At 37.7% G+C, this 258,391-nt stretch overlaps 1 protein-coding gene across 6 annotated transcripts; it reads left to right on the top strand.

Moving 5' to 3' along the window:
- Nucleotides 1-19,018: 19,018 nt before the first annotated feature.
- On the top strand, nt 19,019-247,687 carry RhoGAP15B (RhoGAP_ARAP and RA_ARAPs domain-containing protein RhoGAP15B). Of its 6 annotated transcripts, none has more exons than XM_090388206.1 (19): nt 19,019-19,378; nt 27,546-27,695; nt 51,982-53,316; nt 62,542-62,603; nt 69,505-69,578; nt 82,394-82,719; nt 96,378-96,626; nt 103,392-103,469; nt 109,456-109,590; nt 113,512-113,617; nt 122,948-123,119; nt 132,941-133,018; nt 147,467-147,538; nt 164,250-164,364; nt 192,399-192,535; nt 205,787-205,906; nt 219,557-219,639; nt 230,040-230,081; nt 247,389-247,687. In XM_090388206.1, the coding sequence occupies exons 3-19, from the start codon at nt 51,984-51,986 to the stop codon at nt 247,528-247,530; spliced, it is 3,324 nt and encodes a 1,107-aa protein (XP_090244332.1). In that variant the 5' UTR covers nt 19,019-19,378; nt 27,546-27,695; nt 51,982-51,983; the 3' UTR covers nt 247,531-247,687. The 6 variants fall into 6 exon arrangements, with proteins under 6 accessions (XP_090244332.1, XP_090244329.1, XP_090244333.1 ...); XM_090388203.1 differs by having other exon boundaries at nt 27,542-27,695; XM_090388207.1 differs by having other exon boundaries at nt 27,539-27,690.
- Nucleotides 247,688-258,391: the final 10,704 nt, after the last annotated feature.

Below are 258,391 nucleotides of genomic sequence, written 5' to 3'. Positions count from 1 at the left end.
GTGTATAACTAACGGTGATTGAATGCTCTCCGATCCATTCTAAATTTAGGCTGACAATCTAAGGAAATGTTTTCAAACTTTTTCATATACGGACTACTTTTATATATGAGATAGGACTATGTATATAAAGTGCTTAGCATCATAATACACAGCCATTTCTGAATAAACAGAAAATTTTTAAGGTGACATCGTTTTAGGTTATATCTCATATTGTGAATACCTTCACAACGAGTTGCCATGATATTGCACTACTTCGAATAAGTAACGCTTCACCTAAGGAGAAGACTAGTGTTACTTATTCTCAGATAGGTACCACCACCCAGACAGCACTGTTTCAGGGCTGTTTGATGTATGTATGTGAATATCTACTCGAATATCCACTTGTCCCTATTAGACTTAGAAAAGCAAAAAAGGTAGAGGGAAAGTTATAGTAGGAGTGGAAGAGGAAAAGAAACAGTGTAGAAGAATGAAAGGGACAGTAACTCCTTCAACTCACACCACTCAAAAACTCATAAACTCCTCGAATAGGCAACGCTTCCCCAGTGGAGAAGGCTGGTGTTACCTATTCTCGGAAACTCCGGACATCATCAAGCTCCCCCTAGCAGCACTGTTTCAGGGCTATTTGGCCCTTCGTCAGTGAGTGGGTAGGTACCCAAGTGATGCAATGATGGCAAAAACAGTTATGAAGTATAACTCCACAATATGAGAGATGCCTGATGGTGTATGATGTATTTAGACTAAGGCGCATTTAGGGCTAGAGCCTCAAGCTGCGAACAAATTTAGACTATGTATATAAAGTGCTTAGCATCATAATACACAGCCATTTCTGAATAAACAGAAAATTTTTAAGGTGGCATCGTTTTAGGTTATATCTCATATTGTGAATACCTTCACAACGAGTTGCCATGATATTGCACTACTTCGAATAAGTAACGCTTCACCTAAGGAGAAGACTAGTGTTACTTATTCTCAGATAGGTACCACCACCCAGACAGCACTGTTTCAGGGCTGTTTGGCCCTTCGTCAGTGAGTGGGTAGGTACCCAAGTGATGCAATGATGGCAAAAACAGTTATGAAGTATAACTCCACAATATGAGAGATGCCTGATGGTGTATGATGTATTTAGACTAAGGCGCATTTAGGGCTAGAGCCTCAAGCTGCGAACAAATTTAGACTATGTATTCACAATATGAGATATAACCTAAAACGATGCCACCTTAAAAATTTTCTGTTTATTCAGAAATGGCTGTGTATTATGATGCTAAGCACTTTATATACATAGTCTAAATTTGTTCGCAGCTTGAGGCTCTAGCCCTAAATGCGCCTTAGTCTAAATACATCATACACCATCAGGCATCTCTCATATTGTGGAGTTATACTTCATAACTGTTTTTGCCATCATTGCATCACTTGGGTACCTACCCACTCACTGACGAAGGGCCAAACAGCCCTGAAACAGTGCTGTCTGGGTGGTGGTACCTATCTGAGAATAAGTAACACTAGTCTTCTCCTTAGGTGAAGCGTTACTTATTCGAAGTAGTGCAATATCATGGCAACTCGTTGTGAAGGTATTCACAATATGAGATATAACCTAAAACGATGCCACCTTAAAAATTTTCTGTTTATTCAGAAATGGCTGTGTATTATGATGCTAAGCACTTTATATACATAGTCTAAATTTGTTCGCAGCTTGAGGCTCTAGCCCTAAATGCGCCTTAATATGAGATAGGAGTAAGTGCTAAAAAAAAAAATTAATTTAAATGCATTAATTTCTATATTTTAAAACCAATTATATGCAACCGCACTTAACACATGTCTCATAACTGTTAATATAATTTTATCAACATTTATTTGGATTTTATTAGCCTTCCACAGATAAAAACTGTTCTATTGTCAAGCCCTTGCATAACTTTTATAAGTTTGACTACACGTTGGGAAAGACTGATACTGTATAGCATAACAAGATTTAAAAAAAAAAAAAACAAGACGACAAACACATACGTTAGACTACGTATGGCGCATACTAACTGCGAACACGTGATTGCTACATTGAATCAGTAAAATTTATTTTATTATCATTGCTTTTGATCTGAAAAGTTGGCTAAGACCCGACCTAGCGGAGGGGGTCATCTCAATAAAATAAATAACCTGGGAGTCTAAAACGCTGATGGAACTGATAATCGGGTGACACTCAAGTCAAAGTGGACCCAATTTCGGCGAAGTCCGGACGGTCTATGACATCCAAATCCTCTGCTTGCACCTTCACGATGGTGGGACTGTTAGTAATCCTGGGTATAACCTTCATGCACAAGTACATGGTGGGTGACCACCCAGGTGTGAACCAACGTAAGCAGGGGTCGAGGTGTGGCGCCCACACCACATGGAGGAATGCCGCCCCTCTATGTTACCAGGCAGTACTAGGTGGTAGATGACTCTCATCAACCGGTGAAATACCACCACTTTGCTTATTGGAGGCTTGAAGTGGTGGAACCCATGTTTAGTCTCTAGAGCTAAGTTCCGGCCAACCCTTCCCTATCTCTTCCATCATGCAGTATGATTGATGATTTTTGAGGTTATGATGAATGTCGTGGCGAGATCCAATATTCCTTACATTTCGAGGGTACAGCTCTAAAACGGTGTTCGCAGGCCGGCCGCAAGTTAGTACACCGGACTGAACCTATTGGTAACTCTCTAGGAAGCTTCCGGATCAGCTAGTGTATAATCTTGCTACCTCTACTCTGCCAGATAGTGACTGGAGGGAGTCCGAGTAGTGTGTATGCGGAGAGCATTGTCGAGGCCACTTTATGTCAAGGATCTGGGTATATTCTTACCACATGTACGCCATATCCAAAAATTTCATTACTTCATACAGCATGTCCCACCCACTTTTTCTTACTATTGAATACACCATGAATTGTCAAAATAATAGAGCAAGCTTATCTGCGAAAAGATCTAAACCTCCCAAGGACTTCCTAATTCATTTCACAAATATACGTGGTCTCAATTCTAATCTCAACGATGTCCATTTCCACTTGCAGTCTTCCAAACCCCATGTACTTTTTCTGACTGAATCTCAGTTATCAGTTGATTCAACTACTGCTCATCTCAGATGTCCAAATTATTTGCTGTATGATTCCTTTCGCCTCAAAGGAGGTACCTGTGCATATGTCCGTTCTGATATTCCCTGTCAGAGACTTGGCAATTTGGAATCTCCTCTCTTTGATCTTCTCTGGCTTAAAATCTCTCTACCTCATTCTGTCAAATTCATCTGTTGTCTCTACCGTTCTCCCAACTCCACTAATCACTTGGAGCTCTTTGACTTCCTCTCTTTGCAACTTGACTTTCTCCAGTCCAACTTTCCAAACAGTGAGGTAATTTTCCTTGGTGATTTTAACGTTCACAACTCCAGCTGGCTTCCGTTTTCTAGTCACACCGACCCAGCAGGTCGAGATGCTGAGGCTTTTGCAATTACTAATGACCTAGCACAGATTGTTCATTTACCTACAAGAATACCGGACAATCCTAATCATACAGCCAATACGCTTGATCTTTTTCTCACAAACAACCCTTCTAAGTACAAGGTTGAAGTGAGAGGTCCTTTAGGCACTTCAGATCACAACTTGGTGATTGTCTCTTCTCCAATGGAACCTTTATCTCATGGCTATTCCCAACCTCGTATTGTTTGGCATTACAAGAATGCAAAATGGGATGACCTGCGAGACTTCTTTTCTTCTTTTCCTTGGTCTGATTACTGTTTCAAAACTTCTGATGTCAACGTTTGCTCAGATCGTGTCAGTGAAATTATTCTTGCAGGAATGGAATCCTTTATCCCACACTCCACTTTAAAATCTCGTCCTTTATCTAAACCTTGGTTTTCCAATAAATGTGCTAAGGCTGTCCAAGAGAAGAACGTTGCATATCGTAATTGGCTTGTTTCTAATTCTTCAGTTTCATTTTCTGCCTACACCAAAGCTCGCAACAATTGTAAAGCAGTTATTAATCAGTCCAAACTAGAGTTTGAACAGGCTAAGAGTAGAAAACTTGCTTCTTGCCCTAATGGTAGCCGAGCATTCTGGTCTCTTGCCAAAGCTATTGGCCGCAACTTTTGCCCATCTCTGCTCCCACCTCTGTCCAAACCAGGTGGGAAATGCCTCCTGTGGTCTTCCGTCAAAAGGATATCAGAAGGATTTTGATGAATCTTGATGCTAAGAAAGCTCCAGGTCCTGATGTTATTTCTCCACTTGTTCTCAAAACCTGTGCTCCTGAACTTACTCCTATTCTTTGCCGCCTTTTTTCACTTTCTTATTCCAAAGGTGTTTTTCCTTCTGCTTGGAAATTTGCTCATATCCAGCCAGTTCCTAAAAAGGGTGACAAATCCCTCCCATCCAATTATCGTCCCATTGCAATTACTTCTACTCTTTCTAAAGTAATGGAGAAATCAATTAACCGCCAACTCTTAAACTACCTAGAAACCTTCCGTCTGATCAACGATCGCCAGTATGGATTCCGTCAGTGTCGATCCACTGGTGATATTCTGGCTTATGTTACCCATTTATGGACTAATTCAATGGAAAGGTTCGGTGAAACACAAGTAGTTGCTCTTGACATCTCAAAGACTTTTGATCGTGTTTGGCATAAAGGTCTTCTAAACAAGCTTCCATCTTATGGTTTGCCAACTGTTTTTAGTAATTGGTTATCCAGTTTTCTCTCTGATCGCTCACTGAGAGTGATGGTAGATGGCTCTCTGTCTTCTAACTTCTCCACTAATGCCGGGGTTCCCCAAAGTTCAGTTCTTTCCCCCACTCTTTTCCTCTTGTATATCAATGACCTTCTTCCTTTGACTGGAAATCCTATCCATAGTTTTGCCGATGATAGCACATTGCATTCAACTTTCCATTTTGAGAAACCTTGTCCAGCTCAATCAGCTTCAAGTTCTCGAAAATCTGCTGCCAATTCCCTAAATGCCGATCTTCAGGTAATTCTCCAGTGGGGCAAAGACAACTTAGTTGATTTCAACCCTTCTAAAACTCAATCTTGTCTTATATCTCGCAAAAAGGATTCTTCTGCTCCTATGCTTATCTTTAGTGACATTCCGATTTCTAGGCAAAATGATATATCTCTTTTGGGGATTACCCTGACTTCTAATCTCTCTTGGCACAAGCACATTACAAATATTGCTTCCTCTGCATCTAAAAAACTTGGTTTTCTCTTTCGCTCTCGGCGTTACTTTTCTCCCAAACAGCTGCTCACTCTGTATAAATCGCAAATCCGCCCTGCCATGGAATATTGTTCCCACATCTGGGGTGGTGCCCCCAAAACCTCTCTCAGGCTTCTTGATTCCATTCAGAAGAGGGCAGTTAGGTTAATTAATGATTCATTTCTAACAGAGTCTCTCCACTCGCTTTCTCATAGACGCACTGTTTCTGCTGCATGCCTCTTCTACAGATACTTCCATGGGCACTGTTCTTCTGAATTGGCTTCTATAATTCCCGCTCTCTCTTTCAAAACAGTCCGAACACGTGCCGCCACCAGCCAACATCCATTTACTGTCCAACTTCAAACCCACAGAACCAACTTTTCATCTTCCTCATTTATTCATTCAACTGCCGTTTTCTGGAACAACCTTCCTTCATACATATTTCCTGAAAATTACAATCTACAGAAGTTCAAGTCCAATATCAACAAATATCTTCTTTCGTCTTCTCAACCTCCAACCCAAGCACGGTACTAAGTACTATAGGTTATAATACCTCTCGTGTTTGGGGTTCTCATAAAAAAAAAAAAATAAAAAAAAAAATAAATAATTCTGTTTATACTCCGGGACGACCAAACTGTCAGAGAAGTCCCATGATAAATTGAATACAAGAAACAGCACCGTATTCAGTAGTCACGGGGTTTGAACCCCGGTCACTCAAGGCACGTGTACTTAGACACCCGCGCGCCTGACCACTAGGCAATAGTGCTGTAACATACGCGTTTGAGGGGACTGTGTTTCAAATCTCCATGACTGTCAAATACAGTTAACAATTGTATTCACATTTGGTCACATTTGCACTTCTCCAGTCCAGGGGAAGTACCCATGGACTGGAGATGTGCAAATGTGACCCCAATTCACAAAGGAGGAGCAAAGGGCGACACAAGTAATTATAGACCTGTTAGTTTAACTCCTGTTCCAGGAAAATTAATGAAGGCACTGGTTAAAGAAGCACTGCAGGATCATCTAGACAAGACTTCAGTTATAGCTCAGACACAGCATGGTTTTGTTAAGGGGAAGTCTTGCCTGACCAATTTGATTGGATACTATGATGCAGTCACAAAAGAACTGGATGCAGGGAATAACTTTGATATTATATACTTGGATCTTAGAAAGGCTTTTGATACTGTTGCACATGGAAGACTGCTACACAAATTGGAGCAGTGTGGCATTGGAGGCAAATTGCTGCTATGGATAAAGGGATGGTTGAGGGGGAGAAGACAGAGTGGTAATCAATGGACACTGCTCTTCATGGACTAATGATATTAGTGGAGTCCCTCAGGGTTCAGTGTTGGGTCCATTGTTATTTTCTTTATTTATAAATGATATTGATGATGGTATATCAAGCTTAATGTCCAAGTTTCCAGACGATACGAAGGTTGGCAGGGTTGTTAAGGGCACTAATGACAGTACGCTGCTGCAACAGGATCTATAAAAGTTGAGCAGATGGGCTGACAGGTGACAAATAAGTTTAATATTGACAAGTGTAAAATATTACATATGGGAAACAGTAACCCCAGAGTGACGTATCAAGTCTGTGTTACCACATTGACAGTGGTAGAGAACGAAAAGGACCTGGGGTAATTGTGCAGGCAGATATGAAGTTTTCTGAGCAGTGCAGACGGTCTGCAAGAGTAGCTCATAGTATCTTGTCAATGATATACAGGATTTTTTCTATCAGGGATAAGGAGGTGATTAACCCCTTGTATAAGGCAATGGTCAGGCCACACCTAGAGTACTGTATACAGGTCTGGAGGCCTCATTTTAAGAAGGATGTAGAGCTGTTGCAACGAGTACAGAGAAGGGCAACAAGATTAGTGAAAGAAACAAAGGGTTGCACTTACGAAGAAAGGCTTAAATTTTGCAAATTACAGTGTCTGGAGACTAGGCACCTGCGAGGTGATCTGATTGAGGTATATAAAGCCTTGAATGGTTTGAACATGCTCAGTGCTGATGGGATTCTTCCTCTTTCTTACCCAGCCACCTGTGAGGGCATAAATTCAAATTGAGAAAAGACAGATTAGGAGAGATGTGCGGAAGTTTGCCTTTAGCCAGCGGGTAGTTGGTTGGCGAGTTGTGGAAGTTGATAGCCTAAATAAATTTTAGGCCTTGCTGGACAGGTATTTGGAACGAACGGAGGGGTGAAATGGGAGCGGTTTTTTTTTTTTTTTTTCTTTTGGCTGATGCTGCATTAAAAAAAAAAAAAAAAAAAAAAAAGGCCGCCGTAGCCTAGTTGTCAGGCGCGCGGGTGCATAAGGACACGTGCCTTGAGTGACCGGGGTTCGTGACTGCTGAATACGGTACTGTTTCTTGTATTCTGTCTATCTTTTGAACTCCTCTGACCGTTTGGTCGTCCCGGAGTATAAACAGAAAATTTATTTTTATTTATATGCCTCTACTAATGCTAATGCTATTTATTGCCAACAATGACTAATGATAAACTTCTCTGTCTGTCGTCTTGTCGGAGTATAAACTGATCACTTATATCATAGTCTCATTTATAAAACTGAATGCTATAGATATTGAGAGATCATGTCTTTTTCCCAACCGGTGTCAACTGTTATTTCCTGTTGTATAGCCAACTTGCCCAAAATCTAAGAAAACTGAAAGAAACAAATAACAATATCGCTTACGAAGCGCGTGTGTAACATAAAATTTTGTGAAAATTCAAAATAAAATGGACTGTTGGAAGAAATGGGCTATTTGACATCGCATTTCATCTTTGTTTGGACAACGGGAACCTCACTCAGAAATGAAACAACTGATCATCTAAGTGTACGCCTCTTGTTACTTGTCATTTTCAGGCTATTGTTGTTGTAGATTTTTAGGAGCATCAGCGACTTAGGCTATATTGCTCTAGATGTACTACTGTCGGTAAATTGCGTGTGTTCTGTGTTCGATTTTCTGTTTTCTGGATGAAAAACCCGAGTTTCCGGTGAAAAAATCATGCTACCCTCTCCTGAGACCGACTAACCCAGCCACTTTGTAAAAAAAGGCCCATTAGAATTCCTCACGTCATTGAGGAGACTCGAACTCAGTTCTTTTCCAACCGGTGTGGGGAAGACGGCGATTCTACCAACTGTGCTACCAATGATGGCACAGTTGGTAGAATCGCCAACTTTCAGGCTGTTAAGTTGAGTTATCTTTTCTTTTCACATTTGTATTTGTGCTGCTAATGAATTTTCGCTTCAGATTCTAACTGCCTTCTGTTTATTCTGGTGGCGAATTGTCAAATGAATTGTACACTTTGTAATCAGCGCTGTTACGTAAGTTGCATTAGTTGGGGGGGGGGGATTACTTTCCTGGGCGCATCAAAACCGGATGCGCAATAAGTAGGATTTAAAAATAATATAATATTTATTATATATATAAGAAGAAGAAGAAGATAATATTTATTTATTTATTGTTACTGTCAAGTTGTCTATACTGATAGTACAGGGGATATTCAGGTGTTGTTGTAGTGGACCACAGTGTTTCCCCCATTAGCCACTATTGCACTTCTTGTGTTGAAGTTTACGCAAAAACCGGCCATTTGTATGTAGTGTGTTGGGCGTGTAAGTGTTATGATGTGTTCTGGTGTAATGTTTTCGGCCGGTGCCTGGCTCTTAGCAAGTGAGAAGCAGTAACACCTGATCACTACGTTCCACTCCCCCATTCCCACCACGTGGAGGCAGTCAGGATCTACTATCTCCTGCTGGGCAAGCCCATGGCGTAAGACCTGAGAAATGCCCGAAAAATATTGAAGTGGAAACGAAGGAATATAGAGGTAAAAGTTTGGGAGCTGGGGAGGTAAAAGGACAGAATAGAGAAGGATCAACAGAGGAACCCTCTCCAATAATTAGAAGTGAGAAGACGTAAAGCAAGAATAAAGTAGGAAGAAGTGGACTAACCTCTTTAACCATGGGAACCTGTCCCATGGAAAATCCCATCCTAGGAACTAGGATCAGCAGAACGTCTTAATTTACAGTCTGCCTAACCCCCTGTAGGTAGAACTAAAACGCAGTGAATGCTAATTCCACGGATTCTGAAAAGCTCCACAAAAAGACACTATGTGCAATATATACAATATCCTCTTCTTCAGGAGCACAGCAGAATATACATATATACAGATACGTCCAATGTAATGCCATAACTTGGCCCAATAAATAAAAGGTTTCAGGGTTAACGCAAAAGTAATGTACATGTCCAAGAGAGGTTCAAATCCTAGATGAGATCACATTAAGCAGCGTTCGAAAACATGAAGTTTTAAAATAGTTCTTGCCTAAATACGAGTTCTAAGAGAGCTCAAAAAGTCTAAGATTATCAACCAAGACAGTTAACAACAGAGTTACTACGAAATGTCTCTAATATGAAATGTCACAGTGATATTCACTCACAAAGATAAATTAATTCCAAAAACTCTGAAACACTAAAGGCCAAATAGTATCGCGATGAGTGGAGCAAAATTCCTCATGCAGTAGATACCTATTCTGCCGAAAACAATTCTCCATCAAATACAAAAAAAGCCGCCGTAGCCTAGTGGTCAGGCGCGCGGGTGCATAAGTACACGTGCCTTGAGTGACCGGGGTTCAGGCCCGTGACTGCTGAATACGGTGCTGTTTCTTGTAATCTGTCTATTTTGTGAACTCCTCTGACCGTTTAGTCGTCCCATAATCGAGTATAAACAGAAAATTTATTGATTTATTTACAAGCTTATTATAAAATCCTTTCCTGGATTTTCCTGGGCTTAATGATACTAATCATTTGCAACTATAGAATCCAGTCAAAGATGAGACAAATTTCTTTCCTAATCCAATAAAGGATCCAAGAAATCACAGGTACAACAAAACTAGGATCTAATTTCGTTTCTTCTTTTAAACGCACGAGAAGCAAACACATTCAAAGCTGTCTGAGATTCAACCAGAATTTTATTGTTGTTGGAGTCTAAGTTAGGAACCACACTAAGCAGTTCACTTAGAAGATCGTTATAATAATGACATTGATGAAGAATATGGTTAACAGTTTCTTCCTAACCACACAAATAAGATGTTGTTGGTGAAAATCCCAGTTTCTGAAGTTTAGTATTTATACTTCCATGTCCAGTTAATATAAACATGCCATATAAGCCTGGCAAAATAACACATTAACTGGTAATCACATGCACGGGTAGCACAAATTCAAATTCAAATTATTATATTAGGGCCACCCGTAATAATCTCTTCCGTATACCCATATAGGGTAGCACAAATTACAAAAATTCAGATTACTATAATAGGGTTACCCGTAAATGATTATATTAACCCGTATTCGTGTCTGTAAATTGCGTGTGTTCTCTGGTCGATTTGCCTGTTTTGCTGGACGAAAAAACCTCAGTTTCTGAGGGGTTGCTATCTACGCCTGAGACTGACTAACTCAGCTACGGAGTGAAAAAAGCCCACTAAAGTTCCTCGCGTCATCGACGGGATTCGAACCCGGGCCTTTTCTACCCGGTGTGGGGAGGACCGTGACGATACCACTGTGCTACCCAGGCAGACATAGGGTAGCACAAAGTGTAAAGTGTAAAGTGTTCATTGTCTAACAGCCCAAGGGGTTCCCCCCCATCTTCGTGTTGTGTACTCTGTTTGTGAAACACAGAACACTGTGAAGGCCAGAGATTTTAAAAAGTGTAAGGTACATGTTTATGTTGTGTAGTGTCATGTTGTGTTGTTCCTCTGACCTTTTAGCCGTTGGGCCCCTAGTGGGACCCCCCCCCCCCGTTGCCCACACTTAACCCCGAGGAGGCAGGTCAGGCATAAAGGGATCGCATTAGAAATAATTACTCTGGAAGGCCCTGCCACCTAATTTCCTAAGATTTTAGTGGCAAGGGCCTAAAAAAAAAAAAAAAAAAAATCAATAAATAAATAAATAAATAAATAAAATAAAAAAATTATAAATAAAAAAATAAATAAAAAAATAAAATAAATAAATAAATAAAATAAAAAAATTATAAATAAAAAAAATAAATAAAAAAATAAAATAAATAAATAAATAAAATAATAAAATAATTATAATAAAATAAAAAATAAAATAGAATAAAATGCATATTTAGTTAGAGTAGGGGTGAAGACTGAGGAAGGGGGAGACAGATAGAAATATGGGGATGTAGGGAAGGCAACCCCAGAAAGGTCAGTGGGGACTGGCCCCACCAGGAGAAAAAAAGGGGGTAGCAGGGAGGGGGAGGAGACAGAAACCCGTCCCCTCCCTCTCCCTACCAGGGGAGGGGGTATTAAAGTGAACCAAGTTAGGGTACATGGTTTGGAATGCTAGTTGGCCAAGAAAAGAAGTTGACATCTAATGGCATGCCAGTGGCGTTGTCAGTCTTTATCTAGGAGATTGTCTTATTGGTCACATCCATGAGAGACAAGTCCAGAAGTATAAGAACCTTTTGTCTTTCTTAGATTGTCTTAATTTGTGGGTTGTCTCTATTCAAAGGTAGTTATTTGGTAGTTATCTTTGGTGGGTGACATTTTGGAGAAAGTATAGTAGTTCACACCAATGATGGTAATGCTGGTCAAGTTTAGCTGCCTGGTTCCAGTACTATCAGGGTCCCTGGGTTCATTTAGTAGAGGGTTATCATGTTGCTGCAATTAGTTGTCTTCTCCTCAAGAAAAGCTGCTGTGCATAGTTGGTGAGAGCTTGATACTCTTCCTTAGTATCCAGTAAGTGGTTTTCTTTGCCTTTTGGTATATAAGTCAGCTTTGTGATAAGCTGGCAGCGGAGGTCATCGTAGAGGGGGCACTCGTGCATGAGGTGATCCCAGTCCTCAATTCCTCCACAGGCGCATGTTGGGTTCTCTTCTAGGCCAAAGGTTGTTAGTTTTGCCTTTATTGAACCATGGCCAGTAAGCAAATACGTGGCATACAGGCCTGGAGAAAACCATAATGGGGATTTTGGATAGATTCTGCTAATATCTGGGATGAATCTCCTGGTGATTTCCCCCTTGGTTGAATTTGTCCAGCGGTCCTGCCACACCCACTGCATGTGTGCTTGAAGTCTCCTCTTCTCAAATTTTTGGTTGTTGGTAAGATTCAGCTCGAATCCCAAGCAGGTCTGAGACATGCTCTTAGACAGATGATACAACATTCCATTTCTCACCACCTCCGGGTCGAGGGGGAGGGCCACCACCAGGACCTGGAGGGCGTGAGTACTCACAGTGCAGCAGGCACGAGAGATGGAGAGCAGGACCGTGCGTTGAGTGGAATCCAGGATTCGTCTGTTTACTGCAGTCGTAGCCTTGCCGAACCAAATTCCGGCTGCATACGTAATCACAGGGATGAAGATAGCCTTGTAATACAATGAGGGGGTTCGCTTGCTGAGACCCCAATCCCGACGGGATATCCTAGCAACCATGGCAGTATAGTTTCTCACTTTGGTTCTGATGTATTTGAGATGAGCTTGGAAGGAGAGTTTTCTATCTAGTACTATGCCAAGATATTTCAGTTGCTCTGACACTTTATGGTCTTGTTTCCAATTTTAATCTGTGGTGGTCTTGTAATACAGAGAGTTCCTTTAAGAAGCAGAGAGTTTGTTTTTGATGGTGATATGGTCAAGCAGTGTGTTTTTGCCCAGTCTTGGAGGATTTGGAGTGCATGGTTTGCCAAGGTCTCAAGCTGGGCCCTGGAATTTGCAGTCACCATCAGGATGAGGTCATCAGCAAAGGCTTGTGAACGAACCTCCCCGAGGTCAAAGCATAGAAATTCGTCCATCACCATGTTCCATAAGGTCGGCCCCAGGACCGAGCCCTGGGGGCAGCCACGGTGTATCCGTCTTGTGAGTTTCTGATAAGGTGCATTTACTGTGATTACCCTATTTGAGAGGTAGCTTTTCATGATATTGAACAAATTGTCCAGTACATTTGCTTGCCTGAGTCTGCGGAGGACGCTCGGCCACCAAAGGGTGTCGAACGCTCCCGCGAAATCAATTGTAATCATCAGGAAGTATTTTCTGTCTGCTTGGCGGGCCTCAGTGAGCAGTGCCTGTAGAGCATCAACCGTGGAACGCCCTGGTCTGAAACCATATTGGTTTGGAGATATTAGGTTTGCTTTCTCATAGTGGCTTTGGATCCGTACATGGAGGAGACGCTCTAGGAGCTTGCTGCATACGGACAATAGGGCTATGGGCCTGTACGAACTTGGTAGATGTGGTGGTTTTGTCGGATTTTTAAGGATAAGTTTCATATTTGCAACTTTCCAGTCATCAGGGAAGGTGCTAGTGTGTAGGCAGAGATTGAATAGGTGCAGCAATAGCTCCGGGGAAAGCTCCACAACTAGCTTAACTGAGAATACACCCAGTTTATTGACACAGAATAATACTGCCTCATGGTTTAGCATTCTTTCCAGTACCTTGCCCAACTATTCTGGGTAGCACAGTGGTTACAATCACTCTCCTATCCACACTGGGTTGTTGTCGTGGTTGTAGGGTTTTAGATGCATCAGCAACTTAGGCAATATTGCGCCGTGTATATAATGTTGTAAATTGCTTGCGTTCTGTGGTCGATTTCTTTTGCTCTACGAAAAACCATGCACCATCACCTGAGACCACCTCAGCAACAAGGTGGAAAAAAACCCATAAAAATTCCTTCATTGACGGAATTCTAAAACAAGTCTTTTCCACTTTCTGTGGTGAGAAAGGTGATCATAGCAACTTTGCTTCCCATGAAGGTTTCACATGCTGGAAATGGCCGAGGTTCTAATTCCGTGAATGACGTGATTACTCTCTAGCTTTCAGCCAGAGAGTAATTGATTGTTTAAACTTCCATCTGGTGTTGGTAATTTGAAGAAATTTAGGGAAGCATTAGACACAATTATTAAAGTGAATAGACAGAAAAATACTGTCATATATTGGGTTAATCGAAAACACAGTTATCTGCCCATAAATTGCACCTGTTCTCTGATTGATTTGTCTGTTTTTATGGACGAATAACCCGAGTTTCCACTGGAGAAATCATGCTGAGACCGACTAACTAACTAAATCCATGTCTGAGACTGACTAACTCAGCCACAGAGGGAAAAAGCCCATGGAAGTTTCTTGAGTCATTGACGGAATTTGAACCTCGCCTTTTCCACCTATTGTAACCACTGTGAGGATGGACAGTTGTTTTTTGGCTAATGCTGTATGAACTTGCTTCCTTCCATTTGTCACTATTAATATTAATACTTTTCTGGTTGATGCTTGTGTATGGAGTTTCTTCGATCAAGGCGAGTCTGTATGGCGCTACACTTTACTTTCCCATTTGCCTTATGGAATGTTATAGTGCTGTAGAATTTATCTCCAGTCGCTGTATGTTCTAAGAAGGCGTCTCCTTATGGAATGAACATTAAATCTTCATTCCTTCAATTTTAAAAACGCCTAGGTGCCCATTGACACTTTTCGAAATTGCAACTGCTCGATAACGATAGTTTTTTTTTTTTTTTTTTATGAAAACCCCAACACGAAAGGTATCAAAACCTATAGTACTTAGTACCGTGCATGGGTTGAAGGAGAAGTATGGGGGGAGGGGAGTACCTTGCGCCTGAATCAACACAAACCTTGCACGTCGTGGCAATTTCTAATAATAGGTTTTTTTCCCTTCTGAATTCAAAAATCGGATTAGATTGGAAAAGGTGCCATTTTGAAAATTGACTGTTTCCATTGAAAACCAGGAGATGATTTCACGTGACGCTCAATTTTACCAGCAACTTCGATGAATAATCTGGGAGAGATTATACTACGTTTGCAACAGGCAGTTCCCAACTTTACGAATTAATTCGTTACCAGCGCGCACATAAAGCGAAAACTGGTAAAGTGGGATTCATTTCATATAGACGCAATGTTCAAAACCAGGAGCTCACATCTGGTGAGTATGGGCTTGGCACACCCAGGGTCCTGAGCTGGATATCATCATTCTTCTATTTCTTGGTGATTCCCTTCTACTTCTCTCTCTCTCTCTCTCTCTCTCTCTCTCTCTCTCTCTCTCTCTCTCTGGGTAATTCAGAATTTTTTTTTTTTCCTGGTGCAGCTTAAGCCTCAGGCTTCCTTGCAACGCATGGCTAATAATAATAATAATAATAATAATAAACCGGGGTTACGTTCTTAACAATGATATTTGACCATACTAATATTAAATGAAGATCAACAAAACAATAGTTTATCCTAAAACAATAATTCATTTATCCAAAGAAATGAAACATAGCCTTTAAAATCAAGCAAATTATAATAATAAAGAAATTGTTTATGTCATACAAATGTTAAAAAATGTTCATTCTTCATCATCATTGACTGAATGCACAGTCGTCGTTGGCTTTGTACTTGTTGTTGGTACACAACGAGTAGGCTTCTCCTTCAGAAATGTTTCAAGGATCGTTTGTTTCCAAGACAGTCTTCTTTTTTTTTTACATATAAATTTCATGATAGTGCGCATGAGCATTTTTAAAATCTGTAGTAACTTTTCTGTTGCGCTCGAAATTTGAATCTTGTGACACGAAAACCCAGTTGCTTTTTGTATGTGTTGAAACGCTTCGTCAAGCCCCTTGAGGGCGAGGAACGAACAAGAGTTTCAGCTGTTATATCTTCTTCTTCCTCAGATTCTTCACATTTTGCCATTTCAAAGAGGTCTTCAATTGTGTGCTTGAAACAGATTAGTGATATCGGTTGTACAAACCTCGAACTGCAATTGTCTCCTGAACGTTAGCTCGATTCTGCCATTGTACACTTCGAGGATATAGATATCTGTAAAATGGTCAGAAATGTGTATAGTGCTATGTTTGCAATGTATGTCGTGTTGTGTTAAAAAAACTGTCATATTATGGCCACCAATTACCTCATCGATCCATGTGTATTATGTCTATAAATTGTGATTTCTCTGGTCGGCTTTGCGGTTTAGACGGAAACCCCCCCCCCCCGAGTTTGGCAGTTTTTCTCCCCGAAAACTCTGGGAGAAAAACTGCCATTTTGAAAATACAGCCATATTTGTCATCCTCGCTTGAGACCGATTATAGCAACCATGAGTCTGTGCGGTAGCACGGTGGTGTCGTCACTGTCTCCCCACACCAGGTGGAAAAGGCTCGTGTTCTAATCCCGTCGATGATGCGAGGAACTTTAATGGGCTGTTTTCACTCCGTGGCTGAGTTAGTCGGTCTCAGGCGTAGATATCGAGCTTTCTCCCCCCCCCCCCCCCAGAAACTGGGGTTTTTCGTCCAGCACAACAGACAAATCAACCAGACGCAATTAAGACATAAGACACACAGCACGACAGATGAATTTAATTATTCGGGTGGCCTAAATTTTTTTTTTTTATAGCAACTATGAAGTTGGAAAAGTCCATAAAAGTTGCTCATATCAGTTACGGGATTTGAACCAATGGGACATTTCAGAATGCATAACTCATATCAGAATGCATAATGAATTTCAGAATGCATAATTTATTTTGGTCCTAGCCACTGAAATCCCAGGAAAGTAGGTGGCAGGACCTGCCAGAGTACTGTTTCAATCACTGGTAACACCCGGCTGGCCTCCTCGTGGCTGGTATTGGTAACGTCGGGCCCCACTAGGGGCCCGGCGGCTAACAGGCCGGATGAACAATGGGCACAACATACTACACAGTACATATCCCACACACTTTTAAATCTCTGGCTTGACCGATACAGAGAACATACGCGGAGATGGGAGAAATCCCAGGAACCGTTAGACACTCGACATACCTAATACCTAATACCTAATGTATAACTCATCGTACCTTGTCACAAATGGGGTATTACAGCAGACGACTGAATCGAGTTCCACCCTGTTAGCAAAAAAATAATAATAATAAAATAAAATAATAATAATAAATAAAATAAAATAAAAAATAAGAAAGTACAATTGCAATGGGCTCAAAAAAATCAACACTTGGACAGTGAGGGGATGGAAAATATTTCCTAGTCTGAATTCCAATTCTTGCTACTTTTCACAGAGGACCGGAAATGGGGGAAAAAACATTAATTTGCAGAATAATCCTGCAAAATGTCAAAAATGATGCAGGCTAGTGGTGACAGTATAATGATGTGGGGAGCGTTTACGTTGTATAGCTAGAGCCTCTTGATGCTTGTGGAGTTACAAGTGGACGCCACAGGTGTAACCAGGTATATCCCTTCTTAGCTGCATTATCCACCTGCGAATGGGTTCTTCCAATAGCATAATGTATCGCAAGGTACAGAAGTAGTTGTCGGTCTACGAGAGTGAATTCAGCCTGCTGTAATTGCTTCCTAAATCGCATTCTAACTGGGCACCATGGGAGAATTCAGGGTAGGGGCACCGTGTAACGTGCTCTTCCCCCTGTTGTTTTTTGGAGACTATACACCAATCGTTTAAATTCTCTTTAGCTACAAATTTTTTTTTTCATTGTTAACGTAGGATTTTAGCTATTTTTGCATTGTGGTTTAGCTATTTTCAACTGACTGCAGTTGGCAACACTGATGCTGATGTGATCTCCATTCTAGTTCGAGGCAACACACAGTTTGGTCGTGCATAATGTTTACTTCAAAGAATTCAGAGTTTTGCTGTGTGCCTGTGTCTGCCAGTCACATTACGTTTTAGTGCGGCATTTGTTTTGTTCTGTGCATTATTTTGTGCCATCAGTGCCCAGCAGTGGATCCGCCAGTGCTGGGCACTGATGGAATGAGGTGGAAAGGGGCTTCTCGGAGTGTAGACTCGCAACCATCCAATTTTCAGCAACTGTGGGAAACACAGTTGCTGCAAATTGCTGCTTGTTGAATCAACAAGCACAAATTAATGTGGCACGCTTTCGATATCTCATTACATAATCAAGGCTGATTCAGAGGTCTAAAGAAGGACCTACTCAATATGAGGTAGGTAGGTGTGCTTAATAAGGTAGTCTCTCATTGCAAATCACGGTAAGTACAACAGTGGGGTGGTACTGATCGTTATTGTAAAAATTTGTTGATCCTGCTAACTCAAGCAAGGAATTCAGATCTGAATCTAACTGGACAGCTTCTGGGATTTTTTTTAATAACAATTGAGGGCGACATGATATGTTATTCAAGGAAAGAGAACTAGACATAGTCATTTGCAATCTGGAACCTTGCTCCTGTCCTACCTCTTATGAGAAGGTGGGGCAGATTCAAAACTCTAGATATTGCAGAAAATATTTTTGAGAAGATCTTCGATGCCATCTAAGCCCAGCGTTTTCATGTTAGTATGAAAATCTTACAAAATTTCCTATTTGTAAAGTTATCGAAACGCAGTAACTCGTTTCGAGATGAAAATCTTTTATTTAATTTCTCTTATCGATTGTAAATGTCAGGTTGAACGTAGTTGGCTTGGGTCAGGTGTGTGTTAAGGTTCAAAGAAACTACAGCTTGAAGGGCAGTATATTGTGTGCAAGGTAATAGAATCTTCGGCGTGGAGTTAACTATCTGGGAAATTGTGAAGGAAATATCCGAGTTTCCTGCAGAGAAAAAACTTTCATCTGAGATCGATTCAGTGAGCCATATTGTGAAAAAAGCCGATAATCGTACCTTGCATCGTTAACAGGATCCGAACTCGGTCCTTTTCCTCTCCGTATGAAAATACAGTGATTAAAGCCATCTGCTGCCCGCGAGTATCCATGAATGTAACGTATTCTTTAACAAATGGACTTCAGGCCTATTATTTATATTAGGTTAACATTTGTGGTGAATTACTTAAAAAGAGGCTCTTGCTATTTTTAATATTAGCACACTACAGAAATGTGCTGCTTATAACATTGCGCTATTTCCACACATGTTTTTTGTAGGTTGCGCACTCTAGTGTGAATAACAAATATTGAAGAAATGGTGTTTGTTAAACTAACTGTGAAATTGTTGGGAAATTTCTAATGTATGTGGCATCGTGTTGATACACGCCTTGAATTGGTATTTTAACGCATTGTCGTTAAAAAGTTTGAGTCGAGCATCAAGTTAGTGAGTGAGCATGTACACAGCTTGGAAGCACCTGTTGTTACCCACAATGCCTTGAGTGTAAGATGGAGAGGGTTTTATTTATTTATTATTTATTTTTTTTTTTTTTCACTCCCTCAGTTTCCGATGTTTACTTTTGTTGACCGTTTTGTTGTTTGACAGCATAGCTACAATATGTGGATTTCATATTATGGTAAATAATTTTTTTGTTTATAAAACTAGCCAGTCATGTTTTTCATTTCATTTTTTTTTGATTTCGTATCTATGCACCTCTTGAATCAATAGAATATTTGCAAACATCTGGATGATGCATATGCTTATAATCATCTGTAGAAGCATTGGAATTTGCATAAGAGTATGCACAGAAATTTAAAATACATTTGCCCAGTTTCAGGCTTTTTTGTTACACAAACAAAATTTAACTTTATAAATGGAAAAATATGAATCTATTATGAAAGAAGTAACTGCCCCATGTAGTGGACTGCTCCGCAAACATATTATTCCAAAGGGGTTTCTTATTTTTTTCCAGCCCCACAGAAGACCCATCGATTAGTTTTGTGGAAGGGGGATGAATTCGCCATTGGTTGTATTTTAGTTCTGACTTTTCATATCTACATTCATATAAAGAAGTGATAATACACTTTTGTTATTGGAGCTGTGTGTTTGGCGAGGAGGTGAGTCACACAGTCGTGTTTCTTCATTAATATGAAGCTAACTGTCCTTTCCTACATTTCATGACCATAAGTTTTGTACACTACGTTTGTGTTAATTATAGAAAAAAAATAAGTAATAATAATCAGATCATTTATCCTAGGCTCCCTCCACTTACAGAGATAGGACAAGATATATCAGATAGAAATCTAAAAATAAATCAGAGTGGATGTGTTCTTTTATGGATGTGAATTTTATGTAAAATTTCTCTAATTTTTGTCCCACTGCAGAGAATTTCATCAGTCAATTCAGCCCAAGGCATTTCATCAGTAAATTCAGCTATTCAAAGGGGCATACCCACTACCCTTTCATTCCTAACCCAGGGACTTATGCTTAGGACCTATGAAAATATTTTTGATTATTCTTTTTCTTTGTATGTTAATATTGTAATAGCTATCTCTTCTTGAATAACTTTAATAAATAAATAAGCTTTCCGTTTATACTCTGTGATGACCAAGAGTTCACAAGGTAGAGAGAATACAAGAAAGCACCATATTTATCAGTCACAGGCTTGAACCCCGGTTACCCGAGGCATGTGTACTTCTGCACCCTCATGTCTGACCACTCAGTTAGGTACAGCGGTTACACAATGGGGCAGAGTCATATTACTGGCAATTTTTTTTTTTCCCCACAAATTATAAGAAATTAACATGAGAGGTGAACTTTTTGAGATTTTTTTTATTGTGAAATCAGCAATAACATCTTCAAATAGCATAATGATGAAATCATCTGTTATGGCTACATGCTGGCTGGAAAAAATTATTCAAGTTAATTTTGACTGTTTACCTATAGAAATTGATATATCCATAAAAATGTATTCACTAAAGGTCTACAGAAGAGAAACACCTGTTTTCAGTTAATCCCATAATTGGAGATGGATGTCTTGCTTGTAATGCCTTTCTCCCTACTCTTTGTACTTGCGAATCATATTTTTTTCCTCACCAGAGCACTTTACAGTATGGTTTGAGATTACAGATGTATACCTCTTTAATCTCAAATTCTAAAAGATAAAATAGACTTAGTTAGAATACATGTGACAGATGGTCAGTTAACTTGTCAGCATGTGCAAAAAAGATTGTTCTTCCTCTAATCACAAATGGCTACTTAGACCCCCATGTGAAAAATCAGCAAAAAAAAATTTAGCTTCGTTCACTTTTTTGATAACACCTTTATTTTCAATCTTTTCTGAACATAACTGAAAATTCCATTTTTTATGTTAAAAGCATATATTTTTAATTTTTTTTAAATTAAAAAAAATTTAGAGCTGTCAATGAGTGAATTGCAAATTTAAAAACTACATGCATTCAATGAATGCCTGCGATCAGACACCAGCCTGTCAGTAACAGAAGTGCCTGCTACATGAAACGTGAAGCATGTCTGTGCATCAACGTTTTGATTCCAGACAGTGCTTTAATGTTATGAAGCCAGAGAGAATTACCAATTGAAGGAAAACATGCAGCAGTAAAGTCAGCTTTCTGTCAATAACTGTAAGTGACAGATGGCGCCAACACTTGCATATAATTAGGTTTAACTTAATCTATGAAATTTTCCTAATTGTGTGATAATTGAAAGATTTCTGGAATTTTCAGTAGAGAAATCAAAGTAAACATGTTCAAAAACAGTTATTAGGAGTTTGAACTTTGTGGACGAAGTAGATGGGGTGGGCCGTTCCGATTTCTGGGAATTATCTGAAATCATTTTTTTTGGTAAGATTATTATGGAATGACATGAGAAAAATGAAATACAGTGGATGCCACTTGTGTTCTCTTTGGGACTCGGCTGAAGTGATTCGGGCAAATAAACAAGAATTCAGCATTGTTTACTGATGTAAAGTGGAAATATGGAAGAGAACAAGAAGAAAAATATTAAAATCAAGCAATGTAAAACACTTTTGATATTGCTTGGTAGCCAGATTGATAGGAGTAGAGATATAGTACTTTCTTGAACAGAGTAACGACTCTGACAATAATGCAATCTGTATGAAGAAAAATAATTAACTTACTACACAATATGTTGGAGTTAAAGAACAAATTGGGTTGTTACATAATTCCTTCTACTGCACATGCATAAACTATAATAAGGCATTGAAGTGATGACATAAATCAAAGCCTGATTGCAATAATTGCCGTTTTTTTTCTATGTATTTATATACATCTGATCGGGAATAACTATCTAAAAGTGATAACATTGTCTGTGATTACAATAAGTGGTGTGCATTGTATTGGGTATTTCATTTTGATAATTGGACATTCTGTGTTGATCAAAAGTAATATACTTAAAACTCACATTTGAATGATTTTTTATATATATTATTTAGATGCATTACCAAATGCTAAAGTAAACTAATGTTGTGTACATTAAAACTTTTATCACACAAACAGTAAACTGTTAATTTTGTACAAACATGAATCCTCATTCAAGAATCCCAATACTCATTTGCAACACCAAAAATTTTTTTTGACTGTGTAATCCTAAGTAAATACTTTGATAACACAACCCCGTTTATTTATTATAGTGTAAATTGCACATACTGACTGAAGGGGCTCATTATTAGCACAAAAGGTTTAAATCCTGTGTTTCATTCTGGAAACATCAATTTTTCATCTTGCTAACAAGCAAATTGACTAAAGAAACTATATATTTTACAGACTTAATACTCCCCACCCATGCTTTATGGACTTACTGCCTCAGCACTCATCTAAAGCAAACCAAAAAACTGAATAGTGAGAATTATTAAGAAGTGCTTTTTTTTTTTTTTTTTTAATTCTCTGATACTGCTGTTTTTTGCAAGACTGGAAGAATTGTTTATTAATATTATAATGAATAAATATGAATGTATTTAATAGCTAAAGAAACAAAATCATAATATATTATTATGTTAATGAATATTAATTAAATTAAAAAATAATTATTAAATTGTGTGTGTGTGTGTGTATATAAATTTCTATACATCTGTCTTGCAACCATCTTTCCACAGTTTGAATTTATTATCCTCATATGTGTAGTCTAAGTAAGAGGAAGGATTCCATTAGCATTAAGCTTACTTATTCCATTCAAAGCTTTAAACTCCTCATTAGATGTTATCACAGGTGCCTAGTTTCCAGACAGAAGTTTGCAGAACTGGAGCCCTTCCTAAGAGTGCACTTTTGTTCCCCTCATTAATCTCATTGCTCTTCTCTGCACCTGGTCCAACAGATCCACATCCTTTCTAAAATAAAGCATAAGCCTCAGGCTTCCTTGTGCCATATGGCTGATGATAATAATAATAATAAAATGAGACTTCCAGACTGTATGCAGTACTCAAGATGTGATTTAACTATTGCCTTATAGAACAGTTTAATCCCCCCCCTTATCCCTATTGAAAAATTTCCTGTATATATATATATATATATATATATATATATATATATATTAGCAATGCTCAGAGAATTTCATATCTGACTGCACAATTATTCCCAGGTCTTTTTCATTCTCCACTACCCTCAATGTGGTACCACACAATCGGTATGTTATTCTGGGTGAGGTTACTGCTGCCCATATGCAGTACTTTTCATTTATTAATGTTAAACTTGTTGCCACTTCTCAGCCATCTGCCTAATTTTTCTAGACAGCAGTTTTCTTATAGTGGTATACCCTGATTACAGTCATTAACCACTCATTTGTACTCCTGCAAGATACCACTGCCGCTGACCGGGCTAGCCAGGTAGGTAAAGTGCATGCCTGGCAACCCAAAGGTCGCAGGTTCGATTCCCGCCTCGGGCTTGGATCACAGTAAAATGCAAAAACTTTGGGAGGTGCATTATGGCCATAGAGGCTGATGTGCCAACAACTAACAAGAAAAAAAAAAAATAAATAAAAATACCACTGCCATTAGAATCAGTAGCAAATGATGCAGGAAAGAGAGCTTATATAACTTCAGCAAAAAAAAAAAAAAAAAAATTAAATTTAATGAACAGCAGTGTTCAAACTATTCACCTCCAGAACACTAGATAGAAGTTTGTTCCTATAATCAGTTACTCTGTGACAGGAAAGCAGATTTCCACCAATCTATCCTGTAGTTATCCATTTTCAATTTGTGTGCCCTTATGTGTTGTTTGAGAAGGAGTAAGGATGCCATTAGTATTTATTTTACTCAATCCATTTAAAGCCTTAAATATTTCAGTAAGATCCTGCCTTCAAAAATGATATAAGTATTAAACAGTTTTGTAAATTACATACATCCTAAAAAGTGTATAATAACAATATGCAGTAATGCCACATTAACCTAAAAATGGAATAGAAACGTTATTTCTTTATCACTCTTTGACCTCTGGAAAACATAACCAAACCAAGTTTTAGTTGTCTCTAATAAACTGTTGCTTACCTTTCAGCAGTGGTACCATGAATTGCAGTGATTGAGTGAGGAGAGCATTAGTAGAGGCATATGATGCAAGAAAGCAAGCTTATGCAGCATCAGCTAAAAAAAAACAACAAAAAAAAACGACCCTCCATTTCCAAATCCTGTCCAGCTTAGCCTTAAATTTATTTAGGCTATCAACTTCCACAACAAAAGATGGAAGTCTGTTCCGCCAGTCAACCACCCGCTGGCTAAAGGCAAATTTTGCACATCTATTCTAAAACTCTCTCTCCTTAATTTGAATCTGTGCCCCCTCAGGTTCTTAATCTGAGCAAGAGGGAGAATCCCATAAGCATTCAGCTTGCCCAACCCACTCAAGGCCTTATATACTTCAATCAGATATCACCATGCAGGTGCCTGCTCTCCAGGCACTGCAATTTGTAGAACTTAAGCCTTTCTTGGTATAAGAGTACCCCTTTGTTCCCCTCACCAATCTTGTTGCCCTTCTTTGAACTCTTTCTAGCAACTCTACATCCTTCTTAAAATGAGGCCTCCAGACCTGTACACAGTACTATAGGTGTGGCCTGACCATTGCCTTTTACAATGGGATAATCACCTCCCTGTCCCTGCTAGCAAAATTCCTATATATCCTTGACAAGACTCCATGACCTGCCCTGGCAGCCCATCTGCACTGCTCAGCAAACTTCATATTTGACTGCACAGTTACCCCATGGTCTTTTTCACTTTCCACTTTCCTGAGTGTAGTACCACACTGTTGGTACGTTTCTCTTGGGTTATTGCTACCCATATGCAGTACTTTGCATTTGTCAATGTTAAACTTCAGTTGCCACTACTTCTCAGCCCATTTGCCCAACTTATCTGGATCCAGTTGGAGTAGCATACTGTCTCTACTGCTTAACAACCCTGCCAACCTTTGTATCATCTGCAAACTTGGAAATTAATCCTGATATACCTTCATCAATATCATAGATGAATACACAAAACAACAATGGGCCCAGCACCAAACCCTGGGGAACTTCCACTAATAATATTTGTCCATGAAGAGCAGTGTCCATTGATTACCACTCTCTGTCGTCTCCCACTCAACCATTCTTTTATCCAATGTAGCAACTTACCCTTAATGCCATACCTCTCCAATTTGTACAGATCTTCCATGTGCAACAATATCAAAAGTTTTCCTGAAATCCAAGTATATATCAAAATTATTTTTGACATTCAGTTCCTTTGTGACCACATTGTAGTATCCAATCAAATTGGTCAGACAAGACCTCCCTTTAACAAACCCATGTTGTCTTAACTATTACTGCAGTCTTGTCTAGATGATCCTGCAATGCTTCTTTAACCTGTGACTCCATTATTTTCCCCAGAAAATAATGGAGAGGGAAGCTTAGTGAATGATAAAGAATAGCTTAGTGAATGATAAAGAATAGCTACAGATTTTTTTTCAAGTTTTTTAAACACTCATTCTTCATTTTGTGGAAGTAGCTTCATTTGTACCAAGTATGTGAAAGCATTTTGATTTACACCAAAATTGCCTAAATGGCTAAATTTTTAGCCATTTCGGCAACTGCACTCAATCCAAGTAAAGGGATGCATTTTTGTTTTTGAATTTTGAGCATTTAAGATAAACATGAGATTAGAAGTTTTTTTTTTTTTTTTTTTAAATATATCTAATAAGACACTATTTGGGTTCTGGAAGTATTGAAGATGAGATTTCTGCATCTCACTGGAAAATGACCAGCTTTTAAGGAACTCATTGCTTGTGATATTTAACTAGTTGGTTGTTTGGGCAAAGTAAAATTTATCAAATTGGACATGAACTAAGTATTATAGAATGCAGTGTTTATTGAAGAAACCAAATGATGAAATTCCATGAGAAAAAGTAGAAATGGTATATAAGGTTGTAAATGGAAAACTTTATTGAGATCAGAAATTAGATTATGCATATATTTTTGAGGATGTGGTTAACCATTGCCTTATTCCTGTTTATATTGATAAAAGCCCCTGAGCTGTTCTGGCTGCTTGTCTTCACTGTTAAGAGAACTTCATGTCAGACTGCACAGTTACTCCCAGGTCTTTTTCATTCTCTGCTACCCTCAGTGTGGTACCACACAGTTGGTTTGTTAATCTCGGATTACTGCTACCCATGTGCAGTACCTTGCATTTATCAATGTTAAATATTGGCATTGGGAAGTGTAATTATTTTATTTGGCAGATAAGCTTTTTTTCGTTATGAAAGATTGATCAAAATAAAAATCGAGAAAAATTTTAAGCAGATAACATCTTTGTTGGATATCTGAAATTTAAATTAGATTTATAATTTCAATACCCTGACTTTAGGTAACTTCTGATTTGACAAAAGGAATTGTCAAAATTTAGGATTTTTTTTTTTTTTTTTTGCATTTCTCATTTTTTGTGATTGCAAAAAGCTCAAGTTTATCAATGTAATTATAATTACAGTGAAATTTATTATTGTATATTTCACTCTGAATCAACCAATAGCATTTAATTCAATTATTAATTTTTATAGCCTCCCTGAAGTAATTCAGATGAAGTACTTCAGGTTTAAATTTAATTTTAATTATAAATAATAAATATATATATATATATATATATATATATATATATATATATATATATATATATATATATATATATATATAGATGAAAGCATAGCATACATAAAAGCTGTGTGAATAAATGTGGAAACCATAATGAAATAGCATGCACTTAAGTAGACACTAAATATGCTGAATTTACACTAAATTTACACTAAATAGACACTAAATTTATTTATCTTAAAAAATAAATAAAACTCTAAAGGTATATAGTAGGATGACAGAGGTGTAGCAACCATGAAATTTAATTAAAATTAAGAATAGGCAATGGGTAAAAAATTAAAAATACTGTAGAGAACATCCTAACATAAAATAAAAGAGTGAAATATCACAAATTCAGTGGAAAACTACATATCAAAAGCATTTTAGTTAGTTATTTTTTTGCTGCTAATAAGTGATGGATATGCATATGTATATCAGTTATTGATTTAGATTATTTTATTTGTTGATCAAGCTACATCAATGAAATATTGTGACCTAAATTAACGATTTAGATCACATTATTTCATAGTGTCCATTTATTAGTAAAAAAACTATTTTTTTTTTCCAGTTTCTTAGGGAACAAAACAATAAAATTTGTAGCCTAGCATTCTATAGTCATTTATTTTCTTCATTTAGCTTACAGTATTCTTTAACTTCAAATGTTAATTGTAATATTTGTTCCAAGGAGACAGGAAATGCAAAGTTCTGCCAGGAAATAGGCGAGTAACTAAGTCCTATGCTGTTGCCAGCATGGTGTCGGAGAAATAGTGTGAACAGTATCAAGATGATCTAACTGCATTTAGGAATAACTTCCAAGGAACAAAACAAATGCATGAAGTAAGGTAAAGAATTTATTCAAAACATTTTATATTTGTGATATTGTTAAAACAATTCTGCATGTTCTGTATAGTAATACTGTATATTAATACTGTTTTAAAATACCAAGTTGCATCTAGATATTTTTACTGTGATTATAGATTTACTGAATAGTAATTGAATTAATTGATTGATTGATTAAATTGAAATTTGTTTTAGTCAGCTCTAAGTTTTTAAGTTTTTAAAATAAGTTTTTTTTTTTTTAAATTAACAGGACATTATTTCTTTGTGTTCATATGAATATTCATTTTGAATTGTTTCAGTGGTGTTAATTTTTCACTTTGCTGACTTGACATCTAAAGTTGTGTCCAGTCAGCATAGTGAAATTTTAAAATTCATATATATGGTTGTGAAGCAATTCATCAGTGCTGAATTACTTATACAGCCATATGTGTAAACTGGTATATGAAATAACTGGCATCTGATGAATTATTTTGTATACATCTGTTCTGAAAGTTCATATTTTAATTTTCACAATTTGAATTGAAATATTACTATCACTCAGTCTTTTTTTTTTTTTTAAATGTTATTTCTCTTCATGTTTTTTAAATAATTTTCTTTAGTTACGTTAATTTGGGTTTAGTACAAATTCTAATAAAGGAATTATTAATAATAACACTGTATGCCATCTAAGGTTTTGTAGGTTGGTATGTTGTTTAAATTTTGATGACATAATACAGTGAAACTTCAGTTCTGTGATATCACCAAGTTCATCACTGATTCTCCATTACAATTTTATGTATTTTTTATCACTATTGAAAATGATGGCAAAACATTTTTATTCTTAATTCCCTCTAATCAGCTGCATGATTTGTTAATTATTTTATTGAGAACCACCGTAGCACAGTACTTTATGGTGCTGTACCCCAAAGGTTACCATTCTGGTAGATGTCTGTGATGCTGATGGTCTGTGACACTTAAAGAACTTTTTTTTCATTCATCTTAGCCATAAGTCATGTGCATGATGATCAAGTCTGTTTCATGGTTCTTGCTGTCTTCACTTGGTTATGCCGGCAACCTGAAGTTTTAATGGAGTTTAAGTGTATTGCTCTCTTTTCATTATCACACATCACAATACGTACTTTCACATAATGTTTATTTTGAATTACATGAATTTTTTAAACCTACTACATAAGTTGTATTCAAATAAGATAAAATAACTGAAGGAATTTCTTAAAGGCAGAACCATGGGGATGAAGTTAGCCATTTCAGATAGAGGTTGTAGGATTCCCTTCTCTGAGGTATTCAGAGGAGGGAATCCTATAACCTCAACTGTGAATCCTTAACTATGAGTCACGAAGACTGGCATTTAAACATGTACTTCTTTAGAAAAACCAACCTTGTCTGACCAGAGCTTATGTTGTTCTGTATTGAATAAATAAATACAATGGTTACTTCATTTTTTCTTTTTGAAACAGAATTATCATGTTCTGAATTTTCAGTTTTCTTGGTTCCTCAAAAATTATGACGTCAGTGTTTCCACTGTATTTAGTAGTATTGGATATTGCAAAATTACAAGGGTATAAAACTTTATAATATAATCTAATTGTGTTGCACACTTCAATTCTTTAATATGGTATAAAACAGTAATTACATCTGTTTACCATATTACCATGGTAAACAGATGTAACTACTGTTTCTCTTGTAAATATTAGTTTTATTTAAGGGTGTACACTTTTCTTTAAGAAAATAAATTTCATGTTAAAAATGCTTGTGCTCATCTCATTTGTGGATTTGTACTTTGTAGTATTGGCATACATAAAAAAAATTACAATGCTTTTGACAGTAGACCATCAACAACACCATCCTGCACTTTTCTCTTGCATAACTGGGGCTGCTGCAAGAACTGGATCACTTTCATGTTGAAATGCGAAATACGGAATGAGCATCTGTATATTCTATCACAGATTGGAAATGTGAATCAAATGTGGATAAATCTGAAAATAAATCAGAGTGGATGTGTTCTTTTAATGTGAATTTTATGTAAAATTTCTCTCATTTTTGTCCCACTGCAGAGAATTTAAATCAGAACTGTGAGTAAAAAGTACAACATAAATGAAAGTTGTATTGCAGATTGAAGGAAGAACTTATATTGCAAAATAGTAGTGATTCAATGACGTTACCAAAATATTAACCTGATATTATGAGGAGAAATTAATTCAGTACTATCATATTTTTATAGAACCTTTTTATTTCAGAAATACATGTTTATAGAATCGTGTACATATCCTGCTACAATAGGAAATATTAAATGTGTCTGTTTTTGTACTTTGTCTTTCAAAATAATTCAAATAGGTTTTCAAGATTAAAGGGATAGGGAAATAGAACCAGGGTATGGCTGCCTTGGCAAAAAGTTGATGAGCTTGTAAAGAAGCTCATGAGTTCATCTGATGTCCATTTAGGTCTGAGCCTGAATGGTATTTTTTTAGTTGGTATGAGAAGCCTAGTAGCTTCTATGATTTCATCCCAGAATGCTTCCCATTTAGGATTTGCTCTTGGTAACATCATCAGTTGGTCACACTACACAGAATTTAATAACTGTCAGAGACCACTGTTAGTCACCTTCACAAAATCAAAAGTTTTTCCCCTTTACCCTTTACAGTAGTTATATCTTTAAGTAAATCCCACATCAGTACACTGTGATCACTCACACCAAGTGGATCTTTACCTGTAGATTCTTAATACATGAAGAATTGCCGCTGTAGAAAACAATCCAGTAAATACACAAAAGTCTTGATAGTGTGTGTGAGTGACCAACCCACAAATTCCAGTCAACATCTGGAAAGTTAAAATCCCCCATAATAAGACATTATGATTTACTGGGCTACTCTAGTTCTTGGTATAGTTCTTTGGTATATTCATCACAGTCATTAGGCCTATAATGCACTCCTACTCTTAAATTTTGTTCCCAATGCTTATATCACACCAAACTGACTCAACATTGCACTGGTCACCCATGTCGACTGGATGCACTGGCTTAAATTTAACATGCTTCTTAACTAAGAGCATAACCTCTCCACCACTCCAGTCCTGTCTAGCTTTTCTGTATACATTGTACTCCCCATATTCTAATTATAACCATTTATGTCTAAATGACACCAAGTTTCTGCTATCCCTACAATGTCTGCATTTGATGCCTTATTCAGTACTTCAGATTCATTATTTATATGCAAGTGTACATGCACATTTGAAATCCCTGACACCTTGCTTTCCAGGCTGCTGTATTTTCCAATAGAAGCAGTTGAAGAATCAATTGTTTGGATTTGTTGGAATTCATGTGTCGCATAAACAATGGATTTAAGATGATCCCACAAGTAAAAATCAAGTGGATTTAGGTCCTTAGAGAGAGTAGACCAAGCAAAAAAGGAGCCTCTATGTTCTATCCATTTATTGAGGGTAAGGCTTGTCCATGTAGACTCTGGCTCCCCAACTAAAATGAGGTGAGAGCCATCATTGTTAGATCACCTAATGTTGAACAGCAAGTAGAAGATCATATATTGAATTGTGTAAATCATTCCTTGAAAATATTGGAATAAGATTCTGTGGTTATTTTTCCAGACAAAACAAAAGGACCATTTAAGCAGTTGGCAATAATTCCCACCCATACATAAATACTAAATTGTTACTAGTGTCTTGAATAGAAGATGGCATGGGGATTCTCTTCTGGTCCATTCATGAGCATTCTGAAAATTGATCACACTATTTCTTGTGAAGCCAGTTTCATCAAAGAAAACTGCATGGAGGGACAGAAAAAGAGTGTTGCACCCATGCTTGTAGAAGTCAAGTATGAAAAAAGCTTCTTTTGGTGGGAAATCAACTTCAGTGAAACCTTGGAACCTTTGAATGTGATATGGATAAAGAGGTTGTTTCTGTAAAATTTTCTGTAGAGTTGCATGCCCCATGCTTTCTTTGAGTGCTGTCACTAGGATTTTCCCCTCAGTGTGATTGAAAACCTGCTCTTCCAATCTAATGGTTCTGCTCTTGATTGTTTTGGATTATCTAAAACTCATTTGTTCACCGATCCTATATTTCAAAGATTAGCACGTTGGAACTGTAGGATCACTAAATAAGTGAGTCTGAAAGGTCTTATCTGGCAGACAGCACTTCAGAAGCATTTCCATATGCCATTGTTTTTCTGTGGCCACATTACACCCAACAAGACCAAACATGACATGCATGTATGCCATTTCTTGGTTGGAATGCCTCAATTCAAATTCAAACTATCACTTAGTAGCACAAAAACTTTTATTTATTTTATTTTTTTCACCTAACTGCATTTAGAATAGATTTTATGGTAAGAAGTTATGATTACAAACAATAAAATACTGTTTAAAAAAATTCAGACTATGGACAATGGAATAGTAATCAACTTTTATTCCTATCTACGTGCACTGTTCTAATATGTTTTGCCTGCTCAGAGACTAGCAGACATTTTTTACTGATTAATTTTTGGAAAGCAAATAAAGGGTGGTAATTTGTAAACAAAGTGGTTTTGGACGTACAGTCAGTTTTACTATAACAAGCATTTTTGCACCGCGAATTTGCTCCAGCGTGACTGATATATTAGGGAATAATGTGAGTATAACGTGATTTTCGTGTTGGCTCATGTGGGATTTTGTCTGTGAGTAACACCAGGTGAATGCAAAACCCAGCACCAGCTGAACATAGCGACCTGCGCAGCAATACATACAAATTTACGAAGCTAAAAAATGTAAAATGTCAAATGTGTGAGAGCTATATTTCCCATTTAGTGTAGTTGTATTGATCGGAGACACATTGTTGTCATTTGCTGTATTCGCAAGATAACACGTGATATTGTAGGCCGACTCATGTTGTTTTCAGGAGCTCACATTTTTCTCTTTGAACAGAAATTTTGTGAGGCGTGATAGCATGAGCAGAGTAGCTAATTTTTCTGGAGGTCACTACCATAAAACAATAAAAACAAGTTGCAATTTTCCCGGTTTATTGGGTTTTTCAGTTAGTGCAATCTAATTATAAACAGGTAGTAAACTCTATCTTACTGCATTTGCGATAATACCGATAGCTGGAATTGTGTAGGTTTTTATGTTATTATGGTGAAATATGTTTCCCGTTCCATGAAATCTTCAGTCATATAAAAAACATACATTTTCAGAATCTTTTCTTCATTCCTATTTTTTAAGCTTTGTAAACTTGTCTCACTTGTGCTCGTCATTATTGATTGCTTATCTCTTTTACTGTTTTAAATTTTACAATCCAAAAAAAAAAAAAAAGAAGAAAATGTCAGTGAACAGAAATATCAATAAAACAAACTTCATATCTTGTCAATGTAAAGTGCTATATTTACTGTAATATTTATTTATTTATTCAAAATTTAAGATGTTTAAACCTGCGTTAGCAATTTTATTGGGTTTCTAACTTTTTTTTAATGTTTTTCTTACCAGACTGAGCTTTTTTTTTTTTTTTTTTTTTTTGAGTTCTCTACCCCTATCCCAGTTTTTCCCATAAGCCCTGTTGTTTTTAATGCACTAAATACCATAACGCAGAGATTTTTAGAAACACATGGTACTGCATTATAGCAGAACTGACTGTGTGTTTAAAACAATGATAAATGTTTTTCATTGTTTTCAGATCATGAAAGTATAGTTCACATGTTATATATAAAACACCCAGTATGCACTACCTATACATAAAATGGATACTGTAATAACTTTAAACAAATGAAATTAATAACTAGAATTATGCATGCCATATGTAAATAAAAGTGTAATTGCTATTTTTAACTTCAGTTATGCAGCTGTTGAGAAGAAGTGTATGTTTCAAACTCACCAAGTATCCTTCCATGACTAATTGTTTTACAAATTGACTTTGCCTACATTGATCGCCTTGCTTGATGTTCTCATAATGGCTCTTTTGTGTATCTATAATGTTGCTTGGCCATTAATAAGTGTAATTTTAATTTTTATGAACATGAATGAAATTTTTATCTGCTTCTGCTGGATTCCTAAGCCATATTGGGATTAGGGGATATGATTTGGTTGCTACTGCTGCCAAATCAGCAATCCTCCTGAATAATTTGGACCTGTGAGTCCCTTATACAGACTGCAGGCAAATAATATTCAATATGGTACACTTCCGATGGCATGATTCATGGAATGGACAGACTACAAATAAATTTTATCAGATAAAGCTTGTGATCAAAATATGGCATGTCCAGTCTGCACAAGAATTACAAAGAGGAAGCTGTTTTAGCTTGGCTCTACACATTCTTTTCTGTTGAGGGCTATGACCCTTCCTATGTGTGAGCACTGTGACACCATTTTAACCATCAAGTACTTGCTTATTGAATGTCAGGATTTTTTTTTAACTGCATGGCATTGTTTCAGCTCTTTTAACTGCCTGACTTTTTATTTGCTCAAGTCTTATGTCTGAAGTTTTTCACTTTTTAAACATTTTTGTATACTCATGTATAAATGCTTTTTAATAGTCATCGTATAAACTTTTATTTCTCTATCTGTTTTCTTGATATACTTGTTTTTAGCATTTTATACATTTGGACATGGTAACTTAGTTGTGGATTAATCTGTTTTAACATTAGCAAGGGCACATGATGCAAGAAAGCAAGCTTATATAGCATCAGCCAAAAAAAAGAAAAAACTCCTTATTTCACCCATCCCCTCACTCCAAATATTTGTCAAGTTCTGCATTGAATCTATTTAAGCTATCAACTTCTACAACGACAGATGGAAGTTTGTTCCAGCAATCAGCCACCCACTGGCTAAACGCAAACTTCTGCACATCAATCCTCCAACCGTCTTTCCTCAATTTGAATTTATGTCCTCTCAGGTGATTATTCTGAGCACGAGGAAGAATCCCATCTGCATTGAGCATGCTCAAAACATTCAAGGCTTTATACACCTCAATCAGATCACCTCGCAGGTGCCTAGGCTCTAGACACTGTAATTTGCAAAACTTAAGCCTTTCTTTGTAAGAGCAACCCTTTGTTCCATTCACTAATCTTGTTGCCCTTCTCTGTATTTATTCCAATAGCCCTACATCCTTCTTAAAATGAGGCCTCCAGACTTGTATACAGTACTCAAGGTGTGGCCTGACCATTGCCTTATACAAGGGGATAATCACCTCCTTATCCCTGCTATAAAAATTCCTGTATATCATTGACAAGACACTATGAGCTACTCTTGCAGACTGTCTACTCTGCTCAGAAAACTTCATATCTGCCTGCATAATTACCCCCCACGTCCTTTTCATTCTCTACCACTTGTCAGTGTGGTACCACCTGAATGTGAGACCTGAATGTCATTTATATCATCGTTTTAGACTATAAGTGCTAGACTTAGATGCTCTCACTGGTATGTCCACAAGAGATAATATTAATTGTTAGTTGAATTTACTGATTTTTATTCCTTCATAGGTTTCATTTTTACAATTATATCAAGAAATAAGAGTGATATGTTCCTTGTGCTGATTTTATTAAAACATAATGGTTTGTTTTTGATGTGAAGTGCAAGTGTTGTAATTGTAATCTAGATTTCTTACAACCAGTGAATTTTTTTTAAGAATGTTAGCACATATGCATAAAATGCCTATTTGTCTATCTGTCTGCCTGATCATCTGCACATAATAACTTGACTCCCATTGGTGGATAGATTTTCATGAGATCTTATGTTTGGCTCTTTTATAAAGATTTGTTGAGATAACCCATATTTCATTAAAACCATACCAGTAGAAATCCAGTAGTTATTATTTTTTTTTATTCATACTACACAGTGGTGTATCCAGGTCTCATCTTAAGGGAAGGCCATGCCAACCAGGTCCAGGTATCATTATAAGGGGGGCAGGCTTTTGGGTTTTTTTTTAGAAAGCCTCCTGCATTCTTTTTCTTTAATTTCAAAATTTTGGTTAAAGGGGGGGCATATGCCCCCTCTGCCCACCCCTGATACCACATATTGTAGCCAAAGCACAGAATATCATTTGTTTCCATGTGCTGATTGGAGGAATGAATGGGCAATGTGGTGGATGCACAGAAATGAAATGTTCATAGTTCATGCATAAAAGTTGTTGCTTTTTTGCTCCTAATTTTTTCCTTTTGTTAAATACGTAAATCACAAATTATTACTATTTGATTATTATATTAATTACAGCAGAAATACTTGCTAAAATACAAGAAGAAATAAGTGAACTGCATTACAAAAGCACTGACAGGTGTATTATGATTGTTTAATTTAATTGCAGAGCCTGAATATTTGTTACATTTCATGTACTGCAAAAGGTAATATCTGAATTGTTTCATGCCATTTCTGAATGCAATTTGATTAAAAATGGAGCTTAATTGCAGTCCTGCATTATTTTCACCATATTCCCTGTGCTATCCAGCTCTGTTACTCAAAGAGATGACTAGTTGAAATGTGATGTGCAAAAATGATTTATTTTTGGGTTTATGGGAGCTAATATATAAAGCAGCATGACAAAAGAGTTTTTAAAAGCTCTCTTGCAATATTCACAAACCTTCCATTTGGATAAATGACAAAGTTTGTTTACTTTATAGTCCCCACTTTGAATTCCTTGTTTGTCCTTTTGTAATAGTAGTAATAGCTATATGGTGCAAGGAAGCCACAGGCTTTTGCTGCATAGGGTGGATGCAACAAGTAGATAAGAAAATACAGATTATTTGCTTCCCTCCTCACATAGGTCCAGTTGACCTTTTGAATTTATTCTGTCAGGCTCAACTACCTGTGAAGGCAGTCTGTTCCAGCAATCAATGACTTGCTGGCTAAAAGAATACTTCCTACAATCTAGTCTAAACCTCTTCCCCTGTAATTTGAATATATTGCCCTTATTTCTTCAATTCTTTATAACAGTGAAAATTCCACCTTCTTTCATTTTACTAACCCTTCCAGAGCTTTATAAATTTCATTTGGTTCCTCTCTGAGGTACCTGGTTGCCAAGCTCTGTATTCCACATAATAAGAGTCTATCCTTGTATTGTTACCCTTTTGCCAATCTCACCATGTGATTTGTCCATTTTTGGACCTTTCAGAAGCTCTTTTTTTTTTTTTTTTTTTTTTTTCAGATGAGGTCTCCGTACTTTTAGCATTAGTTGGGGCATATGAAGCAAGAAAGCAAACTTATACAGCATGAGTCCCCTCCCCAAAAAAACCCTTACCATTTCATCCATCAAGTCACTCCAAATGTTTATCTAGTTCAGCCTTAAATTTATTTAAGCTATCAACAACAACAGATGGAAGTCTGTTCCAGCAATCAACTACCCACTGGCTAAAGGCAAACTTCCGCACATCTATTCTACAACTTTCTTTCCTCAATTTGAATCTATGCCCCCTCAGGTAAGTAATCTGAGCAAGCGGAAGAATCCTGTCAGCATTGAGCCTGCTTAAACCATTCAAGGCCTAATATACACCTCAGTCAGATCACCTTGCAGGTGTCTAGTCTTCAGCCATTGCAGTTTGCAGAACTTAAGCCTTTCTTGGTAAGAGAACCCTTTTGTTCCTCTCACTAATTCCATTGCCGTTCTTTGCACTTGTTCTAGCAACTCTAATCCTTCCTAAAATGAGACTCCAGACCTGTATGCAGTACTCAAGGTGTGTCCTGACCATTGCTTTATACAAAGGGATAATCACCTTCTTGTCTCTGCTAGCAAAATTCCTAGATATATTATTGACAAGACTCCATGACCTGCTCTGGCAGACCATCTGCACTGATCAGAGCACTTCATATCTGGCTGCACAATTTCCCCCAGGTCTTCTTTATTCTCCACTTCCCTGAGTGTAGTACCCACAGTTGGCACGTTTCTCTTTGGTTACTGCTACCCATATGCAGTACTTTGCATTTGTTACTGTTAAACTTCAGTTTCCACTTCTCAGCTCATCTGCCTAACTTTTCTGGATCCTGTTGCAGTAGCATACTGTCTTTACTGTCATTAACAACCCTGCCAACCTTTGTATCATCTGCAAACTTGGACATTAAGCCTGATATACTGTCATTGATAAATACACAAAACAACAATGGCCCAGTACCAAAACCTGAGGGACTCCACTAATAACATTAGTTCACGAAGAGCAGCGTCCATTTCTTACCACTCTCTGCCATCTCCCACTCAACCATTCCTTTATTCATTGTAGCAACTTGCCCTTAATGCCATACCTCTCCAATTCGTACAGCAGTCTTCCCTGTGCAACAATATCAAAAGATTTCCTGAAATCCAAGTATATGATATCAAAATTTTTTATATCCATTTCGTTTGTGACCACATCATAGTATCCAATCATGGTCAGACAAGACCTTCCCTTAACAAACCCATGCTGTGTCTGAATTATTACTGCAGTCTTGTCTAGATGATCCTGCAATACTTCTTTAACCATTGACTCCATTATTTTCCCCGAAACAGAAGTTAAACTAACAGGTCTATAATTATTTGTCACCCTTTGAACCCCTTTTTGTGAACTGGGGAAGCATTTCCATAACTCCAGTCCATGGGTACCTCCCCTGAGTCCAAGGAAGCTGTCATAATTATGGCTAAGGGTTTGCTTACTTCCTTTGCTGCCTCCTTTAATATAACTGGATAGATTCCATTCCCACCAGTTGCCTTTTTTATGTTTAACTTCAACAATTTCTCCTCCACTTTGCTCTCCATTATTACAAAATCATTTAGCTCCCTGTTAGAGTTTAGTAAATTTCTGTCCTCCCCTTACAGAATTCCTCATGTGTGAATTTATATGCAAAATACTCATTCAGTTTGTCAGCTCTCTGAGCAGGATCATCAACAGTCGAACCGTCAATACCATGTGAACCAATCTGATTCATCCTCATCCTTCTAGAGTTTATATAAGTAAAGAAGTCTTTGTTGTTTTTCTTTGCATTCTTTGCCAAGGATTTCTTGTAATCAGCCATTGCTTGCCTTAACCTCTGTGATTTTATTACAGATTAGCTTATATCTACCATAGGCTTCTGTGTCACCTGATAATTTATATGCATCCCATGCATTTTTCTTCTCTGCCACGAGCCTCATTAGTTCATCTGACCTCCATTTCAGTCTGAATCTTGAACAGTTGGCATGAAAAGTCTAGTAGCTTCCAAGATTAATTCATTGAAGGCTTCCCATTTAGAATTCGCTGTTTTTAACATTGTCAGTTGATCCCACTGTATAGAATTTAAAAACTGTCTGAGACTACTGTAGTCACCTTTATGAAAGCAAAAACCCTCTCTCGTACCCTTGAGGCACCTCCGTAGCCAGGTGGGCAGGAGCAGCAGTGCATAGCACACACTTCTTGATTAGACTGGGGTTCGAGCCCATGACCACCAAATACGGAGGATGCGGAAAGGTCAGGGAATGACCACCGCATATCTCCGGAGCAATATGGCCTTAGTTGCTAATGCTTCTAAAAACCAATTAACAACAACAGCAACAGCCGTACCCTTGATGGTAGTTACATCTTTAAGTAAGTAAGTCCCACATCAGTACACTGTGATCACTGTCACCTAGTGGTTCCTTTACCTCCAAATTCTTAATGCATAAATAATCACTGATGATAATCAGATCAAGATTATTACTCCCTCTGGTTTCCCCTCGAACATGTTGCTGTAGAAAACAATCATCCAAATAATACACAAGTCTTGATAGTGTGCGAGTGACCAAATCACAAGTTCCAGTCAATATCCAGAAATTTAAAATCTCCATTACAAGACATTCTGATTTACTGGCCCACTATTTGTCTGCACAGTTGTTTGTTGTACACATTACAGTTATCGGGCCTCAACATGGTCCCTGCCAGATCAAAATACAGATGAAGAGAATACGACTAATGCAGCCAAATGGCCAAGAAAGGAAGAAAAATCAGGACCAATCCCATGCTTTTTGGTTATCCATTCAACATCTGAAAGCTCCATTGGAAAGATGTCGCCCTTCTTTATTCAGAAGGGCCTGGAAGGGATGGCAGGTTTGCTGAAATCAGTCAAGTGGCTACGTTCCGGCGACATCTTAATAGAAACCAAAAACGAAAAGCACTCAGAACAGCCTCTTCGAGCCCCCTTAATCAGGGGAATTCCGATTATAGTCACCCCCTCATAAGACATTAAATTCTTCTCATGGCGTGATCTCAGAGTGGGATCTTATGGAAGTGTTAGAGAAAGAAATCTGTTCTGAACTTAAGCAACAAGGAGTGACAGCTGCCAAGAGAATATTCATACGTAGGGTTGGGAATTTAGTACCTATAGAAACCTGATCCTTACATTTAATATGCCAATATTACCTAATGAGATTAAAGCTGGGTACCTGAATTGTAAAGTAAGGCCATATGTACCAAACCCTTTAAGATGCTTCAAGTGTCAAAAATACGGACACTTGCAAATGGCCTGCCGTGGTTCCCTTGCATGTGCTTGATGTGGTGCAAAGGACCACAAAATAACTGGATGTTCAGCTACGAAAGCTGCATGTATTAACTGCAATGGAGAACACCCTGCATATTCAAGAGCTTGCCAGCAGTGGAAGAAAGAAAAGGAAATACAATGACTAAAGGCAGAACTTAACATCTCATACCAAGAGGCCAGGAAAGCAGTTAAACCAGTAAGTAGTGGTAAAGCAACATATGCCGAAAAGGTATCCAATAAATGCTTGATTGGCACCCAAAGAAGCAGGTGGTAGATGAGTCATCAACCGGTGCAATACCACCACTTTGCTTATTGGAGGCTTGAAGTGGTGAAACCCATGTTTAGTCTCTAGAGCGAAGTTTCTGGCAAACCCCCCCACCCCCATACTTCTCTTTCAACCCATGCACGGTACTAAGTACTATAGGTTTTGATACCTTTCGTGTTTGGGGTTTTCATAAAAAAAATAAATAAATAAAATGGATATGACTGTACCACCAAAAGAGTCATTCACACCCATCGCCCGCTATCTATTAAGTTCAGATAAACCAGCACAGAAATCTCAGTCAGCTGCCACTCCAATATGGGCACTATCAAAAGTGAGCACTAAAATAACATTACAAAAAAATCAACAGCCCATGTCAGGACAAGAAAAAAATGGATGTCGAAACCAAGGAGGTATATGACGATTCAGCCTTGGAACTCTTTACGGAGGAAGAAATGGACACAGGACAGCGCCCATTCTTCCCCAAAAAAAGAAAAACCCAAGACTGATAAAAGTAAGCCCTCAGCACCTCGAAAGCCACCTGATGGACCCACCAAGCCAAAATAATGGCTAAAATCCTACAGTGGAACTGTCGTGGATTCCGGCGAAATATTGATGACATCAAGGCACTTCTGCAAAAGCACAAGCCAGCATGCCTTTGTGTACAGGAAACCTATTTAAAGGCAAATGATGACCCCACCATGTGTAACATTACCGTCATTCGTAAGGACAGAATTGTGGACGGTCCTGCTCATGGAGGAGTTGCAATCCTCGTGAGCAACCAGATTCCCTTTCAGCATTTGCAACTTACAACCAACGTAGAGGCTGTAGCAATTTGCCTTAAAGTGGGGTTTTTATTAACCGTTTGCTCTCTTTATTTGCCACCTGGTATCGACATCCTCCAGGAAAACCTTGATGATCTCATCATGCAATTGCCTCCCCCTATATTACTTCTTGGGAATTTTAATGGACATAACACTCTGTGGGGTAGTGCTAACATTAATGGAAGGGGACAAGTCATAGAGCGTATGCTCACTGACAATGACCTCTCCCTTCTAAATGTGGGAACAAACATCTTCTTCCACATGCCTACCCGTACGTTTTCTGCCATTGACCTTTCTATTTGCTCCCCTTCTCTCCTTTCTTCACTTATTTGGGAGGTGGAAGAAAACCCATATGGAAGCAATCACTTCCCCGTGATAACCACCCGGTTGAAGATTGATCAGGCTGACTGGAATGCCTTTCAACATCTGGAAAATCTTGACATCGCTACAGTCAGTCGGGAACATATCAATGATGCAGTCTCGTACGTTACAGAAAGTATTGTCCAAGCAGCTGCAATTGCAATCCCAAAAACATTCAGCCGGTTTCCACTATTTCCTAAACCTTGGTGGAATTCAGAGTGCACAACAGCAAAAAAAGGTACAAAACAAAGCCTGGGGTGATGTGCCGCCGATATCCCACGACCGATAATCTAATATCATTTAAACGTGCATGTGCAAAAGCATGTTATATCCAACGTCAGAGCCAAAGGAAATCTTGGATCTGTTTTATATTATCCAGTATTAGTAGTAGATCTGGAAAATGAAGGGAAAATACCCACCGTGCCCTTCGGTGATTCTCAAGCATAATGGATGTCCAATTGCAGACTGAACTGCAGTTGTAAATACTCTAGGGGAAACATTTGTCAAAATATCTGCAATAACATCATTCCCTCCAGAGTTTTTGGCCCTGAAAGAGAAACTTGAGAAACATCCATTAAACTTCTCTTCAAAAGAGCTTGAACCATATAACAAGCCCTTTACACAGGAAGAGTTAAATGCAGCACTCTTTCTTATGCATGCAAGTGCTGTGGGGCCCGATGACATCCACTACGAAATGATAAAACATCTGTCACCACATTCTAAAAATCGCCTATTAATTTTGTTTAACAGAATTTTTCTTAATAAACAATTTCCAGATTCCTGGTGGAAAGCAATCATTCTTGCCTTCCCAAAACCAGGAAAGGATCCTAGAAATCCAAGTAACTATTGTCCTATTGCTCTGACAAGCTGTTTGTGCAAGGTCCTGGAAAGAATGGTTAATGCCTGCCTTGTGTGGTATTTGGAAACAAATGGTCTGCTTTCCAGGACACAGTGCGGCTTCCGAAGAGACAGATCCACTTTGGATCATTTAATCTGACTTGAAACATACGTTTGTGACTTTTATTAAATCCGAGCATCTGGTAGCAGTTTTCTTCGATATTGAAAAAGCGTATGACACAGCCTGGTGATTCGGAATATTACAAGACCTCTACAACTTTGGTCTTAGGGGTAACCTCCCTCTCTTTATTAAAAACTTCCTTTCGAATTGCCATTTTCAAGTCCGTTTAGGATCCACTCTCTCTCAAGAGTTTTGTCAGGAGGAGGGAGTCCCACAAGGTCCGTTCTAAGTGTCATGCTAAGTGTCACAATTAAAATAAACTGTCACAGAACAACTTCTGCTCACGGTAAACAATGCCCTCTATGTTGACGACTTTACTATATTTTGTCATTCATGCAATATGAGGGTCATTGAAAGGCAACTGCAGAAAACCATTGATCACCTTACATCTTGGTCATTGGCTAATGGGTTCAGATTTTCATCACAGAAGATCGTTTGTGTAGGCCCCAAGTGCCAAGCGATAGGGACCAAGCGATTTTTCTTAAGCGAATTCTAAAGTGATCCTTTCAAGTTTTGTTCTGTTTCGTTTCTAGCCGCTCTCTTATTCTCAGTTCATTGTAAGTGGTTCTTCACTTAGCAGATTTTAAGTAGAACCCAGGAAGGAAAATCACCTTTCTTTTTTAGGATATTTATCCATTTTCTCACTAACAAACTAATCCGCCAGCCGCTTAGTCACTAGGTGGCACTGCTCCTGCCTCCCCGTGGTGGGGCCGGAAATCTGAAAGGAAAAATAATCCTTTCAGGGCTAAAAGGAGCAACAATGGACTTGACAAACCAGACTTCTCCTGGAATTATGGATCAAATTGATCATAATCGGCAGCAAGATGATCCTAATCCATTTACTGCCAAAAGACAAAAGAAAGATGTGACCCAAACCATCTCGCCACTCTTTCTAATTGTTCATTCCCTATCAGACCAACCAGTTAGTAAACTTTCTCCCTTTGTTATACAAAGGTGTCTAACATATAGCTGGTCCACCGAAAATGGTTCGCCGCTTGAAATCAGGCGACCTTCTGATAGAAACGACAAATCATCAACATTCTGAGCTTCTTCTTGAAACCAAAACTTTTGGAGGGATTCCCACCAAAGTCATTCCACGTGCCACTTTAAATTCATCTAAAGGGGTTATCGTGGAATGGGACCTCCTAAACAGCTCTGAAGAAGAAATCGTACAAGAGCTACAAAACCAGAATGTCATACATGCCAAAAGAATCCTTATTAAAAAGGAAGGAAACCTCATTCCAACCCGCACCATCATACTTACTTTCAGTACTCCAACTCTGCCATCATCAGTCAAAGCCGGGTACCTGAATTTCCAGGTAAAGCCATACATCCCCAATCCAATAAGAGGCTTCAAGTGTCAAAAATATGGCCATTCCCAAACAGTATGCAGAGGACAAGCTATTTGTGCCACTTGTGGCTCAAAAGAACATACCTGTAAAGAATGCAATACACAGTCTCCTCGCTGCCCAAACTGCAAAGGAGACCACCCTGCCTATTCCAGAGACTGTAATATATGGAAAAGAGAAAAGCAAGTTCAAAAATATAAAACTGAACATAAGATAACACATTAAGAAGCCAAAAAGCAGATACCACTATTTCCAGCAGTGAGATCATATGCAGCAGCAGCAGCAACTACAGTGCAGAAAACAAAGGTAATTGCAATACAGACTGACATCACAGTCCCGCCTAACATCTCAATAGCAGATTGGGCACGTAATCTTCTTTTACAAACAAAACAAAAAGTTGACCAGGCAATTAATACACCCATTGTAATCTCACCAGATGCTGAAGATCCAACACCAACAAGCAGTACAAATTCCACCAAACCTGTTGAAAAAACACAAAAAAATACTGACACTATGGAAATTGATGAAAAGGAGAAAGAAGATGAATCAGTCCTGGAACTTTACGCAAATGATGACATGGACAGTGGTGGCCGACCAAGCTTCCCCAGAAAAGAAAAAATCAAAACAGATCGATTGAAACAAGCAGCTCATCGTAAGTCATCTGAATCAAGTACTAAACCCAAATAATGCGTACACTTCTACAATGGAATTGTCGTGGCATTCGAAGTAATCTAAGCGATATCAAAGATCTAATTTCCATATATGCTCCTGCAAGTATCTGTTTGCAAGAAACAAACCTAACTCCGCACATAAGTATTTCAATCAAGAACTACAATCTATATAGGCAAGATCGAAAAACCAATACAGGTCATGGAGGAGTCGCCATTCTTGTTGACTCTAATGTTCCATCCAAGCATATTCAGCTACAAACACCCCTTGAAGCAGTCGCGGTACGCATCGTGACTGGAATTACCTTGACTATGATTTCTCTCTACCTTCCACCTAATCATGCATATACACTGCAAGAATTTGAGGATTTAATTGAACAATTACCATCTCCTTTTTGTTTGATGGGGGATCTTAATGGGCATCATATCATCTGGGGATCACTTCATACAGACAAAAGAGGACAGATGATTGAAAAACTTATAAATAATAGGAACCTAACACTCTTAAACACAGGTACTCACACCCATGTCCACTTACCTACAGGGACTACCTCTGCAATTGACCTCACTATCTGTTCCCCAGCTCTCTTTCCTCTCCTTGACTGGTCTGTTTCCGATGATCCCTATAGCAGTGATCATTACCCAGTTGTTTGTCACCTACTAGCAAATGATGTACAGCAACCTATAAGAGGTATAAAATGGAAATTTTGCAAAGCAAACTGGGAAAAATACCAATATGCTGCTCCTTTAGATGAGAAAATCATAAGACATGCTGATATCAATAATGCTGTTACTCATATCACAAATCAAATAATTTCTGCAGCAAACATTGCAATACCAAAGACAGCTAACCAGTCTCATAAACATTACAAGCAGTGGTGGAATGAAGAATGCTTGGAAGCAAAGAAAGAAAAAATAAGGCTTGGAATCAATTCAGAAAGTATCCCACCACCACTAATCTCATAAAATATAAAAAAGCCAGAGCAAAAGCATGCTATATATACGCCGGAAATCTCAGAAAGAATCCTGGATATCTTTTGCAAGCAAAATTAACAGAAATACGGACAGCAGAATAATATGGAATAAAATTTGACAGATTTCAGGCAAATATACAACCATCCCTAAACCGATCATAAGCTGGAAAGGTCATGACATAACTGAACCAGAAAAAATTGCAAATCTACTAGGAGAAACATTTGAGGAATTGTCAGCAACAACGTCATACAGACCAATCTTTCAAACATATAAAGCTCAAATCGAAAAATACAAAATTAATTTCCATGCAGCTCATGAGATTTCATACAATCAATCCTTCACTATAAATGAATTGCATAAAGCCCTAGCCAAATCTAAAGAAAATGCAGCAGGTCCGGATAGAATCCACTATCAAATGATTAAACACCTCCCAAAAAATTCTTTATGCATGCTGTTACTGCTATATAATAGAATATACCTTGAGGATACATATCCAGACTCTTGGCGACATTTGTTTGTACTGGCCTTTCCAAAACCTGGGAAGGACCATTCAAATCCATATAATTATCGTCCCATCGCGCTCACTAGCTGTCTAGGTAAAATTTTAGAAAAAATGGTGAATGATCGGTTAACATGGTTTCTTGACTTCCATAACCTCCTTAGTCCTAGTCAATATGGTTTTCGGAAAAATAGATCAACAATAGACATAATGACAAAAGCTGAATCAAATATTTGCAATGCCTTTCTCCGAAACGAACACCTTGTAATGATATGCCTTGATATTGAAAAGGCGTTCGATACTACGTGGAGATATGGTATCCTTCATGAATTGCACAAATTAGGTCTTCGAGCCATCTACCGAAGTTCCTTCAGAATTTCATGACTAAAAGAACTTTTCAAGTCCGCTACCATCATATTCTGTCTCTAATATACAATCAAGAACAGGGGATCCCCCAAGGCTCTGTCCTCAGTGCAACCCTTTTCGCTATCAAAATAAACCCTGTAACAGAAGTTATTCCAGCAACAGTTGAAACCTACCTATATGCCGACGACCTCACAATATCATGTCACTCGCAGAATATGCAGACAATCGAGAGGCAGCTCCAATGTGCTATTAACAAAATAGAGGCCTGGTCCATCTATAATGGATATCGAATCTCAGTACAAAAGACAGTGGCAATACACTTCTGCAGAAAACGAAAGATGCATCCTGATCTGGAACTAAGGATAAGCATTCAACAAATTCCACTCAAACAGAGTATCCGGCTACTAGGACTAATCACGGATAAAAAATTAAATTTCCTAGAACACATAAAATATCTACGTACAATGTGCTTAAAGAAATTAAACATTCTACGAGCTGTATCAGCCATGACATGGGGAGCTGATCGTTATTCACTTTTGCATGTTTATCGTGCAATGATAAGATCTAAATTAGATTATGGTTCTCCCATTTACTCCTCAGCTAGGAAAAGTGTGTTAAACTGGTTAGATCCAATTCATCACAATGCATTACGTGTTGTTTCAGGAGCCTTCCGTACCTCACCTGTGTATAGTCTATACACAGAGATCCATGAACTCCCACTCAGTCTTCGTAGACAAGTTCTTCTTATGAACTATGCTGCGAAAGTTCAAAGCTTTCCTGGACATCCAACTTGGCAATATCTGTATAAACCGAAATGGGAAAATTTATATACGAACAAACCTAATATATGCAAACCTGCAGGCATCCGGCTAAAAGAAATACTCTCACAATTGAACTTAAGCATGGATAAAATCTACCAAGATACTCCCACAGCCCTTCCACCGTGGAAAATCAGTTCAGTTGACTGTGACATGGTCCTCATAAAATGGAAACAGAGCAATATCCCAAGTCAACATATAAAACAGCTTCATTCCTCTTATGTAACGCAATTCTCTGACTACTCTCATCTGTATACTGATGGATCCAAGATGGCCACACACGTTGGTACTGCTGTTGTATTGCCAAACAACATAATCTCACAGTCTCTTCCAATAGAGTGCAGTATCTTTAGTGCTGAATTGTTTGCAATAAGTCTCGCCCTAGATCACATTGCCAAAACTTCCCTCATAAAAAGTATCATTTTCACAGACTCATTAAGTGCAATATATGCTTTACAGACAGAAGATCATCCATCTCATCCGTATGTAAGAAAAATTCTTTCCTCCTTATCACACCTTATGAAAAACAAACAAAGAGTCAGATTCACTTGGATTCCTGGACATTCTGGAATACTCGGCAATGAACGTGCGGATGATGCTGCAAAACATCCGTCAAACAAAAATTCTCACTTGCATAAAATACCGCTCAATGACTTTAAAAACATCAATCGAAAAGCCCCTGAAAATATATGGACGCAGACCTGGAAATCTCAAACAAACAATAAATTATACCAAATCAAACAACAGCAGAAATCCTGGAAATCAAGTTTTCGATCAAACAGACATGAAGAGGTTATCCTCGCACTGCTTCGCATCGGACACACATATTTAACACACTCTTACCTCCTAAGGAAAGACGATCCTCCACAATGCCCTCAGTGTCTGACCACACTAACAGTGAAGCACATCATCTTAGAATGTCCACGATACCAAATCGCCCGCCAATCAGCTTTCAAATCGCATTCAAATGAACCATTAAGCCTTGAACTCATTATGGGAGAAAAATCAAACGTCAGTGAACTCTTTTAATACCTCAGCATAATAAACTTAACTAATCATATCTAATATGGTAAATCAGTAACAATATGACAGGAAATAACAAAACTTGAACAGGCGCAATATAGCCGAAGTTGCTCTTGCGCCATTAAACCCCAAACAACAACAACATCGTTTGTGTACACTTCTGTTGCTAAATATCACCTTGTTTAAATTTTTATCAGAATCAGCATCAACATCAAAGATATACTAGTCAGAAATCAGTGCATTATAGCCACAGTTGCTGATGCACCAACAAACCTAACAACAACAACAACACTTCTGTTGCAAACGTAATCGTCATCCTGAACCAGATTTAAGGCTTGGACAAAACAACATCCCAGTTGTAGCAGAAGGCAAATTCCTTGGACTTATTTTCGACAAAAAGCTGACATTTCTTCAACATATTCGTCAGCTTAGGACAAGGTGTGTTAAAGGGCTTAACGTCCTTCGTGCCCTTTCGTCAACTTCATGGAGCACAGATCGGTCTACCCTTCTTCATCTCTACCGAGCCCTTCCATTCTAAACTCGATTATGGGTCCCAGGTATATGGATCTGCTAGAGATAGTGTACTTTGGTGGTTAGATCCAGTCCACCCTCAGGCCATTCGGACAGCCACAGGAGCATTTCGCACATCTCCAGTCCAAAGCCTTTACGTTGAAGCAAATGAACCATCCCTATCTCTTCGACGTAAGCAGTTGTCTTTATATTACACCTTTAAATTGAAAGCCCTGCCTGATCATCCCACGTGGGCATCAGTTTTTGAGCCACGTTGGGAAAATCTCTATAACACCTGGCAGACTGCCAACAGACCTTTTGGTATTCGGATCCAAGGGCTGTTAAATGAACTAAACATGACGGTAGACAATGTTGCCCAGTCACCAAGGCAACTCCTTCCAACTCCTTCCACCCTGGTATGCACATCTGCTAACTTGTGACTTCCCCCTTAAGATCATGGAGAAGGCTAGTACGCCGCCAGCCGTCTACCAACAACTCTTCGCATCACATAGGGAGCAGTACTCTGACTTTCTACCAGTCTATACAGACGGCTCAGTCAATCTTATGTGGGATCTGCTATACTATTTCCTCACAAGACATTATCATTTAAGATCTCACAAGAAACTAGCATTTATACTGCAGAGTTGCATGCAATTGAAATAGCCCTTGAGTTCATTATAAATAGCGATTACCAAAGTTACATGATTTACTGTGATTCATTGAGCGTGTTACAGGCTCTGGTATTGATGAGGCACAACTCTCATCCGGTCCTGTCCCAGATCCGGCAGATGCTTTGTTATGCCTTTGAATCAGAATTTGACATTAGCTTCTGCTGGATCCCAAGCCACATTGGGATCCGGGGAAATGAATTGGCTGCTGCTGCTAAATCAGCCATTTCCCTGCATAATCATTGCCTGTCAGTCCCCTATACACTACAGGCAAATAATACGCTCTAAATTATATTCCCAATGGCAAGACTCTTGGCACGGACAGACCGCAAATAAACTACACCATATTAAGCCTGTAATCATGCAATGGCAGTCCAGTCTATGCAGGGTCTGAAAAGAGGAAGTTGTTCTTGCTCGGTTCCGCATAGGTCATAGCCATCTAACACATTCCTTTTTGCTGAGGGTGGATGGCCCACCTATGTGTTTTTTTTTTTTTTTTTATGTGAACCCCAAACACGAGAGGCATTAGAACCTATAGTACTTAGTACCGTGCTTGGGTTGGAGACTGAGAAGACGTGAATGTGTGAAACGTGTAACGTTATTTTAACTGTTTCTCATGTTTTTATCGAATGCCCTGTCTTTAGACAATCTTTTTTTAGAACTTTTGATAATCTGGCCGAACCATTTACACTCAGTCAGATTTTAGGTGACAGAGACAATATGTCTGACGTTTTTAACTTTTTATGCTCGATCAATTTATACACAAAGATTTAAGTTTGTATTTTATATCTTTTATATAACCTTTAACCATAGTATCATATTTACCTTTTTGACATGGTAACCTGTTTTTAGGCTGACCGATATTTTTGTATTAGTTTTATTTTTGATTTGGTGCATTATGGCCACAGCTGTCAATGCGCCATTAAAAACCAAACCAACCAACCAACCAATCTGTCCTGCAGCCACCCAGCAGTACATCTTAGAATTTTTCCATTAATCTCAATATTCCAGCTTATACAGTATCTGCTCTTCAGGAATTGAATCAAATGCCGTACTAAAATCCAAATGAACTATGTCAAAATTGTTCCATACATCCTGCTCATAAGTAACTGTCAAAATAGCCCAAGTTAGTTAAACATGATTTTCCCTTAACGAAACCATGTTGTGTTATTCAGAATGCCATATCTATCTAAATGTCTCTGAATTACACTCTTAATCATTGCTTCCAAGGTTTCCCTACCACTGAAGTCAGACTAACTAGTCTGTAGTTACTGACTTTGCTCTTAGAACCACTTTATGTGTTGGTGATACCTTGGCACTTTTACAATCCAAAGGAATATTTCCCGAGTCCAAAAATTCCTTCATAATTAACTTCAGTGGTTCGATACAATCCCTTGCGGCCTCCCTGAAAATTACTGTGTATATGCCATCAACTCTGGGAGCTTTACTTGCCTTTATGCTCGAAAGTCTGTGGGTAGGAAGAGATGCAACATCCAAAATATCTACAGAAATCCATTCTTGCTAAATACATACTTGAAAAATTTAATTCTGTGTGTCCATTCTTCAGACCAATATTTCTTTATATCAATTTTTTTTTATTTAGTCCCATTTTGATAGTAACTAAATTTCCTTTAGTTAATTTAGTGGAACCTGATCCCAGTCACACCATATGGAACAGTTGGAAACTATCTACCTTTTTTCACACTCAGTTTCTTCAGAAAGGTCTACAATTTCTCAATTTCACCATCAGAAAGACACTTTACTAGATCTTGATGGCATCTCTAAATACTTCACTCTAACATAGAATATGTCATTTTGTGACTTCTACACTGAAAAAAGCAACAGCACCTGCCATTAACAAATGAATATAAACATCCATTTTATTTTTCAGACTTTTTATATGAAGTATAAATAAATGATAGTGTATTGGGGAAAAAATTTCATAATTGGGTGTGCTAGTTTGAGACACTGACTTCAAGACAAAAAAAATAAATAAATAAAAATACTGCCCATTGTTCACAATTGAATATAAACATAGTTAGTTTTTTGGATTCTTTATATATATGAGTTGATAATTGATTCAGTACAGCTGGAAAACAAATTTCATAAACCCTGATGTTCTTGGCACTACAATATCCAACTGAAAGAGGACTGAATAAACGATGCAGTATGTACTTAATAATTGAATATACACATCAATAAACATGCATTAAGGTTTTTACCATACATCCTGAAATATAAATAGATGATAGTACAATAATTGCTCCAGTACCAATTCCTCAATTGAAAATGCTGGTGGATGCACTGGATGCAACATTGGACTGGAAGCGGAATTTTAAGATGTTGTGCCCAGTGCAACATTGGACTTCAAAAAAGTTAAAATCGAATATTTCCAAAACTTTTGAAGTCAAACTGATGTATAAATTTTTCATAATTTTATAATTTTTTTGGGAATACTTGAATGCCAGTAATTATCAGATATATAATGTAATAAACATCTGTTTATTTATATTTATTTTTATTTTTTTTTAGGGATGGAGACTGATCTTCCACCTGCCCTCCCACCAAAAACAAAATGGATAAATTCATCTCTTTCTCAGGAACAGGGTCACATTTATGATGATGTTGAGGGTTGGCCAACTGCTAGCAATCCATTTGCTGATAAACTTGAATTAAGAAATGAGAGGCCAAGAAGTGTGTCACTTGATTTATCAGTTAATAAGCCTATCCCAGCTCCAAGACTTTCACAGAAACAAAATGGTAATATAGGCAAAACCAATTCCTTACCATCTGAATGTTTTTTTATTCAAAGAAAGCCTAGTAGTTTTTTTAATCCACTCTATTTTACTGTAGATATTGAGAATAATGCAACAGTTACAGATTTGCAAGCAGAACAAGAAGTATGTTTCCTTAATCAAGGTCGAAATGGCTCTGATACAGATTCAATTCATTTTTTGGAGAAATACGGACCTGAGTTAATTAAAACTAATGATAAAGAGGATTGGATTCCAAGGTACAGTAGCACAGACTGTATTTCTAAAGGTCAGCAAAATGACAGTAAAGTATTTGTATTAGAAAAGGACAAGATTTTAGATGGTGAAAATGTATATGAAGACTATGACAAGAAAATAGTAGCATTGCATAGTTATGAGGAAGTAGATTCACTCCCATACAAACTTAAGAAAGAAAAGGAACAAAGAGATATCTTTGATACTGTTTCCTTTAAATCCCCTCTGTATGAAACATGGAAGAAAGGTTGCCATATACCTGTTGAGGAAAATGAAACAAATACTCCTTGTAAAATGTCTCAGACACCTGTTAAACATAATATTCAACTACCTTCTGATGACCTTTATGATATACCTATTCCTGAAAGACCACCCCCATCCTACCCACCACCACCTTTACCACCAGTTGAAGTGCTAACAGAATTTGAATTTAGTGATTTATCAAGTTTAACTAATAAACAAACTGTGCCTCCTAATGTACCTCCTAGACCATCACTCAATTTGCATATTGTCCCCCTTCCTAAAAAAGATGTGTGTCAGGTTCCAACAAAACCACCCCATATAAATGCTGTTGCTGCTAGTCAAACTCTAAAGAGTATAGTTCCGTCAAGACCAGCCCCACCTGTACCAAGAAGTGCATCTCAGTCAGTCCCACCTCCAGTACCAGAGAGGACTCATCCTGTTAGAAGATCTCCATCTCTAAAGAGCAAAATATCAACACTAACAGAAACTGCTGCTGTTCCAGAATTTGACAGGAATTCCCCAAAACAAGATAAAAGCAGTAATGTTTCAAAGTGCACTATAGTTAGGGTGAATCCACTTTGTGGATTATTATATAAGACAGGAAGCAATAGAAAAGGTGAGAATTTTATTTTTAAATTTTGGTATATAGGGTGGGCCTCATAAAATTTATTTTAAAATTTATTTTTTCAGTATTTCATATCCTTGTTACTTTATTAATGTTAATATTACATTTACATGATGTTTTGTTTGATATTTAAATGATTTGTTCAGAATTTTACTGTTTTTGTGATTTACTGTTTTGGAAAATTGCATCTCTTCTGAGTAAAATGGTTCACCCTGTAATATCCAGAATTAGCATAATTTAAGTTTGCTGATGGGTCTATAGCTGGAATAATTTTTTGGCAAACAGTGAAATTTAGAATGTGTGCAATACAAATGATGATGAAAAGAAGTTCAACAGTAAAAAAATATATATATAATAATAAAATTCTTTAATAAATTAATTGGTATACATTTTTGATTCCCTGCATAGATAACCAGAGGAATATTACAAAACATTCACTATACAAGTGACCAATCACAAAGATACAAAGTTTGGCTATAAAGTAACCATTAAAGACAAAATATCCGAACAGGGAATTAATCTTAATAAAAACAAGACTACAAATTAAGCATAATATAAAATGACATCGGCATACTAGGGCCGGCACTTGCAAACCTGTCCTTTACATATAGTAAGATAGTCCAAGATGTCATCTCGATATGACTTGTCCATCAACCATAGGTCCAAGTCAGTGTTGAGCGAGTTGAGAGTGTGCACAAAGAGGGGATACTGCGAAGGTGTCTTCCTTACAAATGCCAACCAACCGTGTTCCGGATGTTCATATGATCATGCTTAGATGAACACAGATGAAGGAAAACCTTTATTTTCCTCATGTGAGCTCTGTGGACTGCTGGTGTGTATTGCAGGTTGTAGCATAGTGCAGATTTGGATGTCGTGTAGATCTGATGAGACCACCCGTTGGCCCACTTCAGCACCCAGAATTCTAGACCCCATAGTTTCTTGAGGCTGGTGGGAGGTGTGGCCGACCAAACTTCCAAGGCATAGGAGATCATGCTACTGAAGTACGGTTCGAGGTATTTCCTGATTATTTGTTTGTTGTGAGTTCTGCATAAATCTATTTTCATTCCCTAGAAGACTCACAAGGCTTTGGAATGCTGGGCTTGGATTTGTTGTTTAAAAGTGAGATTTGCGTCTAGGATTACCACTAGGAACTTGACACTGTCAGAACCTTTCCTGCTAATTCCAGAAGTAAAGTATCAGCGGATGTCATGCGATTTGAAGAAAAGATGAGATAGCTTGACTTTTGGGGATTGACTGAAAGACCAAAAAATTTGGCATATTGCCAGAAAGTATTAAGGTAGTTGTTTAAAATTTCTGAGAAGGTTTGTCTTTCTTGTGGATCAACAACCTAGCATTTGCATGGCAAGTAACATACAATATCATCAGCCTACAACAAGAATGCTAGAACTTGATCCATAAGTGGAATGAATATTGCAGCGAATAGGAGAGCTGAGAGAGAACCACCTTGTGGGATTCCTACTTCTGTGCTTTTACAGACTGTGCTGTTATTACATGTGATGAAGCATTCTTCTACGTAAAAGACTTTTGAGCAGCTTGAGTGTATTGCCGGATATCCCGTAGAAACTATTCAGTAATGCAAGGAGGGGTGTGATTTGGACCGAGTCAAATGCAGATTTCATGTCCAGAAAAACGGTGTAGGTCCTCATTGTCATTCCAGGCGTGAAGTATTTTCTGCAATAAGGACTGTAGACAGGTTATAGTAGATCTATTCGGCATGACATAATGGGTATGATCTGGCCTATGTGCAAAGACTGAGTGCAACATCATTATAGATGCACTTCTCAAGGCATTTCAGTAAGGGATAGGCGATTGATATTGGCCTGAAGTCTTCAGGTATTTTCACATGAGGCTTTTTTGGAACTGCCACAACTCTGTAAATCAACTAGCTTGCAGGTGCCCGTCCCTGTTTGAGTATTTTTTGTAGAGGTGGGTGAGCTCTCTGCTGATGAAATAGGAAGCAATTTTGAGACTAAAAATAGGTATTTTGTCAGGTAGCAAGTTTTATTTTCATTAGCTGTTCTTTGGAAATTTCAATGTTGCTGGTAGTTGAAGAAATGTTGAGCACTTCATTCCAAGGATATACTTCAGACACTCTGTGATCTCTCTTAAAACACAGCACATGGTCACACCATTTCTGGACATCCAAAGCTATGGGGGTGCAGGTATGACTTGTTGACCACACGTTTGCCTTTGGACAGCCAGCTGTTCATGAATGTGTCAATAGCTGATTGTTTGATATTCTGAAAATTCATCCTTGCTTTGGAGAATATGGCATATGACTCTTGTTTGTTGTTTGGTTTTTAGGAGCATTAGCAACTAAGGCCATATTGCTCCGGGAATATGCGGTGGTCATTCCCTGACCTTTCCGCATCCTCTGTATTTGGTGGTGATGGGCTCGAACCCCGGTCTAATCAAGAAGCATGTGCTACGCACTGTTGCTCCTTCCCACCTGGCTATGGAGGCGCCATATGACTCTTCTGAAGGCGACTTCTTGTAGGAGGCATGGGCTGCCTGTTTTTCCTTGAAGGCCTTAGTCAGGAGGTCATTCCACCATTGCTTCGAGTCGGGGCTAAGAATGCAAGTTTTGGACATTACAGACCTTGCAATGAATTCCATCCATCTTGAAAGACAGTAGGCAGCCTCATTGATGTTAAGCTCTGCCAGTATGTTCCATGGGTAAAGTTGAAAAAGGGTGGTAACTTTTTTCAGTGTTGATGTATTTAGGATTGTACACTCTCCTGATGATGTTTATAGCTTGTACTGGTGAACGTTCCTCCTTAGGTGCTTGCAGTGATATTCTGGCAGCGATCGGATCGTGATCAGATGGGAGGAAGTTATTGGTTATAGTCAGGGTTTCTTTTACGGAACAGCTTGAGAAGATGCGCTGAAAGGTGGCATTGCCATGTGAGGGAGGAACATCAATAAGACGAATGCCAATTTCCGACATGTTCAATGACAGCGTATCTAGGAGCTTCTTTGTGGCTGGCAGTGGTAGGTTAAAGTCTCCGAGGATGATGAGCGTTTGACAATGATTGATTGTGGATGACAGCCATGCCTTCAGTTTGAGGACACAATCCTCAGAAACTAGTGGAGGGAAATAAATGGCGCACACCGAGATTGAAATTCCAGACACTGTAAATTCCCAGAACTGCTTCTGTGTCTCCTCCTGGGTAATATATTTCCGATATCCCTACAATGTCTGCATTTGATGACTTAATCTAGTGGTTCACAACCTTTTTGGCCAAGGTAACTTCTGGAAGTTCAGCAAGGTCCTCAGATACCCCCAAGATTATTTTAGGCAAAAAAAACAAAGAAAGGGATGTTTTTCATTTTTTTGCATTTGTGTACTGAATTATAGTGGAACCAAAAAATAATCTCTACTCTTAAAAAAAATGTAATATTAATACTCCAAATTAAAAAAATAAAAAATAGACTTACTCAGTGAATTTAATGAGAGACCTGCTGCAGCAGATTTTCAGTGATTTTGCTAAAATTAGCTGATAATTCACGGTGAATGCCTGCTGAAGTATCAATTCTGTTTCTCTTTTTTGATTTTGTGTCACAATATATGTCAAACCCATGTTCACATAAAGATGTCATCATAAATGGTAAAAGTTTGTCTGCTATATCAGGGAAAGAGTCCAATAAACTAGCCCAGAATAAAGACAGTGGAACATTAAAGTACTTTTCTTTAAGATAAGAAATATCAATCAATCAGTCCTTCTGTTGTGGATAGAACAGAGGAGTTTCAGGTTTTCATGAAAGGGTTAGATATCCACCTGTAATTTTTAATGCCTGTATTGACAGGAAAATATTCTTCAAAAGAGATCAACAACTATGTGGGGTGTTCAGGTAGCTTTCTGTAAGTGTGACTCTGTGGAGATATTTTTTCAACAAGTCATGTAGTAAAAGTATCAAAAGTATCATGTTCATTTGCCCATTACTTCTAGTTATTTATCTAAACCAGCGTTTCTCAAACTGTGTTCCCTGGATGTGAACAAGTGTTCTGCAAAAAATTGTAATTAATAATTAAAAAAAATTAAATAAATAAATTTTTCATATTTGTAGTGTACACCACTTTTGTATCATTATAATATTTAACATAATTTTTTTTGGTTATTAATATACTGGCATAGACTGCTAATCAAAGAGATCGCTGAACACTTTATTTTGGCGGGCTTTGCATAGAGACGTATGCATAGAGGTAATGACACCTACGAAAAAGTAGCAATGTGGTGATCTAGTATGCCACTTGTATGCAATTTAGCCTGGAATACATGGGTTGAAGAAGAGGAGGAAGTGAGCCGATATCATAATTAAACTCACTTCCTTTTATAAATTTTTTTTTGATAATTATTAGTATTTCAAAATATTATTAAAATATGTGACCATAGATTTGTGGTTGAAAAAAGGAACTTTAAAATGAGAAGCAAAGTACTTCTAAGTAGTGCAACTGTGGTCGACAAAATATTGTCACACTTCAAAGTGAGGATGAACAATCACAGTCTTTTGTTCCCCAGAAATCCGAAGTGAAAAAAACAAGAACCAACTAATAGAAGACCAAAACGAAAGTATAATGACAGTTATTTGAATTTCAGCTTTACATGTGTTGGAAATAAAGATGCTCCTAATGCACAGTGCTTCATATGTAATAAAATATTAGCAAACAGTTCTTTGGCTCCTGCTAAACTTGTTTCGTAAGTGTTCCGTGAATATGTTGTGAGATGAAAAGTGTTCCGTGACTAAAAGAGTTTGGGAAATGCTGATCTAAACCTTCCTTAAATTTATTCAGACCACCCAACTTCATTAATAAGGTAGAAGTTTATTCTAGCAATCGGTTATTTTCTGCAAATTTTTATACATTATGCAACTGTCTTTTTTTTTTTTAAATTTAAATTTATGACCCTTTTCCACATCATTTGAAAAAGAATAAAGGTGCAGCATTTACTCAACTCTTTTAAAGCCTATATATTTCAATTAGTTCACTACACAGATACCTATAGTCCAGAGACTGCAACTTACAGAACTTCAGTCTTTCTTGGTAAGAATATCCTTTTGTTTCCCCAGTTAATTTTGTTGCTCTTTTCTGTGTTCTCTCCAACAGATCCGTGTCTTTTCTAAAATAAGGTCTCAAACCTGTATGAAGTGTTCCATGTGTGACTTTACCATTGTTTTATACCACGGGATGACCACCTCTTTGTCCCTGCTGGCAGTGTTTCTTTATACCATTGTTGAAATAGAATTCCATGAGTTGTTTTAGCAGCTTGTTTGCACCACTCAGAGAATGTCCTGCGAGACTACTATTACCCCAACATCTTTTTCATACTCCACTGCTTTGAGTTTTGTACTTCTAAAATGGTATGCTATTTTGGAAATACTACTACCCAAAACAATCCACAAAGAAATTGTCACTGTTTATGGAGAAGACTACTAAAAAAATGTCAAAACAATGGATGCATGCAGAATTACCCCCCCCCTCCCCCCACAAAAGGCTAAGATGCAACCAAGTGCTGGCAAGGTAATGCTATCAATTTTTTGGGATCAACATAGTACTAACAGATTACCTTCAAACGGGCTGTATTGTGATGGTGAAGTATTAATCCAACCTCCTCATAAAGCTATGTGCTGCTATAAAAGAAAAAAGATTGGGAAAGCTGGCAAAAGATGTGTATCTACTCCACAATAATGCCCCTGCACATTCTTCTCATGCTACAGTGAGGTGTGCAATATTTCAAACCCGCGAACATGGGTTTGAAATGTTGTCGCATCACGCTTATTTTCCTGCTCTTGCACTATCAGATTTCTTCCTCTTTACTGCCCCGAAGTCCTTTCTTTGTGGAAAACACTTTGCTGCTAATGATGAGGTGATTTCTGCTGTCAAGTTGTGGTTTGAAGGACAGCCAGAGGACTTCTACAGAACTGGACTGTGGAAATGTATTGAGAGGTGGAAAAAATGCGTAAATTATCTGATGATATGTTGAAAAAGTGTAATACATGGCATTTTTTTCAACCTACTATGACAATTACATTACAAAGATGCTGGATGATTCTTTTTTGAACCTCCCCCCCCCCATAGTGTATTATTAATGTATATGAGAGAACATTTTGAACGGCATCAGTGATACGATTACAACGAATATGGGATGTTAGGGTAACAAGGAATAGGCATAGGAGCATGTATGCTTGCATGTATACCAATGCTAGAAGTATAGTAAATAAATTTGATGAATTTGAAGTGTTGGTCAAGACATCAAAGGCGGATATTGTTGGGATAGCAGAGACGTGGTGTCACAAAGATATAAGGAATGCAGAACTGGAATTTGGGGAGTACAATGTGTACAGAAAGGATAGACAGGACAGAAAGGGAGGAGGTGTTATGCTGTTAATTAAGAAAAACATAAAATCAAAAGAAGTGCATCCAGTTGATATAGATGGACAGTGCACTGTTGAGTCAGTTTGGTGTGACATAAGCACTGCAAAAGCAAAGATAAGAGTAGGAGTGTGTTATAGGCCTAATGACTCGAATGAGTACAATGAACAATTGTACAGAGAAATAGAGTGGGCCAGTAAATCAGAATGTCTTATAATGGGGGATTTTAACTTCCCAGATATTGACTGGAACTTGTGGGTTGGTCACTCACACACTAGTCAGACTTTTGTGGATTTATTGGATGATTGTTTTCTGCAGCAGCATGTTCGAGAGGCAACCAGAGAAAGTAATACTCTTGATCTGGTTATCAGCAGTGATCATTCGTGTATTAAGAATTTGCAGATAAAGGAACCACTAGGTGGCAGTGATCACAGTGTGCTGAAGTGGGATTTACTCAAAGAGGTAACTACCGTCAGGGGTAAAGGAAAGGGTTTTTGCTTCCGTAAAGGGGAGTACAGTGGTCTCAGACAGTTTTTAAATTCTGTACAGTGGGATCGACTGACGATGTTACAAACAGTAAATTCTAAGTGGGAAGCATTCAAGGAATTAATCGTGGAAGCTACTAGACTTTTCATACCGATGAAGAAATATTGTTCAAGGTTTAGGCCTAAATGGTTATCAAATGAACTAATGAGACTCGTGACAGAGAAGAAAAATGCATGGGATGCATATAAATTATCAGGCGACGCAGAAGCCTGTAGCAGATATAAGCTAGTCTGTAATCAGGTCACAAAGGAGGTTCGGCAGGCAAAGGCGGATTACGAGAAATCTTTGGCAAAAGATGCTAAGAAAAACAGCAAGGATTTCTTTACTTATATAAACTCTAAAAGGAAGGGGCTGAATATGATTGGTCCACTTGACATCGATGGTTCGACTGTTGATGATCCTGCTCAGATAGCAAACAAACTGAATGAGTATTTTGCATCTACATTCACACGTGAGGAATCATTACAGTTTGAAAATGGAAGAAGGTTATCAAATTGTAGCAGTGTGCTTAATGATTTTGTAATAACTGAGAGCAAAGTGGAGGAGAAATTCTTGAAGTTAAACATAAGAAAGGCACCTGGGGCGGATGGGATCTATCCAGTTATATTAAAGGAGGCGGCAAAGCAACTAAGCAAACCCTTAGCCATAATTATGAGAGCATCCTTGGATTCAGGGGAGGTTCCCACGGACTGGAGATGTGCAAATGTATCCCCAATTCACAAAGGAGGTTCGAAGGGTGACACGAATAATTACAGACCAGTTAGTTTAACTTCTGTTCCGGGTAAAATAATGGAGTCACTGGTTAAAGATGCATTGCAGGATCATCTAGACAAGACTGCAGCAATAATTCAGACACAGCATGGGTTTGTTAAGGGAAAGTCTTGTCTGACAAATTTGATTGGTTATTATGATGTGGTCACAAAGGAACTGGATGCAAAAAATAATTTTGATATCATGTACTTGGATTTCAGGAAAGCTTTTGACACTGTTGCGCATGGAAGACTACTGTACAAATTGGAGCAGAATGGTATTAAGGGTAAGTTGCTACAATGGATAAAAGGATGGTTAAGTGGGAGAAGACAGAGGGTGGTAATCAATGGGTGCTGCTCTTCGTGGACTAATGTTATTAGTGGAGTCCCACAGGGTGCGGTGTTGGGTCCACTGTTGTTTTGTATATTTATCAATGATATTGATGAAGGTATATCAGGCTTAATGTCGAAGTTTGCAGATGACACGAAGGTTGGCAGGGTTGTTAATGACAGTAATGGCAGTGTGCTACTGCAACAGGATCTAGATAATTTGGGCAGATGGGCTAAGAAGTGGCAACTGAAGTTTAACCTTGACAAATGCAAAGTACTGCATATGGGTAGAAGTAACCCCAGAGAAACGTACCAACTGTGTGGTACTACACTTAAGGTGGTAGAAAATGAAAAAGACCTGGGAGTAATTGTGCAGTCAGATATGAAGTTTTCTGAGCAATGTAGACAGGCTGCTAGGGCAGGTCATGGGGTTTTGTCAATGATATATAGGAATTTTTCTAGCAGGGAAAAGGAGGTGATTGTCCCTCTGTATAAGGCAATGGTCAGGCCACGCCTTGAGTACTGCGTACAGGTCTGGAGGCCTCATTTTAGGAAGGATGTAGATTTGCTTGAGCGTGTACAGAGAAGAGCAACACGATTGGTGAGGGGAATGAAGGGATCCTCTTACCAAGAGAGGCTTAAGTTCTGCAAATTGCAGTGGCTGGAGACTAGGCACCTGCGCGGTGATCTGATTGAGGTCTATAAGGCCTTGAATGGGTTGAGCACACTGAATTCTGATGGGATCCTCCCACTTGTTCAGAATACGAACCTACGGGGACATAAGTTCAAATTAAGAAAGGATAGATGTAGAATAGATGTGCGGAAATTTGCCTTTAGCCAGTGGGTGGTTAATTGCTGGAACAAACTTCCATCTGTCGTTGTGGAAGTTGATAGGTTAAATAAATTTTAGGAGGAACTGGACAGGCAATTGGAGGGTATGGTGTGATTTTTTTTTTTTTTTTTTTTGGCTGATGCTGCATAAGCTCCTACACTTGCTTTCTTGCATCAAGTGCCACTACTACTACTACTACTACTACTTAACTGTTTCACAATTGTACAGAAAGTTGCACTCATCAGGTAGAAGGGGTGAGATCCTTGATACCCTATTTTTGTATTTTTAAATTTGTTAAGCTTTAGTTTTGTTTGTATTTGATATGTGTTTTGTATATTATACTCATGGTTAATATTTATTATTCACAGAATTCCTTCAGAGGTGGTGTGTTTTAGAAGATGGTATATTTAGCTATTATATTGATAAAAAGGTAACTACTTTTAAGTTGAATCTTATTATTTTTCTTTTGTAATAAATCTGAAGAAAATTTGTATATTCATTTGTATGTTAGACCAGTGGTAGTTGATGTAGTTGTTACTACTTGCTTGGGGGTGGCTTCTACTTCAAATGATTTGCATTGTTAACCACTCTTCTGACCTTTACATGACTGCAAATATCCATTTGTCCCTTATTTAAATTAGAGAAAATTCTGTGTATTTTATAATTCAGTGGTAGCTGTTTATTTTTTATGTATACTGTATAAGTGTCAGGTTTAAAATTCAAGCTTGATTTTCACTGTTAACACATTAACCACAGTGCTACATGACAACCGCTTCTCGACTGTTGCAGTTCAACATACCTCGAGACTGAAGAAGATTGCTAATATATAATAGGAAAAGAATGGGGGAAAGAACTCAATGTTGAGAAACAGCAACATTAGTTGAAGTTAGTAGAGAGTATTTGAGTGATTATTCACCTGTCTACACAGTACTGTCATGTATGTCATCAACTGGCTGCCCAATTATTTAGAAGACTTTTATGCCAAAAAAATCAATGGCTTTGGAAATGTCAAGAGTAACTGCTTGAATTTCACCACAATTTTCCATCCAGTTTGCGTGAAGATGATTAACATAACCCAATATATCAGCAGTGAATCATCATTGATCAAGTGGAAGCTTTCCAGATAGTTTAAAAGTTTGTGGTTGATGGGTTTCTCCGTTACTTTAGAAAGATTAGAGATAAGTTAAATAGGAAGAGAGGGATTTGGCACCCTTTTTAAGAACTAGCAGAATATGAGCAGATTGCTGAAAGAACTGGTGTTTTTCCTTTTGCGGTTTGAAATTTGAATTTCAAATTGCAGAAGAAAAAACACCAATATGTTAAGAAATTTAAAAAACACAAAGCAGGAGCAAGATCAAAAGTGCAAGTTTTGAGAATAAGAGGGGGAAATGCCATCAGGAGCTGGTGCTTTTTTTTTGCCACCAAGATTCTTAAGAATTCTGCTGATGTCTTTGTGTCAGAAAACCACAAAAGGCATGGAGTGGTGTTTATTTGATATGGAGGAGGAGGTGATTTCCTAAGATCTTCAATACAATATTAGGAGTAGTTATATTAATAAGTCAGCTCCATCTTTAGCTGAGACTGCAATAGAACCATCAGATTGTGATAGAGGTGCAAGTATAGATGGAGAGAATTTGCACCAATAGCTTTGGCAAGAGACCAGAAGGCTCAACTACCACTTGCACAAGAAGAAAAATTTCTTCTCTTAATCTGTTGAAATAGTAGTAGTAGTAGTGGTGGTGGCATGTGATGCAAGAAAGCAAGTGAAGCTTATGCAGCATCAGCCAAAAAAAAAAAAAAAATCACACCATTCCCTCCAAATGCCTGTCCAGTTCCTCCTTAAATTTATTCAAGCTATCAACTTCCACGACGACAGATGGAAGTTTGTTCCAGCAATTAACCACCTGCTGGCTAAAGGCAAATTTCCGCACATCTATTCTACATCTGTCTTTTCTTAATTTGAATTTATGCCCCCTTAGGTTCGTAATCTGAAAAAGCTGAATTCCCATCAGAATTCAGCGTGCTGAACCCATTCAAGGCCTTATACACCTCAATCAGATCACCACGCAGGTGCCTAGTCTCCAGCCACTGCAATTTGCAGAACTTAAGCCTCTCTTGGTAAGAGGATCCCTTCATTCCCCTCACCAATCTTGTTGCCCTTCTCTGTACACGCTGAAGTAAATCTACATCCTTCCAAAAATGAGGCCTCCAGACCTGTAAGCAGTACTCAAGGTGTGGCCTGACCATTGCCTTATACAGAGGGATAATCACCTCCTTTTCCCTGCTAGCAAAATTCCTATATATCATTGACAAAACCCCATGATCTGCCCTGGCAGCCTGTCTGCATTGCTCAGAAAACTTCATATCTGACTGCACAATTACTCCCAGGTGTTTTTCATTTTCTACCACCTTAAGTGTAGTACCACACAGTTGGTACGTTTCTCTGGGGTTACTTCTACACATATAGTAGAAGTAACCTCCATTTGTAGAAATGGAGGTATTCCAGACCTCCATTTCTACAAATAAAGATTAAAACTTTTGAAAGTGTACCTTGCAGAAAGAAATGAGAGAAGCCTGCAAAGCCACTTAAAAAAACTGTTTCATGGGAACCATTAGCCCTTTTGGCCAGATACAGCTCATAACCACAAAGCAATGACATCACAAATATGGTTTTCTATGTACTGTGCTATTTTTATATATTTTTATGTACTTTCAATGTCTTCTCTTGAAGTTTTATGTACTACATTTTGTTATGGATCCCAGCTAGTCAAAATACTGAGGGTGTGATTACTAATGACCTTAGTCCACTTGTTCATTTACCTACCAAAATACCAGTCAACAACTCTAACCACACACCCAATGCTATTGAATTACGCAAGTCAGTGATGGTCTCATCAGCAATAGAGGCTCTATCTGGTGACCATTATCAGCGTACTGTTGTTGGGTATTACACAAATGCAAAATTACTGGGATCACATTAGTGAAATTATTCATGTAGGGATGAAATCCTTTATTCTATCTTGAAATCTCATCCCAAATGAATCAGGATGATAAATTCTCTCTGCCTTAACCATTACTCCAGTAGCAAGCACTTCTGGAGTGCTGAACATAAAGATTGTTTTGATGATTAAACTTTTCTTGAGTGAAGTTTTTTTCATTTGCAAAGAGAGTACTGTATTTTTGGTTGTGTGTTGACTACCAAATCTAGAAGTCATTCATTCTCTGTGGGTGTTAATGTATATTTTTGATGTCTTGATAGTCAAATTGCCTAATTCCTAATGGATTTTTTTTAATGGATGATGCTATTTTAAAATGGTGAATGGAGACCATTCTGCATTGTGTAGTGCTATAATATCTGCTTGATTTCCTTTGTCACTCCATTCCATGTTAATTTGTACAAAGAAAACAACGTAATCGTTATTGATTATTTTGATATGTATCACAGATGAGGACTAATGAAGATTTATCACAGGGAAAGGAAAATGTAAATGTCAGGCACACTATAGTAGTCACTTCATCACACAACACAGTGGCAACTCCCAAGGCAGATTGCGCTGGTCCCACAGGAACTAGTAGTTGTTAGTGACTCTATTGTCAGGGAAATGGGGAACATGGTATGTAAAAAGGATAGCTGGAACAGGACCAGGGGCACAGGTTGATAACGTTGTAGAGCGGATATAATCTTTTAAGGGAACAAAAGATGATATAGTTGTACACGTTGGCACTAATGATATTAAGAGTAGAAGATCGGCAGAATTACTTAACAGGTACAGGTCACTGTTGAAAAAAAAGCCATGAATTATTGTTGAATTCGAAAGTGTCTGCAATTCTGCCCAGATACGATAGGAGGGAGTATATGATGAGAGCCTTGTCGATCAATTTGGCCCTGGAAAGATTGTGCAAGGCTTAAGTGGTAGAATTTTTTTCAGCCTGGTCTGTACTTGTTAACAGGAGAGATTGCTTCTACAGGGATGGGATACACTTAAATAGAAAGGGTGCAAGAATATTTGCTGATGCTATCGAGGCAGTGTTAGGTGGGTCGGAAAACTGCTAGCCTGGGGGGATACAAGGACTAAAAAGATTAACAGTAGCCACTGGCAGAGGTGAAAGTGTTTCTTGCACTGCTTCTATTGAAATGAGCAGCAGCCTAGAAAACAAGAGGCAGGGTATTTCAGAGACTGCTGGGAGTCATTGCGGTACAAGTAAACAAAAGGGGGGTGTGTTAGGGTAGCTAAGAATAGGTACAGGTGCATGTATACTTGTGTGTACACCAATGCTAGGAGTTTGGTAAATAAATTTGATGAATTTGAGGTATTGCTAAAAACATCAAAGGCAGATATTGTGGGGATTTCAGAGACGTGGTGTCACACAGATATAAAGAATGCAGAACTGGAATTTTGGGGAGTACAATGTGTACAGAAAGGATACACAGGATAGGAAGGGAGGAAGGGTTATGCTATTAGTTAAGAAACATAAAATCCAAGGAAGTGAAGGCAGTCAACATTGCTTGACAGTGCAGTGTCGAGTCAGTTTGGTGTGACATAAGCATTGGGAGATTAAAATTGAGAGTAAGAGTGTGCTATAGGCCTAATGACTTTGATGAGTATAATAAGACACGGTACAGGGAAATAGAGTGGGACAGTAAATCAGAGAGTCTTATAATGGAGGATTTCAATTTCCCAGATATTGACTGGAATTTTTGGGTTGGTCACTTGCGCACTAGCAAGGCTTTTGTGTATTAATTGGATGATTGTTTTCTATATCAGCATGTTCGGGAGTCAACTAGAGGAAGAAATACTTTTGATCTGATTATCAGCAGTGATTCTTCATGCATTAAGAATTTGCAGATAAAGAAACCATAAGGGGCTAATGATCACAGTGTGCTGAAGTGGGATTTACTCAAAGAGGTAACTACCATCAGTGGTAAAGGGAAGGGTTATTGCTTTCGTAGAGGCGACTACGATGGTCTGAGACAGTATTTAAATTCTATACAGTGGGACCAACTGATGATGTTACCAACAGCAAATTCAAAATGGGAAGCATTCAAAGAACTTATCTTGGAAGCTACTAGGCTTTACATACCAACTAAGAAATATTGTTCAAGGTTTAGGCCTAAATGGATGTCAGATGAACTAATGAGACATATGGCAGAGAAGAAAATTGCATGGGATACATATAAATTAATGGGTGACATGGAAATCTATGATAGATATAAGCTGGTCTGTAACCAAATCACAAAGGAGATTAGGCAGGCAAAGGCAGATTATGAAAAATCCTTGGCAAAGGATGCAAAGAAAAACAGCAAAGAGTTCTTTACCTATGTAAACTCTAGAAGGAAAGGGATGAATCAGATTGGTCCACTGCATATTGATGGTTTTCAACAGTTGAGGATCCTGCTCAGGTGGCTAACAAATTAAACGAGTATTTTGCATCTACATTCACACACGAGGAGTTATTCAGGAAGGGGAATGCCAGAGGTGAAGTAAACTCTGGCAGCCAGCTAGATGATTTTGTAATAACTGAGAATAAAGTGGAGGAGAAATTGTTGAGGATAAACATAAAAAAGGCACCTGGGGTGGATGGGATCTATCCAGTTATATTAAAGGAGGCAGCAAAGGAAGTAAGCAAACCCTTAGCCATAATTATGAGAGCTTCTTTGGACTCAGGGGTGGTACCCATAACTGGAGATGTGCAAATGTTACCCCAATTCACAAAGGATCAAAGGCTGACAAAAGTAATTATAGACCTTCGAGTTTAACTTCTGTTCCAGGAAAATTAATGGAGGCACTGATTAAAGAAGCACTGCAGGATCATCTAGACAAGACTTCAGTTATAGCTCGGACACAGCATGGTTTTGTTGAGGGAAAGGTTTTGTTGTTGTCTTGCCTGACCAATTTGATTAGATACTATGATGCAGTCACAAAAGTCCTGGATGCAGGGAATAACTTTGATATTATATACTTGGATCTTAGAAAGGCTTTTGATACTGTTGCACGTGGAAGACTGCTGCACAAATTGGAGCAGTGTGGCATTGGAGTCAAATTGCTGCTATGGATAAAGGGATGGTTGAGTGGGAGAACACAGAGAGTTTTAATCAATGGACACTGCTCATCGTGGACTAATGTTATTAGTGGAGTCCCTCAGGGTCCATTGTTGTTTTCTTTATTTATGAATTATATTGATGATGGTATATCAAGCTTAATGTCTAAGTTTGCAGACGATACAAAGGTTGCCAGGGGTGTTAAGGACACTACTGACGCTATGCTGCTGCAACAGGATCTGGAAAGGTTGAACAGATGGGCTGAGAGGTGGCAAATGAAGTTTAACATTGACAAATGTAAAGTACTATATATGGGAAACAGTAAACCCAGAGCAACATATCAACTCTGTGGTACTACACTGACAGTGGTAGAGAATGAAAAGGACCTGGGGATAATTGTGCAGGCAGATATGAAGTTCTCTGAGCAGTGCAAATGTGCTGCAAGAGTAGCTCATGGTGTCTTGTCAATCATATACAGGAATTTTTCTAGCAGGGATAAGGAGGTGATTATTCCCTTTTATAAGGCAATGGTCAGGCCACACCTAGAGTACTGTATACAGGTCTGGAGGCCTCATTTCGAGAAGGATGTAGAGCTGCTGGAACAAGTATAGAGAAGGGCAACAAGATTAGTGAATGGAACAAAGGGTTGTTCTTACAAAGAAAGGCTTAAGTTTTGTAAATTACAGTGTCTGGAGACTAGGCACTGGCGAGGTGATCTGATAGAGTTGTATAAAGCCTTGAATGGTTTGAGCATGCTCAATGCCGATGGGATTCTTCCTCTTGCTCAGAATAATCTCCTGAGTGGGCATAAATTCAAATTGAGGAAAGACAGATGTAGGATAGATGTGCAGAAATTTGCTTTTAGCTAGCATGTAGTTAGTGGAACAGACGTCCATCCCTTGTTGCGGAAGTTGATAGCCTAAATAAACTTAAAGCTCAGCTGAACAGGTATTTCGAACGAACAAAGGCATGTGAAATGGGAGTGTTTTTGTTTTTGTTTTTTTTTCTTGGCTGATGCTGCATAAGCTTGCTTTCTTGCATCATATGCCTATGCTAATGCTATTGGTCAGACACTATAGTAGTGTGGAATTAGTGTTTATTTTTTATTTATTTGTCAGGCAGATCAGTTTTTTTTTTAATTGTATGATTATTTGAAGTAGTTCAGTTTGTAATTATATTTTGATTTGACTAAGTTTTTTTTTTTTTTTTTTTTTTTCATATCTCACTTTATTATTTTCATTTTATAACCATATATTACAGTTGAATTTCAAGTGAAATATTTTCTTTGTAGTCCATGTTCACAAAAGGTGTTTTGAAGTCAGTTGATATATTGGGTGTATCGGTGTACAGTTGTGAAAAACCAAGGTAATGGATTTTCTCTTTAAATTTAGATTTTTAGTTTAGGCATAATATCTGTTGGAACCATGATATTTGATAATTTAATAAATATGTTGCTAATTTTGAGCAGTACATTTAGCAAAAATTTTTGTCGCTATCTATAATGTGAATTATTGCGTTTATGTTTACTGAACATGGAAATAGCACACATAGATTTCAAGTTGTCAAGTAATCATGTAGTAATAGTAGTTGTAGAAGAGGCATGTGATGCAAGAAAGCAAGCTTATGTAGCATCAGCGAAAAAAAAAAAAAAAAACCCATTCACACATCCATTTACCCTAAATGTTTGTCCAGTTCCTCCTTGAATTTATTTAAGCTATCAACATCAACAACGACAGATGGAAATTTGTTCTAGCAATCAACTAGCCACTGGCTAAAGGCAAATTTCCACACAGCTATTCTATAACTGTGTTTCCTCATTTTGAATTTATGCCCCTCAGGTTCGTAATCTGAACAAGAGAAAGAATCCCATCAGAATTGAACTTGCTCAACCCATTCAAGGCCTTATACACTTCAGTCAGATCACCTCGCAGGTGCCTGGTCTCTAGCCGCTGCAATTTGCAGAATTTAAGCCTTTCTTGGTAAGAGAACCCCTTCGTTTTCCTCACCAATCTTGTTGCCCTTCTCTGTACATGCTCAAGCAACTCCATATCCTTCCTAAAATGAGGCCTGCAGACCTGTACACAGTACTCAGGTGTGGCTGACCATTGCCTTATACAAAGGAATAATCACTTCCCTAATGTCTCTGCTAGCAAAATTCCTATATATCATTGACAAGACTCTATAACCTGCTGTGGCAGCCCATCTGCACTGCTCAGAGAACTTCATATCTGACTGTGCAATTACACCCAGTTCTTTTTCATTTTCTACAATCCTAAGTGTAGTACCACACAGTTAGTACATTTCTCTTGGGTTACTGCTACCCATATGCAGTACTTTGCATTTGCCAATGTTAAACTTCAGTTGCCACTTCTCAGCCCAACTGCTTAACATTTCTAGATCCTGTTGCAGTAGCATACTGTTATTACAACCCTGCCAACTTATGTATCAACTGCAAATTTCGACATTAAGCTTGATTATATCTTCATCGATATTCATAAATACACAACAACAACAATAGGCCCAGCACTAAAGCCTGTTGTACTCCACTAATAATATTAGTCTATAATGAGTAGTTTCCATTGATTACCACTCTGTCTTCTTCCACTCAACCAATCTTTTATCCATTGTAGCAACTTACCCTTAATCCCATACTGCTGCAATTTGTACAGTAGTCTTCCATGCATAACAGTGTCAAAAGCTCCCCTGAAATCCAAATATATGATAGCAAAATTAATTTTTGCATCCAGTTCCTTTGTGACACGTCATAGTATCCAATCAAATTGGTCAGACACGACTTCCCCTTAACAAACCCATGCTGTGCTTTTTTTTTTTTTTTGTTTTTTTTATGAAAACCACAAACACGAGGTATTAGAACCTATAGTACTTAGTACCATGATTTGGATGGAGGTTGAGAAGACAAAAGAAGATATTTGTTGACATTAGACTTGAACTTCTGTAGACTGTAATTTTCAGGAAATACGTGTGAAGGAAGGCTGTTCCAGAAAACGGCAGTTGAATGAATAAACGAGGAAGATGAAAAGTTGGTTCTGGGAGTTTGAAGTTGGACAGTAAATGGATGTTGACTGGTGGCAGCACGTGTTTGGATTGTTTTGAAGGAGAGAGCAGGAATTACAGAAGCCAATTCAGAAGAACAGTTCCCATGGAAGTATCTGTAGAAAAGGCATGCAGCAGAAACAGTATGTTTATGAGACAGAGAGTGGAGAGACTCTGTTAGAGAGGAGTCATTAATTGACCTAACTGCCCTCTTCTGAATGGAATCTAGAAGCCTGAGAGAGGTTTTGAGGGCACCGCCTCAGATGTGGGAACAATATTCCATGGTCGCCTGGATTTGCGATTTGTACAGAGTGAACAGCTGTTTGGAAGAAAAGTAACGCCGAGAGCAAAAGAGAAAACCAAGTTTTTTAGATGCAGAGGAAGCAATATTTGTAATGTGCTTGTGCCAAGAGAGATTAGAAGTCAGAGTAATCCCAAAAGAGATTAGAAGTCAGAGTAATCCCAAAAGAGATATATCATTTTGCCTAGAAATGTGTCACCAAAGATAAGCATAGGAGCAGAAGAATCCTATTTGCAAGATATAAAACAAGGCTGAGTTTTAGAAGCATTGAAATCAACTAAGTTGTCTTTGCCCCACTGGAAAATTACCTGGAGATCAGCATTTAAAGAATTGGTAGCGGATATTCGAGAAGTGGAATGCAATGTGCTATCTTCGGCAAAACTATGGATAGGATTTCCACTCAATAGAAGAAGGTCATTAATATACAAGAGGAAAAGAGTTGGGGGAAAGAACTGAACCTTGGGGAACACCAGCATTAGTGGAGAAGTTAAAAGACAGAGAACCACCTACAATCACCCAGTGAGATCAGAGAGGAAACTGGATAACCAATTACAAAAAACAGTTGGCAAACCATAAGATGGAAGCTTGTTTAGAAGACCTTTGTGCCAAACATGATCGAAAGCCTTTGAGATGTCAAGAGCAACTGCTTGTGTTTAACCGAATTTTCCATTGAGTTTGTCCATAAATGGGTAACATAGGCCAGAATATCACCAGTGGATCAACACTGATGGAATCCATTCTGGCGATCATTGATCAGACCGAAGGTTTCTAGGTAGTTTAAGAGTTGGCGGTTAATTGATTTCTCTATTACTTTTGAAAGAGTAGAAGTAATTGCAATGGGCGATAATTGGATGGGAGGGATTTGTCACCCTTTTTAGTAACTGGCTGGATATGAGCAAATTTCCAAGCAGAAGGAAAAACACATTTGGAATAAGAAAGTGAAAAAAGGGGGCAAAGAACAGGAGTAAGTTTAGGAGCACAGGTTTTGAGAACAAGTGGAGAAATACCATCGGGATCCAGAGCTTTCTTGGCATCAAGATTTGTCAAAGTCCTTCTGACATCCTTTTGACGGAAGACCACAGGAGGCATTGAATGAAGCTTGTTGGAAATGGAGGGAGGTGTTTTACCAAGATCATTAATACATGAGTTGAAAGAAAAATGGGATGCTAGCAGGTCAGCTTTGTCCTTGGCTGAAGTGACAACAGAACCATCTGGTTTTGACAGAGGTGGGAGCAGAGATGGGCAAAAGTTGTGGCCAATAGCTTTGGCAAGAGACCAGAATGCTCAGCTACCTTTAGGGCAAGAAGCAAGTTTTCTACTCTTAGCCTGTTCAAAATCTAGTTTGGACTGATTAATGACAGCTTTACAATTGTTGCAAGCTTTGGTGTAGGCAGAAAATGAAACTGAAGAATTGGAAACAAGCCAATTACGATATGCAACATTCTTCTCTTGAACAGCCGTAGCACATTTATTGGAAAACCAAGGTTTAGATAAAGGGTGAGATTTTAGAGTGCAGTGTGGAATAAAGGATTCCATTCCTACAAGAATAATTTCACTGAAACGATCTGAGCAAACGTTGACATTAGAAGTTTTGAAACAGTAATCCGACCAAGGAAAAGAAGAAAAGAAGTCTCGCAGGTCATCCCATTTTGCATTCTTGTAATGCCAAACAACACGAGGTTGGGAATAGCCATGAGATAAAGGTTCCATTGGAGAAGAGACAATCACCAAGTTGTGATCTGAAGTGCCTAAAGGACCTCTCACTTCGACCATGATCTTAGAAGGGTTGTTTGTGAGAAAAGGATCAAGCGTATTGGCTGTATGATTAGGATTGTCCGGTATTCTTGTAGGTAAATGAACAATCTGTGCGAGGTCATTAGTAATTGCAAAAGCCTCAGCATCTCGACCATCAGTGTGACTAGAAAACAGAAGCCAGCTGGAGTCGTGAACATTAAAATCACCAAGGAAAATTACCTCACTGTTAGGAAAGTTAGACTGGAGAAAGTCAAGTTGCAAAGAGAGAAAGTTAAAGAGCGCCAAGTGATTAGTGGAGTTGGGAGAACGGTAGAGACAACATATGAATTTGACACAATGAGGTAGAGAGATTTTAAGCCAGAGAAGATCGAAGAGAAGAGATTCCAAATTATCAATTTTCTGACAGGGAATATCGGAATGGACATATGCACAAGTACCACCTTTGAGGCGAAAGGAATCATACAGTGAATAATTTGGGAAACTGAAATGGCCAGGAGTTGAATTAACCAATAACTGAGATTCTGTCAGAAAAAGTACATGGGGTTTGGCAGACTGCAAGTTGAAATGGACATCGTTGAGACCACATATATTTGTGAAATGAACTAGGAAGTGTTTGGGAGGTTCAGATCTTTTTGCAGATAAGCTTATTCTATTAGTTTGACAATTCATGGTCTATTTAATAGTAAGAAAAATTGGTGGGGACATGCGCCCCCCTGCATGCACACAACTCGGACTCACTCCAGTCACTATCTGGCAGAGTAGAGGTAGCAAGATTATACACTAGCTGATCCGGAAGTCTCCTAAAGAGTTACCAATAGGTTCAGTCTGTTGTACTAACTAGTGGCCGGCCTGCGAACACCGATTTAGAACTGTACCCTCGAAATGTAAGGAAGATTGCATCTTGCCATGATGTTCATCATAACCTCAAAAGTCATCGGTCATACTGCATGATGGAAGAGATGGGGAAGGGTTGACCGGAATTTAGCTCTGGAGACTAAACATGGGTTCCACCACTTCAAGCTTCCAATAAGCAACGTGGTGGTATTTCACCGGTTGATGAGAGTCATCTACCACCCAGTATTGCCTGGTAACACAGAGGGGCGGCATTCCTCCATGTGGTGTGGGTGCCACACTTCGACCCCTGCTTATGTTGGTTCATACCTGGATGGTCACCCACAGTGGGCGTATGCATGGAGGTTATACCCAGGATTACTAACAGTCCCACCATCGTGAAGGTGCAAGCAGAGCATTTGGCTGTCACAGACCATCTGGACTTCGCTGAAATTGGGTCTACTTGACTTGAATGTCACCCGAATATCAGTCCCATCAGTGTTTTAGACTCCCAGGTAGCTAGTACAGCTTGTCTGGCATATCTGAGAGAATGTCTGTGACATCCTCGAGGACCAGGTCTGCATTATTACTACAGTCTTGTCTAGATGATCTTACAACACATCTTTAACCAGTGACTCCATTATTTTCCCCGGAACAGAAACTAACTGGTCTGTAATTACTCGTGTCACCCTTAGATCCACCATTGTGAATTGGGGATACATTTGCCCATCTCCAGTCTGTGGGACTTGCACTGAGTCCAAGGATTCTCTCATAATTATGGTTAAGGGTTTGCTTACTTCCTTTGCTGCCTCCTTTAATATAACTGGATAAATCCCATCCACCCCAGGTGCCTTTCATATGTTTAACTTAAAATAATTTCTTCTCCACTTTGCTCTCAGTTATTACAAAATCATTAAGCACACTGTTACAATTTGATAAACTTCATTTCCCTCCCTTCCCTTGTGAATGTAGATGCAAAATACTCATTCAGATTATCAAATATCTGAGCAGGATCATCAACAATTGAACCATCGATATCAAGTGGACCAATATGATTTGTCCCATTGCTTCTAGAGTTTATATAATTAAAGAAGTCCTTTCTTTTTTTCTTAGCATCATTTGCCAAAGATTTCTCCTAATCTGCCTTTCCTTGCCTAACTATCTTTGTGACTTGATTACTGAATAGCTTATATCTATCATAGGCTTCTGTGTTGCCTGATAATTTATATGCATTTCATGCATTTTTCTTCTCTGCCACGAGTCTCGTTAGTTCATCTGACTTTGATTTAGTCCTAAACCTTGAACAGTATTTCTTAAATGGTATGAAAAGCCTAGTAACTTCCATGATTACTTGCTTGAATGTTTCCTATTTAGAATTTGCTGCTGGTAACATCATCACCTGGTCCCACTGTATACAATTTAAAAACTCTCTGAGACCACTGTAGTCACCTTTATGGTAGTAATATCTTTTAGTAAATCCCAAATCAGTACACTGTGATCACTGCTACCCAGTGGTTACTTTATCTGCAAATTCTTAATGCATGAATAATCAATGCTGATAACAAGATCGGGTATTATTCTCTCTGGTTGTCCCTCTGGTTGTATTAGATATGTTCACTGTCCATATCTAATCTCTGATTCGTGGTCTTTTGCACGCATGCGTGAAGACAAATAATCTCTATTTTAGATTCATGCTCACACATACTCCATAATTTTCATTCATGTGATTACAACATATGGTTGAAAAACTTTGTCAGCTTCAGGATGGAAAATTGTTTTCAAAATTTATGTTAAACTTTTTTAAAATTAAATTAATTTTTAATTGTTTTTTTAATTGTGTTCAATTTATTTTTTACTGTAATCATTTTGCGTTAATGTTATATTCCTTTTAATATCTGGAGAGTATCATATGGAAGTGTTCTATGTATTATATTGAGGTAAATTTCTCTGATTCTTCTACAGGTATTGAAATCAACATAGAACGTATTGAGCATCATGGCTCTGGTTTATACTAACAAAAATTTAAGATAATATAGTCAGCCAACAAAGAAGCATAAGAATGAAAAAAAAAAAAAAAAAATATATATATATATATATTATATGTATTGAATGTCTGTTCACATTTTTCAGCGAAGAATTTTATTTGCTAATAAACTTTTCTGTGCAAAAAAAATTCCAGAAAATGAATGGATGTATAAGACAAAAACAGCAACCATAAATAGTAAAATTGGACCAAAAAAAGAAAGAAGTGGTTATGGTATTAAAAAAATTAGCCAATTATCAATATTTTTCCAATTATTTTTCTACCTCAAACCTAATGAATTTGGCTCTAAACAAATCACAGAAAATATAATAAAGTTCAAGAATGCCCATGCAGAATGTATGCATATTAGGCAGCAAATTAAGAGAATCGTTTACTTTGCTACCTTTTACACAATAACCAAATCCATAAATAGCAGAATGATATGGAATAAAATTAACAAAATAGACTGTAAATACCAAAATTTTGCTTCTCCTCTACTTCATTGGAATGGGCAAGGTACTGTTGAACCAGAGGATGTTGCGAATGCTTAAGGCCAAACCAACCTTTGCTAGTACTTCTAAAATCTCCTTATGCACAACAATCTTCCAGAAACAAAATGCAAATTGAAAAATACAACCTGAATTTTTCTACTGCATATATTGTAATGAGCTGTATTAAACCTTTTACTCTTTCAGAACTCTAGTTTACAGCTAAATTTCTAATTGAAAATTACAAGAAATTACAATGTACTATACTGTGCTAAGGCGGCACATTCATATAAACACATTCTGTAATAAGGCGAAATATCCTACTTTTCAATTTTGTATTGAACAATGACTCCAGTTGAAAAAACCCACACTATTAATTATTCTAATATAACACTCAACTATTCTAATTTAGCAGTTCAAAGTACATTAAACTATAATTTGTACCAGTCTTTAAAATAAGAACAATATTATTTATAGTTAGTTAAATATACTATTTATAATTCAACAAAGAAATGCCTAACCATGATGCTGGGTTTCGGCATCAGGAATTACTGCTAGCAGCAACTAGTTTATTCATACCAGCATTACTTCTGAAATACTTGCTTGATTTAAATACAAAACCCAACTTCTGATTTATGTGACTTCACTAATTTGGACACTGTAATTTGGGCCTCCTGTTTTATGTATGTATTATATTTACAGAATAGATATTTTTCTTGAATGAGAATTTAATGTTAAAATCACACACTTTTTCAGATTGGTTTTAACAAATAATTTTTAAAAGAAGTAAAACTATTGAAAAGAGAAAATTGAATTTTGAAAAATTGTTAGATAAAGCACCATCGCATCATTCTGCTGAAATTTTATCAAACATCATTGGAAATATCAACAGGCTTTTCTTAACTCCCAATATCGTAGCCCTCATAAAATCTAAGTATCAGAGGTCAACTCAACTGAAAATGTTTGTATTTTAACTTGTTAAAATACAAACATTTCCATTTGTATTTTAACTCCAGGTTATTTGACAATTCTGAGATTGAATAGGACATGTAGAAAATAAAGTATCGCATATTAAAAATAGGTTGAACATGTTAATGCACCCCATCATTACTGCCATTTATGAGCACAAGATGTGTGTTATAGGTAAACACAGAAACCTGTACATATAGAAATTTTGACGTGATGTGAAATTTTAAGAATTACTTAAAAAATCTATTATTAACCGTTTGCAATCAATAATAAAAGTTGATTGCAAAGCTGATATATTAGTGTAGTTAAAAATATGTTGTCTAGTGTTATTAGTATACAGTATCTAATAGAGAAACTTCAAAAGAATTGAAACCATGCCAATCCCATTATCATGCGTGCGGAGAGTCAAACCTGCAGACCAATATTTGCAATAACAGCACAAGCATGAATAAGACTTCCAGTGGCACACATACAGTTAAAATACAGAAATACAGTTAAAATTTAAAGGCACTGCATGAAATGGGACAAATGCTAATGTTAATGCACCTTTTGCATAGATGTTTTAAATAAATCAATTCAGTCAAAAGCGAATCAAAATTCTGCTGCTTAAAATAATGGAATTAGTTAATATCCTGATGGATGGAAATTACATCTCTTTTTCATGTAAGGTTTTTAGATATATGTGTACAGCTCACCCATAGGATTAAGTATAAATGACTTAATTGCCGAGATTTGGCTATCTGAAATTGAAAATATCCATTTATACCCTGTCCACTTTTTGAGTGATGTATCGTTTTCTGGATGTTATATTGATGACATAATTATTGTCACTACTGTAAATACTGTTAATTTGATTTTGGATGGCTTTAACATCTTAAATTATTCGCACACATCTTAAATCATTAGAAATGAAATTCTGGGAATAAAACCTTTTGATTCTCACTGCAATGGGGTAACAGAAATTCTTGCATACAAAAATATTTCATAAAAAATTAGAGTTATACTTGCATTTTAATAGTTTCCATCTCCCATTACATAGAAAAAGTCTGCTATATACACTCGATTTATTAACACAGAAAAATACAGGAAGGCAGAAATGAAGAAATTAACAACTTTGTACAGAGATTTCTACAATGTGGCTACTGTTATTCACTAATAAAATCCACTAAGAATAACATATTAGATAAATATCTATCCTCTTTCATGGAAATAAATTCACCAATCCAGAAAAAATATACATTACATTTACCTTTTATACCTACATTGTCTAATAAGTTAAATTCCTTGTTTCGTAATGCTGACATTGTCATTACATACCAATCCATATTGAAATTAGGCAAATTATTTTTAGTACCCTCTGATTTATAGTATAGAAATGTTATGTTACCCAAGCATATTGCATGCTCTGTGACTCCACATGCCAAGGCTCAACTCATTACATCGCACATAGTGATCGCACATATAACCACATAAAGTCAGTTTAGGCTAGCTACCCAGGGGGCACATGAGCTTAGTCAGCACTAAATACCTTGTAATTATTATTATTGATAAGATATTATTATCAAATAATAATTATCAAATTATTATTTGATAATAATATCTTAGATTATCCATCAAATTCAGTGAACTTCTTATTCTAAGACCTTGTGTGTGAAATTATTCCGAAATTCTGATAAATACCAACTGACCTTTTTTACCTCAGATGTGCAGGACTGTATTAAATTGCAGGAGAAAATACTCCATAGTTCTCAACAGCCCTACCCATCTTTATAGTACTTAAGTACTATAAGGATGGGTAGGGCTGTTGAGAACTATGGAGTATTACAGTGGCGTATCCAGGTATCATTGTAAAGGGGAACGTGTTTGATTTTTTTTTTTTTTTTAGATAGACCTAGAAATACTTATACATGCACATGTTTTATCAATTATTGTTTTATTGATTATTATCTTTATTTGAAGATTAGGAAAGCATGCAAATAATAATATTAATCACAAAAAATGACAATAATATATTATTTCATTTGGCAATAGAACACACGGAACAAACAAGCTTATGAAATACACGTGTAAATAAGAAAATTATAAAAGGAAAGAATAATAGAAGTATGTGCAGAGGCAGATTTACAGTGAAGCTTCAGTTTAAGGGTGCCCCTCACTTGCATGGGTCCCTTCAAGGCCCTGGTAGGGGCCCTATCAATATGTTCTCATGGTCATATGTTTTTGTAAAATTTGAAAAAGTAAGGTATTTTAACCGCCACTGTCCCTTTCCATTCTGACTTCCCCTCCGTCACACTGTCGTGTTGGGTGGCATTGAAGTCATGGACGCCGGCAGGATATTTTGCAAGGTAGTGCCTGTGGGAATAAATTTCTGTTCTCCAAATTTTGGAAAAAAAATGCATTATTTTAATTAAGTTAAGTTTGACTGATTTACGTGTACAGCTGAGCCAATGTTTCGTGATTGGTGGGAGAAAGGACTTGAATTGTTTTAATGTTTCAATAAATTACTTCAATATACAAAGGTGATATAATTGCACCACCTTTGGACTTCGAATGTCCATGATGCAAGATGATGCACTTTGCACCATGCTGCTGGCACCCATGGTCTGAGTGACCATCAGCTTTAAAAAATATACAAAAAAATTTTGCAATCTTTTTCTTAAAGAGGGCCCACAAAGCCTCCATCCCCCTGCACAGCTATGAAAAATGCTGTGCTGCTTTTTGCCATTGCACGTATCGCCAATTTTCTTGAATGGCAATACTCTGATGCTGAAAACTAAAGGTCTCTTCGGCTTTCTTGTGATTTGTTTATATTACGATGCCTTTCAATATCACTTAATTCGGCTGTCAGTGCGCATTTACAATATTTACAAAAACATTTTAAATAATCATCATCTGATTTGCAGAGCCAGTTCTTAGATTTAAGCCATCTTTCAGCCATTGATTAATATATAGCCAACACTTTTGTGTTGACTATATATTTTGCTCATTTTCAAAAAGGGGCAGAATTTCACGCTATAGTTTATTATGAAAATTCATAAACGAAAAAAAAAATTAGTTACCTACTCAAAGTAATTGAATCATCACAAAGAAAAAGGGCAAGTTTTCGTCAACACTCTTGTTAAACCTTTTCAGAACAGTGGTTTGCATGCAGAAACAGCTTAAGTTACTGCATCTTTGTTCTGGGCAGTTCACTCCAGTAATTCGAAGAGTGAACCAGCATAAAGCGACCCTCCATATTAGGAAAATTAGACTGTCAAATTTCAAAGAAAAGAAGTTGAAGAGTTCTGAGTGATGGTGGAAATTCCTATTATAATATTTTTCTCTGATCTGTAAATGATCCAGCAACGAATTTTCAATAAAAAAAAAAAAAATTACTGACATCAGAGTAATAAAATTACAAACCGTTCTCTCAAATTGTTTGAGACTTCATGGACCATTCATAATTTGTGAATGTAAACTTATAAAAACTGGAATTATAAATATGCTTACCTGAAGGCCATCGAAGTCGAGTGATCAAGCGCGATGGTGCATAAGTACAGGTACCTTGAGTGACCGGGGTTCATGCCTATGACAATGGGTGCCGGCAGAATGGTACAAGTGCACCACCTTTGGACTTCGAAGTAATACACAATTTTTAATATTTTCATAATTTATTGAAACATTAAAACAATACAAATTCTTTCTTTCAAAATAAAATCCTTTCTCCCACCGATCATGAAACGTTGGCTGAACTGTACATGTAAATCAGTCAAATTTGACAATTTAAATATTGCATATATTTGAAAATTTGGTGAGCAAAAAATTTATTTCTGAATGCACCACCTTTCAAAATATTCTGCTGGTGCCCATGCCTGTTAAACACAGTGCCATTTCTTCTATTCTCCATATCTTGTAAACTCCTCTGACCGTGTGGTCGTCTGGATCATAAAGAGGAAATTCATTCATAAAATCACTTATTACAAAAAGTTGGCATTGCATTGTGCACGTAAAGCAAATCAATGCCCACTTCTCTGTTCGGAGGTGCACATTCATCGTTGACTGCGTGCAAAAGGGGAAAAAGGCGAGGATGCGAAAAATGACTTTTTGAAATTCATATTACATCTTTCTATAATCAGTAAATGATCCAGCAACAGGTTTTCAATAAAAAAAAAACCTTGAGAAAATAGAAAAGAAGCAAAACGTGTAATGTGTTCTTTTTCTTTAATTTTTGGTTGAGAGAGGGCATATTCCCCCTCTGCCCCCCCTGAATATGCCCCTGGAGTATTACGTATGGTTACCAAAAGTATCTACACTTACTTTTGGTAATCATATTCTTACTGCTCCCTTGATAATGATGCAAAAAATGTTTGCTCCACTTCAAGGAGTTATTTTAAAAATTGTATGTCAGTGTTATTGTTTGAGTTGTGGCATTGGACATCCTTTCCATGTTGTGTTGTTTTTCAGCGATATTGGTCCTGGGGGTCCCACTGTCCATATCTGTGATAACAGGGTCAGCAAGGCTTTAGTTCTTTTTAAGTTTTCACTGTGGCATATCTCATACTAATAATTAATGATATTAGTTTTAGGTTATTCATAACTGAGATGTTTGGAAAGCTGAAATTCACAGAAGACTTTAGAAAGAAATCACAGTTATTAAATTATTATAATGAAGTTCTTTAACAAAATAAATAATGATTAGTTAAAATTAATTTAATAATCTTAAATATTTTTATAAGTTTATGATGTTTCTCTAATGAGTAAATTTTTTAATAATTTTTAGTATTCATACCAGTGGTCTTCCACAGCTTTGTTGTTTTGAAGTGGCAACAACAAAAGAAAAAGGTCGCACATATCTCTTTGGAACTAACCTTCCATCAGAAAGAATACAGTGGATTCAGCAACTTTCTCTAACCATTGCTCCGCCTTCTTGCCAGGCAATGTTACCCTCTTTGGCTATAACACATGCAGGGTTTCTCCACATGAAAGAAGGAACAGCAGGTCAGTGGCAAATGACTTGGGTAACATTAAGTGAGCGTCTTTTGACCATTTTTCGACTGGAGTTGAAAAGTGCAGATGTAATTGATCTTAGGAAATCAATGGGAATTGGTAAATATATAATATGCATCTTTTATAATTTGGATTTACAAAATTACAAAAGTGTATTGAGTTAACTATTAATTATTACACTATCAAACCATCATTATTAGCTTTCTTAACAGCATAGCATTTTGGGACATCTACTAGTTCCTTGGTCACATGAATTTCTAATCTCAGTAATCAGGGTATCAAGGAAAATTAAAGAAGCAAGGCGAGGTCATAAGAGAGCAACTTTCAAATGCCCCTACAAATGCCTCTGCATTTTCAGTTTAAATAATTTCTAAATAATTGGGTTAAAGGGATTTCACAAAAAGAAAAGTTCAAGAGTTCAACCCATGTATATAAGAAAACTTAAAGACAGGAGAGCTACAGATGCACTGTGAATGGAAATTTTATATTCCTTAATTGCTCTATTGCAAAATTGTGAGAGAGAATGTTACTACCATATGCTGGAGGTAGTTTAAACTACAACATACCACTTCCGTTTATTTTCACATCTGATATGTGATCATGCCAGTGTATAAACAGAACATATGCAGATTTATTTAGTTATATTATATTGTATTTTTTTATTGCACCATATTTGTTGTTTTATGTAGTTATTAGCATTAGTAGAGGCATACGATCCAAGTAAGCAAGCTTATGCAGCATCAACCAAAAAAAAACCCTCCCATTTCACCCCTCCATTAATTTTAAATGCCTGTCCAGCTCAGCCTTAAATTTATTTAGGCTATCAGCCTCCACAACAAAAGATGGAAGTCTGTTCCACCAATCAGCCACCCGCTGGCTAAAGGCAAACTTCCGCACATCCATTCTACAGGGTGTTCGGAAAGTCACTGTGCACTTATATATTTATTAACAGACGTGTTTCAATATAGAATACTGGAGGTAACTATGAATGACAATTATAAACAATGTTGAAAGTGGACCTCCCTTAGCATCAATGCAGGCTTGGATCCTTCATATTTTGTTTCTAAACACCGCTATCAGTTGCTCGATTGAAATAGACTGAATGAATGCTGTTATCGCTGCTTTCAAGTCATCCAGCATGCGGGACGATACACTGCAGATTTTGCTGCTCCCCATAGATAAAAGTCTGGTGGATTTAGATCTGATGAGCGTGGGGGCCACACGTCTGTCAAAATAATGCGGTCTCCAAAACATTCCTTTAATAACTGCATAGATCGGTGAGATGTGTGGGCAGTAGCACCATCCTGTTGAAACCATGAGTAATTGATTTCATCACTTGTCATCTGACCGATGAAGATATGAAGAATCTCAAAACAATAGCGCTAGCTGTTTATTGTGTTAATAAAGAAAATAGGACCAACAATTCAACGTCTGGAAATCGCAACCCACACAACCAACCTTGAAATCATGTTGGAGTGTTTCGTGCGAAGTGTGAGGATTATTGGATGACCACAATCGTGAATTTTGTGAATTAACATAACCCAAGAGATGGAACCATGCTTCGTCTATGAAAAAGGTCACATCCAACACATTAGCTGTATTCTCTTTGATAAATTGGTTAAACCATCTGCAGTAGCATATTCGTTTTTCATGATCAGTTGCTTTCAGTTCATGTATCGCCATTATTTTGTATGGGAAGAGCTTTAATTTCTTTCTGACAGCTTTATGAGCACTTCCAAGACCAATATCATGCTGCTGAGCTAACTTTCGTAATTATTTTGATGAACTCTGCAGCATACTGTCAGAAATATCCAACAGTTTCTCCTCCGATAGCTTTTCTGCCCTTCCACAGTGTTTGACATCATCCACTGCTCCTGTTTCGGGAAACAGGAGCAGTGGTTACGAACAAGGTTACGAACTGTATCGACAAGGTTACGAACTGTATTGCGATGTGGAACAGGTGTATCTGGGAATTTGTCAGCAAATCACTGTCGCACCACATCTGTGTATCTACCACCTTCTCGGAATATGTGTTCGATGAGCCATACACGTTCTTCAGTTGTTAAAACCATATTGGGATCAAAATCTGATATATAAACAAAATATGATTATAAAAGTGCACAGTGACTTTCTGAACACCCAGTACAACTGTCTTTCCTCAATTTGAATCTATGCCCCCCCCCCCCATTCTTAATCTGAGCAAGAGGAAGAATTCCATCAGCATTCCGCTTGCTCAACCCATTCAAGGCCTTATACACCTCAATCAGATCACCTCGCAGGCACCTACACAGGCACTGAAATTTGCAGAACTTAAGCCTTTCTTGGTAAGAGCACCCCTTTGTTCCCCTCACCAATCTTGTTGCCCTTCTTTGTACTAGCAACTCTACATCCTTCCTAAAATGAGACCTCCAGCCCCATACACAGTACTCTAGGTGTGGCCTGACCATTGCCTTGTATAATGGGATAATCACCTCCCTGTCCCTGCTAGCAAAATTCCTATATGTCATTGACAAAACTCCATGACCTGCCCTGGCAGCCCCTCTGTACTGATCAGCAAACCTCATATTTGACTGCACAATTACCCCCAGGTCTTTTTCACTTTTCACTTCCCCGAGTGTAGTACCACACAGTTGGTACGTTTCTCTTGGGTTACTGCTACCCATATGCGGTACTTTGCATTTGTCAATGTTAAACTTCAGTTGCCATTTCTCAGCCCATTTGCCCAACATATCTCGAATCCAGTTGGAGTAGCATACTGTCTTTAACCCTGCCAACCTTTGTGTCGTCTGCACACTTTGACATTAAGCCTAATATACCTTCATAAATATGATTGCTGAATACACAAAACAACAATGGGCCCAGCACCTAACCCTGGGGAACTCCACTAATAAGCTTTGTCCACAAAGCACAGTGTCCATTGATTACCACTCTTTGTTGTTTCCCACTCAAACATCCATTTATCCATTGTAGCAACTTACCCTTAATGCCATACCGCTCCAATTTGTACAGCAGTCTTCCATGTGCAACAGCATCAAATGCTTTTCTGAAATCCAAGTATTTGATATCAAAATTATTTTTGACATTCAGTTCCTTTCTGACTACATCATAGTATCCAATCAAATTGGTCAGACAAGACCTCCCTTTAACAAACACCCTTGTCTAGATGATCCTGCAATGCTTTTTTTAACCAGTGACTCCATTATTTTTCCCAGAACATAAGTTAACCTAACAGGTCTGTAATTACCTGTGTCACCTTTTGAACCCCCTTTATGAATTGGTGATATATTTGCACACCTCCAGTCCATGGGGACTTCCCCCGAGTCCAAGGAAGCTCTCATAATTATGGCTAAGGGTTTGATTACTTCCTTTGCTGCCTCCTTTAATATAACTGGATAGATCCCATCCACCCCAGATGCCTTCCTTATGTTTAACTTCAATAATTTCTCCTTCACTTTGCTTCCAGTTATTACAAAATCACTTAGCTCCCTGTTAGTTTGATAAAATTCTGGCATTCCCCTCATTGAATAACTCCTCGTGCGAATGTAGATGCAAAATACTCATTCAGTTTATCAGCTACCTGAGCATGATCATCAATAGTCAACCCATCTCTGGTAAGTGATCCAATCTGATTCATCCCTTTCCTTCTAGAGTTTACATAAGTAGAGAAATCTTTGCTGTTTTTCTTTGTATCCTTTGTCAAAAATTTCTCGTAATCTGCCTTCGTCTGCCTAACCTCCTTTGTGACTTGATTACAGACAAGCTTATATCTGTTTAGGCCTGAACCTTGAACAGTTTTATTAGTTTGAATGAAAAGCCTAGTAGCCGCCAAGATTAAATCCCTGATGGCTTCCCATTTAGAATTCAAAGTTGGTAACATCATCAGTTGATCCCACTGTACAGAATTGAAAACTGTCTGAGACCCCTTTAGTCACGTTTACAAAAGCAAAAGCCCTTCCCTTTAGCCTTGATGGTAGTTACAACTTTAAGTAATTCCCCTATCAGTACATTGTGATCACTGTCACTGAGTGGTTCCTTTATCTGAAAATTCTTAATGCATGAATAATCACTGCTGATAATCAGATCAAGAGTATTACTCCATCTGGTTGCCTCTCGAATATGCTGCTATAGAAAACAGTCATCCGATAAATCCAAAAAAGTCTTGCTAGTGTACGAGTGACCCATCCCCACAAGTTCCAGTCAAAAAGCGACAACTCAGCATTGTTATGGGCCCATATGAGAGCTTGAAGGACAGGGTGGATGCCCTCAAAGGATTAAAAGTGAGGGGCCCATCAAGCTCCCAGCTGCCCACACCAAAGCCAGAGCTTGCACTTGGTCATCATGCAACACGGCGGCAGCCCCCAAGGCAGAATGCACTGGTCCCAAAGGAACTAGTAGTTGTTGGTGACTCTATTGTCAGGGAAACATGCTTTGTAAAAAGGATAGGTGGAACAGGACCAGGGTGTGTCTGCCAGGGGCAAAGGTTGATGACGTTGTAGAGCAGATATCATCTTTTAAGGGCACAAAAGGTGATATAGTTGTACATGTTGGCACTAATGATATTAAGAGTAGGAGACTGCAGAATTACTTAACAAGTACAGGTCACTGTTCAAAAAAAGCCGTGAATTAGGGTTGAATTTGAAAGTGTCTGCAATTCTGCCCAGACACGATAGGAGGGAGTATATGATGAGAGCCCTGTCGATCAATTCGGTCTTGGAAAGATTGTGCAAGGCTCAAGGGGTAGAATTTTTTTCAGCCTGGTCTGTACTTGTTAACAGGAGAGACTGCTTCTACAGGGATGGGATACACTTAAATAGAAAGGGTGCAAGAATGTTTGCTGATGCTATTGAGGCAGTGTTAGGTGGGTCGGAAAACTGCTAGATTGGGGGGATACAAGGACTAATAGATTAACAGTAGCCACTGGCAGAGGTGAAAGTGATTCTTGCACTGCTTATATTGGAATGAGCCGCAGCCTGGAAAATAAGATGCAGAATATTTCAGAGACTGCTGGGAATCATTGGGATACAAATAAACACATAGGTTGTGTTAGGGTAGGTAAGAAAAAGAACAGGTGCATGTATACTTGCGTGTACACCAATGCTAGGAGTTTAGTAAATAAATTTGATGAATTTCAGTTATTGCTGAAAACATCAAAGGCAGATATTGTGGAGATTTCAGAGACGTGGTGTCACACAGATATAAGGAATGCAGAACTGGAATTTGGGGAGTACACCGTCTACAGAAAGGATAGGAAGGGAGGAGGGGTTATGCTATTAGTTAAGAAATACATAAAATCCAAGAAAGTGAAGCCAGTAGACATTGCTGGACAGTGCAGTGTCGAGTCAGTTTGGTGTGACATAAGCATTGGGAGATCAAAATTGAGAGTAGGAGTGTGCTATAGGCCTAATGACTCTGATGAGTATAATAAGAAACTGTACAGGGAAATAGAGTGGGCCATTAAATCAGAGAGTCTTATAATGGGGGATTTTAATTTCCCAGATATTGACTGAAATTTGGGGGCTGGTCACTCACACACTAGGAAGGCTTTTGTGGATTTATTGGATGATTGTTTTCTACATCAGCATGTTCAGGAGGCAACTAGAGGGAGTAATACTCTTGATTTGATTATCAGTAGTGATTCTTCATGTATTAAGAATCTGCAGGTAAATGAACCACTAGGTGGCAGTGATCACAGTGTGCTGAAGTGAGATTTACTCAAAGAGGTAACTACCATTAGGGGGAAAGGGAAGGGTTATTGCTTTCGTCAAGGCGACTACGATGGACTGAGACAGTTTTTCAATTCTATACAGTGGGACCAACTGATGATGTTACTAACAGCAAATTCAAAATGGGAAGCATTCAAAGAACTTATCTTGGAAGCTACTAGGCTTTTCATACCAACTAAGAAATATTGTTCAAGGTTTAGGCCTAAGTGGATGTCAGATGAACTAATGAGACATGGCAAAGAAGAAAAATGCATGGAATACATACAAATTAACACGTGACACAGGAGCCTATGATAGATACAAGTTGATCTGTAACCAAGTTACAAAGGATGTTAGGCAGGCGAAGGCAGATTATGACAAATCTTTGGCAAGGGATGCAAAGAAAAACAGCAAAGAGTTCTTTACTTATGTAAACTCTAGAAGGAAGGGGATGAATCAGATTGGTCCACTTGATATTGATGGGTCAACTGTTGATGATCCTGCTCAGGTAGCTAACAAACTGAATGAATATTTTGCATCGACATTCGCACATGAGGAGTTATTCAGTGAGGGGAATGCCAGAGGTGTATTCAACTCGGGCAGTAAGCTACAGAATCTTGTAATAACTGAGAATAAAGTGGAGGAGAAATTGTTGAAGATAAATACAAGAAAGGCACCTGGGGTGAATGGGATCTATCCAGTTGTATTAACGGAGGCAGCAAAGGAAGTAAGCAAACCCTTAGCCATAATTATGAGAGCGTCCTTGGACTCGGGGGAAGTACCCATGGACTGGAGATATGCAAATGTGACCCCAATTCACAAAGGAGGATCAAAGGGCGACACAAGTAATTATAGACCTGTTAGTTTAACTTCTGTTCCTGAAAAATTAATGGAGGCACTGGTTAAAGAAGCACTGCAGGATCATCTAGACAAAACTTCAGTTATAGCTCAGACACAGCATGGTTTTGTTAAGGGGAAGTCTTGCCTGACCAATTTGATTGGATACTATGATGCAGTCAAAAAAGAACTGGATGCAGGGAATAACTTTGATATTATATACTTGGATCTTAGAAAGGCTTTTGATACTGTTAACAGCACATGGAAGACTGCTGCACAATTGGAGCGGTGTGGCATTGGAGGCAAATTGGATAAAGGGGTGGTTGAGGGGTAGAAGACAGAGAGTGGTAATCAATGGACACTGCTCATCGTGGACTAATGTTATTAATGGAGTCCCTCAGGGTTCAGTATTGGTTCCATTATTGTTTTCTGTATTTATAAATGATATTGATGATGTTATATCAAGCTTAATGTCCAAGTTTGCAGATGATACGAAGGTTGGCAGGGTTGTCAAGGACACTGCTGACACTATGCTACTGCAACAGGATCTGGAAAGGTTGAGCAAATGGGCTGAGAGGTGGCAAATGAAGTTTAACATTGACAAATGTAAAGTACTACATATGGGAAACAGCAACCGCAGAGCAACGTATCAACTCTGTAGTACTACACTGACAGTGGTAGAGAATGAAAGGGACCTGGGGGTGGTTGTGGAAGCCGATATGAAGTTTTCTGAGCAGTGCAGAAGGGCTGCAAGAGTAGCTCATGGTGTATTGTCAATGATATATAGGAATTTTTCTAGCAGGGATAAGGAGGTGATTATTCCCTTGTATAAGGCAATGGTCAGGCCACACCTAGAGTACTGTATACAGGTCTGGAGGCCTCATTTCAAGAAGGATGTAGAGATGCTGGAACGAGTACAGAGAAGGGCAACAAGATTAGTGAATGGAACAAAGGGGTGCTCTTACGAAGAAAGGCTTAAGTTTTGCAAATTACAGTGTCTGGGGACTAGGCACCAGCGAGGTGATCTGATAGAGGTATATAAAGCCTTGAATGGTTTGAGCATGCTCAATGCTGATGGGATTCTTCCTCTTGCTCAAAATAATCACCTGAGAGGGAATAAATTCAAATTGAGAAAAGACAGATGTAGGATAGACGTGAGTAAATTTGCCTTTAGCCAGCGGGTGGTTGGTTGGTGGAATAGACTTCCATCCCTTGTCGTGGAAGTTGATAGCCTAAATAAGTTTAAGGCTCAGCTGGACAGGTATTTCGAACGAACAGAGGGGTGAAGTGGAAGTGGTTATTTTTTTTTTATTTATTTATTATTATTATTATTTTATTATTTATTTTTTTTTGGCTGATGCTGCATAAGCTTGCTTTCTTGCATCAAATGCCTCTACTAATGCTAATGCTAATATCTGGAAAGTGAAAGTTACAATCCCTTATTATAAGACATTCTGATTTACTGGCCCACTCTATTTTTCTGCATAATTGCTCATTATATTCATCAGATTAATTAGGCCTATAACACACACACCTACTCTCATATTTCCTTTCCCAGTGCTTATGTCACATGAAACAGACTCAACATTGCATTGGATGCACTTCCTTAGATTTTGTTTCTTAACTAACAGCATAACCCCTCCTCCCTTCCTGTCCTATCTATCCTTTCTGTACACATTGTACTCCCCAAATTCCAATTCTGCACTGCTTATATCTGTGTGACATGACGTCACTGATATGCCAACAATATCTGCCTTTGATGTCTTGACTAGCACTTCAAACTCATCAAATTTATTAACTGTACTCCTAGCATCAGTGTACATGCAAGTATACATGCACCTGTTTCTACTCTTAGTTACTCTAACACAGCCCATGTATTTATTTGTTTCACTGACTCCCAACAGTCCTGGAAATCTCCATTGCCTTGCTTTCCATGTTGCTGCTCATTCTAATAGAACAGTGCATGAATCACTTTTGCCTCTGCATGTGGCCACTGTTAACCTTTAGTCTGTGTATCATCCCAAGCTAACAGTTTTCCGACCCACCTAACGCTGCCTCGATAGCATCAGCAAATATTCTTGCACCCTTTCTATTTAGGTGTACCCCATCTCCGTAGAAGCAGTCTCTCCTGTCAGGAAGCACAGACCAGGCTGAAAAAAATTCTGCCTCTTGAGCCTTGCACAATCTCTCCAGGGATGAATTGATCGACAAGGCTCTCATCATATACTCCCTCCTATCGTGTCTGAGCAGAATTGCAGACCCTTTCACATTCAACCCTAACTCGCAACTTTTTTTCAACATTGACCTGTACTTGCTAAGTAAATCTACAGATTTCTTATTCTTAATGTCACTAGTTCCGACGTGTACAAAAATATCAGCTTTTGTGCCCTTAAAGATCGATATCTTCTCTACAACCTCATTAAATTTTGTCCCTGCAGACATACCCTTGTCCTGTTCCACCTATCCTTCTTGCATAGTATATTCCCTGGCTCCCTGACAATAGAATCATCAACAATAACTAGCAGTTATTAACCAACAGTAATTATTGTAGTGTAATTTAGGGACCTCAATTTGTCTATGGTGTTGGTTCTAAATAAATGAGGTTACAGAGAGAAGCACCCCTGCTGTGGAAACTCATTTCACAAGTCGATCTAGTGTCAGACAATGTTAACTACAAAATCATTTTGTAGTAAACGTTTTTGTAATTAACCAAGAAAAAGTCATTTGACATTTTCTTGGTTTACCGGAAATGTCTTATAGCCCAACCTAACTTGTAAACTACTAGATAAATACATTTCTATGACATAATATGCATTACTATTTGTATAAATTTAAACTAAAGTTATCTCAACACAAAAATGCAATTTTTTAGTTAAAGTTGTCTAACACTATGCCCTCGAAGTGTTAGGCATTCTGCAAGCCATAAATGCATCCTGTGTGTGAATTTATTAGGGGCATAAAAATCTTTTAGATAGCTCTTTGTCTGAAAAAATCATAAACTGTTAACATTAGTAGATGAAAAATTACTAATTGTTAGAGCATGATACAAAGTGATGAGTATAAATGAGTATGAGTGCAAATAATGAGTATCCAAATCTTATTTAATTATATGTCATCTAATACTCAAATCTTATTTAATAATAATGATTATCCATATCTTATTTAATAATAATAATAATGACCATCCATATCTTATTTAATAATAATAATAACTATCCATATCTTATTTAATAATAATGACTATTTAATAAAATGACTTATTTAATAATAATGACTATCCAAATAAGATTTGGATACTTATTATTATATTGCTGCAGATTTTTGAAGTTTAAACAAAAATTATGCATTTCAGATCAGAAAAACAAACCTCATTTATGTCTGCTGAATATCAGCTCAGTTCATAGTACTGCTGCTGTAATTCATTAGGATGGCTTACCTGGAGCACTAATACAGATGGAAAACTTTGTTTACTGCACTACTCTCACATATTCCATAGCATTTTGGAACATGTTTCATGTTTGCTCTTTGAAATACATAGAAGTATACAAGGCAGATGTGATCAATGATATATAATGTTTCCCCTCTTGTCCTCAAAAAAACAGCTCAAAACACTCACAAGAACTTCCTCAACACAGCATCTGTTCACAAAACAATACTTCTGGAATTATTTGGACAATTAACTATAGAGTATTAGTTGGTATCTTTTTTTCTCTTTCTCTGTTCATGTCAGAAGAATTTTGAATCCTGCAGTTAATGCAACAAGGATTAACAGAACAATGAAAACTGTACATAGGTATTTAAAATTTTTTTTTTTCAAGGAAACCTTTAAGTACCCACGCTCACTTTTTGTAGTGGAAGTATCAGCACACAACTTGTTAAGGGGAAATTTCACTGTTTTTCTGATTCGAACTATGTAATCATGTAAATCAAAATTATTTAAGTATAATAATTTTGATTTTGATTACACAGAAATGTTATACAGTAAGTGCCTGACTTATGTAAGCCTGAGTTACATAACTTCAGATTTACGTAAATTTTTTTTTCGCTCAAATTTTTTTTAAGGATTATAAAATTTAAAAAACAGCAAAAAATAAATAAATAAAAAATAAATAAGCAATTAATAATGATGAACATGGCACCCACACATTGCACAAGTGAGATACGGAGTAAGAAGCTTAAAAAATAGGAATGAAGAGAAGATTCTGAAAATTTATTTGTTTTTTTTATATGACTAAAGGGTAAAACTCCAGATTAGGGTACCCTGTCCAACTTGGCAGCTAGCAAAACAGTGCTAAAGCAGTGATTGACAAGTTGTGACTCCACCCACTGACTTCCTAGGTTGATATGCCTAAGCTGTTTTTCCCCCCACTTGCCGCTGTTTTTAGATCGTGAAAAATTTTCCGATTCAGTAGCAGTGGGTTGGGGGATAAGCACCCTACCTAAGCTAAGTACACCCCCCCTCCTTGACGACACAAAACAATCAGAAAGAAAATGCCTCCATAATAATCGGCCAATCACAGCACTGTGCTGGAGGTGCCTTCACCTGTTAATCACTGCCATCTTTCCTAGCTTTCATCGGTGTACCCTATACTGGAGTTCAGCCAACTGAAGATATTTAAGTGACAGGGACGCACATTTCATCATAATAAAGTAAAAACCCACAGCATTCCAGCTATCAGTATTATCTAAAATGCAATAAGATCGCATTTACTACCCGTTTATAATGAATTGCACTAACAGAAAAGTCCAATAAAATGGAAACTGCAAATTGTCTTTATCGTTTTATGATATTGACCTCCAGATATATGCTTTAGTAAAATGTGAGCATGGGAGCTTGCGTGAGGTGATAATAGTGTGTTTCTGTGTTAACCCTGTGAAGTTCTTTACAGAAAATTTCATTTTGACATTATCATGGTGCCGACTAAGACAATAAGTGACAGTGGTACTAGTAAATCTACTATGTAAAGGAAAGCAATTGATTTGGATCAGAAAATAACATAAGTAGATGAAAAACTACAAATTGTTAGAGCATGATACAAAGTGATAAGTATAAATTAGTATGAGTGCAAATAATGAGTATCCAATAAAATAATAAAATAAAATAATAAGGTTATATGAAAATGGTCAAATATTAACAAGTATTGTGCGGAATTTCGGTTTGTCAGTGTCAACAGTGTCAACAGTGAACACAATAATAAAGGACAAAGACAGAATACAAGATGCAGTGAAGGGATTGGCACCAATGAAGTCAACTATAATAACCAAGGCTACGAAATACATATCAGTTTTTACAGTGCAATAACATGCGTTTTTTCTTCCTTTTATGTTTTATTTTCCTATGTACCACTCCAGCTACTTCACTGCTGGCTTCAGATAAAGTTTTTAATTGAACTAATTAAAAATATTTAACTATTTTTCTATGTACTATTTTTATAACTAATATATAAAAAAGTATATAACTACAGTAGGCCCTCGATTTAATGGACAACATTTCTGTCCTAAAGGAAAAATTTAGAATCTATTTTTATATCTGATAGCATTACACACGTCTGATGAGCGACACTATCAGACAGATGTGATGAAAATTCCTTCTAATGAAATAAAAGCTGTTTTACTGCTAGATAATGCACCTGCTCATCCTAATGCTGAGAGGTTAATTAGCAGGAATGGGAGAATTAAATGTGTTTTTCTGTCTCCTAACACTACTTCACTGATACAGCCGATGGATCAGGGTGTAATTGTTGCATAAGAGGTTGTATAAGAAGAGGTTTTTGGAAAAGGTGATGGTTGTTTTGGAAGAAACAGAAGATGCAGAAGAAGATACAAGAGGCACCAGGACACTGCAAAATTTACATGCATACATCATCAGATCTGCTATCTTCAACTTAGCAGCTGCGTGGAAAGATATGAAAATTACTACCTTGGCCAATGCTTGGAAGAAGTTGTTGTATGGCATAGAATCTGAAATGGACTTTGAGGGAGTTGAGGCATCTAATTTTCAGGCCACTCTTCTGAGGGTAGGCAACAAAAATGCAACTGAGAATGATGTGGAACAGTGGCTCGAAAATGATGAAGGTGATCCGGGCTATCGAATTTTTTCTGAGGAAGAGATTGCAGAAAATGTTCTTCATGGAGAACAAGAGGATGACGATGATGACGAAGAATCAGTGGCACCGCATCCTAAATTGTCTGCTATAAGACAACATATGGATGACATCATACATTATATTGTCATCATCAGACCCTGATGTGCTTCCTTATTATGAACATTTTAGAGAATTTTGATCTACAGTAATAAGGAGGCAGCACCAAGGTGTAGGGCAACTGAAGCTTGATGATTTCATCAAGACTACTTCATCAACTGGACCTGTTTCACAAGAACCCTCTATCAGCAAGGAATTAACACCTCTTTCTCCATATGACAGTTGTTTCTGACTCTGAAAATTGTGATTCTTTCAATTAAGTTAATATTAATATTGAATATTATGTATCTTTTTTTTTTAATGTTTTTTGTATGTTTTTTATTCAATGGAGTTTAAGAATTTAAGTATTTTTCCCCTCTAAAACAGATTTAAATGAAAAAACTAATGTTCACATTGAAAACAACTTTGTGTGAGAGCTTTAAGCAAAAAAAAAATTAATTTATTTTTTAATTAATTTAATTTTTTAAATTTTTAACTAATGGCGGAAACACTCCATTAGTTACATTGTATAGGTTTTGATGTGTTTAATTAAAATAAAGTTTGGTTTCTGTTGTAAATTTATTTTTATATTTTTAACAGATGTTTTAGTGGCATGTATAAATTACTCAATATACATTATAATAATGTTTTATTCATACTTATACATTATAACAACATTTTTAATACATCCTGTACGTTGTAAGCTTGTTATTAATAGATGTTTTTAAAATACATTTGATTTAATGGACTTTCGGCAATAGCGGACACCCATTCCCCCAATTAGTTTGCTAAATCGAGGGCCTATTGTAATTAGTTGAAAAATATATAACTATTTTCTTCATTCTTCTGAGGATATTATGCGGTTTTTGTAATTTTGGCATATCAGGGATATAGTAAGCAATATTTTATTAGTCATACCCAAGTTACGTAAAACTCGACTTGCGTAAGAAGTCCTGGAATGTATCTCTTATGTATGTCGGGGACTTGCTGTACTCTGATATATCAGTAGTAAACTATATAATGTATTTATTTTCAGTTAAACTTCCACAAAGCAGTAACCAGAGTTGTGCAGCAGCTTATGAACCTGGATCAGTATTTCATATAGATATGCCTCAGCAAGCACTTTACTTACAAGGTGAATGGCCATATCATACAGATGCATGGTTCCAGAATGTATATCATGCGTGGATTTTACATCGAGAAGCCAGACTTGAAGATCAGTATCTTACTCAAGAAAATATTCCTGTAGTGATAGACAAATGTGTAAATTTTGTTAGCACTCATGGTATGTATAGTGATTACTTTAGATAATTTTGCATGATCAAATTTTTAGTAAAGTTACTGTTAGAAATTAAAAGTTAAGGCAAATAAAAAGGTGATTGACTTCTTGTAATTTACAAAAATTGATGTGTATATTAATGTCTAGTGCATTGGTACTGGTAGTATGAATACCCTTGAGAGTAGGTTATGTCCTTATTTTATTTTAGAGAAGGTATGGTGAAATGCTACATTTTTTTACTCCTTATGATTATATGCTTTTATATTTTGATGTATTTAACCTTTTATATAATAAAAAAACTTTTATAAAGCAATGTATTTTCTTGAATACCTGCATTGTTGAATAAGCTGCCCCCAATTTTCAAGACAAAAAGAAAGGTAAAAAAATTATGTGAATTTATTGCAGTCTTAAAGTATAGATAATAGGTAAGTATGCATACTAGTAATACATAGTGCCCTGATCTCATATCAGATAAACATATTCAATATCAAAACAAAAACATACTGCTGTAATTAACTGGTGCCAGGGGGTCTCAACAGCAGTACACTGTTTGCCATCCCTAACATTTGCTCTGTTTCGATTGGAATACAGTATACTGTACTGGCCTGGTTAGTCATGTGTAACTTTATTATCAGTCTGATTACTGGAGATTGAACCAGTCTTTTGGAAATTTTTTTTTTTTTTTCTGCTTCCGATCAACATATCTTTATGCTGACCTGAATGGACTCGCTGTTGTTCAGAGTTACAGAAAAAAAATATATGTTCAAAAAGACATTTTTCCAGTTCAGTTCCCAGTAATTAATAAAAAAAGTTAGTTAAATGAGTTAAGAAGACAGACAGTGGTCTACATCACCCACACTGAGCAGTCAGAATCCTGGATGTCCATTTACAAAACACAGTTGGCAAACTGTAAGATGGAAGTCTATTTAGAAGACCTTTATGCCAATCATGATCTATCAAAAGCCTTGGAAATGTCAAGAGCAACTGCTTGAGTTTCATCAAACTTTTCCATTGAATTTGTCCATATATATGGGTAACATAAGCCAGTATATCACCAGTGGATCGACGCTGATGGAATCCATACTGGTGAGCATTGATCAGGTGGAAGGTTTCTAGATATTTTAATATGAGTCGGCAGTTAATAGACATCTTGGCTCGAGATAACTATCTATCCGAGGTTAGCCTGTGCAGACATTGCTCCTTAAAGCTCTTTAAACAGAGAAGTTTTTCCTGATTTATTTTCTGCTTTATTAGTTTAAATTGTCATATTAACTTATTTTCTAGAGTAGCTTTATATTCCTAGTTACGATACTTAGTTTAAAGTTTAACTTAGACAGAGATTTCGTAGATATTACTTAGTATCGGTAACGGTATCAAATCCACGTGTCACAAATTGAACGAGAGGTCTTTTAACCAAATTTAGTCGATTTATTAACCAATTTTTATATCAAATTATCTTCTATAAGTAGATTATAGACCTAGTCAGGATCCTTAGTTTATTCTAAATTGAGATAGCGAGATTTCGAAGCTAATCAATACTTACGAGTCCGTAGAAATACCGTTCGTGAATTCCCGCCATTTTTACACAATAGCATAAGCTTAGTGTAGTATACTGCATAATATAATATTGTCAATTAATCAGTAAATCTATTAATCTTGATAAACTTTATTGTCAATAAAATTGTATTTTTAACTCTATAAATATATATAACGACTTAATCGTAACAAATAATTAATACATAACTATAGTGGTACACGTGATACGGAAGTTGTATAAAGGGAACACTAGATACCGAAAAAAAAAAATATATATATATATATATATAACATAACTGTTTTGGGATATAACTTAAGGATTTAATTTTTGTTTTAAATTTTATTGAATTAAATTGGAATCATGACTCTGACCAGAGCAGCAAAGCAAAAGGCTCAAGCTAATGGGAGTGCTGTGGTTCAGGGGAGAACTGAGGGGGGCAGTTGCCCTCTGAATTACAGTCTATTAAAATGCACTGTTTGCTTGATGTTTGCGGAGCAGTCGGGTACGGGACATGATACTGCCAAGGGGGATGTCTTTGTGTGTGCACGATGTAAGGAGTGCAAGGAAATCAGGCGACAACTCAGCGTTGTTATGGGCCTTTATGAGACCTTGAAGGACAGGGTGGATGCCCTCGAAGGAAATAAATTGAGGGGCCCATCAAGCTCTCAGCTGCCCACATCAACGCCAGAGCTTGCACTTGGTCATCAGGCAACACAGGGGCAGCCCCCTAGGCAGAATGCGCTGGTCCCACAGGAACTAGTAGTTGTTGGTGACTCTATTGTCAGGGAAACGGGGAACATGCTCTGTAAAAAGGATAGGTGGAATAGGACCAGGGTATGTCTGCCAGGGGCAAAGGTTGATGACGTTGTAGAGCGGATATCATCTTTTAAGGGCACAAAAGGTGATATAGTTGTACACGTTGGCACTAATGATATTAAGAGTAGGAGACCGGCGGAATTACTTAGCAAGTACAGGTCACTGTTGAAAAAAAGCCGTGAATTAGGGTTGAACTTGAAAGTGTCTGCAATTCTGCCCAGACACGATAGGAGGGAGTATATGATGAGAGCCTTGTCGATCAATTCGGCCCTGGAGGGATTGTGCAAGGCTCAAGGGGTAGAATTTTTTTCAGCCTGGACTGTACTTGTTAACAGGAGAGATTGCTTCTACAGGGATGGGATACACTTAAATAGAAAGGGTGCAAGAATTTTTGCTGATGCTGTCGAGGCAGTGTTAGGTGGGTCGGAAAACTGCTAGTTGGGGGGGATACAAGGACTAATAGATTAACAGTAGCCAGTGGCAGAGGTGGAAGTGATTCTTGCACTGCTTCTATTCAAATGAGCAGAAGTCTGAAAAACAAGATGCAGGATATTTCAGAGACTGCTGGTAGTCATTGTGTTACAAGTAAACACATGGGTTGTGTTAGGGTAGCTAAGAATAGAAACAGGTGCATATATACCTGTGTGTACACCAATGCTAGGAGTTTGGTAAATAAATTTGATGAATTTGAGGTATTGCTCAAAACATCAAAGGCAGATATTGTTGGGATATCAGAGATGTGGTGTCACGCAGATGTAGGTAATGCGGAACTGGAATTTGGGGAATACAATGTATATAGAAAGGATAGACAGGACAGGAGGGGAGGAGGGGTTATGCTATTAATTAAGAAACACATAAAGTCAAAGGAAGTGAAGCTAGTTGACATCGATAGACAGGGCAGTGTCGAGTCAGTTTGGTGTGACATAAGCATAGGGAAATCAAAATTGAGAGTAGGAGTGTGCTATAGGCCTAATGACTCTCATGAGTATAATAATATATTGTACAGGGAAATAGAGTGGGCCAGTAAATCAGAGAGTCTTATAATGGGGGATTTTAATTTCCCAGATATTGACTGGAATTTGTGGGTTGGTCACTCGCACACTAGCAAGGCTTTTGTGGATTTATTGGATGATTGTTTTCTACATCAGCATGTTCGTGAGGCAACAAGAGGGAGCAATACTCTTGATCTGATTATCAGTAGTGATTCTTCATGCATTAAGAACCTGCAGATAAATGAACCACTAGGAGGCAGTGATCACAGTTTGTTGAAGTGGGATTTACTCAAGGAGGTAACTACCATCAGAGGTAAAGGGAAGGGTTTTTGTTTTCGTAAAGGCGACTATGATGGTCTGAGACAGTATTTAAATTCTATACAGTGGGACCAACTGATGATGTTACCAACAGCAAACTCAAAATGGGAAGCATTCAAGGAACTAATCTTGGAGGCTACCAGGCTTTACATACCAACTGAGAAATATTGTTCAAGGTTTAGGCCTAAATGGTTGTCAGATGGACTAATGAGGCATGTGGCAGAGAAGAAAAATGCATGGGATACATACAAATTAATGGGTGACATGGAAGCCTATGATAGATATAAGTTGGTCTGTAACCAAGTCACAAAGGAGATTAGGCAGGCAAAGGCAGACTACGAAAAATCCTTGGCAAAGGATGCAAAGAAAAACAGAAAGGAGTTCTTTACATACTTGAACTCGAGAGGGAAAGGGATGAATCAGATTGGTCCACTGGATATTGATGGTTCAACAGTTGAGGATCCTGCTCAGGTGGCTAACAATCTAAACGAGTATTTTGCATCTACATTCACGCATGAGGAGTTATTCAGGAAGGAGAATGATGTAGGTAAAGTAAACATTGGCAGTGAGCTGGATGATTTTGTAATAACTGAGAGGAAAGTGGAGGAGAGATTGTTGAGGATAAACATAAAAAAGGCACCTGGGGTGGATGGGATCTATCCAGTTATATTAAAGGAGGCAAAGGAAGTATGCAAACCCCTAGCCATAATTATGAGAGCTTCTTTGGACTCAGGGGAGGTACCCATAGACTGGAGATGTGCAAATGTAACCCCAATTCACAAAGGAGGATCAAAGGCTGACACAAGTAATTATAGACCTGTTAGTTTAACTTCTGTTCCAGGTAAATTAATGGAGGCACTGGTTAAAGAAGCACTGCAGGATCATCTAGACAAGAATTCAGTTATAGCTCAGACGCAGCATGGTTTTGTTAAGGGCAGGTCTTTCCTGACCAATTTGATTGGATACTATGATGTAGTCACAAAAGAACTGGATGCAGGGAATAACTTTGATATTATATATTTGGATCTTAGAAAGGCTTTTGATACTGTTGCACATGGAAGACTGCTGCACAAATTGGAGCAGTGTGGCATTGGAGGCAAATTGCTGTTATGGATAAGGGGATGGTTGAGTGGCAGAAGACAGAGAGTGGTAATCAATGGACACTGCTCAACGTGGACTAATGTTATTAGTGGAGTTCCTCAAGGTTCAGTGTTGGGTCCATTGTTGTTTTCGGTGTTTATGAATGATATTGATGATGGGATATCAAGTTTAATGTCTAAGTTTGCAGATGATACAAAGGTTGGCAGGGTCGTTAAGGACACTACTGACGCTATGCTGCTGCAACAGGATCTGGAAAGGTTGAACAGATGGGCTGAGAGGTGGCAAATGAAGTTTAACATTGACAAATGTAAAGTACTACATATGGGTAACAGTAACCCCAGAGCAATGTATCAACTCTGCGGTACTACACTGACAGTGGTGGACAATGAAAAGGACCTGGGGGTAATTGTGCAGGCAGATATGAAGTTCTCTGAGCAGTGCAGACGAGCTGCAAGAGTAGCTCATGGTGTCTTGTCAATGATATACAGGAATTTTTCTAACAGGGATAAGGAGGTGATTATTCCCTTTTATAAGGCAATGGTTAGGCCACATCTTGAGTACTGTATACAGGTCTGGAGGCCTCATTTCAAGAAGGATGTAGAGCTGCTGGAACGGGTACAGAGAAGGGCAACAAGATTAGTAAATGGAACAAAGGGTTGCTCTTACGAAGAAAGGCTTAAGTTTTGCAAATTACAGAGTCTGGAGACTAGGCACCGGCGAGGTGATCTGATAGAGGTGTATAAGGCTTTCAATGGTTTGAGCATGCTCAATGCCAATGGGATTCTTCATCTTTCTCAGAATAATCACCTCAGAGGGCATAAATTCAAATTGAGGAAGGACGGATGTCGGATAGATGTGCGGAAATTTGCCTTTGGCCAGCGGGTGGTTGGTTGGTGGAACCGACTTCCATCACTTGTTGTTGAAGTTGATAGCCTAAACAAATTTAAAGCTCAACTGGACAGGTATTTCGAACGAACGGAGGGGTGAAATGGGAGTGGTCTGTGTTTTTTTATTTTTATTTATTTATTTTTTTTTTTTTTGGCTGATGCTGAATAAGCTTGCTTTCTTGCATCATATGCCTCTACTAATGCTAATGCTAATGCTAATCTTCATTACTTTTGAAGGAGTAGAAGCAAGTACAATGGGATAATAATTGGATTACTTCCCTGAGTGTAGTACACACAGTTGGTACTCTTGGGTTATTACTATCCATATGCAGTAATTTGCATTTTTTGATGTTAAACTTCAGTTGCCATTTTTCAGCCCATTTGCCCAATGTATCTAGATTCAATTGGAGTAGCATACTGTCTTTACTGTTGTTAACAACCCTGCCAATCTTTGTATAATCTGCAGACTCAGACATTAAGCCTGATATACCTTCATCAGTATGATTGCTGAATACACAAAACAACAATGGGCCTAACGCCTTTCACCTTTCTGAAACGGATAAACCTATACTATCGTTTCTGACTGTTAGCATAATAGTTATCATGAGTATCTTCCCCATCACTGATAGGTGCAATATGGCCTGAGCAGCTCTTTTGGAAACTTTTTTTTTTTTTTGTTCAGCAATATAGGTACCAACTATAGAATACCTACGGTTTACAGATATAATCCACTGATGCTTTAGTTGCTTCAGTGCCAAAAAAAAAAAAAAAAAAAAAAAACTGTTGATTATTAGTACATGCTAAATTGAGAAGTTGCAAAATTTGTGAATATCTAGGTCAATATGTTACAGAAAATTTCAGCCCATGAAAAATTAGGAGAAATTTTTTCTTTTTAGTTGTTTACTACTTATTTGAAACTTGTTAAATTTGTTATAAGTACTGTTCTAGTTGTATGGCAAATTAAGAAAACAACGTTATCTCTTTGCAGATTTATGTAGGTTTAAAAAATTGTTTTTCCACTAAGTCTATCCTTGTAAGCAATGTTTTGATTTAGTACTTTATCTTATCAAGGTTTTACTGTTTATTATATAATAATATATAAAAAAAACTTTCATTGTAGGTACCACTGTTGAAGGAATATACAGAATAGCTGGGTCATCATCCAAAATTCGAAAGCTGTTGGATGCTTTTAATCAAAGTATGTATGTCTTGCTTTGCATAAATATACATAAATAGTTTAATTTTTCTGTTGCTCTTCATATATAATATTTTAATTCTTTCAAAAATAGGTAACTTTTTAGAACCTACACAAATACTTATAAGAAAATAAGGTATACTTGGCTTCTATGTTAATTCATTTTAAGTGGTCTGGATTTCAAAGCCTATCAAAAACAGGAGGAAGTTTTTAAAACTTCTTTGGTTAAAGCAATACATGTTCAATCTCAGGTGGAGAAATCAGTTTTTTTTCCCTAAGTGGGTTATTATAAGATTTCAGGAATTAGACATGAAAATTGGCTTGTGAACACATTTATGTCTAAGGTGTGGTCAAAAAAAGTTTGCAGACTGAAATGATTTCTGTCTATTTGGATGGATCTGCAGAGTAGTCTCCTTGACATTGTATACACCAATTCCAATATAGCTACTTCCAGAAGCATTCATGATAGTCCTGTATATGGTACTATCAGGGATGCTTTCAGAAGTTGAAGTGTTCTGAATAATTTTCTCAGTTATTGCAAATAGTGCATTTCAAAGGGGCTGTAATAATCAGAAACAAAAAAAAAAAAAAAAAAAATCACAGAGAGCTAAATCTGGTGGGAGGTGGCAAGTGGGGGACCACTGTGATTGAAAGCACCAAGTGTGCATTCCCATGATGCAAGTGCCAATTCCTTGTGTTCAATGAAACCCCAAAAAGTGAACAGAAAGTGCCACAAAACATTTAAAAATTATTTGTAATCCCATTAATAAATTGAAGACAGATTTCATTCAATACAGTTTGAAGTCACTAAATTAACATGTTCATTTATTCTTTCTACCTCTGTTATTTGGAACAGCCTTACTTCCTTCATATTTCCTGAAAATAATACTCCATAGAAATTAAAGCCCATTGTTGAAAGTGTATCTTCTGTCTTCTCAACCTATATACAGTGCTAAAGAGCTGTAGATCCCAATAACTTTTTGTGTTTGGGTTCTTCATTTCACGAGTTTTTCTGATTCACTGCAGTATCACTGCCCTCTTTTTTTGTGGTAGATTCACAAGTGGTAGATATTTGTTATAAGTCTCTGTTGACTATAGTTTTGTACCATATGTGCACAGTTCCTATAAAAGTGTGCATGCTGATGGATCTGTTTGATGTATAGGCTGAAAAAAGGCCCAGAATACATTATGGCTCCCTCCATCTTATATTGCTTACTGCAGCCTCCTGCACTGCTCCAGAAGGAACACACAAACTACCTTCCTCGGTATCTCTGCTTCTGCCAATGCTAACTTTGTAACCAAAAAGAAGAGACTCTGGTCTGAAGTTTCCACCTCTGGCAGGCCTGCTGGTCCACCGAGTCCAAGGGCAGTACTGCATATGGGTAGAAGTAACCCCAGAGAAACGTACCAACTGTGTGTTACTATACTTAAGGTGGTAGAAAATGAAAAAGACCTGGGAGTAATTGTGCAGTCAGATATGAAGTTTTCTGAGCAATGCAGACAGGCTGCCAGGCCAGGTCATGAGGTTTTGTCAATGATATATAGGAATTTTGCTAGCAGGGAGAAGGAGGTGATTGTCTCTCTGTATAAGGCAACGGTCAGGCCACGCCTTGAGTACTGCGTACAGGTCTGGAGGCCTCATTTTAGGAAGGATGTAGATTTACTTGAGCGTGTACAGAGAAGGGCAACAAGATTGGTGAGGGGAATGAAGAGATCCTCTTACCAAGAGAGGCTTAAGTTCTGCAAATTGCAGTGGCTGGAGACTAGGCACCTGCGTGGTGATCTGATTGAGGTGTATAAGGCCTTGAATGGGTTGAGCATGCTGAATTCTGATGGGATCCTTCCACTTGTTCAGATTACGAACCTAAGGGGGCATAAATTCAAATTAAGAAAGGACAGATGTAGAATAGATGTGCGGAAATTTGCCTTTAGCCAGCGGGTGGTTAATTGCTGGAGCAAACCCATCCATCGTTGTGGAAGTTGATAGGTTGAATAAATTTAAGGAGGAACTGGACAGGCATTTGGAGGGAATGGTGTGATTTTTTTTTTTTTTTTTTTTTTTTTGGCTGATGCTGCATAAGCTCATACACTTGCTTTCTTGCATCACATGCTACTACTACCACCAGCACCACCACCAGAATGTTCATTCTAGATATTGCTTTCCAGGCGCCTCAGTAGCCAGGTGGGAAGGAGCAGCAGTGTGTAACACACGCCTCTTGATTAGACTGGGGTTCGAGCCCGTCCCCACCAAATACGGAGGATGCAGAAAGGTCAGGGAATGACTACCGCATATTCTCGGAGTAATATGGCCTTAGTTGCTAATGCTCCTAAAAACCAAATATAACAAACAAATATTGCTTTTCTCAGAAGTACTCTGACTTGGCTCACTCCAAACTTAAGAGACCACCTTTATACTCACCATGGATCCATCAAAGCTCATCTTCGTCAACTTGGTGCAGTCAATGAAGACACATGCATCTGTGCTGAAACAGAGAACTGCAGTCACCTTATGCTCAACTGCATCATTTATCTAGATCTGAGACAGCAACTCCTTCAAAGCAACTTGCCTGCACTTCCAACATTTTCACTCTCTGGGTGGAGCTGAAGAAACCTTCAGTGCCTTCTTACACTTCTGTGCTGTCCTTTTCACATGTGGTATATGCTTTTTGATTACTGTTGCTGCTCCTGCTGTCTCACTGAAACCTGATTAGGTTCCTCTCTTGAGCAATCTGGACTCTCCATGCTTTCTTCATTGAACCTATGAGAGCTTCCTTGGACTCAGGGGGAGCTACCCATGGACTTGATGTGCAGATGTGACCCCAATTCACAAAGGAGGATTAAAGGCTGACACAAGTAACTATAGACCTGTGAGTTTAACTTCTGTTCCTGGAAAATTAATGGAGGCACTAGTTAAAGAAGCACTGCAGGATCATCTAGACAAGACTTCAGTTATAGCTCAGACACAGCATGGTTTTGTCAAGGGGAAGTCTTGCCTGACCAATTTGATTGGATACTATGATGCAGTCACAAAAGAACTGGATGCAGGGAATAACTTTGATATTATATACTTGGATCTTAGAAAGGCTTTTGATACTGCTGCGCATGGAAGACTGCTGCACAAATTGGAGCAGTGTGGCATTGGAGGCAAATTGCTGCTATGGATAAAGGGGTGGTTGAGGGGGAGAAGACAGAGAGTGGTAATCAATGGACACTGCTCATCGTGGACTAATGTTATTAGTGGAGTCCCTCAGGGTTCAGTATTGGGTCCATTATTATTTTCTGTATTTATAAATGATATTGATGATGGTATATCAAGCTTAATGTCCAAGTTTGCAGACGATACGAAGGTTGACAGGGTTTTCAAGGACACTACTGACACTGCTGCTGCAACAGGATCTGGAAAGGTTGAGCAGATGGGCTGAGAGGTGGCAAATGAAGTTTAACATTGACAAATGTAAAGTACTACATATGGGAAACAGCAACCCCAGAGCAACGTATGAACTCTGTTGTACTACACTGTGGTAGAGAATGAAAAGGACCTGGGGGTGGTTGTGCAGGCAGATATGAAGTTCTCTGAGCAGTGCAGATGGGCTGCAAGAGTAGCTCATGGTGTATTGTCAATGATATATAGGAATTTTTCTAGCAGGGATAAGGTGATTATTCCCTTGTATAAGGCAATGGTCAGGCCATACCTAGAGTACTGTATACAGGCCTGGAGGCCTCATTTCAAGAAGGATGTAGAGCTGCTGGAACGAGTACAGAGAAGGGCAACAAGATTAGTGAATGGAACAAAGGGGTGCTCTTACGAAGAAAGGCTTAAGTTTTGCAAATTACAGTGTCTGGAGACTAGGCACCAGCGAGGTGATCTGATAGAGGTGTATAAAGCCTTGAATGGTTTGAGCATGCTCAATGCTGATGGGATTCTTCCTCTTGCTCAGAATAATCACCTGAGAGGGCATAAATTCAAATTGAGGAAAGACAGATGTAGGATAGATGTGCGGAAATTTGCCTTTAGCCAGCGGGTGTTTTGTTGGTGGAACAGACTTCCATCCCTTGTCGTGGAAGTTGATAGCCTAAATAAGTTTAAGGCTCAGCTGGACAGGTATTTCGAACGAACAGAGGGGTGAAGTGGAAGTGGTTATTTTTTATATATTTATTTATTTTATTTTATTTTATTTTTTTTTTTTGGCTGATGCTGCATAAGCTTGCTTTCTTGCATCAAATGCCTCTACTAATGCTAATGCTAACCTTGGACTGTCTTCATGCTAATCCTGATCTGGGGTAAGATTTCTTACATTCCTGCTGGTGCTTGCATTGCAGTACAGGATTCTTCAACTGAGGTTCATCCTTTGGTGGGTTGCTAACCCTTCAGGGTAGGATATTTTCTGCTGACGCTTTTCCATAGGTGTGAGCTCTGGTGCAGGTCCCTCCTGCTGCCAGTTCTTGCTCCCTGGGCAGGAGTGTTTTTACCTTTTCTGATTTTCGACTTGACTTTATTCTGTTCCCCCCATCTCTCAAGGGTATTCTCCTCACTAGTGGCATCCTGCCTTGGGATCTCTCTCTTACTTGAGATCCCAGCTTTTGCCTTCTTCCCTATACCTGAGTCCTTTCCATCCTTGCTCTGGTTGGTGAATTGAACTCCAACAGGCATTCATATACTGACCTGGCCCAGCTTCTGCTAAATTTTTTCCTATACTCATATTGTTTCACTTGTATTATTCTTATGCTAAGACCATAGAAAACTGCAAATCAGTTTTCTGTAACACTGACATCAGGGCTTACAGCAGAACCAGGAATTTAGTACAGGGATGGCTAGACTTCTAGGCATCTCTTAAGTTCTGCACTAGCAGAAATTTAAAAACAATAATGATGATGAAAAAAGATATAATAAATCTATTGGCAGAGTACTTTAGAGATTGGAATCATCATTAGAGAAAATACCAATAACATATTTTATCAAATTGCATGAAACTGAAATTATTTTATTTCTGTCTTCTTCTTCCAGTCACATAGTTCCCCTGAGGAGCTGTTGTGGCCACCAACAAATTCCTCTAATTGCATCGATCATGTACTATACGAGTGGCATCGCAAAATGTCACGCCCAAAAGTTCACTAATCCCATCCTTCCACCTAGTTGCAGGTCTCCCTTTAACAGCAGTTTTTGGAGTTGGTTTTGTTATGGTCTCTGTGGCATCAGATAATGTGGTGGTATGCCATTGCTGGCCAGATTTTGAAAGGGGGCCGACTTTAATCATAGGAAGAGTCATCATGCATCCCACGAGATGCTCTTGAAGAGGAAAGGTAACTACAGCAGAGTCCCACTTAGTGCAGAAGGCTGATTACAACTGGTTTTTACCTGGTTTCCAGAGGTCGTCTATATATATAAATGGATATATATTATTCATTAGATTTGCACAAGTAGTTATTATATCTTCAGTCAATGAATTTATTCATAAGGTAACACTGTTATCCCTCTTCTTCCTTCTTCGATGTCTAATTAATGTCCAATATTTCCAATTAATTGTATCAAATATATTTTAAAATAATTTTCTCCCAAACCATTAATCATGCAAAGTTTCCATACCATAAACATATTTTCATGCTGATTCGCAGTCTTAAGCCCAATGAATACATTTCTTACGTTTTAAAATATTCGTCCCTGTATTTCAAATTTACACTCCTTTCATATAGCATTAACCGCTGCATAATCGTCTGTATTCTTCGAACACACTTAACTGTTAACTGTTGTTTTAATCATAGAGCCTAAATATTTACCACACAGATATAATGTGTCTAATGAATCCTCTATACCTCTGTGGTAAGATGTATTTTCAGGTTTTTATGCTTCAACAACCAAATTTTAATATAACTGAGAGAACATCTTAACATAGCCACTACACGCAATGCCACTATAGTACTGTATTATTCTGTAATCTGTCATATATTTGCAAAACCTGTAATTTAGTTTTAATTTTTTTTTGACAACCAGATGCTTGGATGGTCCATTTAAAATATGATGAATACTCTCCGCACGATGTTGCCACTACCTTGAAGAGATACTTAAGAAATTTACCTGATTGTTTACTCACTGAAAAGCTTTATGTTCTCTGGATAGGAGCAAATGGTAAGAATCATTTCAATCATCTTAAATTAAAAATTTATGAAAAATCAACATGAAAGTCAAGAAACACTTCAGTGTGATTTTCTCCTCTAGAAACAGTGCACGCCTGTCATGTACATTTCGGCTCCTCCGTATCCAGGTGGGCAGGAGCAGCAGCGCATAGCACACGCTACTTGATTAGACGGGGTTCGAGCCCATGGCCACCAAATACAGAGGATTTTATGAAAAATCAACATGAAAGTCAAGAAACACTTCAGTGTGATTTTCTCCTCTAGAAACAGTGCACGCCTGTCATGTACATTTCGGCTCCTCCGTAGCCAGGTGGACAGGCGCAGCAGCGCATAGCACACGCTACTTGATTAGACGGGGTTCGAGCCCACGACCACCAAATACGGAGAATGCGGAAAGGTCAGGGAATGACCACCACATATCCCCGGAGCAATATGGCCATAGTTGCTAATGCTCCTAAAAACCAAATAATAACAACAACATCATGCACATTTATTCCATATTCATCAATATCTTATCACATGTATTCTGTAACAGTATAGTGTAGTGTTTTCCATCAAGGGTTCTGCAGAATTGTAGCATTCCACAAAACACTTGTCAGGATTTTTTTGAAAAATCATGGAATAGATAAATAATTTTGAAATACTGCAAAAGCCAGGTATTCTTTGAAATATTGCAGGAATTTTTGTTCTGTACCTGGGAATACTGAAGTAATTTCTGTGCACTGCCTCTACATTTTGTTTTGCTCAGTTCATATTTAAGGTTATATTTAGTTGTATTATGTCTGTGTTCATTTTGTATTGTTACAGAACTGCCTCATCAATGGCAACAGAAGGGTAGGCCCTGTGCTGCCAAGAGAAAATATAACAGAGTGACGAATGCTCCTTATGTATTATCTATTATCTGCGGGTCAAGTTCTGAGAATCATTTTGACCTTCTGTCTGCTATCCAGAATTCTCCATGTTTCAAGTCTTTTCTCAATCTCTGCTACCAGATTGATCAAGAAGGTTCTTTTTCTTTATTTAAACTTTTTAAAGAATGACAATCACGCAACCGAGTTGGGCTAGGGTAGGCAGTGCAGTTCTACGCATCTCAGTGATAGTGATATGTGGAGTGATTTCACAAGTAGTTTAGTGTGCATTGTGGTTATTCACTGTTTTATTTATTTTTAGTCTTTGCATAGTTTAGCATTTTTATTAAAACACTGCGGTTGTTTTTGTGGATCTGAAATCCCACCCATGTAACAGTATTTTCATATAGCTATTGAAGCTTGAAAAATGTTGTAGATGAAAAGATGTGTCAGCTATCTAGAGGGCAGTGAAAATGAATCAAAATTATCAGAACCAAATATGAGTAAAGTAAGAAGAGAAGTGGGTGAGATTAAAAAAAAAAGAAAAATTCCCTTTACATTGACAGTTACTTTGCCTTGGATTTTACAAGGACATAAGATGAAAAATTACCCCATACCATTGTGCAATGGAATGGGGCAATTTTCATCAATTTGGAAATGGAAAAATCTATATATCTATAGTTAAATCTATACTTCACTACTAATCACAGCCACTTGTTAGATAAAACATTTAATACTTTCAGTAACTTGGATTTACAAGACAAACAATGTAAAGGTTTTGAGAAGAAAGTAACTATCAGTGAAAAGGCTCAAGAAGCAAGCTGTTTAGTTTCTGAGATTATTGCGCAAAAAATGAAAAGTTATACTATTGTATAACTTTTCATTTAAGTTATACATTTAAGTTAACTTTTTCATTAAAGTTATACTATAATAATGAAAACAGCAGTAATATGGTTTCCTGCTGTAGTGACTCAGTTATTGTACCACAATTTATTTATACTTCATATAAAGAATCTGCAAAACTAAATCTATATTTATATTCATATTGTTCATATTTATATTGTTAACAGTAGACAGTGTTTTTTTTTTTTTTGTCTTGAAGTCCGAATATCTCAACTGGCACAACCGATTATGAAATTTGTTTGTTTCCTCATGTACTGTCATTTATTTATACCTCGCATAAATGTCTGAAAAATTTAAATTGATGTTTATATTCAAATGTTAATGACAGGTGCCGTTTTTTTTTTTAAACTGTAGAAGTCACAGAAATTGAGGGGAAGAAAAGGAAACTTGCAAATAAGATAGTTTCTGACTGTTCCATATAGTGTGACTGGGTTCAGGTTTCACTAAATGAACTAAAGGAGATTTTGGAGTTATTATCAACATGGGACTAAATTAAAAAATTATTATAAATTAATATTGGTCTGAAGAATGGATAAACAGAATTAAATTTTCCAAGAATGTATTTAGCTGGATGAGATTTCTGTAGACATTTTGGACATTGCATCTCTGCTCACCCACAAAAGAACAAATAAGGAATTAGGGGTTCTAAAGTAAAAAAAAACAGTCAGTTATCCTTTGGAAAGCTTTGTGTCAATTATCCTTTTGAAGGTTTTGTTTTGGAAGTTAATGCAATATTTCTTCCTTGAAAAAATATTGCATTAGCACTGTTAAAATGTTTTATTATACTGTTCTGTATAGTAACTCATGTAAACCTGTAAATAAATAATTTTGAACGTCATATTTCAACTAGTCATTTGATTGATAGAGCTGGACTTGCATAGTGAAGACAGTGAAATTAATGCTGGATGAGTATTATAAATGAAACAGATTTTTATCTGTTTCATTTATAATACTTTATCTTCAATCTATATATGCATGGCCTACATATTCTTAGTTGCAGACATTTCTTCAAAAAAAAATTTTACTGAATCATCTGTATAATGTTGACATGTCATGTAGTCCTCCTGTCGTGCCCAGGTGGGAAGGAGCAGCAGTGCGTAGCACACGCTTCTTGATTAGACCGGGGTTTGAGCCCGTCACCACCAAATACGGAGGATGCGGAAAGGTCAGGGAATGACCACCGCATATCCCGGAGCAATATGGCCTTAGTTGCTAATGCTCCTAAAAACCAAATAACAAACAAACCTCCTGTCGTGCATGTGAAGAATAACCAAAATATTCACTGTAAGATCTTTCCTGCTCTAGTGTTCATAGCTATTATCAGATCAAATAATAATAAAACTTTTGAAACAAAACAAATATCTTAAGTTTTTATAATATCTGTAATAAATTGCCTGGTGAATCAAGGATTTTTCTCGTTTCTCAATCAGTCTTTTAAGCATTAAACTACTCATCTTATTGCATTTGCAGGTAAATCGTAAATCTTTCCAAAGAATCCTGGTAGCAAGACATGATTTTTCAGTTTCAGTAAAACAGCACTTGTTATTTTGCATACCTTTTGAAATTCGTATTCATTTAGAAAATAAACATGCAGGCATTGGTCAGAATAATAAAAACTAACCTTACCACTAATTTAAAACAGCAAGAAAATGAAAACCACTATGATTTTGCACAAAACTGTCCTGTTTCTGGACTTGAAGAAACTTGACTACCACTTCACTTAACACTTTCATTTTATTTACTACCTGTTTGTAAAAATTCTGATTTGAATCCCATTAATGACATGAGGACTTTACTGAGATTTTTTTTTATTATTTGGGACTAATTTAACTGTTCTCAGATGGAGCAACAAATATTTTGATTTCTCAAATAGAAACTGTTCTTAGAACAGCAATTTATAGACACAATACATTGACTCATGGGCTGACTTACCTTGTGCAAAAGAAGGCTTCAGAAGACATGCATTGCATTAATGAAATTACCAAGTTAATTATTTAAACTATTTTATAGATATTTCAGTTATATTAAAATATATTTAATCCAGAGAAAGTTTCTTTTTTATTTCATTATTTCTGAATTATGAGATGAATATGTATATTGCAGTAATATATTTGAAATAAAGTAATGGGATATTCAAGAGAGTAATTTTATCTTATTCCCAGACATTGAGAATCAAGAAGAAAGGTTGAAAATGTTAAAGGAGTTAATGCATAAGCTTCCAGAAGTAAATTACCAAACATTAAAAAAGTTAATTGGTCATCTTTCAAGGTATGTTCCTATTTCATTCAGTAACATCCAAAATATTATGCTGTAGTTTATTCTGAAATTGTTTGGAATAGTTCTCATGAAGAAAACTTTTTTAAAATTAAATCAATTTTATAGTTATGTTTTGTAGTGTTTTGGAAGTGTTCAGATAATAAATTTTAATTTATCTTTTTTTGTGAAAACAAAAAGTTGATTCCATGAGCAGCAACATTTTTCCAGAAATAGATCTTCAAATAAATAATTGTCAAGTTTAGTGGCATGTATAGAATTATATTTGTTATTAGATATATGTACAAATCCGTACATTTGTGTATAGATATGCTCCAGTCTTATAAACTGTGCTGTTTGTAAGACTGGAGCATATCTTTATAACATTAGATTTCATTTTTAACTTGATAAAACTGCTAATTTAGAAATGTTTTTACCTTAAATTGTGATTTCAAAAATGGGTATCATACTAATACTGGTTGGCAAGGTTTTGTTAACATAAAAAGAAACTAACTTTTTAAATAAATCTCTTATACTAATTCCACATCTGGAAATGCAAATTTTAGTATTAGTATTAGCCAAATAGTGCAAGGAAGCCACAGGCTTTTGATGCGCTAACCAAAAAAAAAAAAAACCATACATAAATAAGAAACAGCAAATTATGCATTTCACTCTTTGTGAAGGTAATTTCTTCAAATTGTCAGCCTCAACTACCTGCAAAGCCAACCTGTTCCAGCAATTATAATGACTCACTGGCTAAAAGAAAACTTCCTACAATCTGGCCTAAACCTCTTCCCCTGTAATTTGAATTTATGGCCCCTAGTTTTGTAATTCTTTATAACAGTGAAAATTCTGCCTTCATTCTTTTGCTAACCCCAGAATCCTAAAACCTCAATCAGGTCCTTTTTGAGGTGCCTGGTTGCCATGCTCTAAAGCCCACATAATCACAATCCCTGTAGTGGCACCCCTTTGCCAATTTCAACATGCAAGTTGCCTGTCTTTGGACACTTCAAGAAGCTCGATGTCTTTTTTCAGATGAGGTCTCCATACTTGAACATAGTATTTCAAATGCGATATTACAATTGCCTTATACGATGGGTTAAGACCTCCCAATCTTTTACAGGATATTGTTCGATAAATCATTGATAGAACACCATGAGCTTTCCTGGCCACCTGTTTTACATTGCTCAGAAAACTTCATACCTGTTCATATTGTAACTCCCAGATGACTTTCTTCATCTACTATCTTTAATTCAACCCCACCAAGTGTATAATTTATTTTGGGCTTGCTATTTTCCAAGTGAAGTTTTTAAGACCTTGCATTTTACTGCATTAAAACTTAATTGCCACTTTTCTGACCATTCTTGAAGCTATTCAAATCATCCTGAAGGAGTGCTGCTTGGCACTGTTCATTAACAACTGTACCAGTTTTTTAGTCTGCAAATTTTTACATCATGCCTTTGTTGATGTCATAGGTAAAAATCAAAAACAACAATGGTCCGAGAACTGATCCTTGGGGGACCCCTCTTCAGATGTCACACTAATCTGAAGAATATCCATTAATCACAACCCTCTGCAGCCAACCAGCAAATCCATCTTAAGAGTTTTTACAGTAATCCCAACATGTTCCAGCTTATACAATAACTTACAAGATTATACAATCTTGTAAGGAACTGAGTCAAATGCTTTGCTAAAATCTAAATAAACTATATCAAAATTGTTCTCTACATCCAACTAATGAGAAACTGTGTCAAAATAGCTTACTAGGTTAGTTAAACATGATTTTCCCTTAACAAAACCATGTTGTGTGTTCTTCAGAATCCCATTTCTAATTAAATGTTCCCCTCTAAGATTTTTCTCTACCAGTGAAGTCATACCAACCAGTCCGCAGTTACCAACTTCACTCTTAGAACTGCCTTTGTGTATTGGTGATATGCAGGCAATTTTCCAGCCCAAAGGAATCTCTGCTAAGCCCAGAGGTGCCCTTATAATTTACATCAGTGGTTCAATATGTCCTCTAGTAGCCTCCTTCAAAATTTCTGGGTATATGCTGCCAACTCTCAGAGCCTTACTTGCCTTTATGCTCGAAGAATTTTTAATAAACAGCCATCTGCAATTTCAAAATCAGTGATTTCATATAGCTCAGTCTCACTCACACAGCCTCTTCTCGGTATGATGGTCTTTTGTGAGTAAAGGCTGAAGCAAAGTATGAGGGGTTTCCAGAAAGTAAGGTAACACATTTTTTTTTCTTAATAATGGTGAAAGAGAATGAGATGAAATGCAGTGGACAGATAGACCCGTTAATAATGTTCAAAAAGACTGCCAGTGCAGTGTTGCAGTACTGTCGCCTCACAGCAGATTCCAGTTGCAAAATGGTGGGTACCCTGCGAGTGTGGTCCAAAACAGGTGTTCGTGAAGTTATTCGCTTTTTGCAAGCAAAAGGGTCTTCACCAAGTGACTTCACCGTGAACTGGTTGCTGTGTATGGTGAAAAGGTGATAACAAAGAAGCTGGTGTATTTTTGGTGCAATGAATTTAAAGCGGGCAGGACTTCATCGAGCAAGACAGAAGACAACATTTCGTGCATTAAGGGCATCGTTCTTGAAAACAGGCAAGTGAAACTGTGTGAAATTGCACAAATAGTGAACGTGAGTAAGTCGACTGTTCACAATGTCCTTGGCTTTCAAAAGGTGTGCTGCCGTTGGGTGCCCCGACAATTGTCAGAGGAGGACAAAGCAAAATGCATAGGGATGTGTCTGGAGAACCTGTTGCGATATAGCGGCGAAGGAGAGGATTTTCTCGCTTGCATAGTCACAGCAGACGGAACGTGGGTTTATCACTTTACCCCGGAGAGCAAACAAGACCCCATGACCTGGAAACATCCATAATCTCCTGTGCGCAAAAAATTCAAAACTGTTCCAAGTGTCCAAAAAGTCATGTCCACAGTGTTCTGGGATCGCCAAGATGTTCTGTTGGTGGATTTCTTGCTGAAGGGAGGAACAATCAGTGCACAGCTTTACTGTGCAACATTGGAAAAACTGAAGGCAAAATTTGACCCAAATGACCAGGACTCCTGTCAAGCAGCATGATTTTGTTGCACGACAACACAACTCCACACAATGCCCACACTATTCATGAGTAGTTACGCCATAATCGTTGGGGAAACTCTGTCACATCCTCCCTACAGCCCAGACTTAGCACCTTCAGACTTCCATTTGTTCGGCCCTCTGCAAAAACACCTTTCAGGAAAGTATTTCACCACGGATGAGGAAGTTCATCAGGTGGTGTGATGTTAGTTACTGCGTGTGGGCACAGAATTCTTTACTGGTATTGATAAATTGATTCATCATTGGGACAAGTGCATCAATAAAACTGGAGACTTAGTGGAAAAGTAGTGCATATTCACTTATTCCTTGGTGTGTGATTTCAACTTCATATTATTAAACATCATCGAGAGAAAAAATGTGTTACCTTACTTTTTGGAAACCCCTTGTACCTATTTATTTCATCAGCAACATCAGCTGGGTAAACAAGACTTTTCCACACCCAGTACACAATGGTTGGATCTGATTCACTTTCTTCTTTGTTATATTCACATACATGAAATATTCCTTATCCCCATTATTTGCTCTTTTAGCCAGTGCTTCCTCATATGCAACCTTGGCCTCCCTTACCTTATATGTCGTACTATTACAGATCAACTTGTAGATGTTGTCAGCTTCAGTACTTTTCGTCCCTCCGTAACTATCCCATGCTCTGCATTCATCCATTTTGGCATCCTCCTCATATAATATTTTCTTAATGGTATATATATGCATTCATGGCTTCTGTAATTTTTGACTTAAAAGAATTCCATAATTCAAATGTATTCACCCTTGTTCTGCAATCTGACCAATTTATAGATGCCATACAGTGCCATAAACTGTCATAGTCCGCTCTTCTGAAAATAAAACCTATGCCTTTACCTTTCATACTGCAGCATCTTTTTTCATCTTTGAATTAACGACTGTGTGATCACTACCTGCTGATGGTTCCCATACTTTAAGCCCTGTTATGGTATCTGGTTCATGAGTTATTATGACAAGGTGAATGATATTCTCATTCCTAGGCTGGTACAAATAATAATCATCCACTTTATTTAAAAAACTTTTCTTCGTGGTGAATTTCCCTTCCACTTATTCCAGTTGTTCTGGGGCAGATTGAAGTCACCCATAATGAGACATTCGTGCTTGTTTGCCCATTCCATCTGCATGTGGAGACTCTTGTCGTACTCTTCACAATTTAAATTACTCTCATTATACCTTTGCTTCCAATTAACTCACATCACACAAATTCTGTGCTGGCAGATGTGACTTCTGACTCGGCAATTGCTGTTTTTTGCACTCAAGTTGCTTTTGATAAGAAGCATGACCCCACTGCCCCTTCTACCTTTCCTATCTTTCCTATATACATTATATAGTCCTAAATACATTATACATGGTCTTGTATTCATCCAACAAATGGTCAGGTCCAATTAATGTAATATCCCCACTTGAATAATAGTGCTCTCTTTACCCTCTGTAAAATCTGACAATCTGTTGGTAACATCATCGGTTGTTGCTCCTGGCAAACACTCTCTGGTTCTGATCCACCTATCTTTATTACAAAAATTATCTGTTTTTCTGAGAATAGTCTCCCAATAAAACTAATTCACCTTCAAGCAGAGCAGTATGTATTTGACTATTCTTTTCTGGGACCCAAATCGGGGTGCATCACTTGGCAAGTCATTAACTACTTGAGTCCTTGACAAGCTCCCAGTTACATTTATTTCTGGGTAAGCACTCATTTCTTCAGTGACTCAAATTCTTCTCGTAATGCACTAAGTTCTAATTTGAGATTGATACATTTCCTAACATCACTTACAAAGTAAGAATTGTCAGTTAAGCTAGGTTTGTTTAGTGGACTTATTGTAGAATACATGCAACAGGCTAAACAATTGATGAACTCGTGACCCATACCAGAAATGTCCATAGGCGTTTCCATCCGAGTCACAATGCCCTTGAACCTTGTATTGCAAGGTAATCTTCTAACAACCATTATTTAGGTAAAATTTAGCAAGATTACAGAATTTAAATTTATAATGTATTACAGAATTTAAATTTACAGTATATTACAGAATTTAAATTTACAATGTATTATCAAATTTAAATTAACAGAGTATTACAGAAATTAAACTGTTATCAAAACTTTAACCATTAATGAAGTTAAATTTAACTACCAAATGAAATTTGTGAAGTTAAAAAGCCAAGATATAACAAAGGCCATCTGAATATTAAGCTGTAGCTTTCCAAATACTTATCTGAATACAAAAGTAAAATAACCTACATGACTATAGGAATTTAAACTGTATATTAACTACAGTTTAGTATGTTAAATAAAAGAAAAAAACAAAAAAAAAAAAAAAAAAAACGTCAAAGTTATTTCAAAAACTAACCTGCACAGCCACACAATATAGCCTCCAATTTTACAGCACATCAGTTTTGGAAAAAAAAAATACAATATCTTATCTTCATAAAAATGATGATTATAGGTGAAACAGATGTGCAGAGTACAGAGTATGCAGTAGGGAAGGCTCATATTTATGGTCATCTGTTATTTTTTAGAAATAAACAAGGAGTTACCTTTTATTCAGTAAGTAGGATTTCTTCTTTACCAATTCTTCTTTTGCGAATAAATTACGAAATGATACGTTAAAACAATATTACATAATTTAAAATAATTTAAAACTGATAATGTGTTCCTCACTACTGACACACTGGCAGTTCAACATCCTAGGATCACAGTGGTGAACCCCAACCCAACCCCAGAAATATCAACACCCCCCCCATGCAACCTTTAGTGAAGGAAGACATTTTGTCATAAATACGAATTTTAAATACGAATGAAATACTATTAAAATGAGATAAAAGTACTATAAAACAATGAATTTAAAATTCACTAAAATTTCCTCCCTTAAGCGGACCAAAACTTTTCGACAAGTGTCATGTTCTTAGGGTGGAATGAAACTAATGAAATGTGTGTGTTCAGAATCTTATAAATAGGAGATTAGTATTTGGTATGCATGCATTCAAATGACCATGAATCAGATATGAGAAATGGATGATAAATGTTAGTTTTTTTTTGTAATTTAATTTCTAAAGTTTTGGCAATCAATAACTTGGTATAATTATGTTGAATATTTAAAATTTTCATTAAACAGGAATGCCCTCTTCCTCTTAGCTAAAAATTATAAAATATACTGTAGATATTCAAGTATATAAGTTGAAAACTGTTAGACATTCTCAAAATAAAAAAAAAAATACAAGTTCACGTTATGCACTGATCATGTCAGGTTTTTACATACAGAGAAAAAAGTTTGTTAATAATTAAAATAATTTTAAGGGGGGAATCCATCTTCTTATCAGTTTTCTTTATAGAGTGAGCATGATGTGCAGATTATTGCATAACTAGTCACTAATTTTTGTTGCAGTGTTTTGTTCCACAAAACACTGCCCACAAAACACTGCAACAAAAATCTGGGTTACAGTTCTGCATTTCTCAACTTTTATATGTTTTTTGTAGCAAAGCAGTTAGAAATTGATATTAAAGTGCCTTTGTTTTAATTGAAACATGATAATAATAGTAATCATGTAAAGCCAATTTTTTATTAATTTTTTCATAAAAAGTGTAAGTGTAGCTAAAATGAATCAAACAAATGTCTTGTGAAGCAGGCAGGATTAACTACTTTTAATTTAAAAGTAGTTAATCGTACATAGGCTATAAATAATTGCAAAGCTGTACATAAGTTTTAATTTCTGAACAAATTCACGACAGACTAACGAGAACAAAAATATGTTGAATAAAATGCCAAAAACAAAAAAAAGTACAGTCAGTCCTCGTATAGCATGATATTTGTGTTCCTAGAAATCCTTGTGCAATGCAAAATCGTGCAATATAAATAACAGGCCCTATGGGAAAAATAGGGTTAGGTGCCAACCACCCAAGATTGAACACACATTTGTAACCAAAACATTACCAAACAATAAATAATCGTAATAAAATATTGCTAATGCTTTTGCTTCTATCATAAGCAAACTTGTTTTTTTGTTTGATTTTCTATCCAAACAGATGACAGCTGTTCCATCTCTTCCAATTCTTTGTGTCTTGATCTAATGGATTTTACTTACACTTTGAGTTATTCCTGCAATGAAAGTTGTTTTTATTTTCTCTGCATTCTTTCTAATTCTCAGCGTTGCCTCATTTAGGCCAGTAGCACGTGCAATATCACATGGTCTTAATTTCGCTCAAAGTGTTTCAAAATTTCATATTTTTTCTCTCTCAACAGAGACGGACTGGCCATAAGCCTTACCGAGGAAACCCTGGTGGGCCGGAGGCCGGTGTGATTTTGGCCATAAACGCTAGTATGAGGCCACTGCACATTTTCCCGGATAAAAATTTTTGACCCAGTGTGCCTGTTTATCGATATTGCTTTTCTTTTTCTCTCTGAATCTATAGTGTCTTCACCAGGATGTTTCCTTTTTACACATTTTAAGTATTTTACTCATTTTTACTCATTCAAAAATTAGTTCAAATTTCTGCCACCAGGGGAAAACAGTTCGGTCATATGTAAAAGTTGTCATTTACTTCAAGACATGCTGCTTATGCAAATGACATCCTGTTAGATAAAAGCAGAAAGGCCAATGCCACCGTCAATAACCATTATGGCTCTGACAAAAAAGGAATGTACTCTTTTAGTAAAACTGTTCTACCAGAATAATAGTAATGCTAATGCAGCACTACGTGAATATTGGAAACTTAAAAGGTTTATTTAAAGGACCTTTGATGTCAGTGGGGCTTCAAAAACTAATAAAGAAATTTGAAATGACTGGGGAGTTAGGTGTAATTCAGGCAGGGGATGACCATGTATCAGAACAGAGGTAGTGGATGAAGTGGCGGTTGCAATGGCTTCCCGATCAGAATGTGAAACACTACCAGTCAGTAGTGCCAGAGGTGTGTCAAGAGACTTGAACCGTCCTTGGTCTACTGTACATAAAGTGCTTCGAATAATTTTACACTGGTTCCCATACAAGATTCGCATAGTGCAAGAACTAAAGTCTTGTGATCAGCAACAATGAATAGACTTTGCTCTATGATATCTGGCTCATATGGAACTTGGAGATACATGGGCTCGAATGATCTTGTGATCTGATGAGGTACATTTCACTCTTCGTGGGGGTGTAAATGCACAAAACTGCCAAATATGGGGAACTTCTCATCCATCTGCTCTGCATGAAAGACCACTAAAAAGTATGTTACAGTATGGCGTTGGATTCGCAGCAGAGTTTATAATCGGACCATTTTTCTTTGAAGAATCTACACCTCATGGTCCCATAAGGTGTATGGTAACTAGTGCATGGTTCTAAGAGATCACATTATTCCTGCTATGCAAGAAAGGCAATGCCTGGAGACTGTAATGTTCATGCAAGATGGTGCCCTTCCCCATGCTGGTCGACAAGTGAAGGAACTGTTCCATTCAACATTCGGATATGATTGCATCATTTCTAGAGACTATCCGCAGTTCTGGCCAGCCCGATCAGCAGATCTCAATCCCTGTGATTTCTGGTTATGGGGATACCTAAAAGATAGAGTTTACTGTGGTGGCATACAAATGCTTGTCGATTTGAAAGCAAGCATTAAACAGCATGTAGCCTACATCCCCGATGAGATATGAGATGCTATACGAAACTAAACTGTGTTGCACGCAGTCCTTCATATTCAGAATGTCATCTCAAGTGAAGGAAATCACACAGAACAATATCTGTAGATTTCTAAGTTCTGATATTAAAATCTAATCCTGAGTTAAGTATTCCATCTCATGTTTACAGTGTCAATTTCTCCTCTGGCGACAGAATTTTGAACTAATTTTTTTTTCTTCTATAAATCGCTTCCCCATATTCTAAATGACATACCCACCAATTTTCACAGCACTATCTCTAACTGTTTTGACACTAGGGTCTTCTGAATAGGAAAACTTATTTTATAACCATCCGCTACATAGATAAACTGAAGAGTGATACAAAAACCCTTCCCAGTCATGCTGCCATAGTTCTGACTCACCTGTATATGGTATTTTATTATTGTGGATAGGTTGAGTGCTTGGTAAGAGAAGAAACTTGTCCAGATTGGGTTTCAGTTTCTGTAGGTTTTAATTTTTGGGAAATATATATGATACTTCTTTTTAAAAACATTTGTTAAACATAATTTGAAATTTAGTATAGTTTGCAATGTTTTTGTTTTATTCTCTCTAATTTGATTTTACTACTTTTAGTATCAGTGAACACAGTGATAAAAACCTGATGCCTGTAATAAATTTGGCACCAATCTTTGGCCCAACCTTACTGTTCAAACCAGATAATGTTGACTCGGGAAGTTTCACTCAGACAAATGCAGCTATGGATCTAGTTTGTGACTTTATTACATTTTATTCTTGGCTTTTTGAGGTTTGTTTGTGTATTTATTTTTTTTTCCCCTTAAGTTTTATTTATCTTCTAACTATATCATATCATATATTAATGGTCTATTGTATTTACTGTGTAATTTTTGCTCAAAAATACAATTAAATATGGGAAAAGAGGCTAGTGTTTGTATCTGAATTTAAGGTGTATTGAAAATTTATATAAGGGTAACAAAGTATACCTTGGAATTTCAATTAAAATTAATATTATAGCATGGTACAGAAAATTAAAATATTTATTACAGTATGTGTTATTATCTCCAGTGTGTATTCTTTTTTTGGTGTGAAACTTGTATGCTATGAGGAGCAGCATAAGATGTTTGAATTAATTTGAATTAGTAAATTTCCCCTGCAAATTTACTAATTCAAAATAATTCATGGCAGAAAGTCTTACATCTAGGATGTAAGACTTTTTTTTTTTTTAAATCATTGTTGTTACCACTCAACTTGTTTAAATTTTCAGACCAGATATATATATATATGTGTGTGTGTGTGTGTATATATATATATATATTTTTATATATATATATATATTTTTTTTTTATTTGTCAGAGTAAATATCAGTTTAATTTGTGTTATTAACCCACTGCAAGTTGTATGTATTCTGTGGTGAGTTTGCTCCTTTTGTAGATCAAAACAGTTTCTCTAGTATAAAAGCTGTGCATTACTTGTCTAATTTTGAGTAATGTGACCATGGCATGCAAAAAGTTTATGAATGCTTTCATCTTGTCTAGATGGAAATCTGGACACAGGCTTTTTCTGTATACTGGGGAAAAATAGCAGCTGTTACTGGTCACTGAAAGCAAAAAAAAAAAAAGTAACGAATAACACTTGCAGTTATCTTAACAAATGCAACTGTTAATTACCTTGTTCCTTGCAGCTATAAAATGTTTCCCCCCCCCTTTCCCCTAAGACCAAAGGGCTAAAATTGCCTTGCAAATATTTTTTGGAGTGGGAGTTTTGCTTTTAATTAAGAAGCACAGATTCTAAAATGGTACAACCAGTAGACACAGGCCAATGTAATGTTGAGTTAGTCTGGTGTGACATAAACACTGGAAAAAAAAAAAAACAAAGATGAAAGTAGGTTTGCATTATAGGCTAAGTGACTAAAGAGTATAATGAACAACCATGCAGACAGTTGAGTGAACCAGCAAATGAGGATGTCTTATCATGTAGAATTTTAACTTTCGAACTCATAAGTGCAACTCTCTCTCAGTAGCGTGATGTTTCTAGATTTGTTGAATGACTGTTTTCTACACCATGTTAGAGAGGTAACAAAATAAATCAGCAATGTCCCATAATATATGTTCAGAACCTTCAGGTAAATGAAACTTTAGATAGCAGTGTTAATAGTTTACTGAAGTGAAATTTATTCATTTAAATAACTATAGTCGTGGATAGAGCTAAGAGAATTTTGTTTTTGCAGAGGTAATTATAATGGACTCAGACATTTTTTAAAACTCTTTTCATTGGAACTAACTATTGTTGTTAAAAAGTGTAAGTTCCAAGTGGAAAGTGTTACATAAAGTTACACTAAGTATTGTATACTGGCTAAGATGCATTGTTTCAAGGTTCAGAATGGATGTCAGATGAACTTATGAGCAGTGCTCATAGAAGAAAAATAAAAAGATGATTATAAATTGTATAAGAATAAATAAGTGTTTAACTTCAACAATTTCTCCTCCACTTAGCTCTCAGTTATCACAAAATCATTTAGCTCCCTGTTAGAGTTTAATAAGCTTCTGTCCTCCTTCTCTACAGACTAAACTAAAGTCAGGTCTGCATATACATACCACACACACAGTACTTGCAATAAAGCCTTGATTTGTAGGTTAACTTCAGCAATTCCCCCCCCCTCCAAGCCAAGCCTGTGACCATCTGAGTCATAAGGTCTTCAAATTTATTACTTAAAAAATAAAGTATACACATGGGAATGCTTTTAGTCTAACTGCTAATTAGTTCTGAATATTTTCAGAATTTTAACATGGCAGCACAATGCAGTATGTCACATTGATTGCACTGTCCTAAACAGTATACTGTATTTATAATACTTTAAGTGTCATTCTTCAAGAAGACACACACACAAAAAAACAATTGTGTCAAGCAGTACTCACTTGAGATGCTGCAATGAATGGATCTTTCTTTTCCTTATTTGTCTAGAATTCTTGAAGGAAACATGGTTCCAGTCTTCAATCCAGAAAGAAAATATTACTCTGCCCAATCGAAGTAAACTGATTCACCATTGCTGAAAAAGTTCCGTGTTGCTGCTGCAAGTATAGAGAAAATGATATTTGTTATTTTCTGGGTTATTGATGAAATAATCCTTACACATTGTGTACCCAAGGGCACTACAGTGACAGGATGCTCATATGAAGAAGTTCTGAAGAAAAAGGTTCTTCCTAGCACTTCAGAAAAAACATCCACACAGATTGAATCACATTTGTTTCCATCATGACAACACTTCACCTAAGCATTCTGGAGATGTGTAAAAAATTTTTTAAAGAAAGCAACATTGAGGTTATCCCTAATCCTCTATACTTGCCTGACCTTGCACACAGTGACTTTTGGTTGTTCCAGTGATGAAGGATGATGGCAGAATAATCCCTCATGTCAGAATATTTCCTATCTGATAAGTAGCTGCTTCTGCCATTTAACAGTGGGCTGAACATATCTTCAAAGAAAGCTTTGCCACAGCCTTTCACAGCTTGGAAGAACAGGTATGAAACATGTGTGCAGCTTCTAGGAGACTACTTTTAAAAGTGAGGCAAGTGTCAACTGTATCTTGTGTATTTTATGAGAAATAAATTTGGAGATCTTATAACTTGAATGCACCTCGTACGCTTTGCTGCTCTAGGCATAATTTCAATTAAGAATATTTAATTATTCCCACAGCACTAAACTACTTAACACTATGTGATATGCTGTTACTGCGTAATAGCACTATACTGTTTCTTAGATGCCCACAGTACCTCAGAAAAGAAATTATTAAAGGATTATACTACATCTGCTTCTGTTTATAAATTTCTTACCATAATGATATTCCAATATTCACATTAACAATGGCAGAGTCTTAGCTTCCTATATATTTAGCATTAGTAGAAGCCTATGATGCAAGAAAGCAAGGCGCCTCCGTAGCCAGGTGGGAAGGAGCAGCAGTGCGTAGCACACGCTTCTTGATTAGACCGGGGTTCGAGCCCGTCACCACCAAATACGGAGGATGCGGGAAGGTCAGGGAATGACCACCGCATATCATGGAGCAATATGGCCTTAGTTGCTAATGCTCCTAAAATGCAAATAACAAACAAACAAACACAAGCAAGAAAGCAATCTTATACAGCATCAGCCAAAAAAAAAAAACTTTTCCATTTCACCCATCCATTTGCTCCAAATATTTGTCTAATTCTGCCTTGAATTTATTTAAGCTGTCAACTTTTACAATGATACATGGAAGTTTGTTTCAGCAATCAACCACCCACTGGCTAAAGGCAAATTTAAACACATCTATTCTACAACTGTCTTACCTCAGTTTGAATTTATGTCCCTTCAGACAATTAATCTGGGAAGAGGAAGAATCCCATCAGCATTGAGCATGCTCAAACCATTCAAGGCCTTATACACTTCAATCAGATCACCTCACAGGTGCCTAGTCTCCAGACACTGTAATTTGCAAAATTTAAGCCTTTCTTCGTAAGAGCACCCTTTGTTCTGTTCACTAATCTTGTGCCCTCTCTGTACTCGTTCCTTCCTAAAATGAAGCCTCTAGACATGTATACAGTACTCAAGATGTGACCTGACCATTCCTTTACACAAGAGGATAATCGCTTCCTTATCACTGCTAGAAAAAGTCCTGTATATTTTCGACAAGGCACCATGAGCTAGTCTTGCAGACCATCTGCACTGCTCAAAAAGTTTCATATCTGACTGCACAATTACCCTCAGGTCCTTTTCATTCTCTACCATCTTGAGTGTAGTTCCACACAGTTCATACATTACTCTGGAGTTACTGCTACCCATATGCAGTACTTTACATTTGTCAATGTTAAACTTCAGTTGCCACCTCTCAGCCCATCTACTCAACTTTTCTAGATCCTGTTGCAGTAACATACTGTCATTAACAACCCTGCCAACTTTCGTGTTGTCTGTAAACTTAGACATTAAGCCTGATATACCTTCATCATTATCATTAATAAATACAGAAAACAACAATGGACACAACACTGAACCCTGAGGGACTCCACTAATAACATTAGTCCACGAAAAGCACTGACCATTGATTACCATTCTCTGTCTTCTCCCACTCAACCATCCCTTTATCCATAGCAGCAATTTGCCTCCAATGCCACACTGTTCCAATTTGTGCAGCAGTCTTCCATTTGCAACAGAATCAAAAGCCTTCCTAAATTCCAAGTATGTGATATCAAAATTATTCTTTGCATCCAGTTCCTTTGTAACTACATCATAGTATCCAGTCAAATTTATCAGACAAGTCTTCCCCTTAACAAACCCATGCTGTCTCTGAACTATAACTGCAGTCTTGTCTAGATGATCCTGCTGTGCTTCTTTAACCACTGCCTCCATTAATTTTCTCGGAACGGAAGTTAAACTAACAGGTCTGCAATTACTTGTGTCACGCTTTGATCCAGCTTTATGAATTGGGGTCACATTTGCACATCTCCAGTCCATGGGTAATTCCCCCGAGTCCAAGGAAGCTCTCATGATTATGGCTAAGGGTTTGCTTACTTCCTTTGCAGCTTTCTTTAATATAACTGGATAGATCCCATCCACCGCAGGTGCCTTTCTTATATTTATCTTGAACATTTTTTTCTCTACTTTGCTCTGAGTTATTAAAAAATCATTTAGCTCACTGCCAGAGTTCAATACACCGCTGGCATTCCTCTACCCCCTGAATAACTCCTCATATGTAAATTTAGGTGCAAAATACTCATTTAGTTTGTTAGCTACCTGAGCAGGATCATCAACAGTTGAACCATCGATATCAAGTGGACCATCTGATTCGCCGCTTTCCATCTAGAGTTTACATAAGTAAAGAACTCTTTGCTTTTTTTTTCTTGCATCCTTTGCCAAAGATTTCTTGTAATCTGCTTTTGCTTGCGTAACCTCCTTTGCGACTTGATTACAGACAAGTTCATATTTACCATAGGCTTCCATGTCCCCTGTTAATTTATATGTATCCCATGCGTTTTTCTTCTCTGCCACATGTCTAATCAGTTCATCTGACATCCATTTTAGCCTAAACCTTGAATAATATTTCTTAGTTGGTATGAAAAGCCTATTAGCTTCCAAGATTAATTCTTTGAATGCTTCCCATTTAGAATTTGCTGTTGGTCACATTGTCAGTTGGTCCCATCGTATAGAATTGAAAAACTGTCTCAGACCACCATAGTCATCCTTTTGAAAGCAAAAACCCCCTTTACCCCTGATGGCTGTTACCTCTTTAAGTAAATCCTACATCAGCATACTGAGATCACTGTCACCTAGTGGTTCCTTTATCTGTAGATTCTTAATGCATGAAGAATCATTACTGATAATCAGATCAAGAGTATTACTTTCTCTAGTTGCCTCCTGAACATCTGTTGTAGAAAACAGTCATCCAATAAATCCACAAAAGCCTTGCTAGTGTGAATGACCAACCCACATCTGGAAATTAAAATCCCCCGTTATAAGACACTCTGATTTACTGGCCCACTATTTCTCTGCACAATTGCTCATTATACTCATCAGATTCATTAGGCCTATAACACATACCTACTCTCATTTTTCCCTTCCCAGCTTATGTTACACCAAACTGACTTGACAACTGTCCACCCCCATGTCGACTGGCTGTACTTCCTTGGATTTTATGTTTCTTAACTGATAGAATAACCCCCCCTTCCTATTCTGTCTATCCTTCCTGTATGCATTGTACTCCCCAAATTCCAATTATGCATTCCTTATATCTGTGTGGCACCACGTCTCTGATATTCCAACAATATCTGCCTTTGATATTCTGACCAACAACTCAAATTTATCAAATTTATTTACCGAACTCCTAGCATTGGTGTACATGGAAGTATACACACACCTGTTCTTATTCTCAGCTACCCTAACACAGCCCATGTATTTACTTGTTCTGCGATGACTCACAGCAGTCTCAGAAATCCCCTGCACCTTGTTTTCCAGCCTGCTGCTCATTCCCATAGAAGCAGTGCAAGAATCACTGGATCATTTAGATAGCTACAAGAATAAACAAATTTGCTTAATTAAGGTGCTTAAAATTATTTCTTCCCTGAAGATTACAATGCTTGTTAAGCCAATAAAAACCTCTTTATTCAGTTTATCAGTGATCTGTTGCAGATTGTTAACAGTTATGCCATTTATATCCAGTGGACCAATTTGATTCAACCCTTTCTCTCTAACATCAGATTCACAAAAAAGAATTCCATGCTACTTTTCTTTGCATTCTTAGATAAAGGTGTCTCATACTTAATTCCCTGTAGTTGATTACAGATTAGTTTTTATTTACTGTAGGACTCTATCTGCTAACAATTTATGATCATCTGATGCATATTTCTTGTATCACTAAACTCATTATTTCATCTAACAGTTTGGTCTAGAACTTGAACAATATATATTAGTATAAAATTATTATTTCTGTAAACACTTGGCATTTACATTTTTAAACACCATTTGGTCCCACTGAAGGGAATAAAAAAAATGTTTCAGCCTATTACAATCACTTTGCAAAAACAAAAACTGTTCCCTTGAGAGTAATTATTTTGTTGATTAAATCCTACATCATGTTCACTGTCACCTAAAGGTTCCTTTGCTTTAATAACCAGATCAAGAATATTTCTCTCTTGACACTTCCCTAACATGTTGATATAGAAAGAAGTCATCTGGCAAATCAAGAAATGTTTTGTTAATGACTGAGCTGCCAACCAACGAGTTCAAACTGATATCTGGAAAGTTAAAATTCCCTATGATAAGACATTCTAATATGCTTGTCTAATTTATTTCTCTGTATAGTTGTTTGTTATACTCATCACAATCATTTGACCTATAACAGGTTCCTACTCAGTATTACACTGAACTGTGTTTACTACTTGTACTATTTTAGAATTTATATGGTTCTAGTCTGCATATCCCCAAAAAAACTGTTTCCCTACTCACCTGACACTTCCTCAATAGCATTGACAAATATTTTCACTCTTTTCATTTAAGTGTATCCTATCCCATAAAAAATTGTCTCTTCTGTTGACAAACACTGACCATGCTGAGAGAAATTCTACCCCACAAGCCTCGCACACTCTTCAGGGTTGAATTGATTGATAAAGCTCTCATCTTAAATTCCCTCCTTTAGTGTCACGGCAAAATTCCAGACACTTTCAAATTGAGTCTAAACTTATGGCTTTTTCTCAGTGTCATCTCATACTTGTTAATTTAAGCCTCAGAATTCCTATGCTTAATATCATTAGTACCTACATATACATCATCCCCTCAACATGGGCACCTACGTGTGGTGACAAGACCTCCCAGTGATGCTGTTGGTTCTATATATTAACATCACTGGGATCCAATACCCACAGCTGGGTTGCAGGCTATCACCATATGAATCCAATATGTTTGCTACGCACTGCAACCAGTGAAATCTTGGAAAGGGGAATGCTAATGGTTGAGGGTCCAGCTTCAGTACACCACTTTGACTCTTGCTTCAAGAGGATGGGAGGTCTCGGGATCAATCAACTAGTAGGTTTGCCTGTGAGGGTCAACCATGCTGATGGATGTGTGGGTATGGTGCTTGGGTAATGGGCATCCCCATGGGGCTCCATGGTGGGTGGGGAGCCCAGGCAATGAACCAAATAAATATCTCTATGAATCCTGATAACTTAAACTCCTCTTGTGGGACATCAACACAGGAAATATCAGCACCTACACCACCCTTCCTAATAATCCATTCCACTGTAGAAAAGCCCCTTAAGGAAATTGTCTCCCTTTTTCATTCAGAAGGACCTAGATGGATTAGTATTCTTGTATTCTTCGTTGAAGTTGTAAAAATAGTTGTTGTGCCATTGTGTGTAGTAAAATTTGAATGTAAAAATAACTTTTTGTATTCAGCGTATTTATAAGTAGCGTTTAACAGATGACAGTAATCAAAAATTGTATTAACCATGCATTGATCATAAAAAAAAAAAAAAAAAGGAAAAGAATACTAAGCAAAACTATTTAGTTTTCCAATTAATTTAATTTAATTTTGTAATTATAGTAAAGAAAATTTAATTTTGTGATTATATTAAATGAAGCTATGAAGAGTATTCATATTATAAAAATACACCGATGAGCCAAAACATTATGACCAGCAAGTCATTATGCAAATCAAAGCTGCAGATGAGCTACAGCACATGCACAGGTTGGGACACGGTATAAAAAACACCTGATACTGAGCTCCGTTAAATAGTGTTACTCTTGTTCTTCAGATGGCAAAGGCAGCGGATTTAAGTGAGTTTGACAAACGCCAAATTGTAATGGCCAGACAACTGGATCAGAGCATATCTGAAACGGCATAGCTGGTGGGATGCTCATGGTCAGTCGTGGTTAGTACCTACCGAAAGTGGTCAGAGGGTGGGAAACCCACAAACCACCAGTGAGGTTTTGGACGACCACTGCTCATTGATGCTTGAGGTGAGCGAAGGCTCTCCTGAATGGTACGTGGCAAAGAAGGGTGACTGTGGTGCAACTCGACCACCAGTATTTCAGTAATTGAAATACTGGTGGTCGAGTGCCCATGCTAACCATGGTTCACCAGCAACAGTGCCTACAATGGGCACACGAGCATTGAAACTAGACCTTGAGTGACTGGAAGAAGGTCGTCTGGTCCGATGAATCACGTTTCCTGTTCCACCGTGTGGATGGCCGGGTACGTGTGCGTCATTTACCTGGTGCCTGGATGCACAGTGGGACAAAAACAAGACTGTGGCAGTGGTGTCATGCTTTGGGTGATGTTCTGCTGGGATACCCTGGATCCAGTCATCCATGTGTCGGGCACACTGATGTCTACCACCTACCTAAACATCCTTGCTGACCAGGTACACCCTTTCATGGCAGCAGTCTTCCCTTCTGGTTGTACCATCTTTCAGCAGGATAATTTCTCCATGCCACACTGCCCGGATTGTTCGAGATTGGTTCATGGAACATGAGGAAGACTTCCAGGTATTGCCCTGGCCTCCAAAATCCCCAGACATCAATCCCATCGAGCATCTGTGATTTGTGTTGGAATAGCAACTCCGATCTGTGGCATCTCAACCACGGATTTTACAGGAGTTAAAGGATCTGCTGGTTACATGTTGGTACCAGATACCACAAGACACATTTAGAAGAAATGTTGTGGCATCCGTGCCTCGGGTATGAGCTGTTTTGGCTGCACGTGAAAGACCAACATCATATTAGGTAGGTGGTCATGTTTTGGCTCATCGGTGTATAGTTTACGCACATGCTTAGGTTAATATAAGAATTTTTACAGTAAAGAAGATAAGCAGTTAAAAAGTACTTAATAGCTTTATATTGCCCCACGACAGTTTAAAGTAGTTTGTAATTAAAACAGTCAAAATAAACTAAAGTTAATAGTCAAAGTGAGCTGACAAAAGAAAGCTAAATGTCCCAGGCTGATGAATTACCATATTTTGACTAAAATGACTTGTGTATCCATAATGATATTCTGTCACATGTGTGCATAGTAATCTTTTAATTTCTCTTCTGAAAATAAAATGTTTTTTTTTTTTTTTTTTTTTTTCCCCAATATAAATGTTTTAGGTAGATCCAAAAGAAATAGAAAAGGAAAAGAAGATTCAACAAGCTTTGGAACTCTTGAGAGAAGCAAGAATTGCCCAGGTGATTTTTTTTTTAAAGCTGATAAATTTTCATGTTGTTTACTGCTTAAAAAAGATATTGCAGTACATTTGCTGATTTTCAACATACCCTGAGTAACTAGAACACTTTTCATTCGGAGTAAAGTGGCAGCACATGGAAATAAATGGAATACTCTTTTACTCATTGGATTTTCTTGGCACAGTAATCACTTGGAGCAACAGCACTGTTGGAGAAATGTAAAAAATTTCATTTGGATCCATGAGAACTGGACATATCTTAAGCATAACTTATACAGTTAACTGTGTGAATTATGCTGTCATGGTAAACATTATTATTAATATTGTCAAAATGATGCCAGGAAATTGCAGTAGTCGTGAAAAATAAACCAGATATTGAAATATTGCTTTTCAAACAATTTTATTCTTAATTTTTTTTATTCTATTTCATCTAGGTATTTACTCAATCCCTTAGGAAATTAACGTAATATTTCCAATTCGAAAAAATTAAGCCAAAGGGCATTCTGATTACTCTTTAACTAAAAGCAAATTAATAGATTTTTAATTAGTATTCATACATGAGCATGCTTTTAGATTTTGCTTTTTGGTAACTGGAGGATTTCATCACTAGAAAGGATTTGTATTATCTAATTTTTTTATACCAGTGAATGTATAAGTCACCATAAGGTGGTCCTCTAAGCTGTGTGCCTGCACCACTGCAAGTTCCACACTTAAATTATATTTGAGTGTACACAACATTCTGGACATGGTCCCACTCAGGTCCCAGCCTGCTAGGCACTCCTTCTTCTTGTTGTTATTGTTTGGTTTTTAGGAGCATTAGCAACTAAGGCCATATTGCTCTGGGGATATGCTATGGTCATTCCCTGACCTTTCTGCATCCTCCGTATTTGGTGGTCACGGGCTCGAATCCCGGTCTAATCAAGAAGCGTGTGCTACGCACCTGGCTACGGAGGCGCCTACTCCTCCTTGTGAAGGTTTGCATGTTTCTATTACTGGAATACAAATTATACTTTATATTTGTTAGGAATGAAAAAACTTGGAAGATCCACAGCACAAACAATTTAGAGAAATTATATTTTTGATAAAGTGTACCTCCTAACCCTCACTAATAAGACATTCCATTATTTTTCTCTTATTAAAGGATCTATTAGAGGCATACAAAAATTATTTTCTGAAATGTTTATTATGTAATTTATAAAATTTGGTAAAGTTGTCCAAAATTGTTTTCATAAAGCTGATTTTATATTTGTAAAATCTATTTAATTTAATTTCCAATTCAACTGGTGAGTATGAGCTTGGCACACCCAGGGTCCTGAATTTTGCTCTGAATATAATTTTATCTAATCTCCCATTTCCCATCCTTTCTCTGTGCCCATTCACTTAAATTCATGGTAAAGCTAAAAGTTAATCATTATAATTCAGGCATAATAAACTGGTGCAATATGGCCTTAAAACTATCAGCAACAACTTTTTGTTGAATTTAATTATATTGCTGGTATCATAGCTGCTAATGGAGCACCTTTTTAATCAGTTCTTTCTTGTTTTATTTTTACATATTTATTTAGTTTTTGAATTTCTGAATTTTCTTTACAGAAGTAATTTTAATATTCAGTAGTTTATAGTTAGTATTTTTAATTTATTACTCTAAGACAGTTGTAGCGCCTTGTGAAGAGGGTGTGCACATCGTGAAAGGATGGACCATTTGCTTTCGTAAAGGCGACTATGATGGTCTGAGACAGTATTTAAATTCTATACAGTGGGACCAACTGATGATGTTACCAACAGCAAATTCAAAATGGGAAGCATTCAAGGAACTAATCTTGGAAGTTACCAGGCTTTACATACCAACCAAGAAATATTGTTCAAGGTTCAGGCCTAAATGGTTGTCAGATGAACTAATGAGACATATGGCAGAGAAGAAAAATGCATGGGATACATACAAATTAATGGGTGACATGGAAGCCTATGATAGATATAAGTTGGTCTGTAACCAAGTCACAAAGGAGATTAGGCAGGCAAAGGCAGATTATGAGAAATCCTTGGCAAAGGATGCTAAGAAAAACAGAAAAGAGTTCTTTACCTATTTAAACTCAAGAAGGAAAGGGATGAATCAGATTGGTCCACTGGATGTTGATGGTTCAACAGTTGAGGATCCAGCTCAGGTGGCTAACAATCTAAACGAGTATTTTGCATCTACATTCACACATGAGGAGTTATTCAGGAAGGGGAATGTCGTAGGTGAAGTAAACATTGGCAGTGAGCTAGATTATTTTCTAATAACTGAGAGGAAAGTGGAGGAGAAATTGTTGAGGATAAACATAAAAAAGGCACCCGGGGTGGATGGGATCTATCCAGTTATATTAAAGGAGGCAGCAAAGGAAGTAAGCAAACCCTTAGCCATAGTTATGAGAGCTTCTTTGAATAAGCTTGCTTTCTTGCATCGTATGCCTCTGCTAATGCTAATGCTAATTGTTAAAGTTTTTGTTTGATTCCAAGTATATTCATAGTGAAGAGAGTCAGAAGCTGTATCTGATTCATCCACTCTCCCAAATTGGACATTGTCAGAATGTTCATTTATGCAAGCAGAATGCCTTCAATATTCCCTAATGTATGTATGTATACTTTTGCATCTACAGCTGATGGGGTAAATAGTGCCTATGGGGTTATACAATTTTTCTGTAAGGTTTGTTATTTATTTCAAGGCTCTGGAATTGGTGTTGTACACTGGTGTGCAAAACTTAAGGACCAACACTATTTCTAAATGTTACAATCAAAAAATCTTTATTTAAGGTACTCTTTACTGATGAGAGTAGATTCGGTCTCAGCAGCGATTCTGGATGTCAGCTAATCTGGTGAGAGATGTTCCGAGGTGCCATTGGTTCCAAGTTCGTGTTTATGGATGATAATTCCACACCCCATCGCACTGCAGCTGTTGATATACTTTTGGAAAATGAGGATCACCCCGCAAGCCTCACTGAAAGGGATTGATATGGCAGTCGAGATGTTCTCGTCTGGGTAGGTGTTATCTTGGATGGATGTACCCAACTCCAGATACTGAAAGGCAGTACAAAACCAGTGCACACTACTGTACCGAGGTAATCCTTCCTCATGTGCGTCTGTTCTGAGGTGCCATTGGCCCCAAGTTTGTGTTTATGGATGATAATGCCACACCCCATCGCACTGCAGCTGTTGATATTCTTTTGGAAAGTGAAGACATTGTTCGTATGGATTGGCCTGCCCGTTGCATCGATCTAAATCCCATCAAACACATATGGGACACTCTGGGGAGATGCCTAGTGGGACGTCCACACCCACCAGAAAATGTTCACCAGCTGACAGAGGAATGGACGATGTTATTGCAAGAACTTATCAACAACATTCTTCTAAGTATGGACAGGCAGTGCAAAGCCAGCATCGACATTAGGGGGTGACTATATCTCCTGCTGAGGACCACCTCTTTCCTTTGTTCCATCTTTGGCAGTGATGCATCTGTGTCATGGCAGCCAGTGCTATGTTGCCATTTTTGAATAAAGTCCCTCTGTACCGTTTTGTTTCTGTTGTTGTGTCGGTGTAGTTTCCTTCATCATTTCAGTACCTCGCAAGGTTCCTTTGGTATGCTTTTCCCATATCCAGTCCACTCCTATGAGAAGCTACAGGTGAAAACCTGACTGGTCCTTAAGTTTTGCACACCACTATAGGTAGATGCTCCATGTTGTCCAACCTGGCTATATGCACTTTCTTTTGAGTTAGCCAAGGAACCAAAGGAATGGAAATGTGACCATTATTTCTTAACTGCTGTTGGAGTGAATTTTTGCATATTATTTGTCTTATTTATGGTGTTCAGAGGTTAATTTATTAATCTTTCTGATGTAGGCTAGCTCATCTTGATAGTTTATTTCTAGGCATATTCACAGTTGTCTGAGATTAGAGGCTATTCCATATACTGTTTTCTCTAAATAATTGGGAAAAGTCTGTAAAAAGGTTGTCAAGGAATGGGAGTTTTATATACAGGGTGATTTAGGAGGAATAGTAAATATTTGTGGGGGGGGGGGTTATAGTATCAATTATTCTGAGTAAAAAAGTTCATATAAATGTGTCAAATTCTCAATGGATAAGGAGATACAGCTGTTTGAAACTGGCATGCACAAAGCCATTATGAGAGGTATTAAAGAAAGATAAATGCTTATTGTTTGTATTTATTGACTTTTTTAATGATACACTAGGGGGCTTTGCCCCCTGCTCAAGTGCCTCCGTAGCCAGGTGGACAGGAGCAGCAGCAGCAGTGCATATCACACGCTTCTTGATTAGACCGGGGTTCAAGCCCATGACCACCAAATACGGAGGATGCAGAAAGGTCAGGGAATGGCCACCGCATATCCCCGGATAAATATGGCCTTAGTTGCTAATGCTCCTAAAAACCAAAATAAACAAGCCCCCTGCTCGCTTTGCTTGCCAACCCCCATGCATGCTTTTCTATGTAATATGTAGAGGTAGTATGGATTAAGTCAAATCTTTTCTATGTAAAAGACACCTGTTGAAATGCACTGATCTGATCGATATCTAATATATAAAAGAATAGAAAGTGTAAGAAAAAAACTATAAAAAATAAAATTGTGTGAATGTTGAGTGAATGAAAGTTATTATTAATTGCATGCTCTATCTTAGTATCTTCACTGGACAGACTGATGGCTGTGCAGGCCCTCAGAGGCCTCATGGCTATCCAAGCTGACACCATGCTGTAGCTTTTCCTAGCTGGCATGGTGTGGTATGCTAACCGGCCATTAGGGTAACCCTCAGGCCAGTGTGGGACAGAGCTGCAAAAAAGCACGCTCCACCATAAGAATCTCTTTCCCTATGTTCTTTTTTTTCTGCCACCTGCAGTGATTGAGTCTACTTCCTTCCCACCCTGGCGTGTGGATTTTTGTTGACCACCTGTGAGAGCTATGGGTGTTGATACCGTCACAGGTGAAAGTAGCTTCATCGCTGAACAGTATTAATGGAATTAACCGGCGATTAGCATTGACCCACTGACAAAATTCCAATCACTGGGTATCATCCTGTTCAACACCTGGTTGAAGGTGTTGCACCCGCTGTATGTGAAATGGATAGAACCCGTGCTTGCGTAATGTTCACCATACTCTTGTTTGTGGAACACTGATATGTGTAGAAATTCTTCTAGTGCTAATAGTAGGACTATGTTCTACCAACTGAAGAATGTGTTCTATTTCATCCACATTTTTTTTCAGTTGCACATTCAAAAGAAATATGAGTAATGGGAACTGTACCAGTCTCATGCAGTTTGGTGTAAACACTAGTAAACATTCTTCAATCTGCTATTCTACGGTTAGGAAACCATTAACAGTATTCTTTACAAGCAGCAGTAGCACTTCCACCACAAAAACCTTAGACAAACACCATATTGGCATATTCAGCATGTGTGAAGATGTTTGGCATTCTTAACCAAACACTTCTAACACCAAACAGCATCCAGTTATAACTGCTTCTTGGTCACATGTGATTCAGGAGCTGTGTGCACCTGATTCAAACAGCTGTATCGCCGTATCCATTGAGAATTGGACACATATTTATATAAACTTTTTTTTACTCAGAATAATCAATACTATAACCTCCCAAAATATTTACTATTCCTCCTGAATTACCCTGTATATTGCATTCTATTTCCATCTTAATCTTATTTTAGCATTAGCATTAGTAGAGGCATTTGATGCAAGAAAGCAAGCTTATGTAGCATCAGCCAAAAAAAAAAAAAAAACCACTTCACCCCTCTGTTCGTTCAAAATACCTGTCCAGCTGAGCCTTAAACTTATTTAGGCTATCAACCTCCACTACAAGGGATGGAAGTCTGTTCCACCAACCAACCACCCGCTGGCTAAAGGCAAATTTACTCACGTCTATCCTACATCTGTCTTTCCTCAATTTGAATTTATGCCCTCTCAGGTGATTATTCTGAGCTAGAGGAAGAATCCCATCAGCATTGAGCATGTTCAAACCATTCAAGGCTTTATGCACCTCTATCAGATCACCTCGCTGGTGCCTAGTCTCCAGACACTGTAATTTGCAAAACTTAAGCCTTTCTTCGTAAGAGCACCCCTTTGTTCCATTCACTAATCTTGTTGCCCTTCTCTGTACTCGTTCCAGCAGCTCTACATCCTTCTTGAAATGAGGCCTCCAGACCTGTATACAGTACTCTAGGTGTGGCCTGACCATTGCCTTATACAAGGGAATAATCACCTCCTTATCCCTGCTGGAAAAATTCCTGTATATCATTGACAATACTCCATGAACTACTCTTGCAGCCCGTCTGCACTGCTCAGAGAACTTCATATCTGCCTGCACAACCACCCCCAGGTCCCTTTCATTCTCTACCACTGTCAGTGTAGTAACACAGAGTTGATACGTGCTCTGGGGTTGCTGTTTTCCATGTGTAGTACTTTACATTTGTCAACGTTAAACTTCATTTGCCACCTCTCAGCCCATCTGCTCAACCTTTCCAGATCCTGTTGCAGCAGCATAGTGTCAGTAGTGTCCTTGACAACCCTGCCAACCTTTGTATCGTCTGCAAACTTGGACATTAAGCTTGATATACCATCATCAATATCATTTATAAATACAGAAAACAATAATGGACCCAACACTGAGCCCTGAGGGACTCCACTAATAACATTAGTCCACGATGAGCAGTGTCCATTGATTACCACTCTCTGTCTTCTCCCCCCTCAACCACCCCTTTATCCATAGCAGCAATTTGCCTCCAATGTCACGCTGCTCCAATTTGTGTAGCAGTCTTCCATGTTCAACAGTATCAAAAGCCTTTGTAAGATCCAAATATATAATATCAAAGCTATTCCCTGCATCCAGTTCTTTTGTGACTGCATCATAGTATCCAATCAAATTGGTCAGGCAAGACTTCCCCTTAACAAAGCCATGCTGTGTCCGAGCTATAACTGAAGTCTTGTCTAAATGATCCTGCAGTGCTTCTTTAACCAGTGCCTCCATTAATTTTCCTGGAACAGAAGTTAAGCTCACTGGTCTATAATTATTTGTCAGCCTTTGATCCTCCTTTGTGAATTGGGGTCACATTTGCACATTTCCAGTCTATGGGTACCTCCCCTGAGTCCAAGGAAGCTCTCATAATTATGGCTAAGGGTTTGCTTACTTCCTTTGCTGCCTCCTTTAATATAACTGGATAGATCCCATCCACCCCAGGTGCCTTTTTTATGTATATCCTCAACAATCTCTCCTCCACTTTCCTCTCAGTTATTACAAAATCATCCAGCTCACTGCCAATGTTTACTTTACTTACATCATTCTCCTTCCTGAATAACTCCTGCAAGAATGCGTGAATGTAGATGCAAAATACTCGTTTAGATTGTTAGCCACCTGAGCAGGATCCTCAACTGTTGAACCATCAATATCCAGTGGACCAATCTGATTCATCCCTTTCCTTTTCGAGTTCAAGTATGTAAAGAACTCTTTTCTGTTTTTCTTTGCATCCTTTGCCAAGGATTTTTCATAGTCTGCCTTTGCCTGCCTAATCTCCTTTGTGACTTGGTTACAGACCAACTTATATCTATCATAGGCTTCCATGTCACCCATTAATTTGTATGTATCCCATGCATTTTTCTTCTCTGCCACATGTCTCATTAGTTCATCTGACAACCATTTAGGCCTAAACCTTGAACAATATTTCTTAGTTGGTATGTAAAGCCTGGTAGCCTCCAAGATTAGTTCCTTGAATGGTTCCCATTTTGAGTTTGCTGTTGGTAACATCATCAGTTGGTCCCACTGTATAGAATTTAAATACTGTCTCAGACCATCATAGTCGCCTTTACGAAAACAAAAACCCTTCCCTTTACCTCTGATGGTAGTTACCTCCTTGAGTAAATCCCACTTCAACACACTGTGATCACTGCCACCTAGTGGTTCATTTATCTGCAGGTTCTTAATGCATGAAGAATCACTACTGATAATCAGATCAAGAGTATTGCTCCCTCTTGTTGCCTCACGAACATGCTGATGTAGAAAACAATCATCCAATAAATCCACAAAAGCCTTGCTAGTGTGCGAGTGACCAACCCACAAATTCCAGTCAATATCTGGGAAATTAAAGTCCCCCATTATAAGACTCTCTGATTTACTGGCCCACTCTATTTCCCTGTACAATATCTTATTATACTCATCAGAGTCATTAGGCCTATAGCACACTCCTACTCTCAATTTTGATTTCCCTATGCTTATGTCACACCAAACTGACTCGACGCTGCCCTGTCCATCGATGTCGACTGGCTTCACTTCCTTGGACTTTATGTGTTTCTTAATTAATAGCATGACCCCTCCTCCCCTCCTGTCCTGTCTATCCTTTCTATACACATTGTATTCCCCAAATTCCAGTTCCGCATTACTTATATCTGTGTGACACCACGTCTCTGATATCCCAACAATATCTGCCTTTGATGTTTTGAGCAATACCTCAAATTCATCAAATTTATTTACCAAACTCCTAGCATTGGTGTACACGCAGGTATACATGCACCTGTTTCTATTCTTAGCTACCCTAACACAACCCATGTGTTTACTTGTACCGCAATGACTACCAGCAGTCTCTGAAATATCCTGCATCCTGTTTTTCAGACTTCTGCTCATTTCAATAGAAGCAGTGCAAGAATCACTTCCACCTCTGCCACTGGCTACTGTTAATCTATTAGTCCTTGTATCCCCCCCAACTAGCAGTTTTCCGACCCACCTAACACTGCCTCGACAGCATCAGCAAAAATTCTTGCACCCTTTCTATTTAAGTGTATCCCATCCCTGTAGAAGCAATCTCTCCTGTTAACAAGTACAGTCCAGGCTGAAAAAAATTCTACCCCTTGAGCCTTGCACAATCCCTCCAGGGCCGAATTGATCGACAAGGCTCTCATCATATACTCCCTCCTATCGTGTCTGGGCAGAATTGCAGACACTTTCAAGTTCAACCCTAATTCACGGCTTTTTTTCAACAGTGACCTGTACTTGCTAAGTAATTCCGCCGGTCTCCTACTCTTAATATCATTAGTGCCAACGTGTACAACTATATCACCTTTTGTGCCCTTAAAAGATGATATCCGCTCTACAACGTCATCAACCTTTGCCCCTGGCAGACATACCCTGGTCCTATTCCACCTATCCTTTTTACAAAGGATGTTCCCCGTTTCCCTGACAATAGAGTCACCAACAACTACTAGTTCCTGTGGGACCAGCGCATTCTGCCTAGGGGGCTGCTTCTGTGTTGCCTGATGACCAAGTGCAAGCTCTGGCGTTGATGTGGGCAGCTGAGAGCTTGATGGGCCCCTCAATTTATTTCCTTCGAGGGCATCCACCCTGTCCTTCAAGCTCTCATAAAGGCCCATAACAACGCTGAGTTGTCGCCTGATTTCCTTGCACTCCTTACATCGTGCACACACAAAGACATCCCCCTTGGCAGTATCATGTCCCGTACCCGACTGCTCCGCAAACATCAAGCAAACAGTGCATTTTAATAGACTGTGATTCAGAGGGCAACTGCCCCCCTCAGTTCTCCCCTGAACCACAGCACTCCCATTAGCTTGAGCCTTTTGCTTTGCTGCTCTGGTCAGAGTCATGATTCCGATTTAATTCAATAAAATTCAAAACAAAAATTAAATCCTTAAGTTATATCCCAAAACAGTTATGTTATATATATATTTTTTTCGGTATCTAGTGTTTTCTACGAGTTCCCTTTATACAACTTCCGTATCACGTGTACCACTATAGTTATGTATTAATTATTTGTTAGATTAAGTCGTTACATATATATATATATATATATATATATATATATATATATATATATAGAGTTAAAAGTACAATTTAATTGACAATAAAGTTTATCAAGATTAATAGATTTAGTTTGTTAGCTACCTGATCAAGATCATCAACAGTTGACCCATCAATATCAAGTGGACCAATCTGATTCATCCCCTTCCTTCTAGAGTTTACATAAGTAAAGAACTCTTTGCTGTTTTTCTTTGCATCCCTTGCCAAGGATTTCTCGTAATCTGCCTTCGCCTGCCTAACCTCCTTTGTAACTTGGTTGCATATCAACTTGTATCTATCATAGGCTTCTGTGTCATGTGTTAATTTGTAAGTATCCCATGCATTTTTCTTCTCTGCCATATGCCTCATTAGTTCATCTGACATCCATTTAGGCCTAAACCTTGAACAATATTTCTTAGTTGGTATCTAAAGCCTAGTAGCTTCCAAGATAAGTTCTTTGAATGCTTCCCATTTTCAATTTGCTGTTGGTAACATGATCAGTTGGTCCCACTGTATAGAATTTAAATACTGTCTCAGTCCATCGTAGTCGCCTTTATGGAAGCAATAACCCTTCCCTTTACCCCTAATGGTAGTTACCTCTTTGAGTAAATCCCACTTCAACACACTGTGATCACCACCACCTAGTGGTTCATTTATCTGCAGATTCTTAATGCATGAAGAATCACTGCTGATAATCAAATCAAGAGTATTACTCCCTCTAGTTGCCTCCCGAACATGCTGATGTAGAAAACAATCATCCAATAAATCCACAAAAGCCCTGCTAGTGTGTGAGTGACCAACCCACAAATTCCAGTCAATATCTGGGAAATTAAAATCCCCCATTATAAGACACTGTGATTTACTGGCCCACTCTATTTCCCTGTACAGTTTCTTATTATAGTCATCAGAGTCATTAGGCCTATAGCACATTCCTACTCTCAATTTTGATCTTCCAATGCTTATGTCACACAAAACTGACTCAACACTGCACTGTCCAGCGATGTCAACTGGCTTCACTTCCTTGGTTTTTATGCGTTTCTTAACTAATAGCATAACCCCTCCCCATCCTGTCTATCCTTTCTGTAGACGTTGTACTCCCCAAATTCCAGTTCTGCATCCCTTATATCTGTGTGACACCACATCTCTGATATCCCAACAATATCTGCCTTTGATGTTTTGAGCAATACCTCAAATTCATCAAATTTATTTACTAAACTCCTAGCATTGGTGTACACGCAAGTATACCTGCACCTGTTTCTATTCTTAGCTACCCTAACACAACCCATGTGTTTACTTGTACCGCAATGGCTCCCAGCAGTCTCTGAAATATCATGCATCTTGTTTTTCAGGCTTCTGCTCATTCTAATAAAAGCAGTGCAAGAATCTCTTTCACCTCTGCCAGTGGCTACTGTCAATCTATTGGTCTTTGTCTCCCCCCAAGCTAGCAGTTTTCCGACATTTTTCTTTATAATTGGTTAAGATCCTGAATGAAAGAATTGAGTTGATCCTCACTATGACTATATGATGAGGATATCATTATATATATCATAGCTTAGCATATCTTTATCATGAGGATATCTTTATTATTTAGTGACTTCATTGAGAGACTGTTTTCCTTTACAAAGTGTCAATGTAATAAGCATAGCATTGACATCAAAGTGTACCAGGATAGCTTCAGGCTGGATAGATACTTTGTATAAATTTGATGTAATGTCTTCGGTTTTCTTATGGCTAGGACTGTGCAGCACACTTTTTACATATAATCTAGTGAGCCGACTTGAAACCTAATGATAAAACTTGTCATATAATCTGGGAAGCTTTATCATTATAATATGTGTGGGATGGTTCTGAATTGTTTGGATTTAAATGTTTATAAAGTTATTGTCATCCAGAATGATTTTGAGCTTTTTTTTTTACTCTTTTTTTTTTTTTTTTTTTTCTGTGCTAGATGTGGAATCTTTTGTCAAGGATTGAGTAGTTCAGTTTATCCTCTATGGGCTGGCTGATTTTTATTGTACTCAGAGGTATCTGTAACTACTGCCAAAGCTTAACCTTATTAGAGGAGAAACAGAAGGCAGTAAGAAACCTTCAAAAAGATGGCACTATACTCATTTCCAAAGGCCAGTGCAGCAGTATCTAAATAGCTTTTTTTTATACTGTTTTTAGATAAAACATGGGTTGAATGTGTCATACGAGCATATAATCAAAAGTTCCCAGACTAGCAGCCTTTTAGGGTGAACTGCAAATAGTAGAGCATACTGCTACTGTATGCCGCTATGTTAGTATCTCCCAAAGCAATCTTGTGAATTTTGCTGCTATCGCTGGCTGTGTTGTGTCACTACAGTTATTTATTATATCCCTTGTTAAGTACAATTGGCAGTTTCATTTATTTGTGAAATAACTGATTTGAAGAAATGATGCTTTTGTGTGAAATATTTTTCTTCAAACTGGGGAAGACAGCATCAGAAATGCACAAGATGCTCAAAACAGCTTTTGGTGACAATGCCATGGGAAGAACACAAACATTTGAGTTGTTCTTGTGATTCAAATGTGTCAAACATCAGTTGAAGACTGAGCATTCAGGTCACACATTAACAAGTCAGCCAAGTGAAAAAGTTCACCAGATCATCAATGAAGACTGATGAATGACTATTTCCAATATTACTGACAGGCTAGGACTCTCTCTTACGGAACATGCCAATGCATTTTAACAGAGAAATTGCTAATTTCTCTGTTAAAAAACAGATTTCTCTGCTAGAAAAACAGAGAAATCTCTGCAAAGTTTGTGCCTTGATTGCTGACTGAAATTCTTCATGAATTTGTGCCTTAATGCCAAACAGTTAACCTGGAGGTTTTGAAGTGTCTTGGGGAAAAAGTCTGCAAAAAACACCCCCAACAATGGTAAAACAAGGCATGTTTTTATTGACATTTTTGGCTGAAAAACAAAGTAGTTATCCCCCACTCTCCCTACTCAGCTTATTTGGCTCCTTGTTATTTCTTCTTTTTTCCAAAAATGAAATCACAGCTAAAAGGGCATTGTTTCCCTGACATCTGGAAAATTGAAGAATCACGAAGTCTGCAGTCCGAAAAAATCAGTCCAGCAATAGCAGAAACGCTGGACTGGTGTATAAACTGACAAGGGGACAACTTTGAAGGGGTACAACTATGATCAGTAACAGAAGCAAGCCCATTTCTTATTATTGATTCAGTCCAGGAACTTTTGGATAAACCCTTGTATTTCATTTTCCTGGTCAATCTTGCAGATCTTTGTAGCTGTGCATAGTTTTGTTTTAACTGTGGCACCTGAGTCTTTTAATAGCACCTGTAATGGTGTGGCAGCTAGTGGGTGAACATCATTCAGACTAATTTCTACAATGAATAGAATTTTTAACAAATTTAACTGCCACAAATTTGCTATTAGTATGTCTTTCAGTTAATTGTCCATTCATTTAACAACTCAATAGTAAATTAGCATTAGTTAAGGTATGTGATTGAAGAAAGAGCATGCTTATACAGCACCAGCCAAAAAAAAAAAGAATCCCTTCCCATTTCACCCATCCATTCGTTCCAAAAGTTTACCCAACTCTTCCTTGAATTTATTTAAGCTACCAACTTCCACAACAGCAGATGGAAGTTTGTTCCAGCAATCAACTACCTGCAGGCTAAAGGCAAATTCCGCACACATCTATTCTGCAACTATCTTTCCTCAATTTGAATTTATGCCCTCTCAGATTTGTAATCTGAGCAAGAAGAAGAGTCGCATCAGCATTCAGCCTGCTCAAACTATTTAAGGCCTTATACACTTCAATCAGATCACCTCACAGGTGCCTAGTCTCCAGATGCTGCAATTTGCAGAACTTAAGCCTTTCTTGGTAAGACCACCCCTTTGTTCCTCACCAGTCTTGTTGCTGTTCTCTGTACATGTTCTAGCAACTAAATTCTTCCTAAAATGAGGTACACAGTACTCAAGGTGTGGCCTGACCATTGCCTTATACAAAGGGATAATCACTTCCTTATACCTGCTAGCAAAATTCCTATATATCATTGACAAGACCCCATGACCTGCTCAGGCAGCCTATGTGCACTGCTCAGAAAACTTCAAAATATTGTTGTTTCGCTTATCCCGTTTCGTCAAAATGTGTTTTTCATTTAGCTTGTTTACGAAAATGTATTCCTTTCATTTACTTGCTTATGACCTTGAATTTGAGCTTGAGATTAGTAAATTGCTTGGTTTAATATAAATTCAGATAGTTTTTATTAAGACAATCTTGGATTTAGATCTTGCAAATATACAAAAATTTTCAGTTTGTAAAGGGTACCTTTACAGTATTAGATGGAATGAAGAGACTGCTATTTTTGATGTCAATGCTTTGTATAACAATATTGATAATTATACAGGCATGATGAATATCATGCCTGTATAATTCTAATACACCTCATTTTCCTAAACATTCACTTTTAATATAGTCAACATTTCTAACAAGTGTACCTTAAATTGATTTCTGTATCTGTTTCTTTTTGCACCAAGTGTTGGTAAAAAAATCATTTCTGTTGAGAATTAAATTATGATATACATGGTAATGAAAATAAATTAATATGTTATTGTTTTTTTTTATTTTAGAGACCTGCTGGAGATATTCTAATTGGAGTATATGTTTATAGTAAAGATTGGGGAAAGTGTCTCAATGTAAGGGTAAGTGCAGTAATCTGTTCTCAAAATGTGCTCATTTTCATGATTCCAAACTTTTAGGCAGAAGTATAGATATACTGAAAAATAGTATTATCTCTCTCCACCCCACCCTCCAAATAAAAGGAAAAGAAAAACACAATAAAAAAGTGATCAAAGCATGACAGATGATTCCTCTAAATCATTACGGTATTCAGGTGCTTGGCTTTACAGAAAAATAGTGTAACATGCACATGCTGAACACTGTTTTGTTTTGTTTTGTACTGTTTTGTATTGTTTTAAGGGATGTATATTTCTGAGATAGACTGAGTGATCATTGAATTGTTACATGCAGGGGGGGGAGACATATTCACTGATAACAAAAAATACAAAAGTCACAAGTGTTCAAGGCTCCAAAATCCAGAATTTCTAAGAAGTGGTTAAAATTTTATGTAGGACTTCAAGATTAAATTGTCCATCTGTTGTTTAGCAATGCAAAATACTTTGTGTAAGCTGATATCAATCCATATGAGTTTGAACATTGTGTGCAAGGAACTGTGAAACCTGGCATTCAGCAGCTGTCACTCTATTTTGATAGGTGGAATAATTTTCTGGGAAATTTTATCCTTCTCTACCTTGTAGGTAGAGAAGACATTTATTCATCTATGGATAAGCAAGCTCTTTCAGGCCCTTGATTAGAGCTCCTCACTTTGAGCAAATAAACCAGGCTTCCACTTCATTAATTATCACTTCATCAGTCTGAAATCTGCAGCCCCATGATAGTTTCTTCATTTTAGGGAAGAGGAAGAAGTCTGGAAATCAGAATTCTGGAGAATAAGGTGGGTGTTGCAGGCTTTCAAAGTCACCTGATTGACATAAAGTCCACTGTGGGAGCGGCCCTTCCTAAGTGAACAACTCTAGAGACAATTTTGAGACATGGGAAGCCTCAACTCGATAAGCTTGTAACTTTCTCAGGAGGTTTCTATAGTACTCCCCAGTGGTACTGTTGTGTTTTGTAAGGTAATTTGTAAGGATGATACCTTTAGAGTCCAAGAAGACTGACAGCATGACCTTGTTGGAAGACAATTGGACCTTGGCTTTTTTTGGAGGTTGGTGAAGATATTCATCTTTTAGCATTAGTAGAGGCATATGATGCAAGAAAGCAAGCTTATGCAGCATCAGCCAAAATAAAAAAAAAAAAAAAAAAACTTCCCCCCCCCACCCCCCGTTCGTTCGAAATACCTGTCCAGCTGAGCCTTAAATTTATTTAGGCTATCAACTTCCACAACAAGGGATGGAAGTCTGTTCCACCAACCAACTACCCGCTGGCTAAAGGCAGATTTCCGCACATCTATCCTACATCTGTCTTTCCTCAATTTGAATTTATGCCCTCTCAGGTGATTATTCAGACCAAGAGGAAGAATCCCATCAGCATTGAGCATGCTCAAACCATTCAAAGCTTTATACGCCTCTATCTTCTCACCTCGCCGGTGCCTAGTCTCAAGACACTGTAATTTGCAAAACTTAAGCCTTTCTTCGTAAGAGCACCCCTTTGTTCCATTCACTAATCTTTTTGCCCTTCTCTGTACTGGTTCCAGCAGCTCTACATCTTTCTTGAAATGAGGCCTCCAGGCCTGTATACAGTACTCTAGGTGTGGTCTGACTATTACCTTATACAAGGGAATAATCACCTCCTTATCCCTGCTAGAAAAATTCCTATATATCATTGACAATACACCATGAGCTACTCTTGCAGCCTATCTGCACTGCTCAGAGAACTTCATATCTGCCTGCACAAACACCCCCCAGGTCCCTTTCATTCTCTACCACTGTCAGTGTAGTACCACAGAGTTGATATGTTGCTCTGGGGTTGCTGTTTCCCATATGTAGTACTTTACATTTGTCAATGTTAAACTTCTTTTGCCACCTCTCAGCCCATCTGCTCAACCTTTCCAGATCCTCTTGCAGCAGCATAGTGTTAGTAGTGTCCTTGACAACCCTGCCAACCTTCGTATCGTCTGCAAACTTGGACATTAAGCTTGATATACCATCATCAATATCATTTATAAATACAGAAAACAATAATGGACCCAATACTGAACCCTGAGGGACTCCACTAATAACATTAGTCCATGATGAGCAGTGTCCATTGATTACCACTCTGTCTTCTCCCCCTCAACCACCCCTTTATCCCTAGCAGCAGTTTGCCTCCAATGCCAAATCCCCCGTTATAAGACATTCTGATTTACTAGCCCACTATATTTCTCTGTACAATTGTTCATTGTACTCATTCGAGTCATTAGGCCTATAACACACTCCTACTCTTATTTTTGCTTTCGCAGTGTTTATGTCACACCAAACTGACTCAACAGTGCACTGTTCATCTATATCAACTGGGTGCACTTCTTTTGATTTTATGTTTTTCTTAATTAACAGCTAACACCTCCTCCCATCCTATCCTTTCTGGTCACATTGTACTCCCCAAATTCCAGTTCTGCATTCCTTATATCTGGGTGACACCACATCTCTGCTATCCCAACAATATCCGCCTTTGATGTCTTGACCAACACTTCAAATTCATCATGTCTCATTAGTTCATCTGACATCCATTTAGGCCTAAACCTTGAACAATATTTCTTAGTTGGACCTATTAGCTTCCAAGATAAATTCTTTGAATGCTTTCCATTTTGAATTTGCTGTTGGTAACATCATCAGTTGGTCCCACTGTATAGAATTTAAATACTGTCTCAGACCAGTAGTTTAACAGTAGCCGTAGGCAGAGGTGAAGGTGATTCTTGCACAACTTCTATTAGAATAAGTAGCGACCTGGAGCGAGGGGTGTTGGGGGTTTCAGGGACGGATGTCAGTCATCGTGAAACAGGTGGGTATCCTGATAAAGGCCTCTGAGGTTGGGAAAATTCATATTTTAGCATTAAATCAGCTCACACACCAACCGTAAGAATAAGTATTTACTGTAACTAAAATATTTACATAATAAAATAAAATAACTATTTACAAAAACTACTATTATATTAAATCAAATTATATACATGTAAAAACATTAAAACTGTGATAAAATCCTTAAGACAAAATACACTAAAATAAACTGGATTAAAAGCGATAAAAACAATAAAAGTCTCTGGAGCTTTCGGAAGCATCGGCTTCCTTCCTCAGCAGTAACAAAACTTCCTGCAGCCATAAGTATGGATGAACGGTTCTGCTTAACACGTTCCCGAGCTATTTCCGCTTCCAGTTCAGACCATGCGCCGACTGCACCACGTGTATAGGTACCGTGAGCCTGTTATATATGGACGTGCTGCAGGAAGTTTTGTTACTGCTGAGGAAGGAAGCCGATGCTTCCGAAAGCTCCAGAGACTTTTATTGTTTTTATTGCTTTTAATCCGGTTTATTTTAGTGTATTTTATCTTAAGGATTTTATCACAGTTTTAATGTTTTTACATGTATATAATTTAATTTAATATAATAGTAGTTTTTGTAAATAGTTATTTTATTTTTTTATGTAAATATTTTAGTTACAGTAAATACTTATTCTTACGGTTGGTGTGTGAGCTGATTTAATGCTAAAAACAGGTGGGTATATGGGATGTGTTAGAGTGGCTGGGAATAGGAATAGGTACATGTATACTTGCATGTATACCAATGCTAGAAGTATAGTAAATGAATTTGATGAATTTGAAGTGTTTGTCAAGACATCAAAGGCAGATATTGTTGGGATATCAGAGACGTGGTGTCACACAGATATAAGGAATGCCGAACTGGAATTTGGGGGGTACAATGTGTACAGAAAGGATAGACAGGATAGGAAGGGAGGAGGTGTTATGCTGTTAATAAAGAAAAATATAAAATCAAAAGAAGTGCATCCAGTTGATATAGATGAACAGTGCACTGTTGAGTCAGTTTGGTGTGACATAAGCACTGCGAAAGCAAAAATTAGAGTAGGAGTGTGTCATAGGCCTAATGACTCGAATGAGTACAATGAACAATTGTACAGAGAAATAGAGTGGGCTAGTAAATCGGAATGTCTTATAATGGGGGATTTTAACTTCCCAGATATTGACTGGAACTTGTGGTTTGGGCACTCACACACTAGTCAGACTTTTGTGGATTTATTGGATGATTGTTTTCTGCAGCAGCATGTTCGAGAGGCAACCAGAGAAAGTAATACTCTTGATCTGGGTATCAGCAGTGATCATTCATGTATTAGGAATATGCAGATAAAAGAACCACTAGGTGGCAGTGATCACAGTGTACTGACGTGGGATTTACTTAAAGATTTAATTACCATCAGGGGTAAAGGAAAGGGTTTTTGCTTCCGTAAAGGCGAGTACAGTGGTCTCCGACAGTTTTTAAATTCTGTACAGTGGGATCAACTGACGATGTTACCAACAGTAAATTCTAAGTGGGAAGCATTCAAGGAATTAATCGTGGAAGCTACTAAAAGTTTCATACCTATTAAGAAATATTGTTCAAGGTTTAGGCCTAAACGGTTGTCAAATGAACTAATGAGACTCGTAACAGAGAAGAAAAATGCATGGGATGCATATAAATTATCAAGCGACTCAGAAGCCTATGGCAGATATAAGTTAATCTGTAATCAGGTCACAAAGGAGGTTCGGCAGGCGAAGGCATATTACGAGAAATCCTTGGCAAAAGATGCTAAGAAAAACAGCAAGGATTTCTTTACTTATATAAACTCTAAAAGGAAGGGGATGAATCTGATTGGTCCACTTGACATCGATGGTTCGACTGTTGATGATCCTGCTCAGATAGCAAACAAACTGAATGAGTATTTTGCATCTACATTCACACGTGAGGAATTATTAAGGTTTGAAAATGGCAGAAGGTTATCAAATTGTAGCAGGGTGCTTAATGATCTTGTAATAACTGAGAGCAAAGTGGAAGAGAAATTGTTGAAGTTAAACATAAGAAAAGCACCTGGGGTGGATGGGATCTATCCAGTTATATTAAAGGAGGCGGCAAGGCAACTAAGCAAACCCTTAGCCATAATTATGAGAGCATCCTTGGACTCAGGGGAGGTTCCCACGGACTGGAGATGTGCAAATGTATCCCCAATTCACAAAAAGGGATCGAAGGGTGACACGAGTAATTACAGACCAGTTAGTTTAACTTCTGTTCCGGGTAAAATAATGGAGTCGCTGGTTAAAGATGCATTGCAGGATCATCTAGACAAGACTGCAGCAATAATTCAGACACAGCATGGGTTTGTTAAGGGAAAGTCTTGTCTGACAAATTTGATAGGATATTATGATGTGGTTACAAAGGAACTGGATGCAAAAAACAATTTTGATATCATATATTTGGATTTCAGGAAAGCTTTTGACACTGTTGCGCATGGAAGACTATTGTACAAATTGGAGTAGAATGGTATTAAGGGTAAGTTGCTACAATGGATAAAAGGATGGTTAAGTGCGAGAAGACAGAGGGTGGTAATCAATGGGTGCTGCTCTTCTTGGACTAATGTTATTAGTGGAGTCCCACAGGGTTCGGTGTTAGGTCCACTGTTGTTTTGTATATTTATCAGTGATATTGATGAAGGTATATCAGGCTTAATGTCGAAGTTTGCAGATGATACAAAGGTTGGCAGGGTTGTTAATGTCAGTAATGGCAGTCTGCTACTGCAACAGGATCTAGATAATTTGGGCAGATGGGCTAAGAAGTGGCAACTGAAGTTTAACCTTGACAAATGCAAAGTACTGCATATGGGTAGAAATAACCCCAGAGAAACGTACCAACTGTGTGGTACTACACTTAAGGTGGTAGAAAATTAAAAAAAAAAAAAAAAGACCTGGGAGTAATTGTGCAGTCAGATATGAAGTTTTCTGAGCAATGCAGACAGGCTGCCAGGGCAGGTCATGGGGTTTTGTCAATGATATATAGGAATTTTGCTAGCAGGGAAAAGGAGGTGATTATCCCTCTGTATAAGGCAATGGTCAGGCCATGCCTTGAGTACTGTGTACAGGTCTGGAGACCTCATTTTAGGAAGGATGTAGATTTACTTGAGTGGGTACAGAGAAGGGCAACAAGATTGGTGAGGGGAATGAAGGGATCCTCTTACCAAGAGAGGCTTAAGTTCTGCAAATTGCAGTGGCTGGAGACTAGGCACCTGCGCGGTGATCTGATTGAGGTATATAAGTATATAAGCCTTGAATGGATTGAGCACGCTGAATTCTGATGGGATCCTTCCACTTGTTCAGATTACGAACCTAAGGGGGCATAAATTCAAATTAAGAAAAGTCAGATGTAGAATAGATGTGCGGAAATTTGCCTTTAGCCAGCGGGTGGTTAATTGCTGGAACAAACTTCCATCTGTCGTTGTGGAAGTTGATAGCTTGAATAAATTTAAGGAGGAACTGGACAGGCATTTGGAGGGAATGGTGTGATTTTTTTTTTTTTTTTTGGCTGATGCTGCATAAGCTCATACATTTGCTTTCTTGCATCACATGCCACTACTACTACTACTACCACCATAGTCGCCTTTACGAAAGCAAAAACCCTTCCCTTTACCCCTGATGGTAGTTACCTCTTTGAGTAAATCCCACTTCAGCACACTGTGGTCACTGCCACCTAGTGGTTCCTTTATCTGCAGATTCTTAATGCATGAAGAATCACTACTGATAATCACATCAAGAGTATTACTCCCTCTAGTTGCCTCCCGAACATGCTGATGTAGAAAACAATCATCCAATAAATCCACAAAAGCTTTGCTAGTGTGTGAGTGACCAACCCACAAATTCCAGTCAGTATCTGGGAAATTAAAATCCCCCATTATAAGACACTGTGATTTACTGGCCCACTCTATTTCCCTGTACAGTTTCTTATTATAGTCATCAGAGTCATTAGGCCTATAGCACACTCCTACTCTCAATTTTGATCTCCCAGTGCTTATGTCACACCAAACTGACTCAACACTGCACTGTCTAGCGATGTTGACTGGCTTCACTTCCTTGGCATAACCTTGGCATAATAGCATAACCCCTCCTCCCTTCCTATCCTGTCTATCCTTTCTGTACACATTGTACTCCCCAAATTCCAGTTCTGCATTCCTTATATCTGTGTGACACCACATCTCTGATATCCCAACAATATCTGCCTTTGATGTTTTGAGCAATACCTCAAATTCATCAAATCCTTGCCTCATTCCTGTACCTATTTTTGCTGTTTCTGTCAATTCTCCATTTAATCTGATGATGGCCTTTTGTCTTTTATACAAGTCAAATATTAGCCTAATTAATCTTTGTGGACATCTCATGTTTTCTTCTAGAGAAAAAAGCCCATTCCAAATTACCATGTCAAATGCTTTTGTATAGTCAATAAAGCACACATGCAGATTCCTGCCATTGTTTATCATTCTTTCGCCTAAGAATCTTAAAGCTCCTATTGCTTCTTTTGTAGATAAGTTCTTTCTGAACCCACATTGTGTATTCTCTAAAAAGTGTTCGATGTAGGATTCTATTCGTATTTTTATGATTTTTAAGAGAATTTTTGATGCATGTGATATGAGGCTGATGGTTCTGTCTTTGCATTTGGTTGATGGAGATTCTTTTGATAGTGGTACTATGATAGTTGTACAATGTTCTTGTGGCCATTTTCCTTCACTATATGCTTTCAGAATCAAAATGACAAAGTACCAACAAATAAATAACTAAGACAAACCTTAATGAAATTACAAATTTTTATTTGTGCTCTTATTTGCTAACAAACAGAAAGAAATTGAATTGCACTAAAGTTTTAAATCCAAACTAAAAAATAAGACACCTCTAAGAGAGCAGAAAATTTATATAAATCTGAGTTAATTTAATTTTCCCAGTAGCAGAGAGCTATAAAGGCACAACACGAACATCACAAGCGTATTCTGTAAGTTTACTGTTATTATTATTATTATTATTGTTGTTATTAGCCATATGATGCAAGAAAGCCTGAGGCTTATGCTGCACCAGCCAAGAAGTAGAAAGGAATCACCAAGAAAGAGAAGAATGATGATATCCAGTTCAGGACCCTGGATTTGCCAAGCCCATACTCACCAGATGTGAGCCCCTGTTAACATTATTCCTCACCTGCAGCAAAGAGGATGCCTGGATGAGACAATTTTTATGCAAGATGGGGTTCCTTTTCACATCGCATGACCAGTACAGCAGCTTCTCCGGCATCATTTTACTGCAGAAAGAGTCATTAGTCATTTGTTTCCCATTGCATGGCCACCACATTCACCTGACCTTACACCGTGTGATTTTTGAGTGTGAGGTCACCTCAAGGCCAAATGTCTATCGAGGAAGTGTCCCTAACCTGGCTGTCTTAAAGGACAATCTAACGCACCGTGCGGAACATTACTCCAGTGATGTTGCATTCCACAGTGGAGCAAACTGTGCATCGAATGCAATTTCTGGTCCAGAACAATGGTAATCACATTGAAAACCAACTCCACCATCAACGACTATCATTGACCATCGGGAGTAAATTGTGAGTGAGTTTGGAGCTGTGAAACCATTTCCTGTGCCAGTTTAGTTGTTTGTTTATTTGTTTATTTTTTTTGCAAAGAGCACAAATAAAAATTTGTAATTTCATTTAGGTTGTCGTAGTTATTTATTTGTCATGTCTTTCCCCTTGTCCAGCGCCATATTATCCCCTATTGGCAGATTTTGGAACTAATTTTTTTTTCATGGGATTCTTCTCCCCATGCCTTGAATAGTTTACTTACTAATTTTGGTGGTGGCATTCCGCTTATTACTTAGAGCCACAGAGAGCTCTAAATAGGGATACTTAAATTATGGCCACCCTGTATATAAAACAAATCTCACATACTCATTTGGCCATTGCACAGCTTGCACACATGGCCATGATCAGTCATACCATAACTTCACATCTTAACCTATTGTTTCAGTGTTATAGTATTTATTTATATATATATATATATATATAAACCATATTCAGAGTGCACATTCATAATAACAAAAAGGGACATTCTCATTCACTTATCACAGCACTGTAAATACATACAGCGCACATTTTATTTTTGTGCAAGTTGTTTACCCATGAAACTGTCATACTCATGTAATCATTAGTTCAACTTGTCCATCCTTTCACGTACGCACACAGAGCAAATATACTGCAGTCACATTCACCCATAGACAAGGACATGTGCACACCACCTGGACCACATGTGCACATTTGCACACTAACACAAAATATCCATACAGGAAATGTTTGTAACCATGCATTCATACAGCATCTGATCAGCACTGAATGGGCATGGAGGTGACTGATGTGGGTAGGACCCTAAGGGTCAATTTGGGTAGTATCACATTCAGGTAAATCTCAGTTTGGTGAGTAGACACTGTGGGGGAGATGGCTTGATAGTTTCAGAAGTATTATGTTAAGTGTCAGTAGAACTGCTTGAGGGTGGATTATGCTGCATTCATTGGATGGGTTTGTAGAGTTTGCCTAAGCAAGCTCTCCTTTCTTCAAACACTGCCTGCAAAAACTTGGTAAAGGCTTTGTAGTATAGTTCTTCAGTGATGTTGAGGTGTTCACAGTTTCTTGGTAGCAGACTGATCTTTGTAATAAAAACATTTCGGTGTTCATCATAACATGGACAATCATATAACAGCTGTGTTCGGTCTTCAAGGACCTTGCACGAGTAGAGTGAGTTATCAGTTAGTCCCAGGTTGTGGAGCTTAGCCCTAAAGGAACTATGACCAGTCATAAAGAAGTAATTTTGATACAGTTTTGAGTTTAGTTCCATCATCAAACAGCATTATACACCTCTATCAGATCACCTCGCTGGTGCCTAGTCTCCAAACAGTGTAATTTGCCTTTCTTCGTAAGAGCACACCTTTGTTCCATTCACTAATCCTGTTGCCCTTCTCTGTACTTATTCCAGCAGCTCTACATCCTTCTTGAAATGAGGCCTCCAGACCTGTATACAGTACTCTAGGTGTGGCCTGACCATTGCCTTATACATGGGAATAATCACCTCCTTATCCCTGCTAGAAAAATTCCTATATATCATTGACAATACACCATGAGCTACTCTTGCAGCCCGTCTGCACTGCTCAGAGAACTTCATATCTGCCTGCACAACTTCCCCCAGGTCCCTTTCATTCTCTACCACTGTCAGGGTTGCTCTGGGGTTGCTGTTTCCCATATGTAGTACTTTACATTTGTCAATGTTAAACTTCATTTGCCACCTCTCAGCCCATCTGCTCAACCTTTCCAGATCCTGTTGCAGTAGCATAGTGTCAGTAGTGTCCTTGAAAACCCTGCCAACCTTCGTATCGTCTGCAAACTTGGACATTAAGCTTGATATACCATTATCATTTATAAATACAGAAAACAATAATGGACCCAATACTGAACACTGAGGGACTCCACTAATAACATTAGTCCACAATGAGCAGTGTCCATTGATTACCACTCTCTGTCTTCTCCCCCTCAACCACCCCTTTATCCATAGCAGCAATTTCCCTCCAATACCACACTGCTCCAATTTGTGCAGCAGTCTTCCATGTGCAACAGTATCAAAAGTCTTTCTAAGATCCAAGTATATAATATCAAAGTTATTCCCTGCATCCAGTTCTTTTGTGACTGCATCATAGTATTCAATCAAATTGGTCAGGCAAGACTTCCCCTTAACAAAACCATGCTGTTTCCGAGCTATAACTGAAGTCTTGTCTAGATGATCCTGCAGTGCTTCTTTAACCAATGCCTCCATTAATTTTCCAGGAACAGAAATTAAACTAACAGGTCTATAATTACTTGTGTCAGCCTTTGATTCTCCTTTGTGAATTGGGGTCACATTTGCACATCTCCAGTCCATGGGTACTTCCCCTGAGTCCAAGGAAGCTCTCACAATTATGGCTAAGGGTTTGCTTACTTCCTTTGCTGCCTCCCTCAATATAACTGGTTAGATCCCATCCACCCCAGGTGCCTTTCTTGTATTTATCTTCAACAATTTCTCCTCCACTTTACTCTCAGTTATTACAAGATTCTCTAGTTACTGCCAGAGTTGAATACACCTCTGGCATTCCCCTTACTGAATAACTCCTCATGTGTGAATGTCGATGCAAAATATTCATTTAGTTTGTTAGCTACCTGAGCAGGATCATCAACAGTTGACCCATCGATATTAAGTGGACCAATCTGACTCATCCCCTTCCTTCTAGAGTTTACATAAGTAAAGAACTCTTTGCTGTTTTTCTTTGCATCCCTTGCCAAAGATTTCTCGTAATCTGCCTTCGCCTGCCTAACCTCCTTTGTAACTTGGTTACAAATCAACTTGTATCTATCATAGGCTTCTGTGTCATGTGTTAATTTGTATGTATCCCATGCATTTTTCTTCTCTGCCATGTGTCTCATTAGTTCATCTGACATCCACTTAGGCCTAAACCTTGAACAATATTTCTTAGTTGGTATGTAAAGCCTAGTAGCTTCCAAGATAAGCTTTGAATTTGCTGTTGGTAACATCATCAGTTGGTCTCACTGTATAGAATTTAAATACTGTCTCAGTCCATCGTAGTCGCCTTTATGAAAGCAACAACCCTTCCCTTTACACCTAATGGTAGTTACCTCTTTGAGAAAATCCCACTTCAGCACACTGTGATCACTGCCACCTAGTGGTTCATTTACCTGCAGATTCTTAATGCACGAAGAATCACTACTGATAATCAAATCAAGAGTATTACTCCCTCTAGTTGCCTCCTGAACATGCTGATGTAGAAAACAATCATTCAATAAATCCACAAAAGCCTTGCTAGTGTGTGAGTGACCAGCCCCCAAATTCCAGTCAACATCTGGGAAATTAAAATCCCCCATTATAAGACTCTCTGATTTACTCGCCCACTGTATTTCCCTGTGCAGTTTCTTATTATACTCATCAGAGTCATTAGGCCTATAGCACACTCTTACTCTCAATTTTGATCTCCCAATGCTTATGACGCACCAAACTGACTCGACACTGCACTGTCCAGCGATGTCAGCTGGCTTCACTTCCTTGGATTTTATGTATTTCTTAACTAATAGCAATAATATTTCTTAACTAAAAGCTTTTGATTATGATTGGTAAAAACAATTCTAAATAAGTTTCCACCTTACATTTTGATAGTTATAGTAAGTCTTAAAAGTATTGTATAATTAGACTAAATTCAAAAATTCCAGTTCTGCATTCCTTATATCTGTGTGACACCACGTCTCTGATATCCCCACAATATCTGCCTTTGATGTTTTGAGCAATACCTCAAATTCATCAAATTTAACACGATTAGATTTTGTAGTAACAAAAAATTGGTTCTTTGGTTTTCCACCTCTGTTGTACTTTCACGCAACTTCAAATTAGGCGCCAGTGCAGGCAGTTTCGTGGATTAAACAATAACTCTGCACAATCCATGTTGTAAGGAAGCTGTCACTCAAACAGCAGCTAAGAGGTATCAAACCGTTAATACAAATACAAATACAACCAAGACATTCTCAGTTAAAATTCATCAAATTTATATACTAAACTCCTAGCATTGGTGTACACTCAAGTATACATGCACCTGTTTTTTTTCTTAGCTACCCTAACAGAACCCATGTGTTTACTTGTACCCCAATGATTCCCAGCAGTCTCTGAAATATCCTGTATCTTATTCTAGGCTGCGGCTCATTCCAATAGAAGCAGTGTAAGAATCACTTTCACCTCTGCCAGTGGCTACTGTTAATCTATTAGTCCTTGTATCCCCCCCAATCTAGCAGTTTTCCGACCCACCTAACACTGCCTCGATAACATCAGCAAATATTCTTGCACCCTTTCTATTTAAGTGTATCCCATCCCTGTAGAAACAGTCTCTCCTGTTAACAAGTACAGACCAGGCTGAAAAAAATTCTACCCCTTGAGCCTTGCACAATCTTTCCAGGGCCGAATTGATCGACAGGACTCTCATCATATACTCCCTCCTATCGTGTCTGGGCAGAATTGCAGACACTTTCAAATTCAACCCTAATTCAAGGACTTTTTTTCAACAGTGACCTATACTTGTTAAGTAATTCCGCCGGTCTCCTACTCTTAATATCATTAGTGCCAACGTGTACAACTATATCACCTTTTGTGCCCTTAAAAGATGATATCCGCTCTACAACGTCATCAACCTTTGCCCCTGGCAGACATACCCTGATCCTGTTCCACCTATCCTTTTTACAAAGCATGTTTCCCGTTTCCCTGACAATAGAGTCACCAACAACTACTAGTTCCTTTGGGACCAGCGCATTCTGCCCTGGGGGCTGCAGCTGTGTTGCGTGATGACCAAGTGCAAGCTCTGGCATTGATGTGGGCAGCTGAGAGCCCGATGGGCCCCTCACTTTTAATCCTTTGAGGGCATCCACCCTGTCCTTCAAGCTCTCATATAGGCCCATAACAACACTGAGTTGTCGCCTGATTTCCTTACACTCCTTGCATCGCGCGCACACACAAAGACATCCCCCATGGCAGTATCATGTCCCATACCCGACTTCTCCACAAACATCAATGAAGTAGTGCATTTTAATAGGCTGTGATTCAGGGGGCAACTGCCCCCCTCAGTTTTCCACTGAGCCAGAGCACTCCCATTAGCTTGAGCCTCTTGCTTTGCTGCTCTGGTCTGAGCCATGATTTCGATTTAATTTCAATAAAATTTCAATTTCAGTACAAAATTAAAACCCTAAACTTGTATCCCAAAACAGTTATAATGCTATATTTGTTTCAGTATCGAGTGTTATCTACGAAATCCCTTTATATAACTTCTGTATCAAGTTAAGTATTAATTATTTATTTTTTACTAATTATTTATGTTACGTAACCTAAGTCGTTATATGTATAGTTAAAAGTACAATTTAATTGACAATGAAGTTCAATAAGATTAATTATCTGATTAATTGACAATATTATGTACTATACTATACTAAACAGATTAACAGCAGCAGCTGTAAGCAGAGGTGAAAGTGATTCTTGCACTGCTTCTATTGGACAAAATGTCAGAGATACAAGGCCTACTTGGGGGTGGGGGAGTCGTGAGAGAAGCAAATGCATGGGTTGTGTTAGGATTGCTAAAAGCAAAAACTGGTGCATGTTTATGTGCTTGTCCTCTAATGCTAGGAATATAATAAATAAATTTTATGACTTTGAAGTCAAATCAAAAAATAGACATAGCAGGGATATTAGAAAAATGATGCCACTCTGACATAAGCAATGTAGGATTAAAATATGGTGAGTACATTATGTATAAGAAGGACAGGATGAGAGGAGGAGTAATTCACTTGGTTAAGAAGCACATAGAATCTAAGATGGTGCACCCAGATGATGTGGGCAGCTAGTGCAATGTTGAGTCAGTTTGGTGTGATAGTAAGAATAGCATGATATGATATAATGACTATGATAGTATAACATAAGCACTAGGGAAAACTAAAACGAGAATAGATTTCTGTTATAGGCCAATTGGCTGTGATAGTATGATAGTGTGTGCAAGTAGATAGGAATGTCTTATAATGACATACTTTATAACTTTTCAGATATTAGCTGCATTTGGCAGGTTGGTCATTCACACAATACCAGAAATTTTCTGGATTTATTTGGATGACTGCTTTCTAGAGTAGCATGTTAGAAAGACAACAAGAGAAAGCAATACTCTTGATGAGATTATCAGCAGTGACTCATCATACATTAAGAATATCCAAATAAAGGAACCACTAGGTGCCAACGATCAGTATATTGATGTGGAATTTGCTTAAAGATGTAACTACTGTCAAAGGCAAAGGGAAGGGCCTTTGCTTTTGTAAAGGGAACCACAGTGATCTCAGATGGTTTAAATTATGTGTGGGGTTATAAATTAACAGGGAACGCAGAATCTAAGTCCAGACAATGAGGACACTAAGAGGATTATGCAAGTTAAGGCAGATTATGAGAGGTCCTTGGCTAAGAATGAAAATAAAAGTAGAAAAGAATTTTTTTTCTTATGTAGGAAAGGGCTGAACAGTGTTGGCTCACTGGATATGAATGGCATAGCAATTGATGATCCTGTTCAGGCTGCTGACAAATTAATAAATATTTTGTATCTGCATTCATGCATAAAGAAGTTTTCAGGGATGAAAACACCAGATGTACACCAAGTTATAACTGGGAGCTAAATGATTTTGTTATAATTGAGAAGAAAGTGGAAGAGAAATTGTTGAAGCTTAAAGTAAATGAATAAATGAGTTACTTAAAGTGTAACTATTCTTAATTCAATCTTGGGATGATGGGGTCTAGCTAGTTATATTACAAGAAGTAGCAAAAGATGTAAACAAACCCTGGTTTGTTTACCTCTTTAATTATGAGGCCATCTCTGATTCAGTGGAGATTACTATAGATTGGAGGCATGTACCTTCTATTCACAAAGGGGAAACAAAGGGTAATGTGAGCAATTATAGACCTGTAATGGTCCCTATGCTACTGCTGACAGCAGCAAAATAAAACTGTACTTCAAAACTGTAAAGTACACTGACAGTTCAGTCTTTAGTACTAATACATACTCTAATACTACCTGGCTAGCACTGTTAAAATCACAAGCACAGAAACAACTGCTGGTATCTAATAGACCCAAGCAGCACAATTATGGGTTAACTTAACAACATCGGCGCCTCCGTAGCCAGGTGGGAAGGAGCAGCAGTGTATAGCACACGCTTCTTGATTAGACTGGGGTTCGAGCTCGTCACCACCAAATACGGAGGATGTGGAAAGGTCAGGGATTGACCACTGCATATCCCGGAGCAATATGGCCTTAGTTGCTAATGCTCCTAAAAACCAAATAACAAATAACTTAACAACATCAATAATAAAACCAGACGTTTTGGGGAATTCTCTCCTTTTTCTGCTGATAATATATAACATATATTAAAATGTAAAGACCTGTAGAAATTGAATTCAAAATAGCACTACATGATGTTACTTCTATAAGAATACAAAATTTCTGAGAATTGCATCGTCTCTCCATCCCAAAGTTACTAAGTATAGTCCACCATCACAGTAGAATAGACTTCTTAGAGGTCTGTCATATATAGAAAGATATGCAAAGAAATATTTAACAGATTATCATCTATCCCCCCACCCATGGATTACCCTCTTTCACAACAACTCTGGCACTTGAACCCTTCACCCAGGCAAGGATCACAGATATTATCTACATGAAGTAATCAGCAAACGTGCACATCTGCGCAGGTCATAACATCAGTCTTGTCACAGTTTTGAAATCTCAGATGACTCTTGGGCTACCAATTAAGTATTCTTCTCAATTACATGTTTCCTCGTGGCTCCTTTTTTTCTGCCTTCTTAGAACAGGAATTACCTTCTCGGTACCTTTGTTTTTCTGCTAGAAGTATTATCATATGGTGTTTTGAATTCAGTTTTTAGTTTTCTCTTTGTTTACATTTTAATATATCCATTAGGTATTACCAACAGAATAAGGAGGCATAGTTTCCTGAAATGTCTGATTTTATTCATTTATTAATGTTATGTTAATTTAATTAAAGTTTCAGTGTGTGTGTTTTCCAAAGAATAAAAATAATTTTTTTCAATCTCAGTGTGGTGTGGCATAATTGAATGATTTTTATCCACATACTTTTATCTTATACATACAAAGTTTATATGCACTAACTTATAATATTCAAATTGTTTGTTCCCTGAGGAAAAAAATATGGATGGCATTTGCTTTTTCTTCAGTTAACGCCGACTATGACAGCAGAAGAATTGTGCCAGTATACAATATTTCATGCTGAAGTCAGGGAGCCGCTTGACAGCTTGGCAGTGTTTGAAATAGTCTGCAATGAAGAATTAGGTATGCTTTGAAAAAATTTGCAGTGATTGAAATAATGTACATTAAAAGAATATATTTATATATGTATATTATATTATATAGTTTAAGAAATATGAAAGGAGATAGGTGAAATAGTTGGTGTATAGGATGTCAAACCTAAAATAGGGATAGTAAAAATAATAATTAAAAAGTGAAGAGTGAAAGGTTAAAGAAGGTAAAGAACTATGTTATATTAATTTGAAAAGATTATCAGCAAATAAATGCAGAATTAAATGGAAAAAAAAGTATTTAAGCAAGAAAATTAAATAAAGTTATAAATAAAGGTATTAATCTAAATTTTATATTTAAAAGTATGTAAGAATTATTAGGGAGACATAAATAATGAAATGCAATAATACCAAGAATAAATTAGATGAGGTAGGTCATCATTGCCAACATCTTCAGATGGCTACGCACATAAAAAACTACCTTGGACAACATAACATTTTGAACCTACAGGTATTGTTGAAAGAGTCTAAATTAGGTAAGGAAAGACTCATAATTTGGATTCTTTTTTTTTTTATGAAAACCCCAAACATGAGAGGTATTAGAACCGATAGTACTTAGTACCGTGCTTGGGTTGGAGGTTGAGAAGATGAAAGAAGATATTTGTCGACATTAGACTTGAACTTCTGTAGACTGTAATTTTCAGGAAATACGTATGAAGGAAGGTTGTTCTAGAAAACAGCAGTTGAATGAATAAACGAGGAAGATGAAAAGTTGGTACTGGGAGTTTGAAGTCGGACAGTAAATGGATGCTGGCTGGTGCCGTCATGTGTTCGGACTGTTTTGAAAGAGAGAGCGGGAATTATACAAGCCAATTCAGAAGAACAGTGCTCGTGGGAGTATCTGTAGAAAAGGCATGCAGCAGAAACAGTATGTCTATGAGACAGTGAGTGGAGAGACTCCGTTAGAGAGGAGTCATTAATTAATCTAGCAGCCCTCTTCTGAATGGAATCTAGAAGCCTGAGAGAGGTTTTGAGGGTACTGCCCCAGATGTGGGAACAATATTCCATAGTAGGGCGTATTTGCGATTTGTACAGAGTGAACAGCTGTTTGGAAGAAAAGTACGCTGAGAATGAAGGAGAAAACCAAGTTTTTTTAGATGCAGAGGAAGCAATATTTGTTATGTGCTTGTGCCAAGAGAGATTAGAAGTCAAGGTAATCCCCAAAAGAGATATATCATTTTGCCTAGAAATCGGAGTGTCACTAAAGATAAGCATAGGAGCAGAAGAATCCTTTTTGCGAGATATAAGACAAGACTGAGAATTTTTTAGAAGGGTTGAAATCAACTAAGTTGTCTTTGCCCCACTGGAGAATTACCCGAAGATTGGCATTTAAGGAATTGGTAGCGGATTTTCGAGAAGTTGAAGCTGATTGAGCAGAACAAGGTTTCTCAAAATGGAAAGTGGAATGCAGTGTGCTATCATCGGAAAAACTATGGATAGGATTTCCAGTCAATGGAAAAAGGTCATTAATATACAAGAGGAAAAGAGTGGGGGAAAGAACTGAACCTTGGGGACACTGGCATTAGTGGAGAAGTTAGAAGAGAGAGAGCCATCTATCATCACCCTCAGTGAGCGATCAGAGAGAAAACTGGATAATCAATTACTAAAAACAGTTGGCAAACCATAAGATGGAAGCTTGTTTAGAAGACCTTTATGCCAAACACGATCAAAAGCCTTTGAGATGTCAAGAGCAACTACTTGTGTTTCACCTAACCTTTCCATTGAATTAGTCGTAAATGGGTAACATAAACCAGAATATCACCAGTGGATTGACACTGACGGAATCCATACTGATGATCGTTGATCAGACGGAAGGTTTCTAGGTAGTTTAAGAGTTGGCGGTTAATTGATTTCTCCATTACTTTAGAAAGAGTAGAAGTAAATGTAATAGGACGATAATTGGATGGGAGGGATTTGTCACCCTTTTTAGGAACTGGCTGGATATGAGCAAATTTTCAAGCAGAAGGAAAAACACCTTTGGAATAAGAAAGTGAAAAAAGGCAGCAGATAATAGGAGTAAGTTCAGGAGCACAGGTTTTGAGCACAAGTGGAGAAATACCATCGGGACCTGGAGCTTTCTTAGCATCAAGATTCGTCAAAATCCTTTTGACAGAAGACTATAGGAGGCATTGAATGGAGCATGGTGGGAGGTGTTTTACCAAGATCTTTAATACATGAGTTGGAAGAAAAATGGGATGCTAGCAGGTCAGCTTTATCCTTGGCTGAAGTGACAACAGAACCATTTGGTTTTTACAGAGTTGGTAGCAGAGACGGGCAAAAGGTGCGGCCAATAGCTTTGGCAAGAGACCAGAATGCTCGGATACCATTAGAGAAAGAAGCAAGTTTTCCACTCTTAGTCTGTTCAAAATCAAGTTTGGACTGATTAATAACTGCTTTGCAATTGGAAACAAACCAGTTACGATATGCAATGTTCTTCTCTTGAACAGCCTTAGCACATTTATAGGAAAACCAAGGTTTGGATAAAGGATGAGATTTTAAAGTGGAGTGTGGAATAAAGGATTCCATTCCTACAAGAATAATTTCACTGACACGATCTGAACAAACGTTGACATCAGAAGTTTTGAAATGGTAATCATGACCAAGAAAAGGAAGAAAATAAATCTTGCAGGTCATCTCATTTTGCATTCTTGTAATGCCAAACAATACATGCCATGAGATAAAGGCTCCATTGGAGAAGAGACAATCACCAAGTTGTGATCTTGAGGTGCTTAAAGGACCACTCATTTCAACCATGTACTTAGAAGGGTTGTTTGTGAGAAAAAGATCAAGCTATTGGCTGTATAGTTAGGATTGTCTGTTATCCTTGTAGGTAAATGAAAAATCTGTGCAAGGTCATTAGTAATTGTAAAAGCCTCAGTATCTTGACCAGCTGGGCTGGTGTGACTAGAAAACGGAAGCCAGCTGGAGTTGTGAACATTAAAATCTCCAAGGAAAATTACCTCACTGTTAGGAAAGTTAGACTGGAGAAAGTCAAGTTGCAAAGAGAGCAAGTTAAAGAGTGCCAAGTGATTAGTGGAGTTGGGAGAACGGTTGAGACAACAGATGAATTTGACACAATGAGGTAGAGAGATTTTAAGCCAGAGAAGATCGAAGAGAAGAGATTCCAAATTATCAATTTTCTGACAGGGAATATCAGAATGGACATATGCACAAGTACCACCTTTGAGGCGAAAGGAATCATACAGTGAATAATTTGGGCAACGAGATGAGCAGTAGTTAAATCAACCGATAACTGAGATTCTGTCAGAAAAAGTATATGGGATTCGGCAGACTGCAAGTTTAGTTTGACAATTCATGGTGTATTCAGTAGTAAGAAAAAGTGGGAGGGGGTTCATGCTGTATGAAGTAATGAAATTTTTGGATATGGCATACACATGGTAGTAAGCATATACCCAGATCCTTGACATAACATGGCCTCGACAATGCCCCCTGCATACACACTACTCGGACTCCCTCCAGTCACTATCTGGCAGAGTAGAGGTAGCAAGATTATACAATAGCTGATCCGGAAGCCTCCTAAAGTCTAGTTATTCAAGGGTGGAATTTGAATCAGTAGTAGTATAGTGGGTAGTCTACTATGTATGTGATTATAAATTGCAAGTAGTTCAGTAGATTAATTAAGCAAAATATTTAAAAGTATTCCCTGAGATTGTATATTTGTATTGTGAAAGATGTGGGGACGGGGAGACAGAATAAAATTTGGTAATACAAGGGGAAAAACAAAGTTGTAGTAGACTATATGAAATGCTGAAGATAGTGGGTAGTCACTAATAAAGAATACTCACACGTACTCTTCTTCGTCTTCCCATGTTTATATGGGGTCGGTATTTCCGTCCAGGCGCCTCCGTAGCCAGGTGGGAAGGAGCAGCAGTGCGTAGTACACGCTTCTTGATTAGACCGGGGTTCGAGCCCGTCACCACCAAATACGGAGATGCGGAAAGGTCAAGGGAATGACCACCGCATATTCTCGGAGCAATATGGCCTTAGTTGCTAATGCTCCTAAAAAAAAAAAAAAAAAAAAAAAGCATTTCCATCCTTAATTCTTTTCCTTCATTCCTCCCTATCCTGGGCTTTCTCTCTCCTCCATCCTCTCTCTTTTAAATCCTCTGCCACCTTGTCCTTCCATCTCAGCTTAGGTCTCCCCCTCTTACTCTTCCCTATCACCTCCAACTTTTCACACCTCTTCCCCACGTACTCTTCACTTCTTTGTTCCACATGTCCAAGCCACCTCAACCAAGATTCCTGCATTTTTTTACTCAGAGGCCCCACTTTAACCGTACCTCTGATGTAGTCACTTCTTATCCTGTCCTTCCTCGTCACACCACACATCCATCTTAGCATCCTCATCTCCCCCACTTCCATCTTCTTCTCCTGGACCCGTGTAATCGCCAATGTCTCAGCACCGTACATCAATGCGGGTCTAACCACAGTTTTATACACTCTTCCCTTCATTCTACAATTTACTTTCTTATCACACAGCACCCCACTCATCTTTCTCCAGTTCAACCATCCACATTGCACTCTGCTGTATTTCTGCACTTAGTCCTCCATCCCTCAACGTTCGATCCCAGATACTTAAATTTCGAAATTGATGGTACCTTTTCCTCCTGTAGTTTTATAGAACTCTCATCTTCTCCATTCAATACCATATATTCTGTCTTTGTTCTACTTATCCTCATGCCTCTCTCTCTTCCAATGCTTTCCTCCAATACTCACACATACTGGGAGTGTAAAATGCAATCTCTAACTTCAGAGCCTTGGCTTAAGAAAGTAGTAGAAAATAGTTTGGCAGACTTAAGTAGAAAATAGGTAGTTAATAATATAATAGTGTATTGGTATGTACGTGCAGTGCTTTTTTTGGGATGGTACGGTGTACCGGCACCTTTATTAACAGTGACGTGTGACATTTGGATGCAGTGCACTTCAAAATTTGTAATGTTCCATAATTTTTTTTTCACATGTTTACTTATTATTCAAATAAGCTTAAAATTATTTAACTAAATTTGCATTTTTTACTCTCTATTTTTAAGATATTTTCTATAAAAACTGTATAATCATTTTTATAATTATGAATTACTCAGTCGGGTCTCTGTTTAATGAAGTCCTTTTATAGCGAATTATTTTGAATTCCCCTTGGAAGTTACATTTAAAATAGTTTCCGTTGAGCGAAAAAAAATTTTCATATAGCAAATGGATTAAGAGCGAATTAACTCAGTATGCACTGTTCGCATTTCTGGCCTTCAGACAATTAGTGCTGCTGTGCCAATTAAGAGAGCTAACGCATTCTACAACTTAGTGATACCTGGTAAAACCTATCCGACCACCTGTCCCACATATGGAGTCGTCATGCTAGTCAGGAGTGAGCAGATCGTGTATTCCCAATGGGCTCTGGCCCACCCTTTACTGCAGTGGTGTGCAACCTTTTCCCGTATTCAAAAAAATTCAGTTAGATTTCTGTAGTGTGTTACATTTTCCATATCTTGTTACACGTAAAAGTAAAATTGAAATATTCGAAAATTTTATTAACTATAATACACAATTACATTTACTGAACAAAACATTTTATGAGAGTTTTTTTGTTAATTAACAAAATTTAAAAAGTTGTTTTAGTTCTACTTATCCTCATTCACCATCCTCGCGGGCCGTAGGTTGGACATCTTTTTGAATCAGCTGTAAGCACCCCGTTCGAGAATTAGAAAAGTGATTTTCTTTTACCCCGACAAATAACCATCTGTTGTTTCGCAGAAGTGTGTTATCCACATTTTTCTGTAAAATTTCCTTATCTCTGTTTACATGGTCACAGTACCTGAATATCCGAATGACACCGACATTTTGGATAGTTTTAAAAAAAAGAAAAGAAAAATTTCAAATTTAAGAATTAATGACAATACCGATGACGAGAGAAGTAAAACAAGGACAGCGAAGGTATTAATCCTTCTAGACGCGAATTGTTGGCATTTGGTGAAAGTGAAGTTAGAAATTGTCAATTAGGTTACAGTTAAATGAAAGAGATGCAATTCGTGGATTTCGAGGATACCTAATTGATAAAAAGGTTTCAGAAGAATTGAAGCATTTGATGAACACTCTGAGTATGATACCAATTTCATCGAGTGAATGTGAACGAGGATTTTCACAAATGAATCTGATCGCCAGCCCAACCAGCACTTTGTTGATGACAAAAACAGTTTCTTCACTACTGTTTCTTAAAATTGTAGGCCCACTGCTGACTCGCTTCGATCCAGCAAAATATGTCGCTTCGTGGCTGCTTAGGAAACATCATTCAGCAACTGACATGCAAAGAGGAAGAAAAGAAGTCTGCATAGGACAGGGGTCGGCAACCTTTCATCTCGCGAGCCGCATGTAGCTCTTTTAACATGTAACTGCAGCTCTTTAACTTTACAGCTCACATGAAGCACAGTTTGAAATGGAGTTAGAGGACTTCAAAATCAAGGACATGTGGAGTGCAAGACTAAAATGCCTTAAAACTGAAATCGAGGATTTGGAGAGGCAAAAGGCTGCCCTTGCAATTCTATGCAAATGGACAGCGATAGATGACTTTAAAATGCTGACCAAATTGTGTTTGATGCATGGAGTAGCTTACCGTACCCATATATTTGAAAACATTTGCATTTGGACTTCTCTCAGTTTTTGGTTCGACGTATTTCTGCGAGCAAATATTTTTGAATATGAACTATATTAAAAATAAATCAAGAAACCGTCGTCTGTACAATGCGAGCATGTTTAAAGCTTAGCGTGTTTAATTACAACATACTCGCATGATGTTGGAAGACACTTGCTCAAGAAGTTCATCAGCAAAAGTCACATTAATTTGTACCTAATTGGATGTTTGTTACGTTTTTTTCAGTATTAATAAAAATAATAATAAATATTTCAAAAAATATATATATTTTTTAATAAACACCTTCCCACTCTATTCTATTTCTTAAACAACTCTCGCCCCCCCCCCCCAGCTTGAGCTGATGTGCGGCTCTTCGGATTCTCTCTCTCTCTCTCTCTTTTTTTTTTTTTTTTAATTAGATCAAAAATTGCTGTTCACTCAAAAAAGTTGCCGACCCCTGGCATAGGGTGTCGGATGAGAACTTAATAAACTGTGTGTTAATACACTTAATTTGTTGTTCTTATTCAAAAAACATTACTACTAAAGTAACAATATCGGGAAAAAAAAATTTTCAGAGTACTTTTCATATCCTTTAAATTTTCAATTTTTCCTGATAGCAAAGAATGAGTACAAGCACCTATTTTTTAACAAAAAAAAGCACTGGGTATATGGTAGGGATAGGGAAGATAACTTTGGAATCAGGAACATTAAAAGATAAAGGAAAATTATTATTAGTACGTTAGTAATAGCAAATGATGCAAGAAAGCAAGCTCATACAGCATCAGTAAAAAAAAAAAATCACTTCCACATCACTTTCTCATCCTGTTAAGCAGTTTGTCTCCAGTTCTTCCTTGAACTTATTCAGGCTACCCACTTTCACAGTGCCAAATGGCAGCCTGTTCTGACAATCAACTACCTGCTGGCTGAAGGTAAACTTCTGGACACCTATCCAGCAACCATCATTAGTTTGATTTATGCTCCCTCATGTGTTTAATCTGAACAGCAAGGATGCCATCAGCATTAAGCTTACTAAGTCTATTCAAAGCCTTAATCACCTCAATCAGATCTTTTTGTAGGTGTTTGGTATCAAGACTGCCATTTACAGAGCTGAAGCCTTTCTAGCACTGTCTCTATTGGGAAATTCAACAGCCTGGAAAGCATTAGCATTAGGAGAGGCATATGATGCAAGAAAGCAAGCTTATGCAGCATCAGTCATAAAAAAAAAAAAAACACGTTCCCATTTCACCCCTCCGTTTGTTCCAAGTACCTGTCCAGCTCAGCCTTAAATTTATTTAAGTTGTGTCTTGGACACAACTTAAATAAATCCCTTGTTGTGTCTTGGACACAACAAGGGATGGAAGTCTGTTCAAATACCTGCTGGCTAAAGGCAAACTTCCGCACATCTATCCTACATCTGTCTTTCCTCAATTTCGATTTATGCCCTCTCAAGCGATTATTCTGAGCAAGAGGAAGAATCCCATCAGCATTGAGCATGCTCAAACCATTTAAGGCTTTGTACACCTCTATCAGATCACCTCGCAGGTGCTTAGTCTCCAGACACTGTAATTTGCAAAATTTAAGCCTTTCTTCATAAGAGCAACCCTTTGTTCCATTCACTAATCTTGTTGCCCTTCTCTGTACTCGTTCCAACTGCTCTACATCCTTCTTAAAATGAAGCCTCCAGATATGTATACAGTACTTAAGGTGTGGCCTAATCATTGCCTTATATAAGGGAATAATCACCTCCTTATCCCTGCTAGAAAAATTCCTGTATATCATTGACAAGACACTATGAGCTACTCTTGCAGACCATCTGCACTGCTCAGAAAACTTCATATCTGCCTGCACAATTACCCCCACGTCTTTTTTGTTCTCTACCACTGTCAGTGTAGTACCACAAAGTTGATACGTCACTCTGTCGTTGCTATTTCCCATATGTAGTACTTTACATTTATCAATATTGCTGAGAGGTGGCAAATGAAATTTGCCACCTCTCAGCCCATCTGCTCAACTTTTCTAGATCCTGTTGCTGCAGCATACTTTCATTAGTGTCCTTAACAACCCTGCAAACCTTTGTATCGTCTGCAAACTTGGACATTAAGCTTGATATACCATCATTGATATCATTTATAAATACAGAAAACAACAATGGACCCAATACTTAACCCTGAGGGACTCCACTAATAACATTAGTCCACGATGATTAGTGTCCATTGATTACCACTCTCTGTCTTCTCCCACTGAACCATCCGTTTATCCATAGCAGCAATTTGCCTCCAATACCACACTGCCCCAATTTGTGCAGCAGTCTTCCATGTGCAACAGTATCAAAATCCTTTCTAAGATCCAAATATATATCAAAGTTATTCCCTGCATCTAGTTCCTTTGTGACCACATCATAGTATCCAATCAAATTGGTCAGGCAAGACTTTCCCTTAACAAAACCATGCTGCGTCCGAGCTATAACTGAAGTCTTCTCTAGATGATCCTGTAGTGCTTCTTTAGCCAGTGCCTCCATTAATTTTCCTGGAACAAAAGTTAAACTAACAGGTCTATAATTACTTGTTTTGCCCTTTGTCCTCCTCTGCGAACTGGGGTCACATTTGCACATCTCCAGTCCATGGGTATCTCCCCTGAGTCCAAAGAAGCTCTCATAATTGTGGCTAAGGGTTTGCTTTCTTCCTTTGCTGCCTCCTTTAATATAACTGGATAGATCCCATCCACCCTGGGTGCCTTTTTTATGTTTACTTTCAACAATCTCTCCTCTACTTTCCTCTCAGTTATTACAAAATCATCCAGCTCACTGCCAGAGTTTAACTCACATCTGGCATACCCCTCCCTGAATAACTCCTCATGGGTGAATGTAGAACCAAAATACTCATTTAGTTTGTTAGCCAACTGAGCAGGATCATCAACAGTTGAACCATCAATATTCAGGGGACCAATCTGATTCATCCCTTTCCTTCTAGAGTTTACATAGGTAAAGAACTCTTTTCTGTTTTTCTTTGCATCCTTTGCCAAGGATTTCTCATAATCTGCCTTTGCCTGCCTAATCTCCTATGTGAATTGGTAACAGACCAGCTTATATCTATCATAGGTTTCCATGTCACCCATTAATTTATATGTATCCCATGCATTTTTCTTCTCTGCCATATGTCGTAGAGTAGCCAGAGAGTAGCCTGTGCGGCCGCAGCTATTTTGCAGCTCCTGGAGAACAGAAGTTTTTTCTGATTTATTTTCTGTTTTATTAGCTTAAATTGGCATATTTACTTATTTTCTAGAGTAGTTTTATATTGATAGTTACGATACTTAGTTTAAAGTTTAACTTGATAGAGATTTTGTGGGTATTACTTAGTATCGGTAACGGTATCAAATCCACGTGTTACAAATTGCAGCTCCGTTGAACGAGAGGTTTTTAACCGTATTTAGCCGATTTATTAACCAATTGTTATATCAAATTATTATCTATAAGTAGCTATAGACCTAGTCAGGATCCTTAGTGTATTCTAAATTGAGACAGCGAGATTTGAAAGTTAATCAATGCTTAAAAGAGTCCGTAGAAGTACCGTTCGTAATTACCACCATTGTAACACGATACAGCATATCCGGAATTCGATAGCATTAGCTTTGTATAGTATAGTGCATAATATAATATTGTCAATTAATCAGTAAATCTATTAATCTTGTTAAACTTCATTGTCAATTAAATTGTACTTTTAACTATATATATATAAAGGGAACTCGTAGATAACACTCGATACTGAAAAATAAATATAGCGTTATAACTGTGTTAGGATACAAGTTTAAGGTTTTAATTTTGTTCTGAAATTGTAATTTTATTGACATTAAATCGAAATCATGACTCAAACCAGAGCAGCAAAGCAAAAGGCTCAAGCTGATGAGAGTGCTGTGGCTCAGGGGAGAACTGAGGGGGGCAGTTGCCCTCTGAATCACAGCCTTTTAAGATGCACTGTTTGCTTGATGTTTGCGGAGCATTCGGGTACGGGACATGATACTGCCATGGGGGATGTCTTTGTGTGTGCACAATGCAAGGAGTGCAAGGAAATTAGGTGACAACTCAGCGTTGTTATGGGCCTATATGAGACCTTGAATGAAAGGGTGGATGCCCTCAAAGGAAATAAATTGAGGGTCCCATCAAGCTCTCAGCTGCCCACATCAACGCCACAGCTTGCACTCGGTCATCTTGCAACACTGAGGCAGCCCCCAAGGCAGAATGCGCTAGTCCCACAGGAACTAGTAGTTGTTGGTGACTCTGTTGTCAGGGAAACGGGGAACATGCTTTGTAAAAAGGATAGGTGGAACAGGACCAGGGTATGTCTGCCAGGAGCAAAGGTTGATGACGTTGTAGAGCGGATATCATCTTTTAAGGGCACAAAAGGTGATATAGTTGTACACGTTGGCACTAATGATATTAAGAGTAGGAGACCAGCGGAATTACTTAACAAGTACAGGTCACTGTTGAAAAAAAGCCGTGAAGTAGGGTTGAATTTGAAAGTGTCTGCAATTCTGCCCAGACACGATAGGAGGGAGTATATGATGAGAGCCTTGTCGATCAATTCGGCCCTGGAAAGATTGTGCAAGGCTCAAGGGGTAGAATTTTTTTCAGCCTGAACTGTACTTGTTAACAGGAGAGATTGCTTCTACAGGGATGGGATACACTTAAATAGAAAGGGTGCAAGAATATTTGCTGATGCTATCGACGCAGTGTTAGGTGGGTTGGAAAACTGCTAGCTTGGGGGGAGACAAAGACAAATAGATTAACAGTAGCCACTGGCAGAGGTGAAAGAGATTCTTGCACTGCTTTTATTGGAATGAGCAGAAGCCTGAAAAACAATGTGCAGGATATTTCAGAGACTGCTAGAAGTCATTGCGGTACAAGTAAACACATGGGTTGTGTTAGGGTAGCTAAGAATAGAAACAGGTGCATGTATACTTGCGTGTACACCAATGCTAGGAGTTTAGTAAATAAATTTGATCAATTTGAGGTTTTGCTCAAAACATCAAAGGCAGATATTGTTGGGATATCAGAGACATGATGTCACACAGATATAAGGAATGCAGAACTGGAATTTGGGGAGTACAATGTCTACAGAAAGGATAGACAGGACAGGAAGGGAGGAGGGGTTATGCTATTAGTTAAAAAAACACATAAAATCGAAGGAAGTGAAGCCAGTCGACATCGATGGACAGGGCAGTGTTGAGTCAGTTTGGTGTGACATAAGCATGGGTAAATCAAAATTGAGAGTAGGAGTGTGCTATAGGCCTAATGACTCTGATGAGTATAATAAGATACTGTACAGGGAAATAGAATGGGCCAGTAAATCAGAGAGTCTTATAATGGGGGATTTTAATTTCCCAGATATTGACTGGAATTTCTGGGTTGGTTACTCACACACTAGCAAGGCTTTTGTGGATTTATTGGATGATTGTTTTCTACACCAGCATGTTCGGGAGGCAACTAGAGGGAGTAATACTCTTGATCTGATTATCAGTAGTGATTCTTCGTACATTAAGAATCTGCAGATAAAGGAACCACTAGGTGGCAGTGATCACAGTGTGCTGAAGTGGGATTTACTCAAGGAGGTAACTACTATCAGAGGTAAAGGGAAGGGTTTTTGCTTTCGTAAAGGTGACTATGATGGGCTGAGACAGTATTTAAATTCTATACAGTGGGACGAACTGATGATGTTACCAACAGGCAAATTCAAAATGGGAAGCATTCAAGGAACTAATCTTGGAAGCTACCAGGCTTTACATACCAATCAAGAAATATTGTTCAAGGTTCAGGCCTAAATGGTTGTCAGATGAACTAATGAGACATATGGGAGAGGAGAAAAATGCATGGGATACATACAAATTAATGGGTGACATGGAAGCCTATGATAGATATAAGTTGGTCTGTAACCAAGTCACAAAGGAGATTAGGCAGGCAAGGGCAGATTATGAGAAATCCTTGGCAAAGGATGCAAAGAAAAACAGAAAAGAGTTCTTTACCTATTTAAACTCAAGAAGGAAAAGGATGAATCAGATTGGTCCACTGGATGTTGATGGTTCAACAGTTGAGGATCCTGCTCAGGTGACTAACAATCTAAAAGAGTATTTTGCAACTGCATTCACACATGAGGAGTTATTCAGGAAGGGGAATGTCGTAGGTGAAGTAAACATTGGCAGTGAGCTAAATGATTTTCTAATAACTGAGAGGAAAGTGGAGGAGAAATTGTTGAGGATAAACATAAAAAAGGCACCCGGGGTGGATGGTATCTATCCAGTTATATTAAAGGAGGCAGCAAAGGAAGTAAGCAAACCCCTAGCCATAATTATGAGAGCTTCTTTGGACTCAGGGGAGGTACCCATAGACTGGAGATGTGCAAATGTAACCCCAATTCACAAAGGAGGATCAAAGGCTGACACAAGTAATTATAGACCTGTTAGTTTAACTTCGGTTCCAGGAAAATTAATGGAGGCACTGGTTAAAGAAGCACTGCAGGATCATCTGGACAAGAATTCAGTTATAGCTCAGACACAACATGGTTTTGTTAAGGGCAGGTCTTGTCTGACCAATTTGATTGGATACTATGATGTAGTCACAAAAGAACTGGATGCAGGGAATAACTTTGATATTATATATTTGGATCTTAGAAAGGCTTTTGATACTGTTGCGCATGGAAGACTGCTGCACAAATTGGAGCAGTGTGGCATTGGAGGCAAATTGCTGCTATGGATATAGGGATGGTTGAGTGGCAGAAGACAGAGTGGTAATCAATGGACACTGCTCAACGTGGACTAATGTTATTAGTGGAGTTCCTCAGGGTTCAGTGTTGGGTCCATTGTTGTTTTCTGTATTAATAAATGATATAGATGATGGTATATCAAGCTTAATGTCCAAGTTTGCAGACGATACAAAGATTGGCAGGGTTGTTAAGGACAGTACTGATGCTATGCTGCTGCCACAGGATCTGGAAAGGTTGAGCAGGTGGGCTGGGAGGTGGCAAATGAAGTTTAACATTGACAAATGTAAAGTACTACATATGGCAAACAGTAACCCCCAGATCAACCAGAGAGTTGATACTACGCTGACAGTGGTAGAAAATGAAAAGGACCTGGGGGTAATTGTGCAGGCAGATATGAAGTTCTCTGAGCAGTGCAGACGAGCTGCAAGAGTAGCTCATGGTGTCTTGTCAATGATATACAGGAATTTTTCTAGCAGCGATAGGGATGTGATTATTCCCTTGTATAAGGCATTGGTTAGGCCACACCTTGAGTACTGTATACAGGTCTGGAGACCTCATTTCAAGAAGGATGTAGAGTTGCTGGAATGAGTACAGAGAAGGGCAACAAGATTAGTGAATGGAACAAAGGGTTGCTCTTACGAAGAAAGGCTTAAGTTTTGCAAATTACAGAGTCTGGAGACTGGGCATCGGCGAGGTGATCTGATAGAGATGTATAAGGCTTTGAATGGCTTGAGCATGCTCAATGCCGATGGGATTCTTCCTCTTGCTCAGAATAATCACCTGAGAGGACATAAATTCAAATTGATGAAGGACGGATGTCGGATAGATGTGCGGAAATTTGCCTTTAGCCAGTGGGCAGTTGGTTTGTGGAATAGACTTCCATCACTTGTTGTTGAAGTTGATAGCCTAAACAAATTTAAGGCTCAGCTGGATAGGTATTTCGAACGAACGGAGGGGTGAAATGGGAGTAGTGGTTGTGCTTTTTTTTTTTTTTTGGCTGATGCTGAATAAGCTTGCTTTCTTGCATCATATGCTGATGTCTCATTAGTTTATCTGACATCCATTTAGGCCTAAATCTTGAACAATATTTCTTAGATGGTATGAAAAGCATAGTAGCTTCCAAGATTAATTATTTCAGTACTTCCCATTTTGAATTTTTTGTTGGTAACATCATCAGCAAGTCCCACCGTATAGAATTTAAATACTGTCTAAGACCACTGTAGTCACCTTTATGAATGCAAATACCCGTCCCTTTACCCCTGATGGTAGTTACTTCTATGAGTAAATCCCACTTCAGCACAGCGTGATCACTGCCACCTAGTGGTTCCTTTATCTGCAGATTCTTAATACATGAAGAATCACTACTGATAATCAGATCAAGGGTATTACTCCCTCTAGTTACCTCTCGAACATGCTGATGTAGAAAACAATCATCCAATAAATCCACAAAAGCCTTGCTATAGTATGTGACCAACCCACAAATTCCAGTCAATATCTGGGAAATTAAAATCCCCCATTGTAAGACTCTCTTATTTACTGGCCCACTCTATTTCCCTGTACAGTTTCTTATTATACTCATCAGAGTCATTATGCCTATAACACACTCCTACTCTCAATTTTGATCTCCCAATGCTTATGTCACACCAAACTGACTCGACACTGCACTGTCCAGCGATGTCAACTGGCTTCACTTCCTTGGATTTTATGTGTTTCTTAACTAATAGTATAACCACTCCTCCCTTCTTATCCTGTCTATCCTTCCTGTACGCATTGTACTCCCCAAATTCCAGTTCTGCATTCCTTATATCTGTGTGACACCACGTCTCTGATATCCCAACAATATCTGCCTTTGATGTTTTGACCAATACCTCAAATTCATCAAATTTATTTACCAAACTCCTAGCATTGGTGTACATGCAGGTATACATGCACCTGTTCCTATTCTTAGCTACCCTATCACAACCCATGTGTTTACTTGTACTGCAATGACTCCCAGCAGTCTTGAAATACCCTGCATCTTGTTTTCCAGGCTGCTGCTCATTCCAATAGAAGCAGTGCAAGAATCACTTTCACCTCTGCCAGTGGCTACTGTTAGTCTATTAGTCCTTGTATCCCCCCAAGCTAGCAGTTTTCCGACCCACCTAACACTGTGTCGATAGCATCAGCAAATATTCTTGCACCCTTTCTATTTAAATGTATCCTATCCCTGTAGAAACAGTATCCCCTGTTAACAAAGTAAGGTGTTGAGGATTACAAGCCTATTGGGGAGCCCTCATGAGATAAGTAAATAGATGAGCTCTGTTAGGGATACTAAGAGCAAAAAACAGGTGCCACATATAGTTGCTTGTACACTAATAACTAGGAGTATAGTAAACAGAATGGATGAATTTGAAGTACTGGTTGCCATCTAATGTGGATATCAGGGCTGGGGGAAGCGGGCCTGCAGGGCCTGTATTGCAGGCAAGCGCCACTACATGGTGGGTGCCATTTCGAAGTGTTAGTATGAAGTTTCAAATTTAATATGACTACAATCTTTACACAAAAAAAAAAAAAAAAAAAAAAAATTTTAATTTTATTCAATGGTCGGTGTATGAATTTATATATTTTTTAGAGATAATTTACATCTCTGTGCTGGTTTTCTGTAGTTGTTTGTGCTGCTAAAAGTTTACTGTGTCCACAGCTGTAAATCGCTGTGATCATCCAGCACTATAGGTGGAAGATATATTGAGGTGGTCACTATAATGCTTCTTGTTTATTACAAAAATATATACCCTTTATACATTATCCCACCTGGCAGTGTTATTGAAAAGGGAGTGCCTGTCTAGGGGTTCTAATTAGCTGAAGTATTGAATATTGAAGTATTGTTTATAAAACTTCTCTTTGGGAACTATTGTTTCTTGAAAGGAGTTGTTTTTAGCAGCACACTGTTCAATAGCTAAAAAGTGCTGTTTTGTTTTTTTTTTTTTTTTTTAATTTAATTTTGGTTCATGTGTACTTTGTCTGAGCGATTGATTTAGTTTTAACGTGTAAGTAGTTTCAATTTCTCTCTTTTTTTTTTTTTTTTTTTTTTAAATCACCTCAAAGAAAACAAATGAGCTAACAATAATGCAAGGAAGATGAAAAGCTATCGGAAAAACTTTTTATTGGAAACTAAATTGGATATTCTAATTCAGGCTAGTGCTAGATTTACATTACATTTAGTGGTTTTTAGTGCTTTGAAAAATCAACATTATCAGAAATTGTTAATGTAAATACAGTATACAGGTACCCCTGCTTAACGCTGATAATTCGTTCCCGATAAACAGAGCACTAAGTGAATCAGCACTAAGCAAGCACCGTATTCCCATAAAGTAACATATGTATTTGTGAGTTGCGGTCTATGCCATAGGATATTTCCTAATCAATAATAATTGGTAATAAATAGACGCACAAATGGTGGTCAAAATATTTAATATACAAAAATTTGTACATATAAAATATTCTATATTACATACATATATAATTATGTGGTAAGTAACTACATTACATATCAAAATTAAACTTAAAATGCCAATTAAAATCATGAATTTATTAATCTGATGGCCTGGGCTGTTGAGTTTTCATATCTTTGGACTGAAAAATGTGTCGACTTTGGGTTGTACTTGGTCTTGTTGTAAAAAATCATGTAAGGATTCATTTCTTTAAATTTCTTATTACCTTGGAACTTCGTTCCGTGGCAGAGTCGTTCTCCTGGAAATAATTGCACGTTTTTTCAAAGTGTTCAAAAGCTTTAATAAGTCCTTTTGCAGTCAGCGACTTAATTGGTTCTTCTTCTTTTGGATCTTGATCATCTTCGCTCTCAATTACGAGCTCTTGTTCTTTTGTCATTTCCGTGAGTTCTTCATTAGAGAGGCCATCCCTGCCGTTTTCGGTCATCATCAGTTTCGTCCAATCCTGCTTCTTTTCTGAGCTCAACAATTTGCTCTAACTTTTTCAACCGAATGATCAGGTTCTTGGGAATCCTTTATGCAACTCTTCCAAACTTTTCTCTACACTCCATTCATGATTTTCTGAGTCACTTCATCTCAGGCACTTGAAATGTTGTAGATGGCAGTTTTAATATTGGACTTCCAAAACTCCTTTAGGCATGGTACATTTTCAGCAGTGTTGATGGCTTTTAATAGCTTGGGAAAAAAAGGTGTTACTTATGTAATAAGCTTTAAATGTGGCAATAACACATTGGTCCATTGGTTGGATCGGATATGTAGTGTGTGGATGCATGTAAAAAAATTTTATATGATTGTTCAAGTCTTCTAAGCTTGCTTTGCTTGGATGTCGTCGCGTGTTGTCCATGATCAGAATTGCTTTGATTACAAAGCAATTCTTTGTAATATCTTTACAAAGAATTGCTTTGTATCTTTCTACTGTGGGACAGAAGAATTCAAGAGTATCAATCAACGAAAAGAAACGTGGTTACCCAAACTTTTTTATTAGCCTTCCAAATTACAGGTAGGTTTGATTTAGGGAAACCTTTAAAGAGTCCTTGGATTTCCAAATGGTAAACTAAAAGGGATTTTAATTTAAAATCTCCAAAAAAAATTCTGTTTCATCTATGTTAAAAACTTCTTGAGCAATATAACACCCCTCTTCAATAATTTTAACAAGTTATTTTTTGAAAGTTTCGGCTCCTTCTTGATCTGCACTTGCGGCTTCTCCCAGGATTGCTATGTTGTGTAGGTTATAGCGCTTTTTAAATCTATCAAACCAGCTCTTAGTAAAGTGTGTTAGTTGTCTGACGACACCAGGGGATTCCCCATCTCCATGTTGTATTCTTTGTGAGTGACACAACTCTGTGGAGGCCAGAGATTAAAAAAGTGTGTGGGGAGTTGTCTGTTGTGTAGTGTTATGATGTGAACAGGCAAAGTTTTTACGGCTCCAGCAAATAGAGAAGTTTTTGCTTTTTTATTGACTTAAATTGGCATATTAATTTATTTTTTTGAGTTGCTTTTTATTCCTAGTAACAATACTTTAGTTTAAATTGAATTTAGATAAGAGAGATTTTGTAGGTTATTACTTAGTGTCGGTAAGGGTATCAAATCCACGTGTGGACAGGTTTTGTAGCTCCCGCAAACGAAAGTTTTTAATTATACTTAGCCGCTTTATTGACTCAATTGTTAGATTAAATTATTTTCTATAAGTAGCTTATGGACCTAGTCAAGCTCCGTGGTTTATTTTGAATTTAGATAGCATAATTTGGAAAGTAAATAATACCACATGTCCGTAGATTAACAGTTCGTAACTTGCCGCCATTGTTATACGATACATGTGCTAGCGTAAGGTTTAACAGAAAACTGGATAAAGAGTATTGTAGTATCAATTAATCAGTAAAATTTATTAATCTTATTAAATTTCATTGTTAATTGAATTGTACTTTAACTAAATAAATACAGCGACTTAGTTTTTACAAACGTAACATCATAAATTAATACATATAAGTTGACAGGGGATAAGAAAGTCATATAATGTCACTCGGAGATAACATTCAATACCGAAACACACACACACACACACATATATATAGTGTTATAGCTGCATTGGGATTTAAGGTTAAATTTTATTGAACTTGAATAGAAATCATGACTCATACCAGAGCAGCAAAGCAAAAGGCTCAAGCTAATGGAAGTACTGTGGCTCAGGGGAGAATTGAGGGGGGGAAGCTGTCCTCTGAATCAGTCTATTGAAATGCGCTGTTTGTTTGATGTTTGTGGAGCAATCAAGAATGGGACATAATATTGCCAAGGGGAATGTCTTTGTGTGTGTGTGTGTGTGTGCACGATGTAAGGAGTACGAGGAAATCAGGCGCCAACTCAGCATTGTTATGGGCTTATATGAGAGCTTCAAGGATAGGGTGAATGCCCTCGAAGGATTTAAATTGAGGGGCCCATCAAGCTCTCAGCTGCCCACATGCAACACAGCAGCAAATCTCAAGGCAGAATGAGCTGGTCCCAAAGGAACTAGCTGTTATAGGTGATTCTATTGTCAGGGAAACGGGGAACATATTGTGCAAAAAGGATAGATGGAACAGGACCAGGGTATGTCTGCCAGGGGTAAAGATTGATGATGTTGTAGAGCAGATATTTTTTAAGGGTACAAAGTTTAACGTGTACAACATATTGTTGTACACGTTAGCACTAATGACATTAAGAGTAGGAGACCGGCGGAATTACTTCACAAGTACAAGTCGATGGTGAAAAAAAGCCATGAGTTAGGGTTGAATTTGAAATAGTCTGCAATTCTGCCCAGACGCGATAGGAGGGAGTATATGATGAGAACCTTGTCAATCAATTCGGCCCTGGAGAGATTGTGCAAGGCTCAAGGGTTAGAATTTTTCTCAGCCTGGTCTGTGCTTGTTAACAGGAGAGACTGCTTCTACAGGAATGGGATACACTTAAATAGAAAGGATGCAAGAATATTTGCTGATGCTATCGAGACAGAGTTAGTTGGATCGGAAAACAGCTAGCTTGGGGATACACGGACTAATAGATTAATAGTAGCCTTAGGTAGAGGTAAAAGTGAGTCTTGCACTACTTCTATTGAAATGCAATTTAGCAGCAGCCTGGACAGGCAATGGGGATTTCCAGGACTGCTGGGAGTCATAGTGGAACTATAAAAGACATGGGCTTTGTTAGGGTAACTAAGTATACTTGGTATACTTGCATGTACACCAATGCTAGGAATATAGTTAATAAATTCGATGAGCTTGAAGTGCTAGTCAATACATCAAAGGCAGATATTGTTGGGATATCGGAGACATGGTGTCACACAGACATAAGCAGTGCAGAACTGGAATTTAGGAAGTACAATGTGTACAGAAAGGATAGACAGGACAGAAAGGGAGGAGGGGTTATGCTGTTAGTTAAGAAACACATAAAATCTAAGATAGTGCATCCAATTGATGTGGGTGGACAATGTAATGTTGAGTCTGTTTGGTGTGACATATGCACTGGGAAAGGAAAAATGAGACTAGGTGCGTGTTATAGGCCAAATGAATCTGATGAATATAATGAGCAATTGTGCAGAGAAATAGAGTGGGTCAATAAATCAGAGTGTCTTATATTGGTGGATTTTAATTTCCCAGAGATTGACTGGAATTTGTGGGTTAGTCACTCACACACTAGCAAGGCTTTTGTGGATTTATTTGATGATTTTTTTTGTCTTCTACAGCAGCATTTTCGGGAGGAAACTAAAGGGAGTAATACTCTTGATCTGATTATCAGTAGTGATTCTTCATGCATCAAGAATCTGCAGATAAAGGAGCCACTAGGTGGCAGTGATCACAGTGTGTTGAAGTGGGATTTACTCAAAGAGGTAACTACCATCAAGGATAAAGGGAAGGGTTTTTGCTTTCGTAAAGGTGACTACGGGTGGTCTGAGACAGTATTTAAATTCTATACGGTGGAATCAACTGATGATGTTACCAACAGCAAATTCAAAATGGGAAGCATTCAAAGAATTAATCTTGGAAGCTAATAGGCTTTTCATACCAACTAAGAAATATTGTTCAAAGATTTAGGCCTAAATGGATGTCAGATGAACTAATTAGACATGTGACAGAGAACAAAAATGCATGGGATACATATAAATTAACATGTGACATAGCTGCTCCGTAACCAAGTTACAAAGGAGGTTAGGCAGGCAAAATCCGATTACGAGAAATCTTTGGCAAGGGATGCAAAGAAAAACAGCAAGGAATTCTTTACTTATGTAAACTCTAGAAGGAGGGCGCCTCCGTAGCCAGGTGGGACAGAGCAGCAGTGCGTAGCACACGCTTCTTGATTAGACTCGAGGTTCGAGCCCGTCACCACCAAATACGGAGGATGCGGAAAGGTCAGGGAATAACCACCACATATCCCAGAGCAATATGGCCTTAGTTGCTAATGCTCCTAAAAACCAAATAATAAACAAACAAACTCTAGAAGGAAGGGGATGAATCAGATTGGTCCACTTGATATCGATGGTTCAACTGTTGATGATCCTGCTCAGATAGCTAACAAACTAAATGAATATTTTGCATCGACATTCACACATGAGGAATTCAGTGAGGGGAATGCCAGAGGTGTATTCAACTCTGGCAGTAAGCTAGATAATCTTGTAATAACTGAGAGTACAGTGGAGGAGAAGTTGTTGAAGATAAATACCAGAAAGGCACCTGGGGTGGATGGAATTTATCCAGTTATATTAAAGGAGGCGGCAAAGGAAGTAAGCAAACCCTTAGCCATAATTATGAGAGCTTCTCTGGACTCAGGGGAGATACCCATGGACTGGAGATTAGCAAATGTGACCCAAATCCACAAAGGAGGATCAAAGGGAGACACAGGTAATTGTAGTCCTGTTAGTTTAACTTCTGTTCCAGGGAAATTACTGAAGGCACTGGTTAAAGAAGCATTGCAGGGTCATCTAGACAAGACTTCAGTTATAGCTCGGACACAGCATAGGTTTGTTAAGGGGAAGTCTTGTCTGACTAATTTGATTGGATACTATGATGTAGTCACAACGGAACTGGATGCAAAGAATAAATTTGGTATCATATATTTGGATCTTAGAAAAGCCTTTGATACTGTTGCACTTGGAAGACAGCTGCATAAATTAGAGCAGTGTGGCATTGGAGGCAAATTGCTGCTATGGATAAAGGGATGGTTGAGTGGGAGAAGACAAAGAGTGGGAATCAATGGACACTGCTCTTCGTGGACTAATGTTATTAGTGGAGTCCCTCAGGGTCCATTGTTGTTTTCTGTATTTATAAATGATATTGATGATGGTGTATCAGGCTTAATGTCTAAGTTTGCAGATGATACGAAGGTTGGCAGGGTTGTTAATGACAGTATACTGCTGCAACAGAATCTAGAAAAGTTGAGCAGATGGGCTGAGAGGTGGCAAATGAAGTTTAACATTGACAAATGTAAAGTACTACATATGGGAAGCAGTAATCCCAGAGTAACGTATCAACTCTCTGGTGCCAGACTGACAGTGATAGAGAATGAAGAGGACCTGCGGGTAATTGTGCAGGCAGATATGAAGTTTTCTGAGCAGTGCAGACGGTCTGGAAGAGAAGCTCATGGTGTCTTGTCAGTGATATACAGGAATTTTTCTAGCAGGGATTATTATTATTATTATTATTATTAGCCATAAGGTGCAAGGAAGCCTGAGCCAAAAGAAAAAAAAAAAAATTCTGAATGAGAGAGAGAGAGAGAGAGAGAGAGAGAGAGAAGTAGAAGGGAATCACCAAGAAAGAAAAGAATGATGATATCCAGCTTAGGATATCCTGGGTCTGCCAAGCCCATACTCACCAGATGTGAGCCCCTGGGGTAAGGTGATTATCCCCCTGTATAAGGCAATGGTCAGACCACACCTTGAGTACTACAGGTCTGGGGGCCTCATTTTAAGAAGGATGTAGAGCTGTTGGAACGAGTACAGATAAGGGCAAAAAGATTAGTGAATGTAACAAAGGGTTACTCTTATGAAGAAAGGCTTAAGTTTTGCAAATTACAGTGTCTGGAGACTTGGCACCTGCGAGGTGATCTGATTGAGGTGTATAAAGCCTTGAATGGTTTGAGCATACTCAATGCTGATGGAATTCTTCCTCTTGCTCAGAATAATCGCCTGAGAGTGCATAAATTCGAATCGAGGAAAGACGGTTGTAGTATAGATGTGCAGAAGTTTGCCTTTAGCCAGCGTGTGGTTGATTGCTCTAACAAACTTCCATCTGTCGTTGTAGAAGTTGATAGCTTAAATCTATTCAAGGCAGAACTTGACAAACATTTGGAGCAAGTGGATGGGTGAAATAAGGGGTTTTTTTTTTTTTTTTTTTTTTTTTTAGGCTGATGCTATATAAGCTTGCTTTCTTCATCATGTGCCTTTGCTAATGGTTGTTGTTTCTCTGACCATTTAGCTATTGGGACCCACCGTTGCCAACACTTTGCTACGAGGAAGCAGGTCAGGCACTCAGTAGATTATTTAAGTACTCTGGCAGGCTCCACCACCTAATTTCCATGGATTTCAGTGGCAAGGCCTAAAAAAAAAAGGGGATGTACACTAGAATTTGGCCAAAAGAGATTCATAAGAAAACTGTAGAATTTAGCATTGATTAGAATTTAGTGGCATTGTTAAGGGATGTACTTGGTCAGTTTAGTGAGAGTGGGGGAGAGACTGAAGACTGGGAGAAAACATATAGAAGAATAGGGATAATAGAGTTGGCATCCCCAAAGAGGTCAGTGGAGACGAGCCCTACCTAAGCAGGAAGGAGAGGAGACAGAGACCTGTCTCCTTCCTCCCCTACCCGGGAATGGGGTTTTAAAGGGAACCAGGTTAGAGTACACAGTTCAGATCACCAATGGCGTGTCGGCAGCAAAGCAGCAGAATGTCTTCGTCAGTGTCATGTCCACTACATGGACATGACACTGAAGAAGTGTTCAGTAGGAAGGTCAAGCTTCCCATCCCACACCCGGGGGTGGGATGTGTTAGTTGGCAGTGGGGAACCACCAGGCAAAGGGGTGGGAGAGAGACACATTTACTTCATTAATAATCTGCATTCTTACTCTACTTGCGTTCAATTTTTATACTTTTTCTTATATTTTATTTATATATATATATATATATTTTTTTTATTATTTTTTTTTATTTTTTCACTCACACTCATTCATTATTTTCTCACACACCGGGGGGGGGGGGGTGAAATGATGTGTAATGTAAATTTAAATACTAATTAAAACTAGGATTAGTGTGTACTTAACTATAGCATTTATGGTTTGTGTTCTTTTTGTCACACACTTACACTTTCAGTCATTCTTCTGGCTTTCATTTCATTTATTCGACTCTTGATTTCTGCACTGCCCTCTCTGGTCATCTCAACTTACTGTTATTCTTCAGTTGTGGTGCAGGCCTAGCCGCAAGTTTTGTGCAGGCCAGGGGAGAGTGCAGTGATAATGTTTGTGTTGTTAGCAAATGTTTGTTAGTATATATAAAGTAATGTAAGTTATTTTTAACTTTGTATTCTTTCGGCCAATTACATTTGCACTTCCACTCATTCCCATTCACTCTCTCTTTCTCTCATGCTAGGTCACTCTTTCTTTCACCAAAACTGCCATTTATTCTCATTTTATCATAATTCCTAGTTCACTCAGTGCCCAGCCTATTCATTCTGTCCTTCATTCATTCATTCTTCTTTCATTCTACATTGCATCCCTTTGCTACTAGCTTACTGATATTTTTCAGCTAATCTGCTTCCCTGGCTGCCTGGATATCCCCCTCCCCTACATGGTTACTTATTTGGCATTGGGCCCCAGTTCCTATACATGGCAGGATAGTCCTGGGGAGTTTTGTCATGTCAGGTTTCTGTCAGGGTGCAGAATACTGCTATCCTGACAGCTTTTAAGTCATCGTCTGGACGTGGTGGGAAACTTAGGCAATTTTAACTATTGATTATTGTTTAATTGCTGAAGGGGCTGAATTGCCATTCTTTGGATAATTGTATGCATTTTGAATGCTTTCTGTGTGAAAGATGTAAAGGCTTTATAATTTTCCTCTTTTATGATGAACAGATGTTATTCTACCCTGGGAAATTATTATTAATTAATAATTAATTATTTTTTCAAGGTGAGATTTATTAATAATTATATATTTTTCTGAGGTGAGATTTCTTCAGATCTTCATATAGGCTAATCACTTTTTCTTTAATAATAATGAACTTAACGGAATTCTGCGTTGGATATTGACTTCATTAAAATTATATAGAGGTCTCTCCATTAAATCAATCTTTTTCTTACCACGACCAGACGTTGTTGCTTTTTCATTCTTATTCACCATTAACTCTCTGAAAATGTAACTGCATTGCATTAATTATGATACAATGTTCGAGTAAACTGTCCATTATGGATGATATCTAACACTGTACTGGATGTTGACTAGACTTTGGATAAATGCATATAATGCAAATATTACAAGCAATACTGCATATTCCTAAACTTGAATATTTTTTCAAATGCTGATCTCAGAACTATGTATCAATTCACTGGGCTGCAATTAATTCAGTGTGGGAGAAAATTTTACTGAGCATGGGAAATGTTTTAATGCTGTTTTGCTATTCATTGTCATGTTATCAACTACATCAGATGAAACATTTTCATTAAACATGCCAAAAATTCAATCTTTAAAAGAATTTAATTCCAAAATTCTATCTGTATGCTAGTAAAAGAATGTTATAGTGAGTTGTAGTAGAATGTTATATGAGGTATGGGTTATAATATAAGAACTGTGTTATAGCGAATCAGCATAAAGCGAACTGCATTATAACGAGGGCCTGCTGTAAACATAAAGTATATGTACTATACATGTTACATTCCATAATTTTGAGGTAAGCTTTAAATTTTTCTGATATCTTTAATGGTGTTATATAATGAGCTTAAAATCTGTCAGAAACACTGGTCGTGCCAACCAATTAAAATTATTTACATTATATGCTATGAATAAATCCTCCACACGTAACATGGATTCACTTAGTGCTCTGTTTTTATGACCACAATTAATGCCAAGTGGATAGTTTGAATAAATTTAAGGAGGAACTAGACAAATTGTCAGAGGGAATGGACAGGTGATGAGTTTTTTTGTTTTTTTTTTGTTTTGTTTTTACTACATGCATAGCTGTCAAATCTCTGGATGTACAATATGTAATCCATCTTTTTTACTCAGTTTTCTCTTTGTACATCTTTTTACAGAAACTCAGTTTTTTCTTCCATCTTTTTCTTTTCACAAAAAAAAAAAAAAATTATAAAACTACATTGTGTTGGATTTTTTGTTTTATTTCATGAATTTCTGCTTATTTTCATTAACAAATTGGCCATCTGATGTGCTTCGGTAGTCTGTGTTGTAAGATAGAAACACACAGTAATGGTTTTACTCTCTGTTTTTATGAACAATTAAATGCTAGAGAAATACAACAAAATTACAGAAAACGTACACACTCAAGATTTTTCATTTACTGTAAAATCTGAAAAAAGTAAAACTTTTGTAGGAAACATCTGATTTTGATGTAATCAATGTTTGCAAAAAATAAACATAAAGACAACATGCAGTGCATAAAAAGAAATGCAAAGATGCTGCATTTCATGATGACAGTGATGTCTATTTGCCTCTTTTGCCATAGAACGTAATCTCCCTCTGTGCCACTCGTGCAGGCACATTGTTCAGAAGGCCCCTCTGTAGCCAGATGGGCAGGAGCAGCAGTGCATAGCACACGCTTCTTGATTAGACCAGGGTTCGAGCCTGTGACCACCAAATATGGAGGATTTAGAAAGGTCAGGGAATGATCACCGCATATCCCCAGAGCAATATGGCCTAAGTTGCTAATGCTCCTAAAAACCAAACAACAAACAAACAAACATTGTTCAGAAATATATTTTTCAATAGTGAAATTTTAAAAAAATATGGTTGTAGAAGAACAAAAACAACAGGCATTGTTAGTCAGAATTGCACAAATGAGAGAAAGAGGTAGACAATGTCGTGGTGTGTTGCCCAAACATGTTCGGCAATAGCTGAGTGCTCTACATCTGCTAAGTGGATTGCTCTTTCATTTTCGGAAAGACGTTTTTTGAGTCGTCTCCCAGTTTCCCTAATGTAGCAGCTAGTGCAGTCATGGCAAGAGATGCAGTGGACTAAACCGCTTTGTAGTGGACTAAAGCGGTTGTCCAAACACGTTTGGGCAACCCACCACATCATTGACCCACACTGTGATGTCGTGATTGTGAATAAGTCCTGCCACTATCGACAATGTGCCTGGTTGGAGTCATTGAACATCACATGCTCCAATACCTCAGTCAACAGGAGCAGTGGATGTCGGGTCCACCCTATCATCGAAACAACAATTCTGACTAATGACAATTGCTGGCAACGTCCACATGCATCACATCCAACAGTTAATCACACAGTTTGTGTACATGATTGGCAGTACACGCCCTCATGTTCCACTCTTAACTGTCAGTTTGATTGAGGAAGGTTAACAGAAACAACCGAAAGCTTTTTGTATGTATCTAATCTAATATATGTATGTATTTTCCTATTTTTAAACTTATCATAATTTATTCTGTATCCGTTTCGCTCTGTGCAACAGTAATTCAATATTAATTGGCAGCTATGTCTATAAACTTGCTTCCTTGAATCGTTTGCTACTGCAGTCATATTAAATGATTTTAACATGTCATGTTTGCATAACATGTTAAAATTATTTGAATTCTCGAACAATTGAAATTTTTCTGATGCAGATACATTTAATAAAATTAACCTGAATAATTGCAGCAGTTTCGGCTGAATCTCAGTTTTAATGTGTTCAATTTTACATTTAAAATTAATTATTGCCATCTATTCATTGACTGTCTGCTGTTGTGTAGTGAACAATATGTCTGGCATGTTGGATGTCACTCATCACTGTTTAATACTGTTAATAAACTTTCACTTTATTTGCAGTCAATTTTTTTGACTGCAAATAAAGAAGGTAAAATTCACTTAAGTGAAACAGTACACATTTTTGTGGATTTTTTTTTTTTTTTTTTTTTCATTATTTCTATTAATGGTGTTTCTTTTCTGTAGAGAGACCTCTCCACTACACAGAAGCAGTATTAGCTGTGACTCTGCGTTGGGCCACCTGGGCAGATTCTGATGCCAAGAGCAACTATCTTTGTGTTAAACATAACTATATTCTTGATGTTGTTATGCCACATATACAGGTAAAAAATATTTTAAGTAGCTTTTTTTGATTAGCTTAAGCAGTTTTGCAAATAATACTGGATTTGTTGGAATATAAACCTCACAAAATTCAAATGACTATTGAATTTGGTACTGGCTACTGAAAAAATATCTTCCAATCTAAGACAAGCTACCTTGATTTTCGTGTGTCACTATATGGATTTTCCAGTGATTATGTTTCCATGCCTTCCTCAAAAGCATCATTCAAATTCAGATAATATAATTACTCTTGTTTGTGTATGCTCTTTCACAACAGCAAGTTACTATATTGTTATCAAATTGAATCCATCTTATTTTGCATTACATTGAATGTGAAACGTAAATAAGTGTTCACAAAATGTGATGGAAGTTCAATTCTACAGGATTGATTGCAGGGGTATTTCAGTGCAATTGTTGTAATCAAAATTCATGTGCTTTGCCTGCATTTGTTTTTATTCATGGAGAGTCTTTCTGCTCTCGTTGAAGACTGAGCATTCGCTGCTAAGGCTTGGAGTTATATTCAGTTTAGAGACATATTGTTATCCATAGTTCTATAGCATCACCAGAAAAAGGAATCTACTATACATTTAAAAATCTGAGACACTGCCAGGGCAGCTGTTTTGGAGCTTACTGGCTTCTAATGAGCTGGCCTCTATTAGTGAACATATACTGTAACAGGGTGCTTAATGATTTTGTAATAACTGAGAGCAAAGTGGATGAGAAATTGTTGAAGTTAAACATAAGAAAGGCACTTGTGGTGGATGGGATCTATCCAGTTATATTAAAGAAAGTGGCAAAGGAAGTAAGCAAACCCTTAGCTATAATTATGAGAGCATCTATGGACTCAGGGGAAGTCCGCATGGACTGGAGATGTGAAAATGTATCCCCAATTCACAAAGGGGGATCAAAGGGTGATGCAAATAATTATTAGACCAATTAGTTTAACTTCTGTTTCAGGGAAAATAATAGAGTCACTGGTGCATTGCAGGATCATCTCGACAAGATCGCAGTAATTATTCAGACACAGCATGGGTTGTTAAGGGAAAGTCTTGTCTGACAAATTTAATTGGACACTATGACGTGTCACAAAGGAACTGGATGCAAAAAATAATTTTGATATCATATACTTCGATTTCAGGAAAGCTTTTGACACTGTTGCACATGGAAGACTACTGTACAAATTGAAGCAGTATGGTATTAAGGGTAAGTTTCTACAATGGATGAAAGGGTGGTTGAGTGAGAGAAGATAGAGTGGTAATCAATGGACACTGCTCTTTTTGGACTAATGTTATTAGTGGAGTCCCACAGGGTTGGGCCCACTGTTATTTTGTATGTTTATCAATGATATTGATGAATGTATATCAGGCTTAATGTCGACAAATAAGGAGGATGCGGAAAGGTCAGGGAATGACCACCGCATATCCCCAGAGCAATGTGGCCTTAGTTGCTAATGCTCCTAAAAACCAAATAACAACAACTTAATGTTGAAGTTTGCAGATGCTACAAAGGTTGGCAGGGTTGTTAATGACAGTACTGGCAGTGTGCTATTGCAACAGGATCTAGAAAATTTGGGCAGATGGATTGAGAAATGGCAACCGAAGTTTAACCTTGACAAATGCAAATTACTGCATATGGGTGGAAGTAACCCCAGAGAAATGTACCAACTCTGTAGTACTACACTTAGGGTGGTAGAAAATTAAAGACCTGGGAGTAATTGTGCAGTCTGATATGAAGTTTTCTGAGCAATGAAGACAGGCTGCCAGAGCAGTCAATGGGGTATTGTGAACGATATATGGGAATTTTGCTAGTAGGGAAAAGCAGTTGATTATCCCTTTGTATGAGGCAGTAGTCAGGCTATGCCTTGAGTACTGCTTACAGGTCTGGAAGCTTCATTTTTAGAAGGATGTAGAATTGCTTGAGCATGTACAAAGAAGGGCAACAAGATTGGTGAGGGGAACGAAGGGATCCTCTTGGCAAGAAATGCTTAAGTTCTGCAAATTGCAGTGGCTGGAGACTAGGCACCTGCAAGGTAATCTGATTGAGGTATATAAGGCCTTGAATGGGTTGAGCACGCTGAATTCTGATGGGATTCTTCTGCTGTCTCAGATTACGAACCTGAGAGGGCTGAAATTCAAATTGAGGAAAGACAGTTGTAGAATAGTTGTAGATGTGCGGATATTTGCCTTTAGCCAGTGGGTGGTTAATTGATGGAACAAACTTCCATCTGTCGTTGTGGAAGTTGATAGTTTAAATAAATTCAAGGAGGAACTGGACAAACTTTCAGAGGGAATGGATTTGTGAATTTTTTTTTTGGCTGATGCTACATGAACTCATACGCTTGCTTTCTTGCAGCACATGCCTCTATTACTATTACTGAAATGTGAATAATATATTTTGTATAATTGAACAACCAAATGGCGTATGGAAGTAAAACGGGAATAAACAAAACGGGAATTGGGCTCTGTTTGTTCTACAGTACAATACTGTAGAATTGCAGGGGATACAGACCACCTCCTAGCTGATAAGCCAATAAGCTCTGAAACACCTAGCTTGGCAACGTCTCAGTTTTTAAAAAGCAAAGCTGTTTAACCTATTCTGATGATACTATATGATTCTTCATACATTAAGAATCCTGCAAGTAAAAAACCACTAGGTGGCAGTGAACACATTGTGTTGTTGTGGGATTTACTTACAGGTACATCAAGGGTAAAGGGAAGGGTTTTTTCTTTCATAAAGGAGACCACAGTGGTCTCCGTCAGTTTTTAAATTCTGTACAGTGGGACCAACTAATTATGTTACAAACAACTCTAACAATTCTAAATGGAAAGCATTCAGGGAAGTAATCATAGAAGCTACTAGGCTTTTCATACCAACTGAGAAATACTATTCAAGGCTTAGACCTAAAGGGATGTCTGATGAACTATTAAGACATGTGGTGGAGAATAAAAATGCATGGGATGCATATAAATTATCAGGTGATACAGAAGCCTATGGTATATATAAACTAGTCTGCAATCGAGTCACAAAGGAGGTAGTAGTAGTAGTAGTAGTGGCATGTGATGCAAGAAAGCAAGTGTATGAGCTTATGCAGCATCAGCCAAAAAAAAAAATCACACCATTCCCTCCAAATGCCAGGGCAAATTATGAGAAGTCTCTGGCAAAGAAAGCCAAGAAAAGCAGCAAAGAGTTCCTTACTTATATTAACAGTAGGAGGAAGTGGGTTAAATTACATTGGTACAGTTGATTTTGATGGTTTAACTATTGATGAACCTGCTCAAGTTGCTGACAGGCTCAATAGGTAAAAAAAAAAAAAAGTCAACCCACTGCAGGATGGAAGCCTCCACAACAATTCATGCTGAGGGAAATGGACCATAATCTGCCACGCTGGTCCAGTACAGGTTGGCAGATCGACCGTATTCAGCAGTCAGGGGCTTGAACCCCGGTCTACTCAAAGAGCGTGTGCTACTGCACTCCCACTCCTGCCCATTGGCTACGGAGGCCAATAGGTATTTTGCATCTACATTCACACATGAGGAATTCTTGAGGGAAGTGGAGGCCAGAAGTTTATCAAACTCCAACAGGGAGATAAATGATTTTCTGATAACTGAGAGGAAAGTGGAAGAGAAATTGTTGAAGTTGAAAATAAAAAAGGCAGCTTGGGTGGATAGGATCTATCCAATCATATTAAGGGAGGCAGCAAAGGAGGTAAGTAAACTCATAGCCATAATTATGAGACCATCTTTGGATTCAGGGGAGGTCACTGCAGACTGGAGATTTGATCCCCAGTTCACAAATGAGCATCAAAGGATGATGTGAAGAATTACAGACCTGTTAGCTAAACTTCTGTTCCAAGGAAAATAATGCAGTCACAGCCTGGTTTTGTTAAGAGGAGATATTGTTTAACTAATTTGATTGGATGTTCTGATGCAATGACAAAGGAACTGGATGCAAAAAATAATTTTGATATTATATACTCGTGTTTCATATAAGCTTTTGATAATGTTGTACAAACCGATGAAATGCAGTATTAAGGGCAAGTTACTTCTGTGGATAAAGGGATGGTTGAGTGGGGAAGACAGAGTGGTTATCGACACTGTTTTTTGTGGACTAACGTTGTTAGTTGTGTCCCACAGGGTTTGGTACTGGGCCCATTATTGTGTTCTGTATTTATTAATGATATTGAAGGGAGTATATCAGGTTTAATGTCTAAGTTTGCAGATGATACAAAGGTTGGCAGGGTAGTTAATGACAGTAACGAAGGTATACTAATGCAACAAGAGCTATAAAAATTATGAAGACGAGCTGAGAAAAGGCAATTGAAGTTTAACATTGACAAATTCGAGCTACTGCATATGGGTAGCAGTAATACCAGAATAATGTATCAACTGTGTGGTATTACACTCAGGTAGTAGAAAATGAAAAGGACCTGAGCGTAATTGTGCAGTCTCATTTGAAATTTTCTGAGCAGTGCAAACAGCCTACCAGGACAGCTCACGGGGTTTTGGCAATGATATACAGGAACTTTGCTAGCAGGAATAAGGAATTATCCCATTGCATGAGGCAGTGGCCAGGTTGCATCTTGGATACTATATACAAGTTGAGACCTCATTTTAGGAAGGATATATAGAGCTGCTGGAATGGGTACAGAGAAGGGCAACAAATAGTGGGGGGGAATAATTTGTGAATTGGGAATACATTTACAAAAGGGTGAGCTTACCAAGTTCTGCAAATTGCAGCATCTGGAGGCTAGGCACCTGTGAAGTGATCTGAGGTGTTTAAGGCTTTGAATGGCTTGAGCAAACTCAGTGCCAATGGTATTTTTCCTCTTGTTGAGACTATGCATATGAGGGGCATAAAGTCAAATTGAGGAAGGATGGTTGCATAATAAATGTTCAGAAGTATGCCTTCACCAATGGATGGTTGATTGCTGGAACAAACTTCCATCTGTTGTTGTAGAAGTGGGTAGTTTGAATAAATTCAAGAAAGAACTAGACAAAATGTTGGAGGGGTGGATAGGTGAAATGGAATTTTTTTTTTTTTTTTTTTTTATTGCTGATGCTGTATAAGCTTGCTTTCTTGCATCATTTGTCACTATTAATACTAATACTAAGTTAAAAGGATAATAACCACTTATGCAGAACTATGTGTAACGATTTTTGTGTACAATTTGCTCATGAGTCAAAGTCTTAGTGTTTGTATACTTTAACTAAGACAACCCCATTTTCATTAAGAGCAGAAATTCTCTCCACAATCAAAATTGAACATAGATTAAGCATATGACTTCTGATTTGATTTAAACTGCTCCATTGAAATATCTCTGCATTCCTATATTTATTGTACTGAATTGTTAAAATGGGGCCCTAACTTTCATATTTTAAATATAAGTTTTATTTCCACACACCACTTGGCTGTTCAATTAGAATATATTATTCACAGTTCAACATAATTGCTGATAATGACCAGCTGATGAGAAGCCAGTAAGCTTTGAAACAGGTGTTTTGACAGTGTCTCAGATTTTTAAATATTAATAGTAGATTATCACCTAATTTGGTGATGCTACACAATTCAAAATGATATTGGTAACTTAGGCAGAACCACAGATAATGGTGTTTGCTGCTAAGTTAAACATAAATCTAAGTCTTAACATCAAGAACTGGTTGCTTGGTCTTCAGTGAGAGCAGAAAATCTCCATGTTTTAAATTGAATATAAGTAAGGCAGAAGAATTTTGATATAGTGTAAATAGCTACCATTATTCTATGTACACCAATCATCTTGCCCATGTTCTTTGATATATGAAGAGTTTCAATATTTACTTTTAGTTGTTATGGTTTTAGGATTGTTGCATAAGCATTCTTCTAAAAAAACCTAACATGAGAAATTGTGCAAAAATAACAGAATTTATACTGTAATGTGTGCCGTCAAAGAAGTTTTAGAATAAATAGCATCTTTTCCATGTTTTTAAAATGTGTATTGAATGTTGGTTAGTTAGTACAGACATGATCTTATCATGTATATATATATGCCTACATAACATATATCTTCTGTGACAGTATAATGGGTTTGTCACTTATTTGACAAGGTTAAGGTTCAAGTTCTGTCAGTGACTGGAAGAATTTCTAAAAGTCTCTTCAGTCACTGCTATAATTTGCCACTCTCAGGCAGAAGGAGTAGGCTTCCCCTCCCCTCTCATGAGTTATTATCAACTTATGAACATGCACTCATGCAGACATAGATATAATAGAGTTAATATAGTCTAAGTCACAGATGCACCTATTTATTGTACAGTGTAGTAAGATTAATTTCTTAATTACATATGTATACTAATTATTTTAAACAGTAGTATATATGTACACTAATTATTTTATATAGTAGTACATACGTACAGTATATATGTACACTGGTGTTCAAAGAAAGTGCATCACCCTTAAAATTGTAATTGTCATCCGAATAACATAAGTATATGGCAATATTTCTTACAGATTGCATCGCATAAGATTGACACGCATAGGTGATGATGTAATATTGCATCAGCTGTTACTTTCAGCTATATAAGCATGCTCTGCAAGTGTTGCAGTCATTCCTTGCTTATGTCAGGATGGCGAGTTATGTGCAGTTGACACCACGAAGAAAGAGTGCTATTGTTGCTTTACATGAGGAAGGATGTTCTTCCCATCGTATTGCTTATAGAGTGTCTTGTAATCAGTCGACAGTGAGTAGATTTCTTTCCAAACTCAACAATACTGGTTCTGCTGATAGGAAAAAAGGAACCAGACGTAAACAAATCTCTACGCCAAAACAGAATCACGTTTTGAAGTGCTTATGCCTTAAAAACCGCAAAGCTTTTTTGTCTTAGCTGAAAAGAGAATGGGAAGAACATACAGGAGTGGTAGCAAGCGCAATAACAGTCAGAAGTGCCTCTTCAAAAATGGATTTGTAGCCCATCATCCTATGAACAAGCCCCTCCTCACACAAAATAATGAAAAAGGCCTGAATAATTTGGTGCAAGGAGCATGTCAAATGGAACCCTGAGCAGTGGAAATCAGTTATTTTCTCAGATGAGAAGAAATTCAACCTGCATGGCTCTGATGGGAGACAAACGATTCGTCGTAGGCTTGGTGAAGAATACCATCCAGACTTTATGGTATCTACAGTGAAATTCCCTACCAGTCAAATGATATGGAGGTGCATTTCGTATCGCAGAGTAGGTCACCTGCAGTTTATAAAAGGTTCCGTAAATGCCATTGGAGACCTGGCTATATTGGAAAACAAATTGCTGCCAACCATTAGAGACCATTTCAACCTGCCAAGTAACTGCATCTTTCAGGATGACTGCTCCTTGTCATCTGGCAAAAAGTGTAAGTAGGCACTTGTGTAGTTACTTTAGCTTCATTTCTGCATTAGAGGTTCGATAATAATGTGTTTACATTTGTTACAGGTGAAAATATGGTTGGAAGAGCGGTCCACTACAACTCTTAGCTGGCCAGGAAACAGCTCGGACCTTAATCTTGTAGAGAACTGTTGGCATTGTGTGGAATCTGCAGTTGCCAGAAAGAAACCAAAGACCCTTTTTGAACTTCAGGAAGCCATAATTCGTGTTTGGAACCACAAACTATTAGTTGGTTATCTTCAGAAATTGATCTTTTAAATGCCTCGACGGTGTGTTGCTGCTGTCATCAGGGCCAGAGGTACTTGAACTAAATATTAGCTTGCACCTGGTGAACTTTTCAGTTTGTTTTCCATTTAAAATGATAAACTGAAGCAAATTGAGGGCTTCTGATAACATTTCAGCCATAATCATGTTTACCAAAACTGTTGTATAAAGGTTGCAAATCTCATTTTGGAATATTTTGAGAGCACCTCTCAAATATTACTTACTTTGCCTTAACTATTAATAAATATCTTTTGTTTATATTTCTGTTTGTGATGATAGTCATTAATGTAACATACAATCGCAAAAAAGGGTTAGAAAAGTGAAATTCCTAGGTGATGCACTTTCTTTGAACACCTGTGTATATCTGTACATACATGTATATCAAGGCATTCCCATGGTCAGAGGAATTGGTTTTAGATTAAGTTACCCACTTCACTCTTAGAACTGCATTTATGTTTGGGTGATACATTGGTGCTTCTCCAATCCAAAAGAATCCCTCTTGAATCCAGTGATATCCTCATAATTAATTTTAGTGGATAATGCACTCCCTTGCCACCTCCCTCAAATTTACTGAGTATTTGCCATCAACTCCAGACGCTTTACTTTCCTTTATCACCATTGAAGAGTCTTTGTCTGTATATATTAGAGGAGTACCTTTTTCATTTCATCTGCAACATCAGCTGATGTCTTAGACTTTCCCACATCCATTACAAAATGGTTGAGTTTGATTTGTTCTTCTGTTCTTTATATTTGTTCTTCTGTTCTTTATATTGACATGAAAAACTCTCTGCCCCTGTTCTTTGCTCCCTTAGCCAGCAGTTTCTCATAATCTGCCTTTGCCAGCCTAATCTTTTCTGTAATACTATTACAGATCAGTTTGTAACTGTTGCAGGCATCGGCACTTGTTCCACTCTAACTTTTCCATGCCATCTTTTTTTTTTCTGCTCTATTAAACTGCTTAGCTTATTATTCGTCCATCTTGAAATCTTCTAATAGAAGCAGTGCAAGAATCACTTTTGCCTCTGCCTGTGGCCACTGTTAATCTTTTAGGTTGTGAATTACCCCCAAGCTAGCAGGCTTCCGACCCACCTAACACTGCCTCGATAGCATCAGCAAATATTCTTGCACCCTTTCTATTTAAGTGTATCCCATCCCTGTATAAGCAGTCTCTCCTGTTAGCAAGCACAGACCACGCTGAAAAAAAATTCTGCCCCATGAGCCTTGCACAATGTTTCCAGCGCTGAATTGATTGACAAGGCTTTCATTATATACTCCCTCCTATCGTGTCTGGACAGAATTGCAGACACTTTGAGAATAGCGATCCCAAAATAACTTATACCCTTGGTGGGGTTGAATTAAAAGTAGTAGAGGAAGAAAGGTTTCTCGGAGTTATAATATGGACAGATATGAAGATTTCTGAACAGTGTGAACAGACAGCCAAGAAAGCCCATGGTGTCCTATCAATGATTTATCGAACATTATCCTGTAGAGATATGTCGGTCATGATATAAGGCTATTATGAAACACATTTGGAATACTGTGTTCAAGTATAGAGACCTCATCTGATAAAAGATATTGAGCTTCTTAAAAGGGTCCAAAGACAGGCTCTGAGAAGGATTAATATAATGAATTGAAGGGGGAAATTTTACTGTTAGAAAGAGTTAGCATTAGTAGAAGCATTTGATGTAAGAAAGCAAGCTTATGCAGCATCAGCCAAAAAAAAAAAAAAAAAAAAAAACACTTCCACTTCACCCCTCTGTTCGTTCGAAATACCTGTCCAGCTGAGCCTTAAACTTATTTAGGCTATCAACTTCCACGACAAGGGATGGAAGTCTGTTCCACCAACCAACCAACCACCTGCTGGCTAAAGGCAAATTTCCGCATGTCTATCCTACATCTGTCTTTCCGCACGTCTATCCTACAGCTGTCTTTCCTCAATTTGAATTTATGCCCTCTTAGGTGATTATTCTGAGCAAGAGGAAGAATCCCATCAGCATTGAGTTTGCTCAAACCATTCAAGACTTTATACACCTCTATCAGATCACCTCGCTGGTGCCTAGTCTCCAGACACTATAATTTGCAAAACTTAAGCCTTTCTTCGTAAGAGCACCCCTTTGTTCCATTCACTAATCTTGTTGCCCTTCTCTGCACTCGTTCCAGCAGCTCTACATCCTTCTTGAAATGAGGCCTCCAGACCTATATACAGTACTCTAGGTGCGGCCTGACCATTGCCTTATACAAGGGAATAATCACCTCCTTATCCCTGCTAGAAAAATTCCTATATATCATTGACAATACACCATGAGCTACTCTTGCAGCCCATCTGCACTGCTCAGAGAACTTCATATCTGCCTGCACAACCACCCCCAGGTCCCTTTCATTCTCTACCACTGTCAGTGTAGTACTACAGATTGATACGTTGCTCTGGGGTTGCTGTTTCCCATATGTAGTACTTTACATTTGTCAATGTTAAACTTCATTTGCCACCTCTAAGCCCATCTGCTCAACCTTTCCAGATCCTGTTGCAGCAGCAGCATAGTGTCAGTAGTGTCCTTGACAACCCTGCCAACCTTCGTATTGTCTGCAAACATGGACATTAAGCTTGGTATACCATCATCAATATCATTTATAAATACAGAAAACAATAATGGACCAAACACTGAACCCTGAGGGACTCCACTGATAACATTAGTCCACGATGAGCAGTGTCCATTGATTACCACTCTGTCTTCTCCCCCTCAACCACCCCTTTATCCATAGCAGAAATTTGCCTCCAATGCTACACTGCTCCAATTTGTGCAGCAGTCTTCCATGTGCATCAGTATCAAAAGCCTTTCTAAGATCCAAGTATATAATATCAAAGTTATTCCCTGCATCCAGTTCTTTTGTGACTGCATCATAGTATCCAATCAAATTGGTCAGGCAAGATTTCACCTTAACAAAACCATGCTGTGTCCGAACTATAACTGAAGTCTTGTTTAGATGATCCTGCAGTGCTTCTTTAACCAGTGCCTCCATTAATTTTCCTGGAAGAAGTTAAACTCACAGGTCTATAATTACTTGTGTCGCCCTTTGATCCTCCTTTGTGAATTGGGGTCACATTTGCACATCAGTCTGTGGGTACCTCCCCTGAGTCCAAGGAAGCTCTCATAATTATGGCTAAGGGTTTGCTTACTTCCTTTGCTGCCTCCTTTAATATAACTGGATAGATCCCGAAGAGTTCCCGAACTATGGCCATAAATTCAAATTACAGGGGAAGAGGTTTAGACTAGATTGTTGGAAGTTTTCATTTAGCCAGCGAGTTGTTGATTGCTGGAACAGGTTGCCTTCACAGGAAGTTGAGACTGACAGTTTGAATAAATTCAGAGTTCAACTAGATAGTTACCTGTGTGAGGAGGGAAGCAATTAATTTGTATTTTCTTAACTACTTTTTTTTTATTTTATTATTATTTTTTGTTTTGGACAGTGCATCAAAAGCCTGTAGTTTCCTTGCACTGAATGGCTATTACTATAGTGAAACTCATTATTTCCCATTTCCAGTTGTACCACATTTCATTTAGCCCTATTACGTTAGCAATTTTTGTCCTAACAAGGATTTCAAATTCATTTATTTTATTGATGACATTACTGTATACATAGTTGAAACTATTCTTGTATAGTTACTACCCTGACACACCCCCTGAAGTTATTTAAGCTTGGTACACTAGCATTAGCAACCTGTTCATTTGAAACGTTTCTACCCTCAAAACATCTTGCCAGTGTGAGCTGTTGTAGCAACAAACAAGAATTCTTGGTGTGTGTTTGCAAACATTACTTTCACCAATATCATTAGATAATCAAACATTTATATTATCTCCTTACTCCCCTATCAACTATCACTTTTCCTGAACCGTTAAGGTAACTTCAGTGATACTGGCAATAATTTTTTGCACTGCCTTTGTTCAAATGTATTCCATCTCTGCAAAATAGACTCCTAAGTACAAGTGCAGGCCATGCTGATAAAAAATTTCTCCACAAAGCTTTCAGCATATTGGTCTTCCTATTGTGCCTGGGCTGAATTACTGACACGTACATGTTCTGACCTAACTTGCAACATGTTTTCAGCAAGATGCTATATTTATCCAACAGATCATCAGTTGATGTGTGCTTAATATCCTTTGCTCCCATATAAATAATAATGCTTGCTTATCTCCCTAAAATCTGACAGTCTTTTGGTAACATCATTAATTGCTTCTCCCAGCACACTCTGGTTCTAGTCCACCCATCCATATTACAATCAGAGCAATAGTTGTTTACAATCACTCTTTGTCTCTTATTAGTTAAGTATCCTTTTATCTAGTTGTGCAACTTCCCAGAAGTGACATGTTGCGCCAGTTTAATGGTCAGGCCACACCTAGAGTACTGTATACATCCTTCTTGAAATGAGGCCTGTCTGGAGGCCTCATTTCAAGAAGGATGTAGAGATGCTGGAACGAGTACAGAGAAGGGCAACAAGATTAGTGAATGGAACAAAGGGGTGCTCTTACGAAGAAAGGCTTAAGTTTTGCAAATTACAGTGTCTGGAGACTAGGCACCAGCGAGGTGATCTGATAGAGGTGTATAAAGCCTTGAATGGTTTGAGCATGCTCAATGCTGTTGGGATTCTTCCTCTTGCTCAGAATAATCACCTGAGAGGGCATAAATTCAAATTGAGGAAAGACAGATGTAGGATAGACGTGCGGAAATTTGCCTTTAGCCAGCGGGTGGTTGTTTGGTGGAACAGACTTCCATCCCTTGTCGTGGAAGTTGATAGCCTAAATAAGTTTAAGACTCAGCTGGACAGGTATTTCAAATGAACAGAGGGGTGAAGTGAAAGTGGTTATTTTTTATTTATTTATTTATTTTATTTTATTTTATTATTTTGGCTGATGCTGCATAAGCTTGCTTTCTTGCATCAAATGCCTCTACTAATGCTAATATTATCAGCATCAGTAGCTGACAGAATTTTAATGCTAATGCTAGTTCATACAAAAAGCATTAATGTGGCATTGGATCAAGACCTTACCTAAGCCTAATTAGGCTGTATCAAAATTATTCTTTGTATGCAGTTCTTTTTTAGCAATAACCTACTTGCTTTTCAAGTTGATGCAATTTCTCTTCTTAAATTGATGCAACTTAAATGTGCTGTGCTTCTCTGTACCTGTTCAGGTGTGTTTGCTATATCTTCTTAATCTGAATGTCATAATTTTCCCATTAGTGTTATTATGTACAGTTGTACTGAGGGAGAAACTGTATTTCTTGTCATCTGTGAAAGAAGACATATTGATTTATAAAAATAGTGATCTATTTAGATCACTAATTTTATAAATGAATACATTTTTTATCTGCTTTTATATGAGAATCAGGGAGAAATATTTGAAACTTTGTTTTGCATTTACTGTTTCATAACATACAAGTAGATAACTGTAGTTTTACTCGAAGAATTTTAATAAGCAGGAACTGTAATTTTATTAGTGAGTTTAATTAACTTAAATTTAATCAAATAAATATATTCAAATCCATTGTTTTTTATGAGCATTGTAATTAATGTGGTTGATAAAGATAAGTGGATTGATCTTTCAGAGTCGACAACCATTATCCATGTTCAGTGAAGTGAAATTTGCTGATACAAAGGCCAAAACTTTTAAGAAATGTTTGTTTGAGTTTCTGGGACTAAAGTTAACCTGCTATAAGGATACAAGGGTATGTTTGATAGTTTATTGATTATATTGATTAATAAATAGTATAATTTAGTATTTTCACTGGAAACAGTTTACTAGGGATTGCAAATTTACTGGGTTCTCTCACTACTGGTAATTTGGTAATTTACAAAATGCAAACATTTTACAATAAAACTAAATTATTGAAAAAGTGAATGAGTAATCATTTATTTTTGAAAGTTTTACATAGTAATGTGAAAAAAGCATTAAATGAGAATTTCCAAAATACAAATTTTACAATAAAACTAACTTACTGATGCAGAGAATGAGCAAACATTTATTTTTTGAAGTTATACATATAAATGTCTAAGCAGCATTATGAAAAATATTGCAAAATATCACAACTAAATTTAATAAATACTTAGAATTAATTACTCATTTTTTGTTATTAAGAAAATAGCCTCCCAAAAAGCATAGTGTATTAAAACTGCCATCATCTAACCTTGATCTAATTTTAGTGCCAATAGTACCTGCATTAGAAAATGCTCATTCTGATTCAATGCTAGCTGGATGAATTGTCATTAATGCATCAAAAACTTTTTTCAGAAATTTTCCTTTCAGTTTTTGCTCTGTGAAGTAATTTATTTCTTTTTTCACTATGTCTTTTCTGCTTATCATTTTCTTTACATTAGTGTGATCAACATCTAAGCTGGTTTTATGTTTAATGAATAAATTCGATTTCTCTTTGATCGTTAAACGTGTATTTGTAGGGTCTATGGTTGAATCGGTTGCTGTGGATGAATTGGAAGTTGATGGTATTGTTCTGAGTGAGTAGCTAACGACATGATCTTCCCTTAATTCTTTATCATTATCAGATATGTGCTTGAATAGTTCTACAATTTCATTCAACAGTATATTTTTACTTACAGTATTGAAAATTCCATACTTATACCCCTGGTTTAATATTTCTGGGTTATGTAAAAAGCGTAAAATATCAGAGTAAATGGAATGTCTTTCTTTCACTCACAAGATAATTTCTTCCTTCAGTTCATTACTTAAAAAGAAATTTTGCTTGTATAGTTCATCTAACATGAATTCTGTTGCTATATCTGCAACATACATGCAGTCATGTTTTCAGAACACAAATGATTCTACTGCTACCTTTATAGGCTGTAATGTCAATATTGTGTTCAAGAGCAGCACAAGTTCATTTTCAGTAAAGATCACATCTTAATTAATGTCAATGAGACTCTTTCTAACAGAAATTTTTACTTCTGAAAAATGCTCCAACGTAGTAGTAGTGGCATGTGATGCAAGAAAGCAAGTGTATGAGCTTATGCAGCATCAGCCAAAAAAAAAAAATCACACCATTCCCTCCAAATGCCTGTCCAGTTCCTCCTTAAATTTATTCAACCTATCAACTTCCACAACGACAGATGGAAGTTTGTTCCAGCAATTAACCACCCGCTGGCTAAAGGCAAATTTCCGCATATCTATTCTACATCTGTCCTTTCTTAATTTGAATTTATGCCCCCTTAGGTTCGTAATCTGAACAAGTGGAAGGATCCCATCAGAATTCATCATGCTGAACCCATTCAAGGCCTTATACACCTCAATCAGATCACCGTGCAGGTGCCTAGTCTCCAGCCACTGCAATTTGCAGAACTTAAGCCTCTCTTGATAAGTGGATCCCTTCATTTCCCTCACCAATCTTGTTGCCCTTCTCTGTACACACTCAAGTAAATCTACATCCTTCCTAAAATGAGGCCTCCAGACCTGTACTCAAGGCATGGCCTGACCATTGCCTTATACAGAGGGATAATCACCTCCTTTTCCCTGCTAGCAAAATTCCTATATATCATTGACAAAACCCCATGACCTGCCCTGGCAGCCTGTCTGCATTGCTCAGAAAACTTCATATCTGCCTGTACAATTACTCCCAGGTCTTTCATTTTCTACTGCCTTCAGTGTAGTACCACACAGTTGGTACGTTTCTCTGGGGTTACTTCTACCCATATGCAGTACTTTGCATTTGTCAAGGTTAAACTTCAGTTGCCACTTCTTAGCTCATCTACCCAAATTATCTAGATCCTGTTGCAGTAGCACACTGCCATTACTGTCATTAACAACCCTGCCAACCTTTGTATCATCTGCAAACTTCGACATTAAGCCTTATATACCTTCATCAATATCATTGATAAATATACAAAACAACAGTGGACCTAACACCGAACCCTGTGGGACCCCACTAATAACATTAGTCCAAGAAGAGCAGCACCCATTGATTACCACCCTCTGTCTTTTCCCACTTAACCATCCTTTTATCCATTGTAGCAACTTACCCTTAATACCATTCTGCTCCAATTTGTACAATTGTCTTCCATGCGCAACAGTGTCAAAAGCTTTCCTGAAATCCAAATATATGATATCAAAATTATTTTTTGCATCCAGTTCCTTTGTAACCACATCATAATATCCTATCAAATTTGTCAGACAAGACTTTCCCTTAACAAACCCATGCTGTGTCTGAATTATTGCTGCAGTCTTGTCTAGATGATCCTGCAATGCATCTTTAACCAGTGATTCCATTATTTTACCAGGAACAGAAGTTAAACTAACTGGTCTGTAATTACTCGTGTCACCCTTCGATCCCCCTTTGTGAATTGGGGATACATTTGCACATATCCAGTCCGTGGGAACCTCCCCTGAGTCCAAGGACGCTCTCATAATTATGGCTAACGGTTTGCTTAGTTGCTTTGCTGCCTCCTTTAATATAACTGGATAGATCCCATCCACCCTAGGTGCTTTTCTTATGTTTAACTTCAACAATTTCTCTTCCACTTTGCTCTCAGTTATTACAAAATCATTAAGTATCCTGCTACAATTTGATAACCTTCTGTCATTTTCAAACCTTAATAATTCCTCACGTGTGAATGTAGATGCAAAATACTCATTCAGTTTGTTTGCTATCTTAGCAGGATCATCAACAGTCGAACCATCGATGTCAAGTGGACCAATCAGATTCATCCCCTTCCTTTTAGAGTTTATATAAGTAAAGAAATCCTTGCTGTTTTTCTTAGCATCTTTTGCCAAGGATTTCTCGTAATCTGCCTTCGCCTGCCAAACCTCCTTTGTGACCTGATTACAGACTAATTTATATCTGCCATAGGCTTCTGAGTCGCTTGATAATTTATATGCATCCCATGCATTTTTCTTCTCTGTTACGAGTGTCATTAGTTCATTTGACAACCATTTAGGCCTAAACCTTGAACAATATTTCTTAATAGGTATGAAACTTTTAGTAGCTTCCACGATTAATTCCTTGAATGCTTCCCACTTAGAATTTACTGTTGGTAACATCGTCAGTTGATCCCACTGTACAGAATTTAAAAACTGTCGGAGACCACTGTACTCGCCTTTACGGAAGCAAAAACCCTTTCCTTTACCCCCGGTGGTAATTAAATCTTTAAGTAAATCCCACGTCAGTACACTGTGATCACTGCCACCTAGTGGTTCTTTTATCTGCAAATTCCTAATACATGAATGATCACTGCTGATAACCAGATCAAGAGTATTACTTTCTCTGGTTGCCTCTCGAACATGCTGCTGTAAAAAACAATCATCCAATAAATCCACAAAAGTCTGACTAGTGTGTGAGTGACCAACCCACAAGTTCCAGTCAATATCTGGGAAGTTAAAATCCCCCATTATAAGACATTCCGATTTACTAGCCCACTCTATTTCTCTGTACAATTGTTCATTGTACTCATTCTCATTCAAGTCATTAGGCCTATAACACACTCCTACTCTTATTTTTGCTTTTGCAGTGCTTATGTCACACCAAGTATAGGGCAGTGGACACACACTTTACATGATGCTTTTTAGCAGTTTTTCATTCCACATTTGAATTCATAGCTTTGAAAAGGATGCTACATGCTGTTTACAAAAATGTATACCTATTCTATCTGAAATGACAAATGTGTTAGTTCATTTTTGTTTCCCCTCTCAGAAATGCTTACTTCTATGAGTTGTGTGTGTGTGTGTGTGTGTGTGTGTGTGTGTGTGTGTGTGTGTGTGTGTGTGTGTGTGTGTGTGTGTGTGTGTGTGTGTGTGTGTGTGTGTGTGTGTGTGTGTGTGTTACATCTGTAATTGAGGTGAGATAGGCTAAAACTGAACATCTGCAGTAATTACTCTCTGATAAGTTCTGTTGTTTATAAAAAAATTAATTGCCTAATTTGTAGGATATACTGCAGAAGAATAAAAATGCTCTTTTGGCTTGCATGCCATTTGTTGGGGGGAGGCAAGCTCTTAAATTGAATAAATAAGAATTATATAATAGAGTTACTCAGCAGTTCACATTTAGAAACAACTGCAGTGTGGACTTTGCTTTTGCCAGTATCTATCGTTAAATTTATGTGTTTGTCATAGGCTGATTTATTTTTTATATTCCTCTTGGGTGATATGATCATGCTGCATTTAAAATGGATGATGTTGTTGTTTTTCAAATTATTTGTGTAAAAGTTTTCTCTCACATTTTCTAAATTATTGTATTTTTAAAACAAGGCTTGCTCTTCTTGAAATTGGTGAATAGTGTGGGGAGTTTAGCCCCCAAACTCTCCTTGGTTATGCTACTGGTGGTAAAAATTTTTAAACATTCATCAAGGAATAAAAATTTACATAGATTATCCAGTAAGTTTTATATTTTTGTTTGTTTTTTTTTTTTACTCTCCCTTTAATCTTGTTTATTTTATTTTTTTTAATAGATGAATATCCTATTGAGTCATGGTCAGAATTTGTTGCCATGACAGTATATCAGCCACAAAAAAGCACAGCTTATATTTTGCACATAATACTACTCCAAATGAAATTAAAAATCATGTTCTGCTTGGATATTTTTTATGAATATTTTCCTTGAGAACACAGCCATAAAATGTGAAGAAAGTGAAACAGTTATGAAGTCAGAAATATTCACCGTAATTCCCAACATTATGCTACCAGAAGTCATTGAGGAAAGGCTGCAGTGGCAGAAGAATGAGTTCAGTTGCAGTTGAAATTCTGTTTCTTTCTGCAGTTTACATGTTTATAGTTACTCCTTCATTAAATAAAAAGAAATGTCATGTATCAAATAAGCACACCAGCCAATAAAATTTCATGAAAAAATGATTGTCAGGCCTCTTCAGTCTGATAGACAGATGGGCAGAGTAATTGCTTGAGTAGCATCACCTAATCAGATTTTATCAAGCATTCCAGATTTTAGGATATGGGCTCTCATACTGTATAATTATCAATAGATTATAAATATCAATAAACTTTATTCAAAATCTTTTATTAGTAGTAGTAGTGGAATATGATTCAAAAAAGCAAGCTTATACAGCATCAGCCAAAAAAAAACCGTGTTATTTTTATTTTGGTTTTTATTTGATTGTTTATTCATTTTTCCAGGTATGTATTACTAAACTTTGTTCTTTGTTGTGAATTAAATTCCAGCCCTAAATTATGTCCATGGAAAGCAAAAAAGCACCGCTCAAAAGAAACTTTATTTCTTTAGAATAAAAGATACAAATTTTGGATCGTTTTAAAAAAGAGGAAAAGATATCATGCGTTGCAAAAGGTTTTAATTTAAATGAAGCAACACTCAGGACCATAAAGAAAAATGAACAGAAAATTATGACTGCTGTTGCTACAGGATCTTTAATTTCTGCAAATATGACAGCTCTTCCCCGAGCACCAATAATTGAGAAAATGGAAAGGCACTCACCATTTAAAAGAAAATGGAGAATCTTCTGTTAACCCGGAGTTTGTTGCCATTAAAGGTTGGTTTGAGCGATTTAAAAACCGTGTCTTGATACATAACATAAGAATTCAAAGGGAAAGTGCATCAGCTGATAATGAAGCTGCCAAGAAGTATGCAGAGGAATTTCAAAAAATTATTGAAGAGCACGGATACACACTACATCAAGTTTTCAATGCCGATGAGACAGGCCTTTGGTGGAAAAAAATGCCCAACAGAACGTTTATATCAAAAAAAGAGAAAACTGTACCAGGTTTTAAGGCATCAAAAGATCGTGTAACATTACTTGTGTGCAGTAACGCATCAGGAGATTACACGATAAAACCTATGTTGGTTTATAGATCTTCTAATCCTCGTGTAATGAAAGGTTTAAATAAAAATGCATTACCGGTATATTGGAAAGCAAATAAAAAAGCTTGGGTAACTACCGATTTGTTTAAAGAATGGTTTCTAAGTTGTTTTGTGCCAGATGTAAAGTATTTAATGCGGAAAAATCTAGATTTCAAAGTTTTATTACTATTGGATAATATGCCAGGCCATCCAAAAGGTTTAAGTCATCCAAACGTTGAAGTAATGTTTCTGCCACCTAATAAAACTTCTTTAATTCAGCCATTGGATCAAGGTTTATATCTACCTTTAAAGCTCATTTACATCAGAAAATTGTTAAAATGGATTTTGGAAAAAATTGATTCTGAATCTATTGAAGTGATGGAGGCATGGAAACATTTTTCAGTTGTGGACTCTATCAGAATCATAGTTTTATTGCTCAGAGATGTAAAGCTGTCAACATTAAATGAGTGTTGAAAAAATCTATGGCCAGAGTCAGTTCAGTCAGGAAATATGGTCGAACTGGCAGAAAATGGAATTGTTGCAATAGTAGAACTTGCTAAGTCGGTAAGAGGGGAAGGTTTTGATGATATGACTACTGAAGACGTTCAGGAATTACTGGTAAAACAAAGAGGCTGGCGAAGAGGATTTGGTGGAAGTGGCATCGGAGGTAAACCAAATCAATTCAGAAGATGATAGCACAGATGAAAATTCTGAAGTTCCAAATTTTACACTAAAAGGCATACAAGAAGGCATAAACTTAGCCGGGCAATTAGAATCTTATTTTTTGAATGCAGATCCTTTGACTGAAAGGAGCACAAAGTTCAAAAGGAGCTTCAAAAATGTTTAGCTCCATACCATGAAATTTGCATAGATCTATCAAGCAAGAGCAAACAGATTACTGATTTTTAAAGAGAGCAGAAGATACGTGAAATCAAGATGCTGCAGAAAAAAGTTCAGAAGGTGGAGATATTCAGCAACAGAGAAAACATTCTTGTTTGATTGAGCTTATCAGCAATCAAACATATGTTTCACAGTTTGTAAGGTAAAACGTTTGTTCAGTTATTACTATTTAAGTTACTACTATTATAAAAATGAAATTAAAATATTAAGTTATTACTATTATAAAAATTTAGTTTCCAATAGTTATAAAAAAAAAACATGGTATATTTTTGTTAGAGTTTGGAATGTAATCTCCCTTTTTGTACTGGTTCTTAGTCCTGGAGAACACGGTTTCGCATTACATGAGATTTTGGAGGAACCAAACAACCATGTTATACGAGGGTTACCTGTATATCAAAACTCCATGACTTGCTCTGGCAGCCCGTCTGCACTGCTCAGGGAACTTTATATCTGGAACTTCATATCTTCTTCATAAGGAATAGTCAATCTTTGTTGACTATTCCTTACTGGAGGGAACCTGGGGTGAATTTGAATGTGACTAGATGGTTTCGAGGATGCCCTCTGTCTATGCTGAGTGATTGGAGGGTATGGGATGTGTGGGACCTAGAATCCTGTGCCTATAGTGTCGGGTAACAGTCAACTTCTGTAAGTTGCCATCGATGTCCCGGATTTCAGAGACTGCTGGGAATCATTGGGGGTACAAGTAAATACATGGGTTGTGTTAGGGTAGCTAAGAAAAAGAACAGGTGCATGTATACTTGCGCGTATACCAATGCTAGGAGTTTAGTAAATAAATTTGATGAATTTGAGGTATTGCTCAAAACATCAAAGGCATATATTGTGGGAATTTCAGAGACGTGGTGTCACACAGATATAAGGAATACAGAACTGGAATTTGGGGAGTACACCGTCTACAGAAAGGATAGACAGGATAGGAAGGGAGGAGTGGTTATGCTATTAGTTAAGAAATGCATAAAATCCAAGGAAGTGAAGCCAGTCGACATTGCTGGACAGTGCAGTGTCGAGTCAGTTTGGTGTGATATAAGCATTGGGAGATCAAAATTGAGAGTAGGAGTGTGCTATAGGCCTAATGACTCTGATGAGTATAATAAGAAATTGTACAGGGAAATACAGTGGGCCAGTAAATTAGAGAGTCTTATAATGGGAGATTTTAATTTCCCAGATATTGACTTGAATTTGGGGGCTGGTCACTCACACACTAGCAAAGCTTTTGTGGATTTATTGGATGATTGTTTTCTACATCAGCATGTTCGGGAGGCAACTAGAGGGAGTAATAATCTTGATTTGATTATCAGTAGTGATTCTTCATGCATTAAGAATCTGCAAGTAAATGAACCACTAGGTGGCAGTGATCACAGTGTGCTGAAGTGGGAGTTACTCAAAGAGGTAACTACCATCGGGTAAAGGGAATGGCTATTGCTTTTGTAAAGGCGACTACGATGGACTGAGACAGTATTTAAATTCTATACAGTGGGACCAACTGATGATGTTACCAACAGCAAATTCAAAATGGGAAGCATTCAAAGAACTTATCTTGGAAGCTACTAGGGTTTACATACCAACTAAGAAATATTGTTCAAGGTTCAGGCCTAAGTGGATGTCAGATGAACTAATGAGACATATGGCAGAGAAGAAAAATGCATGGGATACATACAAATTAACACGTAAAACAGAAGCCTATGATAAATACAAGTTGATCTGTAACCGTTACAAAAGAGGTTAGGCAGGCGAAGGCAGATTACGAGAAATCTTTGGCAAGGGATGCAAAGAAAAACAGCAAAGAGTTCTTTACCTATGTGAACTCTAGAAGAAAGGGGATGAATCATATTGGTCCACTTGATATCGATGGGTCAACTGTAGATGATCCTGCTCAGGTAGCTAACAAACAAAATGAATATTTTTCATCGACATTCACACATGAGGAATTATTCAGCGAGGGGAATGCCAGAGGTGTATTCAACTCTGACAGTAAGCTAGAGAATCTTGTAATAACTGAGAGTAAAGTGGAGGAGAAATTGTTGAAGGTAAACACAAGAAAGGCACCTGGGGTGGATGGGATCTATCCAGTTATATTAAAGGAGGCAGCAAAGGAAGTAAGCAAACCCTTAGCCATAATTATGAGAGCTTCCTTGGACTCAGGGGAAGTACCCATGGACTGGAGATGTGCAAATGTGACCCCCAATTCACAAAGGAGGATCAAAGGGCGACACAAGTAATTATAGACCTGTTAGTTTAACTTCTGTTCCCGGAAAATTAATGGAGGCACTGGTTAAAGAAGCACTGCAGGATCATCTAGACAAGACTTCAGTTATAGCTCATACACAGCATGGTTTTGTTAAGGGGAAGTCTTGCCTGACCAATTTGATTGGATACTATGATGCAGTCACAAAAGAACTGGATGCAGGGAATAATTTTGATATTATATACTTGGATCTTAGAAAGGCTTTTGATACTGTTGCGCATGGAAGACTGCTGCACAAATTGGAGCAGTGTGGCATTGGAGGCAAATTGCTGCTATGGATAAAGGGATGGTTGAGGGGGAGATGACAGAGAGTGGTAATCAATGGACACTGCTCATCGTGGACTAATGTTATTAGTGGAGTCCCTCAGGGTTCAATATTGGGTCCATTATTGTTTTCTGTATTTATAAATGATATTGATGATGGTATATCAAGCTTAATGTCCAAGTTTGCAGATGATACGAAGGTTGGCAGGGTTGTCAAGGACACTACTGACACTATGCTACTGCAACAGGATCTGGACAGGTTGAGCAGATGGGCTGAGAGGTGGCAAATGAAGTTTAACATTGACAAATGTAAAGTACTACATATGGGAAACAGCAACCCCAGAGCAACGTATCAACTCTGTGGTACTACATTGACAGTGGTAGAGAATGAAAGGGACCTGGGGGTGGTTGTGCAGGCAGATATGAAGCAGCGCAGACGGGCTGCAAGAGTAGCTCATGGTGTATTGTCGATGATATATATAGGAATTTTTCTAGCAGGGATAAGGAGGTGATTATTCCCTTGTATAAGGCAATGGTCAGGCCACACCTAGAGTACTGTATACAGGTCTGGAGGCCTCATTTCAAGAAGGATGTAGAGATGCTGGAACGAGTACAGAGAAGGGCAACAAGATTGGTGAATGGAACAAAGGGGTGCTCTTACGAAGAAAGCTTAAGTTTTGCAAATTACAGTGTCTGGAGACTAGGCACTAGCGAGGTGATCTGATAGAGGTGTATAAAGCCTTGAATGGTTTGAGCATGCTCAATGCTGATGGGATTCTTCCTCTAGCTCAGAATAATCACCTGAGAGGGCATAAATTCAAATTGAGGAAAGACAGATGTAGGATGGACGTGAGGAAATTTGCCTTTAGCCAGAGGGTGGTTGGTTGGTGGAACAGACTTCCATCCCTTGTCGTGGAAGTTGATAGCCTAAATAAGTTTAAAGCTCAGCTTTACAGGTATTTCGAACGAACAGAGGGGTGAAGTGAAAGTGGTTATTTTTTATTTATTTATTTATCTATTTTTTTTTTTTTTTTTTTTTTGGCTGATGCTGCCTAAGCTTGCTTTTTTGTATCAAATGCCTCTACTAATGCTAATGCATCTGAGCATCTGGTAGGGTAGGAAGCGATCTGATAAGTGGAGGCGTGAGTGAAGAGGGAAATTGTTGGGGTGGCTCTTAAATGGGTAGGTAGAATCCTCCAGCCACAGATATCCCCGAATGAAGGAGATGTGATGAGACTGGTCAGCATCTTTATTGTGATTAACAGTCTTTCTTCAGTTGAGAGAGGGTAGCCTGGGAATTCCCAGGAGCAGGGCCATTTCAGTTGTATGGGCTTGGAGTGGTATCCTGTGTTTGTGGGTTACCCACTCGAAGAGCCAGTACTCTGCTGCCCAGATGGGTTTTGTGTTCATGGGTGCTGACACCCAGATTTCTGCTGCATAAAGTAGTGGGTGAGGTATATAATGGTCCTGACATATTTTGTTGCTGTAACCTTGTCTGAGATGTAATGCAGGTGCTGCTTTGCTCTCCATTTCAGGTGCACTGCCCGCCTGATGAGTTTGTCAATGTGATGGTTAAATCTCAGCTTTGTTTCAAAAACCACCCCCAAATCTAAATGATATGAAACAGGAAGTATGGATACTTTATTAATCTTTGTTGAGATGGTTGTGGGCTCTTTCTTCAAGGAGTAGAGCATGCACTCAGACTTTGCTGGGTTGATATTAAGGCCAAATTGTTTGAGTGAGCCATATTAGTACGAGGAGCACACTTAATTTCCTCTGTGATCATATTTGGAGTCTGCATTTGTTTGGATGATGGTCAGTATTTTTAAATCGTCAGCATAAGAAAGTATATCTTGTCTCTGGATTATTAAATGGCAGATAAGAGGAGGCTGGAGAGGACTCCCCTTTGTGGTACTCCTGTAGATATTTGCTTACTATAGATTTTTATCAGAATTATGGAGTATGATTGTATGGTTCTGAAGCAATCATAGGAGGGCAAGTACTTGAAAGGCATCAAATGCTGCTTCAATGTCGAGGTAGGTTATGAGGAGTTCTTTCCTCTCAAAAGCTGCAGTGATGCTCTGGGTGATGGCATGGAGATTGGTAATGGTGGACCTGTTTGGTAGTGATGAATGAATTTGTGGGGGAGCATCTGGAAGTATGTGAGCTGTTAGAGTTGACAGGAGGGTCCTTTCTAGTAGTTTCAGCAGACAGGTGCATTTGGTTAGTACTGCATTAAAGATGCTAACAAGGGGCTGGATGATATATGGACTCAGACATCTGAGCATGACCTGGGGTATTCTATCTGCACCCACACCTGTAGAGGGTATGGTTAAATTCAAGTCTGCTAAGATTTGGCGTTTAGATATAGTTATGGATGTCAGCAAGTCTTGTCTACTACGATTAAATATGTGGTCGAAATTATTGTTGTATGCTGCAATGTCTTCAAATTGGGTAATGAAGTCAATCCATCTCTGTGGATCAAGTTGTTCTGGGAAACTAGTGGTTTCTTCTGTGTAAGGTGCCTTTCCAGCTGTTAGCAACCATTTAGAATAGCTCTTGATGGACTGGGGTTTTTGGCGATTGAAAATGGCTCATGCTCTTGAAAGGACTGTCTTATCATTAATTTCTCCAGATTGCTTCCATTGCTTATGAAGTTGCTGTTTTAATTGAAAGTTGAAGTTTAGATGTGGGGTCCACCATGCCCTAGAGTGGGAGTGATTATGACTGTCTTTGAGGCCACGTATTGAGCTACCGTGATAATCCATTTAGTTAACAGGTCGGTCGCTAGTATGGTATCACATGACTCAAGGACATATCAGCAGCATCTCTCATCCCATGGTATGAGAGATGCTGCTGTGATGCATTTGGAAACATCAAGATATTTTGAGCTAAATTGGGATCGATGATTCCAGTTGTATCAGGATTGGGTTGTGGTCTGAGTTAAAGTAACCATCTTGAGGAGTCTCAAGTGTACATGGTATTGATGTGAGGATCAGGTCAAGTTGGTTTGTACCCCTTGTGGGGGGTCCTCATTGGCTGTAGTTAGGCCTGCCACGCTTAGCTGTGATAGGAGCATTTTTTTCATATGATCCAGACATGGAAGGAGGTTGAAGTCTCCACAGACAATTTTCATTGGTGAGTTGTGTGGAGGTGGTGAAGGATCCAGTTGGACACCTCTTGTATTGTTTTCTTTGTAGACTTCAATGGAAGTGCTTTCTCATAGTCGACTTTCATCCATCTTACCCCATCAGTGGTTTTGTTATATATGTAAGGAGGTTGAATCTCCACAGACAATTTTTCTCTTGTACTGCTCAATTAAACTCAAATTCACCTGTCATCCATTTTGGCATTTTACTTTTATGGGATTGGACCATTGGTGGGAATGCGTTTGTGGATTCGAGGATAAATCCTTTGAATATTTCCTATGACATATTTGTATGTGACAGCATACACTAGGCTCTCCAATTAACCAGGTGTTGTTGGTGGAGTCAGGACACCTGACAGACGACCCTTGAAAGTTCCTGTGTTAACTAGGTGTTGTTGGTGGAGTCAGGACACCTGACTTGAAAGTTCCTGTGTTAACCATTAATCAACATTAAAAATTTGCCATTGACTCAACATCGTGTTACCGTGATCCGACTTGAAGAAAATTCTTTCCACTTTCAAGTAATTCTTGATCAGAAGCATCACTCCCTCACCCTACTGTCCCACCCTCCCTGTCTCTCCTGAATACAGTATTCACCAAAATGAAATTCATATTGTATTGCTGAGTGGCACTCTGTCTCAGTAAGTCTATTACAGGCATTAATTGGCCTGATTGAAAGCCCAAACTCATTTATTTTGTTTATAATGTTCCTGGCATTACTGTATAGATGAATTAAGTTTTGTGCTATATTGCTTTTGACAACCTTGATTCACCCAGTAAAGTTACTTAGCCCATATATTCTTATGTTGTAGCAGTCAGGTTACTTTTGACAAGAGCCAGTATGTGTGATAGACATGCCATTTAATTGTATGTAATGCTGTGTAATGAATTTGTATATGTTTATTATTTCTGATTACGATGATAATGTATGTTTTTTTTTTTTTTTTTAGTGTATGTTATTGAAAACTGTCACTATTTTATTTTGTTTTGTTTTAAGGCTAATCATCCTGCTGGTCAGTGGAATATAGAAGAAATCACATGGTATGTTGGTTCTGAAGCAAAACGTTCACCACCAACAAAGTAAGCATAGTTTAATATGAATTCTCTTTTGAAAGTATGTGTAATAATAATAAATATGTTATCAGAATAAACATCATTTAGCTAAGTAAATATTTCAATCTTTAACCCAGCGATGGTAGTGAGGATCATCTGATAGGTGGCCCTTTGAAAGGAACATACCAGCATTAACAGTTAGTCAGTAGTTAAAAATTTGAAATTTTTAACCACTGACTAACTGTTAATGGTTAAACTGACTAACTGTTAATGGTTAGTCAATGGTTAAAAATTTGAAATTTTTGATCATTGACTAACTTAATTGAAGGAAATTTTTTACCTTCCTAAAATATAGCCAAACTTTTACTATAGTAGTTTTCGAAGTGATTTTTTATGGTTTTCTTACAGAAAATTGTGCATGAATAGTTTAATAAACATCTAGTCTTACCTTAGTTGTTTTTGAAAAATTTATTATTGTTTTCACATACTGAAGACAGGAACCTGAAACCCGGTATTCTATCCAGATGGCTACTCTGCAGGAAGTGAGATAGATAGTTTCAAATTTTGTGTGCTGTGAAGTGTATCAAATTTGAAATAAACCTGAAAACTGAAGTAACTAATAGTATTGACTTCAATATACATATTTTTTTTGTTTATGTTTTGTTTTTTAATATTTATGTATGCAATAAGCAAAAATATGCACATAAACATAATTGAAATTTTTGCGCACTTAATGGTCTTTTAAACTGAAAAGTGGAAGATAATAAGAGACTGTTTCTATTTTATGTATAAAACATTTTTGCTATTTTTATTTTTTATTTTATTTATTAAATTAATTTAATTTATTTAATTTAATTTATTATATTTATTTTTTTTTCCTAAAAGAGTTGTAAAACACATATGTTTTAAAATTTAATTTAATTTAAAGTTTTAATAAAAATTTAAAATTTTTATTAAAACTTAAAGCAAAAATAAGTATTGCAAAAATCATTATCCATTTACTGGGTGCACTGGTAATAAATTTCCACCAAAGTGACTTAAATTTGAAAATAAACATATCTGTTAAAGTGATGTTGATGTGAATTTTAGTATTTCTTTATTATTGGTCTGACTTTTAATCTGTGTCATTAATTCTTTGTTATAAAAGAAGTTTTGCCATAAAATGTAATCAAAGGAAAGCACTCCAAGAATTCAAAATTAGCACCATCTGTATGTCATTACCTTTTATCTGAAGCAAGTGAATGGAAATGCTCCTTAACATCAGAGGTTTTTATGTCTGCAGTGTACAGTCATTTTTTGACATTTTTTTTCTTTTGAGTTGTTTTGTTTGCTGACAGTGAAGATAATGCCTAAATGTGGGTTTTAAAAAACATGTTATGAAAAATTGCACATGTGAAGCTTCTTGGGGAGGGGGAGTATTGTAAAAAATTAATCAAAAATATATGTTTTTAATATAAAAAATGGATTTTTCACCGTTGTGTTCATAAAAAAATGGAAATTAAGATGCCATTATAAAAAGTGAACAGTTTTTAATTATTTCATGCCTTAATTCCAAGCATAAGTTGTGGAAAAAAGTCCAGCATATACCTGCTAATGTTATGCATTAGAAGGGTTGGACTGCTGCTTTTCATATGCCCTTACTGTAAAGGGTTAAGGAAAGATGAAATACTGGCAGTGTTGAAGCATAATTAAAAATAACCCAAAACATTTTTCTATAAATTTAAAGAAAGTTCAGCCCCCTGTCAGGTTACCCTCCGCTATTTTTGGTTCACTTTGTAGATGCTACTATCACTACCTGGTTAAGTAGAGTGTAGTCTCAGTATAATGCTAATGTAAGGACTAACTTTAATGCAGTTACAGAGATGAGCATCGGTAAATATGATTTCAATAATGACAAAAGAATTCTTTTTGTTCTTGGGTTTTAGGCACATCAGACCACCTTATGCCATATATATTATATCTGTAAATTGCATGAGTTCTGTGATCAATTTGTTTTATGAAAAACTCAAGTTTCTGGGAGAATAAACCATGCTACCCTTGCCTCAGACCAACTAACTTAGCCATGTGGTGAAAAAGGCTCATAAAAAATGTCTTTCAACTGACTAAACACGAGGTAAAACCAAAAATTTAATATGATAAATAATATATGTAGGTTTAAATAAAATTCTAAAGTAGAATAAAAGCATAAAAATATAAAATAAAATATGAAATAGTTAACTTCTGAGTTGATTGAGTAGCAGTGGCTTTAATAAATCAGCTCTATCAAAAATATTGCATTAAGAATCTGTAGATAAAAGAACCAGTAGGTGGCAGTGATCACAGTGTACGATGTGGGATTTACTTAATGTAACTACCATCAAGGGTAAAGGGAAGGGTTTTTGCTTTTGTAAAGGAGACTATGGTGGGGCCAACAAATGTTATTACCAACAACAAATTTTAAATGGGAAACATTCAGGTAAATAATCATAGAAGCTACTAGGCTTTTCATACCAACAAGAAATACTGTTCAAGGCTCTGACCTAAATGAATGTTAGATGAACTGTTGAGACAGATGGCAGAGAAGAAAAATACATGGGATGCATAAAAAATATCAGATGATACAGAAGCCTATGGTAGATATAAACTAGTCTGAAATCAAGTGACAAAGAAGGTTAGGAAAGCCAAGGCAGATAATGACAATTCTATGGCAAAGAAAACCAAGAAAAGTAGCCAAGTAGTAGAAGAAAGGGGTGAATACATTGGTCCACTTATGTCAATAGATTAACTGTTGATGAACCTGCTCAGGTTATTAACAGGCTCAATTATGTTATTTACACATGCAGAATTCATTAGGGAGGCAGTCTGAAATCAAGTGACAAAGAAGGTTAGGAAAGCCAAGGCAGATAATGACAATTCTATGGCAAAGAAAACCAAGAAAAGTAGCCAAGTAGTAGAAGAAAGGGGTAAATACATTGGTCCACTTATGTCAATAGATTAACTGTTGATGAACCTGCTCAGGTTATTAACAGGCTCAATTATGTTATTTACACATGCAGAATTCATTAGGGAGGCAGTCTGAAATCAAGTGACAAAGAAGGTTAGGAAAGCCAAGGCAGATAATGACAATTCTATGGCAAAGAAAACCAAGAAAAGTAGCCAAGTAGTAGAAGAAAGGGGTAAATACATTGGTCCACTTATGTCAATAGATTAACTGTTGATGAACCTGCTCAGGTTATTAACAGGCTCAATTATGTTATTTACACATGCAGAATTCATTAGGGAGGCAGAATCCAGAAGTTTTTCAAGCTGTAACAGGGATCTGAATTATTTTCTAATAACTGAGAAGAAGTTGGAAGAGAAATTGTTGAAGTTAAACGTAAAAAAGCACCTGGAGTGGATAAAATTTTTCCACTCATCTTGTCTGAACCATCTGATTGGATACTGTGGTGCAGTAACAAAGGAACTGGATGCAAAAAATAATTTTGATATCATATACAGTCAGTCCTCATATAGCACGATAGTTGTGTTCCTAGAAACCCTTATGCAATGCAAAATTGTGCAATATAAACAACAGGCCCTATGGGAAAAATAGGGTTAGGTGCCGACCACCCAAGATTGAACACACATTTGTAACCAAAACATTACGAAACACAATAAATAATCGTAATAAAATATTGCTAATGCTTTTGCTTCTATCGTAAGCAAACTTGTTTTTTGTTTGATTTTCTATCCAAACAGATGAAAGCTGTTCCATCTCTTTCAATTCTTTGTGTCTTAATCTAATGGATTTAAATTACACTTTGAGTTGTTCCTGCTATGAAAGTTGTTTTTATTTTCTCTGCATTCTTTGTAATTCTTGGCGTTGCCTCATTTAGGTCTGTAGCACGTGCAATATCACATGGTCTTTCATTTTGCTCAAAGTGTTTCACAATTTCATATTTTTTCTCTATCGACAGAGGCGGACTGACCATAAGCCTTACCGGGGGGAACCCCGGTGGGCCGGAGGCCGGTATGATTTTGGCCATAAACCATAGTATGAGGCCACTATAAATTTTCCCGGGTAAGAATTTTTGACCCAGTCTGCCTCTGTTTATTACTATTGCTTTTCTTTTTCTCTCTGAATCTGCAATGTCTTCACCAGAACGCTTCCTTTTCACACCTTTTAAGTATTTTACTCATTTTTAGGGAATAAAGCACAATTACAAAATGAGGAGGCGCGCTTGATACACATAAACAAAGCTGCGCACGTGTAGCAACCGAATAAACAACACCGTAAAGGCAGAGATATACTATTAACACCTCACATTTTACTAAAGCACATTTCTAGAGGTTACTACCATAAAACAATAAAAATTTCCAGTTGCGTTTCTGCTAGTGGAATCTGTTATAAACTGGTAGTAAACTTGATAATCATTTGCGATTATACTGATTGCTGGAATTGTGTTGGTTTTTACGTTATTATGGTGAAATGTGTTTCCCGTTCACTGATATAAAAAAACATAAATACATTTTCAGAATCTGCTCTTCATTCCTATCGTGTTGGGGTGATTCTGTGTTCGGTTGGGATGATTCTGCGTTCGACTGCCATTTCTTGTAAACACAAAGGCGAATCATGCATAAGCGAATTCGGTTCGTGTTATATAAGATATCATTCCCTATTTATAAATTGTGTATGATCGAATTCATGTAGTGCAAACACGTGTTATACGAGGCCTGATGGTACTTGGATTTCAGGAGAGCTTTTGATGGCCTTGCACATAAAAGACTGGTGTACAAACTGGAGCAATGTAGCATTAAGTTCAAGTTACAGCTCTGGATAAAGGAATGGTTAAGTGGAAGAAGACAGAGAGTAGTCATCAATGGACACTTTGGACTAATGTTATTAGTAGAGTCTGCCAGGGCTCTGTGCTGGGCCCATCGTTATTTTCAGTATTTATTAATGACATTGATGAAGGTATATCAGTCTTAACATGTAAGTTTGCAGATGGTACATAGGTTGGCAGGATGGTTAATGACAGTAATCAAGGTAAGGTACTGCAACAGGATCTCGAAAATTTAGGCTGATGGGCTGAGATGTGGCAATTGAAGTTTATCATTGACAAATGCAAGGTACTGCATATGGGTAGCAATAATCCTAGATTAACCTAACAACTGTGTGGTACTACCCTCAGCATTGTGGAAAATGGAAAAAACCTGGGGGTAATTGTCAGTCAGTTATGAGGTTTTTGAGCAGTGCAGACAAGCTGCCAAGACAGCTCATGAGGTTTTTTTCAATTATATACAGGAACTTTGCTAGCAGGAATAAGGAGATAATTATCCCTTTGTATAAGGCAGTGGTCAGGCTATGTCTTGAATACTGCATACAGATATGAAGGCTTCATTTTAGGAAGGTTGTAGAACTGGTGGAATGGGTGCAGAGAAGGGAAATGAGAATGGTGATGGGAAGAAAAGGATACTCCTACCAAGAAAAGTCAGTTCTGCAAATTACTGCATCTGGAGCTAGGAATCTTCGAAGGAAGCAAGAAAGCAAGCTTATTATATCATTCAGCCAAAAAAAAAAAAAAAAAAAAAACTCCTTCTCATTTCACCCATCAATTGGAAGTTTGTTCCAGCAATCAACTACCCGCACAACTAAAAGCAAATTTCTGCACATCTATTCGACAACTGCCTTTCCTCAATTTCAGTGTATGCCCCCTTAGGTTTTATAATCTGAGCAAGGGGAAGAATCCCATCAGCATTGAGCCTGCTCAATTCATTCAAAGCCTTATACACCTCAATCAGATCACCTCACAGGTGCCTAGTCTCCAGATGCTGCAATTTGTAGAACTTAAGCCTTTCTTTGTACGAGCACCACCCCTTTGTTACCCTTCTCTGTACGCAGTACTCAAGGTGGCGCCTCCGTAGCCAAGTAGGCAGGAGCAGCAGTGTGTAGCACATGCTTCTTGATTAGACCGGGGTTCGAGCCCGTGACCACCAAATACGGAGGATGCGGGAAGGTCAGGGAATGACCATCGCATATCCCCGGAGCAATATGGCCTTAGTTGCTAATGCTCCTAAAAACCAAATAACAAACAAACAAAGTACTAAAAGTGTGGCCTGACCATTGCCTTATACAACGGGAAAACACCTCCTTATCCCTGCTAGCAAAATTCTTGTATATCATTGACAAAACCCCATTACCTACTCTGGCAGCCTGTCTGCACTGCTCAGAAAAATTCATATCTGACTGCACAATTACCTCCAGGTCTCTATGTTGATGGTGTTTATCTTCTTGCTGAGACTACACACATGAGGGGATATAAATTGAGATTGAGGAAGGATGGTTGCAGGATAGATGTGTGAAGTTTGCCTTCAGCCAGTGGGTGGTTGATTGTTGGAATAAACTTCCAAATGTTGTTGTGGAAATGTGTAGTTTAATAAATTCAACAAAGAACTAGACAAATTCTTAGAGAAGGATGAATGGATAGGTGAGGTGGATAGGTTTTTTTTTTTTTGTTTTGTTTTTTGGCAGATGCTCTATAAGCTTGTTTTCTTGCATCATTTGCTATACTACTAATACTAATACTGATGTACTAAATGGGTGAGTGAACATTCTTTAGTCAAAACTTCATTGTATACCTCATCTTTGAAGAGGATTGCATAGTATTTTAACATGGGAGAAAATTTTATGCAAGAAAGCAAAAAAAAATTTTTTTTTTTTTTTTTTTTTTTTTTTCTCCCATGAATTTTGGTAAAAGATGACTTCAGGGCTGGTGACACCGGAGGATCCACAAATTTAAAAATTGCTTTGGAATTAGGTATTTGTCTATAATTGGTGAAAGACATGCTGATAACTGATACTGCTAGCATTTAACCTTTTAGTGTCAATTTTTAAAATGATTTTTCAATTAAGTTGTCATTTCAATAAGTGTTAACCCGAACAAATTTATAATGCTTATATAATTTTCGAAAGTTTTATCAAAGAAACCTTTAAGTAATTTGTAAAACTAAAGATTCTGCACCTGATCACAAAACCCGAGAAGAGTGAGACACTCGTGCTTTGTGCACATTCGACTGGAAACTGCAAGCTATGTTTGTGGGGATGGAAAAATCAAAGAAAGCACAGCCTTTCAAAAACAACTCACCTTGTGCTGTACAAGAGTGGCATAAAAAAAGTTTTGGGAAATGGGGAGTTATTTACCAAATGGCTTCCTCCTGAATTTGTTCCAGTTTTTGAAAAACATTTAAAAGGAATAAGAATGCCCCAATAAACTTTGCTAATTTTTGGCAGTGCACAGTGAAGGTCATTTGGATGTAGACATATTGCAAAGTGACAGTAGTAATGCAGTGTTTCTTCTTTCTTTATTAACTGCACACTTCAAGTGTAATGAGTGAAACAAAATGTGATTCAGGCAATAAAATTATACATATAGCATGTAAAAATCTTCTTGCTCATGTAGTAATGCAAAATGAAGATAAATGTTTTCTCTCCCCGAATCCTAGAATTCTATTTTATCCAAGCTTATTGATCCTTGTGGAAAAACTGAATAGTTTTTTAAAAGAGTTATAAACTGGGTTTGGTGAAGCCCAGGATAGCAAAGAACTGATATCACTTGCTGACTTTATAAACTGAGTGAACTAAGAAGGTGAAAATAAGTCCGAAAAAGGTTACTGTTGAATTAATGATGAAATGATTTTGAATTAGAGATGGAAAGAGAAATTATAAAAGCATCCTACAAGATGAAGAAAAGGAGCATGAAAGAGCCATTCATATGAATTTCTTGGAGATTAGAGATGCTCCTATATTCTTAATGCATATTGAATGGGCTATAGAAATGAATACCAGATCCTACTTTCATGTCAGCTCTATGAATGTGCTTTTGAGAACAGATTAAGTGACGTAAAACAAAAAAAACTGATTTCTTTATTAAAAAGTGAATAATATATTGTGTAATATGTTCTGAATAATAAATATCTATGAAGCTTAATATTTTATGTACATAAAATGTATTTTCATTTTATAATCATGCTAAGCCATTTCTGTTATTTAAACACACCAGGGCATTAATTACTTCAGGTTACTGGGATTATGCTGTACAGTCAGTCCTCGTATAACACGTGTTTACTCCACTTGAATTTGATCATGCACAATTTATAAATAGGGGAATGATGTCGTATATAACACAACCGAATTTGCTTATGCATGATTCAGGAATCACCCCAACTGAACACAATACAATAGGAATGAAGAGAAGATTCTGAAAATTTATTCTGAGTGAAGATTTCAGTGAAGGGGAAACACATTTAACCTAATAACCTAAAAACCCACAGAATTCCAGCTATTGATATTATCGCAAATGCAATTAGATAGTGTTTACTACCTGTTTATAACAGATTCCACTAGCAAGAATGCCCAATAAACTGGAAAGTGCAAATTGTTTTTATTGTTTTATGGTTAGTGACCTCCAGAAATGTGCTTTAGTTATATGCTTCTGCCTTTACTGCATTGTTTATTCAGTTGCTACACGCACGCTGCTTTGTTTATGTGTATCAAGCATGCCCCTCATTTTTTGTTCTTTTTATACTGTAATTGTGCTTTATTCCCTAAAAATGATTAAAATCTGGAAAAAAAGGGTGAAAAGGAAGCATCCCGGTGAAGATACTACAGATTCAGAGAGAAAAAGGAAAGCAATCTATTGATAGAGGAAAAATACAAAATTGCGAACATATAATACAGGCCTAAATGAGGCAATGCTGAGAACAATTAGAAAGAGTGAAGAGAAAATAAAAGCAACTTTCATAGCAGGAACAACTCAAAATATAGCAAAATCTATTAGATCACAACACAAAGAATTGGAAAAGATGGAATGTCTGTTATCTGTTTAGATAAAAGATCAAACAAAGAACAAGTTTGCTTATGATAGAAGCAAAAACATTAGCAATATTTTATTACGTAATAATTGTAATAAAGTACTTGCAAATTTTATTATTACACAAATACTTAACGATTATTTATTGCGTTTGGTAATGTTTTCGTTACAAATGTGTATTCGATCTTTGGTGATCGGTACCTAACCCTATTTTTCCCATAAGGCCTGTTATTTATATTGCACGATTTTCCATTACTTGCGAGTTTCTAGGAACACAACTACTGTGATATACGAGGACTGACTATATTTATAATATTAAATATTAATATCAGTATCATGTAACAACCATTATTAATAGTAATGCAGAGTTTTACAACTCTGCATTACTAGTATTCAATGTGCAGCCGTCATTCCTCTTGGGTAAGGCATATATATCACCACAAGAGACATCTTAATGATTTTAGCCAATAAAATGGAGGGAATCCCAAAAATTTATGAACAATTTCGATATTATTCTTGTCACCTTTTTTGTCTACAACCTTAATGACTTTAGTTTTCTCTTTGTTGCCATCTTGAACAGTGAAAAAGAGAGAAAACTGAAACCATATCAGATCCAGCACCCCGTTACCTGATGATATATTCTACAAGTATGAGAAAGCGATAGGAAAAATGCCACCCTTCTTTATCCTTAAACCTTCAGAAAAGTTTACATGTCTACTCTGTAATCAAAACCAAAACAGGCTTAATAGAAGTGATCAGTATTACTAATGCAAATTGCAATGATCCATTTTGCAAAATCATGTGATTTCCTGTACATATGTATATGAGAACATTGAACACAACACTCATCTGCCAGAAAAGTTCATTCTGAACAGACAGAATTTTCACTAGAGTGGATGTGAAAATCTCGTTAATTGATGCAATGAACGTGTTTTTTCAATGACTCGCTGTTCTCTGCCCACTTCTACTTCAGTTTATTCAAGAAACCTTTGTGGCTGACCTAATTTTGCTAGACCAATCACAGAAATATCAACTTGTCAAGAATTGCATTAAATGAAGTTTGAGTTGACAAGAATTTTAAAACATTATTTCTATGGAGGAATAGTGCTTAAAAATTTATTTTCGTCTTGTAAGATGCTTTGAACTCCAACTTCCCTCTGACTGGGAAGTACTTGGAATTCAAGGGATTGATAAACTTGGCCTATTGAATTTCAAGTTATCAGAGTATGCTGTATTGTAAAATTGAGCTGTGCAAATTGCTCGATTTTGCACAAATTGAGTATCAAAAGTAACTGGCAAAAGAGATGAAGTAGTATCTCTCAGTGGGTTCATAGAATATCCAGTTATTTTTCATTATATTTTACAAATGTTTGACTCTTTAATTGTGCTTAGCCTGAAGAAGAGGAAAAGATAATATGTACCTTTACCTTTTCTTCCAAAAGATATTAGGATCTTTTCATTTTTGCTTTCCAAAATCTTATTAAAGCTAGGAATGCAATGCAGTGCAAAGAATGAGCAAATATAAATTTAAAAACATGTAAATTGCAACCAATTGAATAATTTTTTTTTTTTTTTTTTTTTTTACTGTTGCCTTTCTAGGTGGTGCTTTACATTTATTGATCGAAACACTCCAGTAAAAAGGTGAGCTTATGTTCTATACTTTTTGCCAAATTTTTAAATTTATTTGTAGGTCCTTCAGGCTGTCACGGACATTCTCTCGGGTATATCAAGCTGGGCTTGCTACCTGGGAGTCTAAAACACTGATGGAATTGATATTTGGGTGACACTCAAGTCAAGTGGACCAAATTTTGGCGATGTCTGGTCAGTCTGTGACATCCAAATCCTCTGCTTGCATCTTCACAATTGTGGGACTGTTAGTAACTCTGGGTATACCTCTGTGTATATCCAGAGTTACTAATATAGCACCTAGTATACTAAAGGTAACCCAGGTGCAAACCAATGTAAGCAAAGATCTAGGTGTGGTGCACACACCACATGGAGGAATGCCATCCCTCTGTGTTAGGCAGTAATAAGTGGTAGATGACCCTCATCAACCAGTGCAAACCACCACTTTGCTTATTGGAGGCTTGAAGTATTTAGGTTCCATAGTAAAGCTCCAGCAACCCCTTCCCCCACACTCTTCCATCGTATACAGTATGATTGATGTCTTTTAAGTTTATGACGGACATCATGGTGAGATCCAATCTCTTCCTTACATTTCAAGGGTACAGCTCTAAATTTACTTGGCCGAACCTGTGGGAGGCTTCCGGATCAGCAAGTGTGTACTCTCTCTCTCTCTCTCTCTCTCTCTCGCTCTCGCTCTCTCTCTCTCTCTCTATGTTGCTAGAGTCTAAGTAGTGTGTATGTGGGAGGCTTTGTCCAGGCTTTATGTCAAGGAGCTGGGTATATTCTTGCTGTGTGTGTGTACAGGGCCACCACAAGTGGGTAGGCAAGGTAAGCGTTGCTTACGGTCAGCGGGAGGGGACGTTCAGGAGGGTGCCAAAAAAATTTTCACATATACAAGTCGGACCTCTGTTTAATGAACTTTTTTATAAAGAAATCTGATATTTAGCGATTTTTTCTTTTTTTAAAAAAAATTCCCCTGGATAATTACACTTGTGATAGTTTCAGTTGAATGAAGAAAATTTCCATATAACAAACAGATTACGAGAGAATTTACTGGGAAAGCATTGTTCGCACCTATTGAATCAATTAGTGCTGCTGCTAAGCACGAATTAAGAGCCAAAGGGATTACCATTCTTCAACTTAGTGTTACTCTTAAAACCTGTCCAACCGCTTGTCCCACATATCCAGAAGTCGCACTGGTCATCTGATTGGTTTTATACAATCAGATGATCAACGCAACTTCCATCGTTTACCAGTATTCACCACAGCAGGCAAATAATTCATTTGAAATAAATACAATACATGAATTTGCAGGGACATTAATTTGCTTATCCAGATCTGTGTTTCTTATTTATATTTTGCAGTTATAAAAATCTTCTTTTTCTTCAAGTTCTCTGCCCTCAGGCAGGTTCAGGGCTTCATTGATGCCGTTCTTCTCTATCTTCTGCTATACTTTTTAATTCCTGCATAATTTCCTCTTACTGTCCAATCCATCATTTAAATTTTTCTTCTCCCAACATTTCTCTTCCCACACATCTACCCCTCAATCCCTTTCCTCAGCATGCTTTCTCTTTTCAATACATATTCTATAAAGTTATTTTGTCTCCTTCTTAATTCTTTACAAGCATTCTTTCTCCGCAAAATCTCATTCTCACTCTCTCTGCCCATTTCACCATTTCCATTCTCTTCCACATCCACATATCAAAAGCTTCTAGGCATCTAATCTCCTCTTGCTCAGTGTCCGTGTCTCGGAGCCATATAATACAACAGTCCATATTAAAGTTTTCATCATTTGCTTTCTTAATTCCTCCTTGAAATTTCTTCTCAATAGTTCTTTTCTATTACTAAATGTTTCTTTCCCGTTGCAATTCTTGTTTTTATTTCTTCCAGGCTTTTTCAAATTTCTGTCATTATGCTTCCCAATTATCTGTATCTGTCGACCTGTTCCAATATTACTCTATCTAATGTTGTATTGATTCTTCTTTCTGGCCACTTTGAAATTAACATTACTTTGGTTTTATTGCCTTTAATCTTCATATTTTACTCCTTTATTGTGCTGTTCAAGATGTCCAAGGAGCTCTGTAATTCTTCATTATTAGCAATCAATATCTAGCCATCTGCAAATCTTGTTGTCTTTATCTTCCCCTTCCTACTTTTACACCTCCTTTCTGCTCTTCTTTGAACTCTTTCATCAGTGCTTCTGCGTATAAATCAAATAGTACAGGGGACATGGAACATCCTTGCCTTACACCCCTACCAATGGGAAATCACGGAAAATAGAACAGAGAAGCAGTCCAAAAAATTTTCGATTTGGCTAATAATATGACTGCTATCACTGGCATTGCCGCTTCGCTTCCAGAAGTAAGTACTGTAAGGAAGAGATTGAAAAGACATCATTTCAGTTATGAACGTAGAGAAGAAGCTATTCAGGATCTGCAACGAAATTTTAAAATTAATATTTTCTTTCAGATTATGGACAACAATTTTTTTGTTAACTGAAAAGTTTAGGAATATGAAAGAACATGTAGAAATATTTAAAATATTTTATAATATAATAATGTTTCTAAATTTAAAAAAAAATTTTAATATAACAATTTCTTAAATCTTTGCAAACATTTACGTAATAAATTAAGTGATATTGATCATAACATGTATACAATATTACTCCATTTGAAGTGTTACAATATATTTTTAAAAATAATTTTACAGATACTTTTCAAATATAGCAGTTGTATTAAAAATGTATGCAAATGACGGGAACAAAGGGGTGCTCTTACCAAGAAAGGCTTAAGTTCTGTAAATTGCAGCTTCTGGAGACAAAGCTCCTGTGAGGTGATCTGATTGAGGTGTATAAGGTGCCTTGAATGGGTTGAGCAGGCTCAGTGTTGATGGGATTCTTCCTCTTGCTCAGATTATGCACTTGCGAGAGCATAAATTCAAATTGAAGAAAGGCAGTTGTTCAGAAATTTGCATTTAGCCAGCGAGTGGTTGAATGCGGAACAAACTTCCATCTGTTGTTGTGGAAGTTGATAGCTTAAACAAATTCAAGCAAGAACTGGACAAACTTTTGGAGTGGATGGGGAGGTGAATGGGAAATGGTTGCCCCCCCCCCCCTTTTTTATGGCTGATGCTGTATAAGCTTGCTTTCTTGCATCATATGCCACTGCTGATGCCAATTTTTTTCTGACTCAGGTGAACAGAGTTTTTCAAAATTAAAATTAATGAAAAATTATTTATGATAGACAATGTGTCAACAAAGACTCTAATTTGGCAATAATTCCAATGGAAAATTATCATTTGGAACAAATAACATAAAAGAAATAATTAATAAATTCGCATCTTTTAAAACAAGTAAAAATAGATTTGTAAAAATTTTTTTAACATTATAATTTTCCTTTTATTTTATTATTGTGATAGTTATTATATTGTGATATAGTTATTATATTATATTACTATATAGTATATATAGTTATGTTATTACTTTATTATATTGTGAGTACGATTACTGTGATTTAGAATGTAAAGTTTGTTTGCTTTTGTTTGTTGTTTCATTATATTATATGTGAGATATGTTGTAATTCTTTTCTTTTTCAATAAATTAATAATTATTTACGTCTTATTTTATTTTTTAATCAAAATATTTTGGGGCGCAAATTGAATTTTGCTTACTGGCGGCACATAGGGTCGCAGCAGCCCTGTGTGTGTGTACACCATATCTAAAAATTTTATTACTTCATATAATATATTTTCTCCACCTTTTATTACTACTGAATACATTCATGAATGTCTAACTAATAGAACAAACTTAATTGCAAAAACATCTAAACCTGCCAAACACTTCCTCATTTATTTCACAAATATATGTGGTCTCAGTTCCAATCTTAGTTATGTCTGTTTCTACTTACAGTCTGCCAAACCCCACATACTTTTTCTGACAGAATCTCAATTATCTGTTGATTCAACCACTACTCATCTCAGTTGACCTAATTATTCGCTGTATGATTCAGAAAAGTGTCCCAGGTCAAATTATTGCCATAAAATTAGATTAAACATTATATCAGTCCGTAAAATAATTACATCAGTATGATAAAACTTTTATTTTACTTTTACTTTATTATTATATTATTAATTTTATAGGGTATGATGCATAAAACCAACTGAAGATATCTTAGCCTTTATCGGTTCTTTTGGCTGTATGGCTCACTCTGAATACTACGATTGAATGCTATGAATACGTTTATTCTAAATCCTTGTTCTTTTGGCCTAATGGCTCATTTTGAAGTCTTTTATTGTACCTAATACTCTCTTATTCAACTCTATTGGCCTAATGGCTTATGAATATTTTTACTGTACTCTATTGTACTTTATACACTCTTATTTAATATCCTTATCTTACATACTGATTAGATAGTATGAATCAGAGCTGTACTACTCAATATGTTCTACGTTGAAAATAATATTAGTAAAATAATAAGAGGAGTTTACCTCAATATAGTGCGTAGAACACTTCCGTATGATACCCTCCAGAAATTAAAACGGAAAAAACGAAAAAATCGACAACTTACCGGTACATTAGAGTAAAATATAAATAATTAAATAATCAATTTAACACAATTCAAATCAATTTAAAACAATTAAAAAATCAAATTAACGCAATTAAAAGAATCTAACGAAAATATTCAAAACAATTTTCCTTCCTGAAGCTGACAACAATGGAGGTCAGACATGTACAGTCTGACCTCCATATAACAAAATCGATCGTTCACTTGAAAAAATTCGTTATACAGAAATTTCATTATAAAGAAATATGACCTTTGCAACAATGAAAAATACTGTAATTCAACTCAGAAATATGTGAAATATGTGAAATAAATCAGAAATATGTGAAATAAATCAGAAATAAGTGGGAATGAATAAATTTTCTAACGTTTTAAAACAATTAATTTATTAATACACACATATTAAGAAATGACTACTTGCATGATGCACACAATATATTAGTACACTTTTAAGAATTATGTCGTAAAATATTTCGTTTTTTTTTTTTTGTTGTACACGGATTTTACTGTACATTGTTCATAAAAACGTTCACATTTGTTTGAGTGCTCAGATATATTTTCTGGCCCATTTTCTTCACACTGAAGGCCTCTATGCAAAGTTTCAAATGCTGCCAACATTTCATGTTTGAAAAGTTTAATATTGCACTCATTGCCTTTGTTGCCCTCATTTTCATCTAAATCATCGTCGATATTGTCACTAGTTCTTTGAAATACTCTCCAAAATGGAGTCACTCGGATATTCAGCTACTATGACGTCGTTATCAACTCCTAAAAAATCTTAACCAATTAACATCGCTGTTAATTGGTGTTTTAGCAAAACCTGCTTTTGCAAAACAATTCTTAATCGTTGTTTCTGTCACATATTGACTGCATACTTTCGCCAACTCTGATATGCACATCTGCAAATCTAAAACAGAATCTATAGGTTGGTTGGTTTCTATTCTCAGTATAATTTTTTTTTAGTATGCGCCTTTGGAAGTGCATTTTCAAATTTTTGATTATGCCTTGGTCCGTTGGCTGCAGTTTAGACGTGGTATTCGGAGGGAAGAAAATAAGCTTCGCACTTGTAAGTTTCGAAATTATCGAGTGAAGGTGGGCAGGGCAGATGTTGACAATCAAATCGATTTTTCTGTTTTCTTTCTATCGAAATTTAAAATCCACTGTTCAAAAATTTCACTTGTCATCCAAGCTTTTTTGTTGTAGTTCTAGTCCAACTCTAATGACTTTACTCCTTTGAAACATCAGGGTTGTTTACTTTTGCCTATTACCAAAAGCTTCAGTTTTTCATTACCAGCCATATTTGCACCAATCAAAACTGTAATTCTTTCCTTACTATTTTTATCACCTACACATTTGTCACCTTTAAAAGTCAATGTCCTGTTTGGCAAACATTTAAAAAATATACCTGCTTCATCAACGTTGAATATGTCTTTGGGCTTGTAGTCCTACATAATTTTTTTCAAAACTGTTTCGTTTCAATGGGTACAGTCTTCTTCAATTACAACCCCACTTTCATCAGAAATAACTTTTTTGAGTAAGCCTTTATCTAAATCTTGGTTTTCCAATAAATGTACTAAGGCTGTTCAAGAGAAAAATGTTGCATATCGTAATTGGCTTGCTTCCAATTCTCCAGTTTTATTGTCTGCCTACACCAAAGCTCGCAACAATTGTAATGCAATTATTAATCAGTCCAAACTATTTTGATTTTGACCAGGCTAAAAGTAAAAAACTTGCTTCTTGCCCTAATGGTAGCCGAGCATTCTGGTCTCTTGCCAAAGCTATTGGCCGCAACTTTTTCCCATATCTGCTCCCACCTCTGTCAAAACGAGATGTTTCTATTGTCACTTCAGCCAAGGATAAAGCTGACCTGCTAGCATCCCATTTTTCTTCCAACTCATGTATTAAAGATCTTGGTAAAACACCTCCCACCATTCCCAACATGCTACATTCAAAGTCTCCTGTTGTCTTCCATCAAAAGGATGTCAGAATGATTTTGATGAATTTTGATGCTAAGAAAGCTCCAGATCTTGATGGATCTGGAGCTTTTTTCTCCACGTATTTCTCCACTTGTTCTCTAAACCTGCACCCCTGAACTTACTCCTCCTGTTCTTTGCCACCTTTTTTCACTTTCTTATTCCAAAGGTGTTTTTCCTTCTACTTGGAAATTTGCTCATATCCAGCCAGTTCTTAAAAAGGGTGACAAATTACTCTCATCAAATTATTGTCCCATTGCAATTACTTCTACTCTTTCTAAAGTAATGGAGAAATCAATTAACTGCTAACTTTTCAATTATCTAGAAACCTTCCGTCTGATCAACAACTTTGGAACAATTGAAAAGCAGTTATTAATCAGTCCAAACTAGAGTTTGAACGGGCTAAGAGTAGAAAACTTGCTTCTTGCCCTAATGGTAGCCGAGCATTCTGGTCTCTTGCCAAAGCTATTGGCCGCAACTTTTGCCCATCTCTGCTCCCACCTCTGTCCAAACCAGATGGTTCTGTTGTCACTTCAGCCAAGGATAAAGCTGACCTGCTAGCATCCCATTTTTCTTCCAGCTCATGTATTAATGATCTTGGTAAAACACCTCCCACCATTCCCAACACGCTCCATTCAATGCCTCCTATGGTTTTCCGTCAAAAGGATGTCAGAAGGATTTTGACGAATCTTGATGCCAAGAAAGCTCCAGGTCCCGATGGTATTTCTCCACTTGTTCTCAAAACCTGTGCTCCTGAACTTACTCCTGTTCTTTGCCCCCTTTTTTACTTTCTTATTCCAAATGTGTTTTTCCTTCTGCTTGTAAATTTGCTTATATCCAGCCAGTTCCTAAAAAGGATGACAAATCCCTCCCATCCAATTATTAGCATTAGCATTAGTAGAGGCATTTGATGCAAGAAAGCAAGCTTATGCAGCATCAACCAAAAAAAAAAAAAAAACCATTTCCACTTCACCCCTCTGTTCGTTCAAAATACTTGTCCAGCTAAGCCTTAAACTTATTTAGGCTATCAACCTCCACTACAAGGAATGGAAGTCTGTTTCACCAACCAACCACCCGCTGGCTAAAGGCAAATTTCTGCACGTCTATCCTACATCTGTCTTTCCTCAATTTCAATTTATGCCCTCTCAGGTGATTATTCTGAGCTAGAGGAAGAATCCCATCAGCATTGAGCATGCTCAAACCATTCAAGCCTTTATACACCTCTATCAGATCACCTCGCCGGTGCCTAGTCTCCAGACACTGTAATTTGCAAAACTTAAGCCTTTCTTCGTAAGAGCACCCCTTTGTTCCATTCACTAATCTTGTTGCCCTTCTCTGCACTCGTTCCAGCAGCTCTACATCCTTCTTGAAATGAGGCCTCCAGACCTATATACAGTACTATAGGAGCGGCCTGACCATTGCCTTATACAAGGGAATAATCACCTCCTTATCCCTGCTGGAAAAATTCCTGTATATCATTGACAATACTCCATGAACTACTCTTGCAGCCCGTCTGCACTGCTCAGAGAACTTCATATCTGCCTGCACAACCACCCCCAAGTCCCTTTCATTCTCTACCACTGTCAGTGTAGTAACACAGAGTTGATACGTTGCTCTGGGGTTGCTGTTTCCCATTTGTAGTACTTTACATTTGTCAATGTTAAACTTCATTTGCCATCTCTCAGCCCATCTGCTCAACCTTTCCAGATCCTGTTGCAGCAGCATAGTGTGAGTAGTGTCCTTGACAACCCTGCCAATCGTCTGGAAACTTGGACATTAAGCTTGATATACCATCATCAATATCATTTATAAATACAGAAAACAATAATGGACCCAACACTGAGCCCTGAGGGACTCCACTAATAACATTAGTCCACGATGAGCAGTGTCCATTGATTACCACTCTCTGTCTTCTCCCCCTCAACCACCCCTTTATCCATAGCAGCAATTTGCCTCTAATGTCACTGCTCCAATTTGTGTAGCAGTCAACTTGGACATTAAGCTTGATATACCATCATCAATATCATTTATAAATACAGAAAACAATAATGGACCCAATACTGAACCCTGAGGGACTCCACTAATAACATTAGTCTACGATGAGCAGGGTCCATTGATTATTACTCTGTCTTCTCCCCCTCAACTACCCCTTTATCCATAGCAGCACTTTGCCTCCAATGCCACACTGCTCCAGTTTGTGCAGCAGTCCTCCATGTGTAACAGTATCAAAAGCCTTTCTAAGATCCAAGTATATAATATCAAAGCTATTCCCTGCATCCAGTTCTTTTGTGACTGCATCATAATATCCAATCAAATTGGTCAGGCAAGACTTCTCCTTAACAAAACCATGCTGTGTCCGAGCTATAACTGAAGTCTTGTCTAAATGATCCTGCAGTGCTTCTTTAACCAGTGCCTCCATTAAGTTTCCTGGAACAGAAGTTAAGCTCACAGGTCTATAATTACTTGTGTCAGCCTTTGATCCTCCTTTGTGAATTGGGGTCACATTTGCACATTTCCAGTCTATGGGTACCTCCCCTGAGTCCAAGGAAGCTCTCATAATTATGGCTAAGGGTTTGCTTACTTCCTTTGCTGCCTCCTTTAATATAACTGGATAGATCCCATCCACCCCAGGTGCCTTTCTTGTGTTTATCTTCAACAGTTTCTCCTCCACTTTACTCCCAGTTATTTCAAGATTCTGTAGCTTACTGCTAGAGTTGAATACACCTCTGGCATTCCCCTCACTGAATAACTCCTGATGTGTGAATGTCGATGCAAAATATTCATTTAGTTTGATAGCTACCTGAGCAGGGTCATCAACAGTTCACCCATCAATATCAAGTGGATCAATCTGATTCATCCCCTCCTTCTAGAGTTTACATAAGTAAAGAACTCTTTGCTGTTTTTTTTGCATCCCTTGCCAAGGATTTCACGTAATCTGCCATCGCCTGCCTAACCTCCTTTGTAACTTGGTTGCATATCAACTTGTGTCTATCATAGGCTTCTGTGTCATGTGTTAATTTGTAAGTATCCCATGCATTTTTCTTCTCTGCCATATGCCTCATTAGTTCATCTGACATCCATTTTGGCCTAAGCCTTGAACAATATTTCTTAGTTGGTATGTAAAGCCTAGTAGCTTCCAAGATTAATTCTTTGAATGCTTCCCATTTTGAATTTGCTGTTGGTAACATCATCAGTTGGTCCCACTGTATAGAATTTAAATACTGTCTCAGTCCATCGTAGTCGCCTTTACGGAAGCAATAACCCTTCCATTTACCCCTAATGGTAGTTACCTCTTTGAGTAAATCCCACTTCAGCACACTGTGATCACTGCCACCTAGTGGTTCATTTATCTGCAGATTCTTAATGCATGAAGAATCACTGCTGATAATCAAATCAAGAGTATTACTCCCTCTAGTTGCCTCCCGAACATGCTGATGTAGAAAACAATCATCCAATAAATCCACAAAAGCCCTGCTAGTGTGTGAGTGACCAGCCCCCAAATTCCAGTCAATATCTGGGAAATTAAAATCTCCCATTATAAGACTCTCTGATTTACTGGCCCACTCTATTTCCCTGTACAGTTTCTTATTATACTCATCAGAGTCATTAGGCCTATAGCACACTCCTACTCTCAATTTTGATCTCCCAATGCTTATGTCACACTAAACTGACTCAACACTGCACTGTCCAGCGATGTCGACTGGCTTCACTTCCTTGGTTTTTATGTGTTTCTTAACTAATAGCATAACCCCTTCCTATCCTGTCTATCCTTTCTGTAGACGTTGTACTCACCAAATTCCAGTTCTGCATCCCTTATATCTGTGTGACACCACGTCTCTGATATCCCAACAATATCTGCCTTTGATGTTTTGAGCAATACCTCAAATTCATCAAATTTATTTACTAAACTCCTAGCATTGGTGTACACGCAAGTATACCTGCACCTGTTTCTATTCTTAGCTACCCTAACACAACCCATGTGTTTACTTGTACCTCAATGGCTCCCAGCAGTCTCTGAAATATCATGCATCTTGTTTTTCAGGCTTCTGCTCATTCTAATAGAAGCAGTGCAAGAATCTCTTTCGCCTCTGCCAGTGGCTACTGTCAATCTATTGGTCTTTGTCTCCCCCCAAGCTAGCAGTTTTCCGACCCACCTAACACTGCCTCAATAGCATCAGCAAATATTCTTGCACCCTTTCTATTTAAGTGTATCCCATCACTGTAGAAGCAATCTCTCCTGTTAGCAAGTACAGTCCAGGCTGAAAAAAATTCTACCCCTTGAGCCTTGCACAATCTTTCCAGGGCCGAATTGATCGACAAGGCTCTCATCATATATTCCCTCCTATCGTGTCTGGGCAGAATTGCAGACACTTTCAAATTCAACCCTAATTCTCGGCTTTTGTTCAACAGTGACCTGTACTTGTTAAGTAATTCTGCCGGTCTCCTACTCTTAATATCATTAGTGCCAACGTGTACAACTATATCACCTTTTGTGCCCTTAAAAGATGATATTCGCTCTACAACGTCATCAACCTTTGCCCCTGGCAGACATACCCTGGTCCTGTTCCACCTATCCTTTTTACAAAGCACGTTCCCCGTTTCCCTGACAATAGAGTCACCAACAACTACTAGTTCCTTCGGGACCAGCGCATTTTGCCTTGGGGGGTTGCCGCTGTGTCACGTGATTACCATTAGCAGAGGCATTTGATGCAAGAAAGCAAGCTTATGCAGCATCAGCCAAAAAAAAAAAAAAAAAAAAAACCCACTTCCATTTCACTCCTCTGTTCGTTCAAAATACCTGTCCAGCTAAGCCTTAAACTTATTTAGGCTATCAACTTCCACCACAAGGGATGGAAGACTGTTCCACCAACCAACCACCCACTGGCTAAAGGCAGATTTCCGCACGTCTATCCTACATCTGTCTTTCCTCAATTTGAATTTATGCCCTCTCAGGTGATTTTTCTGAGCTAGAGGAAGAATCCCATCAGCATTGAGCATGCTTAAACCATTCAAGGCTTTATACACCTCTATCAGATCACCTCGCTGGTGCCTAGTCTCCAGACACTGTAATTTGCAAAACTTAAGCCTTTCTTCGTAAGAGCACCCCTTTGTTCCATTCACTATTCTTTTTGCCCTTCTCTGTACTCGTTCCAGCATCTCTACATCCTTCTTGAAATGAGGCCTCCAGACCTGTATACAGTACTCTAGGTGTGGCCTGACCATTGCCTTATACAATGGAATAATCACTTCCTTATCCCTGCTGGAAAAATTCTTGTATATCATTGACAATACTCCATGAGCTACTCTTGCAGCCCGTCTGCACTGCTCAGAGAACTTCATATCTGCCTGCACAACCACCCCCAAGTCCCTTTCATTCTCTACCACTGTCAGTGTAGTACCACAGAGTTGATACGTTGCTCTGGGGTTGCTGTTTCCCATGTGTAGTACTTTACATTTGTCAATGTTAAATTTCATTTGCCGCCTCTCAGCCCATCTGCTCAACCTTTCCAGATCCTGTTGCAGCAGCATAGTGTCAGTAGTGTCCTTGACAACCCTGCCAACCTTTGTATCATCTGCAAACTTGGACATTAAGCTTGATATACCATCAAAAATGATATTGATGATATACCATCATCAATATCATTTATAAATACAGAAAACAATAATGGACCCAACACTGAGCCCTGAGGGACTCCACTAATAACATTAGTCCACTATGAGCAGTGTCCATTGATTACCACTCTCTGTCTTCTCCCCCTCAACCACCCCTTTATCCATAGCAGCAATTTGCCTCCAATGTCACACTGCTCCAATTTGTGTAGCAGTCTTCCATGTGCAACAGTATCAAAAGCCTTTCTAAGATCCAAGTATATAATATCAAAGTTATTCCCTGCATCCAGTTCTTTTGTGACTGCATCATAGTATCCAATCAAGTTGGTCAGGCAAGACTTCCCCTTAACAAAACCATGCTGTGTCTGAGCTATAACTGAAGTCTTGTCTAAATGATCCTGCAGTGCTTCTTTAATCAGTGCCTCCAATAATTTTCCTGGAACAGAAGTTAAACTCACAGGTCTATAATTACTTGTGTCAGCCTTTGATCCTCCTTTGTGAATTGGGGTCACATTTGCACATTTCCAGTCTATGGGTACCTCCCCTGAGTCCAAGGAAGCTCTCATAATTATGGCTAAGGGTTTGCTTACTTCCTTTGCTGCCTCCTTTAATATAACTGGATAGATCCCATCCACCCCGGGTGCCTTTCTTGTGTTTATCTTCAACAGTTTCTCCTCCACTTTACTCCCAGTTATTTCAAGATTCTGTAGCTTACTGCTAGAGTTGAATACACCTCTGGCATTCCCCTTGCTGAATAGCTCCTCATGTGTGAATGTCGATGCAAAATATTCATTTAGTTTGTTAGCTACCTTAGCAGGATCATCAACAGTTGACCCATCAATATCAAGTGGACCAATCTGATTCATCCCCTTCCTTCTAGAGTTTACATAAGTAAAGAACTCTTTGCTGTTTTTCTTTGCATCCCTTGCCAAGGATTTCTCGTAATCTGCCTTCGCCTGCCTAACCTCCTTTGTAACTTGGTTGCATATCAACCAAGTGATGCCCAAGTGCAAGCTCTGGCGTTGATGTGGGCAGCTGAGAGCTTGATGGGCCCCTCAATTCAGTTTCTTCGAGGGCATCTGCCCTGTCCTTCAAGCTCTCATATAGGCCCACAAGAACGCTGAGTTGTTGCCTGATATCGATACACTCCTTGCATCGTGCACACACAAAGACATCCTCCATGGCAGTATCATGTCCCGTACCCGATTGCTCTGCAAACAGTGCATTTTATAAGGCTGTGAGTCAGAGGACAACTGCCCCCCCTCAGTTCTACACTGAGCCACAGCACTTCCATTAGCTTGAGCCTTTTGCTTTGCTGCTCTTGTCTGAGTCATGGTTCTATTAATTAATTAATTAATTAATTATAATTAATTATGTTATGTTATTAATTATGTTAAATATAATTAATTATATTACATTTGTAATCTAAGTCGTTATATGTATTTATTTAAAAGTACAATTTAACTGCTAACGAAGTTCAACTAACGCTATCTAGTATGGTATATAACTATCATATCACAAAGGCGGGAAAGTTACGAACGGTAATCTACGGACACTTAAGTATTAATTAACTTTCAAATCTCGCTGTCTCAATTCAGAATAAACTAACGATGCTTACTACGTCTATAAGCTACTTACAGAAATAATTCGATGTAAAAAAATATTCAATCAAGCGTCTAAATATGGCTAAAGAACTTCTCGTTCAGCGGAGTTGCAAACAAGTGGATACCCTTACCGATACTTTTATGCAATTACAAGGCCGAGTAAAGAATAAATACACCAAATTAATCAGAAAATCACAAAATAATGTTATACTACTAAATTTAAATCAAAAGTTTTAGAAAAACAATAATTTCAAATCAATAAATAAGAAAAATCCACTTAGCTGCTTTGAACACGACCGTCTCCTAGTAGCCTCGTCAGCAGACTGATTATCATCCCATTGCAATTACTTCTACTCTTTCTAAAGTAATGGAGAAATCGATTAAACCGCCAACTCTTAAATTACCTAGAAACCTTCCATCTGATCAACGATTGCCAGTATGGATTCTGTCAGTGGCGATCCACTGGTGATATTTTGGCTTATGTTACCCATTTATGGACTAATTCAATGGAAAGGTTCGGTGAAACACAAGTAGTTGCTCTTGACATCTCAAAGGCTTTTGATCGTGTTTGGCATAAAGGTCTTCTAAACAAGCTTCCATCTTATGATTTGCCAAATGTTTTTTTTTGTAATTGGTTATCTAGTTTTCTCTCTGACTGCTCACTGAGGGTGATGGTAGATGGCTGTCTGTCGTCTAACTTCTCCACTAATGCTGGTGGCCTCCAGGGTTCAATTCTTTCTTCCACTCTTATCCTCTTGTATATTAATGACCTTCTACAATTGACTGGGAATTCTATCCATAGTTTGGCTGATGATAGCACATTGCATTTCACTTTCCAGTTTGAGAAGCCTCACCATGCTTCAGTGGGGCAAAGGCAGCTTAGTTGATTTCAATCCTTCTTTAACTCAGTCCTGTCTTATATCTTGCAAAAAATATTGTTCTGCTCCTATGCTTATCTTTGGTGACACTCTGATTTCTAGGCAAGAAGATATCTCTTTTGGGGATTACCCTGACTTCTAATCTCTCTTGGTACAAGCACATTACAAATATTGCTTTCTCTCCATCTAAAAAACTTGGTTTTCTCTTTCGCTCTGTGTTACTTGTCTTCCAAACAGCTGTTCACTCTGTACAAATCGCAAATCTGCCCTACCATGGAATATTCTTCCCATATCTGGGGCAGTGCCCCCAAAACCTTTAGATTCCATTCAGAAGAGGACAATTAGGTTAATTAATGACTCGTCTCCAACAGAGTCTCTCCGCTCGCTGTCTCATAGACGTTCTGTTTCTGCTTCATGCCTTTTCTATGTATACTCCCATGGACACTATTCTTCTGAATTGGCTTCTTCAATTCCCGCTGTCTCTTTCAAAACAGTCCGATGAAGCATGTGCCGACACCAGCTAACATCCATTTAATGTCCAACTTCAATCTCACAGAACAAACTTTTCATCTTCCTCGTTTTTTCATTCAACTGCTGTTTTCTGGAACCATCTTCCTTCATATGTATTTCCTGAAAAATTGGTCTACAGAAGTTCAAGTCTAATGTCAACAAATATCTTCTTTCATCTTCTCAACTCCCATCCCATGCACAGTACTAAGTTCTGTTAGTTCTAATACCTCTCATGTTTGGAGTTTTCATTAAAAAAAAAATAACTGTAGTACCATGTGTGGGTTGAAGGTTGAGAAAATTGTTGACATTGCACTTAAGTTTCTGTAAATTGTAATTTTTAGGAAATGCATGTGAATGTTGTTCCAGAAAACAGAAGTTGAAGGAATAATTGAGGAAGAAGAAAAGTTGGTTCTGAGTTTGAAGCTAGACAGTGAAAAGGATGCTGACTGGTTGCTGCATGTATTTGGACTGTTTTGTAAGAGAAAGAGAGGGGGGGAAATTATGGAAACCAATCCAGAAAAACATTGCCCGTGAAAGTATCTATAGAAAAGGCATGCAGCAGAAACAGAATTTCTGTGAGACAGAGTGGAGATTCTTTGTAAGAGATCAGTCTTTAATTAACCTGCCTCCCCTCTCTTGAATGGAGTCTAAAAGCATGAGAGAGGTTATGAGGGCACTGCCCCAGATGTGGGAACATTATTCTGTGGTAGGGTGGATTCGAGATATGTACAAATGGAACATTATTCTATGGTAGGGCAGTTTTTAGATTTGTACAGAATGTGTAGTTATTTAAAAGAAAAGTAACACTGACAACAAAAGAGAAAACCCAGTTTTTCGATGCAGAGGAAGCACTATTTGTGATGTGCTTATGCCAAGAGAGATAAGAAATCAAGATAATCTCTAATAGCGATATATAATCTTGTCTAGAAAGCATAGGAGCAGGAGAATGCTTTTTGTGAGATATAAGACAGGATTGAGTCTTAGGAGGAATGAAATTAACTAAGTTATCTTTGCTCCAATGGAGAATTACCTGGAGATCACCATTTAAGAAGTTGAAGCTGTTTGTGCAGGGCAAGGTTTCTCAATCTGGAAGTGAAATGCAAAGTGCCATCATTAGCAAAACTATGGATAAGATTTCCAGTAAATGGAAGAAAGTCATTATCGTACAAGAGAAAAGAATGGGAGAACTGAACTTTGAGAAACACCAGCATTATTGGGGAAGTCAGAAGATAGAGAACTGTTACCTTTTCTTTTCTTTCCTTTTTTTTTTTTTTTCTGCCTGGTGCAGCAAAAGCCTGTGCTTTCCTTTCTGTGTGGCTGATACTTAAATCTTATTTTGACTTAATTATTCACTAAATCAGAATTATTTAAAAAAATAAATAAAATCTTGGTCATTATTGTGCAATAATATCCTCAGTATCTATTTATTTATCACGTAATTCTGTTTCATCAGCTTTTGTCTGTGATAATTTAAGTTGAAATTCGGGTTGACTGGATTGCAACAAGATCTAGAAAAATTAGGCAGATAGGTTGAGAAGTGGCATTTGAAGTTTACCATTCATAAATCACCCCTATAAAGTACTGCATATGGGTAGCAGTAATCCCAGCTGAAGTTCTGTTGTTCAGACTGAAGAAATGGTACAGGAAATATCACAAAGTGTCTGAGAATAATCTTTAATTCTTTAAGAAATTAAAGGCAGATTACACTTCACACAAGTTTTAAGTGCTCATTATTTTACCAGTTTTCAGTTGTTTTTTTGTTCTCCATTACCTTGAGTGTGGTACCACACAATTGGTATGTTATTCTGGGATTACTGCTACCCGTATGCAGTACCTTGCATTTCTCAATATTAAACCTCAATTGCCATTTCTCAACCCATCTGTCTAATTATTGTAGGTCTTGTTGTGAATTCCTGTGAATAATCACCCCTATAAACCTTTATATCGTCTGCAAGCTTAATATGCCTGCATCAGTATTATTAATAAATATTGAAAACAAGAAAGAGCCCAGCACTTGAACCCTATGGGATTTAGTGCTGGGCCTTCAAAAATTCAGACTTCTTACTAGTTTATCAAGTAAAACATAACAAAAAAGCCTGGTTATAGAACTTTGTCATTTTCTGTTTGATGAAATAAAATTTAATGGGAAAAATTTCTGACTAAATTATTCACATTTTTATGTTTACAGAACAAAAGAAAATCCATATTTTGGATGGACTGTCTGCTGCACTGCTGAAGATGAGTACCATAAGTGGCTGGCTGCCATGCTATCTGGGGAACACCCAAAGAATTTACTTCCAGTTTCTAATATAGTTGATTTATTGAGTTGAAAGAACATAATGTTTCTTGAACCCGGTGCCTAAATCAAGAAAACTGTAAGCTGAAATTTGTGATAGTGGTTTTGCATACCGACAGTTGTGCAATTATTTTTTTAAACCAAATAGTTTATTCTTAAAAAATGTAATGTCACAATGTACAGTGTATAACATTTACTGCAAGCTATATTTTTTATGTAGTTTTTGAAAATGTTTATAGTTTTATTATATAGAAAGTAATTGCAAATATAAAGTAATATATGTACATAAAATGTAATAACTGCTGGTTTCGTGCCATGAAGCTCAGGATATTTTGGCACACAAATTTGCCAGTGCTTTAAAAATTATAATTCATATAAGAAAATTTTAAGTAATAATTTTTCAGTTTTGATTACAAAACTTTGTAGTTTTCTAAAAACTTTTATACAGCTTTGTGAATGTTCTTCCCCCTCATCCACCCACTCATGTATGTTTTTTTTATATATATTTTTCTTATTGATAAATGCAGTGTCTTTTTTCAAGTTTTAATTTTTTTTATAATAAAAATTGAACTCAAATTTGCTTCTCTCTGTGTATAGCTGGTACATTAAAAATAAATAAATTCATACAGATGAATTTATCAAATGATTTGAATGAAGAAATATCGCCCTTTGTGAATGGCATTTGCTGCTCCTGAAAATTTACAAGGAAGGTAAGGCTGAATAACAGCACAAAACTAAATATCGCTCAAGACAGAGAATTGGGTAGGTATCTAAAGTTGCCTAATAAATAATTTAAGTAATTAGCTGACTTATAAAGGATGGTAAATTACCACGAATTACAGCTGATATACAGTCAGTCCTCGTGTAGCACGATAGTTGTGTTCCTAGAAACCCTTGTGCAATGCAAAATCATGCAATATAAACAACAGGCCCTATGGGAAAAATAGAGTTAGGTGCTGACCACCCAAGATTGAACACACATTTGTAACCAAAACATTACCAAACACAATAAATAGTCGTAATAAAATACTTACGTATTTTATTACAACTATTACGTAATAAAATGTTGTTAATGCTTTTGCTTCTATCGTAAGCAAACTTGTTTTTTGTTTGATTTTCTATCCAAACAATTGGATAGAAAATCAAACAAAAAAGAGCCGTTGCATCTCTTCCAATTCTTTGTGTCTTAATCTAATGGATTTTAATTACACTTTGAGTTGTTCCTGCTATGAAAGTTGTTTTTATTTTCTCTGCATTTTTTGTAATTCTCGGCGTTGCCTCATTTAGGTCTGTTGCACGTGCAATATCACATGGTCTTTCGTATAACCCCGGGGGCTCACATCTGGTGAGTATGGGCTTGGCAAACCCAGGGTCCTGAGCTGGATATCATCATTCTCCTCTTTGTTGGTGATTCCTTTCCACTTCTCTCTCTCTCTCTCTCTCTCTCTCTCTCTCTCTCTCTCTCTCTCTCTCTCTCTCTCTCTCTCAGGGGGTAATTTGGGAATTTTTTTTTTTTTTTTCCGCTGGTGCAGCATAAGCCTCAGGCTTCCTTGTACCATATGGCTAATAATAATAATAATAATAATAATAATAATAATAATTTCGCTCAAAGCGTTTCACAGTTTCATATTTTTTCTCTATCGACAGTGGCGGACTGGCCATGAACCTTACCGGGGAAACCTTGGTGGGCCGGAGGCCGGTGTGATTTTGGCCATAAACTGTAGTATGAGGCCACTATAAATTTTCCCAGGTAAGAATTTTTGACCCAGTCTGCCTCTGTTTATCGATATTGCTTTTCTTTTTCTCTCTGAATCTGCAATGTCTTCACCAGGACGCTTCCTTTTCACACCTTTTAAATATTTTACTCGATTTTAGGGAATAAAGCACAATTACAAAACGAGGAGGCACACTTGATACACATAAACAAAGCTGCGCGCGTGTAGCAACTGAATAAACAACACCGTAAAGACAGAGATACACTATTAACACCTCACATTTTACTAAAGCACATTTCTAGGGGTTACTACCATAAAGCAATAAAAACAATTTCCAGTTGCGTTTCTGCTAGTGGAATCTGTTATAAACTGGTAGTAAACTCGATCTAATTGCATTTGCGATTATACCGATAGCTGGAATTGTGTTGGTTTTTACGTTATTATGGTGAAATGTGTTTCCCCTTCACTGATATAAAACACATAAATACATTTTCAGAATCTTCTCTTCATTCCTATCGTGTTGCGTTCAGTTGGGGTGATTCCGTGTTCGACTGCCATTTCTTGTAAACACAAAGGCGAATCGTGCATAAGCGAATTCGGTTCGTGTTATATAAGATATCGTTCCCCTATTTATAAATCGTGTATGATTGAATTCGTGTAATGTAAACACGTGTTATACGAGGATTGACTGTACTAGTCTTCAACACCAGATTTTGAAGTGGGTGTTTGAACAAAGGAAGAAAATCAGTAGACATTACATATATCTCATTGAGCAAACCATATTGAGCAATTGAGCAACGTTAGGCAAAGAAGAAACAGTCAGTGGTGACCTCTGCATAACATGCTTTAACCACCTATGTCAGCTCATGTGTATGTTTTAACATACCCAGGGCTGGTATAACTAACATTCTGAAAAATGTTCCGTAACCTGTTGTTGAAATTAAAAGTCAGTTTAGTTTCTTTTTAGATTTCTGGGGCTTTACGAAATCCACAATCTTGTCAGAGGATGTTGAAAACATTTGTGGATGTTATTTTGTTTTCTTTAGAAAATTGAATTTGTCTTTCTCCTTTTTGATTTCTCTTTCCAGGTCCAAATGTTTTTGTAATGCTTGCATCTTTCCCTTTTCCTACTTTTCATTCCAATTTCCCATTATTATTATGATTATTTACTGTTTTTCATGGCTTGACCGGTTTTATTTATTTATTTATTTTTTTTTTTTTTTTTGTATTTGATCATAAAACTTCTGTCTTCTTCACTGTTGCTAGCAGGTTGCTGCACAAACTTATATTAGTGAAATATTGAAAGGCTCTCCTTTTAATTTGATTGTGATAACTCTTTCCGAAATGGCTTGGTATCTGTTAGTGATTTGTAGATACTTTTGTGTGTGTGATCCTGAATTAATATAATTTCAGCAAGCCCTAAAATATCTAGCTTCTTGCATTTCATTTCCTGTAGTCATACCGATTTTAAGAGCTTATTTCTGATTTCACATCATCAGAAAAACATCCTTCTAGCTAGATATAATATGCTCTCGTCATACTTCTCTTGAGATTTAAATTTTCTCTTTGTCAGTGTTAGCAGGAAATATTGCAAGGGACAGAATTTTTCCTGCATCTCCAATGGTTACATATAAGTACTATCACTTTCTGTGGAATGCCACATGTGTGAGTGAAAGAGAAAGAGATCTTATCTCTTTCACTGTGGTTAGTCACTGGTCCTTATTTTTTCAGGAGAATACTACCTATCTTGCTCACATCATTGATGCTGTAGACCAACTTGTAGTTAGTTTTGTTGTTGCAGCCACTGCAGACTTCACGTGAGTTAGTGCACCTTGTTATGGCATCGATTCTTTTACTGTCACTTAGATTAGTTCTTCAGCCATGAACGTATACGAAGATGGTTTCCAGTGTCCTTTTGTGATGAATTACATATTGGTTAAATTTGAAAAGTCATTAATGCAAGTCTCTGATTGTGCATTAAACTGTTGCAAATCTGTTTTACCCAATTTTTAATTTTAAAATATTCAGTATGGATGCGTAAAGCAGAAATCTTTTTTGTTTTTTTTTAATGATAAAATTTGAATTTTGAAGTAAATTTACAGTGGATCACAAATAAAACCACTGACTTTTGCTGTTGTTGTTTCAACAACAATAGTAAGAGTTGTGCAGGATCAATAAGCTTTGAATAAATAAAATGATAGTAGGTGCACCTTCTTTATAACAAGATTTAGATTTAAATTCCATCCAGAAATTACTGTGGCTAGTCAAGCATCATGGGACTGAGACAACCGCAAACATAAGTTTAAAGATGTCACTCATAGAATAATCCCATGTTCAGTTATATGACTGGAAGTTTCTAATTATGCGTATATTATTCTTACTGCATCAGAACAGTTGCATAGAAACCCAAATGAAGTTATATACAGTATAATGTACATTGAAAGGACAGAATTCACGAGATACTTGGTTCCTGGGCAATGCGACTCTGTCACCCCTCTTGCTAGTAGACGAACCCACCACTTGGCACGTATATAGGTACATGGCATTCACGTAGACAGTAATTCAATCCCAATTATGGGTAAACATGAGTTAACCGACTTTGAAAGAGGGATTGTAGTGGGTGCCTGACGCATGGGTCACTATTGCGGAGGTAGTACAGAAATTGCACAATCCTCGTTCGACAGTATCAAGAGGTGTATCAGGAATATGCCATTTCTAAAATGACATCTCATCGTGGACAGTGCTGTGGGGGGGGAAAGGTAGTGGATGAATGTGGCCATCAACATCTGTCTCACATTGTTTCAGCCAGCCAGAGAGTGGCAGTGGCACAAATCACCACTGACTTCAATGAGGGAGGTGCCAGAAACGTCTCTACCAAGACCATCAGGCAATGATTAGCTGCAATAGGTTATGGGAACGTCTAACCCACCAGAGTCCCATTTCTAACACCACGACACAGGACTATTTCTCAATTGGGTGAAAGAACATCGGCACTGGACCTTGGATGATTGGAGATAGGTCTCCTGGTCCAATGAGTCCCATTTCCAGTTATTTCGAGCGGATAGGAGGGTATGTATCTGACAGAAACCGCACGAAGCTGTGTACCAATTGTGTCAATAAGCAACTGTTCAGGCAGGTGGATGGTCAGTAATGGTTTGGGCATGTTCAACTGGCTTATATTGGGACCTCTGGTACATCTAGATGCATCTCTGAATGGTCCAGGTTAAGTGTCCATCCTTGCAGACCATCTGCATCCTTTCGTGGTCATTGTGCACCCACAGGGCAATGGACTCTTCTGGCAGGACAATGCACCTCCCCACAGAACTGATGACTAGGACATAGTTTGAAGAGCATTCATATTTTACCACCGTGGAATGGCCTCCCCATTCACCAAACATGAACCCTGTGGAGCATCTTTGGGATGGTGTGGAGAGGTCCATTCGAGCTTTGGATCCTCCACCCAGGAATGCGATGGAATTATGGACAGTGGTGCAGCAAGCGTGGATGAAAATTCCAGTGAACACTTTTGTGAACTAGTGGACTCAGTGCCTTGCCGTGACTGCCCTTATCCAGGTGAAAGGTGGGCCTACCCGTTACTAGGTAGGTATCCTAAGATTTCTGTCCATTCAGTGTATAGTATAATAGTAAAACTAAAGTAATTTTTGTAAGGGTTTGGGAAATTTTTTAATGAAATAAAATTATTTCTATTGAAGAAAAGCTTGAAATTAGATATGCTTCAGTTCAAATACTAACATTTAAAATCTGGATGAAATAAAACAACTAAAATAAGAATACACTGAGTTGGTTTTGCGTTAACAACACCTATCTAATACCTTGTATGGGCCATATTTTGCCCATAGTACAATCAGTAATATCGAGGCCTGGACTCTCCACAGAGTGTTGCAGGGTGTCCTACTTATGTGTTGTACAGTGTGTCTGGTAATGCCTGCACTTTTTCAAGTGGATGGTTGTAGCATTGAATGTCCTTTTCCAATAAGTCACAAATGTGCTCATTTGGGTTGAGATCAGTTAAGTTGGGCAATCATGAGAGGACAAAGAATTCATTGTCATGTTCCTGAAACAAGTTAGCAACCTGCCATACCTTGTGGTGTGGTGTGTGGTCTTGTAGATAGACACCAGAGATGTATGGATACAATATCATCATGTATAGGTGTACTAAGTTGGTGATGATAGAAAGGTAGATGTTTCCATCAATCTGTAGTTTGATGGGGATCAGAGAAACCATCGGAAAACATTCCCCAACACAGTGGCCCATAATACAACTGTCTCAAACCTGCCAAACACCAATAGTGCATCCAGATGCCATTGCCTCATGTTACTTTCTCAAAGTGCAGATATGCCTATCAGTATGATAGACTTGGAAACAGGATTCTTCAGCCAAGCAACAGGTTTCTACATTAGCAATAGCATTAGTAGAGGCATATGATGCAAGAAAGGAAGCTTATGCAGTATCAGCCAAAAAAAAAAAAAAAAAAAAAAACCACTTCCATTTCACCCCTCCGTTCGTTCGAAATACCTGTCTAGCTGAGCATTAAATTTATTTAGACTATCAACTTCCACAAGGGATAGAAGTCTGTTCCACCAACCAACTACCCGCTGGCTAAAGGCAAACTTCCGCACATCTATCCTACATCTGTCTTTCCTCGGTTTGAATTTATGCCCTCTCAGGTGATTATTCTGAGCAAGAGGAAGAATCCCATCAGCATTGAGCATGCTCAAACCATTCAAGGCTTTATACACCTCTATCAGATCACCTCGCTGGTACCTAGTCTCCAGACACTGTAATTTGCAAAACTTAAGCCTTTCTTCGTAAGTGCAACCCTTTGTTCCATTCACTAATCTTGTTGCCCTTCTCTGTACTCGTTCCAGCAGCTCTACATCCTTCTTGAAATGAGGTCTCCAGACCTGTGTACAGTACTCAAGGTGTGGCCTGACCATTGCCTTATACAAGGGAATAATCACCTCCTTATCCCTGCTAGAAAAATTCCTGTATATCCTTGACAAGACAATCTTGCAGCCCGTCTGCACTGCTCAGAGAACTTCATATCTGCTTGCACAATTACCCCCAGGTCCTTTTCATTCTCTACCAATGTCAGTGTAGTACCACAGAGTTTATACGTTGCTCTTTCCCGTATGTAGTACTTTACATTTGTCAATGTTAAACTTCATTTGCCACCTCTCAGCCCATCTGCTCAACCTTTCCAGATCCTATTGCAGCAGCATAGTGTCAGTAGTGTCCTTAACAACCCTGCCAACCTTTGTATCATCTGCAAACTGGACATTAAGCTTGATATGCCATCATCAATATCATTTATAAATACAGAAAACAATAATGGACCCAACACTGAACCCTGAGGGACTCCACTAATAACATTAGTCTATGATGGGCAGTGTCCATTGATTGTTAGTCAATTGATTGACATGTTGTTAGTCCAGTCTTGGTGCTGACATGCCCATTAAAGGTGCAGTGAGCTTGGGTATTCATCAAGGCCATCGACTGCCACAGACCATACAAGCTAATGTTCAGCATGTATCATGGATACTGGTCTTGGTATTCTTACATTGTACTAAGTGGTTAGGGGCCACTGTGCTGTGATATGAGACAAGATACAATGCTCACCACAGGCATTGACTACACATGGCCATCCCATACATGGTCAATGCCTCTGGTTCAACAACTGTTGAGCCAGCTGCGGTAAACTTGTAACACCACAAAATGGGAGCACTTAACCTTGTTGGCTGTTGTTGAGATACTGGCATCTACACGTCTTTCCTCCACAATTATTCCACATTCAAAATCTGAATGATCTTGATACTGATCCATTCTTTTACAGACACTGAAAATCTGATCGTGACATGTGCAAATTATAACCTTATATCAACTGTATTGGACCTTTTTTCCATTAATAAATGAGGGGTTGCTGCCAGTGCAAAGCTAACTCACTGTTTGCTGCTGGGCTACTTTATTAAAATTGAGATAATACCAAGTTGGACTACCATTGCCCCAAATCACTGTTCCAACATGTAGCACAGAGTCAACAAAGTGTTGAATAGTTGCATGAAGACTTCATATAATAAATTTGTTCTTGATTATTCTTACGAACATCCTCTCCAGTTCATCTTACAGATGCTCAATAAGATTAAGATCTTCGTCGGGCTGCCCAAGGCAGATGCTTGTTTTCTTCATGTTCCTCAAATTACTGTTTTGCACATTTATCATAATGGATTGTTGTAGTGGCATCTTGAAAGTACCCTTGTCCATACCTTCTCCACAACAATTTTCAGATATGCCTGTCATTCACAGTTCCCTCCAATGGAATCAGCACCAAGGGTATGTCACAAACACATATGCCAATATACCCATCAGCGTGATAGTGTTGGAAACAGGATTCGTCAAACCAGATATCCTCTTATAGATGGTCTGCCGTTGGTACCAATGTTCCCCCTTGCAAGATGTGATGAGCATGGGTATCTGTATGTAAGGCACTTAAACCATTGTGCTGTATAGGCAGGATGATTCTAGTGCCTTGTTTGGTTTTCTCCATTTGTACACCTCTCCATCGGTGCTAAAAAGTGTAAACTGGGATTCATTGGACTAAATTACTTGCCTCTAGGCCTCTTGTGTTCGTTCTTTGCATCCTGGCATCAATGCAACTGTATTTTTCAGGTGGCATCTGAACCAGTGGCCTTCATTAGAATCTCCTTCTCTCACAGTGCATTTTTTGTGGAGGTTCTTCACACGGTGCAGATTGTATAGTGTTAATTGTCATGGGGCTCTGGTTATTTCCCTCCCAACTCTGCATCAAGCAATGTGATGAAAACAGTATTCTGTACAGGCCAGATTTATGTAGCTTTGTGAGTGTTAGTGTGGGGTGTTGTTCATCCGGCCTCTTAGCCTAAACGCCTATGTTGGGTTGAGCTTCTGATGGGATCCTTCCACTTGTTCAGATTACGAACCTAAGGGGGCATAAATTCAAATTAAGAAAGGACAGATGTAGAATAGTTGTGCGGAAATTTGCCTTTAGCCAGCGGGTGGTTAATTGCTGGAACAAACTTCCATCTGTCATTGTGGAAAGTTGATAGGTTGAATAAATTTAAGGAGGAACTGGACAGGCATTTGGAGGGAATGGTGTGATTTTTTTTTTTTTTTTTGGCTGATGCTGCATAAGCTTATACAATTGCTTTCTTGCATCACATGCCACTACTACTACTACTTTCTGAGCAATGCAGACAGGCTGCCAGGGCAGGTCATGGGGTTTTGTCAATGATATATATAGGAATTTTGCTAGCGGGGAAAAGGAGGTGATTGTCCCTCTGTATAAGGCAATGGTCACGTCACGTCACGCCACTACTACTACTTTCATATTCCACGATTTCCGGTAGCATATGTTTAAAATTTCTTTCAATGGTATCGTTATTTTCTTTATTTAATTTAAAATCACCCTGTTGCATTGATAACTTAACCTTTAAAGATAAAACAATGCATTTAATAACTTGTCACGAGGTAATTTTTTAAATGTGTTCTTTCGATTTTGATTCCTTCAAATTTTTTCCATTTCAACATGCTCTCAATTTTAGCTTCATAATTTCCTTCAGAATTTTTGAATAGCATTGATAATTCTAATTAATTTATTTGCTTTTTACCATAGTGATTCTGTAAAGCTTCTGAAAGGTAAGAGAGCTCCTGCAGAATGTCGATCATTAGTGCTCAATAGTTACCAAATTCCAAATTAAAAGTTGATAATTCAGAATATTTAATCTGATTCAAAATGTTTGCACAAAGCGCGATAATTCCTTCAACCCACAATTTCCATCTGCAAGCTACATCGTGGCCCAAACACACAACTGATCTTTATAGTTTCCACATAATTTCTTTAGCAATCATCCTTAATTCGCGCTGGTTTTTTGGACATTGGTGATATGCATACAGGTTTTTTTTTTTTTTTTTTAATTATTGCCTGTCTGCCGTTAAAATTTAGAACATTTTCTACACAGTGAAAGCCTTGACAAATTTCAAAATTTGCCAACATTTCTTCTTGGTAAAGTTTACATAATATCTTAGTTGCCTCAATCCCCCCCCCGCCCCTCTACATTGCTACTTTCACTAGTTCTTTGAATACTGTGCAAAATGTTGGAATCACATGGATCTTCAGCTCACAGAGAAGTAAGATATGTTACTACTCTGATTCAGCTACTGTGACCATGTAAACATAGATGGAGAAATTTACTGGAAGGCGTGGATCACTCACTTCTCCGAAAACATATGCCCATTTGTCGGAGTAAAGGGGAACCACAACACGGGTTGACCAGGGGCTATTATCCACGTCGGGAATCTTCTTAATCCTCTGACTGGCTATGGAAAGCACATTGACTAGCACGACTTCTCCGTATGTGACTGCATAGGTTTTACAGACACCACTAACAGTGTGAAACGGTAATCTCTTTCACCCTTAATTCGCACTTTCTAATTAACTAAATTGCCTAAAGGCCACAGATGAGAACAATGCATACAAAAGTTCTCTCCTAATCAGTTCGTTACATGGAAATTTTCTTCGTTCAACAGAAACCATTTTAAATGTAATTACCAAGAAGAATTTTAAAATATTCGGTTTAAAGAAGTTGGTTAAACAGAGGTCCAACTGTAATTAAATCAAAAATGAAGCAATTTTAGAATACATAACTGATTGATTGCGCCATTAAAATACTGTGGATGGGGCTCCGCTTGCCCCCCCATAATTTCGGCTCTGGATACTCAATAATTGCATTCAGGATTTCATTTGTAAAATAAATGATCGTTTCAACAATGAGCTGGCAAATTTAAAAAAAAAATAACTGGGTTCTTGCGAGCCCATTACAGATCACCACTGTACCATTATGATTCCTTGCCGATCCTAGCAGAGATGCTGTGGCTACTTACTGGCATTGTGTAGGATGCTGACACTTGTCAGCAGGGTTGACCAATGTGGGGCAGAGCACCTACAGCGGCTCCAACATAGGGAACTTTCCCTATGATCTTACACTCCCATCACCTGGAGTGGTTCCCTTAACAGCATAATCTCTCCTCCTCCTTTCCTATCCTATCCTGTCTGTCCTTCCTTATTAACTTTATTTAATTCCTGTCTTTCTCAAGGTATCTTTCCCAGAGTATGAAAGATTACC

The sequence above is a fragment of the Mastigoproctus giganteus genome, chromosome 2 (assembly GCF_048544385.1).
Source record: "Mastigoproctus giganteus isolate SK-2022 chromosome 2, ASM4854438v1, whole genome shotgun sequence".
NCBI lineage: Eukaryota > Metazoa > Arthropoda > Arachnida > Uropygi > Thelyphonidae > Mastigoproctus > Mastigoproctus giganteus.
This window is presented reverse-complemented; position numbering and strand designations above follow the sequence as displayed.

Coding starts and splice junctions, on each gene's coding strand:
- RhoGAP15B (XM_090388206.1), top strand. CDS start 51,984: ATGGAGACTGATCTTCCACCTGCCCTCCCACCAAAAACAAAATGGATA. Junction 113,618..122,947: donor TTAATTGGTCATCTTTCAAG/GTATGTTCCTAT, acceptor TACTACTTTTAG/TATCAGTGAACACAGTGATA. Junction 192,536..205,786: donor TTGTTATGCCACATATACAG/GTAAAAAATATT, acceptor TTGATCTTTCAG/AGTCGACAACCATTATCCAT.